Source organism: Hyperoodon ampullatus (assembly GCF_949752795.1).
Source record: "Hyperoodon ampullatus genome assembly, chromosome: 1".
Classification (NCBI taxonomy): Eukaryota; Metazoa; Chordata; class Mammalia; order Artiodactyla; family Ziphiidae; genus Hyperoodon; species Hyperoodon ampullatus.
In genome coordinates, this window is record NC_136914.1 from 170,084,792 (window position 1) to 170,373,149 (window position 288,358).

A 288,358-nucleotide genomic window follows, 5' to 3' on the forward strand; every position below is an offset into this window, starting at 1 on the left:
GAAATGATATTTTGGATAGAGTTGGTTTAAAAATTAATGCCCGGGCTTCCCTGGTGGCGCAGTGGTTTAGAGTCCGCCTGCCGATGCAGGGGACAGGGGTTCGTGCCCCGGTCCGGGAAGATCCCACGTGCCGCGGAGCGGCTGGGCCCGTGAGCCATGGCCACTGAGCCTGCGCGTCCGGAGCCTGTGCTCCGCACCGGGAGAGGCCACAACAGTGAGAGGCCCGCGTACTGCAAAAAAAAAAAAAAAAAAAAAAAAAAATGAATGCCCGTTCTAAGTTTCTTTCACCGCAGCTGTCTAGGCATTCTACATTTTAGCTATAGTGAGATTATAAATGTTATCAAGTATATTCCATGCACTCTTAAACCTCTATGCTTTCCCTCTAGCTGATTAACCTAAAATACCCACCCCTCTTGCCTTTTCAGAAATTAGACATCTTGATAATTTTGAAATTATGGGCAACCCAACTGCTACCATATTTACTATTTTAACTAGCATTTGAATACCTGCAATGTTTCAGGAATTAGGACTATGAAGAGAATAGATGAATAAATTATGGCATGCTCATACAACAGAATTCTAAAGCAACCTATATGTACCTCAGTTTCCTCTTCTTAAAAAGACAGAAAGAACTTACAAGGGTTGTGCCTAAGGATTAAATGAAGTAAAGTGCTTAGAACACTGTCTTGGCATATAAGGTGATGAAATAAAATTCATATTCTATGGCAAGACAAGAAAAATTTAAACATAAAATTTTTCTCTGCCTGTTTGGGCCTCCTCCCTCCCCTTTAGTGTGTGTTGTGTATCTGCACTAACCAAACCTCCTTAGGAGATAACCTTCCTTCTTAATCTTGTAAGGAGTCAAGATGACCCATGACCTACTACTCCCTTTGTAACTATAGATCTGGATTGTGTAAACTGTCAATAATACGTCATTTGACATATAACCCTTTGTCTCAAAAACATATATTACTATGCTTAGACCTCAAAAGGGCAGGACAGTCCTCAGAGCTTCCTGAAAGACTGTCTCACAGGTTATAACCCTCAGGTTGGCTTGAATAAAATTTTCCATTTCTTTCCTAGAAGAAAGAAATTAATTTTTCCTCGAAAAAGGGTCCAAAAGGTGTTGTTATTGTTATGGAAATATCAATATGAATAAACCTCAAAAATAATACTGAGTGAAAAAAGCAAGTTGCACATAGGATCATTCATATAATGTTAGACATGAAAACAATACAAGATAGTTATTCAGAGATTTATTCATATATCATTAATACATAAAAATTAACAGTAAATTCAGAAAATCCATTGCTGCTGGGGAGGAAAGGTAGTTCAACAGGAAAGAAGGCGTACAGGCTGCTTTGTAATCTATTTCTTTAGATGTTAATTTTTGTCTCAAATAATTCCATTAAAAAACAGTTTAAAGACTTAGTTCCTGACGGAAGGCACTCCAAATTTCTTTATCTTACCATTACCCTAAACTCTTTTTCCATTCTGTGTTGAAAACATTGCCGTTATGCACCTCTGTAAACAGGCCTCGAAAGCCGGTACATCTAGAACAAGCTGTACCTAAATTAACCCGGGCCTCTCTTCCTATACTGCCTTCCACGTTTGCAGACTCTCCACCAGACGCGGACCTAAGGCTTAAAAATACTGCGGCCCGCCTCAGTCTGAAGACCTCGGAACATCCTCCTTTTCAGTAGAAACCGGGCCGCCGCCCAGCACTCCCGCACGCCCTAGCTCTCCCTTCTTGACGGATTTCCGAACGAACCCCTCCTCCCCTTCAGCGGAAGCAGGGATTCTTCCCCTCAGCAGATTCCCTTTCTCACCCAAGGAGGATCCGTTCTTCTTCCTCGCCTCACTCCCAGCCGCAAGACACGACTAAGCCTAGCGCCACCAGCTCTGTTCCAACAGTCACTCCGCCGCAAGGCTCGCACTCCGGTGGATACCACGTCCGGTGGCGCCAACTCCTCCTCCTCTTAGAATCGCCACTTCCCACGCGGAAAACGGTTTTAAAGACCGTAAGCGCAAGCGCCCCATCGGTGGGGTTGAAAGGGGTGGACCCATCTCTTCCCACTCTCGCCGCTCTAAACTCTCGCGATAGTCTCGCGTATTTCCTTCTCCCGCGGGAGTTATTTGAACGCTCTGGCGGTTACTACGCCCTCGGCTGTCGGCTGCCTGCTGACCGGAGTCTGAAGCGTACCTGTGGAGTCTCCGACCGTGGTCAGTCGGGCCAGCTGCAGCCGAGCACGGACAGGCTTCGTCACGACCGGGTCCCGGCGCCATGGGGGCGGAGAAGAGGCTGCTGCCGATTAAGGAGGCCTTCCAGCTGGCGCAGAAGCCGCACCAGAACCAGGCGAAGCTGGTGGTGGCGTTGAGCCGCACCTACCACTCGGTAAGCGATGCGGCCGGCGGCACCGGGCCCCCGCCCCTCCCTTCCCCGGCTCGGCCTGGCCTCTCCCAGGGGCTTCCTTCCCGACTCCGCGCACCAAGACTCCATCCTCCTTAATTTTCCCGACCTGGTTCGGAGAGGCACACCCTTCCCCCCCCACCCCCCCCCCCGCCTCTTCCCAGCGGCCTCCGGCGCGGACCATTAATCCTCTGGCGGTGAACTTGGAGAAGAGTTTGCGCGTACCGGGGCAACCGGGCATCTAGTGTAGGGCCGCAGCGTGGATCCTGAATGCGGTGCTCCAGCGGCTGTTGTCCCTCAGATCACCGCCCACATTTAATTACGTAAACCTCGCCCCACTGTTAAATTGTATCAAATCACCAATTAGCAAATTAATCGTTAGGACTTGGCTCTTCTTAGTCATGTAAATACTGTTTGTTTCGTTTTTAAATGAAACCTCAAGAAGAATAGGACCATGAATTTCGGGAGAATAAATCATCTTGAGGTCCGAGAAAAATTGTAAGTCAGTATAGGGCTTGAGGATATGAGGTAGGATGTGAAAGTTATATCAAAATTGCTGTGTAATATTAAGGGTAATACGGTAAAATGCAAACGCTGTTGTTGATTTTGGGTTGTTCTTGAAGAAGCAGATTTTTACTAAACTGGTACCAAGGCATCATATTGAGAATTCAAGGGTGTTAAAAAAAAAAAAAATCAGAGGAATCCTTTCACTGTCAAAATTCATGTTTGTTTTCTTCCTGGGAGAAATAAATTCTCTGGAGAGAAATTTGTGCAAATTTATTTCCCCTTTGATGGTTTGGATAATTGAGAGTTTACTAAATAATGATTTTAGTTTGTTTGCGTTAGGGCTGGTGTTTTCAGCGTCTTAGAGTAATGTTGAGAAAAAAGGATTTTATCCCTGCAGTTTGTGAAGGGTTTCTTTTCTTTCAGGTGGATGACAAAACAGGTTTTTATGAGGAGTTTGTTAATTACCTTAAATATGCTATGGTGGTCTATAAACGAGAACCAGCTGTGGAGAGGATAATAGAATTTGCAGCAAAGTTTGTTACTTCATTTCACCAGTCAGATATGGAAGATGATGAAGAAGAGGAAGATGGTGGCATTTTAAATTATTTGTTTACTTTTCTATTAAAGGTATACGAAAACTAGAATTTCGAGGGAATATTGTAGAAAATTTTACTATTTTAAAAGGGCCATGGGAGTTTGTATATCTTAGAGAATGAATATCTGGTAATTGAGAAAATGTCTGAACGAATCTGCCTTTTATAGGAAATATTAGAACTGTCATTAAGATTAAAAAGTGAACTTTAAAAAATAACTCCAGCATTAAGTTTTTAATGACCATTCTAAACCAGTTCTTACATACATTTGTTTGAAATGGGTTCTCTAGTTCTGAAGTAAAGAGTTCCTCCGAAGAGGAATATGCTCTTATAATTTAGCAGATACTTTAGACTGTGTATTTTGAGACTTAATGTTATGTAATGTGTATTTAGCACGCATATATGGATCAAGGTAGCATTATAGTTTTTCTGCAAGGAATGAATTATTGCTGTAAATTCTTGAATTCTAAACATATAGAATTCAAATGGTATGTCATTATTTAGTAATGGTATGTGACTTGGAATAAATTTTGTTTTGCTTCTGTTTTAGTCTCATGAAGCAAACAGCAATGCAGTTAGATTTAGAGTGTGCCAGCTCATAAACAAGCTCTTGGGAAATATGCCAGAAAATGCCCAGATTGATGATGATTTGTTTGATAAAATTAATGAAGCCATGCTTATTAGATTGAAAGATAAAATTCCAAATGTAAGGATACAGGCAGTTCTTGCTCTTTCACGCCTTCAGGATCCCAAAGATGATGAATGCCTGGTGGTTAATGGTATGTATAGCTCCTTAAATCCTTTTTCAGTTTCACTGACTTTGTTAAATTCTCAGCAGATAAATTTTCTTATTATGAAATATTATGGAAGAGCATAGTTTATATATACACACACACATACATATATGTAAAAATATATGATTAAAAAAAAATACCCAAGCAGCCACCATCCAACCTAAAAAAAAAGTAGAGTATCATCAATACCTCTGAAGCCTGTCTTATGTCCCTTTCTAGTTATATCACTCTCCCTCTGAATTAACAAATATCTTGAATTTTGGGTTCCCTTTTGTTTGTTTGTTTAAACAGTTAACCACATGTATATACTTCTAAATAATGTTTAAGTTTTGCGTATCATTTTGTATGTTTTGTGGATCATACTATATTTTTCTGTGCTCTCAACATTATTTCTCATTGTAACATTCATCCATGTTGATATATTACTGATATACTGTTCTATTGTATGAATGTAAGACAATTTTATTGTTTCTAATATTGATGGACCTTCTAGTTGTTTCCAGTTATTTTCCTCTTAAAATACAGTGTCATTGCTATGAACTTCCTTACACAGTACATGGCTTCTGGTGCACAGTTTTTCTAGGATATGTACCTAAGGGTGGACTTGTTGGGATATGTGCATTCAGCTTTATTAGATGAGGTACAAGTGTTCTACAAAACATTTTATCAATTTATTTTTTCAGTAACAGTGCATAAAAGTGTTCATTGAGCCATATCCTCTCTAGCATTTGGTACTGTCAGATTTTTAAATTTTTGTTAATCAGGTTGTGTGTATCATATGTCATTGTTATGCATCTTTTCATATATTTAACAGCCAATTTTCTTCTGTATAATGCCTATTAATGTGTTCTGCTCATTTTTCTATTGGTTTGTCTTATTAATTGGAGTTCTTTATATATTCTGAAGGGAAATCCTTGGGTTATATGAATTGTTAGATCTTCCTGCTTTCAATGGATTATTTCACTGTCTTCACTATGTCCTTTGTTGGGCAGAAATTCCTAATGTCAAAATTATCAGTCTCTTCCTGTATGATTTGCACTTTCTATCTTTTATTTAAGAAATCTTTCTCTACCTCTGGGCTCATAAAGATAGTCATATTCCAGTTTTCCATATATGCCTAGGTTTATTTTGGGAACTCTTCTAGTTTGTTTTTCTCTTTGTCCCTGTTACTACCTTTATAATTTTGATAACTGATGGTAGTTGGTATTTTTTCGTGTTAAGTGAGGGACATAATAATATGTAAAACATATACGTTTAGTAGTCAACATATACTTGATTATAAAGCCTGGGAAAATCTGAGAAGTAGAGGTGAATAAATATTTAAATACAGGAAATGAGTTTTATTCAATGAGTAAAATGAGAAGTTATTTCTTTTTAGGATTCATTAAAAATCAAAATAGTGCTTTATAAAGCCATATCAGTTTAAGATAAACTGGCTTCCATCCTAGACTTGTTTCTAAATCTTAAAGAGTAGCAAAGACATAATCTGAATGATGGATTTTCCATGATCTTTAGGGTTATTTGTTTTCAGTTTTAGCCTTCCTGTCCAGTCCATTGACTAATTTCTAATTCTGTCCTTTTTAAGGGATGTTGGCAGAAAAAAATCTTCAGCTAAAATTAAATGTGTAAGACTAAAAAATGACTTTTATCATTTTAAAGATTAAATATCAAAATGTGGGTTATCTATGACTATGGCTAACTAAATAATATGTTGTTAGCATACTAAAATGTATTGCTCTATTTTTAGCATATGCTACTTTGATTGAAAATGATTCAAATCCAGAAGTTAGGCGGGCAGTGTTATCATGTATCGCGCCATCAGCAAAGACTTTGCCAAAAATTGTAGGGCGCACCAAGGATGTGAAAGAGGCTGTCAGAAAGCTGGCTTATCAGGTAAATAAGTCCAATATCTTATGTAGACATGTTCTTAAAAGACAAGAAGGTGTATTCTTAAAATACTTTTGAAAAATATTTGACACATAATAATTCAATTGAGATTTTTATGGACGGAGAGTGTAGATAATTTAGGTAGAATCTTATTGCATTAATGTGTTACCAGATATTAATTTTTTTGGAAATTCTGGATAATTTTCTTAGGTGAAGGAGATATTACTAGTTATAAAATACATAAATTATATTGAATTTAATGGCCATTTTTTTATTATCATCTCTTTAAGGTTTTAGCTGAAAAGGTTCACATGAGAGCTATGTCCATTGCCCAGAGAGTAATGCTCCTTCAACAAGGTCTTAATGACAGATCAGGTAAGTTAGATATCATTATAGACAAAACATTAGTAGATTTGGAGGTTAGATTTAAAAGGTTTAGGAAAGAGTGTCCTAAATTAGGTCAGGTAAGCCTATCATTCCCACAGCCTGTCAAAGTTTATCTACGTGTATTGTATAGAATACATTTTCTAGGGTTAAAGGTCTTGGTACTTAGAGGTAGCACAGTTTGTTTTAATTTTTCTGTGTTTTATGTATGGAGAAACTAGAGCTTAAGGCTATAAAAATAACATCAGAAGTAGGGCAGGATCTCTTTTTCAGCCCTCTTGCTTCCTTTAAAAAAAATGCTGTCTTATCCCTTTTGTGTATATCCTCCTATGAATGTGTTCTGTGTATCCGAAACAATTAGAAATGGTCAGACTAGTATAATTTTTCTAGTTTTTTTTTTCCCCCTTTTTCTCTCTGTTATAGCTGGAGAATCGACTTACAGCAATGATATGAAGAATGATATATTTTAAATTTCCAAACCCCATGAGAAGGCTAAGATGGCTTAATTTTGCTGTAGCAAGAAAACCTGAGTTTGAAGGACTAATGACTAGGATGACTTTAAAAACTAAGAATAAGTTTTTTCAGTGATACATGCCTGTATGATTCACTACTGCACATATCAATCATGTAATAAATGGATGAAGTCAGGCAACAAGTAAAATAATAGGTATTATATATAGTCTAGACTAGTACCTGAAGCCCTGTGAACTCGGGGAGAAGGAATGCAAAAATATTTTTGTGGGCTGTGGTAGCGGTTGTATATTTGGTTCTGACCTCTTCCATTTTCATATGAAAGTGAGCATCACAGTGACTTTTCACTTTTTACAATATCATTGTACTTTTAATTTTTTCTTTAGTACGCATTGTTTTGCCTCTGGTCCCATTTTTATAGTAAATGTCCCATTTATAGTAAATTGATCTGATAAGAGTTAATTAAAACAGACAAAATATAGGAAATGGAAGCTAGAGGGAGACTTTGTTCACCTGTGTTTCAAATGACTTAACAGAGGCTGTGAAACAAGCAGTGCAGAAGCATCTTCTCCAAGGCTGGTTACGTTTCACTGAAGGAAATATATTAGAGTTGCTTCATCGGTTGGATGTGGAAAATTCTTCTGAAGTGGCAGTCTCTGTTCTCAATGCCTTATTTTCAGTGACTCCTCTTAATGAACTTGCAGAAATCTGTGAAAATGATGGCAGGTATGTAAAGTGTTCATTATTTGAAATATAATACTGATGAACCTCTGCAATTAAAATTAGTCCTCTTCCGCATTACTTAAGATTGTATCAGTACCTTTTATCTACACCTCTTTTCTTTAGTCTGGTGGATGTCTTTTTCCTCCTTGTGTAAGAACTCACTACTTTATCATAGACTGCTTTAGCTGCGTTTTTTGTTTTGTTTTGTTACTTTGATTTTTGCATTAGCTTACCATGGAAAGTCCAACAGCATGGATCCCTATTGTGTTTGCCCATTTGATTCTTTTTTTTTCTCTTTTGGTCTAAATATTTTCATTCTCTTTTGTGTGGATAAGTTAATGACTGCAGTTAAAAGGATGGTGGTTATAAATCAAGTCTGCTTATTCCCATTTTTCTACTCAGTTCAAATTTTTACTGGATATTAAGATGTATTTTGTCTCCCTTTTAAATGAAGGAAATTGATTCCAGCAGATACATTAACTCCTGAAATTGCTTTGTATTGGTGTGTCCTTTGTGAATATTTGAGATCAAAAGGAGATGAAGGTGAAGAATTTTTAGAGCAGATTTTGCCAGAGCCTGTAGTATACGCTGAGTATTTACTGAGGTAAAATTGTTTTCTTTGGTTTGGGATGTACTTGTGTTGTACTTGTGTTGTTGTATGTGTTAACTTCCCAGCCCCCTCCCTCAAAGCCATGCTTGATTGAGAATAAGTTGAAAACCATTATTTTGGATAGGCAAGGATAAATAGGTATACACATTGAGTCTTTCTAAAGAGTATCCTGTGCTGGTCAGTATACTGAAAGACCAAATTCAATATGTTTTGGGACATTTCCTTGACACTGGTAAGATGTAATGATGAACATTTCTCCATAAAGTTGATAATGATGATGTGTTGCTCTTTGAAATTGGTTGGCAAACTTTTTCTAAGTGCCAGACGGTAAATATTTTAGAGTCTGTGGGCCATGCTGTCTGTCACAACGACTCAGTTCTGCTGTGGTACTGCAAGAGCAGCCACAGAAAATATGTAATGAATAAGTGTGATTGGTTTCTGATCAATCTTTCATCAATTTTTATGGACACTAAAATTTGAATTTCATATAATTTTCACATGTATATATTTTTACACATATATTTACATATATATATATATATATCATTTAAAGATGTAAAAATCTTAGCTTGCAAGCTGTACAAAAACAAGCAGCAGGCTCTATCTGGTGCATGGGCCATAGTTTTCCAACTGACAGGGTGGACCTCTGGCCAGTTTTAGTATTAATTAAAACTGTTACTGTTTGGCTTTTGTTTTTTAAAAAGTTTTTTCAAAATATCTTTTTCTTAAATTATTTGAATTACTCTAGTTTCTACTTAGTTCACTTTAAAATTATACAAGTAAAATTGTACAAGTAAAACATGAATGCATTCTTGTCAAAATTCAAATACAGAAGTATACAGAATAAAAATGCGGTATTTCCTCTTACTCCTAATTCCTCAATCCCATTAATCTCCTTAGAGTTAACATCTAAACAATTTGGGGTATACACTTTCAACCCTCTTTCTCTACATTCACATACACATATACTAAATGCATGGTTTTTAAAAATATAACACACTATACATATTTTTGGTTTTTTTCAACTACTATCTGAGATCATTATATTGGTACATATCAGTACAAATCTATCACAATCTTAATAACAGCCTATCACTTCATAGTACGGTGGTAACGTTTAATTTACTCTTCTATTGATGGACATTTAGGGTGTTTTCAGTTTTCACTGATGAAGGTGTTTTAAACTTTCTTTACATTTTTATGTATGTTTGGGATTTTGTAGGGTTGATTCCCAGAAGTGGAATTGCTGGGCCAAAGGTTATATATTTTTTTTAATAGATATTGGTGTGTAGATTTTTAACTTCATGATTTTGATGCATTTTTTAAAAAGCTTTACATATAATATGGATTATGGGCCTGAATTCTCTTGGTGTGAAATATAGTGTCCTGCTTTCGTGTATAATGGCTCCACATATAAGTTAGGGAGCAAAGCTAAGAACGTATTTGAATTTTGTATGCAAAACATCGAATCCATAAATATCTTAAACGTGAGCCAATATGGAGACTTATAGCTTGAGCTCATAGTAACATGAAAAATGTGGGAATCTCCTTAGAGTTTTAAGGGTAATTATTTCAGGCTTTAATATTTAATTGGAGTATTCATTATAATGCTGTTTGGGCCATGTTGAAATGTACTCAAAAGGAATGAATTTTGATGCAATGCTTAATATATGTTTATATAAAAGTAATAAGTGCTCATAGAAGATTGAAAAAATACAAGAAAATATGAGGAAATGTTAAATATTATATTTAAATAACAGAGGGTGAGCATCTCAAAGACTGGTTCACAGATTGATTAATTCTTAGTTACTGAAAATTAACATGTAAAGAGCTTGGTTCCTCTAACTTTAAGAGGTCAGGGATTCTTATATTTCCTTTGTCACTTAATCTGTGAGTTTTGAAATAAATTACTTGGATCAACTTGTTTTTTTCACATATAAAAAGGAAAACTTTAAAGATCATATTTAATTATTGAAAGAATACTTAAGAAATAGGATGATTTTCTTTTTGGAGCAGTGTCACTAGATAGGATTCATTTTCTCAAGAACAGAAACAAAATTAAATGGAAAAATGGTTTCTTGATAATCTCAAATGTATTCTCAGGCATTTTGTAGCAGGAAGAGTTAGCGACTCAGAATGCTGATACAAAATGATTTCCTGTTAATTGAGGTGTTCACATAAAGAGAGAAATTGGGGATGTTAAATGAGCCTATCAAATTTGAGTAAGAAAAAGGGACACTAATAGAATTTAAAGAAAGCTACCTTAAATCTTAGAGAGTTTAAAAAAAGACTTTCTTGAGTGGTCTCTTCATTATAATGACTACCTTTAAAAATGGTTGGAAAGAGACGATTTCATGGTAATTAAAATTGGTAGGTCGATTTTAAGTTGTATTTATGCAGTTCAGGATTTGTAATTATTAATGAAACAACTACTCTTTGGGTATTTTAAAAAGTAAATTCAAAGTCTTGATACTATGCATTGTGCTAAAGCTGGGATGGAGAAGTAGGAGGGATTCAAAGGTGAGTGAAGGTTTCTTAGCTTGTCAGAAATCAGTAACTCTACTGATTTATTGATTTTGATAATTATCAGTTTTGTAGCTTTTGTTTAGTTTCCTGCTAGAATCCGAAGGGTGGCTGATGCCCTTGAAGGTCCTAATATCATTGCCAGAGATTTATGAGCTTTTATTTACTCTTGGCTGTCATTTTATGAGTCAGTTCATTTATTCATCATTATTCTGCAGTGTTTATAACTTGATTTTTGTTGACAATTTAAAATGACATTTTTCATCAGGATTATCATTTCATATATTACTTCCAACCTAAAGGCACCTAGTTGTACAGGTTTAAACTCTTAATTCTACTTAAACTCTTAATTCTGTTTTTAAGTAGCTTGTTTTGTTCCCACACAAAAAAGGAGACCTTCTGGTAGACTGTTGAATGTTATCTAGGTGAGGGTTGTAAAAGGCTTTAATTTGGGCAGTGAGAGTAAAAATAAAAGGGTAGTTGATGGTGCTTGCTTAGTAGCACCTACACTAAAATAAGAACAATATAGAGATTAGTAGGTCCCCTAAACAAGGGTACTACAAATTCATGAAGCTGTCTCTATTTTTCTGATTTTTTAAAAAAGGTCATTGTATTCATGCATTACTTATGTAATTACTATTTCTACTACTATTCTTTTAAAGAAAATAATGGTTAATTAAGGATGATGAGGGAAGACTAGCTCTTTCTGAATAATTGGATTTTTGGAGAAGGGATTTAGAACTTTATAATTGAGAATACTAGTGACATTGAAATAATTAGTTATTTTGAGAGATACAAATATGTACCTTTTGAAAATTTCCCATAGGAAATTTGAATCTTTAATGAAAATATATTTTCCAAATTCTTTTGAATCAAGCCAGTAAGTTCACAGAAGTTCATGACAACACAGAAGTTACTCTGTAGATCAGGATTAGTATAACATGGTATAAACATATATTTGGACTGATATGAGCAGAAGATGACCTTTTCTGATGTAATGGGGAGCTGTTTAATGTTTAATGTTTCTAAACAGATTCTACATCTTATTAATTGTGCTTGTTTTAGTTATGTTCAGAGCATTCCAGTTGTTAATGAAGAACAGAGAGGTGATTTTTCTTATATTGGCAATTTGATGACAAAAGAGTTTATAGGCCAACAGTTGATTCTAATTATCAAGTTTTTGGATACCAATGAAGAAGGAGGAAGGTACATTTAAATGTAAACCCTTGTTCTAATTTGCGCTTCTAATTTTATGTGTTGAAATGCAGTCTTGTTACAATATGATTAAATATATTTAACCTAGCTCCCTAAAGTGTTATATGAAGTGTTCTCTTTCCTCTTATATAATATATATGGAGTATGTAAGAGGAAATATATTTATATACTGTCTCTGTTTCTCTTTCTCCTAATTCCTCTCTCTCTATATGAATATATGTATATATATGGAAATATAAGTTTCTAACTCAGTTCCTTCAGAATAAATCAATAAAATTGCAGGTTTTTGCTTAAAATTTTCTATTAGTATTACTAGTCCTCTCTATAATAAATACAGTCTAAAAGATTTGATTCACTTATGGTATTTTGTTATTTCATCATGTTGATTTATGAAAGATTATAGGGCCATTTATAATTTTTTTTTCAGAACGTGAATTTTGGTCTAAAGTCTGTACATATATTTTTGTACCTATAGTGATAAATATAAAAAAGAAGACAAATTAAGTCTGTAATTAAGTCTGCAGAATAGGTGAAATGTTAGAGATATAATGTGTTTCTACTCTTGTACTGAAATTAAAATAGTTCTTTTTGAATGCAGGAAACGACTGCTGGCTATCTTACAGGAGATTCTTACTCTACCCACCACCCCAGTATCCCTAATTTCTTTTCTTGTTGAGAGACTGCTCCACATGATTATAGATGATAATAAGAGAATACAGATTGTAAGTAATTTTCTTCATTCTTGATAGAGATAAAAGGTTTTGGTCAATAACATTGAGGGTTGTCTTATTCTCTTTTCAGTACTTTTGGCTTTATTTGTCTTTAATTGCTTTTGTTTTAGTTTTGTCTCTTTATCAAGTCTTTAAACTTCTTAAAACCAAATCTCTCTCACACACACATTTAAAAAAATATCTCCTTTCTTTTACCATACCTATCATTGTGTTGAATCAGTTTGAAATGGAGCAGGTTAGGGAAGAGGTGACATATAGGCATTGGTTGCTAGAAGGTTTGAGGGCTGACTGAATTTAAACATACCTGGGTTCAAATCCCCTTGGACACTTTCTGGATTTGTGGCTTTGCCTGAGTTATTTAATTTAGAATTTTTACTTGTCTGCAAAATAATAATAACAAAATTTATCTTTCATTGTTCAATGAAGCAATGTTCATAAAGTGCTTGGTAAATACAGAAATAAATATTATCTTTTATTTTACTATATTCAAGTGTTATTTTCTCTGGGGTAGCCCAAAAAGAGAGGCCTGTATCATTGATTTTCATAAAATTGTATAGTCTTGGAGTTGCAAGTTAATTCAAAGGTTGTCTTTTCCATTCCTTCCTTATATAGATATACTTATACATAACATAAATTCTTTCTACAACATCCCCAGTTAGTGGTTATCCAGCACCTGCTTAAGGTACCTTCATTTGTGATGCAGCTTTTTCCTGAATTGGCCAACTCCAATGCCCAGTGGCTCTGAAAGGAAAGTGTTTAATTTGCTGTCATTATTTATGCCTTGTATACCCAAAGGAAGAATAAAAGAGTATTCTAATTTTTTATATTCCACTCCCATTGGAGCTGAACAAGGGAGGGAGTTGAGGATTTTAGGCAGAAAATTTTAGTTTTATGGTGCCTAATATTAGATGCTATTTTCATTTTTTCTGTTTTAAAGCACTATATGAAAGAGAATTTATCTTCAGTGTCTATGTGCCTATTTACCTTCCCATAATCTTAAGAGTTTTTAGTCAGATGTATTGTTTGGTCATTTTTTTTCTAAAATTGTCTAGCAAATAGAATGTGTGCCATTTTTGCTTGTATATTTTGCTCTATTTTTCAAGAGATTGTGGATACAGTTTGGAGTTTCGTTTAACAGTTTGATATCATTTTCTGATATATAACATATATTAAAGCATGTATTCTGAATTATAACTTATCAGGTTACAGAAATTATCTCAGAGATTCGGGCACCCATTGTTACTGTTGGTGTTAATAATGATCCAGCTGTTGCAAGAAAGAACGAACTCAAGGTAACTGTCTTCTAAATTAAAGAAATGCTTGAGTATATTGCAGTTGTGCAAGCCTTTTATTTCTTCTTGTACATTTTCAAAATTGCACAAAGTCAAATTATTGATTAACGATTAAACTATCTAAGAGTATCTAAAATGTTATCAGATTATGTCAGTCTGAAAGATTTGCCTATCTCTGTTTCAGGAAGACTACCACTTTTTCTGTATGTACCTGACTGCTTAACTTCTAGGTGGTTGAAATGGTTCTAAATAATACTCTTTAGTTTGCTACAGATTTCACATTAATAGTTTTTGTTTGGTGTTTACACAATTTATATCTTTTCTTAGATGGCTGAAATAAAAGTTAAACTTATTGAGGCAAAAGCAGCTTTGGAAAATTGCATTAACTTACAGGATTTTAATCAAGCATCAGAATTAAAAGAAGAAATAAAAGCATTAGAAGATGCCAAAATAAACCTATCGAAAGAGATAGAGCAACTTGAAATTAAAGAAGTCCACATAGAGAAGGTATAGATACATTTTTCATATTAAATTTCAGCTACTGTTAATCATCTCAACTAAACCTTGTTTTCTTAACTCAGCTGCTGGAATATATTCACTTAGGAGGGATTTTTAACAATACCATGAACTAATACAAAAATAATATTTTTCTGCCTGTTCCTTTCTATTTTGGACTTTGAAAGGTTTTAATGAACTTTAATTATTGTATCTAGGACTTTATTTGATTTGCTCCCTTGTCCTGCTAATCCCTAGAATCCGAAGTCTTTCTTCCTTGCCAAGGAAACCTACCTTCCAGTGGTTTCCTTCTCTTTGTTTTGTTTTGTTTTGTTTGTCTTGAATGGTTTAGAAAAGGAAAATGCATCTTTCCCTTATTTGTGGAAGGCTCATGACCTTTCCACTGCTAGGAAAAGAATTTCTATAGTAACAGTGCCATTATACACATATTTTTTTAAAGTTTAATTACTTTTTTTTTTTTTAGAAGAAGCTGAGTAACTTTGTTATTTTAAATGAAATACTGTATAAAATAGATAACTAATAAGAACCTGCTGTATAGCACAGGGAACTCTACTCAATACTCTGTAATGGCCTATATGGGAAAAGAATCTTAAAAAAAAAAAAAGTGGATATATGTATATGTATAACTGATTCACTTTGCTGTACACCTGAAACTAACACAATATTGTAAATCAAGTATACTCCAATAAAAATTAAAAAAACAAAGAAATACTAAACATATATCTAATAACATTTAAAGCTTTGTTTCAGCAGTCTTTTTTAATTAACTTAGTTGTATTTGATACACGAATATTATTTTAATGTAAGGTAGAATGGTATCAATTACTATAGTATTTGCTATTAACTTTAATTCAGGAGGTCTTTTGGGATCTTGCCTTTTGTAGTAAACATCATTTATTACTGTAGTTTTGGTTTGGGAAGTGCTAATTATTCTTACAAAGAGAATGCTGGATAGGGAAGAGTTTACTATACAGGAGAGTTTTGTAAGTTGTTATGTCCTTGAGCTCTGCAGCCATAGACATCCCTGCTCTAACACCCCACCTTCCCAATGGGTATGCCTGAATTTTATTTTCATAGCTAAGTACCTTATTTCTTTTGTTTGACCAAGTCAGTGGATCATTATAGGCTCTTAAATTTGAGGAGCAAATTTAAAGTGTAAAATGAAAATCTAAACTGAAAAATGATATAAACTGCAGGTCTGAATTAGGAAAATTTTAACTAGGATGATCTATCGTGATTAATATTATCTGTTTAACTTTACTTGCTTTGACCATTTATCTGTTCATTTGTCCTATTTAAGGGTTATAAATCTATTACAGTATAATTACAGTAGAGTATAATAAATGCTATGTTCAGGTAAGTATAGGGGTTTTATGGAGAGGGTGGTATTGGCTTCCCCAAAAGAAATGTTTCAACTTGAGATTTGAATAAAAATAATATAAGCAAGTAGTTACAGGATCCTTTTTTTGTGGTATTCACAAGTATAAATTCATTTGATTCTCATTATGACCTAACAGAATTGGTACAATTAGCCTTACTTTATAGAAGGCAAGTAACTTGCCTGAAGTTATACAGATAGTAAATGGTAGAGGCAGGATTCAAACCCAGGCAAGTGGCTTTGATTGTGCTTTTATTGTACTCTGTGTCATCTCTCCTCAGTGAGTTGTTAAGGGAATGTTATAGGCAGATGGAATGACGTGTGTGAAGGCCTAGAAGTTAAAGAGTGCCTGTTGTGTTTAAAAACTTCAGGTCCACATGACTAAAGAATTGAGGCGAAGAGATGAGAGATAAATCTGGGGGAAGAAATTAAGGGACAATTCATGTAAGGCCTTGTATAAACAATATTTTAAAAATTGTCCCTTACCCAAAGATCACGGTGTACCACGTAAAGATGAGATTTATGTCTTATAAAGATCACTGTTAACTCAGGAAATGAATTGCAGGCAGGCATACTAGTTTGAAGACTGTTACAGTGATGTAGGATTGAGATGAGTGCAGTCTGAACAAGATAATGATGGTGGATATGGAAAGAAGTGATGGACTTGAGAAGTATTTAAGAATTAGTAACAAGGAGAAGAGTGAGTCAAGAATGTATCCTAGGTCTTTTGGTTTGGACAGCTGGGTAGATGGCAGTGAAATTTATGGAGGTAGCACAGGAAGAGGAATTTGGGTAATGATTGGTTAGTTCCCTTTTGGCCATTTTGAGTTTGGGAAGCCTGTGGACCATACAAGAGGAAATGTCTTATGGCAGTTTTATATATGAATCTGAAACTTAGAAAATAGTTGAACCAGCTTATAAATGGTAAATTTTGTGACTGGATAAGGTTGTGCAGGGAATGTGTATAGAGACAACATGTCTTGGACAAAAAGCCTCGAGAAAGTAAACACTTAAGGGATGGGCAGAATATATTTTCACTAATGCTGAATATTTTGTGTTTCATTTTAGAATGATGCTGAAACACTACAGAAGTGTCTTATTTTGTGCTATGAACTGTTGAAACAGATGTGCACTTCAACAGGTATAGGTGCAACCATGAATGGCATCATTGAATCTTTGGTATGTTGGTGTACTTTGAGGCTTTATTTTAGCTCACGCCTTCATCATTTTATAAGTAATATGTTCCTTGGGGTTCGAAAGAATGAAAAGACGATTTTAAACATCTGATAAATATAAATGGTAAAAAAGAAAAAATAATACAGTGGCTGCTTCATATTGTGAGGATTAGATTAAGATAATGCATGTAAAGGACCTGGTATATAAGTTATAATTATTCCTTTAGAAAGTTTGAAAAAATTATTTTATGCTGGAAAGAGATGCAGAATATCTTCATTTTTTGAATAGTAAGAGGAAATACTGAGATACATAAGGAATATTTAAGTATCAGAATCTTGCTGTGTAGAAAGACTGAGAAGGTTACATTGTAAGCCCTGTGAAAGGAATTTGTTTATTATTATATATTTAAGGACTTTACTAAAGTAACCCTTCATAGGTAATCTCCATTTTACTGACCAGAGGGATATAAATACCACAAGCCTTTAGAACCACATTGTCTGATAGAAATATAATGCAAACCACATGTAACTTTAAATTTTCTAGTAGCCACATTTAAAAATTAAAAAGAAATGTGAAATTCTAATATACATTAATTTAAATATTTTAATATATTTAACCCAGTATACCCCAAATATTATAATTTCATCATTTAATCAATATTTTATTGAGATATTTTACATTCTATTCTTCATACTAAGTCTTAAAGCACATGTCAATCTGGACTAGTCATATTTCAAGTGTTCAGTAGCCACATGTGGTTAGTGGTGATAGTATTAGACATGCAGCTTTAGAGTATTCTTTTTTTTTTTTTTGTGGTATGTGGGCCTCTCACTGTTGTGGCCTCTCCCATTGCGGAGCACAGGCTCCGGACGCGCAGGCTCAGCGGCCATGGCTCATGGACCCAGCCGCTCTGCGGCATGTGGGATCCTCCCGGACTGGGGCACGAACCCATGTCCCCTGCATCGGCAGGTGGACTCTCAACCACTGCGCCACCAGGGAAGTCCCTAGAGTATTCTTTTTAATAGTGCTACTTATCCAAAGCAAATTTTGAATGTATCCAACCTCTTCCAGGATTCTCCCCAAATTGTTTTTACTTGGGATTAGTGAAAAACAGCCAATGAATGTGATCTAAAATCTAGTTCTTGGATTGTCATGAGTTTCTAAATGTAGTAAAGAAGACCAATTATTGTTTATAACAGTCCAGAGCTGATTAAAACTAGATCTGTTAAACCGTTAGAATTTAGTTTTATTTTTAACAAAGCAGATGTCTCTAGTGAAAAGTGATACTTTTAAAGTTCTGCTTGTATACTTTATGTCTGGTTCTATTGCAAGAGAATCATAAATGATGGTATAATTAACTGCACAATTGAAGTAGTAAATATGAAGACTTGCATATATATGTGGGGAAACACAATATTGAGGGAAGAAAGAACACAAAATTGAATGGTCATAATGATTTTAAGTATATAAAAACAATCTGTCTAAAGATTGAAAGAGACTATAGAGGGATGTAAATGAGTAAGGTATTTAAATATAGGAGTTATAATATTTTAATGAAATTACTGTGCTTTAAATAAAAATCATATATTAAGTGAACAAATATTTATTGAACATCTATACACCCAGTGCTGGGGATGGAGTGTACATGGTGTACAGAACACGTGTAGACTGCCCTTTTGGATCTTCTGGTCGAGTGAGGGGGGGCATCAATCAAATAAACAAGTGAAAGCTTATGCCATTGATAACTGCTATGAAGAAGAGCTTTATGGTCATATGTGAATTTATGATAATGAGATTTCATCTGTTTATGGAAGGTGACCTTGAGGTGATGTTTGAGTAGACATTAACTATGTGAAAAAGAGGGAAGAATGATCTAGACCTACTCTCTTCAGTATGGTAGCCACCAGCCACAGGTGGATATTAAAAACCTGTGGCTATTAAATCTAGTCCAAATATATATATATATTTATACATATTTATAAATGTAAAAGTACATTGGGTTTCAAACCCTTAGTACAGACAACAGAGATTATCTCAATTTTTTATAAACATGAAAAAAGCCACAGCTAAAAAACAAATCTCAATTTTTTAATATTGATTACATGTTGTATTGATGTTTTGTCTATATTGAGTAAAATAAAATGTATTAAAATTAGTTTCATCTTTTTCTTTTCACTTTAATGTGGCTACTAAAAATTTTTAAACGACATACTTGGCTTGCATTATATTTCTAGTGGACAGCACTGAATGGGAGGCATTGAAATCAGCTCAATTGAATAAACAGAGAGCAAGAGATAGCACGGTATAAGGTGATACTGGAAAAGACTAACAATGAGGTGTACCATATATTATGTTAAGGGGTTTTATCTTTTCTATGAGCATTGGGAAGCCATTGAGTCAGTTTTGGCAGGTGGAGGAAAGGTATCTCATGATCAGACTATATTTTGCTCTGACTGTATTCTTCTGTTTTACTGATTTAATGTTTACCTTTTTTAAACCAAAAGTTGACTTTTTTGGATTAATAGACTACATGGAAATGAAGTAGTTCTGTGAAATCATACAGAAATTTGCATTTTTTTAATATACTATTGTAAATTTCTTATCCTAGTCAAAATTATTTTAATTTCTAATTCATTTTAGATTCTTCCTGGAATAATAAGTGTTCATCCTACAGTAAGAAATCTGGCTGTTTTGTGCTTGGGATGCTGTGGACTACAGAATCAGGATTTTGCAAGTAAACACTTTGTATTACTATTGCAGGTAGGTTTTATCTTGTGATTAAAATCTTGATTATACTTCTTGAGATAAATACTCAATCTGTGGTGATTTTGCTAGTATTATTAAGTTTAATCAGTTCCAGGGCTTGTTGATGATGATGACGATGATTATGGATGACTTTTAAGGGCTCAGTTTTTATGTTTTGATTTTTTTGTTATTAAAACTTTTTTGTAGAAGAAAGATGAAATGTCAATTATTTAAGGTATTTAAAAAATTAATCATATAGCAGATATTTATTGAGTGCATATTATATGCCCAGCATTATTATAGACTTTAGAAAAAAATAAGATAGGTAATGAAAAACATGATAAAAGTTGCTGTCCTAATGGAGCTTACATTTTAGAAGAGGAAATACATAATGAAAAATAAACAATATGTAGTATGTCAGATGGAAAAAATAAAACAGAGAAGGGGAATGAGGACTGGAAATAGGGAAAGGGAGCAGTTTGGTTTAGAAAGACCTCACTAATAAGTCAAAATTTGGGCTGTTACCAGAGGGAAGTGAGAATGAACCATGTAGATCTGGGTAAGAGGTTTCCAAAGAGAGGGAAGAGCAGGGGAAGGGGTCCATCAGTAGGACTTTGCTTCACATATTAAAGGAGCAGGAGCTCGTATGGCTAGGCCAGATTGAGCAAAGGGGAGAATAGTAGGAGAAATGATTTGCAGGCAGCTGATCATCCATGTCTTCTAGGGATTTCTAGTCTGTAAAGATGTAGCCTTCACAGTGAATGAGCTGGGAAGGAATTGGTAGTTTTTATTTTCTTTTTTTAAAAAAAAATTATCTATTTATTTATTTGGTTGTGTCGGGTCTTAGTAGCAGCATGTGGGATCTTTTGTTGTGGCGTGGGCTCTTCATTGCAGCATGCAGCCTTCTCTCTAGTTGTGGTGTGCGGGCTTTGGAGCACATGGGCTCTCTAGTTGTGGCCTGAGGGCTCTAGAGCACACAGGCTTAGCTGCCCCGCGGCATGTGGGATCTTAGTTCCCCAACCAGGGATCAAACCTGCATCCCCTGCATTGGAAGGTGGATTCTTAACCACTAGACCACCAGGGAAGTCCCAGAATTGGAAGATTTTGAGTAGGGGATTTTTACGCTGTGACTGGATATAGTGTTGGTTAGACCATGGGTTGGTTGGCAAACCTTTTCTCTAAAGGTCTAGAGAGTAAATATTCTAGACTTTGCAGGCCATATGGTCTGTCTCAACTACTGCTTTGCTGTGGTAGTATGAAAACATCCATAGATGATACATAATTGAATAAGCATAGTTGTAGATCAGTAAAACTTGTATTTATGGACATGATACTTAAATTTCTTATAATTTTAGCATATAATGAGATATTATTTTTTAACCATTGAAAAATGTACAATTATTCCTAACTTGGAGGCTGTATAAAAACAGGCAACAAAGTGGAATTGGCCCATGAGTCATAGTTTGCAGATCCCTAATAGTAACTATAGGGATACAGTATGGAAGGAAGGATACTCATAAGGAAGCTATTGCAATAATCCAGGAAAGAGGTGATGATGACCTGTTGTGATTACTGGGGTCATGAGAAGTGATGGTAACTTAAGTTTGAAGACAGTGTCTATAGAATTTGCTGATAAATTTGATGTGGCATGTGAGAGAAAGAAGTGTAAGAACACAGGATTTTGGCCAGAATAACTGGAAAGATGGAATTGCCCTTTCCTGTGATGGGGAAAACAGAATAACAGGTTTTATGGCAGGTAGGTGAGGTAAGGAGTTCAGTTTTGGACATGGTAAGTTTGAAGTTTGAGGTACAGTGGATATATTGAATAGGCATTTTTATGTGGGTTTGGAGATAGGAGAGAGGCCGAGGCTGGGGAGAGGAATCTGGAAGTCTTTATTCTATAATAGTATCCAGTGCCTAGAAACTGGATGTTACCTGACAAATGAGTCTAGTTTGAGAGAAGATCTCAACTTTATAGTTCCCTAGGGCTCAGGCAACATTTAAGGTAAGAGAGATGAAGAGGAACCAGTACAGACCAAGGTGAAGTAGATAGTTAGGGGAGAGTGTGATGTCCTAGAAGGCAAGTGAAGATGGTATTTTAGAGAGGCCAGGGTGACCCAACTGTCTAATGCTGGTGACAGGTTGATAAGGATTCATAGTTGACCATTTTTGGCAAGTAAGGAAGTGTTTGGTGACTTTCATGTGCCCTAGTTTATGCACAGGGCAAAGCCTATTGGAGTGGTCCAAAGAGGATTATGGGAGAGGAATTGGAGACAGCCAGTGTAGACTACTCTTTCAAGATTTTATTTTGTTAGGAGTAATGGAGAAATGGAGTGGTAGCAAGAGAGGATATGGGGTAAAAAGAGTTTTTGGTTTGGTTTGAATTATTTTAGGATGGAGAAAATTACAGCCTGTTTGAATCCTAATGAGAATGACCCATTTGAAAGGAAAAAACTGAATATAGGGAAGAGAGGGCAGCTGCTAGAGTGCTACTGAGTAGACAAGAGGGGATTAAGTCTAGTGTATCAGTGGAATGCATTTGACTTTTTAACTCCTTTGGACATCTGTTTTTAACATTTGGGCCTAGCTTTATTTGGAAAATATACTTCCCTCCACCTCCCCATGTAAAAAGACAGTGTGATTCATGTAGCCTCTTGGTGTTGTCAAATGTAATGGGATAAAAAAGCTGCAAGGAATTTTAGTGCAAATTGCTTGCCGACAGGTGAATGGGAGTGCTTTGCATGTTCAACTTGAAAATAACACATGACAACATGGATTATCATTTTTATGAAGATTATATTAAAATACTCAACCAATAGTTGAATTTTCCCCCAACATAAAATCCTTATCTTGAAGCATCCTTTAATGTTGCATATGACATTGCCAAGAAAAAGAAAACATACAATTAGGGAGAACTTGGGGAAGTCATGTGTTCTGGAAATGGTCAAACTGTTTGTGACTTGTATCAAAGGAAGAAAATTAAAACCATACTTTTGTCAAAAGGCAGTCCTCAGAAATTTCGTTTTGTTGTAATTTCCTTTTTTGGAGTACTTGACATCTAATCAGTTCATTTAATGTGCAAAGATTAAATTCCTGACAGTGCTTGTTTATATTTATCATCCCATGCTTGTTATCAGAGAAAAATTTCTATTATTGTGAGATCCTTTTGGAAACTTAGAATGTCAAGTATTATCTTTAAAATGGTGTACAGTTTCTTTTCAAACAAACTGGAAGAAAAATCTTGGTACTTTGTCCAGATGAATCATTTATAGTGCTTGGCCATACATCTGGTTTTGCTCCAAGATGAATGAATGAATCTCCCTGTGTTATACAAAGTCATTACTACTTATATCAGCAGGTACTGGCATCAGTGATTCTGGTAGTAATTCTAAAGGGAGTCTTGTTTACTATTGTGAAATCTATTGGCTTTATAGCTGCCCAGGAAATAAAATACTACATTTTCAAAGAGGTTTTGCTAAGAAATTAAACCAGTAAGTTCTCTATTTCAATTTCCTGGCTTTCTAGAGGATGGGTCATTAAGTGCTAGATTGACCCCTGGTCATTACTTTTTATTTAAGAGGAAGAAAAATCTTACTAGGACATTTGATGGTGAAGGGTTCATTTATGTCTAGCTTATTAAGTATAGCGCTTTTTACTCTAAAAATGAGGTAAAATGTTCATTAAGATGCCCTATATACCATTATGAGTACTTCTGAAAAATTGTATTGAGAAGTTGTTGTTTTCAAGTAGAGGAGATTAGAGTTAGACAACTATATAAAATTTCTAGTACTGCAGCAAAAGAAATAACCATAGAACTCTTTGCAAAGACACATAAATTCACTTGACTTTTAAAGATGAAATGTGGATTTTGATCCTTTTAATTTTTGCTGACATAACATCAATAATAAGTGTTTTGGTCATTTCAGACAGAAGAAATGTAATATGAATTTAATGCTTACAAGTGTCCTGGAGCATTAGGAAGTTATTTAATACTAACTCATACCCCATTTGACGGAGCTATAGGAGCCTTGATACTGTTTGCTACTATATAATTTTCTGTAGTGCAAAAGAATTGTCAAAATCAAGTTCATGTGAAAAATAAATGAATGTTTCTTATCAAGACCATTCCATAATTTTACCTTAATTTCAAATCAAAACAGTTAATAGCAGCCTTGTCATAGAATTAAAATTTTTAAAAATTAAAGTTTACCTTTTTTAACTTTAAACAACTTTGATCTCTGAACTTTTTTCAGGGACTAGCTAGTAATGTTTGCCTGAAAAAAATAACTAGGTATAATTTTTTGTACATTAAAAATATGAATGATACCAGATACAAATGCAGTGAAATAAATTGTATGTGGAATTTTGCCTATATTTTGAATGTTAGTCTGAGGTGGGCTTTTATTAGGTCCTCAAAGGAGTTTGCAATCAAAAGAATTTAACCACTGAATAGCTTCAATTATTTATCTTTATAAAGGTATTTTCAGAGCTATCATTGGAAGATTTTAGATTAAGGGAAAAGAGCAGTATTATGGGGGAGTAAGAAATCAGTTTTTTTTAAATCAAGTTTTAGTAATAGAAATTGACTTAAGAAATATATCCACACTTGTTAGAAAGGCAGGAGAGGGAAATTACTTCATTTAGAAATCTTTCTTAAATAAATATCCAATATTGAGAGCTATTGCTAGCCAGTGAGGGACTGAGAAGGACAAGGAAAACCAAGATGCTGTTGAGAGTAGCATGTTTAGAATTTGTAGAGAATAGTCATGACAGTACATTCTTATACATAAGCATTTGGCTTTGGCAGATTTGCAAGTCTTGCCATAAGAAAATATGTAATAGATGTGTCTTGAAATTTCCTTCGAAGTTTTGTAATTTTGAGCCATTCTTCTCGATTCATTCATTTGACCAACTTATGGGTGATTTTTCTTCATTCTATGGGCTAAGCTGTATAGCCAAGTAGCTTATCAGTGACCAAAATTTAAGTGCATTAAAAAATGTAGTAAATCTTTTCGTAGTAGAAATATTCAGCTCTATTTTTTTCATGGCTTTGAAATTTGGTATGTAAGAATTTGGTTTTCTTAAGCCAGGATAGACTCATACAAGCTGCTGGGTTTTATGGATTCAGGATAGACTCATAGAAACTGCTGGGTTTTATGGTTCACTTCCTTTTATAAAGAAGTCCAGTTCAATGAAAACTGAATTCACTATTAATGAAATCTGAATTTATTGAGCTAATAAGAGAAAAATTTTAAGTTTTAAAAAATATTTATATAGGGCTTCCCTGGTGGCGCAGTGGTTGAGAGTCCGCCTGCCGATGCAGGGGACACAGGTTCGTGCCCCGGTGTGGGAGGATCCCACATGCCGCGGAGCGGCTAGGCCCATGAGCCATGGCCGCTGAGCCTGCGCATCCGGAGCCTGTGTTCCGCAACGGGAGAGGCCACAGCAGTGAGAGGCCCGCATACCGCAAAAAAAAATATATATATATATATATATATATATATATATATATATATATATATATATATATATTTATATAGACTTGACACTGTTGAAATTAGATTAATAATAAGATATATGTTAATTTTATGTAGCATAAACAGAATAAAAATATACCTAATTTGCTTTTGGTGGGGGATGTTTCGATTTAGGTTTTGCAAATTGATGATGTGACAATAAAAATAAGTGCTTTAAAGGCAATCTTTGACCAACTGATGGCATTTGGATTTCAACCATTTAAAACGAAAAAAATCAAAGCTATTCAAAGTGAAGGTGCAGAAGTAAACACTAATGAAGAGCAAGAGTCAAAAGAATCTGAAGAAGAGGCTGATACAGCCAAGAATGTTCTGAAACTACTTTCTGATTTTTTAGATAGTGAGGTAAGAAATAATCATAGCCCTATTATTGTGAAAGGTAATTGTCAGCATATATATGTTTATCCTCTTTGTATTTTTTAGGCTGAAGTTTAAACTTGGCTAACTTTTTTTTTTAATTTGCCTTTTGAATATTATAATTAAATCCTACTTTCACTTCTAATATACCTAATTTCTCACTATCAAATTACATTGTATAGAGAATTGAAGTGTAAACAAAAATGAAATGACTATTGGGGGGGTTATTTTTTCATCTTTTTTCTCTGTCTTTGTGATCTGTGACTTACAAGTTTCCCCCCCAAGGGTCTTAAGAAATAATTTAAAATAATCTTACATTGGGTGGGTGGAAGTTCTAAGATATGATATGGGATTAGATCTCTTTCCTTAGGGTACTCATGAACTACATTTTTATAGCATATATAAACATTTAAATAATAAAATTTTTATATTTTTTTGTTGAGGTGAAATTGACATTACATTAACAATTTTAGAGTGAACAATTCATTGACATTTAGTACATTAAAAATATAGTGCAACCACTGCCTCTAATTTTTAAAATATTTTCATTATCCCAAAAGGAAGCTACCCATTAAGCAGTCGCTCCCTATTTCCCCTACCACCAGCCCCTAACAACCACCAATTTGCATTTTGTCTCTATGGATGTAACTCTTCTGGATATTTCCTATAAATAGAATCAGAAAATATGTGGCTATGTGTCTGCTTTCTTTCAATTAGCTTGTTTTTAAGACTGTTGTGGCTTATATCACAAGCCTTCTTATGGCAGAATAATATTCCATTTTATGTATGTACCAGAATTTGTTTAGCCATTCATCCATTGAAAGATACTTGGGCTGTTTCTACCTTTTGGCTATTGTGAATAGTGCTGCTGTGAAGATGTATTTGTCTGAGTAGCTATTTTCAATTCTTTTGGGTATATTTCTAGAAGTGGGGTTACTAGGTCATATATTAATCCTTTTTTGTTGTTTTTAGGATTTTGCCCCTGATCCCTATCCCAACTAGTTAATTAATACATCCTCACATATTTATCTTTTGTTTTGTTTTGTTTTTTTGAGTGAGAACATTTAAGTTCTCTCAGCAAATTTCAGTAATACAGTAGTGTTATCAGCTAGTCACCATGTTTTACATTTGGTCTCTAGAACTTATTCTTTTTTTTCTTTTCTTTCTTTTTTTTTTTTTTGGTATAATAGAACTGAAAGTGTACCCTTTTCCATATTTCACCCACCCACCAGTCTGTGGCAACCATTTTTTCTATTCTGTTTCTGTGAGTTTGACTTTTAAAAAGATTCTGCATATAAGTCATATCATGCAGTATTTGTCTGTCTTTGTCAGGCTGTTTCACTTAGCATAATGTTCTCAGGGTCTACCCCTGTTGTTGCAAATGGCAGGATTTCCTTCTTTTTATGGCTGAATAATATTGCACTATATATCTCACATCTTCTTTATTCATTCATCGATGGACACGTGGGTTGTTTCCATATCTTAGTTCTTGTAAATAATGCTACAATGAACATGGGCATGCAGATATCTCTTTGAGATTCTATTTTCATTTCCTTTGGATATATACCCCAAAATTGGATTGTGTTTTTAATTTTTTGAGGAACTTCATTCTGCCTTCCAAAATGACTATACCAGTTTACATTCCCACCAACACTGCACTAAGGTTCCCTTTTCTCCACATCCTTACCAACACTTTTCTCATGTCTTTTTGATAAAGCCATTCTAACAGTGTGAGGTGATATCTCATTGTAGTTTTGATTTGCGTTTCCCTGATGATTAGTGATGTTGAGCAACTTTTCATGTATCTGTCAGCCATTTGTATGTCTTCTTTGGAAAAATGTTTATCAATTCCTCTGGCCATTTTTTAATCAAATTATTTGCTTTTTGCTATTGTGTTATATGAATTCTTTATATATAATTTTCGATATTAATCCCTTATCAGATATATAATTTGCAAGTATTTTCTCCCATTCCATAGGTTGCTTTTTCATTTTGTTGATAGTTTCCTTGCTGTGCAGAAGGTTTTCAGTTTGATATAGTCCCATGTGTTTATTTTTGCTTTTGTTACTTATGTTAAGGAGCTTACTATCCTGTTTTTTGTAGGCGTTTCATGATTTCATGTGGTAATTTCTTTAACTTTTTGAGGACCTGCCAAACTGTTTTCAATAGCAGCTGAACTATTTTACATTCCCACCAACAAAGAACAGGGTTCCTCCTTATCAACACTTGTTATTTTAAAATAATTTTGTTTTAGTAATAAGAAAAATTGTTATTAAATATTTTAGCCATCTCGTTTTGAATTGCCTTTCCCTAATAACTAATGATGAGTATCTACATGTGCTTTTTGGCTATTTGTATACCTTGTTTGGAGAAATATCTATTCAAATCCTTTGCTCGTTTTTAAATTGGGGTGTCCTTCGGAATTCTTTATATATTCTGGGTAGTAGATCCTTATCAGATAAGTGATATGCAAATATTTTCTCCTATAGGTTGTCTTTTCAGTTCCTTAATAATGTCCTTAGATTTTTAAAAAGTTTTAAATTTCGATGAAGACTAATTTATCTTTCCTTTTGCTGCTTGTGCTTTTGGTGTTATATCTAAGAATACATTGCCGAATCAAAAGTCATGAAAATTTATCTCTGTGTGTTCTTCTAAAAGTTTTACTCCTTTAGCTTTTAATTTAGGTGGATTGGTGCATTTTCAGCTAATATTTGTACATGGTGTGAGGTAGAGGTCCAACTTCACTGGTTTGCCTGTGGACATCCAGTTGTCTCAGCACCATTAGTTGAAGAGACTGTTCTTTTCCTATTGAATTGTTTTAGCACCATTGTGGAGGGTGAGAGAATCAATTGATCATAGGAATATGGGTTTATTTCTAGACTCTCAATTCTTTTCCATTGTTTGTGTCCACCCTTGTGCCAGTACCTGACTGTTTTGATTCATGTAACTTCATAGTAAGTTTTGAAATCAGGAAGTTGAGTTTTCCAACTCTGGTTCTTTATTTTCAGTATTGTCTTGGCTATTTGGGGTATCTTGCAGTCCTTATGATTTTGAGGATTGGCTTTTCCATTTCTGGAAAAAAGTCTATTGGAATTTTGATAGGGATTGCATTGAATACGTAGATTGCATTGGGCAGTATTGCCATCTTAATATTATGTTTTCCAATCCATGAACTCGAATATCTTTACATTTATTTAGGTCATTTTTAATTTCTTTCAGAAATGGTATATAGTTTTCAGGGTACATGTTTTTTACTTCTTTGATTAAATTTATTCTTATATATTTTATTTTGGTTGCTATTGTAAATGGAATTTTCTTAATTTCCTTTTTTGGATTGTTCATTCTTGTTGTATAGAAACTCAACTGTTTTGTGTGTGGATTTGATTTTGTATCCTGCAACTTGGCTGCATTCATTTGTTAGCTCTTGTACAATAGTTTCTGTGTGTGTGTGTGTGTGTGTGTGTGTGTGTATTCTTTGGGATTTTTTCTATAAGACCAAGTCATCTGTGAAGAGACAGTTTTAATTCTTCCTTTGCAATTTGAATGTCTTTTATTTGTTTTTCTTGCCTAATTTCTCTGGCTAGAACTTGCTGTACAATCTTGAATAGCAGTTGTTAAAGCAGGCATCCTTGTCTTGTTTCTGATCTTAGGGGGAAAGTTTTCAGTCTTTAACTATTGAGTATGATGTAGATTCTTCATAAATGCCCTTCATCATTTTGAAGAAGTTCTCTTCTGTTTTTATTTGAGTTTTTTTTCCAGTCATAAAAACATGTTTAATTTTGTCAAATGTTTTTTCTACATCAATTGAAATGATTATGTGATTTTTTATTTATTTATTTTTTTATTTTTTGCGGTACGTGGGCCTCTCACGGTTCTGGCCTCTTCCGTTGCGGAGCACAGGCTCCAGACGCGCAGGCTCAGCAACCATGGCTCACGGGCCTAGCCACTCCATGGCATGTGGGATCTTCCCAGACCGGGGCATGAACCCGTGTCCCCTGCATCGGCAGGCGGACTCTCAACCACTGCGCCACCAGGGAAGCCCGTGATTTTTTTTTTTAATTGCTGTGGTACATTACATTGCTTGATTTTCTCATGTTGAACCACCCTTGCATTCCTTGGATAAATCCCACTTGGTTATGGTGTATAATCTTTTTAATATGTTGTTGGATTCCATTTGCTAGTAATTTATTAAAGATTTTTACATCTGTATTCATAAGGGAAATTGGTCTGTAGTTTCCTTGTATTGGTCTTTGTCTGCCTTTGGCATCAGTGTAATACTGACCTCATAAACTGAGATAGGATTTGTTTTCTCCTCTTCTATTATCTTGGAAGACTTTGAGAAAGATTGGTGTCAAGTCTTTAAATATTTGGTAGAATTTACTAGTGAACACATCTGGTCTTGGACTTTTCTTTTGGAGAGGTTTCTGATTTACTTATTCAATCTGTTTATTGTTATAGGTCTGTTCAGATTTTCTATTTCTTCTTGAGTCTATTTTTGTAATTTGTGTGTTTCTAGGAAGTGGTTCATTTCATCTAGGTTGTTTAATTTGTTGATATTCAGTTCTTATTATTCATTTATAATCCTTTTTATTTCTGTAAGGTCAGTTGTAATGTCCCTGCTTTTATTTCTGATTTTAGTTATTTGCATCTTCTTTTTTTCTTTGTTAGTCTAACTAAAGATTTTTCAATTGTGTTCATCTTTTCAAAGAACCAACTTCTGGTTTCATTGATTCTCCCCATCCCACCCCTGATTTTCTATCTCTTTTTTAGTTCTTTAAAGTGTAAAGTTATCGATTTGAGATTTTTTTTTTTAAGGTAGACATTTACTGCTATAAATTTCCCTCTGAACACTGTTTTTGATGCACACCATAAGTTTTTGTTTGTTGCATTTTCATTTTTATTCATCTAATTATTTTCTCTCTTTTTTTTTGGCTGCATTGGGTCTTTGTTGTTGTGCTCAGGCTTTCTCTAGCTGCAGCGAGCGGGGGCTACTTTTCGTTGTAGTACATGGGCTTCTCATTGTGGTGGCTTCTCTTGTTGTGAGCTTGGGCTCTAAGCACGCAGGCTTCAGTAGTTGTGGCTTGCAGGCTCAGTAGTTGTGGCTTGTGGGCCCTAGAGTGCAGCCTCAGTAGTTGTGGCGCACAGGCTTAGTTGCTCTGTGGCATGTGGGATCTTCCCAGACCAGGGCTCGAACCCATGTCCCCAGCATTGACAGGCGGATTCTTAACCACTGCACCACCAGGGAAGCCCCCATCTAATTATTTTCTAATGTCCATTTTGATGACTTCTTTGACCTTTGGTGTGTAAGAAGAGTGTATTGTTTAATTTACAGACTTGTGAATTTTACAGTTTTCGTCTCTTGTTGCTTTTCAGGTGTATTCCATTGTAGTTGGAGAAGATATTTTGTATAATGTCATTCTTTATGAATTTATTAAGACTTGTTTTGGGCCTAATATAGCCTCTGTTCTTGAGAATGTTCCATGTGCACCTGAAGAATGTGTAGTCTGCTATTTTTGGGTGGAGTGTTATATATATGTTTGGTAGGTCTAGTTCGTTTATGGTGGTGTTCAAGTCCTCTATTCCCTTATTGGTCTGTCTAGTTGTTCTATCTATTACAGAAAGTGGAGTATTGAAGTCTTCAGTTATTATTTATAGAGCTATCTATTTCTCCCTGCAATTCTGTCAGTGTATGTTCATATATTTTGGGGCTCTGTTGTTTGTTGTGTATATGTTTATAATTATCTTTTTGATGAATTGACCTTTTTTAAATCAATATTTAACGTATTTTGTATATTGTAACAGTTTTTGACTTCACATTTGGACTGCAAAATGGTGGAAATAAGTCCTTCCTTATCAGTATTTTCTTTTTTTTTCTTTTATCTTTATTGGAGTATAATTGTATCAGTATTTTCTTAAATTTTGAGTTATTAGCCAAGTGATTAACTTCTTGTTGGTAGTTGTCTAGTGCTGTGGGCTTGCTGACATTGCATAGATGGAAAACTATTGCACATGAAAACTGTTTGACAGTAGATGAATGAATTTTGTTTTTGGTTTTTGTTTTGCTTTGTTTTGTTTTTTTGTGGTATGCGGGCCTCTCACTGTTGTGGCCTCTCCCGTTGCGGAGCACAGGCTCCGGATGCGCAGGCTCAGCGGCTATGGCTCACGGGCCTAGCCGCTCCGCGGCATGTGGGATCTTCCCGGACCGGGGCACGAACCCGTGTCCCCTGCATCGGCAGGCGGACTCTCAACCACTGTGCCACCAGGGAAGCCCCTGTTTTTGTTTTTTCAAATAGTGCAGGTACATTAATCTTTTTCTGGTTAAACTAGATTCTGTGGCTTTGATTTTATTTTTGTCATAACCACTAAAAAATCTTGACTTCCTTGACTGTCCGCTGGGCCATAAATAATAGTTTTTCACATGCTTTAAAGACTTGCAGTCCTGTCCCAATTAAAATTCCCATATTAGAAATTTTAAAAAAGACAGAGGGCATGCAGCCTTTGGAGTTGGAGACTTAAAGATTTGTGTTCTGGTAATGTCTGTGAATCTTCAATAAGGTATTTACTGTCTCTGTCCTGTTTTCTCATCTTTAAAATGGGAATAATGATGCCTATTCAGTGGGATAATTCTTTAATTTAGTCAGCAAATATTTGAGAGCTATTTATGTGCCAGTCATTATATGCTCTTGAGAGTACAATGCTGAGTGGAACAAAGTATCTGCCCTCATGCTTGTTGTGAGCCCTAAATGAGTTTGTATGTGGAAAGCACATGCCAGTACCCTGGCACTTATTAATCTTATCAACCTCTACATTTTTCTTCTTATTTTTGAGTTTTGAAAAATTTCTGAAATAGTTCTTGTATCTGCTCATTCCTCTGTTTTTCTTCCTGTCCCCTCTAGTTTAGACTTGTCTTTCATTCCCAGACTATGGCCTGTCTAGATAATTTTCCTGAAATCTCATTTAAATCTTATCTCCCTACCCTTTCAAAAATCTTCAACCATATTTCTTTACCTAATTTTCAAGGTCTCTCTAATCTGATCACTGAGCGAACTTATTTTCCATCAATAATAATAATCACCGACATTTGTTGAGGATTTACTGTGTAGATAGCACTCCTTAGAGCTTTACATGTATTATTTCTTTGTGTTTTTTGATAAGTAGTTTTATTAACCCTTTTTTTGTATATGAAAAAAGTGAGGCACAAAGAAATTAAGTAATATGCACAGGATCGGATCATGCAGCTAGGAAGTGTCAGAGGCTTGAATTTAATTCAGGCTCAATAACCAATATTTTTAATTACTACTCTTTTATACCTGTACCTCCATTTGAATACCACTACATCTTTTCCATTTTCTTCTCTAGGTTTGTTTTGGTTTCTCTTTCTAAGAATGCCTTTTTCTACTTGTACACCTTCTATTCACATTTTACCTATTATTCACACACATTGCCACACCCACCTCTGGAGCTTTCATTTATAGGCACCTTCTCTGATGGCAGAGACCATTACTGAAGGTTTCCTATATCTTAGCACCATGATAAGTGTTTAATACATATTGTTGATTTCTGGTTTCACAATATTATAAGATCTTTTGGTTTTTCTAAAGAGTTTAAAAGGAATTGAAGTTTTCATAGCTAGACTAATAATTTGTCACATAGCCTTAACCTAAAAGGAAAAAACAAAATCTTTTTATGTGCCTTTAAAATAATTCATAATAACAGGAATGATTTTGGATAGTTTATATAAAAGTACTTATTTTAGGCTACAATGTAAGGCTTAAAAAGGAAAAACAAATAAAAAATTTCTTTTAAATGAAAGTCATTTTTAATAGGTGTCTGAACTCAGGACAGGAGCTGCAGAAGGACTAGCCAAGCTGATGTTCTCTGGGCTTTTGGTCAGCAGCAGGATTCTTTCTCGTCTTGTCTTGTTATGGTACAATCCTGTGACTGAAGAGGATGTTCGACTTCGACATTGCCTAGGCGTGTTCTTCCCAATGTTTGCTTATGCAAGCAGGTATTTAGTCATATCGATAAATCAAAATCTAACTTGAAGTTAAATTCAGGCTCCCTATGAGTCATGTCTATAGTATTTTGTTGTCAATGTTCTTTTTCTTCAGTGGTAAGTGAGGAAATGAGAAGAACTTAGTTAGATTCTATCTACCTGAATTATTTGGCTCTTTCCTAGATGAATATGTACTGTATCTTGGTGGGGTGCATTTAATATATAATGTTGTTGTTGCTGCTTTATAAAGAATCATATGTTTATTCTTTGCCAACATACCTCAAATTGTTTTTCAATAGGACTAACCAGGAATGTTTTGAAGAAGCCTTTCTTCCAACTCTACAAACACTGGCCAATGCCCCTGCATCTTCTCCTTTAGCTGAAATAGACATCACTAATGTTGCTGAGTTACTTGTAGATTTGACAAGACCAAGTGGATTAAATCCTCAGGCCAAGAATTCCCAAGATTATCAGGTAGGTGAGCATGTTAGCCTGTGGATGGTCTAGGGATGGTAACTAGCATGCTTTGGTAAAATAATCCCTCTCATAGATTCTTTGAAATAGTGAGAAGTTACATATAGATCTTGAGATTTCTAGTTTATATGGTAGCACATAACACAAAGCAAGAAAAAGATCTTTTGCAACTATGTGGGTGGACCTAGAGGGTATTATGCTTTGTGAAGTAAGTCAGAGAAAGACAAATACTCTGTTATCACTTATATGCAGACTCTAAAAAGTAAAACAAATGAATGAATATAACAAAACAAACATACAGTTATAGAGGACAAACTAGTGGTTACTAGTAGGGAAGCGGGGGGGAGAGGGACAAGATAGAGATAGGGGATTAAGAGACATAAACTACTATGTATAAAATAAACTACAAGGATTACTGTACAGCACAGGGAAATGTAGCCATTATTTTATAATAACTTGAAATGGAGTATAATCTATAAAAATATTGAATCACTCTCTTGTGCACCTGAAACGAATATAATATTGTAGATCAACTATAATTTTAAAAAATCTTTTGGGAAATGGGGAGATAATCATATAAAAATAGAAGTAATCATTGCTAACATTTTTGCTACTGAAAAGAAGTTACCGAAAATTCATCATCCTTACTACCCCCTCCCCACCTAGTTCTGATTGTTAATCATTCTGTATAATGACCTGTTATGTAGGACTCATTGAGTCCTCAATTGTTGGCTTACCTGCTCTGTTTCTGATACAAGGAAGGAGAATTCAAAGAATGAAACTCACCTCAAGCTTAGTTTTGTTTTTAATTCGAAGAAGATATAGTAAGTGCATACTCTCCCACAAATTACATGTAAGCTGTTTTTTAACCCTTTAATATCATTTGATCAAACATTCACCATATTGAAAATTAATATGTTAATTATTTCAGATGCCAGCTGATTAAGTTGAAAATATTGGTCTTCTGTTTTGTTACTTAGTGACTGCATACTTCATTTGAGTTACTACGTTACATGTTATTGGAAAGAAGATTGCAATGGATATTAAGGCAAAATATAGTAAGGGTCAGTGATATAGCTACTAAGTGCTTTAGCACTTTAGAAGATGGCAAGTTTCATGTGGTATGGGTGATGAGTACAGCATTACTAGTTTTAAATCTCACTGGGTAAAATTCACTTAGGCCTTGTTGGGATTTGGGGAGTGGTTTGGATAGAGAGAAAAGACTTTTAGTAAAGGTGATTAAATGTAGCTGGTAGTACAAGTCATGTTGGGGAACTGTGGAAAAAATCTGTCAGCTAAGGATCCTGAATAGGCCTGTTAGGGAAGAACATTAGGATAGGGAATTTGGAGTTGGCTCTATTTGCAGGGCGTATAATGAAAGGGTATAATGAAAGGGTTAATGGGATGACAGTTACTTATTAGGAAGATTAATTTGGTGGTCAGTTTCATTAAGTGAGGTGAATTGGTAAGAGGAATAGGGAGAGAATATTAATAAAGAGAGCAGTTAAAAGTTGATATAATTAGGAGATAAAAGCTTACAGAAAAAGAATAATAGAAAGTAGTAGTAGAAAATAGACAGAAAAAAGTAGTAGAAATTGACATAGAAAAAAATTGCTGGTAGAAAAGTCTAGAAGAAAGAACTTTGTGTGAGTCAAGGGAGATGGAGGAATCCAAGATAACCCTGAGGTCCTAAGTGTGGGTGACAGAAGACCTCAAAGAAGCTGTTGACATTAGGGTGTACTCTCATGATCAGCATCTTGAAGGAGTGAGGGAAATAGATTGGGCAGAGGAAGAAGTTGAACTGTCATGCAGTCTTAAGGTCCCAGCTGATCTCACAGAAGTTCCAGAATTGGGATAGTTCTTTGCTTTGTCCAGAATTGAAACAAGGCTGGGCTGTTATACCTGTACATCTACCAGTTACTGAATGTGGACTAACCCTTGCGGGGAAGGTGTGACCTTAGGCAGAGCCCATTGTCTTCATCTTGGATCAGTTTTGCACCTGGGAACTTTGAGCCTCCATAACTCGTGGTAGCCTGGAGAATGAATGGTCAGTAGTAAAGCAGATGGATCTGGGCCCTGTACCACAGCATCCACTTTGCAAGAAGGGGAGCTCACATGGGGAGGACTATGATAATTTTGTTTTAGACATTTTGGGATTATGTCAAGATAATTAGTTGGAAATGATAGATGTGTCAGACTGTATTGTAATCATACCATTTCAATTGACAAGAATTTTTCTCTTGATTTTCCAGGCCTTAACAGTTCATGACAATCTGGCTATAAAAATTTGCAATGAGATCCTAACATGTCCATATTCACCAGAAATTCGGGTCTATACGAAAGCCTTGAGTTCTTTAGAACTCACTAGCAGTCTTGCTAAAGATCTTCTGGTTCTACTGAATGAGATTCTGGAGGTAAGTAGTTTCTAGTTACTCTTAATGTGTATAAATTTTTATCAAAGTAGAATTTACATGATTCTATTAATTTATGCATACAGTAGTATGCTGTGACTTTGCTCATTTGAAGTAAATATTTCCTTCATAAATTTAATAGAATTTTTAGAATGTTTTATTAACTTTATCAGTATATAGCATTTTTGAAAGAAGATTAGAAAATGTTGCATTAAAAAAAGTTTTCTGTTACAGCAAGTAAAAGATAGAATGTGTGTGAGAGCTTTGGAGAAAATCAAGGTTCAGTTAGAAAAAGGAAATAAAGAACATGGTGACCAAGTTGTAGCGGCACAGGATGACAACACAACTACAACTGTTTTTCAAAGTGAAGATGGTAATGACATACTAACCTGAGTATTTATAAGATTCTGTCCTTTTCATCTTTACTGAGATACATTGTTTTCCTCCTCTAACATACATGTGATTGTATGTCAGAAATGGAAGAAAAGATTTTCTAATTAAATCCCCTTAGGAAAGTGTATTACTGATAAGTGTTTACTGTATAGTTTTTGTGTGTATATTTCTCACCATATGACCATGCATACTTTGTTCCTAAGAGTTTTGCTTGCTTATTTTCCAGTGTTCACATTTTTTTGGAACACTTATTTATGATAAATTTTCAATAGCTGCTATTGGGACTGCTTGTCATTGATTTGATCATTTAAAGTATTTCATGAGGCTACTTTTAATTTAGTTAATTAATAATTGTATTATTTCCTTTAATAGAAAACAACAAAGAAGTATATATAACTCCTGTCAAGGATGTAAAAGCAACCCGAATGAAATCCACTCAGCAAAAGACCAACAGAGGTAATATATGGATTGACTAGCTTTTTAAAAAAAATTTATTTATTTATTTTTGGTTGCATTAGGTTCTTCGTTGCTGTGCATGGGCTTTCTCCAGTTGCAGCGAGTGGGGGCTTCTCTTGTTGCGGAGCACAGGCTTGAGGCACGTGGGCTTCAGCAGTTGTGCGTGGACTCAGTAGTTGTGGTGTGCGGGCTCTAGAGTGCAGGCTCAGTAGTTGTGGCGCACGGGCTTAGTTGCTCTGCGGCATGTGGGGTCTTCCCGGACCAGGGATTGAACCCGTGTTCCTTGCATTGGCAGGCGGATTCTTTTTTTTTAAATTAATTTATTTATTTTTGGCTACATTGGGTCTTCATTGCTGTGTGCAGGGTTCTCTCTAGTTGCGTCGAGCGGGGGCTACTTTTCGTTGCAGTGTGCGGGGTTCTCATTGTGGTGTCTTCTCTTGTTGCAGAGCATGGGCTCTAGGCACGCGGGCTTCAGTAGTTGTGGCTTGTGGGCTCTAGAGCGCAGGCTCAGTAGTTGTGGCACACGGAATTAGTTGCTCCATGGCATGTGGGATATTCCTGGACCAGGGCTCGAACCCATGTTGCCCACATTGGTGGACAGATTCTTAACCCCTGCGCCACCAGGGAAGTCCCCTGGATTGACTAACCTTATGATAAAACTTTTCAGTTTTGCTATCCAGTGAAATACTTTGTTTCCTTAGATAGGTATAAAGATTATTCATTGTCTTCAGTATCCTTAACTTTCTTTTTGATTTGTTTTAGATGATATTAGGTTTTGCTTTGTGTCTAAAAGACATCGGTGTTGCTTCAAGTGCTTTTGATTGAAAGAAATATGATGCAAAAGATCATACTGCAAAGGACTATTTGGGTTAAATTAAGATTTTTATTATCAAATGATGAACGATGATTTTATATTTATATTATAAGTTGTTTGTGGTCTGTCCTTTATATGATTAAGCATTTTTGTCCCTTTTATCCTCCTAGTATTTTTCTGGGCTTCTGTTTTCTGTTTTATTTCATATTTTCCCAACATAATTTATTTTCAAAGGGATATCCAACAATAGGGGATTTGCTGGAATAAAGTAAATGTTGATTATTAAGGGATCACTTAGAAAAAAAAGTGTGAAATTCAAGGTCTTTTAAATCTTTTATTATTGTCTTATTACAAAAGTAATGCATGCTTATTACAGAAGAATCAGAAAATACATCCAAGCAAATTAATCAAAAGAATGCTAATAATTCCACCTATGAACCAACCATTATTTTAATCCTTGAAAAATATTTTTTGAGGCCCTTTTCTGTGTAGATTTAATTTTTTTCTAAATGGAAAAAAATAATATTGTTTTGTAGCCAATCAGTTATTTAAATGCTAATTGCTGGCTAATTGTTCCACATTAGTCCCATATTGTTGGATGTTTTCTTGGGGATAACTACATTAGAAGTTTACAAGCAAATATGTACAGTTGGAAGAAAACAGAAACAAAAAGTCTCACTTGAATAAGTAGGGTATATAAATTTCAACTGAATGATCATACTGAATAATTTGGTTTTGATCAGATTGCTTTTAGTCAGGTACAAGAACTACACCTCTTTTTTTTTAATAGCTCAAACTTCATTTATATATGCTGTTTTATTATCATAAATGAGCATCACAGGCCACTTCGCTGCTTAACCTTTTGAATTTCTAGCTAGTAGAATTTTTGTAACCCCCCAGCATATAAAGGGCTTTAATTTTTATACTGAAATGTTTTAGAACACACATTTGACCATGTATATGTTTGAATATTTTACAGTAAACCATACCGTACTGATTAAAGTTCTATTTATTTAGGATCTGTTTTATGGGCTTAACCTCTCTTTTTAACCTTAATTTTCATTAGGTTCTCCATATGCCTTGTGCTATGAGGTACTTTCTTTATATAACATATTTCACATGCTTCTTTCCCCCAAATAAATTTAACAAAATTTGCCACCTATAACTCAGTTTCCATCTTTTCCCTTGCCTATTATAAGAGTTTACAAAAGAAATTAGTAAAATTTTGATCTTGCTGGGGTTCCTTTTCTCCATGGTGTTGCTAATTTGTATCAAGGTAGCTGGGAACTAGGAGGAAAGGGTGTTGAAGAGGGAAAAATAAAGGATTTGGGTAGCCCAGAAAACAGGTTAAAAATGAGCAATTGATAATAGATTTTGATAATGAATTATATACTGTCTTTAAGGACGGAGAAAAGTGATAGCTTCAGCTAGAACGAACAGGAGACGTCAGACTGTTGAGGCTGAGGCTGACTCTGAAAGGTATGCCATGCACATCTAGAATATGTAAAGAGGTTTATCTTCATTTAAAAAAAATATTTGTCTAGAAGTAAAAAAAAAAATTGTAGTTTGCTTATACTGTGATTATTTAACAAGATAATCCGTGAAAATTTACAGCTTTTTAGATTATGTATCTAAGAGCATTTGACTTCCTCTGGCTTGTGTGCTTTTCCTGTTCATTGACATGGCTTTTAGTACTAGGTAGTTATCTTTATGTTCTTTCAAATTGTATTTCCATGTATTCCTTTAATTATAAGATCATGTATGTATGACTTCTCTAAACTTGAATTAGCAAACTATTGAGATTCAGATTTGGGTTCTTTACATTTATAATGATAGAATAATTCTGCCTATAATTTGGATGATATTAGTGATATACTGTTTATTTTTGGTTTCTGCCAATAAGCCATTGTTGGAAGCTGTTTACAGCTGTCTTGCATTCATTCATTCATAGGTAAAATGTATATATTTTCATTTTATAACTTTAGATCAAGTTTTAATTAAATTTAAAGTATCTTTTGGGGAAACTTGCTGTTTACAGTGTTTTAGGAATGTATTGCCTAAATAAATAGAATTTATTTTTTTTCACTACTTGAGTTTCCTAAAAAAACTCTTGGGCAGTTGTTATGGTTCCTGTTTAATTACAAGCTTCATTATAGAAGTTTGGGTTTTTGTTTTTTGCTTTTTTCTGTATAATACCAGGTTCCATGTAGATATAAAAAAAAAAATTAGTTAGGTTTTCCATGGTTCACTTTGCTGGATAGCCAATCGGTGTTCTTTGGTTTTGAAATTTCAGTTTTAAGCTTAACGGAATCAGGATATCAATCACACACGGATAGAATCAGGATATCAATCACACATGGATAGAATGACAGAAACAAAGTTTTATTTATAAATAAACTGGTTTTAAAGCTTGTATTTAAATTGGTGTATTTCAACATCTGTTTAGTGATCATGAAGTTCCAGAGCCAGAATCAGAAATGAAGATGAGACTACCAAGACGAGCAAAGACAGCAGCACTAGAAAAAAGTAAACTTAACTTTGCATAATTTCTCAGTGAAGATAAAAATTAGGAGAAGATATGATGGAGGTGGAGTCCTTTGAAAAATGTCCTTTAAAATTATGTTCATTTCTTTGCTTTAATAAAGTTACCCTTGTATGAAAATTAGAAGAAGTCTGATTCTTGTAGAACTTTCTGCTGTGTGATTCCACATTACTTTAGCCTGTATTGAAGCAGTGAGACAGCGTCCATCCGTGTGCTCCACAGACCATCTGCATCAGTCATGGATTTAATCAGGATCTAAAGTGGGCCCAGGAACCTGCTTTTGAACAGCCTTTCCAGGTGATGCTTATGAGTTCTCACATTTAAAATCATGGCATTATAGACAACTTTTAAATGTAACTAGCTGGTAGCTTGCATTTGAAAAGTTTGACTTATAATGTGGCAGATCCAACATAGATAAAAACACCTCAGAACACATTTTAAAAATGACATCTTAAGGGCAAATGAAGTGCCACAAACTGGCTAGAGAGGAGCTTACTTCCAGGAAAGACTAGTATAATGAACCAAAGTCCCCAGCATCCAAGTTCAACAGTTATCATTTTGATAATTTTGTGATTCCTACACTTAAAAATATTTTGATAATGCTACATGCATGAGTAATTTTTTTCCTAGAATGTTTGCATATGAGAGCCCAAGTTTGCTTATGTTACGATGGTTCCTGGGTTAGGGAAATGTTCACATATACATATTAATCATGGAGTTCTCTATGTTTTTGGCATAACAAAATATTTATTGTGGGTAATAAAAAATACTAGTAGGAAAAGAATGTGACAGGAAGTCCACTATATACTAATGTATGAATGAGCACTATTTCTTCACTGTAAATTTATTTTCTGAATTGGCACTTGCCTGACTTAAGAAACTTACACCATGTCATATCAGTCCTCTTTCTTTCTGTAACTCCCAACTAAACACCTTTTACTCCTCTGATAATCATCTCTATTATTCAGAATAGAAATACGTTAACATTGGATCTAATACATTGGTTTTAATAATAATTGTGCTTTTTTTAGGTTTATTTACCAGAGGCCATTTATTTAAGGTGACGTTCTAAGATGGAGCTAAAGTAAGAATGCTGTGCTTTTTTGAGCCAAATTGCTACATTACATATGTATATGTGCTTTATAAAACTTAGAAATATAAAAGGAGTCTGAAGGTTACAAAGAATGCTTATTAAGAAAAAGGAAAAGGCAGATATGGTGGTGATATAAAACAATGAAAAATAGATGATTGTTTCTCATTCTGTTGGCTCTGTGTCTTTTCCTGTGCTTCAAATTCCTTATGTAAGCCTTTTTGTTAAATCCCTGTCTTTTTAAAAATAATTTGGGGGTTGGTGTAGGCTGGGAGAATTAAGGACTTAGAAGGTACACAAAATATGCCATAAGTAAAAGTCTTTAGAAACACAATAAACCTAAATCCCATTTAACCCATAGCCAGGCAATCCAAAGGGAAGGAGCCATGTTCTTACATACTTTACATGGACCACCGTACCAAAGCTTTCCTTCTTAGCCATGGGAAAAATTAAGCATCAGACTTTGAGTATTCTTACTATTCAAGTTTTGGACACAATCACATAAGCCAATCACAAAAGCTATGCTTTTGTACTACTAAAGAGGTAAGGAATATTATCCTCATTTTAAGACATCCCTTTACACTTTAAAATAAATGGCTAAAATACAGTAAAATCAATGGATGTAAATCCATTTACCATTTTTCATTCAAAATGGATAACTTACAAAAACCAAACAGTATTCTTATCTGCAAGAGGCACAGATTTGCTCAAGAGTCACAACATGCAATTGTGCCATTGCTCTTAAAACCCAGACTTTATAGGTTTAAAAGTAGAGAAATAACTGATCAGTTCAAATTCTCCTTATGAATGGAAACATGCTACTTGATGATAAACTATGATCAATTTTTCTATACATATATAACTTTGAAAGAGATATACTTCTAAGAGATACCTTTGCCTTTTACCAATTTGCTTCGAGGTAGTTGGTATCCACCTGTTATACAACTGTTCATGGGTCAGGTAATCACAAATCTTTACAATACTAGCCTTCTAAGTCTCACAATGCATTATATATTAAGACATTGTGCACGGAAATAAAACTGGGGACAATTATATATTTAAACTTAGGGAGTAAAAAATTCACAAAATACCATTAAAAAGAGAAACTTCAAAAATCCATTTGTACTGCAAAATTCCACAATGGCCTGGTGTAAAACATAAAAAAACATACAAAGAATATAATCAAAATGATTAATGCTAATGATTTAATATATAGACAAATCACGACTAGAAATATTTCAAAATCAATCGATAAATGCTTATCAGCAGGAAGAATGTTGACGTACAAAATAAGGATAGTGCAAGAAGAACTGCAATCTATTTCTCTTCACTTTTGAGATTTTGGTTATGAACTGTACAGCTCGCTAGAGATGCTGCTGTCAAATTCAGATTCCATTCAATGGGACGATTAAGGCACATCTTAATGGGGCTCAAAGGGCAACTTGCTGTATTCCCATCAGACAAATTCACTTTCTCATCAGTTTTCACTTGTAGCATGCTGGAAAAAAAAAGTGTAAAGCACTTTAGTTTTTACTTTAATTTCAAAGAAACTATCAACCTTCTAAAAGAAAATTCAGTAGTTTTATTGTTCAGATCTCTCAACAATAGAGATTGATTGATTGTTGGGTTTTTTTTAGCTCCTGTCTCCTTAATGAACTGAATTCAACACAGGTAATTGAGAGGTCACTCAGATACCACTGGACAAAAATAGCATATACGGATTTCATCAGTATACATCAGAAAGGATATTTAACCTACTGAGCTTGGCCGGATTCAACCCTTCTTTTAACTTTTCCTTTAACCTACCAGGATCACAGCCACTTTGAGATGAGAAGAAATTAACCTTTGTTGAATGCCTACCATATTCTAGGCACATTCACATGCATTATCTCATATTTCATAACCACCAAGCAAGGTTGGTATACCGTAAGCTCATAAGAAATGATAAAAGTGAGTCACAAAGAGTTCCAGTACAAATAAAGTCGAGTCATGGGCTGGAACTGGAATACAGTCCTTGCTCTTTCCCTTATGCCTGTCTACTAGCTCTCTGATGAGAATCTTCTCTAAAATCACAGAATTGAGAGTCCAAAGGATAGCTAACCACTCCACATGTATAATATTAAAGTCAATTCACATCTTCCGATGTGAATCCTTACGTTTAGAAATGATTTCATAGCTTGCTATACATTAGCTCATTTGACACAACTGATTAGTTCAGTTAGACTACATCATTCCTAAGCTTTCTTCAACCACAGGTCAATGATCCTTCCCACTCATAAAGAGGAAGCTGAGTTGTGTAGTATTTTAGTGGCTTATTAGAGTTGGTAAATGGCAGCAGCATCCAGACTTCGGTAGCATTTTCCTGATCTCTCCTTACAACTTCAAACAACTGACTCACTTGCCATTCAATAAGCCAGAGATTTAACCTGTTAAACCATATTTTAACAGCCATCATATTATCACTGAGTTGAGTTCTCCCCAAACAGTCCCAGTTCCACCGAATGACATGGTTTCAATTTTTATAAATAGATAATGAAACAAAATGACAGCTTAAAAGATTATTCATCAAAAATAGTAAATCATCATTAAAAAAAAAATCCAAAACCTAGAGATATGATCAATAACAGTAATGTTTTTCCTTCCTCCAAGGACTGCTAGTCTTCATATTTTTCTTTGTATTTTCAAAACAAGAAAGTCTGATGTATGACTTTGAGAAACTCTAAAGCAAGCTATAAAAATACAATGATATTAATTGAGGTAGCTTGGTAGGTAAGTATATCAGGCATCAAACTCCAAAATAAGAAAACAATGGCATGGAGCAACATATCATAGTCCCCAAAACGATTTATTTTTCTGTTTTCTGTTTGCTATTTGATTGACAAAGGTGTATTCATCAGAGAATACTACTCAATAACTACACTATTGTTCTTTGCAATACTTTAAAGACTTTTAAAGTTACTTTTCTAGAGTGTACTCCAAATTTGGGAGCACAAACGCCAGGGATGCACAAAACTATACACATGCACGGGAAGAAAATAGTCAAGAAAAAGAACTAAATGTTAGTACCAATATACAGATTGACATGTTTAATTCATAAATATATACCTACAAAAAAAACTAGCTGGTGTTTGAAGTTTCGGCACTACTGATCTTGAAGTGCTAGAGCCAGAGGCATTAGAAACAGCAGAGCTAGAAGTGACCTTTCTAGTCCCCACTTCCCCGCTTTTTTTTTTTAAGAGATGATTGATAGGGAAACTAAGATATAGGAAAATAGAAAAATAAACTGCTCTTTTTCAAAGTGTTCTAACCAGATGTATGAGGACTCATATAAGAATCTCGATCTCTAATTATAATCCAGTACTTACCAGAGCACTTTTCAATTCCATCTTCTCTACCAGTCAAATTATTTAACATTTATTGAATACCCATCAGAAAGCACTTTGGGATACAAAGATGAAGATATAGTCCACGCTTTCAAAAAATTTGCAGTCTATAGGAATTTTTAACAAATATACCTTTATATTTGGGAATTAAAATTTTGACTAGTTAGGTTTAATGTTAGAAATTTGTTATAGAATCATATACATTTGTACCAAGTGAAAGATTGATAAATGCTCAACTTTTCTTGATGTATTTTTTAAACAATGATGATTTTTTTTTCATGTTTTAAAAATAGGTAATAAATTTGCAAAATTAAAAATAGATCAATAACTACAAAATGTTATACAATGAAGTCTCTCACTGCTCCTAGCCCCTCTTCCAGGAGCAACAACTGTTGCCAATTTCTTGTGTATTATTCCAGATAGTCTCTCCGCATTGATATTTATGTATATATGTCTGTTTCAAATATCTCCTTTCCCCCTACACAATTCTGAATACTGTTCTGTATCTTGCTTATATATTTTGGAGATTGTTCCATATTTGTACAATGAATATATGATTCTTTTAACAGCTACATAGAACTCCATTCTATGGCTACGTCATAATTGACTTAGCCAGTCTTCAACTGATAAACTTTTGGGCTATTCCAATCTTTTGCTTAAAAATATCAATGTATTGAATATTCTTATATGTGTCTCTTTAAGTATATATGAAAGTACATCTTCAGGACTGATGTCTAGGATTGGCATGTCTGGGTCAACAGGTGCTTTAAAACTTTTGATAGATATTACCAAAATTCCCTTCACAGACTGTACCTTTTTACACTCTGACCAATGATATATGAAAATGTCTTCCCTCACACTCTTATAACAATGTATAATAAAATTTAGGGAAGCTTAAAAAATTGTATGCCCTTGCTTAATTTGCATTTCTCTTCTCAGTAAAGTTAAACTTATTTTCATATCTTGAAGACATTTGTATTTCCTTTTCTGTGTTACCAGTTGAGACGATGACTTTTCTCGTGTTGCCAGGCAGTTAAGAATTAATCCTGTGTTCTGTGTGATTTACAATCGCACCCCTCCCCACCCTGCCTAGTTTATTTGTTGTTTGTACCTGCTTACAGTGAGTTTGTCATGAATCCATTTAAAATTTTATATCATCAAATTTATGTCTTTTATTTCATGGCTTCTCTGTTTTACATCATGATTAAAAAGCTTAAGGAGCAGCATTTGAATCATCTGATAAAGTGGCTTTATATGTCCATATCCAGGATTCTAATGAAAGCCCAGCAATATTGTATCCAGTGGTACTCTTGAGAGTAAAGAATTGGGGAAAAGAATGTAAGGACCCAGGTTCCAGTTCTGACAATATTAATAATCAGCCTTATGACCTTGGATATGTAACCTTAGCCTCCTTCAGCCTCACTTTCCTCATCTGTAGAAAAAAAAAAAGTAAATGACATCTTCCCTGCTTACATGTTTCTGATGATCTAATGAGAGTCAGTTAACATGCTTTAATAAGCATATGGAGCTATAAACAAATGCAAACGCACATACTTTGGTGAAAGGGGGAAGAAGCTGGAGAGAGGTACTTATCCGAAGTAAGGCCCCTTCTATCTCTGTCTCTACCATCCAGGAACCCAGATGGCAAGTGAGGCTGAATAAGGGCAAAGGGTGCCTGCAATGATTATGGCAGACAGCTCAGCCTATTTTCAATACTTCAGTAATTTCACTCACCCGAAGAAAAAGCCCCTCTCCACCATCTGAATGAAAGTTTATAGAATATGTGCATTTGGAAAGTACAAAAGATAAAAATCATTTGTGAGTTATGAAAATCCAAACAATTATCATCTGTGATTTAAAGTAATGATACTGATAATTCTAACAAAAATAATTTTTAATATATACAATTTATAATTTAAACTTGTTTTACTTATTACTGGAGATATGTGATAGTTCATTTCTGTCATACAGACAATAAACTTAAAGTGAGCCACACTGCAGGAAACAAATTTTAATGTGATCAAGACAGGTCCGAAAATAGCATTTGTAGAGCAGTTGCTATATGCCAGGCACTATGCTAAAAGCCTTTTTTACATTACCTGATTAAGTTCTAACAATCATCCACTGAGGCTCAAAGAAGTAAAATGACTGACCCAAGGTCACACAACTAAGTGAGTCTTCAGGGCCTATGATCTATTTACACTATCCTGCACACTGACTCTTGGTTTGTGATTCTGTCATGATTCTCCCTTCGTGTTAATATCCATTTATCTATTTCTTTAGAATATTTAACATACACCACATGTCTGGTGTACGGCCATAACCTTATCCAGGAGACCTATATGTTTAGAGCATGAATTTTCTTTATGTTTAAATAAAGAGGGGGCTGCCAGTCATATCTTTTCTCAGTGTGAAAAAAGAAAAAACGTCAGGGCAGAGACTGACATGAGGGCTACCATAAAACTATTCTTTAGGTTAAGGGTTTCAGGGAACACAAGTTTATCTTTTCAAAGAGAGAAAGAACTCAACTGTATGCATGGATAAACAATTCTGATATAGGATTTGGAATTTGAATAGTTGCTATAATGTCCCTGAAACCATCAAATTTGAACTTACTTAACGCCAGTGGGTGACTGGTTTATTTTCCTTTGGAAATAATTAACTGAATTAATTACTGTTAATTCAGTAAAAAGTTGTAGCTCAGCACTGTCTTTGACCCTGATCTCTCTACAAATCTGTCCAAATATCATGATACAGTTGTCAATTTGCAAAACTAGAGCAGAGAACCTTCCTGAAGTAGACAAGTGTATTCCCATGTTTTGGATGTAATAAGAAGTTATAAAAATGAAGTCACTGGTCTACTGGACCCTAAATGTGATGGTTCTTAGGTTCTAGGAGGCCAGTATAGAGGACCATGCCACAGAGCAAAATCTTTCAGTTCTATATGGAGCTGGCATGTGTTCATCAGCCAGGTCCGCTGTTAAGTAAAGTTAAATCTTTAACCAGTACCTACCTAATATGTTAGGAATATAAAAGACTGAGATGGTATCTGTCTTCAAGGGTTTTGCAGCTTGGTAAGGAAACAGTGGGGAAAAAGTATTCATAAATTACCAGAATTAAAAGCAGTAAAAAATAAAAGGAGTAGCTAAGGACAAAGGGATTACAGAGAAGGGAAAGATGAATCCCAGAAGTGGGGAGATGAGGGGGAAAAACATTTGAAATAGGTCTTTAGGGATGAGGATTTTAGGAAAGTGGGACAGAAGGAGACTTTAGAGCCTGAGTTCTGATCCTGAATCAAATCACTCACCTGCTGAGTGTACACTCCTTAGCCTCTAAGCTTCAATTTAACTGGATAGTGAAGAAAGAATACCACATCTTAAGGGTAATGTGATTATTAAATGAGTTGATGTAAATAAAGTACCTGGCATAGAGAATGCATGTAATATGCCCAGCTGGACACATAGTAAGGAGTCAATAAATGTGAGTTAGTACTAATAACAAAAATCAAAATAAAAAATTACATGTGTGGGAATAAAGTATGGCAGATATGTGTATGATTTGTTTCTACAATGTTCACCATACTAGTTTGTTCCTATAATTTGTATAGTCAGATAATAATACGACAGTTTAATTTTGAATCTCTGGGCTTAAAGGGGATCAAATGTAAAAAAGCCATACAATGTAGCCAGGTAAACATGGTCCACTAGTGAACCATGAGGTCTAACATGACCAAATAGATCGTTTCTCTTGTCGGCAAACTCTCTAAGAGTTAGGTTGTACAGGTTTTTTGGTTTTTTTTAAAGACTTAATTTATCTCAAGAGTAAAATTTCCCTTTGGTAAGATACTGATGAATTTAAAGGCTTTGATAGATTGTTAAGGGGGAGATTTTAAGTCAGCCATTTTTTCTGACTTGCTTTTGATTATTTGATGTGGTTACTGGAGGAGCAGAAGAACCTGGTGGTTAAGAGCAAGACTTGGAAATCTGAGAGTCTCGGATTAGAGTCCTAGATTTTCAATTTACTGCAACCAATTTTAGGAAAATTACTTTTTCAATAAAAGATTAGCATGTATACAGATTGCCAACAAACACATGAAAGGATGCTCAACATCACTAATCATTAGAGAAATGCAAATCAAAAGTACAATGAGGTATCACCTCACACCAGTCAGAATGGCCATCATCAAAAAATCTACAAACACTAAATTCTGGAGAGGGTGTGGAGAAAAGGGACTACTCTTGCACTGCTGGTCAGAATGTAAATTGATACAGCCACTATGGAGAACAGTATGGAGGTTCCTTAAAAAACTAAAAACAGAACTACCGTACGACCCAGCAATCCCACTACTGGGCAAATACCCTGAGAAACCCATTATTCCGGAAGAGTCACGTACCACAATGTTCATCGCAGCTCTATTTACAATAGCCAGGACATGGAAGCAACCTAAGTGCCCATCGACAGATGAATGGATAAAGAAGATGTGCCACATATATACAATGGAATATTACTCAGCCATAAAAAGAAACAAAACTGAGTTATTTGTAGTGAGGTGGATGGACCTAGAGTCTGTCATATAGAATGAAGCAAGTCAGAAAGAGAAAAATAAATACTATATGCTAACACATATATATGGAATCTAAAAAAAAAAAAGAAGAACCTAGGGGCAAGACAGGTATAAAGATGCAGATGTAGAGAATGGCCTTGAGGACATGGGGAGGGGGAAGGGTAAGCTGGGACAAAGTCAGAGAGTGGCATGGACATATATACACTACCAAACATAAAATAGATAGCTAGTGGGAAGCAGCCGCATAGCACAGGGAGATCAGCTTGGTGCTTTGTGACCACCTAGAGGGGTGGGATAGGGAGGGTGGGAGGGAGACGCAATAGGGAGAAGATATGGGGATATATGTATATGTATAGCTGATTCACTTTGTTATAAAGCAGAAACTAACACACCATTGTAAAGCAATTATACTCCAATAAAGATGTTAAAAAAAAAAAGATTAGCACGTGGTGCATAGTATGTGCTTAATTAGTAAGTGCTACCATGATTATTAGAGAGCAAATGGTAATCAAGAATTCAAAAGAAAACATTTAGAATTGAATCATTTCTACTGAGAACTGAGATAATCTACCTGAATTTTCAGTTGAATGGAATGAAGGAGATTGCACTCAGATCAAAGGTACAAAACAAATTCTCTCCAGGAATCAATGAACAGTTTGCACTGCTATGTGACTTAGAAGTGATTCTTGGCCTTGTAGGGATCCCTGAATTTGTTAGTGAACTTGTATATTAAATTAGTACAACACAACTGTGCTTAAAGCAATACTGTATTCAAATATTCAGTAACTACATGTGATTCATATACCTTTATAAAAATAAAATAGAAAACTTCAGTACTAAATTAATATGAAAGTAAAAGCAATTAGCAAGTTGTTTATCTAAAATAATGCCAACTAACTGTAAAAGATCGCAGAACCTGGCATGACTTAAAACAAATGTTTTTGAACCCTGTTCCCATAGGCCTTCTCAGGAACTTATCAATGATCATCATCAATGATTCCGACCCCCTTTTTTTAAAAAAAATATACCATCTGTGGCAGATTAATTCCATTAATAGCCTCAGTTCTTCACCCATCACTATATGCACTCTCTCTGCCCTGTCGTTTTACCATGTCCTCTCATTCTGCCTCACCTATGTGATTTGCTCTAGCTAATGGGATATTAGCAAATATGATGCAAGCTGAAGTTGAGAAATTGGGCATTTATGCTCACTTTTACACCTCTTTTTTTTTTAAGTTTTATTTATTTATTTATTTTTTTGCTTTATAACAAATTTAATCAGTTATACATATACATATGTTCCCATATCCCCTCCCTTTTGCGTCTCCCTCCCACCCTCCCTATTCCACCCCTCCAGGCGGTCACAAAGCACCGAGCTGATCTCCCTGTGCTATGCGGCTGCTTCCCACTAGCTATCTACCTTACATTTGGTAGTGTATATATGTCCATGCCGCTCTTTCACTTTGTCACAGCTTACCCTTCCCCCTCCCCATATCCTCAAGTCCATTCTCTAGTAGGTCTGTGTCTTTATTCCTGTCTTGCCCCTATGTTATTCATGACATTTTTTTTTCTTAAATTCCATATATATGTGTCAGCATACGGTATTTGTCTTTCTCTTTCTCACTTACTTCACTCTGTATGACAGGCTCTAGGTCCATCCACCTCATTACAAATAACTCAATTTCGTTTCTTTTTATGGCTGAGTAATATTCCATTGTATATATGTGCCACATCTTCTTTACCCATTCATCCGATGATGGACACTTAGGTTGTTTCCACCTCTGGGCTATTGTAAATATACACCTCTGCTTTTGCCCTGAGAACATGCCTGGGCTGGTTTACTGGATGGCAATGAGAGACACAGGGGGAAGCTGCTATGGGGCAGGGCGAAGCTGTCCACTTGACAGCCAGCTAACCCCAAAATACTTGATGGAGCCCAGCCAATATCCAAAGAACCTCCAGGCTTATTTGCCAATCACTGATTCATGAGTGAAATAAATGCTTATTTACTTTAAGCTAATGAGTTTTGGGGTGGTGTGTAATGTAGCATTGCTGTGGCAATAGATAAATAATAGACCATCTCTTCTCAATTGGATCCTCACCATGATGTTTAAACAAGTGTGAGGTCTCTCATTCCTTAAAAAACAAGGCTTCACTCAATCTTTTACCTTCCTGAGGTTAATATTTTTAGAGTTAGATTACTTTACTGAGTTGTCCTATACTTGCTCCCACCATTTTCAATACCTCTCATTCTTTAACCTACTTCAATCTAGCTTCCAGCCTTTTACTCCATGAGGGCAGCACTAAAGTCACCAATGACATGATAAGTCTAATGAACGATCTTTAGTTTTCTACTTTTTTGCCTTCCTAACAACATTCAACACTGTTGCCCATTTCTTCTGCTATGGACTGGATTGTGTCAGCCCCTCTCTCCCCCATGCCCCTCCCATCTCCCTGCCTCAGATTTATATATTAAGAGATATAGGGCTTTTAGGAAGTAATTAAGGTGAAATGAGGTCACAGGGCGGGGCCATAATCCAATTGGATTGATGTCCCTATAAGACGAGAAGGAGATACCAGAGAACAGGAAAATGGCCTGCAAGCCAGGAAGAGAGCTCTCACCAGCATCAGAACCCTCCAGATCTTGGACTTCCCAGCCTCCAGAACTGTGAGGCGATAAATTTCTGTTGTTTAAGTCATGCAGTCCATGTTATTTTGTTATGGCAGCCTGAGCAGAGTAAGATACCCTCTTTCTTGAGACTCACTTTTTTTGGCTTTTGAGACAAAAAACAATACTGGCTTTCCTTTGCCTCTTCCTGTCACTGCAAGGCAACCCACTCTACCTGCAGAGTACATATTGGCATTTCTCAAGGTTGAGTACCAGGCTTTCTTTTCTTCTCCTATACTCTCCCTTAGCTCTCATCCATACTCAGTTTCAGTCATGAATGTTATCCTAGATATCTCAATTTTCCTGAGTACTCAACCTAAAGCAGCTCTCCCTAAAAACTCCTTATGTCATTTAATTTCATTAACACAGAATTTACCAGTGCCTTCTGTTTTCTATTTTATTTTTCTCCCCCTCCCAAAAAAATACAAGCTTGATGACAGTAGAAATCCCTGTTGGTCTTGTTCAGTATATTATTTTCAGCACCTAGCATATAGAAACTGGATAAATATTTGTTAAAAAAATAAATCTGGGATATTTGTTTCTGGCCATGATGAAGTAACAAAATGAATTTGCCCTCTCACTTTAAACAACTTAAACCCCCCCCCACAAAATATATGAAATAACGTTTTTAAGATAATGGATGACAGGAAGTATAGGATGACAATGATTCCTGACAAAAGGGAAGCAAAAGGTGGTAAGTCCTAAAATTTGCTCTGGCTTACTGCTTGGAGAGTTGCCAGACTGCAGTATAGGGGGGACCCAAATAGAGCTTGGAAATCTTCCTGAGAAAGGAAGACAGAGTTTGGAGGTGAAGGAGTCCCAGGTGACTAGAATGTGTGGAGCAGAATACAGGAAAGAGAGCTGCAGAGAAAGCTAGTTCCAGAGCTCCTTGCAAGTCTGTAGATAAATACTGATCAGTACATGAATGTTTCCCAAGGCTGTGAAATAGACCACTGAAAAGGACCAGCTGGAAGATACCTAGAGGCCATACAGGACTGGATATAATTGGTGTTCCCACCAAAAAAGAATGGAAAGACCTCCTAGCCCCTGGGGCATTAAGTAGAGTCCTCAGACAGGTGTTGGTATTACCTGAGTAGTGGGGTAAAATTAGCCACTGAGAGGACGTGAACATGGTTTTTGAGAACCTGCATGGTCTAGCCTTCACTTGCTCCTCAATCTTCACCACACCTGACATCATGCTCCTCCTTTCCGTCTTGACTCAAGACACACCAGTCATGTCTTATCCTTCTTACCCGCCAGGAATACCAAGCCTCATACTTTTTTCACATTCAGTTCTTCCTGGAAGATCACTCCTCCCCTCCCCATTCTCTGCCACTTGGCCTAGTTGGTTCCTACTCATTCTTCCTACTCACTCTCACTCAGCTCAGTGGTCATTTCCTCAGAGAAGTCTTCCTTCACTTCCTTGACTTGATTAGATCTCCCTATAAGGAATTCTCATAGTACCACCTACGAATTAAGAAGTTGTAAGATTTGTGTAACTGTTTTCTCAATGTCTGCCTCTCCAAACAAACTTGACCGTGAATGGAGTGACATCTGGTTTTGTCCCCCCATCATATTCCATATGTCTAGCATACTGCCTGGCACACAGGAGACAAACGTTTTTGAAAGAATTAATGGGGTCTATAGATACTGGTTTCTAAAATGTAGCCTTCTGTATGTTTATATAACACAGAGACAAAGAAGCAAACAAATGAATTTTCCAGGTTGCCTAGAACTGGAATTGAGGGGGAGAAAAAAGAAGCCAAGGTCTTACTTAAAATTAAACAAAAACAAGGAAGAAAAAACCTGGCAGGATGAAATCATTCAGACACCTACTCTGCCTTTTATTTTTCTGTAATTAAACAAAAGGTGAATTCAGTAGGCTTTATATTATGATAATCACAGGACACTCAGCTCCCCTACAAAGAAAACTATTTAGTGCCCAGGAAAAATGAGGAGAAAAACATGGTAGCCATGAAAGCTGAACTAAAAATTTTGAATTACTAAGTGAAGAAATAGAGAAGGAAAAAAGAGGTAAGAAAAGGGGAGAAGGGAACACTTGAGGAAGGAATTTAAGGTGTGAAGCACTGAAATCAATCTCTTTCTAACAGGTGGTAGCATCTGGTTAAGGAAGAGAAGGGTGACCCTTGAACTTACCTCAGATAGACAAAGCAGGTCTGGAGGCTGCAGGGAGAGAATAAAGGTTTACAAAACAATAAAACTGGCATTGAGGGCTCCCCCAGCACCACTCTGCTGGATAAAGACAGATCTTGTTCCATAGAGAAAAACAAAATAACACAACTACACGTCAGAAATGTATTGTGCGAGGTGGGACTGGACAACAGGGAGTGAGTATGGATGGGTGTTGGAATGAACTGGATATAATAATCTTAATTTACTAAAAAAATACAATAATTTTTTTTTCTAGTCACACCTTATTAAAATTCTGATATCAACAGGGGTCAGCAAACTTTTTCTGCAAAGGGCCAGATAATATATTAGGTTTTGTGGGCTTTATAATCTCTGTTGCAACTACTCAATTCAGCTTCTGTGGCATAAAAACAGCAATAGACAAACACATAAGTGAATGAGCATGGCAATGTTCCAATAAAACTACTTACAGACGTCCCAAGTTAGAAAGTTAATTTTGTTTGAAAATAGCGCTGTACTCCGTATCCATTAAAAGGGAGAATCAGGGCTTCCCTGGGGGCGCAGTGGTTGAGAGTCCGCCTGCCGATGCAGGGGACACGGGTTCGTGCCCCGGTCCGGGAGGATCCCATGTGCCGCGGAGCGGCTAGGCCTGTGAGCCATGGCCGCTGGGCCTGCGCGTCCGGAGCCTGTGCTCCGCAACGGGAGAGGCCACAGCAGTGAGAGGCCCGCGTACCGCAAAAAAAAAAAAAAGGGAGAATCAAACAACTTATCTTTCTATAACTTATACTAATTATGTTGCCAAAGTGAAAAAACAACTTGAAATATTTTTTGATAAGTTCCCTGAGTTCCTTTGTAACTCTAGTATATAACAATGCATGGTAGATCAAAAGAAAAATATACAATATTTGTTGAATAAATTGAATAGTTTTCTTGAAAGATATGGGGCAATTAGTAAAGCAGAATGTCCGTAACGGCTGACAAAGCAATGGGATATAAGATATGCAAGAAAAATTCTAAGAAAAAAAATCAAGACAAGGAATTACTAAAGTAGCTCTTTCATATTTTAATATAGTATTATGGCAATAATACTATATTAAAACTCTTTAAAACCTGACATTCTTCTCTTTACTCAGTTCCTATGAAAATCACAATGATGGGGAAAATAACCAATTGTAAACAGACTGGATTTTTATTAAAATTTTTTGATTTCATTAGAATACTTTAAATAATTGGGTCACAGTTCTAATATTTTTACTGATGGCACTGGCAAGTAAAATGGTAATATGAAGCCCATGTAATACAGAACAGGTCAATGTATTTATTATTTCTTATATTAAAATATCTGTCTTTGTTTCACCCAGTTCTGACCAAATTAAGAGTGTGGATAAATTAAGACTTGAGGAGACACTGATCTCGTATGTTTTCTTAAACTCATAAGATACTTTCTCATGGTCTGTAATACAGAGAGGAAAGCCACCTGAACTGACTGCTACCACAGCTCTTCCTTTCTTAACTCATTATGAAATAAAATCTAATATACAAAAATGAAACTAATTATACAAAATAGGCTGATCCACCATGCATTGTTAGACATTAGAGTTACAAAGGAACTGAGAGAACTTATCAAAAAATATTTCAAGTTGTTTTTTCACTTTGGCAACATAATTAGTATAAGCTGAAGAAAGATAATTTGTTTGATTCTCCCTATTAATGGATATGGAGTACACCAGTATTTTCAAACAAAATTAACTTTCTAACTTGGGGCATCTGTAAGCAGTTTTATTGGAACATTGCCATGCTCATTCACTTATGTGTTTGTCTATTGCTGTTTTTATGCCACAGAAGCTGAATTGAGTAGTTGCAACAGAGATTATAAAGCCCACAAAGCCTAAAATATTAATTATGTGTCTTCTTTCAATGGCGAATCTTAGTAAAGCACTTACAATTTAATTTTGATTACTCTAACAATTTATGTACAACAAGAACAAATCTAGTACATAGATTAACTTACATTTTTACAGTCATTGCTTTCTTTCTGGGAACATCACAGTAAGTACAGAGAAAGCCTAGCAGGAAACTATGTAGAGCAGTGTTTCCTAATTATGTTGCCCAAACTGTGTTCTGTGGGATATAAAATTTGGAGAATGCGGTTTAACATGCTAATGGGGCACTGCAACTCAATAAGCACAGGAAAGAGAAGGGAGCATTTCCCAACGTTATTAGACCACAGAACACTCTGCACACAGAACATCTTGGTGGACTAGCGTTTCCTGGAATACACCTTTGGAATGCTTGCATAGCAAACTAGATTAAGGTGACTAAATCATCTGGAAACGTTTTTCTATCAGAATGAAATTCAGAAAACCATCTACTCTATGCTTTACAGTTTTTCCATTAGAAGATAATTATTATGCTGAATAACAGCACATGAAGTAACTCTAATTCTAAATTTTATTTTTAAATGCTAAAGGATACTCTGTGCCGAGGGTTGCCTCAACCATACAAATTTAAAAGAATATCTTGAGTTAGGATTCAAAAAAAATATGGTAAAATGTTCATTAGCAGGACCAGAGAAGTATGCACGGTTAGTATCAGTTTTAGGTAGTTAAAGGAGTAATCACCAATCAGTTATATACCTGAGTGAAAACCAGAATTCTGAATGGAAAGAATACATATATATATTCAGTCGTTTTTGAGGATAGACCACAAAACAGGAGAAGCTGACAAACTGAACTTTTTTCAATCCAATCCAAAGTGTCAACTTGAGTTCTGAATTTTTAAGGGAAAATTTAACGTTTTAGGAAAATAGTAGCTTTAAGTACACACTAGGTTATTCTAGTTTGAAATTTCCTCGGAGGTGTCCAAAGTCCATTTATTACATCCAGATATGTATCAATTAGGAAAAGGCACACCTTTGCTTTAGGAATTCAAGACACTGACATTGAAGAGGTCTATATTATTATTTTCAATAGTCACACATAATTTTAGGCCATTACCACCTCTGAAACCATCTCTTACAATTGGCCCTTCACACACCCCATTCTGCCCTCCCCTCAAATCTACACTGTGTGCAGCTATTAGAAAAACACTCCTTAGAATTACACTTTGATCACATAGTTTATCACAATTCACAGAATGAATTCTTGGTTTGATCTCTTTTCTTCCTGTTACGCCCACTTGGTGAACCTAATTACTCTTAAGTATAAGGGCCCACCTTTCTCCAAGCTTACATTCTGGCAACTGAGATAAAATCACAAAGCTGTTCAATCCTGTTATTTTTTGAGACAGTATTTCAAACATTATCCACAGAGCTCAATGCCCACCATGCTACTCTTAGATTACCTCTTGATTCATAGAAAATAGACTCTAGTACCCTCAATATTCTGCCCATAAACTTATAAACTGCTTTGCATCCTCATATATTATCCCGACTATTCTCATGTTTTAAGAGAGAAATGACTCCTCCGGCCAAAAGCAATCTCTCTAAAGATGCTCCAAGATATCCCATAATCAAGTCAGGGGCTTCACACCATTTCTCCTACTTGCCATCTCATTTTTCTATCTTCAATCTTTTTTTCCACCGGCTTCTTCCCATTGGCATCTAAACATCCTTCAACTGGGCTTCCCTTTCACTACTTCCCTATTTTCTCTCCAATCATAGCCATTTACATTTTTCTGTGCTAATTTTCTTCATTTCCTCTTCCTGCATTTAGTCAATCATAACATTTCTGGCTCCATTAGTCCCCCCAAACTGCTCTCTCCCAAATCTCTAAAATAACCTCTTGTGCTATGTTCAATGGAACATTTCAAGGCCTAACTGACCTCTTAATAACATTTTACACTGTTGTTTTCTCCCTTCTTAAAACATATTTCCTTTCACCATGCTCTACTGGCTTTCCTCTTACCTCCTGACTACGCATCAGTCTCCTTTTACACATATCTTTTCCTTTCTCCATATCTTTGGGGATCCGAGACCCTATGTTCTTCATATTTTACACTGAACAGTCTCTTCCACTCTCATGGCTTCAATTATTTGCTGGCCCCAAAATCTGTATCTCCAGCTCAGACCCCTCTCCTGAGCAAAAAACCCATATTAACTAATTCCTTCCTAAACATCTTTTCTTGGATACCCCACTAGATACTTCAAATTTCTTATGTCTAAAACTGAACACCTTGAGTGTTCTCTTATATCTCAGTGAATATTACAATCACCTACCCAGATGTTGAAGCCGAAAACCTGGATGTTATCCTTTATTCCTCTCTTCTCTAAGACAGGTTGATTCTACTTCATGGATCTCTCTCAAATATATTGATTCACCCCCATTACTGCCACTATTAGGGCTCAAGATATTTTTTTTTTCATCAACTGATGCTGACCTCACAATTTGGGCTATGCTTCCATCAGTAGCTTTATCTTTTGCCATTTTTCCATCTACCCCCTGCCCCATCCTTAATTCCTATTTTGTGTCTCAGCTATATGAACTAAACTAATCAGTGCCCCAGACAAGCCTGCTCTCTTCTGTCACCCAAATTTTCCCCATGCAATTTGCTTCTGCCTGAAATACTCTCTGGACCTCTAATACTTTGTCATCCTTCAAATTTCAGCTTAAAAGTAGGAATCCTTGCCTAGTTCTCTGAACCTGGGTTCAATTTCCCTGTTACGTGCTCCTACAGTCAATCTCTCCCATCACAGCACTCAGCTTTCTACCAGAATTGCCTATTCACTATCCCCCATGAGATGATAAGCTCCTTGAGAGTACAAACCATGACTTTCACCATTCTATCCTCTTAAAACATATAATATCCCACTTAAAACATAAAATACACTCTATATATTGAATAAATAAGCGATATAGATCTTGTTTTCTCACTTAGGTGGAAAAAGAACTTTTTGAACCTTTTCCAGTGCCTAAGAGCATATTGTAGGCATTCAAAAAGTATTTGTTGAAACAAGAATAGAATAGAATTGCATTTCTTCTTCTTCCTTTCCATGTCTACAGTTGATATATAGCAGTACAAATGTAGTCAAGTATAACTTTTAAAACTTCTGTGTACTAAACTATATCTGGACAGTTAATCTTGAAATGTTTAAAAACAAGACATTTATGGTAGAAGCAAAACTCTTTATCAACAGAAATATTCCATTAATTCATTATATACCTAGAAAAGTCCTGTTGTTAAAAGTCTATCTCAAATTTCCAGTCACTAAGTACTCTATGAAGAAGAAAAACACATATAAAACTAATAATGAATTTTAGTGTCATTTCCAAAAAGGCAAAAAGAAGTATGGAATATCAAGAATAATGAGAAAAAAAAACACCTTAAGAAACATTTAGAAATCAGATAATATAACAAATATTGCTATAAATACAACTTTATAAAAATAATGTCCCTGTTGATTGAGTGGAAAAAAAAAGAATGTAAAAAATAAAGAAGGAAAGTTATCAGTAAAAGATAAATAAAACTTTAAGCAGAACATGAACTACTACTAGTAATTTTTAAAATGAGAAAAGGTAAAAAACAACTATTAATATGATATTAAAAATTTTTTAAATGTCACAAGGATTTGAAATTAATTTGAAAAGTAATAATTAGGCATCTTCCATCTTATTTTTCTAGGCTGATCTCATATTTATAGTGAGGTGAAGAATCATATTCAAATAAATTTACACTTATACATTAGAAAGATACAATGGTTAAGAAGCTGGAAGGAACAAAATACAGTTCTGTTGAAAAATGACAATGTAAACTACCTTAAGTATGAAATGAGGATGGTATAAAGAATTAAAAATGAAACACTACACTTTATTCTCCATTCATGGCAGTCTTTTAAAAATATGTGTGAATATTTTTAGGTGAATTATAAGTTCTTTTAAAAAAATAACTATCAGATTTCTTCCCTCTTTTTCCCTGACCTACTATTTGTTGTAATATTATTTTTAGTTATCCTTAGTGCAAGAAACAAAGGGCATTACTTTTAGATTTGACTCATCTTTCATAATGGAGACTTTAATTTGACCACCTTTAAAATTTTAATCACTGAACGTTAGTTAAAAATTTAAAATCACTGCATGTTAGATATACTGAAATAAGTATTATAAAGTTATTCACTTAAGTAATTGAATTTTGGGGGTCATAATAATCTTCTAACCTATTAAAACTTGAGTTTAATTACTGATTTTAATATTTTAATTTAAGACCTGAGAGTGTTTTTTTAGCTTTTAAAAAAGTTTTTTTAAAAGGTAATAAAAATAGAGCTGCCAATACCTTCTGGACCCCAAAAAAGACTCCCCTAAAATACACAATGTAACAATGCAACCATATGATAAAATATCCTTAAATTTCCAAATGTAACCCGGCACTCTTTCACGTCAGGGAAGTAATCAACAAGCACTACCACACTCTTACTTATCCTAAATTGTCTAGCACCTATCAATAAGCAGAGCTTGAACTCACTATGATGGCAACTACAGTGTTTACACCCAATTTTTGCTAGGTTCTAGGGGTAACAGTCTCCCTGAGGCACCAATGTCAGGTCAGTATAACTGAGTAAAGCCCATAATTACTTGCTAAAGTAATTTCAGTTTGCATTCTGAATTTAGCATTACCTTAAAATCACCTGTATATGACTTTCTCCCTTGCTAGGCTATGGATTATCTCCGTAAAGAAATCCTTTATATCCATGGAATCTAGTTCAATGTCAGATATGAAAAAACTATTCAACAAGTTGCTGATTTATTGGAAAAAAAATCTTGTTCCTTGACACTCTTTAAATAAATAAAATCTTAAAGTGGTTCCCAAAGTAGTACCAAAGGGTCTAACAACTTAATGGTGAATGTGAGACTGATACCCTAGGATTATTACATATGTTATAGTCTTTATCAATTTAGCCATGAGATAGTTTTTACTTCCTTCCAGATGGTCTCAAATCAAGACAATAAATATATATTAGCCTGTAGTGTAGTAGTTAATTTTTAGATAGTTACTTGGACATATTTATTTGTCTGTTTTCTATATTTTATATTAGAACTATCAGAAGCAAAAGCAGGTAATGTTTACATTAATATTTTTAGAAGCTTTCTATGTCTCAAATATACTTTAATTTGCTTGAAATCCTGGACACATTTAGATGTGGGGAAGTGTACTGGGACATTTAGCAGCACCTAATTTCATGAGTTTCATACTAGGTGCCAAGAAATTAGATTGTCCAAATTTTTTGGAAATAAAACTAAATCAGCTGTTCTTTTTCTACCCATTATCTCATACTTTACTCAAGGCACCTACAATGAAACTTTAAAATTAAGTAGAGAAAAACTTACCTAGTTGGGATTTTGAATAATAGTTTGCCATTTGTCCACTGTTGCAAGACTGCCGTTTATGTCTTTTTGTTGACATTTCTGTGGTCTTCCATGGTGGTCTTTTTCTTTTGTTCAATTTGCTAAGAACTTCAGAACTATCAGAAGGATTCTTGTCATAGTTAACACATTTATTTAATTTACTATTGTCAAGTTGGCTAGGAAATTTATTGCTTGAAGGACTATTTGCTTTAGCATTTTCTATTTCTTTGGATTGCTTTTTAAAAGAATTTTGCCTAGCAGAATGGGATCTTAAGGTAATGTGCTTTGATTCTTCTATGTGAGTTTGATGATTACTTCCACTGTTAACAGATTCAGGAGAGTAAATGATTGTATTTAACTTAAAAGTATTTCTGTGTTCAAGATAGTTGATCTTCCTCAAAAATATTCTACAATCTTTTAAGGTTTTTGACCTCCAATTATTTGGACATACACTTCCTAGTCTTGGGCCCTTTTCAAAATCTTTTTGGCTGCAGTTTGTTCCATTCTCCTTTGCTTCTGACTTAAATTTATTCTCTAAACTACCATGTGTTTTGAAGTCAGACATTGCCACCCTCTGTTGCAAAAAGTCATCCCTGACTTTAGGTGGCAAAATAAATTGATTATCTACTGTGTTTTTTCCTTGGCGTGGGATGTCAGCATTTGTTCCTCCCTCAGTCTTACTCAAAAATTGGTTCTGACAAAAAAATCTTAAGTTCCTCCTTTTAGAGATCCAAGCACCTGTTCCATGGCTGTGCAGCTTTCCCTCTCTTCTCCACCTTTCATGTCGCAACCTCTTAAACTCAGTTCTTTTTAACCTAGTTAGTGTTAAATTACTTTTCACATTTAAGAGTGGAGAGCTAACCATTTTATGCAGTATATGCAACTTCCCTGCTGATTTTGAAGGAGAAGATAGTGCAAATTTTTTAAAGTGCTTTCTGAAGGGGCTGGTATTAAAATCAGAATATTTGGTCCCTAATTTAATTCCTCTGGTATTTATTACTTCCAAAGGGTTTCGTGCATTTGCTTTTCTAACTAGTGAAAGAGACTGTGTTTCTGTTGTTTGCATAAACCAGGTACAGAGTTCATTCAAATCATACTTTTTCCGAAAAAGCATTTTTACAGGTGAAACTTCAAGTTCTAAAAAACAGGTGTCCAAAGGGCTTGCTATTTTGAAGTTATCGTTTTCAATGTGTTCTCTTTTTTTATGAACACAATTTTCAGCTTCATCTCCACTCACGGACACCCAAGCATTTGTTATTTGCTCAAATCTATTGTTTAATTCCTCTAATAAGGAATCGTTTGAAGTAGAAGCAGCCCACCACCTGAGCAAAGGGTTTGATGAAATTATAGGGTCCAAGGATACTTCAGAAATGGGTATTAACTTATCTTCCAAACGCTTTTTTGCATTCCTTGAATTTCTAGCTCCTGGTGTACCTCTGGAAGCTATTTTAATCCTTGACTGCTTATGTTTGTCCTTCTGACTTTTACCTTTCTGCAAATGGAGTTTACATGATTTATGGAGCAGAGCATTTCTATAAATAAGTGAACCAGAAGATGCTAATGAATGTAAGAAATGCAGAGATGGTTTTCGATCCCTAATAGAATGTCTCAAAGGTATAGTAGCAACCATACTTTTTGATCCATTCTTAAATTCGTCAGCTTCAGTGTGCCTTGTATCCACGGTGCACTGGTGATCATATTTTACTTCAGGCAGATTTTTTTCTAATATATTCTCTTGTTCTAAAGGAGGTAAGCAGCTGCTAATACTTACTTCTCTCTCCTGAGGTGAAATTCTATTAATAGTCACAGATATGCCAGAGATTTTCACTTTTGCAGGTCTACCAGGCTTCCTAATTATTGCCAAAGACTTCTGATTTGGTCGAATAATGTTCTTGGAAGGTTGAGGTATCACAGACTTGTTCTTGATAGGTCTAACATATTCAAAGCCAGACCCCAAGGTCTCAGTTTCAGTAGTCAGACTTGAAATAGCACTTATTCTTTCACCCGAGTCTATTTCATATTCTCTAATATTTCTGAGACTATTATATTCTGTTGGAAAATCAGCAACATTATTATTTAAAGACATACCATTGCTTATGTTTACACTTGCTTCAGAAACATGCCTTTTAGTTCTTCTTGACCTTCCATAAATAACAGTTATTATAATACTCTTCTTATATATACCTTCTTTTACTTCTGATATGAGAGATTCTGGGCTTTTCTTTTCAGCACTAAAGGACTCATTTTGGCAAATGGTGATGTCCGTTTGGTCAGTTTTAGGTTTTGGTGGTCTTCCAATTGGTCGCTTAATCTGTTTCACAACCTGGGGACCTATTTTTTTAGGTCTACCTGGTTTTCTTTTAAAAGATGAATCAATAGCACTGCTTGAATATTCCTTAGGTTCCTCTTGTGGCTTATCACTATTCATATCATCTGTAAACACTGAAGAGGATTCTGCAGTTTCTTTTGCACAATTAAATTTGTTTAGTTCTTTTTGGAGACCGTCACTATCATTAAGATTAGAACTATAATTTTCAAAGTTAGCATTTGGGATATTCTCATTTGTTTCTTTTTTTTTTTCATTTACTTGATGAGTTGGTCGTTTTTCCGAAGGAAGATAGCGATCTGATTTGGAGTTATCAACTGAAGTTAAAGTATATTTGACTCCTTCACTGCTTTTAACCTCAGATAGAAACATGAGTTTGATAGGACTAGAATAGTTGGCAAAAGAAGAGCTTTCAATGGCTTCATATTTTGTTGGTACATTTTCAACACTGGAAATCAAGCTACCTGTATTTAAAACAGATGACTTTTTCTGGTTATCAAGTCTTTTGTTATTCAAATCTATTGTAGGTATATGATTGCTTTTAATATTGGTGGATGCCACTATGGATTTTGATAAACTCTGCTCTTTGCATGTCATTCTACTTACAGTAAGAGTCCTATTTCTACCAGCATGTTGATCTTTACCATCAATTTCTATCAATTTCTTGGATGCTTTATATCCTTCCGATAATGACTGATTATTCCAAGACTTTTTGGCCATATTTATTGTATCTTCCAAACGTTCCACAACAACTTGTAAATTAGAATTCATTGCAATTTTGTTTAAATCTATATTGTGTGAGCTTTCAATCTGAATATTTTTTACTGGATCTTTTTTTTTTGTAGAGTCACAAACTTTTTTGGCCTTAGGTGATTTTTTGAAAATATAATTATTTGTTACATATATAGAATACCACCCTGGAGGTACAATATTTCGTTTAGTTCTGCTCAAAAGTCCAGGGACATCACTTTTCAAAGGAGTTTGAATATTCTCTAATTTTGGATTCTCTTTATGATTTTGCAAAAAATTTTTTCCAGCCACAGATTTCTCCTGTGATCTTCTTATGCTCCTTTTCTCAGAAGTTGTTTTAAAGCTTCCTGAAAATGCATCAAAAGCCAAGTTAGTTTCTAAATTAAGAGGTAGTTGCAATGACTGTAATCCATAATCTGGTGAAAATGTTTCTGCATGATTATTATCTTGAAGGCTTTTAGAATTTTGTAAAGAAGGCCCTTGGCAATGATAGAATTCTTCTTTGTCCGCTGAAAATAGTTCATCATGGCACACAAATTTCCTTGGATTTTTTTCAGTGTATTTTTTTCTTATAAAGTTTTCATCAAGACTAGCAAGTTCTCTTTTTATCCGTAAAGACTGCCTTCTAAATATGGATGAATCAGGGGAGTTGCGCATTGCAAGTAAGGTTTCTTGACGCTTTCGAAATCTTGTCTGAATAATTCTATTTTCTACCTTTTTATCATGTTGACTCAGTAATTCCATAAAACTGTAATCACTGGCCTTTGCATTATGCAAGAGAGAGGTTATTAAATCTCTCAATTTTATATCATTATCTCTATTACAATCACTGCTAGATAATTTTATAAGGTTTGTCATATCTATCGTTTCTATTGATTTTAACTTTTCATTGATACGATCCATTAAATCTTGAAAAATTACAGTAGTTTCACCTTTTTCTTGATTTGTAGTACAATTATTGCTGTCTTCCAAGAGCAAACAATCAGAGTTACTGGATTTTTTAGTTTTATGCATTTTACCTTCATGATCATCTTTGTCACTGCTTATTTCTGCTGGTGTCAGAGATGGAGGCTGGTTAATGTTTGTTTCAAGTCTGTTATTTTCTAAGGCTGAAAGCTCTGAGATGACATCTTTCAATTTTTCAAACCCTTCAGTCTGTACAGGTGATAATGGTGGGGGTGAGGGACTTCGAGATCTACAAACGTCTTTAAGACTTACTGAAGCATCACATATTTCCCTTGATGAAAGAGGAGTCTGAAAGGCTGATTTTGTGGAATGAATGTTTGGTAACAGTCCAGAACAACACCTGTGAGAATTATAACTGCTTGCAATTCCTCTATTCACTGTCTTAATGTGTTCAATAGTTACAGTTTGGCAAGATAAACAATGTATATCTTTAATACAGACTGGCAGAGGCACAAAACCAGGGCTTTGTCTTTCATTGTGTAAATACCCTCTTTCTGCCAGCCTATATTCACAACTACAGAACAGCCCATCTAAGTCATCTTCAATAAGGGGATTTTGAGATTCTGAAGACACAAAATATGATGTATTACAACAGCAAAGAGAAGCAGCATTCTGCTCTTGTACTAGAAATTTCAACATAGCCAAAACTTGTTGCTGGTGATGTATGCACAAAGATTCCACAACTTTGCTTAATGCTGATTTTCCTTTTTCCATTTTAGTAGCTTCCTCTGATTTTGCATCAACAGTTGAACTAAAAATAAAAATCAAACAAAAAATGAATTACAGCAAAAATACTAATATCGTAAGGAATTTTAATTTTAACAGAGTTTGAACAAAAGATATTTTGGTATTGCTGGACTCCTAACTCCTATGGAGAGCTGCAATAGTGACATCTTCATTATTGTTTAGCAAAAATAAAATGAAGCACTGGTGATAATTAATTTCCTATGACAAAATATGAGTCAAAGCAAAGCCCTATGTTTTGTGATATAAAAGCTGCTGTTGATGATAGATATGATTATATTTAGAGATTGTTAATGTTTAGTGCTTTGGATATATTAAGAATATTTAATGGAAAGTGCTTCAGAAGGAGTTAAAAATTTTAAAGTAGACATTTTATAAATTATTTTGATGGTTATCAGTCCATATTAGTACAAATAAGAAAAATAAATGTAGGAGAAAATCTTTCTTTATTTAAAATAGATATTTTTCAAGGTAGTGAAAATAAAATTATGAAAAAAAGAGTTTTGCATAGCCACAATCAAGGGATTTAGATTTCATATAAATAACAGAATGTCTTTTCTAAGATTAAACTGCAGGCCTTTTAACCTAATAAGAAAATAAAAATTGAAGCTATTTAAAAATGAAATCTATTTTTAATTGATTTTAGATACTAAATTAATTACATCAAAACTAAAGGCATTACTTACCTAATTATTTAATTTCAAATGCTGGAAAATGTCCCACTGCAAAAACTAACATACATCTAATGTTAACTAAAACCCAGGATTACTTAGCAACCAATGTAGAGGTCTACAAAAGGCTTTTTAATCCAATACCAGCAGCAAGAAGAATAAAATATATTAAAAGAATTCTGTTTCAGAAAAGTATCTATTTAAATTAAACATATCACCAAACTCTGTACATGAAAATAGCCTCCCACTTGTGATTTCTTAAATTTGTTGTTAGTTCCTGACTTGTAGAAATTTTATTAGGGTTGGAGTTGAAATATGCTGATTATAAATTGCTATAGAAGATTGTATTTTGTTTAAATAAAGGGTTATTATGTTCATGAATATTAAAACTTAAAGAATTTTTCTTTTAAAATGAAAAGTGAGATTTTTAAAATTTTCCTCCCTAAAACTGGCTTACCCTGTTTCACAGATAAGTATGCAATATTTTATCTACATTTTATAAAAATTACATTGAGTAACAAAAACAACAAAGCAAATGTTTCTAATTTGATCAAAATTTTTCTAGAAAAAAGGTATCTTTACTAGATTCAACCAATGTTTCACTACTACAACTAGCATGTGATTTGACATAAAGTGGCTATCAAAGAGATAGGAGATACGAAATTACAGTCAAACTTTTTAAGTCCACTGACACCTCTAGACAGATGAAGACAGGACGTGACCTCAGTATCCTTTCTTTTCTGAAAATAATTTTTTGTAAATGTTTTCATGGTTGGGAGTGTAAAATAATTGAACTGACTCTGAAGATTCACTACTGGATAATTCAAGAAACCTATGTAGAGAACAGAGGCAGGAGTAAATGTTAACTATCAAATAAGAAGATATAAGTGATACTATACTCTTTCCCAGTAAATTAAAAATTATAATTTTCACATAAGCAAAAGAAAACCCCACAAGTTCTGATAGACACATTTCCAACAGGTTTCTTTAAAAGTTATGTTATGGCCTATTAAACATATCTGTGACTAAATAAAGAGATTTTACATGTTTCTCAGAAAAATACATTGCACTATATTTTAAAGATGAACATGCTTTTGTAACAGTTCTTGGAATGCTCAAATGATTTTTTTCTGTTAGTAAAGTCTAGAGTAGAAATAATAAAAATTCATGACTAGTGTTAACTATTCTGAAAACCACTGATTTTTATAGCTCTCTTTTGACTTTCCAAGGAAGTCTATACTTATTATTTTTAATAATGGAACTTCAAAAATCTCAAAAATACCACAGTGGCCAGTAATTTCTATCTAATGTCTTATGAAGAACAGCTTTAAAAAGTTACTAATTAGATATTCAGGTATTAAGATTTATATATATATATATATATATATATATATATATATATATATATATATCAGATATTAGATAACTAAGTTCTCAAATTATAAAGCTCCACAATATGCTTATTTGTCTTCAATTTTTTTCTTTTCCATATTTCTTATATGTTAGAATCTCAAAGAAAAACCTAATATATAAGTAAATAGTTGAATACACATAAGCCTCCAATCTAGAATTTATTCTCAATTGATTCTAAAATTGTATGTTTCACAGCTCCCTTGTTTTTCATGCTAAAATTTTTTTCTAACCTTTTCCTGTTTGATTTATATATAAAAAAAATTCTTTTTTTTGTAAGTTTCTATCCATTTTGCCATTACAAGTTTTGTTGTTGAAACAGCTGTCTTTGGAGAAAGTTAATTTCTAATATTAATAATAAAACTGCTTCCTAGAGTGAATCAAAGAAGCCAGTGTAGTCAGTTTTTTCTTTTCTTTTCTTTTTTTTCCTTTTACTGAATGAGTAAATCAATCACACACCAACAGTGTTGTAAATTTAAGTGCAAAAGCATTGAAGTGCTTTACTACAAATTACAACCTAGAAACACGTTAACTGAACAATTAAAATTCATACAATCAGATTTAGATATATAACAACACAAAGTAGAAACAGAATTACAGTACATTTACAACACAAGACAGATACATGAATTCATTAGAAAATATTGTAATAAATAATTCATGAATTATAGTGCAATTGATTTATGCATAAATATAACTAATTGCCTAACAATCAGTTTATATTAACAAAATCTGTCAAAATCAAGGCAGCCACAGAGTTTTACTAAATTACTGCGACAATGGAAATACTGCAATTAAAAAACAAATACAAGTATTTGTACTGTAAACAACTAAAAAAATCGGTCTCACTAAAGTTAGTATACAATTTAATATAAAATTGTCATTAGCTACCAGAAATGGTTTAAACAACTTTACTGAGCAGTAGTTTTCTAAAAACAGAGGCACTGTTTTTTCTTTTCCTTTTTTTTTTTTAAATATAAAATACTTGAGGAACATTCAAATAAGTAGAAAGCACGTAAGGGCTGCTTTCACCTTCATTAAAAGTCTGCTGAAACTGGATTTTTCAGAAAATTGTCAGTTAATAAGTAGTAACTGGTAACTAAATTTATAAAGTACTTTGAAAGTTTAACATAAAGAACATCTTAACAGAATCACTGGGGAGAAGGGGAACCCATAAATTTCCCTGCCTTTCCTAGTTTGTATAATCAAAAGTTAACTCAATAATTAGAAACATTTTGTTTCTTTTAAAAGTTATGGGTTGATCATTACCTATAAACTATCAAAAAATATTTAATTTACTATTTCTGACCAAAAATAAATAATACAAGTACTAAAATGCTGCAAATTAACTATAATATTACCTATAAAACTACTGATCACTGTGAAGTCAATAGCAAAATGATCCCTGATTTTATGAATCCTGTAAAGTTTTTGGTCAGGTCATCTTTTAAATGATATAAAAGTGTTCTGTAAGTATCCCTTTACTATAAACTTCTCAATCAATTTATTAATGTAAATATAGTGTGAGGAATAAAAAAGCTCAATACAATATAAATATTATGTAATGCATTCAAGCCCCCAAATTCTTGCAAGTAAAATTCTGTATAAAGAGGTCAATAAAATTGTATTGAAACATTTACTTTAACTTTGTTTTTCAATGGGGGGGGGGAAGGGGAAATATATTAAATAATCCAAGTTCTGGCCCTCACAAAATATGGCTTAATTCTTTAAAAAGAAAGATGACCCTGACATCTGCTGTTTTGCAATCTATTATGTATACTTTCTTAGTGGGGAAAAAAAAAAGCAAGAGGATTCATACCCTAGTATGCAGGTAACATTAACAGCTGAAGAGGGTTCAGTATGGATCTAAGAGACCAAATAATTACTCGGTTGTGTAGTTTCCCACTCTTCAGTTTCCTTAAAGATATGTAAGCAGTTTTAAAATGTAATCGCTGAAAATTTCTTTAGTATTACATGTATATGTGATTACTAGATACACACAAACACAAGTGTAAAAACACATGTATTTGACAAGGTGCACTTATTTTTTAAATTCAGCTTTAAGTATTCCTTTTGGACTTAGGAAAACTGGCTTAGAAAAAATAATCAGAACCTGAATTTTAATAGAGAAAAGGGGCACTCGAAGAATTTTGAATTTATGAAGCAAATCCCCATTCTTTCTATGGAGGCACATGCTTTATAACATTTTACCACTAAAACTGCATACTTCATAAATCCAACATGGATACTTTGAACCACATTTTGAAACTGCTATATAAAATTACTGGTCTCTCTTATGAGTCTAGTAAAAGTTAAAATGCACTGCCCAGCTTCTAACTACCCAATTAGTAGAGAGTTTACATTACTGAAAGTTCAAAACAGCTTCAGTGTTAAATATCTGTAAATCTATTCAAGACCCTGAACAAACTGCAAATTTGGTTATTAGCAAAATGATAATGTATCGCCCACCAAAATGAAATCTGTAATTCATTTTGATAAACTGAAAATGTTTTGAAATGTCACAGCAGCAAATATATTAAAGTTACACTGAGGTTTTTCAATAGTAGGAGTGTGTCACAATCCTTAAAATTTAAAGTAGTCATAACATCAACTAACCAGCACATTTTAAACCAAAATTATCATTCTCAAGCTTTTTCTGTGCACATTATAAACATGCTCTAAGTTGCATTCCAACTTTCTTTTCTAACCTTACACATTAGCTTATTTTTCAAATGAAAAACAAAATTAAATTATTTTAATAATTAAATTTAAATTACTTTTTGTTCTTAGTATTCCATCTTACATTAAAGGACTCTATAGCTGCTGGGGTTAACTATGTGTCAGTTTTTTTTAAAGTATATACCTTATAAACCCCAACTTCCTGCTAAATCAACTATTAAATGATAAATATTAAATTTCATTATACATATCATTTAAGGTTTTCTTTTCTATTCCTGGTGGATGCACTTGAGTGCATTTCATATTTCATAGAATGCACTGTAGTGTACTAATACTGTATATATTAATTTTTATTAGTGTGGAGATAGCTGTCTGTTTAAACTTTGATTGGTTGTTTGATATACTTACAACAAATGTAAGTATGCTATGCAAAAATGTTTACAAACTATTAATATATTTCCATTATAAGATGGTTCAACTGAATGGCTGGAGTGGTCTTTCACCAATAAAAATGTTTCACTTGACAATTACTTGTTTTCCCACAACGCTTTATGCTATTGACTACTAAAGAAAACCTGAATCTTTTTCACCTATTTATACAAGGATTAAATACAAACTATCAGAATTAAGTAAGCAACTATATAGTTCTGTCCACAGTGAAAACCCTGAATAAAACTTTTTTTTCAAAAGGCATGTAAGTGGTTTTTGAACTGTAAAATTTCATGTCTCCTGTCAGAGTGAGCATCTGTAATTCCCACATGTGTGTATACAGACACACAAATACACACCTGTGCACATACACACACACGCAAACACGCATACACACACACGCACATACACACATTTTCCTAACAAGTAATCTACACAGGCTTGCCGCTGTTTTTGCAGCTGCCAGTCCCTGAATCTGTCATATTATATAACCCAGTGTCTGGTAATCGGAGTTTCTTCTTCGGAGGAGTCTTCAGTGTTCCAGATCTTTCTTTTACCTTGTATTCTAAAGTGCTGTGAGGTACCCCATAAATTCCTTGTGCTTTGGAAACACTCATTTTTCCACTCATTACCATTGCAATAGCCTCTTCCATTATTTCATGATCATATTGCCGGTAACGGCCACGTTTTTTCCTGGGCTGCTTATTATCTTTTCGATCCAACCCATCTTCAGTATTTTCAGAGGTTCCATCAACTGTTCCATTTTTAGAATTAAGACACAAAGGAGAGAGGTCCCCATGTAGAAAATAAGAGTCAACACTTGAGTGAGTTACGGGCCCAGAACATTCTATTTTGTTCTGTTTAGGGAGTATATTTTTCAGTTTTTGGAGAGCTGATCCTTCCAGGACTGGAGAGGTTTTGGAAACTTGATACATAACATCCAGCAGACCAGGACCATCAGGTTGTGGTTTTGAAACAGAACTTACTCGTAGCTGAGGAATTTTTAACTGTACAGTAGGATGTGTTTCATATTGTAGGCTTTCATTTTTTTCTTTAAATTGAGTAACCATTTTCTGTAGAGTTAACTGATGGAGGTAACTGGAAGCTGTTGGGAATTTTAATTCTGAGGTTTCAAGTAGATTGAGTTTACTTTTTTCTGTGCGCTCTGCTTGAGCTCTCGCCCACAAGGCTACTTTTTGCAGCACTGCACAAGTTTCTTTACTGTCTTTATATGAGTAACTATCATTGAAATCTCGAGTTTTGTTTTTAAAAGATGCAGGCTTCCCTGCTGGTAAGGCTTCTAAGTGGAGAAGTAAAGTTTTTTGAGGTATGCCATAAAGTATGCCTGCTTTATTTATGTCCAGTGCTCCAGACTGAATGTCTTTCAAAGCTTTTGAGAGCAAACCATCTGCAAACTCAGCACTTCTTTCCACATAGTCCTCTCTGTTTCTGTGTAGTCTCCTGGATGGATGGAATGAAACGATGGTAAACTGATGCATGAGAGACTCTCACACAGCTATGGAAAGGGAGGGTCCACTCCTTTATTATACTCCTTGCTTAGGTAACATCACTGCTTATGACTCTTTTAAGTCTGTGAGATGTAGTAGTTGCTCCTTATCAAAGCAAACGCTATAGTCCTGGTAGGACAATGTGTCAATCATACGGTGGCCTCAACGGGCAGACCTTCCAAGAACATAAAATCCTAGCTCAGTATTTGTAAAAATATTCTCATGATGTTGCTAGTCCTCTGACAGATGCTTGTAGAGCAACACTTATAATTTTTTTACAATTAGAGTTCCATTATATAAAATACCCAAATCCTAAAGGAGTTTTTGTTAGTAGAAAAGTGACGTTACCACTAAACAAGTAATAAAAGAGTCAACCCCTTTAAAGGAAATTTGTAGCACCAAGAATATTTCCAAACACAAATACCCCATATTTCCACAAGACTAATTTTTCTCTAGATAAAAACTTAAAATCTGAAACAAGTAGATAAGTTATATTTGGGTAAAATACTTTTAGATTTTATACATGTTATTTCTATTTCGAATGTATCACTATAACTTTTAAAGTTTCTAAAACAGAAAGCTCACTATACCTCATGACTCAAAAAGCTATTACAGCCTTAGTTGAAACAGATTACACTCTACATCTGAGATTTAAATGTTACTAAAAAGTTTCCTATGCAGTTTGTTAATGGGAAGATGCAAAAGTTACCCAAAAAAAAAAAATCCAAAAATCCAACAGAACAGCATTTCACTATTAACTATTTAATTAATTTAACAGCAGCTTTTAAAGCATGAAAGGATTTTTTGTGGTGATTACTAGATAAAGTAGTCTGCCACCACACCTAGAACACAATGAAAAAAATCTAAACACTGTTAAGTTAGTTATAAGAATTAGTAAGCATAATACTTTTAAAACTGGTTGTTTAAAAAAATTAAATAGTGAAATTACATATTTTCCTTAAAATTGCCTCCTAAATATTGAATTTAAAATTCTCTTTACTCGTCCTGCTTCTTAGTTTGTATTCTATGATTAATTTGGTAGTTCATTTTAGTAACATGAACTAAAGTTTGGTGATTGTTCTGATAACTTTTCTTTAACAGAAAGAAAAAAGAAAGAGAAAGGACAAATGAAAGGTATGAGAGACACACACTTATGAGTGACAAAAATTCTGGAAGAAAACTATATATGTCAATCTATTCAGAGTAGTATTAAGAGTTCTCTCCATAATTTTATATTAATATTAAATTATATTTCCTAGATATTGCTTACCCAGCCATTGAATTTTCAGAAGAAGGATCACATATGGATGACTCTTCAGATTTTATGCTGGTTTTCTTTGTAGAGAGATCTAACACTCCATCCCCTATAATTTTTGCAAGAGAAAAAACTTTATATTTGTGACAGGTAATCCTTAACATTTTAACATTTCATATTTTGATGATCTACTAATTCATGACCTAAAAATTAACACTTGTATTTGACACATGGCCATCACCAACTCATCTTGTGGTTTTAGCAACAATACATGACTGGGAAGGCACTACATAGGAAAAAAGAACAGAGAAGGAGCTGGCACTGCCAAGTGATATGAAGAAACAAAGAGACTAGATATAAAATGTTTAAAATCCACCCTTGGTCACCTTTTCCACTGTTCTGCAGTGAACAGCCATTGACTGCTCATTCAATAGAAACATGACTGCTTCCTATTCAAGGCTGCCCAGATGATGCTTTGGCAAAGTAGGAATACGTTGAACAAAACAGAAAGCATAGAAAATATGATGATGAATAAGAAAGCGATAATTAGCATTTACTAGGACTAGTAATATGTGGAACACATACTTTAGGTAATCTGTGACTCTATGTACAACCAATCTATTTTTTAGAACTCAGCATAAAATTTTCCTGTTTTAAATAACTGAAATGTACAACAGTTGAATCACTGCCTATGTAATGTATTGTGGTTATATCTGTGATTGGATGAAGACACAATATAACATTTTAGGAAAAGTAAACTGTTAGGAAACAACTGCATATGTATTTGTTACTAACATGTAGTTATTTTTATTACTATTATAATGTTGAATTTACATAGATGAAGCTTCAATGATTCAGATATGCTGTTAATCTGATAAACTTCAAAATCAAAAAGAATAAAAATAAACTATGAATTTAAAACACAGCAATACATACTGGGAATATATCTCTACAGATAGCTAAAAAATTGAAAATTAAAGCTACAAGAAATAATTTTAAGAAAACCCATGTTTAAAAAATATACTAAAAAATTCAACTAGGTTTAAAAATTTAATTATGTGCAAAGCACTGTTTCAGGAACTTGGAGAGACCAGCAGTAAAAAAAAAGGTATACAAAGTACCTATCCTCCCGGTGCTTGTGATCTAGGAGGCTTGTGATCTTGTAATTCATACACCACCACCACTGACAACAACCATATTTCAGGTTGATGATCAGTGCTACTTAGGAAAAATAAAGCAGAGTGAGCTGATAGAGTAATGAGGGTAGGACTAAGGCAGCTGCTACTTTATCAGGTATTATCAGTAAAGGCCTCTTGGGCTTGAACAGAGTCCTGAACAAAGTGACAGTACCAACCAAGCAGATTATCTTGGGGTAAGCTTGTAGAAGGATCAGTTTGTGCAAAGGCTATGATATGGAATCATATCTGGAATGTTTAAGGAACAGCAAAGAGGCCAGGGTGACTAGAGTGGAGTAAGAAGACTGTGAGAGATGAAATCAGAAATCAGGCAGATCACATAGGGCCTTGTAGGCCATGGTAAGAAATTTTATTTTGAAAGGTAAGAAACCACTGGAGGATTCTAAGCATAAATCTGGCACAATTTTAATTTATGTTTTTAAAGGATCAATCTGCTGTGGGGAGAATGGACTGCAAGGGGCTAAGGGGGGAACAGGGACACCTGTTGGGAACGTGCTATGCTATTTCTCACCTCTAGGCTTTCACACTTTCAATCAGTTTCCTCTGCCTAGAAGTCTCTTAATCCTCTCCTTCTTCTATCCCCACACTCATCCTAATAGTCACCAAATCTTACTCATTATTCAGTCATTCATGACACAACTTGAACTTGGTTGTCATTATTCTAGGTTCCTATACTTGCAACACTTACCTAGAGTATTTAGCATTTAGCAGGCTATATTCTAGTTGCTTATTGACTTATTAGTGTTAGCCACCAGACTATAAGCTATGTGAAGGCAGAGATCATGTCTATTTTATTTACTGATGTATCCCCACTGCCTACAATAGTGGCTGGCACACAGTAAGTGTTCAATAAATATTTGCTGGAAAGAACTGAGAGGAACTAGAAGGAATTCAGTTATTGCTAGAGGTTAGAATGCCTAGATTGAAAGGGTAAAAAGGGAGACTGGACAAATAAAGTACATGGTACATACTACCTTAAAAAATTATTAAATGAAGTGTCTCGCCCCAGTTTATCCATCCAGCCCAATCTTAGGCTTAGTCAACAACTCATCTCAACCATCACACTTCCTGTGCATCTAAACCACTTGCAGTTCCTCAAACATGCTATGTGGTGTCAGGTCTCTCAAACTGCAGTGCATGGTTCCCTCTGCCTAGAATGCTCTTTCCACTTTTCAACTTGCCAAACACCTCATCTTTAAAGATCCAGATCCCCCCACAAGTAGAATCTTAGTGTTCACCTTGTCAACAGCATCCTGTAACACTTACGACACTCTCATGCAATTTTTGATTTACGTATCTTTTTCTTCGACGAGACTGAATTCCTCAAGGTCAGGAATCCTGACTTACTCATTTGTGTTTCATAAACAAAAGTAGAGTGCTATAACCTACTAAAATAGAGAAATGAATGTTGTCTTCTCCTTTACTATCTCATTTCTCTTCTTCAGCACTTAAAATTTTACTGTTTTAAGGTCTTATAAGACCATCTTCAAAAAAGTCATTACTACCTAATCCATATTCAGATTTATCACTGAATTCACTCGTTTTGATTCTGCTCGTTTTATGTAGTTTATAGCATATAAAATACACTCTTCATAAGTGTGTTATTCCTTGTCAATGTTACAGAATAAATTAATGAATTTCTCCAGTTCTAAATTTTAGACTTTTGATATGGTCGATTTCAGGTTAACTACTCCACGAACCATAAATAAGGAGGTGCAGAGAACTCCTTCTCTCTCTCCTTTATATTAACTATGAAAACTAGGCTGTAGCTCCCTAGCTAGGACAGTAAAGGTATTCTTGTCCTTTTTGGACCACTCCTTGATTGCTGGTTTGATAGCTAATTTCAGTCTTGAGGATGAGCTAGACTTAAGCCCTGCTCCATCTTTAAAAGAACTATGGTTTAAAAGAAGTTTAAAAGGACTTCTTCTTTAGGAACTCTAAACAGTGGCCCAGGTGAGAAATGCTTTTATCTTTTTTCCATAACCCATTCTCCATACCTAGGCTGCCCATGTTATATATAAAAAAATTTCACTTTTTGTTAGTGGTTTTGTCACCCATATTAAAGTATTTTGCTGGTATCATGATTCTTTTTTCCATCATAAAGGCTGTGGCTCAAGAGCTAGAAAAATCATAAAGAGTAACCCCTAGGATTATCTGAAATAGAAAAATAAAAACAGTAAGAGAAGGGGAGAAATAGCTTGGGAACTAGGATTAAGAAAAAGAAAAAATCAGAAATGGCAAAAAAGGGCATTTTCTTGCCTCTGCTGCTGATGTGCATCTATCAGCATCACTTCTTCACAATGGAGATATCACATAACTAGATTGTTTTGTGTGTATACATTTTCAAAGTACTAATAATTAACTTGATGGATAAAAAGTAAGCACCTATCATGCTAAATGCTTCAGGGCAACAGAAAATAAGTAGAAGACAGAAAGAGAGACTGAAATTTATTTACCATTCACCTATTGGTAGGTACTTAGGCTGTTTTAGGTTTTCACTATTACAAACAATTCTGAAGCGAAAATCCTTCTAAATGTTTTCTTGTGTTTACGTATAAGAATTTTTCTAAGATGCACACCTAGGAGTGTAAGTGCTGGACAGAAGGGTATACATTTTGAACTTCTGTAGATATTACTAAAATTTTTTCCATAACCTTGACAACACTTGGTGTTGTTGAGATTTTTAATTTTTGCTAATCCGATGAGTAAGAAGAGCAAGTTGCAGGAGTAAATGAACATGAATGCATTTGGTATGCATTTACGTGAATCTCTAAAGCACATAAAACTATTTTGCTTAGAGATGCATAAATAGGTATTGTCAGAGGTTGCTTTCAAGGATAAACAAAAGGATGTGATAGTTCCTCAAGAGAAAACATATTAGAAGCAAATATGATCAAATAACACATTTATTTGTTCTGGGTGACAGGAACATGTTTATGACAGTGCATTTTGCTGTATATAAGAAAATTTTCCAAATAATAAAAACAGATTGTTTCCATTTACTGGTTGTAGACTGAGCATTAACAACACGATTTAATTATTTCTCAGCAAACACTAGTGCAAAAGATATAGAATTAAAGAGAGGCTGATGTAATCTACCAACAAGGTCAGGTAACTGTCTACATGACACTACCAGATAACTTTAAAAATGGACTGGTGTTTGGAAAATTGAAACCATGACCAAATTAAGCAATTTCTTGAGTATCAACATTTTATTGGGTTATTTTTTTTGAGAATTTGCATTCCAAAACCAAGATTTGGATTTCTGTTTACAAATTATTCTCAGCTCTGTATTCTCCTGCAAATTCCTGATGAAGAATCTATTAAAAGCAGACAAATACAACCCTCATAATACAGAATTGTCTTTCACTCCTCCAAGGACACCATTCTTGCTCATCTCTTACCTGCCTCTGTCCTTTCTTCAAAGTATGCTCTGTGCTCTCTTGGCCTGGCTAACTTTAACACATCCTTCCGGATCATCCCCTCAAAGAAGGTTTTCCTAATTTTTCCCCAGCCTTCTTTCATATTCCCATAGCACCCTTCATATTCTTCTATACTGTATTTATGATATGTTATTATAATTTGCCTAGTTTAGCACCTGAAGCCCAATAGTACTGTGAGGATTTAGTAACTATGTTTAGAATCTATTTACGATTTATATCTAATTAAGTATACTTACTTAGCTGATTTTCTCACAAGACTCACTTCTAAGCAAGGGCCTGAAAGCAATAGTACCTCAATAAAGACCAATTCACTGACTCATCAACGACTTGCTCAGTTCTGTCACACCAATCCTAAGCATATAGCACTGCATACAGCAGACCCTGACTGACAAAATAATCATGAACTCAATGAACTTTGTTCAGCTAGTGAGAAAATGACAGCACAGTCAAAAAGTTGATATCTATATGGGAGAGAAGTTAGCTTCACACAAAGAGAAACTCCAGTTCAGTTAAAGAGGCCGAGAATGATTTTTAATCATCAATTTCTATATTCGTTAGGCTCTAATAACATATTTTTCTTTAGAAATGTCAAGTTGATGATCACTAACCACTAAATTAAATATGAATATTAAAAACATATTTATTAACTCCTCACAATACTATTGGTCTCCGGTTGCTATACAAGACAAATTCATCAAGCTCAGCCCATACCTGAGTATGAACATGAGTTAAAAGACCTTCAAAAACACATTACTTATCATCAATATTAAAGATGTAAATATCAGTAAGATTCATTACATGAAGGCAAGTGAATTTTAATGACAAAATATCACATACATTTTATGTTGTTTGGACAAGGGGAAAATATTCCAAATTAAATTTCATAATAACACTAATCACTAGCAATAAAACTTTCATTCAAATCAATGCAATATAACATTTCATGATGTTTGATGCAAACCTATGTTAATAGTTTTAATAAATACCTTAATACTATTTCTACTTTATGTCTTTGATCACCTCTTATCTCTCTCCTTAAATGGGTCTTCCTGTCTTTCTTTTAGCCCCTCAATGTATTGTTCTAGTCAGCCTTCAGCTCTTGTTTTTCCCTACTGTACTCTCTAGAAGATTCCCCTGATTTCAAATATTAATCATTTATATTTAACTGATTCTAGAAAACAGAGCTTATATAAAAATCTAAATATATAAAACCATAACATTTTTATAGTGTGCAGAACACCACTCTAAGAGCATTATATGTCTTAACCCCACTTAGGGCTCACACAACCCAATATATAAATAGGTTTTATTTATTTGCAATTTTTAATGATAAAACTGAAGCAAAAGAGGTTTTAATTATCTTGCCCAAGATAACTGTAAGTAGTGAAATGCCATTCAAACTCAGGCAGTTATTCCAGACTCTGTATTCAACTACAATTCTAATCTGTGTAATGTTTTAAAAAGTCAAGTTACAATGTTGGTAATGGCGCAATAAATTTGCCACCATCACACATTACCAGTTTAGGAACAAATGCTTTTCTAAATAATCTAGTAATATGCTATCAAAAATCTTAAAAATGTTCACACTCCTCTAGGCATCTATCTTAAGAAAATAGTATTTAACATTTAAGTGGTTTTATATACAAAGATATACCAAAGATTTCAATATTACTGATAAGCACAAATATATATAAAATACACACTTAATATAATCTCGCTAATTTTCTGCTTTCCCCAAGTTTGCCATAATGAGCATATATTCATGAAGAAACCCCGCAAACTTATTAACAATACCAAAGTATAAAAGCAATCACTTGGGTTTATCCAAATTTTATTTTAAAATTGTTTTTGTTACTTGTTTAACCACTGAGTTAAAGTTTCAGGGTTATGGAGGAAATAATATAATATCAGAGTAGCACATCAATTAAGCTTTAACATTGGTTTTTCCTTCCTTCATTTGCCTTCTTCTGCATATCAAACACTTTTTTAAAAGGGAAGAGTTATTGCTTTCTCAATGTGTTTTTATTTAGTGCATACATAGCTGAAATCCCATAGAATTCACTCACCTACTATTTACTAATAATGACAAGGGACAAAATAAATCAGAGTGAAGTGCTTACAGTAAATTTAGGATGTAAAAATTAATAATACTAAATTTAATTAGGAAATATTACTGGTAAAATTAAACAAGGTTTCAGCACTTCCACCATATGCCATTTTAGAATTTCATTGCAGTTATTTTTTTTTCTTCAGTTATTCCTACAAATACTGAACTAAAGCAAAGTTTCAAAAGGCTTCAAGTCAATACCTTGAAAAATATTTTAAAAAACACACTCTCTTTTTTATCCCATGTATTGTACTGTGTATTATGTAAGTTTAAGTTTCAACCAAACATTTAAAATGTGGGATGTATACTTATTACAACATCATATTGGAAGACTTTAGATTTGCTAGCCCTTAACATGCTCATCTAAAATTGATTTATGAGTTTTAAAAATCTTTTTATTAAAATACAACATTCATAACAAGAATGAACCTAACTACACAATTTAATGAATTTTCACAAACTGAACATTTCGATGTAAATAGCACGCAGATCACCACCATCAACCCAGAAGCCCCCCATCGTATCTCCTCTGGTCCTAACTTACACCTACCTCCACTATCTTGACTTCTAACAGCTTTATGCATGCTGTTTTATGCAGCAATTTCACGTCTAGGAATATGTCCTAAGGTAAAAATTAAGACTGACTGCAAAATACCAGCTCGAGCATGTTCACTAATATACCTGAAGATACAGAATTAAGTATAATGTGATCCTTCCAGAAAATTGAACACTATTCAGCTAAGTAGATCAATTTAAGTATTAAAATGGATCTGCAGAGAAACAGTAACATATGGATATTTAAAAATATTTTAAAAATACAACTTATAGATGATTATATAATGAATGATTTGTGAGAATGAGCTCTGGGAGGAGAGAGTGAGTGTGTGTAAGTGTGTGTGTTGAGTATGTTTTACCAGAAAATGATTTGGAAGGATTGAAAACCGAAGCAGTTACCTCTGGGTGGATAAATAAAAGATCAATGCATAGCTTTACAGTTCATTCATTTGATTAATATTTATTGCATGGTTATAATATGCCAGTCATTTTTCTAAATGGCACAAAGGAAACAGTAGGGAGCAAAACAGAAAATGTTCCTGCTCTCATGTAATTTACATTCTAGTAGAACAAAGCAAAGTCAATAAAATATTAATTTCACAAGGTGGTAAGGCCTTACAATGAAAATAAAACACAGTGACAGAACAGAATAATAACAATGGCAGGTGGGAAGAGGTTACTATGTTGGAATAAATGATCACTTAAAGCCTCTGGGAAGATGACTTGCTCTTTCTTAAGAAAGAAATTTAATTGAGATACCTTTCAAAAATGCAAAAATATAGAATGATTCCTTCTATCCACTCTTCAGTTTATACAATTACCTAAATTTTTGCTACACTTTCTCTATTTATCTCTATCTACTTAAGTATTTTAAAGTTAATTCCAGCTGTCACATCATTTCTATATGCTTATGCATCTTAAACGTATGAACATTTTTGTACATAACTATAAAAATTCCTTGTTATCACCTAATACGTAGTTTGTACTGAATTTCCTCTAGTGAGTCCAAAATGTCTTTTTACAGTTTGTATGTTCAAATTAGGAGCTAATTTGTCTGTGTTATTCTTGATGGCTATGTCTCTTAAAATGTATAGCAGCCATTTCCCTCACTGTTTAAAATAATGACACTGACTTTTTGAAGAGGCCAGGTCATCAGTTCTACTAGAGAATGTCTTACATTATGGTTTGTTCTTTTTGCTCTCCTATGGTGTCATTTACTTTGCTCTAAAGCAAATGGTTCTCAAACTTTTGGTTCTCACGATCTCTTCACTCTTACAAATTACTGTGGACCTCAAAGAACTTTTGTTTAGGTGAGTTATAATATTTACCATATTATAAATTAAACTAATTAAAAACTTTAAATATTTGTAATTGATAACTCTATAAATGTTAATGTTTATAAAAACATTTTAATGAAAAATAACTGTCAAAATAAAGTGAGAACTTTAAAAAATAATTTTGCAAATCTTTTAAATGCCTAGCTTCTATTAAGCTTCTTGTTTAATAGGAGACAGCTGGATTCTCATATATGCTTCTGTATTCAATGTGTTCAGAAATCATACATCAGCCTCTGACTGACTGCACTACACACTTGTGAGAGAATGAGAGTGAAAAGGGCAAATAATATGTTATTATTAGTTTTGACCTGGTGTATCCCCTGGAAGAGTTTCAGAGACACTGAGGGCTTCCTGGACCACACTTGAGAACCATTGACCTAAAAAATCGCTTAGATTCATGTTCAACGTTTCTGGTAGGAATACTTCACAAGTGATGTATAAAGTCTGTTTTTAATGATGCTTAAGTGATCAGTGTATTCTGATGACAACAGCCTGACCTCTCCATTGTAAAGTTCCCCAAGCAACCTCTCCTCTAACAGTTTTATCTTCTGATAATGTTTGATTCAGTTATCTTACTAAGCATTGCAAAATAATAATATTTAAAGTCTGTCGTGTCTGCCATATTTATTAACTGAAATTCTTCTTTAAGAATCTTCCTCAAAAGACTATTTGGTTGTCCTGAAGTGCAATTTGTAAAAGCAAAGCAAAATAAATGCTTTAACTCTTTCCTCTAATTGCTCATTTTCAAAGTAAGGAGTTGGTATGCTATGCTTCTCCAGTGTAGACTAATGACTTTGAGGGGCACCTTTTTTTTTTTTGGATTATCATGAACTAATGGATTTTAAAACATTCAACATGTTTCAGTTGAAACTGTTCTTCCTTCTGATGCTTAAATGTTCTCTTATTTGGCCAATGGGGAACCCTTAACGTTGCCTCCTGCATTTGGTTGACAAATTAGTCTTTGGCACGTCCTTGCTTGCTGGCACAAGATGTTCCAGGCTCATCCTGTACATTTCCTGATCCAGACATGGATTCCAAGGAAGCTTATTTCCCTTTAAGGGAAAATAATGTTTAGAAGACCACAATCTTGGTCTAAATTCAATGCCACTGAGCTGTCGTGTTATTGCTTTTAGAATATTTCAGTGGTCAGACTAAGAAATGCACATTTTTGAAAAGAAAAAAAAATCATGAGTTTGCAGTGACATTTCCAATCTACACATATGTAATATTACAGGGTGCTTACTTTGATTTTACACTTGTCTGTTTCTTCTCTTACCCTGAAAATCTTGGTTTCCCAAAACAATGTTAACCTGATTATATATTTGATTTATCCTAGAGATCCAAAATAACAAACAATGGCAATATTATTACTAATATTACTAAAAGAAGCTTAGAATTTCTTTGAAGCACTCCTTTGTCCTTAGAATATATTCCACCAAGAATGTATAGTCAAAATACTGGGTAAAGTCACCTGACATCATTCTTTTCTTAGTGTTAATATATTACTGACTTGATGCAGCTATGCTCATTTGTTACATTCTTTTTCAAATTTTAGGGATTGCTTTAACTTTAAAAAAATGCTTATTCTTTGGGATCTGAACATTTATATAAAACTACATAACAAGGTCCATTCACAACACTTCTATCCTGCCTCCTCAGCCTCATTTACTTCATTCCCTGATAGGTTTTATCTTTCCTGCTTTGTTTATACAAAAAGAGAACATATATATACTGTTCTGCATCTTGCTTTTATCTCCTAAAACTTGAAAATGTCACTAAAAAGGGATCTTTCTCACCCTTTTTATTCAAATGCTCGGTTTGCCACTGTGTGGATGTACAATAATTTAGTTAACCATTTGGGTTACTTCTAATCCCTTGCTATTGTAAGTAATGCTGCCCAATGAATAACCTTGAGTGTATATCATTGATATCTGTGCAAGTGTAATTATAGGCTCAATTCCTTGAAGTGAGATTTCTGGCTCAAAGAGTAAATGCATATATAATTTTAATACATATTGTCAATTCCCCTCCATAAAGATTCTACCAGTTTGTATTCCCCTAGTAATGAGAATACTAGAGAGTGCTTGTTTCTTCACAGTCTCACCAGAAAGATTATGTTGTTAAACTTGAATTCTTATCAGTCTGATAGGTGTGAACCATATATGACTGTATTTCCTATGAGTTTATAAGTGTGTTTCCCTACGTTTAAAGGCTTTTAAAACCTCTTCTTCTATGAATTGACAGTAAAACAATGCTCATTTTTCTATCACTGGTATATCTTTCACTTCTCAATTTTTGAAACTCTTAATGCATTAGAGTATTAGTCCTTTATTTTGTAATATAAATTATAAATATTTTTTTCATAGACTACTGTTTCTCTTTTGATTTTTCTGATGGTGTTTTCTTCTTTATCACCCAGAAGTTATTTTTATACACTGGAATTTATTATTGTCTTATTGTTAAGCTGATATTCTAGCTAAGATATAAACGATGAAGAGGGCCAAGCCAGAGAAAGAAGAAGATCTAAAGGCAGAATAATCCAGGAAAGCCATCAGCAAGAGTGAAGGTTCAGAGGTGAAGTAAGCTTAGAATGTGTCAGAAACAGACAGATAGTGTGACTTGCACATACTAAGCCAGGAAGAGAGGAAAAGGAGTTAAGTCCAGAGGGGTAGACAGGGACAAGGTCTTAGCAAAGCCATGTAGGTCATGGAAAGAAAACTTAAATTTTGTTCTTCATGTCATAGAAAACTAAGAGGAAGATTTAAATATAGAGTAACATCAGCTTTACTTTATTCAAGCTGTTATTTTGAACCCCATTTTGGCACACTGATAACTTCAAAGTTAAGGTACATATTATGAAAGCTGTATTTGGAGGGAAAATACATGAAAAAAATTATAAGGGAAATAAAAGCTCAGTGAATTATCACCTGGAAACCATGTGGTGATAGAGTGGCTAATTTTATATCAAACTATAACAAATATTCAGGAAAAATGTAATGGCTATAAAGAAATTGATTTCTTTTTCTTTTTATACTTCATACAGCTAATTAGGTTAGTCAAGTGACAGTTACATGGTAAATAACATTTATTTATGGAACTTCTGAATTTAAACTGCATGGTTTTTTGTGATATTCTTTACAAAACAGAAAAGAGAAAAATCCAGCTTAAATATACCATAACAATTATATTTCTTGACACTCTATAATCTGACTTTAGGGAAAAGCTTTGACTAGTCTCTTGATTTTTAAGTGACTGAGACAATCTTCATACAGTTCCTCAAACATACCTGATTTGCTCCTGCCTTCTCTGATTTCTGATATTTTTTTCTCTGTTTTAGATATTTCTTCTGCCTGGAATGCCCTGCCCTCAGATCTTCATGTGGAGGACCTTCTTCTCATTATTCAATTCTCTGTTCAAACTCACTTCTTCTGGAAGGCTTTCCTGACCACCTTACCTAAAATAATCCTCTCAAATCACTCTTGATATCTTGCTTATTGATTCTTTTTGTAAAATTAGGGGCACGCTGACAGGCATATTTCAAAACAGTAACAAATAACTTCTGGAAATGGAAAAATAATAACAAATTAGAACCTCAAGACAAAGGTTAAACAGTGATTAGAATAGCTCAAGAGGGAATCAGTGAATTGGAGATAGTTCTAAATTAAGTAATCAGGATATAACACAAAGGGACAAAGAAGTGAAAGGTATGAAAGAGAAGATAAGAGATATGAAGGATAGAATGAGAGGATACAAAATATGTCTCAGTAAATTTTGACAAGAGAAAAAATGGGAGCTGCATTACATTGAAAAGATAATGGCTGAAAAATCACAATTGATAAAAGAAATTTGTCCTCAGTTTTAGAAATGATAGGACTTCCAAGCAGAATGAAGAAAAGAAATCTACACCCGGGACTTCCCTGGTGGCACAGTAGTTAAGAATCTGCCTGCTAATGCAGGGGACATGGGTATGAGCCCTGGTCTGGGAAGATCCCACATGCCGCGGAGAAACTAAGCCCATGCGCCACAATTACTGAGCCTGAACTCTAGAGCCCACGAGCCACAACTACTAAGCCCATGTGCCACAACTACTGAAGCCCATGCACCTAGAGCCTGTGCTCTGCAAAAAGAGAATCCACCATGATGAGAAGCCCGTGCACCGCAATGAAGAGTAGCCCCCACCCACCGCAACTAGAGAAAGCCCGCATGCAGCGATGAAGACCCAATACAGCCAATAAATAAATAAATAAATAAATAAATAAATAAAAGGAAAAAAATAATAAAGAAATCTATACCCAAACATATCCAGGACAACCTGCAAAAAAGCATAAACAAAACACAGAGAGAAAAGTGAGAGAGACATGCTAATAAAAAAAGTGTGTAAAGATTGCCTACAAAGAAAAGACTATTTGTTGGGTGGTTATAGCAAAAATAGAAGCCAAGACACTATCATGGTAGCAGTGCTAAGAAAATAATAATAGTCAGCTTAGACTTGTGTACCCAGAAAAAAAACTCTTTGAAGATCAAGGTTAAAAAAAAAAAGAATAAGAAACTGGAAAAATAATCCCAAAGGTTTACTACCAGTAGACCTTTATTAAAAGGATCTCTGGAGCCTGTGCAGCCTGCCACTGCCAACGTCCCGTGATCCAGGGACAACTTCCCCAGGAGAACACAGGGCACGCCTCAGGCTGTTGCAACTTCACCCTGGCCTCTGTAGCCCCAGACTCACCCCGCATTCCATACCCCTCCCTCTCCCCAGCCTGAGTGAGCCAGAGCCCCCTAATCAGATGCTACTTTAACGCCGTCCTGTCTGAGCGAAGAACAGATGCCCTCAGGTGACCTACAAGCAGCGGAGGGGCCAAATCCAAAGCTGGGCCCGGGGAGCTGTGTCAACAAAGAAGAGAAAGGGAAATAAAATGGACAACCTGGAAGAAATGGACAAATTCTTAGAAAAGCACAACCTTCCAAGACTGAACCATGAAGAAATAGAAAATATAAACAGACAAATCACAAGCACTGAAATTGAGACTGTGATTAAAAATTTTCCAACAAACAAAAGCCCAGGACCAGATGGCTTCACAGGTGAATGCTATCAAACATTTAGAGAAGAGCTAACACCTATCCTTCTTAAACACTTCCAAAACATAGCAGAGGGAGCAACACTCCCAAACTCATTCTAAGAGGCCACCATCACCCTGATACCAAAACCAAAGATGTCACAAAGAAAGAAAACGACAGGTCAATATCACTGATGAACACAGATGCAAAAATTCTCAACAAAACACTAGCAAACAGAATCCAACAGCATATTAAAAGGATCATACACCATGATCAAGTGGGGTTTATTCCAGGAATGCAAGGATTCTTCAATATACACAAATCAATCAATGTGATACACCATATTAACAAACTGAAGAATAAAAACCATATGATCATCTCAAGAGATGCAGAAAAAGCTTTTGACAAAATTCAACACGCATTTATGATAAAAACCCTGCAGAAAGTAGGCATAGAGGGAACTTTCCTCAACATAATAAAGGCCATATATGAAAAACCTACAGCCAACATCGTTCTCAATGGTGAGAAACTGAAAAGCATTTCCTCTAAAATCAGGAACAAGACAAGGTTGTCCACTCTCACCACTATTATTCAACATAGTTTTGGAAGATTTAGCCAAGGAAATCAGAGAAGAAAAAGAAATAAAAGGAACCCAAACTGGAAAAGAAGAAGTAAAGCTGTCACTATCTGCAGATGACATGATACTATATACATAGAGAATCCTAAAGATGCTATCAGAAAACTACTACAGCTAATCAGTGAACCTGGTAAAGTAGCAGGACACAAAATTAATGCACAGAAATCTCTGGCATTCCTATACACTAATGATGAAAAATCTGAAAGAGAAATTAAGGAAACACTCCCATTTACCACTGCAACAAAAAGAAAAAAATATCTAGAAATAAACCTACCTAAGGAGACAAAAGAACTGTATGCAGAAAACTGTAAGACACTGATGAAAGAAATTAAAGATGATACACAGATGGAGAGATGTACCATGTTCTTGGATTGGAAGAATCACACTGTGAAAATGACTCTACTACCCAAAGCAATCTACAGATTCAGTGCAATCCCTATCAAACTACCAATGGCATTTTTCACAGAACTAGAACAAAAAATTTCACAATCTGTATGGAAACATAAAAGACCCTGAATAGCCAACGCAATCTTGAGAAAGAAAAACGGAGCTGGAGGAATCAGGCTCCTGGACTTCAAACTGTACTACAAAGCTACAGTAATCAAGACAGTATGGTACTGGCACAAAAACAGAAATATAGATCAATGGAACAGGACAGAAAGCCCAGAGATAAACCCACGCACAAATGGTCACCTTATTTTTTATTTTTTTATTTTTGCAGTACGTGGGCCTCTCACTGTTGTGGCCTCTCCCATTGCGGAGCACAGGCTCCGGACGCGCAGGCTCAGCGGCCATGGCTCATGGGCCCAGCTGCTCCGCGGCATGTGGGATCTTCCCGGACCGGGGCACGAACCCGTGTCCCCTGCATCGGCAGGCAGACTCTCAACCACTGTGCCACCAGAGAAGCCCGGTCACCTTATTTTTGATAAAGGAGGCAAAAACATACAATGGAGAAAAGACAGCCTCTTCAATAAGTGGTGCTGGGAAAACTGGACAGCTACATGTAAAAGAACGAAATTAGAAAACTCCCTAACAACATACACAAAAATAAACTCAAAATGGATTAAAGACCTAAATGTAAGGCCAGACTCTATAAAACTCTTAGAGGAAAACATAGGCAGAACACTCTATGACATAAATCACAGCAAGATCCTTTCAACCTTCCTCCTAGAGAAATGGAAATAAAAACAAAAATAAACAAATGGGACCTAATGAAAGTCAAAAGCTTTTGCGCAGCAAAGGAAACCATAAACAAGATGAGAAGACAACCCTCAGAATGGGAGAAAATATCTGCAAATGAAGCAACTGACAAAGGATTAATCTCCAAAATATACAAGTAGCTCATGCAGCTCAATATAAAAAAAAATCCCAATCCAAAAATGGGCAGAAGACCTAAATAGACAGTTCTCCAAAGAAGATATACAGATTGCCAACAAACACATGAAAGGATGCTCCACATCACTAATCATTAGAGAAATGCAAATCAAAACTACAATGAGGTATCACCTCACACTGGTCAGAATGGCCATCATCAAAAAATCTACAAACAATAAATGCTGGAGAGGGTGTGGAGTAAAGGGAACCCTCCTACACTGTTGCTGGGAATGTAAACTGATACAGTCACTACGGAGAACAGTATGGAGGTTCCTTAAAAAACTAAAACTAGAACTATCATACGACCAAGCAATCCCACTACTGGGCATATACCCTGAGAAAACCATAATTCAAAAAGAGTCATGTACCACAATGTTCATTGCAGCACTATTTACAATAGCCAGGACATGGAAACAACCTAAGTGTCCATCGACAGATGAATGGATAAAGAAGATGTGCCACATATATACAATGGAATATTACTCAGCCATAAAGAGAAACGAAATTGAGTTATTTGTAGTGAGGTGGATGGAACTAGAGTCTGTCATACAGAGTCAAGTAAGTCAGAAAGAGAGAAACAAATACCGTATGCTAACACATATATATGGAATCTAAAATAAATAAATAAATAAATAAATAAATGGTTCTGAAGAACCTAGGTGCAGGACAGGAATAAAGACGCAGACATAGAGAATGGACTTGAGGACACAGGGAGGGGGAAGGGTAAGCTGGGATGAAGTGAGAGAGTGGCATGGACATATATACGCTACCAAATGTAAAACAGATAGGTAGTGGGAAGCAGCTGCACAGCACAGGCAGATGGGCTTGGTGCTTTGTGACCACCTAGAGTGGTGGGATAGGGAGGGTGGGAGGGAGACACAGGAGGGAGGAGATATGGGGATATATGCATATGTATAGCTCATTCACTTTGTTATAAAGCAGAAACTAACACACCATTGTAAAGCAATTATACTCCAATAAAGATATTAAAAAAAAAAAAGGAATCTCTGATTCCAGAAGACACTTCAAGACATAAGAACAAATAATGAGCAAAGGAAAAAGGTAATCATGTATGCAAATCTAAACAAAACTTGATTATATAAAATAGTTACAATGTTTTAATTGTGATATCATAAAAAGAGAACAAAAGTGGGCTTCCCTGGTGGCGCAGTGGTTGAGAGTCCGCCTGCCGATGCAGGGGACACGGGTTCGTGCCCCGGTCCGTGAAGATCCCACATGCCGCGAAGCGGCTGGGCCCGTGAGCCATGGCCACTGAGCCTGCGCGTCCAGAGCCTGTGCTCCGCAACGGGAGAGGCTGCAGAAATGAGAGGCCCGTGTACCGATAAAAAAAAAAAAAAAAAAAGAGAGAGAACAAAAGCATTAATAAAATGGCTGTCATGTCAGGGCAGGTAAGAAGTTAAAATATTCCTTACAGGACTTCCCTGGTGGTATAGTGGATAAGAATCTGCTTGCCAATGCAGGGGACACGGGTTCGATCCCTGGTCCGGGAAGACCCCACATGCCATGGAGCAATTAAGCCCGTGCGTCACAACTACTGAGCCTGCACTCTAGAGCCCGAGTGCCACAACTACTGAGCCTGCGCGCCTAGAGCCTGTGCTCAGCAACGAGAGAAGCCACTGCAATGAGAAGCCCACGCAACGCTACTAAGAGTAGCCCCTGCTTGCCGCAACTCGAGAAAGCCTATATGCAGCAATGAAGACCCAACGCAGTCAAAAAAAAGAGAAAAGAAAAGAAAAGAAAAATTCCTTACATTAACTGCTGAGTTAACTGAGCATTAAAAAATTTCTAGAGAAACCACTAACAGAAGAGCAGTAGAGTATATAACTTCAAAATTAGCAAAGAAAAAATGCAATCTAAAAGAAAATAACAAAGGAGGGAAAAAAGCTTAACAAATGGGACAAACAGAAAGCACAAAATAAGATGGTGGAAACAATTACAAGGGTGATGAGGCTACAAAAGAATACAGGATGCTATGGGGAAATATGAGACCGAAACTCAATTTTGGTGGTAATTAGTAAGAATGCATGTGTTATGTCTGTGTGCATCCAATTTAGGAGGTGTGGGGGAGGTTTTCTTAGGGAAGTGATGTTTAAATGGAGACCTGAAGAAAAACCAAGTAAAATTTATTTAGAAAAAATTGGTGTGGGTAGGGGGTAGAGTGGCTTCTACAGAGTGGCAAAAGCATGTACAAATGTTCTGAAGCCAGAGTATATGACATTCAAGAAACAGAGAAAAACAATATGAAGACTAAAGAAAGGTGCAAGATGAGACTGAATAGATAGGTAAGATCTGGATCTTGGTGAGTTTAGGATTTTAGACTTTATCCTAAGGAAATTCAAAGCCATTAAAGTGTGTGTGTGTGTTTTAAGTGTTTTTAAGCAGATGAGTGATATGGCTTTGATTTGGAATTTTTAAAAACCACCTGTTTCGTCTATCCCTAGAGTTAGAGAAGGTTAGATCAGAAGGGACATGAATCATTTAGATATGTTTTATTCTTCAGGTTTACTAAAATATGGTATCTTCTCAAGCATGGAACCTAACATTTTCTTCCATATGTCTTCAGCCTTGGAAAACAAAAGTTCAGCATAGAAAAACAAGATGGATAATTTTATTGCCTTCATTAGTAGATATGGAAATATCTTCTAAATTGAAATTAAAAAAAAAAAAAAAACTATTCAGTATTTTCCTAACAGAGTAACAACAAACTTCATTTATAAACAGCATAGTTTATAATACGTGATATCATAAAATGATACATTGCTCTTTTAATTATAGTTTAACATCTCAGCTGACAGAGTCACCTACCTTAATCTCAGCCAAGAAACCAGACTAGAATGGCAGCAGCAACAACAAAGGATACTTAGTAACAATTAAACATATCACTGAAATTTATGTATTTCATTCAATGAAATATAAAATTTACCTGAAGCCTAGTTTATATTAGTCTCATACATAATTTATTTTTTTAAAAATCTTATTCAATCTAGGAGACATGATTTCCGAAGTTTGGCCTACTGATAGCAATGTGAAATAATAATTTCTTAAAAGTATTTTTAACTTAATCTGTTGCCAGTTAGCTTAAGGGAGAATAATTCTAAAAATGTCAAGTCATTACAGGTCAGTGCAATAATTAATGTTCATCATGACACAATGTTCCATATGTTGTTTAAGAAAGTATAAAGATATTTCAGGATAATTTCCATCCAATATGTTTAAAATAAGAAATTTCACTGCTAAAAAACCATAAATCCAATGATCAAGTATCAAGTCTCAGTTTAGTTGTCAATAGCATTTGAAAATAGTAAAGATTTTTAATCCAGTAAATCCAATATGTCATATATCATACATGCCCTGGGGATACAAAACTGAATACACAGGTTTCTGCTCCCAAAGGTTGATTACAGTGGGGAGATAAACATGGAAACAATTACAATGAAGTGAGAAATTTACTATAATGAAAATTCTACCAGAATATTCACTGGACCTCATGGTAGACACCACCACCAACAAGGCCAATAAAGTGCTGCTCTTTCATCTCTGCCCACATTTGATCTTGTTTTGTACAGAACTGGTAAATTCTTCATGGTTGTCATGATAATGATAAAGGTCCGTAAGTTGCAAATTTCTTCCTGTACTTTGGAATTCAGGAGAAGCTTTTACTTTGGGCCCAGATTAAAATTGTAAAAAAATTTTTTTTGGTTATGCTAATGTTATTTCTACCTGTTTTTTAAGCTACTGCTCCAGGACAAAAGAATTCATAACTTACTTTCTCCCAGTTTCTGAGGCTCAGAGTATTTATACAAATCTGCAGAAATGAAAGTGCACAAAGAAATCTCCCTAATATTTGAAATACCTGGTTAGAAGGTACAATGGAGAGGCAAATAGGAATGTATCTCTCAGGGCAACAATATTTTAAGTCAGTCTACAGTTTGTGGAACAGAGGACAAGGAAAATGAGAAGTATGGAAACTGATTTATGAAGAACAATTAGAGAAGCTATATAAAGATTAGCATGGAAAATAGAGGTTTAGACAGACAAAATAGTTTCAACAAATATTTACAGCACTAATAATAAGTAAAAGGAATAAATTTTCTCATATTGTTGCAGATGGAAAAGAAACCCCAAAACCCTAAAGATTAGCATGGGAAAGAGAAGTCTGGAGATACAATAATTTCTACAAATATTTACAGTACTATTGAGTAAAATAATTATTGCAGATGGAAGAAATATAAAATGAAGGGTGGATGTTTCAGAGATAGGAGCTTAATTGTCAGAGCTGTCAAACAACGATTTTTTGCATGTACTTACTGTCAGTCAGAGGTTGAATTACCATCTTTTATATGACAGAATAAAAGAACCCTATATTGGGATGAAAGCTGAGCAGGATATTCTTTTGAGCATCTTTTACTTGGCTTATTTGGTTATTCTGTAATCTTCTGATAACTGTTTTTGCCTATTTTTCTAAGGTGTCATGTTTTCCTCATTGGCTGTAGTTCTGTTTCATTAGCTGAATGGTTGTACATCAGTTATAAATACTGTCTCCAAATTTGAGGCTTGAATTTTCACTCTCTTCACGGTGACGTTTATAACACTTAAGTTTTACATTTTAGTACAAATTTACACCATTATTGCATGGATTGTTATTTCTGCATCTTAAGAAATTCTTCCTTATTTTAAATTCATTAAGATATAATCCTTTATCTTTTCTAACTTTTAGTTTTGCTTTTAACATTTAGCCCTTTAACCCAACTAAAATTACTTTTGTGAGCGGTGTAAGGTAGGGGATCCATTTTTTCCCCCTCCAAGTGGGTAACCAATTGCCCTGGAACTGTTTACTGAACAGGTCATCATCCTGGTGATTTATAATGACATCTCTTCTGGGCTTGCTAATCTGTCCTAGTGATTTGTATATGGCCCATAGCACCCTGTTTAAATTATTATACAAAGTCTTGATATGTTTTAGAGAAGTCCCTCACCACCTTGACTTGGTAATCCTTGGCTCTTTTAAGTTTTACTCATAAATTTTATGATTGGCAAGTCATTTTTCACAATAAACCCTATCAGAATTTTAACTAGAATGACACTGAATTATTAAGTACATTAAAGATGAACTGCTATCTTTTAGAGTCTTCCCATTCATTTAAAATATAATCACTCATTTTGGGAGTCTTCTTTTATAACCTTCAATAAAGTTTTATAATGTTCTCCATAAGGTCTTAGCTTATTAGCTTCATTCTTAGGTGTTTTAATGTTTTTCTTGCTTTTGTTGCTATTGTAGATGATTTTTTAAAAACTGGATTTTCTAATTGGATGTTATCATACTAATCTCGTGAGTAGTACCTTTTCTGAATTCTTTCATCAGTTCTAAAACTTTACATAGATATTCTTTCATATTTTCTATATACACAATCATACTGTTTGTAAGTAACCACAATTTTGCTCATTCTTTCCTTATAACCTATTACTTATTATTGCTTACTTTCATATTTCTTCTTTTCTCATCATGTTACATGAGTCAAGACGTCTCATAAAATGTTGAAAATTTTTGTCATGTCCATTACTTCAAATCATTTGGTTATGATGTCCCTCATAGCAGAAGTACTCATCTCTTCTTGGGGTGATAAGCATTTTTTATAATAAATGTGTCAGCTTTTGTAAATTTTTTCTGTATCTATTAGGATGATATGGTTGTTTTTTTTTTGTAATGTGTAAAATCATAAAGGTGTCTCAAATGCAGAATAATCTGTGCTTCCCCACAGATGATTTATAATGTTTTTATAATTCACTATATTCAATTTGCCAACATTTTGTTTAGAATTTTTGTACCTAGGTTTGTAAGTAAGACTAGCTTGCAAATTTTCTTTCTTTTGCTATCTGTGCCTTGTTTTGATAAAGATTATATCAATATTTCTCTCTTTTCTATTCTTTAAAATAGTCTGTAAAAGATAGAATTATCTGCTGCCTTAAGGTTATATAAAGTTACCTGTAAAACCATTTGGGATTAATAATTTTATAGATTTATAGGTCAGACAATCCATAAATTATCTACATTATTTATGGCTAGATTATCTACTGGATTTACAGATTACAGCATCTAATTAGAATAAAATAAATCACAAAATGAACAAATGACTTAAACGAGTATTGTTGCAAAATTACAGAGTGAGAATAATGTGAAAAAAGTAAGACTAGCAAATAATAGACAAACAAAGGCAGAACTAATCCTGCTACTACTAGTATGAGCATTTTATTAATTATACTATAAGGTATGAACAGTGAAGTCAGTCCAAAAGTTTTTTTAGTTCTTAAGAAACGATCTGAAATAAGGATTTATACCTTGTATTATTACTAATGAAACGCTCCAAAGTCTACATTGTGTAATAAGATACTGGGGGTGAAGTCACCATGATTAGCAAGACATTTAAAAATTGTTTATAACATCTTTATTTCAACCTTAAAAATTTTAATTTGTGGAAATATTAGTACATATAAGGTATTGGTGTGTATAGATACACACATACATGTGCTACATTAAAAAAAATTTGGTATGCAAGTAGACAAAGTTAGAGCTTACCAATCTATACCACAGCAGAATAGTTTTATAAAAGAAAATCTGATTTGTTACTCTCTGCTTAAAGAAACCTAGCAGCTTTCTACGGCCCTAAGAAAAGTCAAAATCCTTAATATTTCCTACATGGCTTTCTCACAATCTTACCCCTACCTATTTCTTTAGCCTAATCTATTACCATTCTCTCCCTTGCTTTATACACTACAAGTCACACTAAACTAAATGACTTTTCAGCCTCAGAATGTTCACATATATATTTGCGCACTTTGCCTAGAATATCAAAATAATTTAAATAAGTAACTACATTACTTATTCTCTATATATACTTGGGTCTGCCTTATTACTTAAATTCATAGAATCACAGAATGTAAGGACTGGAAATTTACTTTTAAAATGTCATCTATTCCAACCACTCATCTGATGCTTTTGAATGCCTCTAATGATAAGGCAACAGGGAATCTTTTCTCCTTTCCCCTTTAAAAAAATGTCTGATATTTAGAAATATTCTTTCTTATATGGACCTGAAATCTGTTTCCACCTAACTTCTAGGTAATGATCCTAATTCTACTCATTGGGCCATTCAGAGAAAGTTCAGTTCTACTTTAGTGGAAGAGCCATACAAATATTTACAGATAACTACTATGTTACTTCCAAGCCTTCTCTTCTGTCGTGGTAGGGAACAGGAGGTAGAGAGTAGGGAGAGACTAATGTCTGAGTATCTTTTATGAGTTGGTTACTTTATATTTAACTTTCACATTGCTCCAATGAGTTTGTTATTATTATTGCCAAGTAACAAATGAGGAAATTAAAGCTCTGATAGGTAAAGTTAACTATTCATGTAACTTAAGTAGCAGAGCTGGGATTTCAACCAGAAGTCTGTCACAGATACCAAAGCCTATGTTTTAGTCTCTTTAGAACACTGAACTGCCTCCCACAAAGGAGAAGAGATATAAGAGGGTATGAAACAAGGAAAAGCAAGACAAACAAAAATGCTAAAAATCCCATGCTTTCTAACTTCCAAAATTCAATGTATTGATATATTTTTGTCCTTAAGACATATCAAAATCATCTTCAACATTTCTTTCTCTGTCTTATAACCTACCTAATTATCTCAAATTTCTCAGACCTTACTACATAAATAAACTCATACAACCTACAATTAGGGAAGCAAAAAAAGAAAAGTATTTCCATATTTCAACCTCTCTCAATTTTAATGTCTTACACAGTGAAAAGATTATCTTCTTTAAACACTGACTAGTGTACTCTTCTTTACAGTCTCCAACACCACACTGCCTTCTGCAATCAAACTTAATCCTGACATTTTTTCTGGCTTTGAAGCCTGACAACACTATCCTTAACTTGTATTAACAAAAGCTACTTGTTCTCTCTTCTCCAGGCAAACACTTGTTTGGCATCCTCCACAAGCATTTTAAGGTCTTCCTTCTTTTCCTCTGAGAATCACAACTCTTCCTTCAATTAACAGTTAGATAAGACCAATACAGCCTCATCATTCATGCTTCTTATGAAAAATGTATCTCCATATAGTTAATTATACTTATCCCATGAATTAACTTTTCTCTTTCCCTAGTTACATCATAAACAATTGAATACAAATCATCTACTTCTTTTTATCTTTCACCTAAGTGCAAAAAACTGAACAGCAAGTGCTTAATGAATGTTCTCAGCTGTACATTACAAAAATACATTTTTATCACATATATCTTTTTATTTGTACACTTTCCTTTTAGGTTGCTTGCTAGAATTCTCTCACCATACACTTTACTGTGAAAAAACATTGAGAGAAACTCTCACTTCCAGTTTTATAAACAAAGTCAAATGTAATACAAAAGCTCTAATTCAGCACTTCTCTCTAGTCCATACTACATAGGTTAATTACAAGTAATATTACTTCTGAAGTAAATTCCTCTGTGAATATAAGGTTATATATATTTAAGAATACTAAAAACATAAAATTTTATGTCACACACACACTTACACGCACATACCACACACATACACACAAATCTTACCTTGCTGAGTATTTTGTTCTTGCATTCGATTCACAGTGAGGTCTAAGGGGCCTTCCTGCTCTTCCTGAAGGGAGTTTTCTGCTTGATTCATTTGGATACTCTTACATATTAGACTTGGTCCAATTGAACCATTTCTATTCTCTTGAATTTTACCACTTTTTGAAATATACTCAATTGCAAACTGACGTATCATCTTTTTCATTAATTCCTGAGCAACTAGGGGAATGTTAGGATCACAGTTCTGAGGAAGATCTAGGGAAGAAATAAATACAATAAGAATTAAAAAAGAGAATGCAAAATACCTATGTTTAAATTGATCTTAATTACAAATTAATGATTTCACAAGTCTCAGATTCAGTCCATAATTGCGAATGGTTTCTAGGACTTAGCAATAAAAACCTTGTTGGTTTAATTAGTATTATGAGAATGTATCAACCCCAAACTTGGCATTTTTAATTGTTTCTTAAAAATAAATATTTTTGGTCCCAAACTAAAATATAAACAACTAGACATAAAAACAGACAGCTTATTTTCAGAGTTTTAATTCAAATGTATTCTACAAGATACTAAGACACTTAGTATGTGAACATAAATTGTATATATAAGTAACCAAGCAAGTTTTAACCTAATAGAGTAGGTATACACATCAACTATTAAAGAAAATATCTAAACTCTGTAACTATTTATTACCATTAATTCTTCAATTCTGTCAAATGTGCACTTCATATATAGCCTAAATGTCATCATCAAGGGTTTTTTTCTTTTTCAACTTTTCATATTGAGAAATTTCAATCAGAAAGAAAAAAATAAAGAACACTACAATGACACAGACAGCCTCTACCAAGATTCAAGAATTGAATTGTTAGCATTCTGCCACATTCACCTTCTTTTTACTTTTATTGGTTTTCAGAACTACTGGAAAGTAAATTGCAGAATTATGAGATTTCACTCTTAAATATTTCAGTGCACATCTACTAAGATTCCCCTATAAAAACCGCAGTACCACTATTGAGGGTCTTAATCAGTCCTTGGTCCCAAAACATGTTGGTCAGCTACAACCAAAATAAAGGACAGCAGTCATATACAATTCTGCTTGAAACCTGTACAAGAGGTAAAAACAATTGAATGATTTTATAAGAGGTGTGGAATAAAGACAGACCACTTATAAACACAGTATATAATAAGTAATAAAGAGTTTTAATATTGGATGGTGGTGGCTTTTTTCACACACACACTACTGGCCTCACCCCAATCCTTTTATTTACTCTGCTCCTTCCGAGGCAGAATGGTTGGTGAACTAGGAAGGATGACTAAGTGTATTTGGTTAGGCTCCATACTTCTTCCTCTTAGAAGTGGGCCTACTTCTAGAGATAATGGGTTGGCCAAAAAGTTTGTTTGGGTTTTTCTGTAAGATGTTATGGAAAAACCCAAATGAACTTTTTGCCAAACCAACATGCTCCTCTGCTCCTTAAATGCCTCAACTCTTACCCAGGCAGATCAGTGCTGTGTGAATAGGCCTGCCCTGATCCTGGGCTGTCTGAGACTGAAGGGTTGAGTCTCCTTAGTTTTGGGGTTCAGTATTAGCTGGAGCAGTTGTCTAAGAGATCTGAAGGCAAGTCCTCCAACTAGCATCTACTTTTATAGATCCATGATTCTAAAATGCAAGAAGATTAGAAAACATACTATTTAAAGGTGAGGAAAGGCAACAAAACTACCTCCACCATGACCACCGCCATATCTGGTAGCAAAATGTGACCTCAGCCAACATCAATCTGTTTATGGTGCTGCAGAAATATCAATATATTTGATCACAGGGTGCTGTTTTGGACCTGCTGGAGATGTTACATAATAAACATCTCGATTACATTCGCTCTTTCAAAACAAAGAACGTTGAATTCTGAAAAAACATTTGAGAAGGGATTATGGGCCTATAAAAAAAGTAACATTTTAGTCCTCACATTTATTCTTTGTTTAGAGCCCAGTAGGGAAGAGAGGCACTATTTGTTTCTGAGTACTAGAAAAAAAGACTTGGCTATACAGTTGAGCACTGAGCAACATGCATTTGAACTGTGGGGGTACACACAGACATGGATTTTTTCCAATAAATACATACTACGGTACTGCACAGTCCATGGTTGGTCAGTCTGCAGATGTGGAACCGTGAGTATGGAGGGCCCGCTGCAAAGTTAGACTCATTTTTCACTGTGCAGAGGGTCAGTGCTCCTAACCCCCACGTTGTCCAAGGGTCAACTGTATATATCACATGCCCGTAGCTCATTTATTTTATAACTGGAGGTCTGTACCTCTTAATTTCCCCCTTCACCTATTTCACCCCCCAACACCCCTCCCCTCTGGCAACCCCATATTTGTTCTCTGTAACTATGAGTCTGTTTTAGCTTAGTTTGTTTTTGTTTTGTTTCTTAGAGTCCACATATAAATGAGAACATACAACACAAGGAATATGGTCAATAATACTGTATTAACTTTGTATGAGGACAGTTGCTTACTAGACTTATGGTGATCATTTCATCATGCATGCAAATATGAATCACTCCACAGTATACCTGAAACTAAAATAATATTGTATGTCAACTATATTTTAATGAAAAAAGAAAGACTTAGCTATAGATTGAAATCTTAGCCATCTTCCTGAATTCAGGCTAGTTACATACCCCTCCGTGTTTTAGTTTCTCTGTTCATAAAGATGGAAATGATAATAGAACCTTGGAAGTCATAATAAGTGTTGCTCACAGGATATTTTAAAGTTATATGAGATTGTAGATAAAATACTGAACTCCTGTACTTGTCATTTTAATAGCTGACATTTAGTCCACTGTTATCTTAGGTTATAGTGAAAATAACAAGAGAAACAAAAAGATGAAGGCTGAGCAGTTATATTTTAAGTAAATCATAAAATGTTAAATAAGTAAAAATATTAACTAACTAGGTTAATATGTAAAATTATTAACCAGCTGGGAAAACACAAAGGACATAATTTCTAAGCCCATGTGATATACTGTGCTCTAGAATAGATAATATTAGCACATGTAACCCAAGTAAACTGATTTGTAACAAAACGAGAAATTTCCATGTTACACATAAGGATTCCCAATTTATACCATTTCTTGATTATTACTTCCAGGAATCCTTGAAGGCATCTGTGAACACTCTTTTCCATCTTTTTTCAAACTTAATCTTGCTTTGAATTATGTGTTAAAAGGAGATACTGATTTACTTCTAGGTATTTTGGTTAATTATCCTGTAATGTATTGGCTAATATCACTTTATAAATTCAAAATAATTATATTTATCAAAAAACAACAGAAATATGATCAGACATATCATGTGACTAGGGCTATTCTTCAGAGTTGAGTTTAGAGCTAAGTTTAAAGCAGAATAGATAATGCTACTTTATTCTATTCAACTACTCAGTTTTTGTTTGTTTATATTGGGAATAAGTCTATGTGTGAGACCAAGGACTTGGCAAAAAACAAAAAAACAAACAAGATAAAAAAGAGGAAGAGACAAAGAAAATGCTGCTCAGCTGCTGATAAGTGAGCCTTCTAGAATGCTCGTGCAAATTATCATAACTATAAAAAAATTGAGTTAACTAAAGATCTAGGCCAGGGATATAAACTCAGATGGTTTCACAATTCAGGCAACTAACAAACACTGGGCTAGAAGAGAAAATATGTTGCCAAATGGAAATGGTATGCTCCCAAGAAGACAGAAATAATTTATTTTTGCCCTATCTCTTCATTTTCCAAATTTAACTAATTCAAGAGTTTAGCAAGTTGTTTGTGGTAGCCAGTTTCAAGATGGTCCTTAATGATTCCCACTCCCACCTCCTGGTTTCCAGTGTTGTGTAGTCCCTTCCACATTGTATGAAGGGTGGAATGTGTGATTTAATAATAACATACTGCAGAAGTGTATGTCACTTCCAAGATTAGGTTATAAAAGAATATGGTTTCTACCCTGGATACTCTGAACACTGGTGTTCGCTGTGACCCCCACCCACACTATTCTGTCCTCTTGCTCTCTCATCACTCACTCTGGAGAAAGCTGTACTGTGAGCGGCACTGAGGAGGCTCACAAGGAGAGGAACTGAAGTCTCCTGCAAACAGCCAAATGACTGAACTGGGAAGAAGATGCTCAAGACCAATCAACTCCCAAATGACTGAAAAGGAAAACAACACAGCAAAAGTTATGTGATGAAGCTAAAGCAGTGCTTAGAGAACAATTTATAGCAATAAACACATATATTAAAAAAAAATTCAACCCAATAACCTAACCTTCCTCCTTAAGAGAAAACAAATCAAAAATTAAACCCAAAGCAAGCACAGAGAAAAAAATAAATAAAAAGGGCAGAAAAAAATAAAATAGAGCATAGAAAGACAACAGAGAAGAGCAGTAAAACCAAAAGTTGGTTCTTTGAAAAGATCAAAAATTTGACCAAGAATAAAAACCAGAATAGACTTGTTTGTAAAATCAGAAATGAAGGAAGCAATATCACCATTAACATTAAAGGTAATCAAGAAATACTACAAAAAAAAGAAAAAAGCTATACATCAACACATTAGGTATCCTACATGAAATGGCCAAATTCTTAGAAAGACACAAACTATCAAACTCACTCAAGAAGTAACAGTAAAACCTGGACCTGCAAGTAAAAAGACTGAATTAGTAACCAAAAATCTTGCCACAAAGAAAAGCCCAGGGAGACAGATTTACTGGTGAATTCTATTAGACATTTAAAGAGGAATTAAAACCAATCCTTCACAAACTCCAAAACAAGAGATGAGGAAGGAACACTTCCCAACACATTCTATGAGGGCAACATTAGCCTGATACCAAAACTGGACAAAGAAATCACATGAAAAGAAAACTACTAAACGAAATGAAAACTATCCATTATGAATAGACAAAAATCCAGTTGACTCTTGAGCTACATGGGTTAGAGCTGTGCGGATCCACTTATATGTGGATTTCTTCAATAGTAAATACTACAGTACTACACAATCTGTGACTGGTTGAATCTGTGGATGTGGAAATGCAAATACAGAGGGCTGACCATAAGTCATAAACAGATTTTCAACTGCATGAAGGGCCAGCCCCTATCCGCCACACTGTTCAAGGGCCAACTCTCCAAGAACACAGAAACAGGCAACACATAAAAAGGATTATACAACAAGACAAGGTTGTCCACGCTCACCACTATTATTCAACATAGTTTTGGAAGTTTTAGCCACAGCAATCAGAGTAGAAAAAGAAATAAAAGGAATCCAAATCGGAAAAGAAGTAAAGCGGTCACTGTTTGTAGATGACATGATACGATACATAGAGAATCCTAAAGATGCTATCAGAAAACTACTAGAGCTAATCAATGAATTTGGTAAAGTAGCAGGGTACAAAATTTATGCACAGAAACAAAATTAATGCAAAGAAATTTCTGGCATTCCTACACACTAATGATGAAAAATCTGAAAGAGAAATTAAGGAAACACTCCCATTTACCACTGCAACAAAAAGAATAAAATACCTAGGAATAAACTTACCTAAGGAGACAAAAGACCTGTATGCAGAAAACTGTAAGACACTGATGAAAGAAATTAAAGATGAGACAAACAGATGGAGAGATATACCATGTTCTTGGATTGGAAGAATCAACACTGTGAAAATGACTCTACTCCCCAAAGCAACCTACAGATTCAGTGCAATCCCTACCAAACTACCACCGGCATTTTTCACAGAACTAAAACAAAAAATTTCACAATTTTTATGGAAACACAAAAGACCCCGAATAGCCAAAGCAGTCTTGAGAAAGAAAAACGGAGCTGGTGGAATCAAGCTCCCTGACTTCAGACTATACTACAAAGCTACAGTAACCAAGACAGTATGGTACTGTCACAAAAACAGAAATATAGATCAATGGAACAGGATAGAAAGCCCAGAGGTAAACCCATGAACCTATGGTCACCTTATCTTTGATAAAGGAGGCAAGAATATACAGTGGAGAAAAGACAGCCTCTTCAATAAGTGGTGCTGGGAAAACTGGACAGCTACATGTAAAAGAATGAAATTAGAACACTCCCCAACACCATACACAAAAATAAACTCAAAATGAATTAAAGACCTAAATGTAAGGCCAGACACTATCAAACTCTTAGAGGAAAACATAGGCAGAACACTCCATGACATAAATCACAGCAAGATCCCTTTTCACCCACCTCCTAGAGAAATGGAAATAAAAACAAAAATAAACAAATGGGACCTAATGAAACTTAAAAGCTTTTGCACAGCAAAGGAAACTGTAAACAAGATGAAAAGACAACCCTCAGAATGGGAGAAAATATTTGCAAATGAAGCAACTGACAAAGGATTAATCTCCAAAATTTACAAGCAGCTTGTACAGCTCAATATCAAAAAAACAAACAACCCAATCCAAAAATGGGCAGAAGACCTAAATAGATATTTCTCCAAAGAAGATATACAAATTGCCAACAAACACATGAAAGGATGCTCAACATCACTAATCATTAGAGAAATGCAAATCAAAACTACAATGACATATCATCCCACACCAGTCAGAATGGTCATCATCAAAAAATCTAGAAACAATAAATACTGAAGAGGGTGTGGAGAAAAGGGACCACTCTTGCATTGTTGGTGGGAATGTAAATTGATACAGCCACTTTGGAGAACAGTATGGAGGTTCCTTAAAAACCTAAAAATAGAACTACCATACGACCCAGCAATCTTACTACTGGGTATGTACCCTGAGAAAACCATAATTCAAAAAGAGTTATGTACCAATATGTTCATTGTAGCTCTATTTACAATAGCCAGGACATGGAAACAACCTAAGTGTCCATCGACAAATGAATGGATAAAGAAGATGTGGCATATATACACATTGGAGTATTACTCAGCCATAAAAAGAAACTAAACTGAGTTATTTGTAGCAAGACAGATGGACCTAGAGTCTGTCACACAGAGTGAAGTAAGTCAGAAAGAGAAAAATAAATACCGTATGCTAACACATTACGTGGAGTCTGAAAAGAAAAAAAAAAATGTTCCTGAAGAACCTAGGGGCAGGACAGGAATAAAGACGTAGATGTAGAGAATGGACTTGAGGACACCGGGAGGGGGAAGAGTAAGCTGGGACGAACTGAGAGAGTGGCATGGACTTATATACACTACCAAATGTAAAACAGATAGCTAGTGGGAAGCAGCTGCATAGCACAGGGAGATCAGCTCCGTGCTTTGTGACCATCTAGAGGGGTAGGATAGGGAGGGTGGGAGAGAGATGCAAGAAGGAGGAGATATGGGGTTATATGTATATGTATAGCTGATTCACTTTGTTATAAAGCAGAAACTAACACACCATTGTAAAGCAATTATACTACAAAAAAGATGTTAAAAAAAAAAGGATTATACATCAAGACCAAGAATACAAGGTTAGTTCAACATATGAAAACCAATCAGGCAATGTAATATAACGTATTAATAAAGAACAAATGCCACATAATAATCTCCATAGATGTAGAAAAGCACTTGATACCTTTTCATGATAAAAACAATGTACAAACTAGGAATAGAAGGAAACTACCTTAATCTACAAAAGAGTATCTATGAAAAATCTACAGATAACATCACACTTAATGGTGAAGATTGAAAGTTTCCCCCATAATATCAGAACAAGAGAAGGACATATGCTCTCACTACTTCTATTCAACATGTACTGGAGGTTCTAGCCAGTGCAATTAGGCAGGAAAAAGAAATAAAAGTAATTTGGACTGAAAAAGTAGAAGTAAAACTCTCTTTATAGATAACATAATGTTGTATATACAAATTTGTAAGGAATCCACACATAAAAAATTTTAGAACTAGTACGTTCACCAAGGTTACAGGATGCCATATCAATATATAAAAATCAATTTTACTTCTATACAATGGCACTAAACAATTCTAAAAGGAAATAATTAAGAAAATAATTCCATTTACAACAGTATTACGACTTACAGGAATACAACAGTAATACAGTAATACAACAGTATTACGACTTACAGGAATAAGTTTGACAAAACATAAATAAACAGAAATACATCCTGTGTTCATGAACTGGAAAACTTAATATTGTTAACATGATAATAACTCCTCAAATTGATCAACAAATTCAACACAATCCCTATCAAAACCCTAGCTGGCATTTTTGTATAAACTGACAAGCTGATTCTAAAAAGCATATTGAAATGCAAAGGATCCAGAATAGCCAAAATAATCTTGAAAAAGAACTAAACTGGAGGATTAGCAATTCCTGATTTCAAAACTTACTATAAAGTATAATAATCAAGCCTAGGTGTTAATTTCCTAAGGACAGACATACAGATCAATAGAGTAGAATTGAGCCCCAAGAGAAACCATTAATCTATCTTTGATAAGAGTACCAAGACAATTCAGTGGGGGAAATCATTGTCTTTTCAACAAACTGTGCTAGGACAACTGGATATTTACATGCAAAATAATGAAACTGGACCTCCACCTCATACCGTATAGAATAATTAACTCAATGCATCAATGACCTAAATATAGGAGTTAAAACTATAAAAATCTGAAAGAAAACATAAGTGTAAATCTTCATGACCTTAGATTAAGGCAATGATTCCTTAGATTTGACACTAAAACACAAGCAACAAGAGAAAAAAATAGATATAATGAACTTGATTAAAATTTAAAACTTTTGTACATCAAAGGACACTAAGTGAAGAGAGTCCACAGAATAGGAGTAAATATTTACAAATCACATGTCTGATAAGGGTCTACTGTCCAAGTATATAAAGAACTCTTATAACCCAACAATAAAAAGACAAATGCCCAAATAAAAAAACAGCAAATGATTTGAGTAGACATTTCTCCAAAGAAGATATTACTATTGACCAGTAAACACATGACAAGATGATTAACATTAGTTTTTAGGGAAATGCAAATCAAAAGCACAATGAGATACCATTTCACACCGTGAAGGAGAATTATAATAAAAAATGCAGATAACATGTGTGAGTGAGAATGTGGAGAAATTTGAGTCCTCATACATGGTGGGTGGGAATGAAAAATGGTGCAGTCATTTTGGAAAATAATTTTGAAAACACATTAAAAAATGTAAACATAGAATTACCATATGACCCACCAAATTCCACCCCTAGGTAAATAACTAAGAAAACCGAAAACATATGTTCAATCAAAAGTATGTATGAATGTTCACAGCAGCATTATTCACAACAGCCAAAAAGTAGAAACAACCCAAATGAATGTCAACTGGTGAATGTATAAATAAAATGTGGTATATCCATACAATAATTATTCAATCATAAAAAGAAATGAACTGATGCATGTTACAACAAGAATGAACCTCAAAACATGCTAAATGAAGGCTGCACATAGTGCAATTTCATTTATATGAAATGTTTAAAACAGGCAAATCTACAAAGAGAAATCTATTAGATTAGTGGTTGCCAGAGATTGGAGAAGAGTAAAAGAATGATGAGTGAGTGTTCATCTAGTAATGGGTTTCTTTTTTAGGGTGAAGAAAATGTTCTGGAATCAGATAGCAGTGATGGTTCTAAAACTTTGTTAATGAGTGTATTAAAAACCACTGAATTTTATACTTTAAAAAAGTGAATTTTATAGTATGTGAATTATATCTCAATTAAAAAAATAGGAAGAAAGGATAAATTAGAAAGTGGAACTTAGAGCCCAGAGGGCAGATTCAAGAGCCAGAAAGAATTTTTCCTTAAGATCTAATCAAATAACTTCCAACATTTGCCCAGCTGGATTTCAGGATTGCTATGGAACAGTGACCCCTGCGTGCACCCCATTTCGCTATTTTTGAACAAGAGTGTTTACAGTGGTTATCCTATGCCTGTCCTAACATTGTATGTTGGGTGTGTGTGGGCAAGTAATTTGCCTTTTTTTTTTTTTTTTTTTTTTTTTGCGGTACGCGGGCCTCTCACTGCTGCTGCCTCTCCCGTTGCGGAGCACAGGCTCCGGATGCGCAGGCCCAGCGCCCATGGCTCATGGGCCCAGCCGCTCCGCGGCATGTGGGATCTTCCCAGACCAGGGCACGAACCCACGTCCCATGCATCGGCAGGCGGACTCTCAACCACTGCGCCACCAGGGAAGCCCGTAATTTGCCTTTTTACTTTTAAAGGTCTACCGATCAAGAGAAACTATATTTGAAGTGCTATACCAAAGGAACTACACTCAAGGAACTTCATTTGTATCTGAAACTGAACTAGATAACAAGAGTGTGGTCTCTGAGATGATGCTGTAGTAAGATAAGACTTTTGGAGGTCTTGGGCAGGGGTGAGTGTATTTTACACATGGGAGAGATGTGAGTCACCAGAACCAACTGATTCCAACTTCCTTGTATTCACTCCTTTGTTTAGTATTCTTCCACACTCATAGGTAGCATATAATGCTACTATTTACCTAGAGAGAGAGTTGCTCTTAGGACCAATCTAAGAATATCTGTGTAGGCTGTCTCAATTATAAGACTGTCAAAGTGGATAATGTTGGTCACTAATCCAACAAAAATTTTAAAGACCAGGATGATGGTATTTTTCTTATCTTCTCTTTCTCCAAAATCCATTTCCCTTCTCTCCATGTGTGATATGTATTAACAATTAATACTTATACAGCACTTTATTTAACATGAAGAACTCTGACACATACTGGTATCATTTAATGACAAATATCATATCAGTGCAGATAATGATATAATGAAAGGTAAGAAGGAAAGCAAAGTTCTACAGAACCACTTATGGTGTACAGTTCTTGCCCTTGCCTTCTATTCTTCCCCAAATATTTTTTTTCTAAAAATTTCAATCTACAGAGAAGTTGAAGAGTACAATGTACTTCGACAAAATTTTACCTCTATAGATTCAACAACTATTGACATTTTGCGTCATTGGATTTACATATAAACTCACACACACAGGTTATTTATGGGTGAAGCATTTGAAAGTTGCAGATATCATGAAGCTTTAACTCTACTTGAGAAATAAAGAACAAGAACATTATGATACATAACTATAACGCCATCATCCCTTTCAAAAAATTTAACACAAAAAATATAGTCCCCAACTTTCCTCATTATCTCCTTTACAGCTTTTTCCTCCCCAATCTCAGGTTGCAATCCAGGATTACACATTATATATTTTTTAACATCTTTATTGGAGTATAATTGCTTTACAATGGAGTGTTAGCTTCTGCTTCATAACAAAGTGAATCAGTTATACATATACATATGTCCCCAGATCTCTTCCCTCTGGCATCTCGCTCCCTCCCACCCTCTCTAGCCCACCCCTCTAGGTGGTCACAAACCACCTAGCTGATCTCCTTGGGCTATGTGGCTGCTTCCCACTAGCTATCTATTTTACTTTTCCCAGCTTACCCTTTCCCCTCCCCGTATCCTCAAGTCCATTCTCTAGTAGGTCTGCATCTTTATTCTCATCTTGCCCCTAGGTTCTTCATGACCTTTTTTTTTTTTTTGGATTCCATATATATGTGTTAGCATACGGTATTTGTTTTTCACTTTCTGACTTACTTCACTCTGTGTGACAGACTCTAGGTCCACCCACCTCACTACAAAAAACTCAATTTCGTTTCTTTTTATGGTGGAGTAATATTCCATTTTATGTATGTGCCACATCTTCTTTATCCATTCATCTGTTGATGGACACTTAGGTTGCTTCCATGTCCTGGCTATTGTAAATAGAGCTGCAATGAACACTTTGGTACATGACTCTTTTTGAATTATGGTTTTCTCAGGGTATATGCCCAGTAGTGGGATTGCTGAGTCATATGGTAGTTCTATTTTTAGGTTTTTAAGGAACCTCCATACTGTTCTCCATAGTGGATGGATCAATTTGCATTCCCACCAACAGTGCAAGAGTGTTCCCTTTTCTCCACTCCCTCTTGAGCATTTATTGTTTGTAGATTTTTTGATGATGGCCATTCTGACTGGTGTGAGATGATATCTCATTGCAGTTTTGATTTGCATTTCCCTAATGATTAATGACGTTGAGCATTCTTTCATGTGTTTGTTGGCAATCTGTACATCTTCTTTGGAGAAATATCTATTTAGGTCTTCTGCCCATTTTTGGATTGGGTTGTTTGTTTTTTGATATTGAGCTGCATGAGCTGCTTGTAAATTTTGGAGATTAATCCTTTGTCAGTTGCTTCATTTGCAAATATTTTCTCCCATTCTGAGGGTTGTCTTTTCATCTTGTTTACAGTTTCCTTTGCTGTGCAAAAGCTTTTAAGTTTCATTAGGTCTCATTTATTTTTGTTTTTATTTCCATTTCTCTTGGAGGTGGGTCAAAAAGGATCTTGCTGTGATTTATGTCATAGAGTGTTCTGCCTATGTTTTCCTCTAAGAGTTTGATAGTGTCTGGCCTTACATTTAGGTCTTTGATCCATTTTGAGTTTATTTTTGTGTATGGTGTTAGGGCATGTTCTAATTTCATTCTTTTACAGGTAGTTGTCCAGTTTTCCCAGCACCACTTATTGAAGAGGCTGTCTTTTCTCCACTGTATATTCTTGCCTCCTTTATCAAAGATAAGGTGACCATATGTGTGTGGGTTTATCTCTGGGCCCTCTGTCCTGTTCCATTGATCTATATTTCTGTTTTTGTGACAGTAGCATACTGTCTTGATTACTGTGGCTTTGTAGTATAGTCTGAAGTCAGGGAGCCTGATTCCTCCAGCTCTGTTTTTCTTTCTCAAGATTGCTTGGGCTATTCGGGGTCTTTTGTGTTTCCATAAAAATTGTGAATTTTTTTGTTCTAGTTCTGTGAAAAATGCCAGTGGTAGTTTGGTAGGGATTGCATTGAATCTGTAGATTGCCCTGGGTAGTATAGTCATTTTCACAATGTTGATTCTTCCAATCCAAAAACATGGTATATCTCTCCATCTGTTGGTATCATCTTTAATTTCTTTCATCGGTGTCTTATAGTTTTCTGCATACAGGTCTTTTGTCTCCTTAGGTAGGTTTATTCCTAGATATTTTATTCTTTTTGCTGCAATGGTAAATGGGAGTGTTTTTTAAATTTCACTTTCAGAGTTTTCATCATTAGTGTATAGGAATGCTAGAGATTTCTGTGCATTAATTTTGTATCCTGCTACTTTACCAAATTCATTGATTAGCTCTAGTAGTTTCCTGGTAGCATCTTTAGGATTCTCTATGTATATTATCATGTCATCTGCAAACAGTGACAGCTTTACTTCTTCTTTTCCGATTTGGATTCCTTTTATTTCTTTTTCTTCTCTGATTGCTGTGGCTAAGACTTCCAAAACTATGTTGAATAACAATGGTGAGATACACATTGTATTTGATTGTCATGTCTCCCTAGTCTTTCCTCCTGCTTTTTTTTTCTTTTTTTAAAATTTCCATGCCATGTATCTTGTAGCATGTCCCTAAATTTGGATTAGGTTGCTTATGATTTAGGTTCAGGTTAATAATTTTTGACAGGAATAGTACATCAGTGATATGCCTTTTGGTTTATCATACCAGTTGATCCCAGTGTTAGTGATGTTGTTGATCACTAGCTGTAAGGTGGTATCCAACAGATATTTCCATTTTAGAGTTACCTTTTCTCCTTTGTAATTAGTAATCTATGGAGTAATACTTTAATGTGATTATCCTCTTCCCCAACAATCTTATACTTACCCAATGTTTTCAGTATCTATTGATAATTCTTGCCAGAATCAACTGGTACACTACTGGTTACAAAAAATTAATTTTCTTAATTCCATTATTCATTTTCTATTTTTCTGTAATATTCTTTAAAAAAAAGAAATGCCTTCTCTTCTGTGACCCTTACCTTTTATTTTTTGTTATTAACACTATGAACTCATAGACTGTCTCTTGTTATCCAATATGTTATCTACGACTTCATTATTCATTTTAATGCACAAATTATTCCAAATTTGCCCAGTGGAAATCCCTTCATGCTGGTCCTTATATCCTTTTGATATACCTTCTGTTTTTGAGGACTTCCTTTTTTTTTTCTGTTTTCTTTTAGCATATAAAAAATAGTCCATGTCTACTTCTACTTTTCCTGTCCCTGACTTGGAATCAACCAATATTCCAAATACCCTATTTCTCCTACTTGTGGTAGGAACTGGTATTTAGGCATCAAGGTCTGATGATAAGTGTGGTCATTGCTACTATGGTGTCATTGTTTCTAAAATCTTACAGTAGGAAAAGTTAATAAATGCTAACTATATACATACTTAAATCATGAGTTCATACTGGGACCTCTATTACCATGGAGTTCTTCTTTTTCTTCCCCCGTTCCATATTTTTATTCCCTTCTCTTACAGTAAAAACTCACAAAATTACTAAACCAATACAACTATTGAAAAATGTTTATCCTTAAAATAACCCCACTGAGAGTACAGAGCACTATATTAGTTATTTGAATTAATTTTTCCTGAGTTTTGTATTATTGATATGATATAGTTAGGTTTATTTGCTTTTTTTGTTTGACCCAATCACAGGGCTTCCTCCCCCATCCTTGTTGATTTAATTTTATTTAAAAAATGCACAAAATTAACATGTCTCAAAACTCAAAACTATACAAGACTCAAAGAAGGTTCACTTATTTTATTTTCCACTACTCCCAAAATAACCAAATTTTATTAGTTTCTGATTTATGCTTTTGTGTTTTTTTGTATAAAAATAAGAAAATAGATTCATATATTCTTTCCTCTTCTTTCTTAAAAGTTAACACAGTATATATCCCATTTTCTTCCTCTTGCTTTTTTCACTTAAAAGTATATACCAAGTTAATCCTTATCAGTTCATAGAGATGTTCTTAAAAAAATTTTTTTAACTGAAGTACAGTTGATGTACAATATCAAATAATTTTCAGGTGTACAACAGGGATTTACAATTTTTAAAAATTATATTCCATTTATAGTTACTATAAAATACTGGCTATATTCCTTGTATTGTACAATACATCCTTGTAGCTTATTTATTTTATACAGAATAGTTTGTACCTCTTAATCCCCAACCCCTATCTTGCTCTTCCCCCCTTCCCTCTCCACACTGATAACCACTAGTTTGTTCTCTATATCTGTGAGTCTGTTTTTTGTTATATTCACTAGTTTACTTTTTTAGATTTCACATTTAGAAGATATCATACAGTATTTGTTTTTCTCTAACTTATTTCATAAGCATTATACCCTCCAAGTCCATCCATGTTGTTGCAAATTTCATTCTTTTTTATGGTTTTGTATTCCATTGTACATATATGCAATATCTTCTTTATCCATTCATCTGTTGATGGACATTTAGGTCACTTTATTCTATTCTACAGCTCCATGGTAAGCCATTGTTTCTACCACGTGGTCAACCTGTCTCCTATGGGTGGGCATGTGATTTCAAACATTTTGCTATTATAAATAATGCTGCAATAAATAATTTTGTGCATTTCTATTCTCATGTTGTTAAACAAGTACCAACAGGTAAATTCTAAAATGTGGGATTATTGTAAATACATATGTAGTTTTAATAGATATTGCTTAATACTTCTTTGTCAGGACTGTACATTTTGTACTTACCACTGCAATTAATGAAAGTGACTGCTACCTCATAGGTACCCTAACTGAGTGCTGTCAGGCTTTTGAATTTTTGCTAATCTAATAGAAGAGAAATGGTAACTCAGTATTGTTTTAATTTGTAGCTTTAGTATAAATTTAAGGGTCATTTAAATATCTTATTTTTCTGTGTGTAACACTCTGCTAACACCTTTTGTCCATTTTTCTATTAAGTGGTTGGTCCTATTTTTTCCCTTATTAATTAAAAAAAATTCCTTATATACTAGGAGATTAACTATTGTAATATACAATGCAAGTATGTTTTCCCAGTTTGCCTTTGTCTTTTAACTTTGACTATTGGACTTTCTTGCTAGACAAATTTCTATTTAATATAAATAAACTCTTTAAATGTAGTCAATATTCTATTTTATTGCATCTGGACTTTAAGTCATACAGAAAGCCTTTGCCCCCTATTCCAGGTTACAACAGAATTCACTCATATTATCTCCTAGTATGTACATGGTTACATTATTTTGTGTTATATTGAAATCTCTTACCCAATTTGAAATTTATTCCAGTGTACATGAGATATGGATCTAATTTTACCTTTTTCTGATTAGTTTTCCAATTATCCTAAAATCAGTTATTATCCTAAAATCAGTCCATCATTTTCCCTGTGATTTGAAATGCCACCTACATCATATATCTATTTCCCTGGGTGTGTGGGTCTATTTCTCAATGAGTTTGTTTGCCCATTCAGGTAACAGTACTGCCATTTTAATTAGAGAGGTTTTAATAACTGGAAGAGCCAGTACTAGATCTTTTTAAAAACCTATTCTTGCATATCTGTATTTCCATATGGTAGCTCCAAAGGGGTGGATGAGATTTCCTAAAGGAATCATATTAAATTTATATATTTATTTAGGGAAACCAAAATTGCTTGTTTATTCCAAAGTATTTGTCTTTTTTTAACTACTGTAAATAGAATTATATCATCTGACTATGTGTACATGAAAGACACTGTTGCTTTAAATTTTGACATTGTACTTATTTTTTTTTTTTTTTGCTGCATTGGGTCTTTATTGCTGTGTGCGGGCTTTCTCTAGTTGCGGGGTGTGGGGGTCTTTATTGTGGTGTGCAGACTTCTCATTACAGTGGCTTCTCTTGTTGCGGAGCAGTGGCTCTAGGTGCATGGGCTTCAGTAGTTGCAGCACGTGGGCTCAGTAGTTGCAGCACACGGGCTCAGTAGTTGCAATATGCAGGCCCTGAAGTGCACGGGCTTCAGTAGTTGTGGCACATGGGCTCAGTAGTTGCGACATGTAGGCCCTAAAGTGCAGTGGCTTCAGTAGTTGTGGCACATGGGCTCAGTAGTTGCAGCACACGGGCTCTGGGGCATGTGGGCTTCAGTAGTTGTGGCTCAAGGGCTCTAGAATGCAGACTCATTAGTTCTGGTGCATGGCCTTAGTTGTTCTGCGGCATGTGGGATCTTCCCGGACCAAGGATTGAACCCGTGTCACCTGCACTGGCACACGGGTTCTTTTTTTTTTTTTAATATAAATTTATTTATTTTTAGCTGCATTGGGTCTTCTTTGCAGTGCGCGGGCTTCTCATTGCAGTGGCTTCTCCTGTTGCGGAGCACAGGCTCTAGGCGTGCGGGCTTCAGTAGTTGTGGCTCACGGGCTCTAGAGTGCAGGCTCAGTATTTGTGGTGCACGGGCTTAGTTGCTCCACGGCATGTGGGATCTTCCCGGACGAGGGATCAAACCCATGTCCCCTGCATTGGCAGGCAGATTCTTAACCACTGCACCACCAGGGAAATCCCTGTGCTAAATTCCTTTACTGTTTGAGTTAGTTTTATTATCAATGTTCTTGGTGTTCTAATATCATTTGCAAACAGAACTAGTTGTATTTCTTCTTCCAATTCTTATGAATCTAAAACAGTTTTCTCTTATCTAATTGCACAAACCCAAACCTCCAACAAGATGCTGAATAGTGGGGACACAGGACAATCCTATCTTGTTCCAGTTTTAGTAGGAATGCTGTCAGTAGTTTCCACATTTTAAGCTGTATTTTAAAAACAGGAGTATATGTGTTTTATCAGGTTGAAAATACATGCATAAATTCCTTTTTTTTTACCAAATATATTTAGCAGGAACATGCTGAATTTTTCCAAAGACCTTTCGAACATCAGTAGAGATGAAGTACACTTTTTGTTCTTCCTTAGAGTAACAGGTGATTTATGTTAATGGATTTCCTAAGACAGAACCATTGATCAATGGAACACTTGATCAATGATGTATTATTTTACTACAACACTGTAGAATTTTGTTTGATATTTTTGTATTGATATAAATGAGATTATTCTGTAGTCGTGTGTGTGTATGTGTGTGAACTATATGAGATTTTTATCTAGATCAACATCATAGTCATTTAAAAAATAATTTGGGAACTTACTTTTTATGTTCTGAAAGATTTTATGAAACATAGAGATTAGCTGATCTTAGAAATTTTGGTAAAATATAACTTTTAAACCTCCCAGCTTGGTGTTTTTGTTGGTTTCTTGATACATTTTTCTATTGCTTAAAAAAAAACACATAAAAACGAATAACTTGTTTAAGTCTTCTAGCTCTTTGGAGACAATTTTGGTAAACTGGATTTTCCTATTAATTTTATCCATTTCACCTAAGTTGTATAAAACAGAATCTATGACTTTTTAAATTTTCTGCTTCAATGATTATTTCCCCCTTATCATGTCTTCTACATCCCTGCTTTCTCCCTCTGTGCTAACCTCTCCCCTGTTCCCTGGCCAATTGGTTAACTAGTACTTTATTTCATGGCCTTTTCCAAAGAAAAAACTTCTTTTTCTATTTATTTTTTAGTCTTAATGTTTTTCTGTCTTCCACCTTAATAATTTTTGCTTTTATCTTTATTATTTCCTTCCTTGTTCATTATTCTGATTTACTTTGAGTTTTTTTTTTTTTTTCAGGAGCGCCTTGTGGCTTGTGGGATCTTAGTTCCCTGACCAGGGATTGAACCCGTGGCTCCCTGCAGTGGAAGCAGAGAGTCCTTATCACTGGATTGCCAGGGAATTCCTATTTTGTGATTTTTTTCCCTAGCTTTTTTTGATGGGAATTTAACTTATTCTCATTCTGTAGTTTTTACTGATAAAAATATTAAAGGCCAAATCTTTTCCTAATCACTGTTTTAATTATATCCCCTAGATTCTTACATGTATTTTTTCATTATTAGTATATTTTAAAGAGATCCTATACTTTTTTTCTTCCCTTTCACACTAAAGTTGTTTAAAAGAATGTTTACATTGTAGGTGCATAGGACTTAATTTTTTGCTGTTGTTATTCATTTCTATCTTTATGGCATTATGATTTAAAAAAAGCTTTTTTTTGGTACTGTTTCTACTTTATGAACTTCTCAGGATTTCTTTTTGACTTTGTATATAAATTTTTTGTGAATGTTCTATGTACACTTGAGAAAAAAGAATAGTTCATATTACCTGAGGATAGAGTTATACCCATAAACTACCCCTTACTATTATTTTAGGGTTTCTACTATATATCCTTACTTATTTTATTTATTTATTTTATTTGAAATACAACTTTATTCTAACTGAAAAGAAATGGGAATGACCGTAACAAACAAGATTCCACCACTGAATACTGTGATGTGACTGTAGCAGTCTTATATTTGAAACTCAAGGAGGAAACAACTGTGTTCCAAAACACCTAAATATGCAGGTCCAAAAAAAATGAAGGTTTTTCTTTTTTAACTGCCACATTCACTCTGAAGCTCATTCATCTCCTTCAGCATCCCAAAGATTAAGCACATGTTCTGCTTAGCTATATAATAAAGTGGCAAACATGCTGCACCACTGACATCACAGGACAGTTGCCTATAAAACTAGACTTCTGACACTGGGCTCCAGCTTCACTTTCTCACAGGTCATCATCTTCATCCGGGAGGGCAGTTGTCTGAGTAGCCTCTAGATCGTGCTCATACTGTGCTGCCAACGCTGGGTCCATGACCACCTCTGGCAGGGCGAGAGCAGGCATGGCGACGAACTCCAAGTTAGAGTCTCCGATCAGTTTTCTAGCAAGCCAGAGGAAGGGCTTTGCAAAGCTGTAGTTACTTTTGGCAGAAATGTCATAGTACTGAAGATTCTTCTTTCGGTGTAAGACAATTGACTTTGCCTTAACCCTTCTGTTCTTAATACCCACTTTGTTGCCACACAACACGATGGGGATGTTCTCACACACTTGTACTAGATCTCTATGCACGTTCTTGTAAGTAACTCTCGATGTTACATCAAACATTATAATGGCACACTGAGCTTGGATATAATAGCCATCTCTCAGTCCACCAAATTTCTCCTGACCAGCTGTATCCCATACATTGAACTGAATAGGTCCTCTGCTGGTATGGAACACAAAGGGATGGACCTCAACACCCAAGGTAGCTACATACTTCTTCTCAAATTCACCACTCGGATGACGTTTCACAAATGTAGTTTTACCAGTACCACCATCACCAACCAATACAAGTTTGAACTGAACTTGGGGTTCTCCTTGGGCAGTCATTGTTATGTTACTCCTCCCGGCTGCCTCCCGCTGCCACCGCCGGGACGTCCCGATCCCCGGCCCCGCGGCCCCTGCCTTGGCCTCCTCCTTACTTATTTTAGATCCACTTTACCGATCTAGGACTGAAAGTAACATGTTAATACTCCTGAGGTGCTTGTCCTTTACTCTGAATTCTCTCAAGTTTCTGCTTTATGAAGTTCACTGCTATATTATTTGACACAAATATTAATAAATATTATTTATGAGTTAAGGCCCTTAACAAAGTTTTTTGTCCTCAAGACAACCAATGTAATTTGGTATGCAAGAGAAATATTTTGAGTATTTCACATTTAATTGTACAGACTATTTTTTAAAATGTCTAACCCAAGGGTTAAATTTTCATAAATTAAAACAATTTTATTCCTTCATCAAGGGCATTCTTAAGTGTAACAGACCTTTCTTTTTACTACAATGTGTGCGGTGCTGAAGAACACAAGGACTACCAGGTATAGTTTAGTGCCACTGGTTTGACTCATGCTGGGGTACCAGTAATTTTAACCAACATTGCTCTTGCACCATCAGTTTTAAGGTCAACACAGCAAAAGTGGCAAGTAACATCTTAGAATCATATTTTATAAAGTTTTGACCTTGCAGATTCCTTCAATGAGTCTTAGAGACCCAAGAGTTCCATGTACAACACTTGGAGAACCACCAAACTTAGTATATTTTTAACCCATAATAAATAGTACACTGGAAGGCAATATAGAAGAATGGTTGGAAATACATCATTGTAGTCAGATACACCTGGAATCAAATTTCAGCTCTGCTGATTACAAGCTGTATAACATTGTGTAAGTTACTTTATAAGCTATAATTTATCTGTAAAGCAGTTTTACTAATAGTGTCTAAAGGAGTTGCTTCAAGGATTAAATGAACTAATGTATAGAGAGTGCTTACCCAGTGCTTATCACATATTCCTCAAAAAGCAGTAGCCTAATTACATAATTTTTATATAAGGCAACTATTTTCTAACAATCCCTATCAGGAGAAAAAAATCAAAGACAATAATTTGGGAAATCTCCCTAGACCAAAAACTTTAAAAATGAGCAAAATACTTGAAGCATTAAATTCCTAGAATTTCAGGATGTAGAATTTCAGATGCCAGCAAATTTTGACATTTTCACTTTAATAGCCTTTTTAAAAAAATTGACTTTTTAACTTTATCTTTTCTATTTTATCTTTGCCTATTATTTCACAAGTTTTGTTGATATCTTCTGTGTCTGCCTTTCTCCTAATTATTTAGGGTCACTTTATTTTATTTTTTATTTTATTTATTTTTGGCTGTGTTGGGTCTTCATTGCTGTGCGTGGGCTTTCTCTAGTTGCGGTGAGCAGGAGTTACTCTTTGATGCGGTGTACAGGCTTCTTATTGCGGTGGCTTCTCTTGCTGTGGAGCACGGGCTCTAGGTGCGTGGGCTTCAGTAGCTGCAGCACACGGGCTCAGTAGTTGTGGTTCGCGGGCTCTAGAGCGCAGGCTCAGTAGTTGTGGCACACGGGCTTAGTTACTCCGCAGAATGTGGGATCTTCCCAGACCAGGGCACGAACCCGTGTCCCCTGCACTGGCAGGTGGATTCTTAACCACTGCACCACCAGGGAAGTCCCTTAGGGTTACTTAAAAAAAAAAAAAACTCCTTCACTTAGATGCTCCGCTGACTTATTAAATTTCAAATCTTTTTCTTAATATAAAAATTTAAGGCTATAAATCTCCTTCTACCAAATCTTATAAGGCTTATATAAGAGCTTTAAAATGTATTTTTAATATTATTTAGTGCCAAATATATCCTGATAGCCATTAGGATTCCTTCTTTATCCCATAAATTACTTAAAAATATCATAATATTTCCATATACATAAACTTATTCCATTAAAGTTATCTTTTTTGTTACTGATTGCCATCTTAACTGAACTGTATCAAGAAATATGGTCTGTGTGATATCAGTTTTTACTTGTTGATAACTTCTTGGGCTTCCCTGGTGGCGCAGTGGTTGGGGGTCCGCCTGCCGATGCAGGGGACGTGGGTTCGTGCCCCGGTCTGGGAGGATCCCACGTGCCGCGGAGCAGCTGGGCCTGTGAGCCATGGCCGCTGAGCCTGCACGTCTGGAGCCTGTGCTCCACAACGGGAGAGGCCACTGCAGTGAGAGGCCCGAGTAATGCAAAGGGAAAAAAAAGAAAAAAAAAAGTTTAAGATAACTTTTTAATGGCACAAAATGCAGTCAGTTTTTATAAAACTTTGAGTATACTTGAAAACATGTTTACAAGGTTTCGAAATTTGCAATGATTAGGTTTGGGGCTCTATGTATGTCCATTACCTCAAACTTATTAACTATGTTCTTCAAATCTTCTTTCTTCTCATTAACATTAGGTCTGTTGGACTTAACAAGATTTTAAACTCCCTATGACGTTCTCCTTGTACTTTTGATAATTTTTGCATCATATTTTCAGGCTGTGTTATTCTGACACACATATTCACAATTGTCATGGTTTTCTGGTGAAACAGTACCTTTTATCATAATATAAAAATCCAATTAATTTTTAATACTTCTCTCTGTCTTTATAAGTCATTACGTTTGATGTTATACATTGTTATGCATATTTGGTCAGGCTTTTACTACTGTGTATTCTTTTATAAAGAACATATAGGTGGATTTGAATTTTTAATCTATCTAATAATCAATGTCTTAATTGGAGAACTCGTACTACATCTATTTAAATAACTAGTATTTCTATTTATTCCTTTTTTTTTTTTTTTTTTTTGCGGTACGCGGGCCTCTCACTACTGTGGCCTCTCCCGCCGTGGAGCACAGGTTCCAGATGCGCAGGCCCAGCAGCCATGACCCACGGGCCCAGCCGCTCCGTGGCATGCGGGATCCTCCCAGACCGGGGCACGAACCCGTGTCCCCTGCATTGGCAGGCAGACTCCCAACCACTGCGCCACCAGGGAAGCCCTAGTATTTCTATTTATCCCTATTTTTTGCTTTTATAGGTCCTAATTTTTCTTTTGAAAGAATTTTTCCATGTATTTTCCCTCTTCTACTGGTTTGAAACTAGTATCTCTAGAGCTATTCTTTCATTACTTAGCCCCCAAAATTTCAGATGCATTATTTTTCCTTGTCAAGGAGAGTCTGAAGTTAATAAATATACTTGCTCTATTAAAAAGGGCTGTACAGTGCTTTAATTCCACTCATACCACTCTAGATTTACATGCTCTTGTTTTCAGGTAATGGGATTTATTAATCCCACAAGTAGCTATTATTTTTATTATCTTATGCAATCAGTTTTTCTTTAGATTTACTTCAATGTTTACCAATTCGTACTTTCACTCCTCCTTACATTTCAGACTTTCTTTTCAAGATTGTTTTAGTTTTTCCTCAAGTATAACCCTCAAAGGGTTTTTTGGTTGTGGTTTTGTTTTAAGTCTATTGGAGGTAAAGTTTCTGTTTTCCGTTTTTTGGGTTTTTTTTGTGGTATGCAGGCCTCTCACTGTTGTGGACTCTCCCGTTGAGGAGCACAGGCTCCGGACGTGCAGGCTCAGCGGCCATGGCTCACAGGCCTAGCCGCTCCGTGGCATGTGGGATCTTCCCGGACTGGGCACAAACCCGTGTCCCCTGCATTGGCAGGTGGACTCTCAACCACTGCGCCACCAGGGAAACCCCTGTTTTCCATTTTTTTAACGTGCAAACAAATTTGTTTCTTGAAAGAGCTTTTACCAGATCCTAAGTTGATAGTCAGTTTCTTTTGTAGGAGTCCATTTCTGCTTAGAAAGCAGCTGTCAGTCTGTTATTCAACTGTAAGTAATCAGTCCTGTACTTCTGGCTGTTATCAACATTTTCTCTTGCTCTGCAGTCTTCAACTAAGTCTGATGTGAATTTATTTTCACTCATCCTGTTAGGTAACACTAGGATCCCTGAATATGATTCATGTCTTTCATAAATTCTAGAAAATTCTCTGGTAGTATCTCTTTAAATATTGCCTCTCTTAAATTCTATTTATAATCCCCACCTTAAATTCTGATTAGGGCTCCCCTGGTGGCGCAGTGGTTGAGAGTCCGCCTGCCGATGCAGGGGACATGGGTTTGTGCCCCAGTCCGGGAAGATCCCACATGCCGCGGAGCGGCTGGGCCCCTGAGCCATGGCCACTGAGTCTGCGCATCCAGAGCTCCACAGTGGATTTTTTTATTTTATTTTTTATACATGTTGGGTAGTTTATGATAGTCTCTAGCTTTTACTCATGCTTTTAATTTTAAACTTCATATTTCTTTAAATAGATTAAAACATACCCTTTTTATATCCTTATCTTTTAATTACAAAATCCAGTCTTTGAAGGTTGGTTCTGATTCTTTATTATTTCTGCCAACAATTATAAACTGTTTGCTTATGTGTTTTATGATTTATTTTATTTTGGGGGGAATGAATTCATTTTTTAAAGAACTATATTTGGGACTATTTTGAAAACAAAGATGATTAAAAAAAAATTTTTATTGTGGTAAAATACACATAATGTAAAATTTACCATCTTAACCATTTTAAGTGTATAGTTTAGTTCAGTGGTATTATATACATTTATAATGTTGTACAACCTTCACCACAATCCATCTCCATAATTTTTCATCTTATAAAACTGAAACTATACCCATTAAACAATAATCTCTCATCCTCCTCCACTCACAGCAACCGCAATTCTACTTTCTGTCTCTATGATTTTGACTACTCCAACTACCTCATATATAAGTGGAATCACACAGTATTTGTCATTTTGTGACTGGTTTATTTCACTTAGTGTAATATCCTCCTCAAGGTTCCACCATGTTTAAGTATATGTCAGAATTTTCCCCCTTTTAAGGGTGACTAATATTCCATTGTATATATACACTACATTTTGCTTATCCATTCTTCTGTCCATGGACAACTGGGTTGCTTCCAATGCAAGATGGTTTTAAATTAAATTCTAGATTTTTGAATTAGTTTGAATTCAGATTCTTAAACCCTGTGGCAATTAGTCAATGGCTAAAAATTACCAGGGGAGATTTTCTCCTTTTGGATACAGGTATATATTCTTGCTCTCTATTTTAAGTTTTGATTTTTAATCTAGGATTTTTCATTGTTTCTTTAATGAGAGTTTCATATTTCTAATCGTCTATATTTCCAGAATCAAGAAACCAAATCTTCCTTGGTTATAAAATTCCTTGTCATTTCAAAAATAAATACTTCTTTAACAATTCATTTAAAAAACAAGTTATTCATATGCCTTACGTTTAAAAGATATAATTCACGTAAACATACAGAATTATCTCTTTAGATAGTTTAAATATACTAAGGTGATTTATGTTATCTACCTTAAATAACCTTTGAAGCTTAATGATGTAGTGAGGCATGTAAACTTCCTAGGGGAACATTCTGAGCAGCTCTAACCCTGTGGAAAAATTTTAAGTCTAAATGTAGAATAATAAGCAAAAGAGCAAATTATTTTTCAATGTTGTCATATCTCATGACAATTCCTGGAGATTTAGTGTTGAATTCTCATAGTAAAGGGTAGAGTTGGTTAAATCCCCACAGTAAAACTCTCCTTGGGGCCGAGTTACTCATCCTGACAAAAAGCACTCTTTGCTATCTTTTTGATATGCCTCTATGTTTCAACATTAAGTAAGATCTGAAAAGCCTATGGGAACCAGAAAGTAAAAATCAGATTAAGGGAAAAAAATCTATGATATGCTTTCAGAATCTTTCCTTCCTTAAGAAAACTAAAAAGCAGATGATATTAGAGAACTTTCAGAATAAAGAATCCAGTATATATAGTCTATGCCTTCTTAAAAACTAAGATCACCTGTTTCTTTGAAAACGTCGTTAAAATTGATAACCTCTAACCAGGATGCCAAGAAAGAGTGGCAAGACACAAGTTACAAAAACAGAAATGAAAAAAAAGCCATCAAAATTGATCTCATGAATATTAAAAGGATGATAAATAAACATTATGAACAACTTCATACCCACAAATATGATAACTTACACGAAACAGACCAATTATTTGAAAGACACAATCTGGCAAAACACACACAAAGAAATACATAACATGGGTAAGCTTATATCTGTTAAAAATGAATGAATAATCACCTTTCAAAGCAGAAAGCACCAACCCAGATGGTTTCACTGGTGAATTCTATCAAGTATTAGGGAAGAAATTACACCAATACCCTACCACCTCTTCCAGAGAATAGAAGAGGTGGGAGTACTTACCAATTCATTCTAAGGTCAGCATTATAGTAATACAAAAGAAAGATAAAGCAACAGAGCAATATCTCTCATGAAAATAAATTTAAAAATCTTGCTAAATACTAGCAAATCGAATCCAACAATGTACAAATGGAATTGTACACAATGACCAAGTGGAATTTATTTCAGGTATACAAAGCAGATTCAACATTTGAAAACCAATTAATGTAATCGAGTACATCAACAGGCTAAGAAGAAAAATCATATGATCACCTCAACTGATGCAGAAAAAGCATCTGACAAAACCTAACACTCATTCATAATAAAAACTCAGCAAACCAGGAACAGAGAACTTCTTCAACTTGATAAATAACATCTACAAAAACCTAAAACTAACATCATACTTAATGGTGAAAAACTAGATATCTTCCCCCCTAAGATCAGGAACAAGGTAAGGATGCCCCCTCTTATCACACCTATTCAGCATCATAATGGAAGCTCTAGGTAACATAATAAAAAGCTCTAGGTAACAAGAAAAAACAACAAGACATATACATACGGGGAATAAAGAAATAAAACTGTTCACAGATAACATGATTGTCTATATGAAAGAATCAACAAAAAAATTCCTGGATATGAATACAGTGAGAAGTTTGACAAAGAGTTACAAGATATAAAGAAGAACCAAACAGAGATGAAAAATACAATTTAACTGAAATGAAAATTACACTACTAGAAGAAAACAACAGTACATTAATGATACAAAGGAACAGATTAGTGAGCTGAAAGACAAAAGCAGTGGAAATCACTGAAGCTGAACCGAAGAAAGAAAAGAAATGAGGGCAGTTTAAAAGACCCCTGGCACAACATCAAGTGTACGTACAGTCCCACTAGAGGGGTCCCAGAGGAGATGAGAGAGAAAAAGGGGCAGAAGACATAATAGCTAAAAAATTCATTAATATGGGAAAGGTCCAGGAAGCAGAGAGTCCCATACAGGATCAACCCAAAGAGGACCACACCAAGACACATTGTAATTATAATGGCAAAAATTAAAAATAAAGAGAGAATATTAAAAGCAGCAAGGGAAAAGCAACAAATTATATAAGGGAACATTCATTCAGCTACCAGCTGACTTTTCAGCAGAAACTCTACAGGCCAGAAGGGAGTGGCATGATATATTTAGAGTAATGAAAGGGAAAAACCTACAACCAAGAATACTCTACACAGCAAGGCTTTCATTCATATTTGATGGAGAGATTAAAAGTTTTAGAGACAAACAAAAGCTAAGAGTTCAGCTTCACCAAATCAGCTTTATAAGAAATGTTAAAGGCACTTCTCTAAATGAAAAAGAGGCCACAGCTGGAAACATGAAAATTATGAAAGGAAAATCTCACTAGTAAACGCAAATATACAGTAAAAGTAGTAAATCAACCATGTACAAAGCTAGTAGGAAGGTTAAAAGACAAAAATCATCTATACCCCTAATTAGTAATTAAGGGTACACGAATAGAAAGATGTAAAATATGATTCAAAAACTAACCATGGGGGGAGGGGAGTAAAAATACTGGGGTATTAAAAATGAGTTTGAAATTAAGAGATCAGCAACTTAAAACAAATAATACACACACACACACACACACACACACACACACACACACACACACACCTACCTCATGGTAATCACAAATCAAAATAGATACACAGACGAAAAAGAGAAAGGAATCCAAACATAACACTAAAGACAGTCATCACATCACAAAGAAGAGAAAAAAAGGAACAAAAAAGAACTATAAAACCAACCCCAAAACAGCTAACAAAATGGCAATAAATACATACTTATCAATAATTACTTGACACACACTGACTGAAAGTGCGAGGATGGAAAAAGGTATTCCATGAAAACAGAAATCAAAAGAAAGCTGGAGCAGCAATACTTGTATCAGACAAAATAGATTTTAAAACAAAGACTGTAGCAAGAGACAAAGAAGGACATCACACAATAATCAATGGATCAATCCAAGAAGAAGATATAACAATTATAAACATATATGCACCCAACAGAGGAACAACTAAATACATAAAGCAAATATTAACAGTCATAAAGGGAGAAATTGACGGTAACACAGTAACAGTAGGGACTTTAACACCCCACTTACATCAATAGACAGATCATCCAGACAGAGAATCAACAAGGAAACTGGCCTTAAATGACACATTAGATCAAGTGAACTTAACAGATATATATATATAGAACTTCCCATCCAAAAGCAACAATATATACTCTTTTCAAGTGCACATGGCATTCTGCAGGATAGATCACATGCTAGGCCACAAAACAAACCTTGGTAAACATAAGAAAACTGAAATCATATCAAACATCTTTTCCAACCACAATGCTATGACACTAGAAATCAACTACAAGAAAAAAAACTGCAAGAAACACAAACATGTGGAAGCTAAACAATGTGCTAGTAAACAACCAATGAATCACTGAAGAAATCAAAGAACAACAAAAAATACATAGAGACAAATGAAAATGAAAACACAATGATCCAAAATCTATGGGATGCAGCAAAAGCAATTCTAAGAGGGAAGTAAGTGATACAAGTGTAACTCAGGAACCAAGAAAAAAAAATCTCAAATAACAATCTAACCTCACATCTAAAGGAACCAGAAAAAGGAGAACAAACAAATCCTATAAACAGAAGACAAGAAATCATAAAGATGAGAGCAGAAATAAATGAAATAGAAACTTAAAAAACAATAGAAAAGATCAATGAAAATAAGAGCAGGTTCTTTGAAAAAATAAACAAAATTGATAAACCTTTACTCAGACACATAAGAAAAAAGGAGAGCAGGCCCAAATCAATAAAATAAGAGCTGAAAAAGGAGAAGTAACAACCAACACCACAGAAGTACAAAGGATCATAACAGATTCCTATGAAAAACTATATGCCAGTAAAATGGACAACCTAGAAGAAATGGACAAACTCATAGAAATGTACAATCTCCCTATACTGAACCAGGAAGAAACAGAAAATATGAACAGACCAGTAATGAAATTGGATCAGTAATAAAAAAAAACTTCCAACAATGCTGTTCATAGCAGCAACAATGCTGTTTAATAGCCAAGATTTGGAAGTCACCCAAGTGTCCACCAACAGATGAGTGGATAAATAAGATGTGGTATATATATATAATGGAATACACTCAGCCATAAAAGAAGAATGAAATTTTGCTACTTCCAACAATGTGGATGGACCTGGAAGGTATTATGCTTAGCGAAATGAGACAGAGAAAGAGAAATACTGTATGCTATTACTTATATGTCGAATCTAAAAAATAAAACAAATGAATGAATATAACAAATCAGAAACAGACTCACAGATATAGAGAACAAACTAGTGATTATTAATGGGGAGAGGGAAGGGGGTGGGGCAGGGTAGGGATTAAGAGGTACAAACTACTATGTATGAAATAAATAAGCTACAATGATATATTGTTCAATGTAGGGAATATAGCCAATATGCTTTAAGTTGAAATGGAGTATAATCTATAAAAATTTTGCATCATTATGTTGTATAACTGAAACTAATACAGTATTATAAATCAACTACACCTCAATAAAAATAAAAGAAAAAAGTCTATTAGGGTGAACATAAGATTATTCTCATTTTAACTTATTGATTTGAGGAATCAAGCCAATAATAAGGTTACTAGGTCATGGATTATTATTTAGATTATTATTCTTTCAGTATACTTTTGGATTCAATAGATTAATACAGCATTTAGAACTGTTGTCTATATATTCATTAGAGGATGATAATTTTTCAGATTTTGAACCAGTTACTTTTATTCTGAAAATGCACTGACAATGTTCATATTATTCTGTACTCTAAAAAAAAAAATTACATATAACATTGTTTGGAAAAATTAAAAAACAAAAAATCCTGGAACTAATAATAGCAAGGTTGCAGGATACAAGGTGAATATACAAAAGTCAATTATCTTCCTATACACCACCAATGAACAAGTGGAATTTGAAACATAATGCAATTTACATTAGCGCCCTTTTAATGAAGTACTTAGGTATAAAGCTAAGAAAATATATACAAGATCTATATAAGGAAAACCACAAACAGATGAAAGAAATCAAAGAACTGAATAAATGGAGAGACATCCCATGTTCACAGATAGAAACTCAATATTGTTAAGATGTCAGTTCTCCCCAACTTTATAGATTCAATGTAATCCTAATCAAAATCCCACAATACTTTGTGGGTATTGACAAACTGATTCTTAAGTTTATATAGAAAGGTGAAGGACACAGATTAGCCAACACAATAGCAAAAAAGAGCCAAATTGGAGAACTACCAACCTCAAGACTTATTATAAAGCTACAGTAATCAAGACAGTATGATAATGAGCTCAAACAGAGAAATAGATCAGTGAAACAGAATAGAGCGCCCAGAAATAGACCCACACAAACAAGAGTCAACTGATCTTTGATAAAGGAGCAACAGTAATCAAATGGAGAAAGGTCTGTCTCTAAGAAATGATGGTGGAACAACCAAACAACCACAGGCAAAGAAAGAACCTAGACAAAGACCTTGTATTTTTCACAAAAATGAACTCAAAATAGGTCATACACCTAAATGTAAAACACAGAACTATAAAACCACAAGAAGACAACATAGGAAAAACTCTTGGTGTCTTTGGGTTTGGCAAAGACTTTTTAGATAAAACAACAAAAGCATGATGCATGAAAAAATTTGATAAAGTAGACTTTTAAAATTAAAGGTTTTTAATCTGTGAAAGACTCAACTTAAGAGAATGGAAAGACAAGCCACAGACTGAAAGAAAATATTTATAAAACAGTTACCTGATAAAGGGCTTTTATGTCCAAAATATATAAACTCAACAATGAGAAAATGAAAAACTGATTAAAAAATGGGCAAAAGATCTGAACAGATTATCTCACCCAAGAAGATATGCAGATAGCAAATAAGTATATAAAAAGAACTGTAAATTAAAGAACTGTAAATTAAAACAATAAAAAGATACCACCACACACCTATTAGAATGTCTAAAATCCAAAACACTGACAACAGCAAATGCTGGTGAGGATGTGGAGCAAAAGGAATTCTCATTCATTCCAGATGGAAATGCAAATTGGTATAGCCACACTGGAAGATAGTTTGGCAGCTTCTTAACAAAGCTAAAGTCTTACCACAGGATCCAGGAATTGCGCTCCTATGTATTTACCCAAATGAGCTGAAAACTTATGTCTGCATATAAACTAGTGAATGTTTATAGCAGCTTTATTTATAATTGCTAAAAATTGGAAGCAAACAAAATGTCCTTCAACAGGTTAATAGATAAACAAAACTGTGGTATATCCACAGCATGGAACATCATTCAGTAATAAAAAGAAATGAGCTATCTACCAAGCTACGAAAAGACAAAGAGGAACTTTAAATGCACATTACTAAGTGAAAGAAGCCAATCTAAAAAGGCTATATACTGTATGATTCCAACTATATATGACATTCTGGAAAAGGCAAAACTATGGAGACAGTGTTTGACACAAGTTGGGGCATGGGGTAGAAGGATGAATAAGTGGAGTACAGAGGATTTTCACAGTAGTGAAACTACTGTGTATAATGCTGTAATGGTGGACACATGAAATTGTACATTTATTAAAACCCACACAACTGTACAGCATACAAAAAAGTGAACCTAATGTAAACTATGGGCCTTATTTAATAATAATTTATCAACACTGATTCATCAATTGTAACAAATGTACAACCAGCAATGAAGGATGCTGATAATAGGAGAAACTGAGTGGGGAAAGTATATGGACACACTCTGTACTTTCTGTTCAACTTTTCTGTAAACTCAAAACTGCTCTAAAAAATGAAGTTTATTAATTTACCAAACAAAACAAAAAATTGGATTAAGTAAAAAATCCATTTGATTTCATGTACTTTTCTTCCTGCAAAAAAACTATTCAGTAGGTGGCACCAGAGACCCTTTAGAATAAGGAATTACAGCCGTACTATTCATAATGCTTAGTTTTGATGTTGATACATGCGTTGAGATTGTATTTATTCACTAATGAATAATATGATTGATGCTCTTGAAAAAATGCGTTATAGACAACTAAATTTAGATGCAAATTTTATTATTCCGTAAGTAGGTAAATAATCATGAAAATCTAGGAATGCAGATCTGATGAATTATGGAACAATAGTAATCTTATGTTATGGGTAAATAAAAAAGGTGCTATATTAAGCCATTTAAAAACCAAATTCCAATGCACATTTTGACAACTACATAGCACATCCATTTGACACTTCTAGACTACTAGTGAGCAAGCATCTCATTAATAAATTGTTTTTCTCCACAGACTAAAAGCAGTCACCAAATGTGGCATCAAGGCATTTTAAAATTCATTTTCTCTTCAAGCTGGGACAGAAAAAGTATTATGCCTTTCTTTTTTTTTTTTTTTTGTGGTACACGGGCCTCTCACTGTTGCGGAGCACAGGCTCCGGACGCGTAGGCTCAGCGACCATGGCTCACGGGCCCAGCCGCTCTGCGGAATGTGGGATCTTCCCAGACCGGGGCACGAACCCATGTCCCCTGCATCGGCAGGTGGACTCTCGTATTATGCCTTTCTAAAATGCAGACGATGAAACATGTTAACTACCCACCAAGCAACTACTGCCTGTCCACCCACTGGGATTCAATCTAACATACTCAATACGCAGTTTTACAGAGAACAAATGAAGTAGACCTGACTTATAAAAAATAATCTCTTCCCCATCTTCTTAATTTATATCACTTTAAAGTGATCTTATTCAGATGCTCAGGAATTATGTATTTTACCCATTAATGGAGACCGAATACCATATACTGCCACTTTGGTAGAGATAGGAGAGAAGGGGTAGAAGAAAGGAGGGAATCAAAGAGGTATCTGGAGAGAAGAGTAAAACATATTCTTATTTTTCCAAATTTAGAATTCAATTCTCGAAAAGAAATGATCAACAAGGCAGCATGTGGCTGAAATATAAAAACAAGTATATTAACCTTTAATTATCATTATAGAGTTCTGTACAATAGAGAATTGTTATTTAACATTTGTTTCCAATAAAAAATACTATTCAGTGCCCTAAAACGAATTAATCCACATTTTAGAACACAGTTTAGCTGTAGTTGCAGAACAACAGAAGTGGAGTGGAATTAAGTCTAGGAACACAGTAATTGAAAACGAATCTTGGAAGGGAATCCCCCGAAAGTCTACTACGCATGACTAGGTAATACAAAAACATGGCCACTGATGAATCTCTGATTTGTCCATAAATACATGTATTAATCTTAATTTGTAAGAGTAAACTATGGTCACTTACACCTTGGGAAACACTGGACGATATATAGCACAGTGATTTCCAATCTTTCATAATTTAATTTCCTATTTACTTTAATGAAAAGACATGCCATAAGAGGTAAGTTGTTTTGTCTGGCAAATTTTATGAAGAAAAAGTAATATCAATTTGAACCAAATATAAAGAAAATTTTTTTTGTTTGGTTTACAGTCTTATTGCAAGTAAATATATGACTTTTTTCTGGCTTTTTAAAATGTCAAAAATAGCTTCTGTACTTTTTACCAACTTTGAGGACTACTGGACTTCAGGATCTACCAGGTGAGACAAAATCTAATCCAACCTCATAATTTTACAGAGAAGGTAGCAAAAATTTTACATTATTTTGTAATCTTTCATAATTCATTACATAAATTTTATAATAGCTCATAATTTACATATAGGGTTAAGAATATATAAAATGACACATACTGTATGCCCTTTTAATCCCCCTGAACAATTTAGGGTATTCATCCTCCTTTTACACTAGGTCTCCATTCCCTGCACCTATTCCTCAGTGCCAAACTAACATTGTTCTGGGATAATATTCTAATCATTTTAAAGTTTTCAGACAAATTTTGCCAACACTCTATTGCAACTGTTTCTAGCATGCTATAATACATCGCCACTGCTAGATATATTTCAACAAAACAAGCTCTAGCATCCATACTGTACAAACAATTGGAAAAAATATTTTTAAATAGGGGTCTATTAATAAAGAAATGTTGGGACTTCCCTGGTGGTCCAGTGGGTAAGACTCCACGCTCTCAATGCAGGGGGCCCAGGTTCGATCCCTGGTCTGGGAACTAGATCCTGCATGCTGCAACTAAGAGTTTGCATGCCACAATTAAGAAGTCCACATGTTGGAACGAAGATCCCACATGCCACAACTAAGACCTAGCCAATAAATAAATAAATATTTTAAAATAAATAAATAAATAAGTAAATGTTATCTTCTGCAATCACTGAACTATATTACCAGGAAAAGAAAATTCCTCAATATAAAGAGTAGTATTAATATATCTAACTTTTTAAAGCATTTGTAAGAAAAGAATGTAAGAAGAACATGGGCTAACTGAATCTCTCAAATTTAAAACACCTGATTTTCATTAATAATTTCATCCTTACTTTACTGAAAATCTCTTGTGATTGAGGCAATAAATGGAAAACCTTACAGACTTGGATTCTTCTCCTTTTCCTCATCATTCTCTAGAGAAAGATATGAGCAAGTATGACACTTAGCACACCAGAGGCCAAATGGCAGCACACTCTCCTGCCTCCACAATTAAGAGGTACAGCTAAACCATATAAAAAGAAAATTCCTAAGTCATTATATTAACTATCAATTTATCAACTGATAAGACTAGTTACATTTTTCTCAAAAAGAGGAACTAAACCGTGTAGAAGTGGAACAAAGTCTGCTCTGTCTAGTTTTACCTAGCATATAAGCAGCCAGGAGAGTCATTTGACCTGGGCCTCACATTTTCAAATTTGCTACATATTTAGATTTTAGTATCATCTTCAAGTGAGGTTATATACTTACATGTGGCATGACTAAAAAAAAAAAAAAAAGGCCTACAACTTCAAATTTCCATCCCTCTACTGGACTTCCTGGATATTACAAATTAATACCTTTTGTAGATCTAATAATGATCTTGTAAATACAATTTTATTTCATGTTTTAAATGTGTTTAAAGCTTAACCTGTTAGACAAAAAATTTAAAATATACAACAGTTTGTAAAGCCCACTTCAAAAAGGTAAAGTTGCCAAGCCTCTTTCAAGTTTTCAGAGATCCCCTTTTAATATTTGTAGTTTTCTTCATCCTGGCTTAGTTTCATCTTATGTGTCTAGTTAATTTAGCTACCACATGGAGGATATCAAAACTATGTCTTCTACCTCACAAGGCTGAACAAATTAGGAGGTATAAAGGCACTTCAACAAGGTTAAATCCCTATTCAACAAACACAAAACATTACTAATCATCTTATAAAAGACTTGTATCCAGAATTTATAAAGAATACATAAATCAACAGTAGACAGTAAACAACCCTACTAAAAATGGGCAAACGAATTGAACAGATCTCTAAAAAAGAAGATCTACAAACTGCCTATGAGAACTTGAAAAAGCACTCAACATTATTAGTTATGAGGAAAATACAATTTAAAACAAAATGAGATACCATTTCACACCTACCAGAATAGCTAGTAACAAAGATGGATAACAGTAGTTACTGACAGGGATCTGGAGCAACTAGAACTCTCATGCATTTCTAATGAGTCTGTGAAATGATAAATTTGGGAGAATGATCTGTCAGTTTCTAATATATTTTAAATATACATTGATGCTATGACCCAGCAATTCTACTCTTATGGATTTTCCCAAGAGAAATGAAACAGATGTCCAAAAGGCATAAGAATGTTCATAGCAGCCTTATTAATAATCCCTAGTGACTTATTAATAATCGCTTTCAGAGGAGGTTGTAAGAAAGAACAAAGAATCAAAAGTGATTCTTGTATTTTAATACTGAGTGAGTGGGAAGGTGTCAATGGCACTAATTAATGGGGAACATAAGAAAATGAACAGGCTTAAAAAGGGAAATAAGTTTAGATTCACTGAGCTTAAAATTCTTCCATAATATATATGTGGAGATGTCTAGAAAACAGCATGGAACTTGGAGACTGTGGCTCATCAAAACAGAGGTTAAGAGTGGAAGCCAGGAGAGTAGATGAGGTTTTTTGGGGGGGCCACAGTCAAGGAAATACATGTATGTACATAAATATACATATGAATGTATATATAACTCTAAGGACACAGTCCTTAAGGTATAACATTCTGGGGACAGCATGAAGATCAAATAGTAAAGGAGGCAGACAGGATTCTTAACCCTTTTTGTGCAAGAATTCCTTTGGCAGTGTGGTGAAGACTATGGTGGTCTCCTTCTCAGAATCATGTTTTAAATGCACAAATTTGTAGGATTACAAAAGAAACCAACTATACTGAAATACAATTTTAAAAAGTTTTAAGTTGAGATATAGTAATAGATTGCTTTTTCTTAATGCATTAAAATATAAGATCTAGTAGTAAGTCTAATATCTACCATAATTTCAAAGTAGTGAGAATATAAACAATAATTATGTGATATGAAAATATTTATGATTTTTATTGCTAGAACAGGTATTATTAATACTACTTTTGTTTGTTATCAGCATTTATATTTGAAGGAAATCTTAAACTTCAGCTAGGGGTTAGTGAAAATAAAGACATCATTTTTTTCCCCCATTCAAGTTCATGAACCCATGAAATCCTGTCCATGAACTTTTTGGGGAATATCCCCGGTTAAGAACAGTTGAACTGGGCTTCCCTGGTGGCGCAGTGGTTGAGAGTCCGCCTGCCGATGCAGGGGACATGGGTTCGTGCCCTGGTCCGGGAAGATCCCATGTGCCGCGGAGCGGCTGGGCCCGTGAGCCATGGCCGCTGGACCTGCGCATCCGGAGCCTGTGCTCCGCAACAGGAGAGGCCACAACAGTGAGAGGCCCGCGTACAGCAAAAAAATAAATAAATAAATAAAATAAAAAAAAAGAACAGTTGAACTAGAAAGTAAAATTAAAGAGACATAAAAACTTGATAAAACAATATCATGGAAATTACAGCAGCAAAACAGCATATGTTAATTTTAAACTGCAATGATAAAATACTATATCCCCTGCTTCATTTCTTAAAATTGGCAAGTAGAATAAGATACAAAGGCCAGAGAACAGCATGTTAAGCAAAGTAAGGTGGAAAAGATTCAGAGGTTTCTGAATATTTTCAGAGAAAGAAAAGAAATCACAACTGTATTTAAACTAATTTTTAAAAATTTATCCCCATTAGGAATCACTTGATAACCACTATAACCATAGACTGCCAATACTATGATCATTCTATGTCTCACACATTCCACTCCCAACCTGCTTCATCCAGCCTCTACTTCTTATATGATCTACTGATACACTCTGCCATGCAAGCCAGGGTCAGAACAGATGAATAATAAGGGCACAAGTCCTTCAGTTGGCCTAACTGCTACCCTAGAGATACAAAACAATTCATTATACTGAACAGGAGGGGTAAACCATTTTCCTCTTAGAGAGACGCAGTCAGGCAAGTTACGCTAGATACATTATCTCAATGCTTATGTCTCTCTACACAATAGTCTGTGTTGTAGTGAAAATTTGACTAGAAATTATTTGGAATGCTGAGTCATCTCCCATGACAAACTATCTCTTTTTCTGCCTCCTCAGCAGCTATGGCACTTGCTATTAAGTACTATCAATCTCTGACCCAACAAAGTAGTTGTTTAGACAATGCCTTATTCCTATCAAAGTCACCGTCAACAGAGCTTAGAAGTTACTGTCCAGAGGCTATTATTACAGGGGAATTATGGCTGAGCGTGCCACAGTGTTTGTAGAACATACCCACTTGTAGATATACTACCCACTATAACCAATGTGGCACTCAGAGAGATACAAACATCTCCAGAGAAGATTTTAGGTCTGCCAAAGCTGGGGCATTCCTGAGAACAAACAGAAAACAAAATAAAGGTGTTAAAAACCAGACTCCCTACCAAAGAAAATCTAATACTTTAACAATATAGCAAAGCCCAAATAAGGCTGTAAAAATTCTATTCTAAATGAGTTAAGTTTGATAAGGACTACAGCAGGATCAAGATCATGGAGAATATCATCTTGCTACAGTAACAGGCAGAAAGGTAAACTGAGGAATGAGGGCTTAATATTCAACTCGCAAGGCTAATACTGTTGCTCTGTCTTGCCTACTGAATATGAGCCATAAAAGCTCCTCCCAAGTGTTGCTTTCTTACTTTATTACTTTTAATTTTAAATGGAATGAGTGTCTAAACAAAATGCTAATAAATTACTAATAACAAGCATTAAATTTTTTTTATCTAGAAAATAACAGGATAGCTACAGAGGCACAGAGCTATCTTTTAACTAAAGATCTCCCTTCATTGTTATAACTAAAGTTATTAAAAATCATTTACCAAGACTCTAAAATAACTATGATACTTGCTCAGGGTAATAAAAGAGACACTAAGGGAAAATACATAGTTTCTGCTCTCTGAGTTAGCAATCTAGTATGGAAGGATAAAATGTAAAGATTGTATATTTCTTAGAGGAGTATCTTGAGGCTCATTTGGTCTTCAATTTCAACATTCCTGAGTAGGGTACACGAGGTTTAAGACAACAAGAGAATCAAGAGCACATGAATTACTCTCTCTATTCTATCTCTACTGTGTCCTATTATTAACATGCCAGTGTCCTCCTTGCGACTAAGCACTATATCTTACTCATTTACCTACTCAGGGATCTACAATGGTACCACGACAAGATAACTCAATAAATTTCATAAACGATGCTTCACACTTCAAAGGGAATAAAGGGCAGCATTAACAGCTGAGCAATAAGTTAACCTTTTTTGGTTTTGGTTTTCTTTTTTTTTTTTTTTTACAGGGCATAGAAAAACAAGAATGAGAAGACATCCCTTTACTCTCTCATACTTTACACAAAAGGTTTCTGAACAGTCACTGAAAGGAATTATTAGAGAAAAATGATTTTTTTTTCCTGCAAGTCTTATGAGCTAGTTGGTTCAAAGGCAGAAAAGAATGTAGACTTAGACACTGCTTATGTTGCTTTCACTTTGGTTTACTATGTCACTACTGAACACGCACTGCAAAGGATAAATATAAAATCAAGGATCAAATGAGTGGACATGAACTTCCTGAAGCTCCTTTTTATTCCACAGATTTGACTGTCTCAACTGCCCATGTAAAATGAGGAATCTGCCAGACGAGAGGAACATGGAGAACACATAACCATAGGATCTCTGCCTTTTATAACATTTTAGGGGTTTTTTTTGGGGGGGGGGAGCTAAGGGATAGCTGCACCCCAGTTATACTTCCAAGTTTCATTTCTTAAAGCCTACCTGAGGCCTTACCTAAAGTCACGGTCTACCACAGCTTAATGCAGCTATTTAATCCTTTTGCCCCTCCTTACCCTTCCTGCTTCTCCTGTTTTTTTGCCTCTTTAAAGCCATGATCTGACCATGGTATTTGTGAATCTCCTAGCCTTGTTAAAGCCAAAGTCCAACTCCCCTGTGACTACAACTTTCCCTGTTAGGCTTTTTAGCAATTAAATGCTCTTTCTAAGTTCAGCTCATCAATTTTGGACTTTGGAATAATCAGTCTCTAAAGTATGCCTTTAGAGCAGAGTTCTTCAAATTCTGTTGGATATTCACTCATCAACTAACAAAACTGAGAATGCTGCACGTTAAAAATAGGTGTATTTTTCATTTTTATTATCTATTTTTATTTTATCTATTGTATCTATTTTTTATTATCTATTTCATTTGTATTATCTATTTTTCAGACTTAATTCAGATAACACTACATAGTAGAATATGTATATCCATTTAACTGGCCATATAAACTATAATATATCACAACACTCAGAATGCAAAAACCAAAGAATAAGGGCTCCATTATCAATCCCTCTTTGTCTGAGGGACTGAACTCTCACTCTTCTCCCAAAACACTAGGTCTCCTTTATATGACAAGGGACTTCAGATATAAAGCCCAAGTAAGGGTGCCACTGTTAGTCCATCTGTCAAAGATTAGTAACAGTTAATTTATTTATTTTTATTATGTTTTAAAAAATATTTTAAATTTTAAAGTAATTTTAGATTACAGAAAAGTTTCAAACGCAGTACAAAGATTTCCTGTATTTTCTTTTCCCAGTTTTTTCTTAATGTTAACTTCCTATATAACCAATTATCAAAACCCAGAAATTAACATCAGTACAATACTATTAACTAAACTGTAGATTTTATTTGGAATTTAACAGTTTTCCCACTAATGTCATTTTTCTGTTCTAAAATCCAATCCAGGATCTCACATTGCATTTAATTGTCATGTTTCTCCTTAGTCTCATCTAATCAATGAAAGTTCCTCAGTCTTTCCTTTCATTAGATATTAGATGATATTAGATGATATTAGACATTTTGGATGAGTACCAAACAGTTATTTGGGAGAATGTTCCTCAGTATATCTGATGCTTTCTCATGATTAGTTCAAAGTTATGCATTTTGGGCGAGAATACTACAGAAGTGATGTGCATTTCTCAGTGCACCATATCAGTGTACCAATAAGACTGGATATTTGTTACTACTGGTGATGCTACCCTGGATCACTTGGTTAAGTTGGTGTCTGCTCAGTTTCTCGACTGCAGAGCTACTCTTCCTCCTTTGTAATTAATATACTGGGGAAGATACTTTTGGAATATGCACATACTCTGATTCTCATCAAACTTTTGCCCACTGATTTAAGCACTCATTGCTGGACGTAATAATTGTGACTGTGGTGTTCTAAAGGTGATTTTCATTTCTTGCATTCCTTCTACATTTTAAAATTGGAATTCTTCTGTAAGATAGAGCTGTCCCTTCTTCCTTATTTATTTATTTACATCAATATGAAAAAATGGATATTGATTTTATTCTATGGGTTATCTTATTTATTTTTTTGCTCATATTGTTCCAGCTTTGGCCATCAGCAGTTCTTTCAGGTTGGCACCTGCGTCCTACCAATCTACCTTTTTTTTGAGACTTCCTTACTTTCTGGAACCACAAAGTGCTCCAAATTCATTTTATACTTTCCCAGCCCCAGCCACGGAAGCAACCACTTCTCCAAGGAGCCTTGGTTCCCTTTATTGGAGAAGTCTTATTTTATCAAGGATGTACATCAATGTAAATAGAATTCCTGCACTCCAGTGGATCACCTTACTTAATCCCTGACTACATGCACACGTGATTTTGGACAGCACCATTTTACAGCACTGGCTCCATGATGGTAATTTTGTTTTTCTTTTTTTTTTGGTCCAACAAAATATTCAACAACAATGAAGGAATGTTCTTTATTAATAGTCTAAAACATTTTCAGGGTTAACAAGGATTAAGTTAAAGAAATGCATGTAACAGGAAGAATCACAGACTTGTCAATATTATCCATAGTTTTATCTCTATAACCTTCTAGACACATGTAAGGCCTGCAACTCTGGAACTCCAGTAACTCCAACAAACGACAATGCCCAAGGTACATAAACATACCCTAATCTAGGTAGGCAGTGACCATTACTCCACCAAAGAGTGAGTGCTTCTTTTACAAACAAACCTCAACAACATCAACCAGTACTGCCAGAACAATGAGTGTGCTTTTTAGAAAAACAAAAATGGATAAAAACTCCCATGAAAAAAATTGCCATCATGTAACATGAGCTCACAGATGGTTTTTTAGAACTCTAGAGTATTTTAAGTTGAAAACTGAAGTATGTGCAAAGTAAATCAGGAGCCACTAGGCCATAACATACCCAAAAGGCTTTGGAGTTCAACTAATACCAGAATATTAGAGCATATGATCAGACTCACTAGAATATTTGGCTAGTATCATGGTTCCAGTTGCTCATTAGAAACACTGGTAGCCTAACTTAGTGTATTTAAGACAGAAGCAACCCTAAGGCAGGTCATTTTAACATGTTGCTGGCTTAAATAAAAAATAAATTTTCTTAAATACATATAAAAGTATTTAAACATTTCTAGTTACTATAATGTATACTCTTCATTACCCATATCTAAAGAAGCAAAAAGTAATCTAAAATAATAAATAGTTCCCAAATAATCTATATTTTGCTTTAGAAAATGTGACCTTTCATTACACAAATATATTCATACAAGATTTTCACTCTGTTATTAGTTAATATTTTAAAATTAGCTTTGGTTCTCTGATTAATCAGAACATGAAGGGAATACGAAAAATGGCTAGCAGGATTAGCTAACTTTTCAAACTATCCATGCTGAAATTTTACTTCAAAGTGTCTCACATGATTATTGAAGGGTGACTGGTGTATATGCCTGTATAATAATTTTTTTCAAATATTCCTTTACTTTTGTTTCACTTCCTTAATGCTACATCGACTAACAATATATCAACACACTTTAGCAAAAATTTTCCCATTTCATCAACTAAGAAACCAAAGCAAAAAAGTGACTTTTTATTTGTATAAAATAAACACAAAGAACGTTATAATCTGTATTCTGTTTACCTGACAATTCTACTCCCCCAAAGTACCCGAAGAGTACTATTGATATATTTACTGCTGACAGTTCTGAAGTATTACTACTCACTTTTGAGACTGTATGATGCCTTACACTCTGATGTTAGTTATTAATTCATGGGCTCCTAAGGACAATCTTCTTAATGATTACAAGACTTAACTTGAGAACTAAACCCTATGTGATCTTCCTTTTTTGATTTAGTGTGATTCCAAGTAACTGATGATAATGATAATAACAGTAGCAGCAGTTTTAGATTACTGAGTACTTACATTATCTCTTCTTCCGACCCCTACCCAACTTTATTGAGGTATAATTGGTACACAAGAAAAACTGCACATAAATAATGTATACAATTTGGTCAGTTTGGATGCATTATCTCTTCTAATCATCACAATAATCCTCTTAAAAATGCCACAATTATTCCCATTATATAGAAATGGAAACTAGTCTTAAGGAGGTTAAAAAGTTTGCCTAAGGTCATGCAAGGCTGAGTAAGTAGTAGAACCAGGACTAGAACCCAGGTCTAATCCAAAATCTGACCTCTTAACTACTATGACATACTATGAGTAGAGCAAGTCATTTATATGCTGGTACCTAGATTTCTCGTACACTCAAAAGCAAAAAAAAAATAGTGTAATCCACCATAGGGCTACTCTTCACTGGATGCCTAGTATACATATGGCACTAAGCTGCATGTTTCATTTATATTATATTGATCTTCAAAATAATATCACCAAGTTAAGTATCTTGCCCAATATCACAGCTTTTTAATTAAAAAACAAACAAACAAAACAGCAAGCAACCCATCTAGGTTTGACTCCATAGCCCATATTCTTTTTTCCACCAGAAGCTACTACTGAACACACAGCATACCTATCAAACTAAAATCTAAACTAGTACCTTTTGTTTTAATAAAACTATTTTTTGGTGGGTGAGGGTAGACAACAGAGTATAAGCACCCACAATTATTATGCCTCTTGCACATATGAGAAAACTAAGTCACATAAAAGGGTAAGTAGTTTATCAGAACTATATAACTAATGTATGGGCAAGATTTGAATCCATATATGTTTCATGGTAAAACTTATGCTTTGCCTTTTCTACTGAAGATAGAAACATTTTAGAAGACTTCATTCAAAACACTTTAAGGGGGGCCTCCCTGGTGGCGCAGTGGTTGAGAGTCCGCCTGCCGATGCAGGGGATACGGGTTCGTGCCCCGGTCCGGGAGGATCCCATATGCCGCGGAGCGGCTGGGCCCGTGAGCCATGGCCGCTGAGCCTGCGCATCCGGAGCCTGTGCTCCGCAACGGGAGAGGCCACAACAGTGAGAGGCCCGCATACCGCAAAAAAAAAAACAAAAAAAAACAAACAAAAAAAACACTTTAAGGGGAAAAACACATAAAACAGTCTGAGCAGGCTGTGAATATAATGGACAACTAGCCAACAGCAAATAGTAAACTGTAACTGACAGTTCATAATTACATGTAAATTTAAAATGGTGAGATGGTAATTTATAAAACTAATTTATCACATTTCACAAGTACAGTATTTGATCAAACCCTCTGCTAGAATCCTAGACTCCTTATATCTTTATAAGAGAAATTCAGAAAGAATTAATCAGCCACTGAGGTTCCAAAGTGCCAGAAAGAATAAGTAATTATTCAAAAGAGAATTATAACTATATCATATTAAATGAGATAGAGAGGAGAGTTCATGTGTTAGAGCATATTTAACAAAGTGCTATTTCTACAAAAATTGCACTAAAAAAAGATCTTTATGTGAGATTAAGAAACTGAAAATACAGACTCAAAATTATGGCAAGACAGAACTTGAACCTTTTATTAAAAAGTTGAGGTGGTAGATTGATTCAGTGGCTGGCTTATAACTCAGGTGTTTTTTACACTATAGTTTATCATCCACAAAACCACAGTATATGAAGAAAATTGTCTGGAAAAAACAAAACAAAACAGCTGACTAGTAACATACTTCTCCCTCTCCCTTATTATTTCAGTTTAGGACACATGAACTATTTCAGTCTTTAGCTAATGTTCTTGGCCATTAAGTTTTCTTTCTTTCCTCAAAAGGTCCTGATCTTGAGATTCTAATACCACCCAATTCAGTATATTGGGCTGTCTTAAATTTGCAGGCAGACTACAATCAGGTTTAAAGTTTTACAGCTAAAATACCAAGAGGAAACATACTTTCAAGAATTCTGGGTTAGAGTTTTTAGAAGTATTATTTACAATGACAATGAAAACTTTCTATATGCATGCTTTAAAAGTACATCTTAAAAAGAAACTAAGCAAAAGAATAGTCAGAGTAGTTTTTACTCTAAAGTCATCTAACAACCTGCTGTTTTTAGGTATATAATAAGACATAACCACTGTTTTAAAAGCATACAGACTAGGGCTTCCCTGGTGGTGCAGTGGTTGAGAGTCCGCCTGCCGATGCAGGGGACACGGGTTCGTGCCCCGGTCCGGGAGGATCCCACATGCTGTGGAGCGGCTGGGCCCGTGAGCCATGGCCGCTGAGGCTGCACGTCCGGAGCCTGTGCTCCGCAACGGGAGAGGCCACAACAGTGAGAGGCCCGCGTACCGCAAAAAAAAAAAAAAAAAAAGCATACAAACTAACAAATATTGTGGTTTAATTTAAAAAATTTAAAATAACATGAAGAAATTGAAACTTAGTGACAAAATTTAAAAAGAAAAAATCAGAGAAAAGCAGACCTCTAAGAAATGTAGGCTTTCCAAGACGTTTTTAAAAAACACAAACCCTTATTTTCACAGCATCGAACAAACACACACAACTTGCGGCAGGAGGACTGAATGAAACATATAAACCATCAATTCTCATAAAAAAAACAAACAAAAATACCCCTCATCTTAGAAACATAGTATTTCATAGAGCAAAATTTTAAGACACCTGAATATATGGCAACTGAAAGCAGGAACCTGTTTTTGCCTTGTCTTTTGAGCAGGCTTCTCCTGTGTTTGCTTGGCCCCTTGCCAACACCCCTGAACCACACTGCTGTATGGTACCCTAAAATTTGTTCAGCAGCTGAGCCATGTTATTCCACCACACACACATGTAGGCAGTGTTCTCACTTTAACCCTAAAATGCATAATTATATATAAATTGAGCAGCAAATACATATTACATATATATTACATGTTGAAGAGTATCTTCTATGATTTTGATTTACATCTTTGACCAAAACTCTATTCAAAAAACAAAGAAATGTTTATAAGGAATTGGAAAGATAAAAATTATTAAGATAGTCTTTGCCTCCAAGGAGTTCAAAATCTACTAAAATCAATACTCTTAGAGGGATATGATGGAATAATACTTAAAATTGACAAAGAAGGTAGAAATCATTTCACAGAATCAAAATTATCCTTAAAAATCTCTTAAATAGCCCACCAGTACAGTGTATACTTATGGTCTGCAGCCTCATACAACATATGTATTATGAAACACACATTTTTTAACATGAGAATCATGCTCTATTTGCAGAGGTGCTTTAAAGGTGTGTAGAAACTGAAAGCTATTAAAAAAACAGAATATTTGCTTATCTCCCATCTCATGGCCCCTATGGGGGAACCAAGGGACGCCACAGGTATTCTGACAAAGTAGAACAGTGGACAGATATCCACATGACACAGATTTTTATTTTTCACACTTGGCATGAAATATCTGCTGTGGGATGCTGATGCATTTGACACTTCTAGAAGTAGGACTTATGAAAGTGTTTTGATAAAAAGATACTCTCAGTCAATCAGGCTTGGGAAAAAGTATCACAATAAACAATGAATGGAGTATGAACAAACCTAGCATATTCTTCTGTTAACTTCAAGGAGTTAAAAGAAATGTTGACTGTAAAGCAAAAAGTCTTACATCTTGCTAAGGAGGCTGGGTTTAATGAAGTGGACCATGGAAATGTAAACTGTTAACATCACACAGTGAAGAGTTTATTAGAAAATCCTTCAACTTGATGCTCATCATTTGTCAGGCAAAGATAAAGGAGTCGCAAATACTTGACACCAAATCTTTAAAAAAAATTTTAGATCATGCAGATAAAATGTTTGTTCACACAAGTCAGTCTGATCATGATATGAGAAGACTCCACACATTAAAGGGTAACCAGGAGCTGAAAAACCACAAGTGACGGGAACTTAAATAGTTCATCCATTTTTAAAAGAAGTTTTTAAAAAAATCCCAGTGCCTGTTCTGTAGCTTCAGCTGATGGTTCAGATAAGCTAGTTCCATGGATTCAGACACGGATGAACCTTAGGCATTTAATTCACCTGTTCAATACTTCACCAGCTCACTCTGACTTAATACTACTCATCACCAAACAGCAACAGGAACTAAGCCTCCATTTCTTTTATTACCATCAAACTTCATGCAGGCAACTCTTTAATCCATTAAACATTTTAAAAACGCTTTTCTGGGCTTCCCCGGTGGCGCAGTGGTTGAGAGTCCGCCTGCCGATGCAGGGGACGCCGGATCGTGCCCTGGTCCGGAGGATCCCACGTGCCGCGGAGCGGCTGGGCCTGTGGGCCATGGCCGCTGGGCCTGCGTGTCTGGAGCCTGTGCTCCGCAGCAGGAGAGGCCACAGCAGTGAGAGGCCCGCATACCGCAAAAAAAAAAAAAAAAAATGCTTTTTTGATTATTTTACTAAGTACTATTAATAATCATTAACTATCTTACATTATTTAATCAGTTGTTTACATTATAGTACATGTTGCTTGGTCAAGTTATTTAACTGTTACTTCTTTGTATGTAAGTAAAGGAACAGAGTTAAATAATCTCCAAATCCCCTATCTGCTTTTAAATGCTATAATTTTAGCTTGGTCTTAAAAGGAAAATAATCTGGGGCTTCCCTGGTGGCGCAGTGGTTGAGAGTCCGCCTGCCGATGCAGGGGACGCGGGTTTGTGCCCCGGTCCGGGAGGATCCCACATGCCGCGGAGTGGCTGGGCCCGTGAGCCGTGGCCGCTGGGCCTGCGCGTCCGGAGCCTGTGCTCTGCAACGGGGGAGGCCACAACAGTGAGAGGCCCGCGTATCGCAAAAAAAAAAAAAAAAAAAAGGAAAATAATCTGTAAAACTGAGGAATGGGAGTGGCGATCACCTCCTACATGCCTGATGTATAATTTTTCAAAACTGATATTAGCTTTAACTCCTGAAATGTATTTCCCCCAGGTTATCTGTAGTTTGAGTTTGATACCCTATTTTTTTCTTTTTAGCATTTGCTCAAATGTTATTTGACTACCCTTTATAAGACTGCAATTCCCACCTCTACCCTGGCATTCCCTAAGCTCCTTTCCCTGCTTTGCCTCCACAGCACCTACATATATATTTATATCCAGCATATGTGTAAGGTGTGTGTGTCTGTGTGTGCGCGTGCACACATTCACATTCAACCACAAACAGAATTTACTTGCTTACTGTCTGCTTCCCCTCACTAGCACACAGAAGACAGGGATGTTTTCTGCCTTTTTTCCACTAGTATGGTACCTGGCATATAGAAGGAAACTTAGTGGAACTTTGTTGAATGAATTAACTTCTCTAACCATGGATGAGAAATATGTTTTATAAAGGCCAACATGCTAGTCTTGCTCTGGGGAAAGTCATACTCAGGGAAAGAAAGAAGTAAATTAGCAGGATTTTATGAAAGAACACATAGGTGATGACACAGCTGGTGAATTCATGAGTTACTCAAGAAAATCAGAAAAATATTCTAAAAAGATTTTTAAATGATAAATTAATATGAAACAGTTAAATAGCACGTAGTAACTGTCTATTACTTCCACACAAAAAAGTGCTTTTTCCAATTCAGTACTCATTATTTTGAACAGCATATATAGATTACTACATTCATTCACATACAGGCTAATTTCACTACCTGCTGTATTAGAGACAGAACACAGGGAAGAAATACTACCCAGGGACAGATGGTAATTCAAAAAATAGGGCCCCAAATAGAATTATATCTCTTCTGAGAATTAGGTCTTCCCTCTCACCTAACAGACTACACTTTCTCAACTGAATTAGAATATGCAAAGAAATAATTTAGACAAACTTCTAAAGAATTATATAAAGATAAATGAAAGAACCACTGCTTCTCCAAAATTTAAAGTATGTCCTCAAAATGTTATCAGAGTTGTGTAAAACCATTGAAAGAATAATTCAATGACTAAACATTTCTGAAAGGAATTTAGAATCACTTATATTTTCATTATTTGGGCTGATTCCTAGAACATCTTAGAATATTGGAACTTTCTTATCACATGCAAGGACTCATTAAAAACTTTGCTAAAAGATCTAGCATACTCCAGCTGTAAGTAACATTTTTAAAAAACTGGATAGACAATCATGATTTTTTTTTTTTTTTTTTGCGGTATGTGGGCCTCTCACTTCTGTGGCCTCTCCCGCTGTGGCGCACAGGCTCCGGACGCACAGGCTCAATGGCCACGGCCCACGGGCCCAGCCGCTCCGCGGCACGCGGGATCCTCCCAGACCGGGGCACGAACCAGCGCCCCCCGCATCGGCAGGTGGACTCTCAACCACTGCGCCACCAGGGAAGCCCGACAATCATGATTTTAAAGCATTACTGTTGATCTTTAAAATATTCCTCTTCTACATGCACTCAATTAAGTTATTGAGTTTTAACTGTACCGGGTATAATTCTAGGTGCTGAGGAGATATAGCAAAATAGACAAAATCCCTGTCTTATTGTTCTTATATTCTAGAAGTGGCAGATAACAAACAGATATTAAAAGAGGAGTCAGGAAAACAAACAAACACACAAATGAAAAGGAGAATGATGGGAAAGAGACTGACTGAAAGAATTATCATAAATGGGGTGGTTGGGGCAATGAGTGGTCAGGCCAGGGTAATGTTTGGTAATATGAAGGAGTGCAATGCTCAGGTGCAAAACAAGGATTCCAGACAGAGGTAACAGCAACAGCAAGTAGGAAGACCCTGAGATGGGAATAAGGTTAGCACATCTGAGGGAAAGCAAAAAGCCAGAGTCTGCAAAAGAATAAACAATAAGAGATGTGGCTAAAGAGGAGGCAGAAGTAGGACATGTAGATTGAATTTTTAATAGATTTTACTCTCAGTGACATGCAAAGCCATTGGAAGCTTTTGGGCAGAGGAATAATGTCCTGGTTTAGGCTTCAGAAATATCATTTTGCCTTCTGTGTAGAAAAAATGAATTGGTAGAGAAGAGAAAAGTAGAAGAGACACCAGTTAGGAGGCTCTTTAAGTAGTATATGCCAGAGATGAAGTGCCTTGGATTAGGATGGCAGCTATGGAAATGGTTTGAAGGTAGAACCAATGGGAGTTGATGATAGGTTGAATGTGGGTATAGAGGATACTGAGGAATCAAGAAAAGCTCCTAGCTTGGGGGCTGACCAACTGGGGTCAAGGGTGATACTTTTTACTAAGATAGGAAAGGCTGAGGCAGGGGAAGGTTCGGGGAGAGTAAAATCATGTGTTCTGTTTTAGATAGGTCATTCTGAGATGCCTATTGAATATTCTACTGAAGAATACCAAGTGGACAGATATAAGAGAATAAAACTAGAGAAAAGATTAGGATTAGATATAATCCTATAATATTCAGGTGTCATCAACACATACATTGTAATTAAACCCACTGGATGAAATGATGCCATCAAGTAAGAGAAGGCATATTGAGAAGAAAAGACAACTGAGGACTAACTCCTAGGCTCTTCAATATTTAAAGGTAAAAAAAAGACAAAAAGCAGCAAGGAGCATGTGAAAGAAGTAATCTGCAAGATGGGGGAAAATTAAAACAATATGATTTCCTAGAAACCAGGATTAAGGAAGTGATCATCCCTATCAAATGATGTTGAAAAGCTGAATAAGGAGAACTGATAACTTTCCTCTGAATAGTACAAGATGGAATTACCAATGAAACTGATAAAACAATTTCAGTGGAGTAGTAGAAAAGAAAGTCTAATTGGGATGGGTTGAAAAGAAAAGGGGAGTTGAGAAGTGAAGGTGGTAAAAGTACAGAAAATAAATATCTACTACGTGTCAGATGCTTGAGATATCTCAGCAAGCAAAAATACAAAAATCTAATTCTTCATAGTGCTTATATTCTAGCAAAAGGAATAAGACAATGAACAATAAAAAAGAAATAAGTAAATTATATAATATGTTAGAAGGTGATTGTGCTACAAAAAGGAAGCATAATTTTTTGTTGTGAACTTTTGAGAAGGATATAAAATAACCACCTGTAACAGAGGAAAGGGACTAGGTGAGACTTAGAAAGTCAGCATAATATGGTGTTTTATTCTAGTCAAGTTCAGCTGTTCCAGGGTAAGTGTGTAAGATATTGAGAATAGGGTTAAAACACAGATAAGGCTCTGACAAGCAAATATGACAAAGGAAAAGAGAAGCAAGGGAATTAAATTTTTACAGAAAGATGATTACAGCGATTGAGCACAGTATCTGAGCTGAGTAAGGAGAGACGTGAAGTCGTAAGACAATAACAGTGAGAAGTGGTATGGTCAATAGATTGGGGGTTGCAAGGAGGTTAAAAAAAATACTGGGATGACTACTGAAATAAAATGATAGTAGAAATAGAGATGGTTGAAATTATATTTGTGAGGTGGCAAAGGTCTAGGGATGATCATGGGAAAGGTGGTTGGAGTGGGATGGAGGAAAAGATCATTGGAAATGAAGAGGTCAAGTAACTGAGAGGCCAGAATGTAGAACGTAACAGCTACATAGAACTTGAAGTCACCAAGAACTAAGATGGGAGGAAGAAAGTGAAAAGGCTGGTAGAGGTGTGCAACATGATAATATGGATGGAATATTTAGATATTCCAAACAAGCTCAGGGTTTGGAGTGAGGATGGCAAATAAATGATTGGAAAGCAGCTATAAAGATCTCAGAAGTTGCTTGTTAATTTTATCACCCCCATATTACATAAAGCAAGGAATTAAAAACATCCAGCAAGGGAAAGGTCTACAAAAGCATCTTTTATGAATATATAGGTTTCACTTAAAGCAATAAAGTAAAGGGAACATTAAGAGAAAAGACTGAGGATATAGGGGATTGCTGATGAAAGACCACAAGTTCCAGAAGACACAGTGGAAAAAATTGGGGTGCTTGTAAAGGTGTAAATGACTGGGTCAAATTAGAGATTAAAAAAGACAAAAGGAGATAAGAATCCATGTGACAATGAATGAATGACCTGATAGTCGGCCTTTAATTCCTGCTATGGATGGTGTTGCAGGCAGAAAGGTGATTTTAACAGAAATGCTTAAAATCTTAAATACAGTTATAATTTTAAGTGTGTTCTTAGAATTTTATTCATATCCTCTACATGGCAAAATAAGAAAAATCTTTTCAAGAACACCTCTGGATTGTGGCTCATAATGGTATGTGGATTATTTTATGACACTAACATACAGTTCCCTGAGAGTTCTAAAAAGGCAGCCCACATATAAAGAGAAAGTCAATGTATGACCACGTGTTACCACAAAGGCACATTTGTATAAGAAACGCTTAGGGCCTGAATGAATCAGGTCAAATTTACATAGTCACTCAAGGATACCTGCATTTAGAGAAAAGCAATCTAAAAGATTAACACTCCTGTTTCTAAGAAGTCAAATGTTTTAGTATCAGTCATAATCCAATTAATTAATAAGCAGTATTAGTATTTATTTCATGCAATATTATAGAGCTTAAAAATTAAAAGTTTAAAAGGAAAAGGATCTGTGTTCAAAAAAGGCATGAAAAACTTTATATAAAACCTAGCTAACAATTAATTTAAGGGGGAAAGGTTGGTTAATAGCAGCTTTCAACTATGTAGCAAGAAGGTCTTCGAAAAGAAAAGGCCAGAATAGTAGTTACATGAATGCTCAATGTGTGTGGGGGGTAAAAGATAAAGTAGGAAAAACATTATATTTTGATGAAGGAAGGCTTTATTTTGTTATATACACTTAGCAGTATGATTCATTCAGCTACAATGTGCATACTATCTGTCCAATTTAGTCAAATAGCCTTCTTTAACTGAAAAATAAAAGATGAGATATCTTCCTGAATCGTAAGCCAGTGATTTAAACTGCTTCAGGCGATCAGAGGATGTGAAGCCAAAGTCAAAATAGTTTAGTTCATATCCTATGGGGACATCTTCAGAAAAGGCATTTTATATCTATATGCCTATGTTTACCCACATTTCAAAACAAACAAACTGACTGATATTCAGGCTATACACAGTAATAAACTTAAGTACAAAGTAGGAAAAGATAAACAATATATACACACTAAATAATTTTCTTCTTCAAATAAAACAAATAAGTACTAATACCACTGAATATGTAGAGAAACTGGAAGAGATATGGACAGTTTATCTTAGTACTCATTCATTCATTCATTCAAAAATATTTATTGAAGATCTAAGATGTGACAAGGACTACTCCAGATACTGAAGATTCTGCAATTAACAAAACAGAAGCCCCTACTATCATGGAGGTTTCATTCTACTCTAGCACTCTAGACAATTGTCTAGGTTAACCTCTAGAAGGAACTCAATTTTGAAACATTTCTAAAGTAAAGAATATACAAAATTAGTTAAAAGTTCACCTCTGCACTAAAATATCCACTCCCCTGACTGTACTTACTCAACCCTACAAGAGTATTTTTGACTGGCTTCTAATTATAAGGGATAGTCCAAACTATATTTAGATTAAGTAATAAGTTTTCTCCAATTATTAAATACTATAAGGGAACTAATCACTAAAGCTGTTCATGTTCATATAAAGCAAAGATGGAATGCTCTGTATGTCTCATAGGTCCTCTCTAGCCTGCCTAATTCAATTAAAATAATCCTAATTCTAGGCTGCTAAGTAGTAGAGAACAGGAACGATTTTCTACTTAATACTTAGAATCTAAGTGTTCCTCACATAGAACATCTTTGACCTTTTAAAATTTCTTCCAAGGATTCAAACGTTCACAACACAAAACTTCTCTGAGCTTCATTATCTCTGTCTGTTAAAATGATAACAAGAGTACCTATCTCTTAACAGTGTTTTGGGATTAAATGAGGTAAGTCACAAAACGGGCTTAGTGTTCAATCATAATTGATGACATCAACCATCTTAATTATCCTAAGTGTGAGTTCTCAATAATAGCAGCTTACATCATCAACTTCCATAAAACTATAGTTAAGAAAGATAATAAACAAGCTACAATAGGGATATTAAAAGATTTCTCTATGTTTTGGCAAGATGATCACATGCTTATGCTCCTCAAGCTAAGCAGATTTAAAGTATCAGTAATACTAATGTTATTAATATGCAGCATTCCTAAAAATGACCGAGTTTGAGAAATTTTCAGGAATCAAATAAAAACTTCACTAACAAGATGCTTTATTAGCATTTTATTTGCTTCCGAAGACTCAGAAGTATTTCCTATCTTTAAAAACACATTTTTTGCCTTTTATTTCAAAGTAAAGTTAAAAGAACTTACTAAATAAATAAACAAATATACAAACAAAGGAGTTAAGACCATTTAAAAGATACTGTTATTATCTTCTAGTCTCATCCTGGTCAGACCATATTGGAAATCTCGAAAATGATTTCATTCAAAGAAATTAAAAACAAACAACAGAAACAAACCCAAGTAAACAAGTAGAAAAGTCCTTATGTTTAATTAAATCTGGAAAGTGATGATGGACTACAAATAAAGAAATTAACAAAGACAAAAATACTGAAGACCTGAAGTAAAGCAAAAATACTACTAATAAGAACCTTTCATTTAAAAACTCTGTGATCCTTCAAAGATCTTGAAGAAAACCAAAAAAATCCTCAAATGGAGAGGTCACTAAATATCCATGAACACTCACCCAACCATTGGTAGGAGACCTCTTGGAGACCCAGATGCTTGAATCAGCTGAAATAGTACCAAGTTTTTACTGATTACTCTTAACAGGGCAATGGAGCACAGGCTAACTCCATACTATCAAATACTAAAAGTCATTATTATTGATTAATTTCTACCTACTACCATTACAAATTATTCAAAGGAGGAGGCGACTGAGTAAGTTCTAAGGTGAGTGAAACTTACTGCATGCATGGGTGTAAATGCATACATTTTCTCCAGCTCTCTTCGTGATGTAAGTCTGATAACATAATTCTTATAAATGTAAATGTACAGGCAGAATAAAATTTTCTAAGTTAATATAAAATTCTTAAGGAAATCATGTAAATAATTTTTATATTGGTTCATAAAGAAAATTTTAAGAAAACAATTTGTTTTTTAAAGATACTGCAAAATTTCTCAATTCTAAGTACTTTGGTAACACACAGGAAAAGATTTTCAGTCCCCTGCACTTAAAAAAATATATAGTTCTTAACTTTAGGCCTTTTAATATACTAATGGTTCTTCTCATCAGAGGATTTTCATATTTCAACAAATAAAAGAACTCGTAACAGTAAGACTAAACAAAAGCTTCCTTTCTCAAAGGTGAGGACTATATTCAACATTATAGATTAAAACCTGTAAGTTATCTATTTAACAGAAAATATCTGATGTTACCTAATTCAAAAGAGGAGTAAAAGCACTATCAATACTTAGATGAAAATACAATAATGTTTTCCTCAATCTCAGGAAGCTGGGAGGTACAATGATCCTCCCACCACCACCCTTCATTCCCCCGCACCATGACTTATTCCAAAGGTCTATGTGATAAAAATTAAGACACTCTACTATTGCACAAATGGCCAAGAACAAAAAATGGAAGGGTCTATATTTCTGTATTTTTCTCAAGTAACTTAAGATATAAAAATAACTTCTGCCTGATACATGTGTATCAAGCAAGAAAACAAGTGAAAACAGCCCTCATTTGGATTAAATGTTTAGATAGACAGGAAGCAAAGAACAACACTGACATTGTAATGTCAAGTAAGCACATTCAAGCTATCAAAGAAACACTGAAATCTCAAGCCAGCAAATATACTACCAACCTGGCTGATAAATGATTTAACTGTTACATTTCTAAAAACAGCTTTGCAATATATTATATCTATCACTTATTGAATACAAAAGAACTTTTGAAGTCAGAAACAAAATAAGGAAGACCAGAAGTATATAAAATTTTCTTCTGCCTATTGTAGATTAAGAAAATAAGTCAGGGAGAGATTTGAGAATAGAATGGTGAAAAGGAAAGCCTAATAGAAGACTAGCTCTACAGTGATTGCAGATCCTAATGTCCCTAAGAATATGAAGAAGAACTAAGGACAAAGAAGGAAATAATCAAGAATGGAGTAGAGACTGACATATTAAAAACTTGTGTGAGAGAAAAATTCAAACATTTTAGATGTCTATTGCAAATTTTAAATGACAAAGTGTATCAATATTACCTTTCTTTCGAAAGAGTGCATTTAGGTAATTTTCTGCTTGGCATTCAATCTTTTCAGTGTTGGACTGGCCCTGAGATGATAGTTCCTCTGTTGGTGTCGACTGTGAAGAATCAAGAGATGGTATACAATCCTAAAATTAGAAGAAAACAACATAAAAAAAATCACTTTTTATTTAAACATGGGACTCCATTTAAAATGGCAAAAAAATTCTCTAAATGTTTATTTTTTTATCTTTTAAATATATCAAATTATATACAGAACATAAAATTTGAGAAAGGAGTCAGGAAAAAAGAAATTTATCTTTGACAGAGGGACAAACTAGCCTTATTCCTTAGCAAAACTATTGTCAAAAAGGGGGTGGGGGGCAGGTAAAATATATTGTTAAATAAATTCACTATATAGCATGCCAGTAATGAGAGTTTTAAGAACAAAGCAAATATGTTTATCCACTAATCTGACCAAAATGGGTGCAAGTTCTCAAATTCCCATTTCTTCTCAGCCCTTCCCACAACAGTACATAAAGAATTAGGACTTCCCACCATGCAAGAAGATGCTGCTTGTCTAGTTTATGCCCTGTTGACAGTAGAAACTAATAATTAATCATTTCACAGGAGATAATTATGATATCCAAAAGACTTCATGAGAAAGTAAAAGGCTAAAACGTAGTACTACATTATCCTCCAACCACTGATTCCTAAGAAATCAGACTACAGGGTGGTCTCAGACCAAACTAGGCTCACCCGTGTCTACCTAAATACAAAACAGATCTGAACTGAACTTTATGAGTCAAAGAGCTTTAAGAAAGAAATGTGAAATAAGCAAAAAAGATGAGAATGTTGGGATTTTTACCTGCAAGTTAAGCTAAATGTTAGACTTCTAACATAAGACTTTAAATTATTCTTCTCATTACCAAAATCAAGTATTTAAATTTCACTGTAAGTCACAAATTTTCAGAACAAATTAAGTTTAAAAAACTGTGTTACAATTGTGCAATTAGTTTAGAAATAATTTCACAGCACTAAAACTTACACTGACTGCTTCTCTCTGTAGGTTACAAAATGAACATTTTTCATCCATAGACCAGTCAGTCAGCTCTTCTGGTTCACAGTCTTCAAAAGAGGGAAAAATATTGATTAAATACACTAACTTTATTAAAACAAATAAAATTACCACTTGCCATAGCAATGGCTCATATAAAAAAGCTAGCTACCAATGTAAGGGGAAAAGGCCCCCCCAAAATTAAACTGGTGACATCTAGAAAGAAATACGGAGAGTAATTTTGCACTATTATCGGACAAAGTAGCAAGAACAATGAGCTGGTTATAAATTAATTTTCCAACAGTAGAATTTTAAGTATCATCTAGCCTTCTGAAAGATTCAATTTATCACTGTCTATTAATTTTTATTTTCACTATGAAAGAAGTCAGAAAAAACAGGGAGATACGGGGATAAAGGAATAAATTTTGCACATCATGAAAGACAACATAAAACAGAGAAATGGAACAAAGCACCAGAAAAGCCTACAGATTTGAGAATATGGAATGCTATCCAAGAAAAAAGTAGAAATCCACTGCTAAGAAGTCAGATCAGATTTTCATTACATGCTAAAGGCTTTGTTGCAACAGTTAGAGCAAAAAGCAAGTAAACAAGTTATATTATTCAATACCAAACATGGATTTTTTTCACAAGAATGTTCCTTATAATTCAACTGTTGTAATATATTAGCAAGTTCGTGGAAAACATTTTCTAATGAAGGAATTTTATGAAGATATAATAATATTGCCATCCTAACTGTACTTGGTATAGACAGTGATTTTTCAAACTTACTCCTTGCAACAGAAATTCCCTCCAATTTCTTTCCCCAAATAAATTCATACACAGAACCTCAAATACATAAACCATTATCATCTGAGGCAGCTACATTGGAACTAATTTGAAAAGCACTGGTATACCACAGTAATTTCTCTTATACTTTTGAAATACATAATGAAATTGAATACATGTTTTCTGCTAAACTACACAGGAAATAAACTCATCCTTCTGGAATGATAATGAATAAATACTACTTAGGTTTAGTCCCTGGGATACTCTTGCATTAATCCAGATATATAGGTCAGAATAGAAGATAATATAATTTGCTGGAATATAAAGAGTATAGTGATAGCTTCCTTTGATTTTGGCAGTGCTCCAGAAATATTCCTTTTATTTATTTAAGCTTGGAAAGAGGAGGGAATGGGAATATAAGATCCAGTATGGAGTAATGGAAAGATGATTGGATTTGAAGTCTCCAAAAATCTGGAATGGAACTTATTATTTGTAGCCTTGCCAAACCACAAAGGTTTTGTTTTAATTTCCACATCTGTAAAATAAGGATCCCATCACCTAACTTATTCGTGATCAAATTTTAAAAATATGAAAATACTTTATAAACTACAAAACATCATGCAGAGGTGAATTATTAACGAGGTAGAGTCGCTAGTCATTATTTTTTAAATCCTGTACTATCACACATATATTTAATAAGGTTAGCTTGCAGAAGACAAATTTTAATTGAATATCTGCTTAAGAAAACTGATCACTTTTTGTAAACAACCTGACAAATGAAAAGGTTTACATAACCTATACAGTTAAAAACCCAGAATTGTAGTTATGCAGGTTCATAATTTTCTCCAACCTTTCACCCAGTCAGTACAACAGAAGCATAGATTCACACTCTTGAATACAGGACTGTGCAGTGTCTCTTACAGAGAGCGAGGCACAGCTTTCTGACCAATGAAATTAATATAGAAGAAGTGACAGTATACCATTCTAAGCAGAGGCTTTTAAAGGCATGGCAAATTTCCCCAGTTCTCTTGAATTTCCACCATCCAACATCAGAAGAACTTGGCCCGTAAAGCCATTAATCCTTCAGTCTGGAACATGGAGTCATGAGGAGATGTTATCCTCATCCACAGCCTAGATTCTAGTGAATAAGGTCACCCATAAACATGCAACAGATTTTGGAACTGTTTGTTATGTAGCATTACTGTAGCAAAAACTTGACTCATATGCCAAGCATAACATAATTTTGATAGATCAAGGAAATCTTACTGCTTTTAAAAATTATCGCCTCATGAATAGGGACTATGAAAGGAATCCAGCATTGGGATTTTTGAAAAATAGCTGGTAGGTCTGGAAAAGGTATTTCTGACAAATCATTGAAAGGTTTCATTAAGTTTCAGTGATAAATATATTGACTCAAGGGACAACAACTTTGGGTTAATTAAGACAATTACCAGTTGTAAAATAAAATTGGGCATGCTGAGATTATCCTCATTTATTTTAGTTATTTTAGGTGAAGTTCTTCAAGGAAATTCAATTAAAATAAATGCCTACATAGTTAAACAAATGGCAGTGAATAATCAATGATTACATAAATGCCATTAAATGTTACTGGGTTCAGAAATCTATGAATTTACTTAAAAATATTTAGTAATTATTCTTTATATAGCAACTTTTAATTTTCAGTCCAAATAAATGATGATGGTATACATTTTTTTATATATAGGAAAAGCGATTTTGAAAAATCACCTGGAGGCCAGACTTCTCCCTCTGTCCAGGTTGTCCTTTCAGGTCAAAAAAATTAAATAAGCACTACAACAAAACACATTCATTTTATCTCTCAAACAAAATTTGACAATGATTCAGATATTCATCTCTAAAATAAGCTGTCTCTCATTTTGAAACTTTAATACATGAAGGTATAAGCTCAAAAAGGGTCAAAATATGTACCTTATACAACTAGCCTTATTAATAAAAGGCAATGTCATATATGAAACTGATAGTAAATGAATGATAAAAATCAACCTTTCTACCATATATACATATTCTTGTGGTCAAAGTCTGGCTCCAATCATTCACCTGATTTATCTGGGAAAGATAACAGTCTTTGAAATTAGAGAGCCTTGTAGTGAACCTTGGTCTTTCCACATACTATTGATAGATGTGGCCTTGGGCAAGTCACTTTCTCTGAGCTTCAATTTCCTCACTGTACAATGAGGATAATAATAATTGCATCTTAAGGCTGTAGTAAAAATTAAATAAGAACATACGCAAAACACAGAAGTCCAGTAGATGTTACTTTCATTTTCTTTTAACTAATCACACTTCTTTTGAATGTTTTTATTCTCTTCAGTACCCTCAAGCCATAGAAAATAAATTTGGAGTTCCTAAAGTTCAATGAAAAGTGAAAAAGAATACTGAAACTAGATTTTTCATTAAGGTCATAAAAAACTGATTATAACTTTGTTAAAAGATACATAACAGCAGGCAATATAATTAAAAAATAATTTTTCATTATGAAACTACATATTAACTATACTGAAAGTACAAAGGAGAAAAGAAAAACTATTCATAATCCCATCATCCAGAGATAACGATTAATAGTTTGCAATATCTCCTTCCAGTTTATATTCTATACCTTTTAAAAAATAATGATAAACCTCTAGCCTGGGGCTTCCCTGGTGGCGCAGTGGTTGAGAGTCCGCCTGCCGATGCAGGGGACACGGGTTCGTGCCCCGGTCTGGGAGGATCCCACATGCCGCGGAGTGGCTGGGCCCGTAAGCCATGGCCGCTGAGCCTGCGCGTCCGGAGCCTGTGCTCCGCAAGGGGAGAGGCCACAACAGTGAGAGGCCTGCCTACCGCAAAAAAAAAAAAAAAAACCTCTAGCCTGGCTAACGAAGGAAAAAAAGAGAAAATATCAGAAATGAAAGATGGGCCATCACTACTGATCCTATGAACATTAAAAGAGTAACAAAGGAATATTATGGACAACATTAGTTTCCCACAGATTTGGATAAAACGGACAAATTTCTTGAAAGACACAATCTACCAAATCTCACACACACAAAAATATGTAACCTCAATAGGCATTTATCAAAGAAATTAAATCAATAATTAATAGCCTTCCAAAACAGAAAGCACCAGCCCAAATGGTTTCTCTATAATCTGTTCCAGAAAACAGAAGCAAAGGAAATATTTCCTAACTCATTCTTGACTCCAAAACCTGTCTGAACAGACACCTCACCCAAGATGATATGCAGATAGTAAACAGGCATATGAAAAGGTGCTCAACATTACATGCCATCAGAGAAATGCAAATTACGACAAGATACCACTACACATCTATTAAAATGGTTAAAGTCCAGAACACTGACAACATGAAATGCTGGTGAGGATGTAGAGCAAAAGGAACCTAACTTCACTGCTGGTGGGAACACAAAATAGTACAGCCGCTCTTGAAGATAGTCTGCTTCTTACAAAGCTAAACAGAGTCTTTCCTTTCAAAGGATCCAGCAATGGTGCTCCTAGGTATTTAACCAAATGAGTTGAAAATGTATGTTCACACAAAAACTTGCACACATATGTTTATAGCAGGTTTATTCATAATTGCCAAACCTAGGAAGTGACCAGGTCTTTCAAATAGGTGAACAAACTGTAGTCCAACCATATAAGACAGTTTTATTGTTTTATTGAACTTTGCTTTACTGCACTGTGCAGATATTGCATTTTTTTATAAATTGAAGGGTTGTGGCAACACTGTGCTGAGCAAGTCTATCAATGCCATTTTTCCAACAGCGTTTATTCACTTTGTGTCTCTGTGTCACATTTTGGTAATTCTCACAACATTTCAAACTTTTTCATTATTATATTTGCTATGGTGATCTGTGATCAGTGATCTTTGACATTACTATTATAACTGCTTTGGGGTCCAAGAACTGTGCCGATATAAGTTGTCAAACTTAATCAATCAATGTTTTATGTGTGTTCTTTTTTTTATTGAAGTAGAGTTGATTTACAATGTTGTGTCAATTTCTGCTGTACAGCAAAGTGGTTCAGTTATACGTATCTATATTCTTTTTAAGATTCTTTTCCATTATGGTTTATCACAAGATACTGAATATAGTTCCCTGGGCTACACAATAGGACCTTGTTGTTTATCCATTCTATATATAGTGGTTTGCATCTGCTAACCCCAAACTCCCAATCCATCCCTCCCCCGCCCACTCCCTCTTGGCAACCACAAGTCTGTTCCCTATGTCTGTAAGTCTGTTTCTATTTCATAGATAAGTTCATTTGTGTCATATTTTAGATTCCACATATAAGTGAGATCATATGGTATTTGTCTTTCTCTTTCTGACTTCACTTAGTATGATAATCTCTAAGTCCATCCATGTTGCTGCAAATAGTATTATTTCATTCCTTTTTATGGTTGAGTAATATTCCATTGTGTATATATACCACATCTTCTTTATCCATTTATCTGTCAATGGACATTTAGGTTGCTTCCATGTCTTGGCTATTGTGAATAGTGCTGGTATGAACATTAGGGACGCATGTGCCTTTTTGAATTATAGTTTTGTCTGGATGTATGCCGAGGAGTAGGACTGCAGAATCATATGGCAACTCTATTTTTAGTTTTTAGAGGAACCTCCATACTGTTTTCCATAGTGGCTGTACCAACTTACATCCCCAGCAACAGTACAGGAAGGTTCCCCTTTCTCCACACCCTCTCCAGCCATTTGTTAATTGTAGACTTTTTAATAATGGCCATTCTGACCAGTCTGAGGTGGTGCATAATTATAGTTTTGATTTGTATTTCTCTAATAATTAGTGATGCTGAGCATCTTATCATGTGCCTGTTGGCCATCTGTACGTCTTCTTTGGAGAAATATCTATTTAGGTGTTCTACCCAGTTTTCAACTGGGTTTTTTGTTTTTTTGTTGTTGAGGTATATGTTTGTGTATTGTGGAAATTAAGCCCTTGTCGGTCACATCATTTGCGAATATTTTCTCCCACTCTGTAAGTCGTCTTTTCATTTTGCTTATGGTTCCCTTTGCTGTACAAAAGCTTTTAAGTTTGATTAGGTCTCATTTGCTTATTTTTGCTTTTATTCCTATTGTCTTGGGAGACTGACCTAAGAAAACACTGGTAGAATTTAAGTCAGAGAATGTTTTGCCTATATTCTCTTCTAGGAATTTTATGGTGTCATTTCTTATATTTAAGTATTTAAGCCATTTTGAGTTATTTTTGTGTATAGTGTGAGGACGTGTTCTAACTTCATTAATTTGCATGCGGCTGTCCAACGTTCCCAGTACCACTTGCTGAAGAGACAGTCTTTTTTCCATTGTATATTCTTTGTGTGTGTGTTCTGACTGCTCCACCAACTGGCCTGTCCCCAGCATCTCTCCCTCTTGCTGGGCCTCCCTATTCCCTGAAACACAATATTGATATTAGGCCAATTAATAACCCTACAGTGGCCTCTAAGTGTTCAAGTGAAAGGAGTAGCAGCAAGTCTCTTGCTTTAAATCAAAAGCTAGAAATGATTAAGCTTAGTGAGGAAAGCATATCAAAAGCTGAGACAGGCTGAAAGCTAGGCCACTTGTGCCAAACAGTCAAGCTGTGAATGCAAAGGAAAAGTTCTTAAAGGAAATTAAAAATGAACATATGAATGATAAGAAAGTTTTAGTGGTCTGGATAGCCAGCCACAACATTCCCTTAAGCCACAGCCTAATCCAGAGCAAGGCCCTAATTCTCTTCAATTCAGTGAAAGCTGAGAGAGATGAAGAAGCTGCAGGAGAAAAGTTTGGAGCTAGCAGAGATTGGTTCATGACATTTAAGGAGGGAAGCCATCTCCATAACATAAAAGTGCAAGGTAAAGCAACAGTGCTGATGTAGAAGCTGCAGCAAGTTATCCAGAAGATCTACCTAAGATAATCAGTGAAGATGGTCACACTAAACAACAGATTTAAAATTTAGACAAATCAGCTTCATATTGGAAGAAGATGCCATCTGGGACTTCCATAGCTAAAGAGGAGAAGTCAATGACTGGCTTCAGAGCTTCAAAGGACAGACTGACTCTCTTGTTAGGGGCTAATGCAGCTGATAACTTGAAGTTGAAGCCAATGCTCATCTACCATTCCAAAAGTCTTCATTTACCACATTACCTGTGCTCTATAAATGAGACAACAAAGCCTAGATGACAGCACATCTGTTGACAACATGGTTTACTGAATATTTTAAGCTCACTGTTGAGACCTACTGCTCAGAAAAAAAAAAAAAATTCCTTTCAAATGTGAATGTGACTGCTCATTGATAGTGCACCTGATCACCTAAGAGCTCTCATGGAGATGTACAACAAGATTCATGTTGTTTTCATGCCTGCCAACACAACATCCACTCTGTAGCCCACTGACCAGGAATCATTAAGAAAAACATTTCATAAGGTTACAGTTGCCATACATAGTGATTCCTCTGATGGATCTGGGCAAAGTAAACTGAAAACCTTCTGGAAAGGATTCACCATTCTAGATGCCATGAAGAACATCCATGATTCATGGGAAGATGTCAAAATACCAACATTAACAGGAGTTTTGAAGCAGTTGATTCCAACCCTCATGGATGACTTTGAAGGGCTCCGGACTTCAGTGGAGGAGGTAACTGCAGATGTGATGGAAATAGCAAGAGAACTGGAATTAGAAGTGGAGTCTGAAAATGTGACTGAATCATTACAAACTCATGATAAAACTTCAAAGGATGAGGAGCTGCTTCTTATGGATGAGCAAAGAAAGTGGTTTCCTGAGATGGAATCTACTCCTGGTAAGATGCTGGGAAGATTGTTGAAATGACAACAAAGGATTTAGAATATCACATAAAATTAGTTGATAAAGCAATGGCAGGTTTTGAGAGGACTGACTCCAATTGTGAAAGAAGTTCTACTGTGGGTAATATGCTATCAAATAGCACTGAATGCTACAAATTGTTTGTGAAAGGAAGAGTCAATCAGTGTGGCAGACTTCATTGTTGTCTTATTTTAAGAAATCACCACAGCCATCCTAACCTTCAGCAACCAACACCCTGATGAGTCAGCAGCCATCAACATCAATGCAAGACCCTCCACCAGCAAAACAATTACAACTTGCCAAAGGCTCAAGTGATGGTTAGCATTTTTTAGCAATAAAGCCTTTTTTAACTAAGGTACATACATTGTTTTTTAGCATAATGCTATTATTGCACACTTAATAGACTACGGTATAGTGTAAACATAACTGTAGAAACCAAAAAATTTATATGCACTGGGAAACCAAAAATTCATGTGACTCACTCTATTGCGTTATTCTCTTTATTGCAGTGTTCTGGAACTGAACCGCAATACCTCTGAGCTATGCCTGTACACTTGGATAAGTCTCTGTGTACACATTGAGGAAAGCTAATATAACTTATATAACTAACTATAAAATAGTATTAGATTCTCTGGTTTTAATATAAATAATCATCAATTCACTTTAGAAAGCTACTCATTTTTTAGTTAATACTAGGGTATGGGTTCCTAGTAGGAAGAGATACTACCTATTCATTTTTCTTTCCTCATTGCTCATCACAGTTCCTAACACAAAATACGCATTCAAAATATGTCATCGAATAAATCTTATTAAAAAGTAGTTTTGTTTGCTCCATCATCATAGTGTTAACAGTTGGGGGAAAAAAAGGATATTAAGCCAAAAATATTAAATGTTGGTCAGTGGTATAAGTCAGGGATTAGCAACCCTTTACTATAATATAAACAGCCAGAGCGCAAATATTTTAGGTTTTGCAGGATATATGGTCTCTGTCACAACCATTCAACTCTACTGTTGAAGGACAAAAGTAGCCATAGACAATATGTCAACAAATGAGAGGGGCTGTTTCCAATAAAACTGTACTAATCGGGCATTAAATATGGACTTCATATAGTTTTCACATGCCACAAAATATTATATCTTCTTTTGATTTTTTTCAACTATTTAAAAACATAAAAACCATTCTTAGCTCACAGGCCATTCAAAAACAGTCAGTGAGCTGGATTTGGCCACAATGCGATCGCTTGCATACCTCTGATATAATTTCTCTTTGAAATGTGGACAGAGCTAGGGAAAAACCAATAAGGATCTATCAGCCACTTTACACCTGCCTACTGTATTCTTTTCATATTTTGTAAATATCCATAGTCAGGGCAAGTAAATCAGACGATCGTAGAAATGAAAGAAACTGGTTCCCCAATAAGACATGAGAAAGGATTGACTAAAGCAGAAAACAAGAGTGAATTTCTGCTTAAAAGTCATGTGACAGCAGGAAAAGTGAATTCTGGGTTGGTAGAAGAGAGGCATAGAGTATGGGGAACTTTTCAGGGAGGACATAAAAATTGATGACATTCAAAGTTTCTTTGGAGACTTTACTCCAAAAAGAAATAATAGTTATGTTTTCCTCAAAAGGACAAAAAGTCCCAAGAACAGATCAAAGGAGACAGAAAGCTTTTGTTTCCAACATATTAAAAATTAGCAACACTCAAAAGCTTTCGAAACCATTCAATCTGGAGGTGACTCTGAATAGATTTCAAGAATTAAAATATAAACTTCTCAAAACACTAATACAGATGATAAAAAGCCTTAAAATTAAAAACACACTGTATGCCAGAGTTGACTTTCAAGGTAGCACTATGAAGTTTAGAGTACATTTTTCCACAGAAACAGTAGCAGATTGGCAATGCAGTCTATTTAACTTAAATGTTTTATAAAATAAAAATACTATGCATTTAATTTTATAATAAAAATAATTTAGAGTAATATACAAGGATCCCTTGGCTAGCCAATTCATCTAGTTCCTGAGTTTTGGAAAGTGAGTAACAAGGGTTCAGATTTCCAATGACTTATCTAAAAACATACACTCACCTATGTGATTCCTGCATACAGATTTGTATAATGAGAAATACCTATCCCTGGTAGTCCTAACATCTAAATATTAAACCATTTTAAACAATGATAACAACAAAGAAAGCACATTTATTTAAGAAGAGGATAAGAAAAAAGCTGGAGATGTCTATAATGGATAGCTTCTACATGCCTTTTCAAAGGCTCTACACTTTGATAGCTCTGTTGTAACCTTCCTTCAAAATGTATGGCTGTCTTTATCTTTGCACAGATACAGATTTATTACTACAATTAATATTATCCCTCTTAAGCCTGAAACTTTGATTAGAAACCTTTTTTTTTTTAATTCAAAAAAGCAAAGAAAAGGAGGAAGAATTTACCTAAGAAACCTGGAGAAAAGTTAGAACATCTGGGGTGAAAAAGGGCAACATCAGTATGTGCCTATGTGTGAGAAGAAGATTGAGTTCCAAAGCTTAGCTAATTTTGTAAATCCTCCCACCAAAAAAAGCACAAAAGAGGATATAAGGTACAAGATCTATCAGAATTAAAAGACTAAGTGGAATGAGGTATAAGCAACAGGGTATTAAATTAATTACCATAGATCTACAATGTAATACTGTGCTGCCATTAAGAATGATGATCCAGAACTTTATATACCCAAATGATACACTAGTGAACCAAATCAGTAGGCACAAAAAACTATATACACTGTATATACAGTATGTACTACTTTAATAAAAGAATAAATACATCTAAACATATATTTTAAATTTATATAAAAATGGTGAAGGTTATCTGTGGGTTGTGGAACTAGGAGTAATTTTTTTCTTTCTGATTTATTTGTATTCTCTCATTTTCAAAAATGAACATGTGTTACTTGTATGCTAAGGAAATACTAGTCTAAATATAAAATACAAGAATTTATTTCATTAGGACATTCTGCCCTTTATGTAATAAACTAATTTCCGAAGACATAAATATATGCACACATAACTATATATATAAATAAATGACAGTGAGGGAAGCAAGATGCTTAGAGTTACAAGTTGCAACTTGGGTTATCAGAAGGCAATTAAGTATAATGCTGACTTCTGATCTGAATGAGGACAACAGGTTTAAAAAGAAAGGTTGAAGAAATATCAAGCACAGGTTAAATTCTTGTTTCTTCGGATTTTTCCTTTCTTCATTTACATGCTCAGAAAAATAGGTGAAAGTACAATTAGTAGTGTTTATAAATATATCAGGTAAAAATATTTAATGCAGTGTTAAACGATGATAAAACGAGAAATGAGTACAGTTAAGAGATAAAAGAAAAAGCTCTTAGCCATAAGAATGATAATACACTAGAATAAGGCACGTTTTGGAGTCTCCATCCTAAAAGTCATGTTCTGCATGGATATCATTCATCTGACTGAACATGGGTGGTTGGTACAAATGATCTTTCATAGATACCAGATCTATGGTTCATAACTCAATTATCCTGCTCAACATTAATTTAAAAAAAAAAGAATAAGTAGAAAACTTTTGATTGCCTCAACTCAAAAGATTTATTTATACAAGATACCTTGGGTCTTTGTAGAATGGAAAGGACCAGAGAAAAATAGAAGCTAACAGAGTTATTAGCATATAAAACTGAACAGGTATGAGATTCAGAAATAACTGTACCAAAATCAAGGTAGAAAATCTATACTTGCACTGCCCATTTTGTGAATGAGCTGTACTATAAAATTTCAAATGTCTACAAAAATGTTCTCTCCTAGTGCTCTACATTTCCAAGCAAGTAATAAAAAAACTAAACTATATTACAGCAGTTACGGCATAGATCAAAATCTTCCACCAGGATTTATGCTAGAGTGTTTGGAAGAGGAGGCTATAAGAAATAACAAATAGTATTAAAACTCTGAACACACATGGCAGGGTATCTCAGAATGACAATCTGAGTTCCAGGCTGCCTATATCATAAGCAACAGGAGATATTTATTTAACTGAACCCTTTTAAGTCCTCGTTAAGAATAAGTCAGGGCACATAATGTTTAAAATAACAAAAATTAAATTTTACCATTAAGCCAAAAACAAGCTTTGTTTTCTACTTTGATCAATGTACTAAAAGTTTTTAAAAGGTTATATAATAATGTAATAATAGAAATTTTGTTTTAAATTTTGTAATTATCATTATTACATTATATAATAGAAATAATATTTAGATCATTTTATTTACTTATTTAAAAATATTTTCCAATTAAATGAGATCACAAATTCATTTTAATACAAAGTTAGTATAGAACAACCATTTTTCATTTGTAAAATGGACAGATTAAAATTTTTAAATAAAATTTAAAGAAACATTACCTTCAAATAAACTGAGGTCTCTTCGTAGCCGTGGTCCATAAAGCCCTTCTAAAATACTCTCAAAACCTGTGTTATTAAAGAGAGAAAAGTATATTAACTACTAAAAAAGCTTAACTTTACAATAATCAAAAACCATAAATTCTATATGAATCAGATAATTATATATTTAACATACTATGAGGTGTCATTTTTTCCTTTAGATGAATTAAGTTGAACTAGGCAATATATACAACACAGCAAGAAGTCACACAATGACTACCAGGAATTACATGATTGTAAAAAAAAAAATGTAAATATTCAAATGTAAATATTCACTTCTAAAACAAGTAAACACCTTTGTCATTTAGAAATAGTCCCAGGTTAAAATAATGAGCAGATTTGTTTTGCAATGATTTGTAGAGATGAAAAGAATAATTAGAAGAGACATGTATTACAATCCTGTTTATACTGGTTACAAAAAATGTTAACTTTAAAAAAAGTAGCATCTTTAACCTCAATTTTAAAAACGAGTAAATAAGTGTCAATGGGGAGAAATTTTTGCTGTGAAAAGTATGATATATAAAATTTAAACCTACTTGTAAAAATTAAAACACAACAATTTTGCCTTGTTTTAAGGAAAAAAATTACTGAAAATCTTATTAAGTTAACAAGACTCCAGTTAATGAACTCAGAGTATCCTACTTTGTGGATAAACTAATATTAAGATTTTACAATTTTCTTATTGAAGTCTGCATCATATTCAGTATTAAGCAAGTTACTGATAAACTACAAGGCATCCTGGAAAATGACCAAGATGGCAAAATAAATGGAAAACCAAGAAAAGGAACTAATTTAGGGATGCTTAAATTATGAAGGAAAAAAACTAAAGGAAGCATGATAGACCTGGAAAATAAAAGACAGATTTTCTCAGTAATATTTATAAACTGTAAAACAGGAGAAATACTTCTGTAGAAATGTTTTATAAATCATAAACTGCTTTTAAAAACATTAAAAAACCTCTATACTCAAGATGCATGTTAAAATCAATGGTGTGTCAGTCGAAAAGTGACTTTTTTATTTAGTAGAACATGAAGAAATGATGTATCTTACAACTGATGATGTCTTAAATCTGACAAAGTAAGGTAGCTCTCATGGTACTTGGTAAATATGTACTTTAAAAAATCTTTGTGAAATGATTCAGTACTAGTTCCCATGAGTGGAAATTTCAGGCAGAAGAGTGAATGAACTCCCACCAGAGGATGCTTTCAAGAATGCTACAGAAAAGACTTACTATTAGATAAAGACTCAGACTGAACAAGCACCAAATCTGTATTACCAAGATATTCTATTTTGATGTGATCAATTTACTCCAAAAATAATATTGCAAACAACTATTTTAGGATGTTATTCTGTGGTATTTTGGACAAAATGTATAGCGCCCCCCACCCCGGGGTAAGCATACTGAATTTAAACAGTGTATATTTCCTAGATTTAAGCCTGAAAAGAAAGCAAACAGGGACTTACATTTTTCTACTGGGTTCCTCAACTGTTCACTAGATAAGACCAAGGTCTTACATACAGCCTGTTGAGATTTATTCATATTGCATAGTGTTGGTGCTATTGTAAATGATATCCTTAGTTAAAAGTTTTGTTTCTTGGGCTTCCCTGGTGGCGCAGTGGTTGCGAGTCCGCCTGCCGAGGCAGGGGACACGGGTTCGTGCCCTGGTCTGGGAAGATCCCACATGCCGCGGAGCGGCTGGGCCTGTGAGCCATGGCCACTGGGCCTGCGCGTCCGGAGCCTGTGCTCTGCAACGGGAGAGGCCACAACAGTGAGAGGCCCGCGTACCGCAAAAAAAAAAAAAAAAAAGTTTTGTTTCTTGTAGGCTTATAGAAACACAATTGATGTTTGTATATTGACTTTGTTATCTAACAACATCGCTAAACTTTGTAATTATAATAATTTATCTGGAAATGCTCTACATATACAAATATATCATCTATAGATAATGGTAGTTTTGTTCCTTTCTAATCCTTATTGCTTTCTTTTTTCTTGCTCTTGCCTTATTGGATTAGCTAGGACCTCAATTATGATGTTGAAAATTGGTGGTTAGAGTGAGCATCCTTGACATACCCAATCTAAATGGGAACACATTCCGAGTTTCATCATTAAATATGTTTGCTGTATTCTTTAAGAGAAATACTGCTTATCACATTAAGGAAGTTCATTCTATGTTTAGCTTGTTAGGGGAGTTTTCCTGCCATGCAAAGATATTGAATTTTGCCAAATCAATCAGTTTATTTATATTTGATTTACAAAATTGCATTTCAGGTGTACAACACAGTAATTCAATATTTTTATAGACTATACTCCATACAAAGCTATTATTAAATATTGACTATATTTCCTGTGGTGTAGATTACAACCTTGTAGCTTATTTCATACCTAGTAGTTTGTAAATCTCAATCCCCTTCACACATTTTGCCCATCCTCCCACCCATCTTCCCTCTGGTAACTACTAGTTTGTTCTCTATAAGTCTGTTTCTGTTTTGTTGTATTCATTTATTTTATTTTTTAGATTTTATTTATAAGTGAAAACATACAGTATTTGTCTTTCTCTGTCTGACTTACTTCACGAAGCATAATACCTTCCAGGTCCATCCACATTGTCACAAACGGCAACATTTCTTCCTTTCTTTTTTTTTTAAGGCTGAGTACCAAATTTATTTTGAATTTATTGAAATAACTATGTCATTTTTCTTTCTTAAATCTCTGAATATAGTGATACAGTGAATTACATTGAATATTAAACCAAACCTCTTCCATTCCTGGGAAAACCCAACATTATCATGAGACATATTTGCTGGGTTCCTTATCTTGATTAGTCCTTTCAAATTTCGGCATCTATGTTCACTAATGAGACTGGTCTGTAAATTTCCTTTGTACTTGATCAAGTTTTTATATCAATGTTATTATGCTACCCTCATAAAATGAGTGGCAATGTCCTTTCCTTTTCTATTCTCTGGGAAAATATTAGGAAATGTAGGATGCCTTGCTTGGCCATTTTAAAAGAACATGCCAGGGATGCCAAATGGAAATAAAGTCTTTCTGAAGTGCCTATTACTGATTAAATTTATTTAACTGTTAAAGGATTATTCATGTATTCTATTTCTTATGTTAGTCACAGTTTTCTGGGAACTTGCCCATTTCAACTATATTTTCTAATTTATTTGCATAAAACATTTCCTTGTATGTTTTTATCTATCTAATGTCAACAATATCAGAGGTCATGTCCTTTTTGCTTTTCATTCCATACTTCAGGTGTTTATGATTTCTCTTTTTTCTCAGTCGAGCCATTTAAAGTTTCTCTCCCTCTCTTTTTTCTTAGATTTAAAAAGAATTCTTTTTTGATTCCTTGATCTTCTCTATTGTATGTCTGTTTTCTTATCCATTAATTCCTGTCCCTGCTTTTATTTCTTCCTGCCCTCTATTTTATTCTGCTCTTATTTTTTCTTCCTGAAATGGAAGAGCTCATTAACTTTCAGCCTTTCTTCTTTTCTAATATATGCATTTAAAGTTACTGATTGCCATCTAATAAGCTGCATTCCAGTCATATTTTCTCATCATTCAGTCGAAATATTCCCTAATTTTCATTATGTCTTCTTTTCAGGTTCACAGTTTTTAGAAGTGTAGTTCTTAATTTCCAAATATATATGGATAGTCTATCCTTTTAATAGATTTCTAACTTAATTACACTGTAGTAAAAGTAAATACCCAACATGATTTCAATCTTGAAATTTTCTGAGACTGTCTTTATGGTCAATACACAATTTTTGAAAATTCTCTGCATATGCTTGGGAAGAGTACATACTCTGAAATTGTTGGATGCAATTTTACAGTTTTGGTTTTTCAATGCCTGTTTTTTCTATCAATTGTTGAGAAAAGTAAGCAAAATCTTCTATGAAATTGTGGCTTTGTCTATTTCTCTTTTTTACTTCTTTGAAATTTTGCTTTATGTTTTTGAAGCTACGTTATTAAGTGCTTATAATTTTATAATTGTTATATCATCCTGGTGAATAGAACTCCATATAATTACAAAGTGAACCTTTTTATTTCTAGCAATGATTTTTGCATTCGACTCTATGGTCTTTTGTTACACACCTATAAAACACTTTTTGTTATTGTTTCCATAATGTCTTTTTCAATTATTTCTTTACAACCTTTCTGTATTATTAAATAATATGGAATTTCTTTTTCTAAAACACTACAACATTTTGTCAAAATTTAGTAATTTAAATTTAAGAGTTTATATTTGGGTTTAAATTCCTTATCTGTTTTTGTTCTATTTGTATCAAGCTTCTATTTTTCGCCTTTCTTGCAAACTTTGGAATTCACTGAATATTTAATGTTTAATTTTGTTTTTCCTCTTTCAATATGATAATTATGCCCTCTATTTCTATTCTTTTTGAGGTTATCCCAGAAATTAGGATATAGGTCTAACATTAATCAAAATCTTTACCCATCCTTCTAGGACTTAGACCTCCTTCCTATTTATGCTATTGCTCTATATACTTCACTAAACACTATGTTGTTTTATGTTTGCACACATATTTACCACTGTCTCTGCTCTTCATTACTTATATCTCAGAGCATTCATCTAGGAATACTTTGCTTCTGCCTGAAGTACCTCCTTTAGTGAATATGTATTGCTGTTAACACCCTTCCTAAGACTCTGATCAAAAGTACTTAAGTTGTTCTCATAATATACTTCATGCTGCCCTCTCTCTCTCTCCTATATTTTACATTTCTTTCTCTTTCCTTAACTGCATTTAATTTCTTCTACCATATATATTCCACTTCACAAATTCCCTCTATTGCACAATCAGCTGACAAACACATCCTCTGATTTTTTAAGTCAATTTTATAGAGATAAAATTGTCATGTAATACTATGTACCCATTTAAAAAATAAAGTTCAATAAATTTTGACAAATGCATATTTTCATTTAACTAAGAACATAATCAAGCACAGAATACTTCTGTCAACTCAAATAGTATGTTTGTGCCATATGAGTAAATTTTCTGGAACAACCCAAAGCCCAAAGAAACACTAATCTATTTTCTGTCATTATAAATTAGACTTATCTTTTCTATAGTTGCATATAAATGGAATCAGAGCATATATTGTTTTGTGTCTAGCTTCTTTTGCTCAGCCACCTGTTAATGAGATTTATCCATGCTGTTGCATGTATCAACAGTGCTTTCAACTTCTGAGGTGTATTCCCTTATATGGATATAGGGCAAGTTGTTTATTAAGTCTCATGTTGATGGACATTTGAGTTGTTTAAAAGTCTTTGTGAATATATGTTACCATTTCTCTTGAATAAATAAGAGTGTTATTGCTGGGCTGAGTAGTAAGATTGTTCTGGTTTGTCATTAATATTTTAAGGAATTGTACAGCGGTTCTGCAAAATGGCTGTACTCTTTTACATTCCCACCAGTAAAATATGAGAGATTCAGTTGCACCACATCCTTACCAACATATAGCACTGTCAATCTTTCTAACTTTAGCCACTGTAAGGAACATGTATGGGTATTGTAATTTGCAATTTCTTGATGACTAATGATTTTAAGCATCCTTTCTATTGAAATGTCCATTTTGTTATGGTAACAGGGTTATGCTATGCAATTTGTATCTTATAAGTTATAGTATTTATTTGCATAAAGTTGTTCAAAAGATTTCCTACTACCCTTTTAATGTCTACACAATCTGCAGTGATATCCCTCTTTCATTCTCAATATCAGTTTAATTATCTCCTCTACTTTTTTATTGATCTCTCTGGCCAAAGTTTTAGCAATTTTATTGATCTTTTCAAAATACCACTTGTGGTTTCAATAATTTTATTGTTCATCCTTTTCTATGGTTTTTATATCTGTCCTACCTTTATTATATTCTTCTTTATAATTATTTTTTGTTTCATTTGCACTTATTATGTGACCTTTGTCCTTTTCTAGTAAAAGCATTTAAAGCTATAAATTTCTCCCTATTCACTACTTTAGCTCCATCTCATAAATTCTGATAAATTGTCTTTTCATTTTTATTCAGTTCAAAATGTTTGTAATTTTCCTTATGATGCATTGTTATGCGCCCAGGTTATAAATGTGTTTATCTTCCAAATATTTGGGAATTTTCCAGAAGTCTGTTACTGAATCCCAACTGAATTCCTTGTGATCATAAAACATGTTAGATTACAATCACCTGAAATTTATTGAGATTTGATTTACAGGTGGCACATGATGTACTATGTTGGTGAATATTCCATGTACACTTGAAAAGAATGTGTATTTGCAGTTATTGGGTGGAGTGTACTATAAACGTCATTTAGGCCTAGCTGACAAAGTGTTAAGTCTTCTATATTTCTATTGGTTTTCTGTGTTATCTTTCTCCTTTAAGTTCTGTCAGTTTTTGCTTCATGTATTTTGAATTTATGATATTAGGTGCATATATATTTTTTATATTGTCTCCTTTGTGAATTGATTTCATCATCATTAAAAAATGTACCCCTTTATCCCTGTTCTAAAGTCTTATCCTTTGGCCTGAAGTCTACTGTGTCTGATGTTACATCAGACACAGCAACTTTCTTATGATTAGCATTTTTTTTTTATACAGTTGACCTCTGATGAACATGGGTTTGAACTGTGTGGATTCACTCACACGTGGATTTTTTCCAATAGTTAATACTATAGTGCTACACAATCTGAGGGTGGTTAAACCCACAGATGCAGACCACAGATATAGAGGAACCACAAATATGGAAGGCCGACTACAAGTTATAGGCAGATTTTCAACTGTGTGGAGGGATGACATCCCTAACCCGCTTGTTGTTCAAGGGTCAACTATATATCTTTTTCCATCCTTTAATTTTTAACGTATGTCTTTATATTTACATTGAGTTTCTTGTGGAAAACATAGAGTTGATATTTCAATACAGTGTAAATATCTGCTTTTTAATTGAAGTGTTTAGATGATTAATATCTAATGTAGTTATCAATACGGTTGGGTTTATATCTGCCATCTTGTTATTTGTTTTCTATTTATTCCATCTGTTATATGTTACTTCCCCAACTCTCACCTCCCGCAATATTCTTTTGGATTGAATAAGGATTTTTTTAATACTCTATTTTATTTCCACTATTTGCTATTATTAGCTCGACCTCTTTTTAGTTTTTTAGTGCTTGCTACTATAGGATTTATAATGTTCATTTTAACTTTTCAGTCTACCTTCAAATATTATAATATGACTTAATAGACAATGTTAGGAGCAGTATATATCCATGCTCCACCCCCATTCTCGGTGCCACGGTTATATATTTTACATCCACGTCTGTTATAAATCCCACCATACATTACTTTTACTTTAAAAGATAAATTATTTTAAAGAAATTTTAAACAGGAGAATGTCTCTCCTACATTTACGCACATATTTACAATCTCTATAATCTTTTTTTCCTTTGTGTAGACCTTATGTCTAAAGAACTTCCTTCAATATTTATTGCACTAAAAGTTTGCTAGCAATGAATTCTTTCAGCTATTGTTTTTCTGGAAAAAAAATCATTCTGTCTTCACTTAAAAAAAACCATTTTGTTAGGTACAGAATTCTAGGTTGACAGATTTTGATGCCAGCACTTTAAAGATATCCTTCCATTGTCTAATGGTTTGCAAAGTTCCTGACTGTCTGCAATCCTTCTCGTCTTCGTTCCTCTGTAGTAATGTGTCTTTTTTTCCGGCTGCTTTCAAAATTTCCTCTTTATCACTGACTTTGCGCAATTTGATTATTATGTGCTCTGGGTGGCTTTCTATGTGTATATTCTACTTGGGATAAATAAGTTGAGCTACCTGGATCTGTGCAGGGTTATAGTTGTTATCAAATTTGGAAAACTCATGGCAATTATTTCTCCCAATATTTTTTGTATGGCCTCCTTTTGTTCTGGATTCCAATTCAGTATTGTTAGACCACTTGATATTGTTCCAATAATCACTAATGCACAGTTTACTTTTTTCCCTAGTTCTTTTTCTACCTGTTCTGTATTTTGGGTATTTTCTGTTGCTAGGTTTCAATTCACTGATCTTTTCTTCTGCAGTGCCTAGTTTGCAATACGAAACCAGATATTTAAAATATATAATTTGAAGAGTTCTGACATATGCATATGCCCATAAAACCATTACCACAATCAAAAAAACTAACACTTGCAACACTTCCAAACACACGCTCACTTTTTTTTAAAATAAATTTATTTATATATATATTTGGCTGCGTTGGGTCTTCGTTCCTGCGTGCAGGCTTTCTCTAGTTGCGGTGAGTAGGGTCTACTCTTTGTTGCAGCACGTGGGCTTCTCATTGTGGTGGCTTCTCTTGTTGCAGAGCATGGGTTCTAGGCACGCGGGCTTCAGTAGTTGTGGCACACAGGTTCAGCAGTTGTGGCTTGCGGGCTCTAGAGTACAGGCTCAGTAGTTGTGGTGCACGGGCTTAGTTACTCCATGGCATGTGGGATCTTCCTGGATCAGGGCTCGAACCCGTGTCACCTGCATTGGCAGGTGGATTCTTAACCACTGTGCCACCAGGGAAGCCCCCTGCTCACTTGTTTTTAATCCATCTATCCCTCTACTCAGAACCCTAGGCGAACACTATAGATTAGTTAACATTTTCTAGAATTTTACAATAGAAACTTACAGTACAGACTCCATTTTTTTTTTTTTTTTTGCCTGACCCGTTTCACTCAGCAGAATGATTTTGAGTTTTATCCATACTGTCACCTGTATCATTACTTTGTTATTTTATTTTCTAGTATACTCTATCGTATGGAATTATCCAGTCAGATGTCGGTGGATATTTTCATTTTTCTTGCATATATAATTAATAGTGAAATGGCTGGGTTATATGGTAGGTTTATGTTTACTTTTTTCAAATTAATTTATTTTTTAAATTGAAGTACAGTTGATTTACAGAGTTGTGTTAATTTCTGCTGTACAGCAAAGTGTCTCCATTATACAGATATATACATTCTTCTTTATATTCTTTTCCATTATCGTTTATTCCAGGATATTGAATATATAGTTCCCTGTGCTATACAGTAGGACCTTGTTGTTTATCCATTCTATATGTAATCACTTGCATCTACTAACCCCAAACTCCCAGTCCATCCCTCCCCCACCACCCTACCCCTTGGCAACCCCAGGTTGTTTAGCTTTTTAAGAAATCAAAATGTTTTCATAAGTTATTATATCATTTTATGCAAAAATCCTTAACAAAATATTAGCAAGCCAAATCCAACAACACATGAAAAAGATCATACACCACAATCAAGTGGGATTCATCCCAGGGCCACAGGGATGGTTCAACATATGCAAATCAGTCAGTGTGACAGACCACCTCAATAAGAGACAAAAACCACATGATCATCTCAAGAGATGCAGGAAAACCATTTGATAAAATTCAACATCTATTCATGATAAAAACTCTTACCAAAGTGGGTGTAGAGGGAACATATCTCAACATATTGAAAGCTATTTATGACAAACCCACAGGCAACATAATACTCAATGGCGAAAAGCTGAAAGCCTTCCCACTAAAATCTGGAACAAGACAAGGATGCTCACTCTTCTCACCACTTCTATTCAACATAGTATTGGAAGTCCTAACCACAGCAATCAGACAAGAAAAAGAAATAAAAGGTATCCAAATTTTAAGGGGTAAAATTGTCATTATATGCAGATGACATTATACTATATATAGAAAACCCTAAGGACTCCACATAAAAACTACTAGAATTGATAAAGGAATTCAGCAAGGTAGCAGGATACAAGATTAACATACAGAAATCTGTTGCATTTCTTTACACTAATAATGAAATATCAGAAAGGGAAAGTAAAAAAAAAAATCCCTTTTAAAATCACATAAAAAAAATAAAGTACTTAGGAATAAACCTGATCAAAGAGGTGAAACACTTATATGCTGAAAACTATAAAGTACTGATAAAGGAAACTAAAGATTCAAGGAAATGGAAAGATATCCCATGCTTTGGGATTAGAAGAATTAGAATAGTTTAAACGGCCATACTACCTATCCAAAACAACCTACAGATTTAATGTGATCCCTACCAAATTATGCATGATATTTTTCACAGATTTAAAACAAAGAATCCTAAAATTTATATGGAACCATAAAAGACCCAGAATTGCCAAAGCAATTCTGAGGGAAAAGGACAGAGCTTGGAGGCATAACCCTCCCAGACTTCATACAATGCTACAAAGCTACAGTAATCAAAACAGCATGGTACTGGCACAAAACAGACATATAGGTCAATGGAACAGAATAGACAGCCCAGAAATAAAACCATACACCTGTGGTCAATTAATCTTCGACAAAGGAGGCAAGAATATACAATGGAGAAAAGACAGTCTCTTCAGCAAGGGGTGCTGGGAACGCAGGACAGCTGCATGTAAATCAGTGAAGTTAGAACACTCCCTCACACCATACACAAAAATAAACCCCAAATGGTTTGCAGAGTTAAATGTTAAGACATGACACCATAAACCTCCTAGAAGAGAACATAGGCAAAACATTTCTGACGTTAAGTTATAGCAGTGTTTTTCCTAGGTCATTCTCCCAAGGCAACAGAAAAATAAAAAGCAAAAATAAACAAATGGGACCTAGAAAAAAACCTTATAAGCTTTTGCACAGCAAAGAAAACCATAAAATGAAAAGACAACTTATGGAGTGGGAGAAAATATTTGCAAATGATGAGACCAACAAGGGCTTAATTTCCAAAATATAAATACAGCTCAGGGCTTCCCCGGTGGTGCAGTGGTTAAGAATCCACCTGCCAATGCAGGGGACACAGGTTCGAGCCCTGGTCCGGGAAGATCCCACATGACGTGGAGCAACTAAGCCCATGCATCACAACTACTGAGCCTGTGAGCCACAACTACTGAGCCTGTGTGCCACAGCTACTGAAGCCCACGCGCCTACAGCCCGTGCTCCACAACAAGAGAAGCCACCGCAATGAGAAGCCCACGCACCTCAACGAAGAGTAGCCCTCACTCACCGCAACTACAGAAAGCTCACGCGCAACAACGAAGACCCAATACAACCTTAAATAAATAAATAAATAGATAGATAGATAGATAGACAGATAGATAGATAGACTCAACTCAAGGGCTACTTAAATAAAAACAAAAAACAAAAACAAAAAAATAGCTCATACAACTCAATTACAAAAAAACAAACAACCCAATCAAAAACTGGGCAGAAGAACTAAATAGACATTTCTCCAATGAAGATATGCAGATGGCCAACAGGCATATGAAAAGATGCTCAACATCACTAATTATTAGAGAACTGCAAATCAAAACTACCCTGAGGTATCACCTCATACCAGTCAGAATGGTCATTACCAAAAAGTCCACAAATAAATGCTGGAGAGAGTGTGAAGAAAAGGAAACCTTCCTACACTGTTGGTGGAAATGTAAGTTGGTACAACCACTACGGAAAACAGTATGGAGGTTCCTTAAAAAACTAAACATAGAGCTACCATATGATCAGCAATCCCACTCCTGGGCATATATCCAGAAAAGATGAAAACTCTAATTCGAAAAGATACACGCACCACTATGTTTATTGTAGCACTATTCACAATAGCCAAGGAATGGAAGCAACCTAAGTACCCATTAACAGATGAATGGATAAAGAAGATGCATATATATGCAGTGGAATGTCACTCAGCCATAAAAAGAATGAAATATTGCCATTTGCAGCACATGGATGGATCTAGAGTTTATCACACTAAGTCAACTAAGTCATACAAGGGAAAGACAAATATCCTATGATATCACTCATATACAGAACCTAAAGAATAATACAAATGAACTATTTACAAAACAGAAACAGATTCACAAACATAGGAAACAAATTTACGGTTACCAAAGGGGAAAGGGGGGGAGGGATAAATTAGGAGTTTGGGATTAGCAGATACAAACTACTATATATTAAATAAACAACAAGGTCCTACTGTATAGCACAGGGAACTATGTTCAACATCTTGTAATAAACTATAATGGAAAAGAATATGAAAAACAACATATATGTATAACTGAATCATTTTGCTATACACCAGAAACTAATACAATGTTGTAAATTAACTATACTTCAATTCAAAAAAAGTTATTGTATCGTTTTACATTCTCACCAGCCATGTACAAATGTTACATTATGGCTTCTCAACCCCAACATCACTTGGTATGGTCTACTGTGTGTTTTTCTTTTGTTTACTTTTTTTTTTTCTTTTCAACCATTCAAATGACTTAAAACCTTCCTAATGTCATGATATCTCATTGTGATTTTTATTTGCATTTCTCTAATGATTAGTGATGTTGATCATCTTTTCACATGCTTACTGCCATTCATATGTCTCTATTAAAATATTTTGCAAAATTTTTAATTGGGTTGTTTGACCTCTTATCATTGAGTGGTAAGAGCGTTTTTGTTTGTTTTTAAATATATTCTGGATACTATCCTTTTGTCTGATATATATGTTGTCGCTGTTTCCTCCCAGCTTCTGGCCTTCCTTTCTGTTTTCTTAATGGTGTCTTCCAAGGAATAAAAGTTAATTTTGATGAAGATCAATTCATCCATTTTTTTCCTTTACGGTTGTTGTTTTTGTGCTCTAAGAAACTTTCTCTACACCAAGGCTGCAAAGCTCTTCTCTGAAAACTTATAGAAATTTAAGTTTTACATTTAGGGCTATGGTCCATTTTGATTATTTTTTGTGAATGGTGTGATAGAGCTGATGTTCTTCTTTTCTATATTGATATCTATTTGACCCAGCACCATTTGTTGAACCATTTCTTTCCTTTTTAAATTCTCCATTTTCCTCTTCATTATGTTCATGCTATCCTTTTAATTCTTGAGTATACTTAGGAAATTTTAATAGTTTTCACATCCTTATCTACTAATTCTATTATCTGTTAATTCTGGTTCTAATTCTATTGACTGATATTTTTCCTGATTATGAGCTAAATTTTCCTGCTTTTTTGCATGTCAAGTAATTTTATTCAGATGCCAGACATTATGAATTTTTATATTGTGAGTCCTTTTTTTTTTTCCCCTTGAAGAGTGTCACATTTCATTCATTCAGGAAGTTAACTTACTTGAAGATCATTTTGAGGCTGTGAAAAAGGCTTTAAGGAAAGAAGCAGAAAAGCCTTTCCACTACTACCTTTAGTTTTCTTGGATCTCCACTGAATACCTCTTGTATTCCATGACTGTACTTATTCTGGTTGGTGGGAAACTAAATGGTTCCCAGCCCTGTGTAAGTTCTGAAAATTGTTCAAATTATAGCTCACTGGCACTTGTCCTTTCCTAAAGGTGTTGTTTATCAGGCCTTGTAGAATGTCATCCTACATATGCATGAAGTGGTTTTCAGCCAAAGATTCAAGGGTACCCTATGCTGGTTTCTTGAGCTCTTTCTCCATGTAGCTCTCTCCTTTCCAGTATTATGCTCCACAAGTTCCAGCCACTCACATACACCACCCTAAAGGCTGACTGACCTTTGTCTTCTCCAGTCAGCAAGACCACTTTTTGGGCCAATCCTACCTATGCTACAGTCTGGAAACTACCTCTGGGCAAAAAGCTGGAGTGATCATTAGTTTCCTTTTCCTCAGGGACCACAGTTCTGTGCTGCCTGTTTTCCAATGTCTGAAACAAATTTCTTTTAAATATACAGTCCAGTTTCCTAGCTGTCTATAGTGGAGGATAAGTCCAAACCCTCTTACTTCCTCATGGTCAGAGGTGGAAGTCCATTCTCTGACTTGCTGATTTCAGTAATTTTAATTAAACAAGTTTTATAATGTTCTTTTTCAAATATTTAACATCTTATTTACAGTTCCCCATTTCTTGCAGATATTTAGGTCTGTCACTTCTTTAAATATGGTAAGCACAGTGATTTAAAAAATTAGTATCTGATCATATAGTGTATATATATGTATATATATATATAGTCTTTTATGGGTTGGTTCTGCTGTCTGATGGGTCTTGCTCATCTTGCCTTGTTTCTTTGTGCACTTAATTCAGTACTTACTGGCTTTTACCATCAAAAGATTAAAAATTCCCTAAGGCCTAGGATGGATGTGCCCTCCTCCAGAGATGCTTATCATTTGTTTCCAGAAAGCATCTAAGGGCACCGTCAGCTAGAAACCACCTTGTGGTAAACAGAATAATTAATGGCTCCACAGAGAAATCCATGTTCCAATACCCAGCACCCATGAATAAATTATGTTACATGGCAGAGAGGAATTAAGATTGCAAATGTTATTAAGGTTCCTAATCGCTCACCTTAAAATGAGATTAATATGGTGGACACAGTATAATCACAAGGATCTTTAAACTTGGAGGAAGGAGGCAGAACAATCAGAATGAAAGACGGCATTATGAGAATGACTCAACTGATCACTGCTGGCTTTGAAGATGGAAGGGGACCACAAGGCATGGAATGCTGGCAACCTTTAAAAGTTAGAAAATGCAAGAAAATGGATTCTGCCCCTAAAGCCTTCATAAGGAAACACAGCCCTGCCAACAGCATGATTTTAGCCCACCGAAGCCCATCTCAGGTTTCTGACCTCCAGAACCGTAAGATAAATTAATGTTGTCTTAAACCACAGAATCTGTGTTAATGTATTACAACAGCGATAGAAAACTAATATACACTTGTCTTAGTCCATTCAGGCTGTTGTAACCAAATACCAGAGACTGGGTGGCTTATAAACAGCAGTAAGATAATAAATTAATGTTGTCTTAAATCAAAGAATCTGTGTTAATGTATTACAACAGCAATAGGAAACTAATATACACTTGTCTTAGTCCATTCAGGCTGTTGTAACAAAATACCAGAGACTGGGTGGCTTATAAACAGCAAACATTTATTCCTCACAGTCCTGGAGGCTGAAAGTCCAAGATCAGGGTGCAAGCACAGTCAGATTCTGGTAAAGGCTCTCTTCCAGGTTACAGAATGCCAACTTCTCCCTGTGTCCTCACACAGTGGAAGGGGCAAGCTAGCTCTCTGGGGCCTCCTTTATAAGGGCAGTAATCCCAATCATGAGGGCTCCACCCTTAGGACCTAATCACTTCCTGAAGGTCCCACCTCCTAATACCATCACTTTGGCCCTCAGGTTTTCCACCTAGGAATTCTGGAGAGACACAAAACATTCAGACCACAGCAACACTTCAACCAATTTCATGGTCTGAAGTTCCTTGATTGACTCAGGGTACAGGTCTGTTAGAAGGCCAGTCTGTGACAAGTTCAATCTCAGATATTTTCCTTCCTTTACGTTTTCCTTTTCCTGCTTTGATCATCAGGCAACCTCCTGGGTCTGCAGGGAAAAAAGATGATATAGGTCTGGTTGCATTTACCCTGAAGGCAAGGTCCTCTAAAGTCCCAGCTTAATTTGGATAGGAATATAAGGATATCTACCTTGAACAAGTTACAGGACTTGAATTCTGATCCTCTTGCCTAGTCAGCCAGGAAAGAACAAATAAAACAAATGACTTCACGCTTAAGCAGTTTTTTACCCCTTATTTTCTTCTTACTTCTAACATTAGCCTGTGTATTCCCAAGTATCTTCTCAGCTCTTAAAAAAAATTTTTTTAACCCAGCATTTTCCATTGTTTTCAGCAGAAGGATTGATCTAGATAACTTAGATCACCCTTACCAAAAGCCAAAATTCCTAGTTCATTTTGTTTGACTATAGAGTTCATTTATATAAGTACATGCAGTTTATCCATTTCTCTGTTGAGAACTGTGTGACCTTTCACTTTTTTTGTTATTACAAACAGAACTGCATTAAAAATCTTCATAAATGTGTGATCCTGTCCAAGTGTTAGAGTTTTTTAGGGTAGAAATCTATAAGTGGAAGAAGCACTTGGCTCTCAAGTATGAACATTTTCAACTTTACTAGATACTGCACTATATGGTTGAATCATCCTACAGTTCTAACAGTAATGTTTAAGAGTTCCTGTTTCCCACAAATACTCGCCAAAACTTGGTATTACCAGGCTTTATATTTGTCACACATATGAAAATAAAATCACTTATTTTAATTTGCAGTTACCTAATTATTACTAAAATTTAGCGTATTTTGAAATGTTGTATTTTCATATTGTCCTTTTGCCACTTTTCAACTGAACCACTGGCTTTTCAAAAATTCAGTCAGTTTTAGTATTCTGGGTAATAATTAGCAATTTCATGAACTGTACCCTTCCCCACCCCCCCAGTTATGGCTTGATTTTTCATTTTGTTCTCTTATACCAGAAGTTTTGCAGGGGGCTTTTTGAGGTATAGCTGATTTTAATATTTTTTTCAGAGGTTTTTTTTGGGGGGGGGTTGTTTTGTTGTAATGTAGCATAAACAAACTTTTTTTTGTATCTTGTATTATGGTTTGTACATTTTTTCTTGTATAAGAAAAAAATTTTTAAGTCATAGGTAATTATTCTATGTGTATGTATACAATTTTGAAGTTTTGCTTTACAAATGTAGTTCTTTAATCCATCAGAATTCATTTTTATGAAGAGTCTAATATAGAAATCTAATTTTATCCCAAGCGCCATTCCATCTCAATTGATTAGTAAGGCTATCTTTATGTCCTAAGCAATCCCAAAATGCAAATCTGGATTTTTTTTTTTTTTTTGCTGTACACAGGCCTCTCACTGCTGTGGCCCCTCCCGTTGCAGAGCACAGGCTCTGGACGCGCAGGCTCAGCGGCCATGGCTCACGGGCCCAGCCGCTCCGCGGCATGTGGGATCTTCCCGGTCCGGGGCACGAACCCGTGTCCCCTGCATCGGCAGGCGGACTCTCAACCACTGCGCCACCAGGGAAGCCCTGGATTTTTTTTATTAATACTTTACTGAGATATAATTTCCTACCATAAAATTCACTCATTGTAAGTATACAATTCAATGATTTTAATATATATACAAAGATGCACAATCATCACCACAATCTAATTTTAGAACATTCCATCACCTCCAAAAGAAACCTTCTGCCCATCTAGTCTCCTCATTCCTACAACCAACCCCAGGTACTGATTAATCCACTTTCTGTCTCTATAAATTTGCCTTTTCTGGATATTTCAAATAAATAAAATCATGTAATATGTGCACTTTTCTGTCTGGCTTCTTTCACTGAGTATAATGTCTGATGTTCATCTATGTTGTAGCACATATTAGTACTTCACCACATTTGTATATCCATTTGACAGCTGATGGAACTTTGGGTTGTTTCTACTTTTTGTCTTATTGTCAATAATGCTGCTATGGGCATTTGTGGACGTATATTATCATTTCTATTGGGTAAGTACACATAGAAATGAAATCTTTGGGTCATATAGTATTTTTATGTTTAAGATTTTAGGAAACTGCCAAACTGTCTTCCAAAGTAGCTAGACCATTTTATATTCCCACTAGCAATTTCTCCACAGTTTACCAACACTTGTCTTTTCAATTACAGCCATTTTAGTGAGTATGAAGTGATATCTCATTTTCCTAGTGATTAATGATATTGAACATCTTATTATGTGCTACTGGTAATTCACATATGTTCTTCAGTGAAACGTCTATTCAAATCCTTTGCTTATTTTTTAGTTGGGGTCATTTGTCTTCTCATTATTGAGCTATAAAAGTTCATATGGATATAGGTCCCTTATCAGATATATGATCTACCTGCAAATATTTTCTACAAGTCTGTGCGTTGTCTTTTCACATTCTCGATGATGTCTTTTGAAGCACAAAGGTTTGTAATTTTGATTAAGCCCAACTTATCAACCTTTTTTTGTGGATCTGTTTTTAGGCTCTCCATTGATCTGTTTGTCTACTCCTAAGTGCATACCACAATGTGTTAAAGATTACTATTTTATAATTTGAAAAAATATTCTTAATACCATTCAATGATTTTCTTAACAAAGGTCAAACATATCATTTATTGGAGTTATTCTTGCTTATAGTTCTTATGGCCAACTAAAAATGTTAACTTCTAAAAAAAACTTGTTTCTTTTTGGTATACATGGATGTGGCCAATTTATATTCAGTAAACTTGCTAAACTCTTCTAGTAGTTTTAATAACATATCTATAGATTCTCTTACATTTTTATACAAACACCTGTGGAAAACAACAACTGTAATTTCTCTTTCAAATCACTGTGCTTCCCCCCCACCTCCTTCATTTAATTGTTTTGGCTAAGGCCTCCAGTTAATGTTAAACAGAACTGGTAATACCCTAAAATACATACACAAGAAATAGGTGAGAATGACAGCACACTTCACATCCGAAACTATGCAATCTACAAGATAACAGAATGATACCTTTAAAGTGTTGAAAGAAACTATCAACCCAGAATTGTATACTCAACAAAAGCACCTTTCAAAGATGAAGGTGAAATAAAGACATTTCAGACAGACAAAAACTGAAAGACTAATTATGAGAAGATCTGCACTACAAGAAATGTGAAAGGAAATTCTTCAGGCAGAAGAAAATGTTACCACCCAAACATTTGGATTTATGGAAAGAAGTTAAGATTCCCCCAAAATGGTTAAGATGAAAGGAAATATAAAAGAAAATTTCCCATTTTGGGGGATCTAATCAAACTTGAAAGCTTTTGCACAGCCAAACACAATCAAAATGAAAGGACAACCTACAGAGTGGGAGAAAATATTTGCAAATGATGTGACCGACAAGGGCTTTATTTCCAAGATATAAAAACAACTCATACAACTTAATAATAAAAATACAAACAAGCCAATCAAAAAATGGGCAGAAGACCTAAACAGACAATTCTCCAAAGAAGACATACAAATGGCCAACACAACCTGGAAAGCTGTGCATGCTGCATCTTGACAGGTACTTTAGCACCCTCAGAAGTCAATTTTTCTAGGCTGATTCAGTGAGGTACATAAATATATTGTTTTGTTTTTGTTTATAGTTCCAAGTCAACTGATTTTCCTGATTAGTGATGAGATAGAGGAATACTGATATAAAAAGAATTTTGCTAGGAAATAGATCTAGTAAAGACACTAATATTTCCATAATCCAAACTCCAACAAACAAACAAACAAACAAACAAAAAAAACAAGGAAAACAGTATGGAGGATCCTTAAAAAACTAAAAATAGAGCTACCATATGATCCAGCAATCCCACTCCTGGGTATGTACCCAGAAAAGATGAAAACTCTAATTTGAAAAGATACATGCACCCCAATGTTCACAGCAGCACTATTTACAACAGCCAAAGTGTCCATCAGCAGATGAAAGGATAAAGAAGATGTGGTATACACACACACACAGAGAGACACACACACAGACACACACACAGAGGAATATTACTCAGCAATAAAAAAGAATGAAACATTGCCATTTGCAGCACATGGATGGACCTAGAGACTATCATAAATAAGTCAGACACAGAACGACAAATACCACATGGCATCACTCATGTGGAATCTAATAAATAATACAAATGAATTTATTTACAAAACAGAAACAGACTCAAAGACATCGAAAACAAACTTATGGTAAGGGGGAAGAGGGAAGGATAAATTAGAAGTATGGGATTAACAGATACACACTACTATATATAAAATAAACAACAAGGATTTACTGCATAGGAAAGGGAACTATATTCAACATCTTGTAATAATCTATAATGGAAAATAATCTGAATATATACTTACATATATATACATATATATATATACATACATATATCTGAATTACTTTGCTGTACACCTGAAACTAACACAATATTGTAAACCTACTATACTTCAATTACAAAAAAAAAAAGAGACATTTTCCCAGTTTTAACTGCTCTAAAAGATAACTGACTAAACTAAAAGTAGTAGTAATACTGGTTAATAGCATATGTAAAATTTTTGCAAATAATATATTTAATGAAGAACTTATATCCAGAAACTCAAGAAACCAAACCACTGAAAAAAAGGGCGAGGGTAACAGATTTGAACAGACACATCACAGAAAACAAACTGATGGCAAATTAGCATACAAAAACGTACTCCACATCATTTATCATTGATATGCAAATTAAAATCCCAACAAAATATTACACACCTATTTGAATGGCTAAAAAGAAACTGCTAATACCACATGCTTCTAAGGATGCACAACAACTGGATTTCTCATAAATTATAGGAAGGAATGCCAAATGGCACAACTTCGGAAAACAATTTGATAATTTCTAACAAGCTATACACACATCACCACGTGATCCAACAATCCCACTCTTATTTAACCAACAGAATGAAAACTACATTTATACAAATACCTGTACACAAGTGTTTGTAGAGTTTCATTCACAATTACCCAATGTCCTTCAACTGTTGAATGCATAAACAGTGATACAAGAGACTACTACACAGCAAAAGGAATAAACTATTGATACATGCAACAACATGGATATATCTGAAATGCATACTGTTAAGTGAAGGAAGCCAGACTCAAAAGTACATACTGTATGATTCCATTCATATAACACTATAGGGTCAAAATCAGATCAATGGTTGTTAGTGCTTGGGTATGGGTAAGGAGATGACTACCAAAGAGTAAAAAAGAACTTTTGGGGATGGTCAAACTGTTCTATATCTTGAATGCTGAGGAGTTGGTTATCCAACTGTTAGTGTGTGAGAATTCACAGAACTATACTTTGTAAATTATACCTCAATAAACCTCACCAATGGGACTTCCCTGGCAGTCCAGTGGTTAGGACTCTGCACTTCCACTGAAAAGGGGCACGGGTTTGATCCCTGGTCAGGGTATTAAGATCCCGTAAGCCATGTGGCGCAGCCCAAAAAAAACCTTGCCAAAAATTTTAAATACGGCATAACATGATTTTTGAAGCAGAGAAAAGTGAAAGTCATTATTGAGAACTATATGAACTGTGAAGTTTAGGCAACTTGATAGGTTATCCTTATAAAAAATAAAGTCAACATAAATGACGTCAGGGTTGAGAGTAAAGATGGAAGAATGAAAATTAGATGGCACAGTCATCAATGAGTGTGCAAAGGTAACAGCTTTCTGCACGCTCATGGCATACTAAAAATCTCATGATCTTCAAAAATAAAGACCCTTTTGAACCAAAGTAGAACAATGATTTAAAAGCAAAAGTATGATACAAGTACACATAGAAAAACTATTTTCAAAAAAAGCTTTTGAGACTAAAAGGATGAGAAGGCAAATATAAGGACGATGTGATATGTTCATATGAATGAGATTTTATAGGAGAGCTCATGAGATGAATCTAATCCGTCCCCGATAGGTGAAATCAATGTCTTTATGTATAGTCAACCCTCTGTTCTGGTCAGGTGTTCTTAACCTGTCTCAACTCTATTCATCAAACACTCTATTCATTCCTTTTTCGTTTCCTCTATAGGCCTCTACTTGTTCTTCTCCATTCCACCTTTTGTCTACTAAAGCCCAGGTCTTCTAAGAAAGCATCCCTAATTAAACCATTCCTCATTAATATCTGTTTGTCTTTAAATGCCTGTTGTATATTTTTTGTGCCACACAATTTAAATATCTAAGCTATATCAATGAAGCCTTTCCAAACCCAAGTGTAACTAAACTCAACTGAATTCAGGAAACTGGGGTTCTGGTAGTTATACCTTTTAAATTTGAATATGAGTTCAGAAATATCTTGAGAAATCTACTGTTCCATAAGCCATAAAGAGGCATTCTAATATTTGGCATCTAAACCTATCCCATGATAGCCTCATATTTCTAGATAGATTAACAAAACCCAAAGCAAACAGAAACCAAAACAAAAAACCCACCTCTCTTTAGAAGATGCATCCAGATCTTTGGTTTGGAAAATACAGTCGCCAAATCTACTACAAATAAGAAGAAGAACGGGTCTTTTTTCCCTTTCCTAGAACAAAAGACAAGCCCTGGGCAAAAATTTGAAGTCTTCTCCCCCCTCACCCAAAAACTCACATTTTCCTTTCTTAAGTTCTCTTTGGCTCACTAATACCATTTCTGAAGGTCTAAAATTATGCTGAAATGAATCTTTCCTCATCTTGGTCAAACAGAGATATATCTGAACTAATGATTACAGAAGTGAAATATACCAAGTGATGGTGAGATATGGGGAGTAGTGGGTAACTAAAGTAGAGCAGTAGTAAAACTTGCTGACGATAAGCAACAATATTATAAACTTGAGTGAGGGTAGGTACCCATACTGATGCTTTCTGCACTCCCCACTCTGCTTATAATAATGCTAATACTAAAGTTGACCTGATACTTACAAATTTAATACTGTATTTTTGTAATGAAAATACATCTGCTACAATGCTTTTCTATTCGTAAATTTACCTTCAGACAAATTCTTGAGTTGCTAGATTCAATTCTGTGTTTTAAAATCTAATTAGATGTATGTAATTATCATTCAAGTAGCAAATGTGAAAAACTGTGACCTATGTAACATACAAACTATCTTTTCCTAAGGTCACAATTATTTAATGAAGTGCTTCTTCAGTAAGTACTCAGATGATAAATCTATTTAAGTGTATCTTCACTTCCATGGTGGCAAATCCATACCACACTCAGTATAAAACTATATTGACTAAAACTATAATTTATACAAAATTTCAATACTTTGTATCTGCTGGAATTCTTCTTTCAAACACTGACTCCTGAACTTAAATGCAATAAACATTAAGGCAAAAGGCAAGAATTCAGACTTTGGAGTTGGAAGAGACAAGAAAAGGTGGTATCTGGGAAGGTTTTCCAGAAATCAGGACATCCAAACTGAGTCTTAATGGAAGAATGAGAATTAGCGAGGCAAAACAAGGAAGGGCACATTACACATTTAGCAAAGGAGAGCAGCATGCGTAAAGAGATAGGGGAAAAAAAGCTTAATATGCTTAAATGTAGCACTACCCAACAGAACTCTGTGTAATGATAGAAATGTTCTGTACTTGGGCTCTCCAGTACAGGTGATGAAGAACTGATTTTTAAACTTTAAGTTTCAACTAATTTAAGCAGCACGTCTAGAAGCTGAAAAAGTATGGTAAAAGAAAGAAGGGCAAGATAAAAGGCTGGAGAGATGCATACGACAGGGATCCGGAAGAGCCTAGCACATTTTGCCAAGTAGTTAATATTTACCCTTAGAGCCAGAATGAGCTATGGTAGGCATTTAAGTAGTCAAGAGACAGGATTAGCTTTGCATTCAGAAAAGATCACTCACGCAGGAAGTGGCACACAGACACATTAAGGGGAAAGATGAATAAAGCTAGAATGGTTAGAAAACCAGCAGAAATACAGCAGAGAGAAAACAAGAACATAAATTTAGGCAGAAGTATACCTAAGAAAAAGAGAATGGCTTTAAGCCATATAATACAATTAAATGGAAAAAAAATTAAATGGTGATATAGTTTCATTATTTTCAGGTGGGAGTGAGAGGGGTAAAGATTTCTGGCTTGACACATAGCACAGGGAGATCAGCTGGGTGCTTTGTGACCTCTTAGAGGGGTGGGATACGGAGGGTGGGAGGGAGACGCAAGAGGGAAGAGATATGGGGATATATGCATACGTATTAGCTGATTCACTTTGTTATAAAGCAGAAACTAACACACCACTGTAAAGCAATTATACTCCAATAAAGATGTTAAAAAAAATATTAGTGATCGTAAGATTAATGAAATTGTAAGATTTATCTAGTTCTTGTGTAAAAATAGTCCAGTGCCATTGGCTATGCATACTCTTCTTGATTTTTATTGTAGATTTGTTAGCATGTAAACAAATATTTTTCTGGAATAAATAAGACTATGTTCTTCATCCCTGTAAGAACAACTCAGAGTAAATTCTCACATGGCTAATTTAAAGGCTTTCCATCAAACTCAGCACCATGAATAGGATGGTAGTGCTAACCAGCAGGACAGTTACTTCCATGGATGATGCCATAAAGAGATATTCATGGTTTCAAAAGAAATCACCTCTAGTTCATAAGTCAGGGAACATATTATGACATACAGGACGTGGGGGAGAAAGTAAACAAAGAGATTTATTAAAGCATTAATTGTGATAAAGATGCAATTTCCAAAGGTAAATTGATTCTGCATATATATTGAGTTTTTCATACTTTTCATACATATGATAGTCTAGTAGAATATTCTCTATGGTATTTCCACATCATACATTTAGAAAATATTTTTGTGGGGAAAAACTTTTATATTTGAATAAAGATCTGTTTTACTAACAACAACAACAAAAAAGATGTTAAAAAAAGATTTCTGGCTTGAGAAATTGAGAAACATTCACTGAGACAGAAAATCCATGAAATTTTTTTTTTTTTGTCTTATATGACTGGTAGATATAAAAGGAGTTCACTTTTGGATATGCTAACTTGGCTATGGGCATCAATTAAAACAAAAACATCTGGAGGTAGAAACACAGACTCAGAGATCATCAGTACACAGATGGAAGATGGAGTCTCATTTTCTAATTAATTAAAACAAGTTTTCATCAAGTATCAGAATCAAAATATTTTTAAACTACCATTTAAAAGTTTTTTTCTATTTTAGTTGCTAATATTGTAATGACATAATTGTTTTTACTACAAATGTTCAGTATTTCAGTACATAATTGAAGAAAAGTTAGTATGTCTTCTGGTATCATGCTACCCACAAGCCCCCACCCCAAGCCTGCCAACACTCAAACCCTAAAAAAAGCCACACTGTATCCCAACTCAGGCATTCACATAAAGTTGTTCCTTCAGCCTACAGTGCATTCCAACCCCCATTCTTACTCCTAAAACATGTCTAGATAACTCCTACTCATTCTTAAAATCTTGGTTTTAAAAATCACTGAAATCCTAAAATTCCTAGAAGAAAACATAGGGGAAAAGCTCCTTTATACTGGTCTTGGTGATAATTTTTTTACACATAATGCCAAAAGTACAAACAACAAATGTAAAAATAAACATGCGGGATACATCAAACTAAGAAGCTTCTGCACAGAAACCAACAATGAATAGGCAACCTATAAAAATATTTGCAAACAATGCATCTGATAAAAGGTTAACATCCAAAATATATAGGGACTCACACAACTCAATGGCAAAAAACAATCTGAATAAAAAATGAACAGAGGAACTGAACAGACATTTCTCCAAAGAAGATATACAAACAGCTACAGGTTTATGAAAAGATGCTCAACATCACTAATCACCGGGGAAACGTAAATCAAAAGCACAATAATATCACCTCACGCCTGTTAGGATGGCTGTTAAACTCCCACCAACACCCTTGAGTACTGTTGGTGGGAATGTAAATTGGTGCAGCCACTATGGAAAACAGTATGGGAGGTCCTCAAAAAATTAAAAATAGAACTAACACATGATCCAGAAATTCCACTTCTGGGTATATATCCGAAGGAAACAAAATCACTATCTCAAAGAAATATCTGCACCCATGTGTTCATCGCAGCAATATTTACAATAGCCAAGTGTACTAAGGAAACAATCTAAGTGTCCATTAGTGGATGAACGGATAAAGAAGATGTGATGTGTATCAACAATGGAATATTATTCAGGCATAAGAAAGAAGGAAATTCTGCCATTTGCAACAACATGGATGAATCTAAGGACATTATGCTAAGCGAAGTTAACCAGACAAAAACAAGTACTGTATGATCTCACTTATATGTGGAATCTGGAAAAAAAAAAAAGTCAAACTCAGTGGTGGTTACCAGGGACTGGAGTGTTAGGGGAGATGGAGCAATGCTAGTCAGAGTATTAAGCCTTCTGCTATAAGACAAATAAGCTCTGGGAATCTAATGTACGGCATGCTGACTAGAGTTAGTAATATTGTGTTGTGTACTTGAAATTTGCTAAGAAAGCAGATTTTAAGCTTTCTCATCACACACACCAAAGAAGTTAACTATGTGAGGTGACAGACATGTTAGTTAACCTGATTGTGGTAATCACTGCACAAAGTATACATATGTCAAATCATCACATTGTATACTTTAAATATATACAATTTTATTTGTCAATTATACCTCAATAAAGCTGGGGAAAAAGAATCACTGCTTAAAATTAAAGCTTCATATAATCTAATCTAGCTTTAGACTAGGTTAGACCCATTGTTACATGCTTTATATTATATAATACCCCCTTTGGAGCACCTATCACAATTCTGGTTAGTCATGTATAATTTTTTAATGTCTCTTCCCAACTAATCAATTACTCATTTAACAAATATTTGTATGTCTACCAGGTGTTCTAGAAGCTGGGGATATATCAGTGAGAAGAAGAGACAAGAATTCTGCTCTCAAACGTGGGAAAGAAGAGTGATAGAGAAAAAAATCACATAAATAAATCTTTGATATTTTTATTTGATAAATGCCACAAAATTGTATAAGCTCCAAAAAAGGAAGGGACAATGTCATCTTGCTTGCTACGATAGTCCTAGCATCTGGCCCATGTAAGGCATTCAAATATTTGTTGAATACGTGTTTGAGAGAAAAATTTCACTGAGACCAAAGACATTCATTCTCAAAACAATTTTTAAAACACAACCCAATCTGTAAATTAAAATCTTAATAATTATCTTTCCCCCATCAAGTATCTTTCTGAAATTCACAACCATTTATTTATTTACACCCTACCTTGTTCTAAGACGAACCCATATTTGTATCTTGCTTAGTTTAGTGCTTTTTCTATTTCTTGGATGCTACAACACTTTAGCTTCAATGTAACCACTGCCTCTTTCTTAAGTAGTTTCTTGACTGTGTTCTTTCTGTAAGCATATGTCAAATATACATTCTACTCTGACTTAAGGACTGCAGTGCCTCTATTAATAAAAGTGTCTCTATTACAAGACCCTGAAGTCTCCCTAATCCCCAAACATGAGGATATAAATGCAACTACTGGTATCTACTGGTACTAAGGATGCTGCTAAACACCCTACAATGCACAGGACAACTCCCCACAATAAAAATTTTTCCAGCCCCAAAATAGAGCCAAGGCTGATTTGAAACTCAGCATTAAAGGAACTGAGTTCAACATGTCTGAATAGACACTAGCAGAGAAAAACTCAAAGAATACCTTAATTATCCACCTCTTTCTCTAATTTACATTTATGCAACAAATGGAAACCAAACTAGTCATAAGGAATTACTGAGGAATAAGCACATGTATAAGACAGTTACCCTGTTCAAGACTTAAACATAGTTGATTTGACACCAGAATAATTATTTTACTGTATTTAGATGCTTCTTAGTTATTGATGGGAAAAATAGTCTCATCCTCTCATTAAGAGCTATTAGCATTCCCTGATTTTTATACCTAGTATGAATCTGTTTTGTCCTCTCATAAAATATAGAATGATAATAGATATGGAGTCAAGATCCATGCTGGAGTCTCAAATTTCCCACCATACCAGCCATGTGATCTTGGACATATGACATAACCTCTCTGAATCACTAATCCTTCTTCTATAAGACTTGGAGTATCATCAACAATTCATATGTTGAAGATTCAATTATTGTTTTCAAACATTTAATAAAACACATATATTCCAGGTAGAAAGTTAATTTGTATGGAATTTCTTAATAAAATGTAATAACTCAATAAATAAATGCTAAACTTTACCAGAAACTAGAAATACACAATTCAGGTATCTGAACTAGATTTTACTCCTACCTGAGTACACAGGCAAAAATTCAGGAAACACATTCTGACCAGGCTGTGTCCATATTATTTCCCTTTACCTCTTACTAAGTTTGTAAGTTACTCTTATAAAGTTATAATACTAGAATATTCATATTTTATAGCACTGATAATGTCTCATTTCAAGCAAACCTAATAGGTAAAACAACTAGGTCTACATAAAAATGAAAAGAAAATATGGGATGACAATATGCTTTAGGAAGAAACGATAATTTAAAGAGAAGGTTTGCTGGGCATTTAAAACAGACGCAAAAACTGTGCAATTTTTATGAAAGACGCCTAGTACATAAAGCATATCTGTCTCTTACACTGAAATAACTTATAGAAAGTAGACTATGAAGGCTTTGTAGAAGACTGACAGCAAGAGAAAAATACATACCTCCAGGATGGAGGAAAAGGAATGGGACTGGTAAAAGATAGATGAGAATTTCAACTTCATCTGTCATGTTTTATTTCTTAAGATAGAAGGTACTTGAATATATACTGTATTACTCTGAAAAATTTTTGGAGGTCTGATACAGTTCATAAGTTGAAAAAAGTTTTATGGTTTCAAACAGTAAATGTGTTACCTTAAAGATTCACCTCTACTGAACATTATTCGTAGCAGAACAGAAAATGTGAAGTTTACTGGAATGTCTCTGATTACCAAGGCTCTTATAATGGATATTGAAATCACTGTTCTATTCAACTTTCACCATTTAAAAGAACAGCCAACTATACTAATTTTCCTTAAAACTCTTCAATGGGTCTCTACTGATGAATTATAAATATTCTAGGATAGCATATATGGCCTTCCCTGATCTAGCCCCTGCCTATTCGCCAACCTCATTTTATACAACTCCATTATAATTAATATGCCACTTACAAGAAACAACTAACCTTTTACGTTATTTACAAATCTGAGCTTTTGCACCTGTTGTCTATCTGAAATGCTTTTTCCCCATCTTTGTTCATCTATCAAGTGTCCTGTCTTCCAAACTAACCTAAAACATTTTCTTCCAACTTTATAACTAGCTGAGTAATTAATCATATTAAGCAGCAGTTTGTTCACATGCAAAATAAAAGGTCTCTGGGACTTCCCTGGTGGCAGGGGACACAGGTTTGAGCCTTGGTCCGGGAAGATCCCACATGCCGCGGAGTAACTAAGTCCGTGCGCCACAACTACTGAGCCTGTGCTCTAGAGCCCACAAGCCACAACTAATGAGCCTACGCATCGCAACCACTGAAGCCCACGCACCTAGAGCCCACGCTCCGCAACAAGAGAAGCCACCGCAATGAGAAGCCTGCACACTGCAACAGAGTAGTCCCGCTCGCTACAACTAGAGAAAGTCCGCGCACAGCAACAAAGACCCAACACAGCCAAAAATAAATAAATAAAATAAATAAGTTTATAAACAAATAAATAAAATAAAAGGTCTGGCATACAACAAATACTGTCCAAATGGTATCACAAAGACTTTTCCAACCTTACTTGTCAGAATTCACTGTTACCAGCACCACATTCTCCCAAGTACGTTCACATCCTAACTTGAGACTTTTTTTTTTTGATTGAGAAAGGTAGCTAGAATGTTTAACAACTTGACAACAGGGACAACATTACTGCCTTTCTATTAACCCTAGGATCTATCACAGTGATTCACCTAATAAATGTAGTTGAATTCGCCTAAAATGCAGCTGACAGAGGATTTGGCTGAAGAGAGAGAGGGACCATCTACACTTAGTAACACAATGATTTTTCAAGAAAGAAGTAGAGAGTTTTTAAATAATAAGAAAGATTACTACTGTAAAAATGAGCATTTGTAGCAAATACAGTGTTTTAGAGAAGACTAAAACAGGTGATAAAGTCTTCATAGAGTCAACATTTTTGTTACACTCCTAATAAACACCTGCCTTAAGGTCATAGTTTAATGGGGAAGAAAAACAAAAGGCAGACAAGCTCAATAAACATTACATAGAATCCCTGTGATGAGCAAGAAAAGAGTGCTAAAGCCAAACAGAAAGTGAGAGAAATAAGATGGTAGAAGGTACATTATCTTTAGTATTTAATCTGGGGGGTTGGGTGTTAGTAATGGCATGGTGGTTAAAGCAAAGATCAAAATTTTGATTTCTGAGAAGACAAATTCAAGATGAAAACGTCTAAAAATGAAAAAGAAAACACTTACAAATTAAGGAAATAATACTCAAGTATAAATTAAGTACAAGGTAAGTAAACTGCAAAATAATCAGCTTTTAAGGCACAAGAAACTTAGAAGCAAAATATACTATAAACTCTGGCTTATCTCAATGACTTAACTCTATCTGAATTCAGTGACTTAATTCTGTAAAAAGAAATAGTTTTCAAAGCCACAAGGGGATGAGGGTAGCAGAGAGTCTATGTTCCTTGAAATCTCAACTCACTTTTGATACAGTGTATCATTCATAAAATTACTGTCATAGCTCCAAATGTCTTTTGGCTATGTCCAAAACAACACAAACTTCAAAGGGCAAATAATATCATTCGCCACAAATAAGGTTATTAAATGTGTCACAAATTATAAAGAAAATTTCCAAAGATACTTTGCAGGACAGCTGTATGGTAGAACGGAAGCAGAAAAGGGAGTACGTAAATACAGGACAAATTTAAAAATTTCAATATAACTTGATAATAATCAATTTTAAGGTAAATCTATATATTTAACTGAAGAGAATAAAACAAAGGCAGAGAATAAGTATATTACCCAATTTCCATTAAATTTATGCTTGTTTATTTTTTAGCAATGCAGGGTAAATGTAATGAAAAAAACTTCATTCACTTGACAATTATTTAAGGACTCAGTGGGTGCCAAGAAAGGGAAGGAAAAAACATGTTTTTTCCTTTACCCATACCACACACACACACACACACACACACTTTTTACTTAGTGGGAAATACAGCATAAATGTTATATGACAGAGAAAGGAGACAGTGATTATCAGTGCATACACAAGGGTACCAAATACAAACTTGGAAAGGCTAAGAAAAGCTGAAAAAATGAAGTCTAATTAGCTAAAATGCGACAGAAAAATAATCCAGGAGTTGAATCAAAATTAAATACGTATAATATATAAGAATGTCAACTGTATTGTCTGTAATAATGTAAACTGGAAACAGCCCAAAATCCTTCAAAACAGAATAGATGAATAAGTTATCACATATATACATATTAGAATATTATTAGAGCAATGAAAATGAATAATCTACGGGAGACTACATGAAGGAATCTCACAACCATAATATGTTAAAGAAGCTATACACAAAGAATAAATGCTATATAATTCTATTCAAACAAAGTTTCCCAAAATAGGCAAAAAATAATTTATGATGTTAAGAAGTCAGAATACTATTCACGTTTGACGGGGGAGAGATTAGTGACTGGGAGGGATTATGAGGTGACTTCTGGGGGGTTCTATTTCTTAATCTGGTGGTGGTTACAAGAGTATGTTCACTTTGTTCCCTTAAGTGTAAGTTTATAATCCATATACTTTTCCCTATGTAGTTATACTTTTTAAAAATGTTTACAAAAAGAAGAAATGGATAGCAGCTACTGGTAATCCAGAAGGGAAAAAAAATGCAAAAGCCTAAAGACACAGTTCTTGATGATCCAAAAAGGGTTTAGCATGGCTCCTCTGTAAAATGCTAACTATGATACCTATACTCAGGGTTACTATAGGATTAAAGGACAGAATATGAGTAAAGCACATATCTGGCACAAATATTTATAGGTGTTTAATAAATGTTAGCTGTTATTATTACTATACTACTATTACTGTGCTACTGATGCGGCTCCTTGATGGTAGTGCTCAAGGTAGAATGACAAACAAAAAGGCTAAAAGAAGAGAGGCAGCAGGTGATGGGCTTTTCTAAAATATATTATGAATTTAGACTTTATCCCAAGGTGGTGGGGAAGCAATGAAGAATTTTACACAGATGGTAATATGATCACATTTGAGTTTAGGAAATTTGTCAAAGGAAAGAAAATGTGAAGCTTAAAAAAGGATGTTAAGAAGAGGTTATCAGCAAATCATACAGAGAGGTCCAGTAAAGAGAAAGAAAGAAGGAAAAAAAGAGCTGACTTGAAAATCAATACCTAACAACTTTGAGAGAATAGCTTATGATTTTCTAAAGGTTGCAAAGTTAATAAGTGATACTTAGAATTAAAGGTACTCTAAATTCATAATTTATTACAAAAATCTCAATTTAATACTTTTTATATAATTGTAACTTTAAGCACACAAATGTCAACAGGACATTCTCTTCAACTGTTCATTAAAATTAAACTAAAAATACTTTTAAAAAAAGTCTCTTGGGGGCTTCCCTGGTGGCGCAGTGGTTAAGAATCTGTCTGCCAATGCAGGGGACACGAGTTCAAGCCCTGGTCCAGGAAGATCCCACATGCTGCAGAGCAACTGAGCCTGTGCGCCACAACTACTGAGCCTGTGCTCTAGAGCCCGTGAGCCACAACTACTGAGCCCATGTGCCACAACTACTGAAGCCCGGGCACCTAGAGCCCATGCTCCGCTACAAGACCAGGCCCTGCAATGAGAAGCCCACGCACCGCAACGAAAAGTAGCCCCGGCTTGCCACAACTAGAGAAAGCCCGCACAGAGCAACGAAGACCAATGCAGCCAAAAATAAATAAAATTTTTTTTAAAAGTCTCCTAGAATCATCACAATTGTTATTACTAATGATAAATTATACATATATGTGTATAGATGGATACCTATATATACTTCTATGTCTCTATATATCTCTGTCTATCCATATCTCTTAAAATTCAGACTTTCCAAGTCATAAATTAATTTGATGTGGATCTGAATAAACACCAAGACCAAACTGTAAGTACCAAATTATCATGAGTGCTAGCAAATATTGTAAAACTAACGTGAAAACATTTTTAGTGAGTTATTGTTATTTCAGCAACAACCAAATAAGAGGAATGCTCTGAGACACTTTGACACATTAGCTATATCTCTGTTGATTCAATGGCTCTACAAGATGAAAAACAATGAACTGCTCTTCAACATACACAATGAATCTATTAATAAGCAGTACCTTCTTTGATTTGCTTGATGAACATAAAATGTCAGATAGATCCAAGACATAAGCAGCAATGGTTTATTGGTTTTACAGCCATTCAAAAAGCAGAACAAAAAGATGGGAGGGGGAAGGGAGGGGAGGAGCAGGGAGGGGAAGGGAGGAAAGGGAAGAAAAGAGTAAGCTTCTGGGGTCCAGAGCTCAACTTTTCTGGCTCATAAACAAACCATAAAGAACCAAAAATAGTTTATATTAAGCCTAAAAGCAAGCAGTAAGATATCATAAATGTCATGATGTTTTTCACAACTCTAGCATAAATCCACAACTACCACAAAAAACGTGTAATCTGGCTATGTTCACATTAGAACATGGAATGGATTGATAGCTGCATTCAGACAACCAACATATAAAATGCTTTGTTTAATAAAAATTCTACTATTAAAAATTAGTCCAGAACCTACAACACTATTGTTAAAGCTGGGTCACAGAAATATGGAGATTCATTATGCTTTCTTCTTCTTTTTTGTATATTTAAAATTTCCCATAATGATTTTTATAAATTATGACCAAGCTTTCAAATATTCTCCTGGGAAAGCTACTTTTGATTTCCCCAGAGAAAGTAATCAGTGTTTGCAGAGGACTGGTATAAAACATAACTGCAACAGTAAATTCACTGAATAGAATGTGGAAAGTGGCATTCCTGTGAACTTCACCACTTAAAAGCAAACTAACAAAAATGTCAATTGACACCCAATTAAATATCAGAATAAGGACTAATTCCTTAGTGGGGGAAAAACATTCATAGTCTGGCTTCAAGTCAATTTTTGTACTCTCATGGTTCCTGCCACATTGCAACTCTTGGGCATGCTTTAATAATTTTCCAAAAAACAGTATCTCAGACTTCCATGCTTTTGCCTCTGGTGCAAAAGGAAGTCATTGTTGGGTTGAGAATAGAGCAAAAACTTCATCAGATTGTTGCTGTAGGACACAAGATTAAACTAAAAAGAATCAGAGCAGAAGAGGGGAAACTATTAAGAATCTGTGCAGTAGTCCAGGCAAAAAAGTAAGGTTTACTTAGACTGGAGTGGAAATGGAGGGAAAAGAATGGACTTAAGATATATTTGGCTGAGTAATGTTCCATTGTATATATGTACCACATCTTCTTTACCCATTCGTCGGTCGATGGGCATTTAGGTTGCTTCCATAACCTGGCTATTGTAAATAGTGCTGCAGTGAACATTGGGGTGCATGTGTCCTTTTGAATTATGGTTTTCTCTGGGTATATGTCCAATAGTGGGATTGCTGGGTCATATGATAATTCTATTTTTAGTTTTTTAAGGAACCTCCATACTGTTCTCCATAGTGGCTGTACCAATTTACACTCCCACCAGCAGTGCAAGAGGGTTCCCTTTCCTCCACACCCTCTCCAGCATTTGTTGTTTGTAGATTTTCTGGTGATGCCCATTCTAACCACTGTGAGGTGATACCTCATTGTAGGTTTTTTTTTTCTATAAATGTATTTATTTCTTTGTTTTTATTTTTGGCTGTGTTGGGTCGTCGTTTCTGCACGTGGGCTTTCACTAGTTGCGGTGAGCAGGGGCTACTTTTTCGTTGCAGTGCACGGGCTTCTCATTGCAGTGGCTTCTCTTGTTGCGGAGCACGGGCTCTAGGCACTCAGGCTTCAGTAGTTGTGGCATGTGGGCTCAGTAGTTGTGGCTCACGGGCTCTTGAGTGCAGGCTCAGTAGTTGTGGCACACGGGCTTAGTTGCTCTGCGGCATGTGGGATCTTCCCGGGCCAGGGTTCAAACCCGTGTCCCTTGCATTGGCAGGCAGATTCTTAACCACTGTGCCACCAGGGAAGCCCCCTCATTGTAGTTTTGATTTGCATTTCTCTAATAATTAGTGAGGTTGAGCAGCTTTTCATGTGCCTCTTGGCCATCTGTTGGAACGAAACTGGGTCATTTGTAGAGACATGGATGGACCTATAGACTGTCATACAGAGTGAAGTAAGTCAGAAAGAGAAAAACAAATATCTTACATTAACGCATATATATGGAATCTAGAAAAATGGTACAGATGAACCGGTTTGCGAGGCATAAATAGAGACACAGATGTAGAGAACAAACGTATGGACACCAAGGGGGGGAAAGCGGGAGGGTGGGTGGTGGTGGGATGAATCAGGAGATTGGGATTGACATATATACACTAATATGTATAAAACAGATAACGAATAAGAACCTGCTGTATAAAAATAAACAAAATAAAATTCAAATAAAAAAATATATTTGGAAGCATAATAAATAATCATCAGTGAACTGGGTATAGGAGAGGAGATGGACAGTAAGTGAAAGATGACTTCCAGGTCTGTGACTTGTGAAACTAGGTATAATGAGATGAAGAAAACCAGAGGAACAGATTTGGTATTTGGTAGAGGGAGATCAAGAGTTCAGTTTTAGATGTTATATTTAGGGTACCTGAAAGACATACAAGTGGAGAGAGATCAAGTAAATCAAATATTGAGATAGGCTAATAAATGGGAGGAGACAGAGAAAATGAGGGTCACAAGGAAACGTTTAGGGTTTTGTTTAAAGAAGTAATCATTATATGTCAAAGCTATGGAAGTCTAAAACCTACAGTGAACCATGTTACATTCACTCTACTAACTTCAACACAATTTGTGAAAACTGACTTCAGGTAGTCTTTCCAAATTACTTATAATAATTATAAAGTTATTCACATACTAAACAAAAAAATACAACATAAAATTACTAAGTCTATCTAGGCTGTATTTTCCTGACAGATAATAAGGGATAAAACTTGTGGGGGGGGGCGGGGAGGGAAACAAAACACCACACATGATAATAATCAAGGTCCAAAGCTTCCCCTGACCTACAAATGTTAAGAATTCAAGAATGCAGAGGTGCCACATCATTCCTGCAGCAAAATTTCTGAGTTAAGAAAGCTCAGAATTTATACTCTACTATATTCCACTGTATGATTGGTTTCCTTAGCGGTCTTGCTGTACATATTCTTGCAACAACTGGCTTACAGCAAACTAGCACACCCTAATGGTTGATCCTAGATATTGATATGCCTATATATTGACACTACTATCTCAAATATGAAAACCGCTCTATGTCCTATCCTGGATAATGGTCCCACAATCCAACAGGCCTCTTAAACAGAAGCCTGGAAATGATTCTCTACTTTCTCCTTTTTCTGTATGCCCACAGCTCATCTACGACTAAAATCTGTTGATTGTAATGACATATCTCTTGAATTCTTCCCCCTCCTCCATTTCTACCACTACTCTTATTTCAGAGCCTCATAATTTCTTGGTTGTGCTATCCTGACATTCCCGATTGATTTGCCTGTCCTATTCTCCTATTACTCTACTGGCCAAGTAATCTTATAAAACCACAAATTAAATTATGTCACTCCCATGCTTTAAAATCCTTCAATGGTTTTCCACTACCTGTGAGTTACTTAACTTCCTTATCTGTAAAGTGGGGATGATAAAAATAGTTTCTACTTATGTGACTGTTTTGAAAATCAAATGAATTCTAGTGTAATTAAGCACTTAATGCCTAATGAACAGTAAAATAAAATAATTTAAAATAATAATAATTATTGTTATATTCTGCTTAGATGTTTCTCCATGATTCAGCTTCTATTTCTCTTTTCTCTTCTCATGTCCCACAGTCATTCCTGGACCCATACAAAGAAACCTGATCACTTTTTTCTATACCACAACTTTAATACTGTATGTGCTTCTATTATACCATTTACCATACTTCAGAGTAGGAGAGGCTTGTCTTCACTACAAGACGATGCTTCACAAAGACAATCTAATGCATCTGAGTCACCTAGCACAATGCCTGGCCCATAAATATTTACTGAAAAAATTATGAAGAGAAAAGAGATGTATGAAAGGATTATAGCAGATGGCCATGCTTCCTTCCACACTGAAAATCCCATTATTCTTGATTAAAAAAAAAAAAAAAGAGCAATTTCAGAATAGGTCTAAAGAATGAGAGAGTCAGAAAAAACTCACTGTGACAGAGGATGAAAGCATCTATGGGTTCAGACTGAGGAGAAGAATGAAGATAAATTAGTTAACTAAGATAACTTAGGTAGTAAGCTAATCTGTAGTCATATAGGGAAATTTTACTTCATTTATGAGTTGTACATATCTGTGCTAGAATAGAAATATTAAAAGGTCAAATAATAAGGCAAAGGAGAAAAAACAGGTAAAGATTAAGCTGATGCCATAATATTAGTATTAAAAAAAACAAAACCCAACACATATTTTACCAGGGCACTACTTTCCTATACTACGCTAAATGGGTAAAGGGGAGCATAGGCAAAGGATAGCTAAAATGAAACAATAAATTGTCATCAGCTATTTCTATTTGATCACTTGCCATTCTTGGGAAAAGTTCAAAAGAGTTGGAAAGGGGATGGCCATCATTCTTGGAATTGGGATAGAGTGTTAACTGTATATCTTTACATCAAGACTAAAACTTGGGCTTCCCTGGTGTCGCAGTGGTTGAGAACCTGCCTGCCAATGCAGGGGACACAGGTTCGAGCCCTGGTCTGGGAAGGTCCCACATGCCGCGGAGCAACTAAGCCCGTGCGCCACAACTACTGAGCCTGCGCTCTAGAGCCCGCGAGCCACAACTACTGAGCCTGTGCGCTGCAACTACTGAAGCCTGCGCACCTAGAGCCCATGCTCCTCAACAAGAGAAGCCACCGCAATGAGAAGCCCGCGCACCGCAACGAAGGGTAGCCCCCGCTCGTTGCCAACTAGAGAGAGCCCACATGCAGCAACGAAGACCCAATGCAGCCAAAAATAAATAAATAAATTTATATTTTTTAAAAAAGACTAAAACTTATCATTGACAATCTATGCTGGGGAAATCCCTTGCCCCACTAACTCTATGTTCTTACCTCCCCCCGTTCCCAATGTTAAGACCAAGAAAGAAATTTGGGGATATTATTCCCTGACTAACCCATCTCAAGGGAACACTTAACTCTAATATGTGCATTCAAATACAGAAGCCCCTGGTTCTCTCTTATTCCAGGGCCAGGAACAAAAGGCCAAGGAGGTCTAGACCCAGAATACTTCTCCCTACTCCTGAATTCAAAGTTCTGAAATAAAACAGAGAACAGCTCTGGTACTAAAGTTTTAAATGCAACTATCTGATCAGAAAGCAGGAAGGATCAGACTTGCTAATTTTTAAACTAGGTTTCACCAAAAGAGTAATATAGACTTATATGTTAATTCTATCTTCATATTTTCTAGATGAAAAGTCTTGGGCAAGTCAGCTTCTCTAAGCCTTGGTTTTTTCATCTGTAAAATGAAGATAAAAATTGTACTATTTCACATGTAAAAATTAAATGTGATTAATACAAATAAAAGCTTATTAGCACAGTGTCTAACACACGATGGTAAGCATTCAATAGACATTAGCTATCATTATTTCAAAGGGCAATTCTTAGTGTTGAAAAGTGTCAGTTTATATATTACCAACTATGAGATTTTAAGAGCTGAAAGGGATTAAGAGAATGTAATATTTAGACTAATGACATTGCTTTTACGTATTTATTTTTACTTTATATCAATGTTAAATTTACAGAAAATGTTTTAAGTATGGTAAGAACTTTTACTTTTCCAGCTATTTGAGAGTAAATGGCCTTACATGATAACCCGTCACCCCTGAATTCTTTAATAAGGGTTTCCTACAAAGGCATTCTCTTACAAATATGACCATTAAAATCAGGAAATTAACAATGAAGCATCATGCTCACTGCTATTGGGGTGTCACTGCTCCTAGGTGCCTTCTCAGTGAACAGTTTAGGGCATAAGTATATATTTCTATATTCTACATCTATATATAAGAAAAATCATGAATTCACATACCAATATCTCTTTTCCGATCCAACACTACAGAAAGCACTCTAGTTTTTTCCACTTCCATAATGGTAACTCCCTTCTCAGACAGTGACAGGCTGGTTCCCATTATCCTTAAGGTTATTTATTTGACTAGTCTCCCATATGTTACCAGCCTCCCATTGTGGCTGCTTCCCCATCCCCACATGGACGCTCTCTTTACCCCTCTCTGCCCCAACGCCCATATACTTCCTCCATGGGTATAACCTCCCCTATTCCTCGTGCCTGGCACTCCTCCTACAAGAATATCCTCCTCATCTTGCTTAGGCACTAACATCCTATATTGAGCTGATCCTCCACTGGAATGTCTTCCTCTCCCCACCCTCAGGTTCTGATCTTGCACTGGGATGCCTCCAACCATGGACTCCCACCATATCCAACTTGAGGCTGAATACACCCAAACCAGGCTACCCTCCTACACAGATGACTTCTGCTGCCACCCCTGGTAGCCATCACCTCCTAGTAGATGCCCTCTTATCCCTCTTACTCTGTACCAGGCTACTCACCTTCACAAATACCGATCTGACCCTGCTTGGCTCCAACACCTTACACTAGTGTGCCCCTCCTATTCAGACTGCTCCTCATACCTCCAGCTCTATCAACCCACATGGGGACCCTCCTCAACCCTGCCAGGCTCTGACATACCCACTCCTTCAAGAGGACATGTCCCCTCCCCCCATATACCCTAACCAGTGTGGACACTTTGTTTGGTCCCACCTGATGGTTTCAGTACTGAAACGTTCCGAAAGGAAAGACGAAGGGAATAAGGAAGAACAACTGATGACATCTAAAAAATAAAATAAAAAAGAGAGATACCAGTGAATAAACTGCATAAGCACCCATAATCCAAGCTAATTAAAAGGTTAATCTATTTGTCAAAGTATCTGCTTTTTCCACTTAAAGAAACAGTGGTCAATTCTTTTATATTAATTCCTTCTAAATTTAAAAAGTCAATTGAAAATTGCTAAAGAAGGAAGTCTTGTCTTTCTTTTCTAGCCAAATATGCATTTAAGTATCTTACATAGGCCTGTAGAAAAATCTAGTTCATCAAAAACACAAGACTACCAATTTTATTTTGAGAGTTTAAAAAATATGAGTGTTTCAAACCCTAGAATTAAATATTTAAAAAAATATTTAGAATATGTAAGTTTGAGTTGTTTTCAGTAAAATGACAATTGTATTGTTTCCAGTACACTTATGCCCAGATACAACTCGGCAAAAATTAGCCTTGATTGTTACAGGAGTAACACCTTTTCCTTGCTCCCTGTTTCCATGAGGAAGGATGCGTCATAAGCACAATCTGAGCCTCTCTTCACTCCTACGGAAGCGAAGTGACTGATCTGATTGGTGATTTTGTAAAGAATAGTTGGGTAGACCCTTGGGAGTAGCTATCGGGAGAACATACTCACAGAGAGCTCATACTCCGCTCTGCTTCCCTAGTATGCCTAGCACTGGGTGGATAAATTGGCTTATGCCAGAACACTTGACTCCTTCACCAATCTATTTCTCTAGCCTGTCCTCTATTAGTAATAAAAGTAATATTCTGCTTCCATCTTTCTCCTTGTTTTAATTTTCAAGTTGTTCAGAACCCAAGCAAAAAAGAAGGGTGCCATCTGAGAGTACTTCAGCAATCCAATATCTTAATTAATTTATTGAAGTGGAGATTGCTCATTTTCCCAGTTTTGACTTAAAAGGGCTGCTTCAATTTGAGCTTCTTAAAACTATTAGAAATAAAAAAAACCTCGAACCTGAACCAACAGCAGATGTTCAAAATGAAAATAAGCCGACTTATCTGATCACGCTTATTACCCATTAAAAAAAAAACTTCAAAGGCTTATAATTTCCTCCTTATAGATGCCATAATTTATACTTTCAGTCCTACTTCCTACTCCCACCCTATACTCCAGTGACACTAGAGTGCTGAATATTTTCATAATACACATTACTTAGACTTCTATACCTTTGTTTACACTATCCTTCAACCTGTTCCTTCCAACCTACTTTTCTGCTGGATCATTTAACTTAGGGATCAGCAAACCATGTCCAGTAGACCAAATCTGCCTATTTTTGTAAATAATTTTGTTATTGGAACACAGCCATATTCATTCATTTATAGATTGCTTTTGTGCTACAACAGCAGAGTTGAGTACTTGCAATAAAGACCATATGGCCCACAGAGCCTAAAATATTTACGTCCAGCCCTTTACAAAAAAAGTCTGCCAACCCCAGCTTTCAGTCAATCCTTTGAAGCCTAGTCATTTCAGATTCTTCAAATCAAAATTAATTGCTGTCTCCTAAGCCTTTCCATTATATTATGCCATCTCTAATACTTAACATCCCTGATAACTGTGAGCTCTTTAAAAGCAAAGAATTCCTAGCGTAGGAATTAGCTTTTTTACCCAACTCACAGTTCCCACCTCTCCTAATTCTTATCACGTTTTTAGGGGAAGTATTCTGGAAGAAGCTTCTGCCCTTTTCTCTACCCCTTATTCATCCTACCAAAGGAGAGAGGAATAACTAGTATTGGCAACATGCTGATAGTTGCTCCTAGTGGAATGGATTAATGTTTTAAAGGTCATTTTTCATGCATGGTCAAGCCTACCGTTCATTCTGCCTAGATGGTCCTACCTACCTATAAGCAAACCACATGGGGTAGAGCTTCCTTGTATTTTAGAAGAGGCATGCAGCTCTAGCTGCTCTGTCTTTGATAGGTTGGTAAGTTCAATTCAGGATGATATTGCCTTAATTCTGGCCTCAGCTACAAGCCAGGTTCTTCAATACAACCTTACCATCTAAAAAGCTAACATTTTGATCCCTGATTCCTAAGCCTATTTCTAGTTCAGAACCTGGTTAAGGAAGAAACATAGAATTACACTCCCATCAACTAGCACACAGTAGGACTCAAGATATTTGATGACTGACTGACAACAGTAAATTAACTGGAAAAAATCCATCTTTTAAACTGTGTAACACCCTAATGTCACAAACCATATCTTACTTGATGAACTTAATTAGGAAAATATGTTTTGAAGGGAAAACGAAACAATTTTAGAGTTCACATTCAGTGATTCAAACCAAGCCCATCCTGTTTATCTAATTTATCTCTCAATATTTTGTTGCTATCAAGTCTCAGTTAATTAACATATAAAGTAATCATGGATATTATCAATTCAAAAAAGTATTCTCCATCTTATTATCCATGTATAAAACAAACATCCCTAGATCCCACACCCTTCCAATTACTGCTCTATACATCTGTTCTTCCTCAAAATGTAGCTTCTCAAATGGTTTCTCCTCTTCCACGCATCTTAAATACTTTCTAACCTATTACAATATAGCTTTCATCCCTACCACTCTGCTGAAATTCATCCAGTCAAGGTCACTAAGAACTTCCATGCTGCCAAAAACAATGCACATTTTCCTGTTTAACGGCACTTGACATCTCATCAACATATAACAATCCCTCCTTATTTTAACACTCTTCTCTTAGATTTGGTAATACCATCTCTCCTGGTTTTCCGACATAGCCAATGGCCTAACTTTTCAGTGTGAAAGTCCAGTGGCTTTCCTTTGAGGCTCCTCTTCCTCCATCCAAGGAATGCTAAGATTCCTTAAGACATGGTACTGAGTACTCCTCTCTTGTTATACTATCCCTTACCCTTAGGTGGTCTCATCCATTTCAAGGATTTAAATATCATCTCTATGCTGGTAATTCCTTAATTTATATTTTTAGCCCAGAAACCACTACTATATAAGTATTATAGCACCTTTCATAAAAACAAAAGCTAGTGAACATTTAAGGACAGCTATAAATCTATTATCCATAGATTTCCATCTATGAAAAGTGAAATGACTCGGGCCTAAGGTTATAATAGAGGCTAAAAAGGAACTATGTTCTTTCAATTCTTAATCCTTTTTACCATTTGTGAAGACTTAGCCCCTTGTCCCTAAACTGTTTACTAAATAGTTTATTATTTAAATATGAAGACTACTGGACAAAGTTTTTTCCCTACATACACACCTTACACACAGCCATCAGAAAAGAACTGGCCAATCTGAATTAACAGAGAAAGTCTCAAACTAGTTTTTCAAGAAATATTTTAGAAAAGACTCTAGGATACAAGTGAATTTTAAAGGAGACTGAGGATGCAGGCAGGGTAGCTGTTATGATTAATAAGATACTCAAGAATTTGGAGCAATGTGCACAAAACAGAAGTAAAGGCAGATGAAAGTGGTTGGGCTGTCTAAAGAAGAAACTAGGCAAATGAGCAGGGAAGAAGCCTGGTGGACTATGATCAACTAACTGGATATGGTTAGGAGCTTTTATTTGATGAAAAAAGACAAATGGGAGATACTACTGCTTTGTAAAGTACAAAATCAGAGTAGCTATTCCAAATAATGATTTAATATAGGTTATAAGCTAGACTGAAGGACAGTAAAATCAATGATGCAGATACTGATATAAACTAGAGTCTTACCTAAATCGGCCCAAGTGCTTAACACTTCATCAGAAAAACTGAATCCAAGAGACATTGTAAAGAAAATAATAATAACTTGGTAATAGATCAAGGTAAACAGAAAAGAAAAACAAAGAAGCAAAATAAGTAAGCAGGGTTGTTGCCAATTAATGGGAAAACTATATAAAAGGAAAGGAGATACAGAAAAGTGATTCTTCATTGTAAGTTGTTTTCTAGAAAACATAAAAATCCTCAAAACAAATTTTTATTTAGCTTTATTAAGAGCAAAGTGCCATTCTTCAAATACAAATATGGCATTGTTACCTTAATTAGTTTCCTAATGGTAGCAGTAGGTTGGTCTGGGCCTAGTTACAGCCTCTTATCTATATTCTGTGGTGAATAAAATATACACACACACACCCAAAAAAGAAGGAGTATTATCAAAAAAGAAAAAGATAGAAACTCTAAACCTCAATAACGTATGATACTATAATTGAAAAACTGGATTTACCAAGAAGGAAGAAAAAATTGCATATACAAAAATCTACATGCCTCTGTTGCTCCTCCCAAGACTGCACAGTGGAAGAAGAATTAAACACCAGGATTGAAAGATAAACCAGGGGAGCATGGAGGATATATAATAGCTACTTCTGGTGACATAACAGGAACTTATCACAGTACCCAGCCAAACAGGGAGGGATACACACATGTAACCAGCCAAGGGAAGTAGCATGGACAGGAAGAGACAGCACCACACAGAAAGGAGAATACATGTGATATGCTCAGACCAGCATACAGCCTGTTTCTAACATATGCAAATATACAAAATTCATATACTGCTTGAACCCAAGGATGACAGAACTTCCAAGTATACAATAATCCAAGAGTACACAGAATTTCAAATTTTACATGCAAAATTCACAATGCGCCTATTTTACAGAGAAATTTGGATATGTGTCTTTACCACCCAACTCCTCATGATCATCAGATTCCCTTTGCCTGATACACATTATTAGATAGTGCTTTAATTCACATCTTTTTTTAATGGATAAAAAATTTGCTAGTGCCTGAAAAGACAGTTGTGCAAAGTTTTTGGGTAGTTGACCCATTCATACCAGTTCTCAGCAAATCCAGATTTCTAAGTAAATCTACTCTCCAGAATTTACATAGCAATAGTGACAAGATGAGGTAGAAGTTGGTGGAAAAATAAAAGAGTAGGAGGCAAGAAGCAGCCGGAAAGAAGTGTCAAGTTGATTATCTAGAACTTTATTTACCTGGACTATCCCATCTTTAAGTGTTATAGCTCTATGAAGTGCTCCCGTAACTTCTTCAGAGGTTAAAAAAGAGAGGAAGAGAATATCCTCTGCCCCTGATACTGCTGATTATCAGTGGGGCAGGTAGTTTGGAAAAGTCTACTCTGCAAACACCTGCAGAGTGTAGAACTCTAAGACAGTGATGTGGTTAACAGGAAGAGTACAGAGAGTAGGTACCAACAAACAGTAGGTTCAAGATGATATAATATGATACAGATTTCTTTTAATGAATTTAATCGAATTTCTTGTATTCAGCTACTACAAAGCCAAAACATTCCTTGCAACGTAGGACGGCATCAAATGTCTTTTGCTTTCTTATACATAAAAAGCGAAGATCAAGCTAAGCGATTATACTGTGATTCTTAAACTCCATGACTCTATGGCTCAAGAATACCCTAGAATATAGATCTTTCAAGGCCTTACTATCTTTTTCTCTAACATGCCTCATGATGTCTTCATTGTTCATCAGCATTCCCACCAGAAAGAATCTACTGGCAAAAACATAAAGCTCAAAGCTTTTAATAACCTGTATAAATAATAATAACAGCAAATGTTTATGGAATGTTTTCTATATGGTAGACACATATTAACATATATCAACACAATTAATTTTCGAACAACCTCATTATCTTCAATTTACAGGTAAGAAACTGAAGTACAGAGAGGTTAAGTAACTTGTCCAACCTGGTAGGTGGTAACAGCTAGAGAGCTAGAGTTCAAACACAGGTAGTCTAGCTTCAGTGCCTATATTCCCATTCACTATATTACGTTATTCAAATAAAAGATTTGGGGAATAAAAGATTTGGGAAAAGCTATCAGTTTGGTTAGTATCAACAGATTTGAAATAAGTGGTACCAAGGTAATCAAGCCTTGGCTGGAGTCACTACACTGTAAAACTGTGCTGTCCAATGTGGTAGCCATTTGCCACATGAGGCTACTAAGCACCTGAAATGTAGCTAGTCCAAACTGAGATATGCTATAATAACTGATTTCAAAGACTTAATGTTTTAAAAAGAATGTAAACTAACTCAACAATTTTATATGGATTAATGTTAAAATATTTTTAATATATTGGGCTAAATCAAACATGCTTTTTTAATGTGGCTACTAGAAAATTTTAAATAATATATTTGGCACCCATTTTATTTCTACTGGACAACAATGGTATGTTGGAGTTTATAAAATGATTCTAATCAAATCTCCATTGTTTTATTGTTGTAATCGTAGGCAAATCAGTTACACTGGTTACAATGATCATTAACTTCTGTATCAGAAAAACAGGGCTTAAAAACAGTCCTGACACCTCTTGTTCAGATTTTGGTATCTAAATCTATTTTCCACTAAAAAGAATGGAGGGCTCCTTGGAAAAATGGCTGATGTCAGGGCTGGGACATGTGAAGTACAAGATGAACCTGGAATATCTTGTTTGGGCAGGAAGGAAGTGCTCAAAAATAATCATTGGGCAGGGAGGGGTTGGGGAGACATGTGATTTGTCAAAAAACACTGGAACAGCTTGATGAGGCTCCCACTGGCCAGACCTGGGACAATTTGGAAATCAAAATAATGACAGTAATGGATTTAACCACTGAATAAAATAAGAACCTATGAGTTCATACGGATGAAAATAACTAACAAAATAAATAAAGGAGAAGATGGGATAGACTGCTTTATGACAGAATATCAACTACTAGTTACAGAATGATGAAGCTAGAAAAATCATGAATGGATGTTAAAACTTGTGGGTAAAGTTTTGATGAGACTATGTAAATATCCTGTTCCTCAAAAGTATTTTCCCACAAATTACATATTAATTACAAAAGGACAAATAGTAACTTTCAGGGAGAAATATGGAAAATACCACATTAACCAAATTTTCAAAGCTACCATCACCAACACTGGGACAAAACAACATTATGAATCTCAAGATATGATGTATTAAGAAGGACAGAACATCTCTTCAGAGGTATTCCTGCCAAAAATGCATAACCAATCTAATCATGAGGAAACAACAGACAAATTCAAATTGAGGGACATTCTACAAAATAACTCTCCTGTACTTTTCAAAAAATGTCAAGGTCAAGAAATACAAGAAAGGCTGAGAAAGTGTTTCAGATTTAAAGAGACTAAAAAGAGATATGACAACCAAATGCAATGTATGATCCTAGCTGGGGGGGGAAAGCTTATAAAGTAAAATGGATAAAATCTGAATATGGATTATGAATTCAATAATAGTATCATTAATAGTATGTCAATGTTATATTTCCTGGTTTTAATAACTATACTGTAGTCAGGTAAGCCAATGTCCTTGGCTTTAGGAAATATAACTGAAGAATTTAGGTGTAAAGAGGCATCATGTCTCCAAATTACCCTCAAATGGTTCAGAAAAAAAAAAAAAAGATATAGATATAAGACAAGAATGATAAAGCAAATACTGCAAAATGTAATACAATTGGTGAATGTGGGTAAGGCTATAGAGGAGTTCCTGGTACTATTCTTCCAACTTTTCTTGTAAGTTCGAAATTATATCAAAATGAAAAGTTAAAACAAAACAGAAAACTTAATCCCCAGATCAAATATCCTAATAGACTACACAAGTCCTGATAATGTTTAAAAATATACTAATGCATTTCCTTTATCCTGGACTTGACTTTGCTTTAAATTATATGATTTATCAGATACTAATTATATATTCCATATATAATTCCATAAGATCCAGGACTCTATCTGTTATCACTCAACATGCTGAGTACTAGGATACTATTTATTATATCCAATAAACACTCAAACATTTGTTAGATGAACATATTCAAAAGTATAGCACAGTACAGGATGATTACAGAGAAAAATCAAATTGTAAAAAGCACCACATTGTAAATAAAGCTATTAACTGGGACACACAGCTTACAGGACAACTCTTCAATTATAAAAAAAGAAAAACCAGGATTAAATCACAGAGTAGCCATAAACCTAACCTAAAGAGATGAGTTCCACAAATAGAGAAAGGTAAATATAATTTTCCGTATCAAGAGTTAAACATCTTAGCTAACTACAAGCAGTCATGGCAAGGAAAATGAACTTTTTGCTCATAAAATTAGAATATTTATATGTTATTTTAAAAATGAATGAGATTACTTTAAAGATTTAGGTTAAAAACTGAGATTTTAAAACTTCACTACTGGCTCAATACTAATTTGCTGTAAGGCCCTGAGAAACTGCTTACAATTTCCATATTTCATTTAAAAATAAGACTTGTGGATCATTTTCCTCCCCAAAGGCAGAAAGAATATTTTATAAAAATAATTTCAACCAATAAGAGCAATGAATATTCAATACAGAAGTACATATACACATATATATTCACACACATACACACATGCAAAGTAAAAAGAACACAGCTTTTTTCAAATATATTTACAAAGTAATAGCAAAAGGTAACTTAAAATAGTTACACAAAATACACTTAAGCCCAATTCATACTGTGAGTAGGTGCTTCACATATAGACTACTGAAAAAAACCCAATCAACTAGTGTATATCCTGCTTAAGAGAGTTTTATTGTTTATTTAAAAAACAACCATGATAAAAACAAACTATAAGATGGATCTTCCTAGGTCTCCCGACTAGGACTGGGACTGTGGGAAATAATTCTCAAATATAGTTAGAGCTCAGGAAAAAATTTTCTTTCAAATACCGTACAAGTATATACTACATTAAAAATGTAATATAAAGACTGCATATTAGACACACAGCATTAACACAATCTTCAATGTCTTCCAATCCGACTTGAATATCCAAGTAGGTAAGACAGAAAGTATCCTATTTCCCTTTTTCCATCATATCCAATTAATTTTGTGTTTAATTAAAATTCGACTATTTTTCAAAAGCACATATATTTTTGTGAGACAAAGCCATACTTAATGCATCTAAACAAGCAAGATGAGAAAAAAGAAAAAGCCAAGGTATTCTAAAATATAAAAATTGTCCAAAGACACCATCAAATAACTGTGCCTCGGCAAAACTTAACACAATAGTATCTCGAGCCAGTGTTACAATGCTATCATCCTGCCTGATTCTAACTGAACGAACTCAACAATTTTCAAACAGGTTGTCAGTGGAAGAGATCTTTACATAAGCAATTATAAAAACAGGGTCCATTTTGTATTCGGGAGGCACCAGCAACCCTTGGCTTAAAATTTTTATATAAGAATACCGTGAGGGTTTTTTTTACACTTTTTAAAAAGAGATAAAATCACTTATGAATACCTGACTAAAGCTATTTCCTAGAACATATTCTTAGATAAGAACAAAACATATTTTAAAGGGTAAAACAGTGAATTGCTTGAACATAACTTAAATGCCCCTACTCAGAGCAAACTTCCTTCTCGTACGTTTTCCTATATCCACCGTACTCTGAAGTGCACATTTCTGATTTGAAGTTGTACTAGTTTATCTTACCACGATCTCCTTTTCACTAGTGAAAAACAAGAAAGATCTTCAGGCGCTAACCAAACAAATCTGAGGGGGCTTGGGGAAAAGGGGCGCGAGGTGGCGCAAGAACAGATGGAAACAGGGTAAGAGAGTTGTTTTCTTAGGGCACTAAGGTTACTCCTCAACTCCAAATGCCAAGATTTAACTGCCAGTCGAGAAAGCTGCTGCCCCTATCCACTCCTTAGACAATGCAACCTTCCCTCTACCTCTTCTCCTACTTTCCCACCCATCAACCCTTTCCAAAACAAACACAACACACCTCATCCCATAAACCGCGTTATCCCCTCGGCGCCCACTCGCTGTTATCCAACCTGCTGGATAACAGCTCCACGCACACGTCTTACTCAAACAAAACAGCGACGGCGGCAAGGTGGGGAGGTCCCACCACCTCCCGCCACCCCTGAGCAACCCGCAGAATGACAGCCCGGAGCCCAGAAGTTTGAAGGAGAAAGATTCCGATCCAACCAAAAGGGAAGACGGAATTGCAGAACGGGGATGGGAGTTGGAGAGGGCGATGTGCGTGTCTGTGCAAGGAAGGGTCCATCACATGACAGTAAAAGAGGACCCGAGTCTTCGGGGCGTCAGCGAGGAGAACGGGGGGGTTGCCGTCGCCATGGCAACACCCCCCCCCTCCGTCCAGACTTCCAAAGAGGGAGGAAGAACTTCAAATCCCAACCGTCAGCGCTCGAGCGGCTCCTTCTTAAAGGAGTACACACGGCGCCGCCGCCGCCGAGCGCGAGAGGGCAGAGTTGGGCGCCCCCGCCCCTCGGGCGACGCCCCCGCCGCCCCTCGCCCCCAGCCGGCTCACCCGCGGCCCCCGCCCCGCGAGCTCCCGGGGGTCGTTCAGGTCCCCGTCCCCGGGAACCCGGTCGCGTCGGCCCGCCCGGACCCCGGCGGCAGAAGGGGGTGTGTGTGCGCCTGGCGGGGGCGCGGACCAGCCCGCCTTCCTCCCGCCGGCTCTGCCCGCGGGCTCCTCTCCGGCCGGGCGCCGACCCACCGGCCCGCTTCCTCCCTCTTGACAGGGTGGACGGCGAGCGGCCAGCGGCGCCGAGGAGTTTCGGGGAGAGCGCAAGCGAGCCGTTTCCTCGGGGGCTCGGCGAGCGGGTCCGAACTAACAGTTCCCGGGGAGCCAAAGAGCTGAGGAGGGAAAAGGAGCGCGGACCGCGCCGGGCAAGGAGCCCCCAGACAAAAGGCGAGCGCCGGATCCGCCGCGCCGCCGCCGCTCCCATCTCGCTCCCCCAATGAACTGACCCGAACGGGAGATTCAACTAAACCCCTCTGCCACAAACTCCTCGGGCTGCGGCAGCCGTCGCCGAGCGGAGCCGGGGCCCCGGCCCGTGTCTCTCTTACCTACACAGTGCATGAGGCGGTGGCGCCAAGAGTCGAGTTCCCGCCGGAATCCTCTCCTCTCCGCCGCGCACCGAGGGCTCCGGCACTGAGCGGCGGCGGCGGCGGCGGCGGCGGCAGCAGCGGCGGCGGCGGCAGCGGCCATTCTCTCTCTTCCCTTGTCCATCTGCGTCCCGCGTCACGCGCCCTCATTTACATACGAGCGGCGCAGGCACGAGGCAGGGGCGCGAGCCCTCGGCGCGAGCCCCGGAGCGCGCGCCCCCCGGAGGGGGGTTGATTGACACGTGTCACACTACCTTCCCTCTGCCCTTCCCTCCCCCTCCCACCGCTCCCTCTGGGAGAGGCGGGGAGGGAGCGTGAGGAGAAGGAAGCAACCTGCCGCTTCCGCTGACCCCGCCTCCCCATCTACTCCCCTCTCTCCCCTCCCCCCGGAGTTTACTCAAGCGAGCCATACCGCTCCTGCCGCCCGCGAAAACCCTGAGCAGGAGCCAGAGGCTCGGAGCCCCGCCAGGAACCGGCATGCTAATGGAGCGGACTAGCAACGCTTCCTTTCTGTCTTCGCGACGCGACTCCGGACTCCCGGAGACTTCACTTCCCAGGTCTCCTTGCGCTGGGGTCCCGAAGCGGAGCTTGCTGCCGCGGTGCGGTGCATGCCGGTCCTTGTAGTCCACCAGGGATGGGCACGTTTCCGTACCCTTCGCACACTTGGGCTTGCAGCCTGGCCTTCGGCTTCTCAGCTCTGTGCGGCTTGTGGGTTTAGCGCTCAGAACAGTGCGCTGCGCGCGTTGCGGGGTCAGACCCAGCCACCTTAACTTCCTTAGGATCCACGATAGAAAGGCGGTGGAAGCCGCTAGAGTTGTCGGTATCTTGAAGGTTCGGGCTGCGCTTTGTGCTTTAAGTGCTGTAAACTTTTGGGGGTCACTGTGATCTCGTCGCTGCTGGGAAGGAGCAAGCCGGTCATTCGGCTGCATCCGAAATAACTGCCAAACGTCCAGAGGGAGAACCCACAGTAACTTCAGTTTCCAGGGCGATGACATCTCGGAAAGCGAGAATATTTGTAAAGATTAGGGGAAAATTGCGGGGCTTTTCACCGGAAATCGTTTACGGGGGGCTTGGACGTGACTGGGTGAAAACTCCAAAATGGGGCACTTTTATGCTCCGCAAAAAGTAAACTCCTGGAGGACAGGAGTTTAAGTTTGAGTCTTGTGTACTGTGTCGTCTTTCACTTGGCTAACCCTAGTACAGTGCGCAGCACGGGATTTAGCACTTAAATGTTGTGGAATGAATTCTGCGCTGAGCTAGAGAAAATATTTCTTCAGAGAGAGAGAAAGCTTTTGATTAGATATAAACTCCAATGACATTTTTAACTTTTGCACCACAGTGATTGTGCATACATTTCTGTATACGTGCAGGGGGCCGAACCGAAGCTATGACACACACAGTTTGCTGAGAAGTACTGTGGATTACTGGGAATTTATGCACAAGTCTGTGGGAAATATGTTTGAATTCTTCTTGGAAACTTCTGTGAGTTCTGAATTCAGTTCCATCCTCCCTGTTTTGTGGCTTATCCTTCCTTATCCACCTCCACCTTTTTTTTTTTTTTTTTTTTTGCTTCCTAGGAAAAAGTAGTCCTTGCTCATCGTTACCTCCTCAATACTGAATAAGTAGTTTTAAATTTTCAAAAATTAAAAAAAAAAAAAATGAAGTTTGAAATCTCATAATCATCTTTTTTAGAATGGACACAATTGGAGAAGCAAGTGAAATCACTAGTGAAGGTGCTTTTGGAGTTACCAGTGGATGGTTTCAGTTGTGGATTCTACTCGTGTTGTAATTGCTAAGATGATCAGCCTCTGTAGCTTTTCTATCTCAGTACTCTACATTGGTTAGGATGGGCTAGGTTATGGTGCAGTAACAAAGCATCCAAGAGTTTTAGTGGCTTAAAAACAACAAAAAAAAGTTATTTCCTGCTCATCTGTATGTTCATCTCTGGTAGAAGGAAGGGAGAGGGTGGGGAGAGCGTCACTCCATGAGATTCTCATCAAGCAACCAAATGGCTTAGGGAGGCTCCAACCAATCTCTGGAACTTCCTCACTTACATGATAGGCAAAAGAAAGATGAATGGCAAACAGGTTCTTTCTGAAAGGGATACAAGTCAATCTCACTCACATTTCATTGACAAAAGCAAATCATATGGGCATGCTATCTTCAAGGGAGCAGGAAAGTGTAATCCTACCATTTGCCCAGAAGAAAAATTAACCCAAATTTACTGGTGAACAGCACCAGGGATTACTACGATCCATCCTTCTAGTCACCAATATACATATCACTCTCCTTACACTACAATATACATTCATTCCTATCACAAGTGAAACAATCCAAAAGTTCTATTCAGTAACGGCATTAATCTCAAAGTCCAGCATCTCTGGGTGATGCTTGGTAGTCCCTGTATTAGAACAGGAGAAAAACTTCTGTTATTATAAAGATCTGAAAAGACAAAATATCTATACTCCCTGGTTACACACACACACACAGAGACACGTGCGCTCAACAAACAAACACTGGTGGGACAGGAACAGAACAACCGTGGTAAACATTTCTGTTTAGAAAGGGGAAGAATGGGAGGCATGCGTGAATAGCTTTAACAAATATTATACCACAGCTAGCGTGGATTGCAAACTTTCCAGCCTCTAACAACACTTTCCTCGCCACCACCCACTGAGTTTCTAAGTCATAGCTAAATATTTTAGATTTTCTATCATAACTGTACTTCCTTCTGGGTACCAAATTCTATGTTAGTCAGAATGGGCTCGGTTATGCTCCAGTAACAGAAACCCAAAATCTCAGAGGTTTAATACAGAGATTTATTTCTTACTTAAACTATATGTTCACCAAAACTCAGTACTGTGGGGGTGAGGAAGAACTGTTCTATGTCCACTCAGGGACCCATATTTACGGGGCCCCACCATCTGAAAGTTCTGCCGTCAGCATGACAAGAGAAAGAAGATGCCAAAGCACAGTCCAGCTCTTAAAGACCTGCCAGAAGTGAAATATTTCACTGGGTGAAGCAAATCATATGGCTATGCCTAACTTCAAAGGAGTGATATATCAGATAGCTTTGAGGACATAACAAACCACCTCAGAACTTAAAAGCTTATAACATCAACTATTTATTTAGTTCATGATTCTGTGGAATAGCAATTTGTGTTAGGCTCAGCCAGACAGTTCTTCTGGCCTGGGCTGGGCTCACTCAGGTGTTTGTGAATAGCTGCCTGTCAGCAAGGCAGCCCTGTTTCTGAGGGCGAGCCGTCAGCTGGGACAACAGAGCAATCAATCCAGGTGTCCCTCATCATCAGGAGGCTAGCCTTGGCTTGTTCACATGGTGGCAGTCACAGGGTTCAAAAAGAGCAAGCCCCAATGCACAAGCGCTTTTTATTTTTTAACATCTTTATTGAAGTATAATTGCTTTACAATGGTGTGTTAGTTTCTGCTGTATAACAAAGTGAATCAACTATACATATACATATATCCCCACATCTCTTCCCTCTTGCATCTCCCTCCCTCCCACCTATCCTGCCCCTCTAGGTGGACACAAAGCACCTAGCTGATCTCCCTGTGCTATGGGGCTGCTTCCCACTAGCTACCTATTTTACATTTGGTAGGGTATATATGTCCATGCCACTCTCTCACTTCGTCCCAGCTTACCCTTTTCCCTCCGCATGTCCTCAAGTCCATTCTCTATGTCTGCGTCTTTATTCTTGTCCTGCCCCTAGGTTCTTCAGAACCATTTTTTTTTTAGATTCCATATATATGTGTTGGCATACGGTATTTGTTTTTCTCTTTCTGACTTCCTTCACTCTGTATGACAGTTTCTAGGTCCATCCACTCGCTACAAATAACTCAATTTCGTTTCTTTTTATGGCTGAGTAACATTCCATTGTATATATATGTGCCACATCTTCTTTAGCCAGTTATCTGTCGATGGACATTTAGGTTGCTTCCATGTCCTGGCTATTGTAAATAGAGCTGCAATTAAAGCGTTTTTTAAGTTTTGGCTTGCGCTACATTTGCTCCAGGCCCATTGGCTAAAGCAAATCATATGGCCAAGCCCAGTGACAATATGGGGAAATAGATCCTACCTCTTAACAGGAAGAGCTGCAAGACACATTGCAAAGGGGTATGGAAAGAGGGAAAGAAATAATTTGTGCCCACTTTTCAACCTACTGCATGAGGAAAGTGCAATGCTACCATGTTCCCACAAAGCAGGGGAAATAGAAGTATTAACGAACAGAACTAATGAATATCATATCTATAGAATTTCTGGGAGAAGGGGAAGATCATGGCCAGATACAATGAAATACACAAATAGAGTTAACTTTGGAATTCAGTTTGACTTTGAAGAGCAAAGACTTTTCCATGGCAAGTATCACAGAGTATGTTGTAATAATCCAAAAACTCGATGTTCGTGTGAGCTCAGTGAACATAATGATAGAAGTCTGGCTGATTCACCTTTGTATTTTCAACATCTAGCACTGTTCTAGGCACTTAGTTGATGCCTAATGTTTATTGATTGATTTGACAAATGTTAGGGATATCTATAAAGACAAGTATAGAGAGGAGGTCATATCCAAGATTGCCTCCTGCACTGAAAATCTAGTTATTCACAAAGGAGTTTTAACATAACAACAGATATATGATAAGAAAATGTTAATGTTCTTTGGAAAGATGTTTTTGCTCTGTTGTCTTTTTCCAATATATATTGTATCATTGGTTTATTGCTGTGTAAAAAGTCTATAACTTAGTAGCTTAAAAGAACAACCATTTGTTATCACTCAAAAGTCTATGGGTCAAATGGGCAGTTCTGCTCAGTTGGTGAGGCTCTGCTGGTTTTGACTGGGATTTCTAATGCTGGAAGCTGCTTGATCTAGTATGGCCTCACTCTGGTCTGGAGTTTGGCTCCCTGTTTGCTAGGTAAAAGGAATGACTGAGCCATGCATCTCATTATCCAGAGACTAGCTAGAGCTTATTTATTTAGTGACAGCATATAAAGCATATAAAGAGGGTAAGCACTAATGTGTAAGTGCTTTTCAAGTCTTTGCTTGCATTTGTTTGCTTGCTACTCTCCTATTAAACAAGGCCACTCATACGATCAGGCCCAAAATCTGAGAGGGAGAATACTAACTAATGGCATGGATACAGAAAGGTATCACTAAATTAGGGTCATTACTTCAATCAAACCACCATAAATATCCATCCAGGTTCACTATTATCCACTAAAGCTTATAAGCACCTCTATAGAGTATCAAGTATACATATAAACAGCTGGGAAAATTACATTTCTTGATTTATGAGATCATTTGGCAGTCAATTCCCAATCTGGGGTACATTTTAGGAGAATATGATATAAACATACAAATAAATTGGAGTAGTTTGAAATACACATGTTTCCATAGTAAAGAAATATAAAATCACAGAAGTACATGACAAGAGATGTTTTTTTGAGATACTAACCAAAAATGAAAGCTATTCTTTTACTTTGCCACAAAAATAAACAACCCGGTATACTAATAAAATTGTAAAATACCTATTCAATTATGAATTATCAACATGTAACATAAAAATAATATACATTTTATAATTTAATAAAATATAAACATTTTTGTATGAATTAGATATTTGGAAGTATAAGGCATAGCCATTAGATGCCTTAATTAACTATAAATCATATTTCTGAGAAGCCATTTTTTGAGTAAACTTTATTAGCTGCTTTAAAAATATCACACTTTACTATATTTCCATTAGTTCTGAGCTATAATGCACTGCACTGATCAGAGATATAAAAATCAAAGACAAATTTGATCAACCAATTATTAGGACATGGAACATAGCCCTTTCCAGAAAATTTCTAATCAGCCATATAATCATATTATGCTAAATTTTATGCAAACATCTTAGATTCATCCATGTTTATGAGCCAAAGATTTTTCAGTACTTTTTTTTCTTGTGGGAGTTTGGACTCTAAGGACACTGTTACCTCAGATATACATGCTGATGCATTTAATTTCAACACTGTAGTTAAATAATTAGTTAAATAGATGAGCGATTTTGTCTTCTTGATACATTTCCAAATATTATCAACATCTTTTTTGTACATTTTATAGGGAACAATTATAAGATTTCAAAGGAGGGAATAAAAATTGAAGAAGCAGAAATATAATGATGATGCACTTCATTTCTTCTACTGTAATGTCTATTTCCTATTCCCAGGCTGTCCTTAGTGTACATAAAAATGGACATGATAGTTGATTCAATATGGTCACTCATCTCAGGGGCATATCTTAGATTTTTGTTCTCCATGTTCTTTGTTTAGTTCAACCATTGGATATTTTTAAATACATTTTTAAAACATTACTATTATACCCTGTAACCTCTTCATATTAAACATCTTATAGTTGGATACAATTTTCCCTGTATTAGGAAGACTCAGGCCCTAAACTGTCAGGATAACCAATTCTGAAATTAGGGTGAGCATGTTTTTTTTTCTTTTTTTCTTACAAAATCATACATCTTTGAGCTTGGCATCTGAATTGAATAAATTTACCATGTATTTTCTCTTACATCCAGGTGGATGTTAATAGGATCTGATCTATCACTACTCTTTTTGTGTGCACTTGAAATTACTTCTGCAGCCTAACTCATTATTATCACTTTCATTTTCATCCTTTTAATAAAATTTCAATGTATTATATGCTTAATGATGGCAATTTAATCCAATTTAATCCAATTGCATAGTTCAGTATCAAAGTTAAATAAAAATGTCATCTACAGCACCTAGTCTATTACAGTTTAGGAAGAGTACGTGTTGTCTAGGTCAATCCCCTACTTTTTCAGACAGGGATACTGAGGCCCAGACAGAATAAGCAATTTATGTAGGTTACACAGCTTACAAGCAGTAGTACCCAAACTAAAGATCAGATTTCCTGATTCCTAATATTGAATTTTTTTGCTATAATAATAGCCATGATTTGTTGAGCATGTACATATGTTATTAATTCATTTAACCTTTCCCATAACCCTATGCAATAAGTACTGTTACTAATATCCACATATCACAGAGAAGGGATTATGAATTGGCCCAGAGAAGTTAACTTGTCCAACTTCACTCAGCTAGTTAGTGATAGAACTGGAATTTGAATCTGTCTTTCCAAATTTAATGACTGCTTTACACTGGGAAGCAGAAAAGAAGTTAATAATGTTGCCTTGTTAAAAGTCAGAAATTGAGGAACCTGGACTTTATATGATTTTCATGAGGGGCTCCTCATTATTTGAGTGAAGATAGTGACACAAACACAAAAGTACAGTCCCCCAGTATTTAATATATCATTCAGCCAAACTGGGGTTTTTGCCGCCCACTTTCTGATATTTCCATGCTGTCTACTGTCATGGAGCTCGTCTAATACTCCTTTCTGTGCTCTTAAAGCATGTTTTTTATACTTTTTCTCATGGGTTTTTATCATATTCTTCCATATATTATAGTTATTTGTGGATGTATCTTTTTATTCCACTCTATCACCTTGTTGATTGTGAAGTCAAGGCCTGGGTATTCATCATTTCTTTATACCTGTATTCTACACTTTGCTGGTACCAAAGAGACTTTTGTTAAGTTGAAATAAAAGGGTAGCAAATTGGGATTTTTAAAAGAAAACATGAAAGATATAGGACTTTTTTCACCCCCACCAACATTCTCAAGACCTACTCATAAATCCAAACTTATTTTTCACCCCTGATGTCAAGACAATGACAAAAGGAGGTGGCATGTTTGCATTTTACAGAGGTTATATTTCAAACCCAGAAATAATCATTTGGCCTTTCAGTGTGTTGAAATTCCTCATACAAAATAAACCACAATGTCTTGTATGAATAAAGCAAATCACTTTACCTACTAAAATGTCTTAGGGAGCAGAAATAACGAACAATTTATGAATTTGAAAAATCTTTTCCATGCTGATGACAATAGCTAGGATTGAGTCCTCAGTTTCAAATATAGAAAATATTTATGTATTTTGATATAAAAACAGTACAAAATACTAAAATTTCATGGTAAACAGGTCCAGCAATAAAGCTCTGAAGTAAAATCCAGTGGACTGAAGAAGTTTATCTTAAAATATTACCATAAAGAAGGTTTATTTAACCAGAGAAATATGGTAGTAGTGCATATTAATATCCACCTAGAGAATAGATGTGAAATAAAGATAGAAAAGAAAGAAGCAATTAAATTATACTGTAATTTACCCTTATAAAGAAGAGATATGAATTAAAATATGAAGTTGATAAAACTTTAGTACCTTTTAACTTAGTAGTCAATATGTCAAAATTATATAACATTTGATGATTTAAATTATAATTAATAATCACTTATGCAACAGTAGAAGGTAAAAAATAGTCTAATATGATTCTATTGTAGACTTTCAAATTTAATAGGTAAAAATCACCTGATCTTATTAATATACACTGAAGTTATTAAGCTCTAAACCAGAAACTTGAAAGAAAAAGAAATCTAAATATAAAACTCAGAAACTCTTTTGAATACCATTGGTCTCCCCCAGTCTCTGTTTCTCCATTGTTCTCAGGAAATAGGAGAATCGCAAGACAGAAGGTAGAAGTGAGAAGGTGGCTAAAAAGCCTGGGAATTGGTTGAAAGATTGTGTAAGGAGTGCTGAGAATTACCTCCTCCTCTAGACTCCTTCTTGACATGTATGTGCAGCCAGGCCTTTTTATCCCAACTCCTAGAAGAGATTGGACATTCACTCTTTGGAGAAATTGGACTAGAGAGATTATGGATGTGAGGACGCCAAGTTTAGTAGAGGGAGGGGCTAAAGTTGCAGACTGAACACAGATTATTAAGTAAAAGTTTGCTAAGTTTCCCCCCAACTTGCTCCTAGAACACCCATAACCAGAGTTACACCTTTTAGCAGGAAATTGGAGCTCTTTCTCAAGAGAAACTCAAAAGTCTCACAAAAAAGAATTGTAGATGCTGACGTTTGAATATCTTCGTAATGAAAAGCTTATCTTCTGCTTGATCACACTTCAGTAAAACCCACCAGTCATAAGGCTCACCCATTTACACAGAGCATCCAAAAAATGTTTAAGGGTTTCACTCATAAATGTGCATTGACAGCTAAGAGTCCTTAAACATTTGAGGCAAAAATCCAAAAGACAGAGACCAAAACAAGCGGATAAAAGGAATTCAAAATAAAACAGAGGCAATGCAGGGAATATAAGAAAGCTTCCAAGTAATTATAATTAGCATCCTCAAAGAGATAAGAGAAGATATTGCATTATTAAAACAAGAATTACTTTGAAACAAGATGCTGTGGGAACAGAGAACAACAAGGAATCAAGAAAGAGTTCTTGGAAATTAAAAATATTTCAGATGAAATTAAGACAAAATTCCATAGAAGTGTTGAGAGGTGAAGATGGAAAATTTCTTAAAGGTAGGATCAAAAAAACAATGTAGAGACAGACGGTAGAAGATGTGAAAATTTCAAGATCAGTCTGGGAAGTCCAACATCTGACCAACCTGAGTTCAAGAAAGAGCCTATAGACAAACTGAGAGGAGGGTATTATCAAAGAAATAATAAAAGTTCCCAGAACTGAGGGAAATGAGCCTCTAGATTAAATGGCTTCATTCCAAGACAAATAATTATGAAATCTCACGATCTCAGGAATAATGAGACAATTCTAAAAACTTCTAGAGAGAAAATGTAGACCATGTACAATGAATAAGGAATCGGAATAGTATCACACTTCTCAGCAAATAACAATGGACAGCATTTTCAAAATTGTAACTAAAAATTATCTCCAATCTAGAATTCTAAAATCTGTCAAACGACCAGTCAGTTATGTGAATAAGGTAGATATGGCTTGCAAGGTCTCAAAGCATTTACTTCCCATGTATTCCTTTTCAGGATGCTACTGGGGGGTGTGATTTCTTATAATTAAGGAGATAAGTAATCATAGATACAGGGAATCTGACATAAAAAAGAGGTCAAAGGAATTCCTAAAGTGAGGAAGGACAGTTATAAATGAGAGCTGGCAGAAGACCCCAAAAGGAAGTCCAAATGCAGGATGGATTTGCTTTTGGATGTAGGATGATGGAGAGATCCAAGAAAGAATTTCCTGGGACAAAATGGAGCAGAAATTGTATAACTGGTTTGACTTGTGGAAAAATAAAAATTGGAAGGATGTTGGGGAGAGCAAAAAGAACTAGTAATAGGCAGATAAGTAACTTAGAAAATGAAAGATCCTCAATGTATGTGACTTTGAATTTTTTTTTAATTATTTATTTATTCATTTATTTCTTTTTGGCTGTGTTGGGTCTTCGTTTCTGTGCAAGGGCTTTCTCTAGTTGCGGTGAGCGGGGTCCACTCCTCATCGCGGTACGCAGGCCTCTCACTGTCGCGGCCTCTCCCGTTGCGGAGAACAGGCTCCGGATGCGCAGGCTCAGCGGCCATGGCCCACGGGCCCAGCCGCTTCGCGGCATGTGGGATCTTCCTGGATCGGGGCACGAACCCGTGTCCCCTGCATCGGCAGGCGGACTCTCAACCACTGCGCCACCAGGGAAGCCCGTGACTTTGAATTTTTATCTTTGCTTCTGCAGTGTCTATGATAGTGCCTGGCATGGAAGAGGATCTCAGTGAGTGCTTACTGTATGGATAGATGGATGGATGAATGAATGGATGAATTAATAATGTAATAATAACAATAATAGTAATAATAATAATAAAATAATAATGACTTTGTGCCTTCTTCCACCTGACAGTTCCTTGAACATAGACAAACATCTGTGAATGTTTATTGAATTTTGTTAATGCATATTGTTTATTTAATCATTTCTTAATCCCTTTAGTCAGATTTCTTAGTTTTGAAAAACAAATTAAACTTAAATTTGTTTGATTAAAGTAGGCTATTTATTAAGATTCTGAAAAATTCCAGGTGGTACCTTTAGTCACAGAATGAATCCAGGTACTCAAAAATAATCTGTTTCTCTCCGTCTTTTACTATTGCTTTCTTCTTTGTTGTTTCCGTTCTTAGGTCATATCTCCCAATGTGCTTGGCTAAGGTAACCACTAGTAGTTGCAGCTTAATCCCCCAGATTAGCAACACTTCTTTTTTATTAGTTACTCCAAAATACACAGCTTATTCAAAGTTGACCAACTTTTATCGACTTCTTGAGCCAATTATCGCAGCTAGGGGAATAGAATATTCTGATTAGTTAGGCCTGGGTCACATGACCAACTCTAGAACCATGGGTCAGCCTCATCCAAACCACATGGGCTCAAAATCAGGGAGAGAGAGTTCCTCAAAGGTCACTATTACCAGAAAAAGGGAATGTAGATATCCAGACAGGCAAAACCAAATAGCTACTTTATTGAAAAAAATTCACCTACTTTACCCTGACCTCTATTACAGAGATGAATATTCCTCCAAACAAGCCTTTCAAAACAGAAAATAGCATTTGAGATTGCTTGTTAAATATGACTTTGTATCTCTTTATATCTCATCTTTGACCTTTCTAACTTCTTGGCATGTAAATTGTAGACCAGCTCTGTTCAATAGAAACATGATGTGAGACATAAATGTAAGCCACATGTACAATTTTAAATTTTCTAGTGGCCATATTTAAAAAGTAAAAGTCATTTAAAAAATATATTTTATTTAGTCCAATACATCTAAAACATTACCACTTCAACATATAATCAATATAAAAGTTTTAATGAGATATTTTACATTCTTTTTTCTGTACTCTTTGAAATTCTATGTGTATTTTACACTTGCAGCACATTTCAATTCAGATTAGCCACATGTGGATGAAGGCTACCATTTTGGACAAAGCATTTCTGGACTGTGAAAGCTTTTATATTCTATCAAGTAAAGTCTTTATTCTTTCTCTCCGCCAACCAATTTCCTCTCTTAAAAACCATCTCTTTCCATTCTAATCATCTTTCTCCCTCCAATCAAATAGTACAATGCATCAAATTGGACAATGTTAATGAGGTCACAGTCTTATGATTTTGAAAAGGGAATAGAAAGAAGTGTTCACATATTTTCTACTTTTCAGGAATGAGAACTGAAATAAAATGGCAAATCACCTTGGTGCTTTCATTCAGCATGAGTTAAAGCAATGTGAAACAGATGATCACATCTTGATGACAATTACGGTACTACTTGGCAGGAAGAAGTGAAGAAGAAATTTGTCCTGGTACTATTAAATAGCTGCCCAGATAGGTTCTACAAGGAATAGAAAGAGTGAGAAGAATCAAATTACCCACATGCAGCTAATGAATTAGTTGCATCATGTTGTTGGGGGAATCTCAATTGCTAAGATAGAATGTCTGTTAGCACACCTTTATTCCTCAAAGAAGTCTGATTTGCACATACTCACTTTTGAGGATAAATCTTCAGATGTGCTTTTTTGTATGTTTAAAAAGCAGGCTCTTTTTTCTACTATGAATCCCTTGATCCAAGGGTTTATTTTGGCACCTTGAGGATTATGTAAAACTTATTGCCGAAGCAGCATTTTCTTTTAAAGCATCGGTTTCCAAGCAGTCTCTGAGAAAGATAAAAAAGAAAAGAAAATAAAAAGCCCTCCAAAATGTCAACTACTTTGGGATGGATTTTACATGATTTTCTCAGTTCAAACAAAACTGTAGTATATATAAAAAATGTGACAGAATTTTATTTTGCAAATTTAGTATGATTAGAATTTACATGCAGTTATAAAATACTGTTCATTTTTCACAGAAATATCTTAAACAACTTGCATTTGTATACACTGGGTGATTTAATTTAAAAATATCAACACTTAAAATATATACCTTATCATAAAATATATCTTTTAGTCAGAAATCAATACCCCACACATAAAAATTCAATAAACATTTTGGACATCTAATGCTTTTCAAGTGCAACACTAGGCTCTGGGCTTCAAGGATAAGTCACAGAATTTACTCTCATGATCATGACATATATCTATAGTGTTTGTTGCACACTATTTGTAGACCTTCCTTTTAGAAATCAGATCTTAATTTTCCCCTGAAGACGATTCCCTCTCCTATCCTCAGTTTATCTGCTTCTTATGGAATTGATACTACTCCTGACTGCAGACTAGAGCAGGTGAGTCAGGACTGGCCAATCAGCACACTGTATTACCCTGTATAGTGATTGGCTCAAGGATAGACACATTACCTAGTCAGGGCCAATGAAACACAGTGAACTCTGGGAGAGACCTTTGTTCTTTTCCACTAAATGTGCTACAACCATTTTGCAACTAAATACATGGTGTTTGAGAATGAAGCCACCACCAAAGAACAGAGCTCACAAAAGGAGAGAAGAAAACCAAGTCCTGTAATGAGCTCTGTCTAAAGCCAATAACCTTGGACAAAAAGATATTATAAGCCTAAAGGCAGCTACAGCATGATGAAAGGGGAAACAGTTTGTTTTGAGAGGACATAAAATGACAATAATAGAGTGATCAGAGAAGAGACTAGGAAGGCAAGGGACAGATCACGGAAGATCACATCCTCCAAGTTAAGGACAATCACACAGAGGATGGCAGGATCACTGACACATTTTAAACAGGGGAGTGACATGGTCATATTTATTTTGTAAAAATCATTTAAAAATTGCTTTATTTAAGCAAGCACTTAATGAATTTGAACAAAAGCTGCAGTAAGAAGTAGATTATGTGGGGACACATTTTAACAAGTATTAGATTGTGAACTCATGGAAGACAAAGTCATTTTCATCATATCAAGTTCAATCTCTGATCTATTGTATTGAATCTATGAAATTACTGATATTTGAGTGTGTCTAACTTATAAAAAAAGCAATTACATATGGTTCAATCCAATAGAAGTATATTATGTTTTTATATGATAATGGCCAGAAAAGAGCATTTCTAGATTTTTTTTCTCCCATATAGTTGATTTCGTCGATTTAGAATCAGTTTTTTTTAGGGGACTTTTTTTTTTTTTTTTTTTGCGGTACGTGGGCCTCTCACTGTTGTGGCCTCTCCCGTTGTGGAGCACAGGCTCCGGACGCACAGGCTCAGCGGCCTTGGCTCACGGGCCCAGACGCTCCGCGGCATGTGGGATCTTCCCGCACCGGGGCACGAACCCGTGTCCCCTGCATCAGCAGGCAGACTCTCAACAACTGCGCCACCAGGGAAGCCCTAGGAGACGTTTTTATTTGAGACAGAACCCTCTAGAGGTATTGCAGGATGGGTTGGAGGATAGTAGAGGCAAGGAAAACATTAAAAAGACTTTACCATAGTCCATTCAAGAGCTAATAAGGTCTGGAAACAAGGCAGTGGTGGGGCGAAGGCAAAGATGAAATGAAATGTTTATTTATTTATTTATTGAAGCTAAATTTTTTTGGAATCAAACTAATATGTACACGTGATTTAAGAATAAACTAGTATTGAGTGGTTTTTAATGAAAAAAACAAGTCCGCCTTGCCCTTCCTCATTTCCAGTCCAGTTCTCCACAGCTAACTACTTTCAACTTTTTAACTGTTTATGTTAATCGTTTCTCCTGTGGTCAGTCAGGACCTCCATATTCAATTGTACCCTGTACAACTTGCACAACTGTACATGGAAGCCCTCAAATAGCTCCATATCTCTAAATAGTATGTGTTTACCACTAGTTCTTGACTTCAATTTTTGACATTGTCAAACTATTTTCCCTTCTTCCTACCTTTCAATATAGTTATATCACTATTTGAATACACGTTTTTAAACACATGGGTGCTTGTTATAGGCAGAAAGATGTTCTCCGAAAATTCATATGTTAAAGCCCTAACCCACACAACTTCAGACGGTGACAGCATTTGGAGACAGGGCCCTGAAAGAGGTGATTAAGTTAAAATGAGCCCATGAGGTCAGTCCCTAATTCAATCTCACCGGTGTGCTTATAAGAAGAGGAAATTTGGACACAAAGAGACACCAGGAATGTGTGCACAGAGAAAAGATCATGTGAGGACCCAGTGAGAGGGCAGCTATCCTCAAGGCAAGGAGAGAGGGCTCAGAATGAGATCAACTCTGCTGACACCTTGATCTTAGACTTCCAGCCTCCAGAAATATAAGAAAACAAATCTGTTGTCTAAGCCACCCAGTCTGTAGTATTTTGTTAGGGCAGTCCTAGCAAACTAATACAGTGATTAAATTTTTTTTAAATCTAATATACTTTTATTCATCAACCGTAGCCAATGTATTTGATTCTCCATTTCTCCAGATGAAGGTTTTTAGCATCCTTACCTTTCCATTTGTTCTTTCTTTCCCTTTCAGCTTTCACTTTTCATCATCTACATTTTGCATCATTTGATAACATTTACAATCTACTCTGCAACCATATTTAAATATGTGCTTTATCTATAGGTTGATCCTAAAAATTGGTCATCAGTAAATGTTGTCTACATATTATGACTATGTTCACTGAATAGCCAAGCAGTTTAATTTTTATTTTCCGAAGTGCTTTTCTCTCTCCCTCCCTCAATTTGATGAGCCTGTGGGTTTTCTGGGTTCGGGTAGGCTTAGCTCCAAGTTGCAGGTTGGGTTCATGTGCACGTGCCTCATTCTGGGATCCATGGCTACTTGGGGCATGCTCTTGTCATGAAGATGACAGATAGGCACAAGGGCAAGCAAGACAACATGAAACATTTAAAGCCTCTCCTTATATCACTAATATTGGCTAATATTCCATTCGTCAAATCGAATCACACAGTCAAGTCCAAAGTCAATGGAGGAGATGGTATATTCTGCACACAATGAACCACGGCAAGATTGTGGGAAAGGGAAGGATGAATTGTGAGCCAATCATACTATCTACCACAGGTACCAATGGCTATCGAAAACCACTATACTTTTCCCTAAATTATTTGCTTAATTCCTTTAGAGAGGAAACCTACTTTTTTTGTTTTCTCAAGCAAATACCTGACTTTTGTTAAAGATTACTTACATTTAAGAAAAAAGCCCATGTAATAGAATAATAAAGCAATAGTATCTAGTAATGCCTTATATGAAGCAAGCACTCAGTAAATATTTGAATGAATAAGCAAATGAATGAATAAAAAGAAACTAGTTTTTTAAAAGGGAGCACTCAGATCAGAAAGTTTTAAAAATATTTCTTTTTTTTCTTCCAGATAATTGAGACAGTTTCAGGGTTATACATGAAAATGTACCTTATCTGTCCTGTATTCTTCGTTCTCCTGTTAACTGAAGTTGTTCGGTGAATATATTTAATTTTCATCCTTAAAATACATACAAGGCTAATTTAAAATTGTTTGCTGCATTAAAAATATATACCATGAAGGATAATTTACTTGAAAGATTTAGGATTTCATAGTATAGCTGCTTTAGAATTTAAATGGAAAATATTTCATATTGGTAAGTTTCTAAAAACAAATCTTTATCAACTATCTCACTTTAAAAGAAAGAGGACTGGCCTGAAATGTATGAAAGAATTCAGCCACAGAGGTGACTTTTTCCAGTCTTTGTGGGACTACATCTAGCGTAAATTTAAGCCTGGATTTGCAAACATTCTTAAATTAGAAAGTATTTTCACAATGATTTTCTTTTCTAAACAGTTTTAAAATAATTATTATTAAGTAGTAAATTTTTTTTTTTTTTTTTTTTTTTTTTTTTTTTTTTTTTGTGGTACGCGGGCCTCTCACTGTTGTGGCCTCTCCCGTTGCAGAGCACAGGCTCCGGATGCACAGGCTCAGCAGCCATGGCTCACGGGCCCAGCCGCTCCGCGGCATATGGGATCCTCCCAGACCGGGGCACGAACCCGTATCCCCTGCATCGGCAGGCGGACTCTCAACCACTGCGCCACCAGGGAGGCCCTAAGTAGTAAATTTTGTTTAAAAAATTTATTTAATTAAGCTCTTTGGCAAAGATTAAAAATAAAAAAACCATTTGGGCCAGCACCATGGATTCCATTCATGAAATGAGGCCAACTGAACAGCTGCTTTGGTAACCTTGGTTTGATTTCTCTCTGAAAATGGTGAATTTGGTAATTGAGTAACCTCTGTAATGTTAATGGAATGCAAGTTTGTACTGGGAGTAGAATATCTATTCTAAAGTGCATGGTTTGGCTCTACCATCTTTTTTATTTATTTAAAAACTTTGCTCTGTCTGCAGACAGAAGACTATTATTGGAGACTATTAATGAGATCTATATTCACATCTTGGTCTGAATATACCTCATTGTCCCCTTGGCCATTAATATCTTTGTATTTCAACCAGTTATTTTTTCTCTCAGAGTGCATATGATAGAGATATGGAAGATCATACAGACAGGTGAAGGAAGTTTCTGTTGTCATGGAATGTTTCAGGTTTAAAAAGCTTCTATTCTTGAGAGTTTAGATCTCAGGAATAAGCTTACTATTCATAGCTTGCCAAAGCATGTTTGTGACAGCTATTAGTGTCTAATCTCTGGATTTATTTTGAAAAGGTAGGTCTATGGAGTAAGCAGCAAGGGAACTTTGCATGAAGTCAAATTTCTAAGCTTAAAAAAATTATTCCACATCTGTGATTTTTTTGTTCAAGCTCAGGTGCCAAATCAGCTATCGCTGGTTGTGTAAAGACAACCTCCTTAAATTCTCTACAGCTTCTGCCTCAGAAGAATAGACTTCCAGCTAGCGAGGGATAAAAAAGGATGAAACAGGGAAAAGTACCTGCTATGTTGACAGTAGGCAGGGTATTTATTTGGGGGCGGGGGCGGGGTGTGTGTGTCCTGTGTTTAATCAGCCTCATCTGACAAAGTGAAAAGATACTAGGGATGTATATTGGTTTCCTAGGGCTATTGTAAAAAGCACCACAAACTGGGTGGCTCGAAACAATATAAATGTATTATCACACAGTTCCGGAGGCCAGGAGTCAGAAATCAAGGTGCTGACAGGGCCGTTCTTTCTGTGAAACCTGTAGGAGAATTTTCCCTTGCCTCTTCCCAGCTTCTGGTGGTTTGTTGGACATCTTTGGAGATTCTTGCTTGCAGCTGCATCACTCCAATCTCTGCCTTTATTGTCACATGGTATTCTCCCTGTGTGTCTCTGTCTTCACATGGCTGCCTTATAAGGACACCAGTCATTTTGGATTACGGGCCCACTCTACTGCAGTACGACTTCACTTTAACTTAACTATTTACATCTGCAATGAACCTAGTTCCAAATATGGTCACATTCTGAAGTAATTGAGGGTTAGGACTTCAGCATATTTTTTTTGTGGGGAACACAAATCAACCCATAACAGAGTATAAAACAGAGAGAGAACTCAAGCTCCGAAGTGAGTCTAGTCTGAAAAGGACCTCTGTTAGCCTGTAATGGAGACTGTGTGAATTAGGAAAGGTGGTCCCTCTGGGTGGACGCAGTCACCATGCCAGGGCTCACAGCTGGAGAGAGAGCACAAGCTGGATTTCAGCCCCCTTTATCCCCTCAGCATAGTGTCTTTATGCAGTGCACAAACAGCCCAAACTAACAGTGGTCCTGAGACTGGAAGTAGATAATGATAACGTGTGGGCAGTAATAATGTTGGCAAGAACAAGTTGATGGAAATGGAGTATTTTGATGGAGATGGAGCAGAGTAGGGAGAGTGGATGGCATTCATTGTCTCATCTCACCAGTATTTACTGAGTATCTACTACATACTAGGTGCTCTGATGGTGCCTGATATACAGCACAGAACAGAATGGAGTAGTCCTCTTCTCTGTCCTTAAGAATTTACATTATCTGTCTAGTGTAGACAAATAATGAATAAGTTGACAGCAAACACTAAATCATGGAAAGTGTTCTGAAAGAAATAAACAGAATATAATGAGAGAAGAAAATAGGGGAATAGATAACTTTTTTTGGATGGAGTGATCAGGAAACATCACCTTAAAGTGATATTTAAATATAGACCTAATGGTTAAGACTTAGGGGTGACAATTCGTTAAAGCTGCACCTAATATATACTACCAAATGTAAAATAGATATCTAGTGGGAAGTAGCCGCATAGTACAGGGAGATCAGCTCGGTGCTTTGTGACCACCTAGAGGGTTGGGATAAGGAGGGTGGGAGAGAGATGCAAGAGGGAGGAGATATGGGGATATATGTATAAGTATAGCTGATTCACTTTGTTATACAGCAGAAACTAACACACCATTGTAAAGCAATTATACTCCAATAAAGCTGTTAAAAAAAACCCAAAAGCTGGATCTAGTGGGGTGGGACATAAAAGATACCTAACCTAAAAATTCTTTGGCTCATTGATTTAGATCTTTGTATCTTTTTCAATTTAGCTTTTTAATACTACTTTTCTTTTCTATAATTAATAGAATTCATTATTTTGTTGAGAGTTTTTAGTACTCTCCCATTGGAAATAATTTCATAAGTACAATACAATTTAATTTTTTCAGTTCAAAATTTGCAGTAATTGGGAAATGTACATATTATTATACAAGAATTTTATTTCCTCAGAGAACTGGAGCCATCCAGGTTTCCTATGAGGCCTACTGATTCTCCCAGAACAGGGATCAGTTGCCAAAATATCTGGAAGCAAAACTGAAGATGGATTTGTGCTTGAAATGTTCAAACAAAGTTCCCCACATCTTGGGCATCCAGACTGGTCTCAGTCATTCTAGGCAAGATATTGGGTACCAAAATAGTTAAAATGAAATTGCATTTTCTGATCACCAGTTCCTTCCAGTTCTGAGGTTTAAGATGCAACAAGGAAAATTGACTTCTTTTAAAATAGGCAGGGTGAACTAGCTACAAGCTTTTCATATTCAGATGTTTTTTCTGTGCTCAAATACTACTTGCAAAAAAATTGGATTTGAAGTATCAGTGATACAAAAATAAGGAATAAACTTTGGTTGTTTATGGCCAAAGGGAATTCTATGGCTGAGAAACGCATACGGTACTCTAAGTGGGTCCTTCCCACTATGTAGACTTCACTTGGTGTCACTTCCCCAGACCCCTGGGAATCACTGAGTACTCTGTCATCCCAATCACTCTCCTGTTTTCTTTTCTTCATAGCACTTATCAATATCTAAAGTCACTACATTATTTATTTGCTTATTGCCTGATTTCATATAGTAAAACTCCAGCTAGACCTTGTCTTCTTCAGAGCTGTATCCATAGCACTTAGAACATAGCACACAGTAAATGCTCAATAAATATTTGAGAATGATTGTAAGAATGAATGAAATTCAGGAATAGAGAAACATTCCTACTGACAAGAGCACTAAAAACTTATTTACTCAAAGGTGGTCAAATGTTTTTAACATTAAATGATTCTTCTACAAAAGCTATTTTATCATGTAAGTCACTTATATTTAACTAATTCATTAAAAATATTGTTGGGTACAAATTCACACGACTAAACCATTAAGGAGACCATGACTCTACTTCTCTTGAGTTCAAACTATAATTTATAGGTTGTTTATTCATGAGGGTAGAAATTCCTTCTAACATTCAGTTGGCACTCCTTTGTAGTATGTATCACATTGCTTTGCACATTGCACATAATAAGAATAGTAATAGTAAAAATAAGAATGGCTAATATTTATTGAGCACTTACTACATGACACTGTTTTAAGTGTTTTTATAGATATTTTATGTATATCTCAGAATAACCCTATAACTTTCTCACAGTTACACAATAAGTGACAGAACCAGAATTTGAACCAAGGAAATCTAATTTCTGAACCTATCTTCTTAATCTCAATCATATACTAACTCTACAGTGAAAAGTTGTTACTGTAAAACAGTTAAGCCAATTATTTAAAATATGAGTATTCAGTGAGTGTTCTTCAAATCCTCACTTTTGTAAAGTTATGTATCTTTGAAAGACTTTTGGTTGTTAAAATTTTTTTAAAGATTAAGATATGTCATCAAATGAAAGATCGTGATCAAAGCTCAGAAGGCAGTTCTACAGCAATTATCTCAAAAATATCTTACATAATCGAAGACTGATTAGAAAGAGATGTAGTTTCTTTACTTAGAGTTTATTTGCAAGTAGCAGAAACCCACACAAAACAGCTTAACATAGGGGGCAATTCATTTGAAGTAAACAAGGATACCCTGGAGAAATCCAAGTACAAGAAATAGTACTGTGTTTTGTAAATCTAGAAGTGGGATTTGACAAGTAATCAAAATCTACTTTCTCTCTCTCTTTCTCCCTCTGGAGCCACAAAGTCCATGTAATTTTCATATCTGCATCATTAATTATCATTCTCCCTCCCTCTGATGGGGAGGAGGGGAGAAGATGGCTGATCAAAAAATGACGTTTCAGCCCTTATACTCAAGCTCAGCACCTGCAGATAACTGAAGTGTATTCTTTATCTCAGGTTCTCAATTACAAATTCCCAGTGGAGAGAGCTCAGTAGTCCAACTTATCTCAGTGTCTATTTGACTGTCGTTGGGCAACAGAGCTGACCCAGTACAAAGGCTCAATACCTTGGGTGAAGTGGTATGGGTTTGGGAGAAGTCCTCAGAGGAGGAGAGCAGGAACTGGGCATATGTCCCAGAGGTGTTTTCCATAACTTTCAAGATGACAACCTTGAGGGAGATGGTCACTTATTTAAAAGTATAAGTTCTTGAGTGTTTGCTTTAGAAAGTAAGTTTAATTTCTTTATAGTCCCCTGACCTTTACAATTTGCAGAATTTTGACAGATGGAATGGCAAGTGATGGAAGGACTACTTTAGTGTGGAATTCAGGAAAGGCCTCTCTGATGAGAAAATATTTAAGCTGAAACCAAAATAATAGTTGGTTTATGTATTAAACAGACACTTTGACCTTATGTTAGATCCTGTTTAATATGATTTACAAATATTAACAGTTAGTTTGCACTGGCTTTCTTTTACCAGCAATGGGAAGAGTTCAGATTAATACATATGTCAATTTTTCTCAAATACAGTTCCAATCAAATTTCCAGTTTTGTCAAATTTAATTTCCAAAGTCTATAAAATATGTAATTACAATAAAAATTCCAAAGGAATTATTTATTTATCTTTATTTTTTTTTAATTTGGGGTAACATGAAATATAAAACCAGCCAAAAATATGGAAAAGAACAAGTAATGGGGGGAAACTTGCCATGTAAAATATTAAAATACACTAGAAATATTATAATTAAAAATTATTGCATGGGGATGCCATAAGAATAGATAAACTAATCAACATTAAAGTATAAATAACCTGGAAACGGGATCTTGGCATATATATATATATATATATATATATATATATATATATATATATGAACATATATAATATGATGAAGGTGGCATAAAAGACTAACTGGCAAGGGGAGGAATTATGAAATCAATTAAGCTTGATAACTAGCTAAAAGTGATAAGCAGGATTCTAACATGACTCCCAAGATTTGTGGCCTCTGATGCAAACGCATACTCTTCTAGTTATTCAGTCAAGTACTAATGTAGGTATTTCTGTGAAGGAGTTTTGCAGATGTAACTAAGGTCCCAAATCATTTAGCCTTAAAAATAGGGAGAGGATCCTGATGGGCCTGACCTTATCAGATGAGCCCTTAAAAGGGATAAGCTCCTTCTGGAAGGAGATTTGAAGTGTGAGAAGGATTCCACGTGAGAAAGAGTCTCCCTTGATGACTTTGAATACGTGGGAAGCCTCCAGGAGCTAAGACCCCTGACAGACAATATGGACTTCAGTCCTACAACCACAAGGGCTGCAATTCAGCCAATAATCTGAATGAGCTTGGAAGCAGATTCTTCACTATACTATCCAGCAAGAAAGACAGCTCAGCCAAAACCTTGATTTCAGCTCTGCGAGACCTTGTGCAGAGAACTCAGTCACATCATGATTGGACTTCTGGCCTACAGGACTATGAGCTAATAGATTGATGTTGTTTTAGGCTGCTCAGTTAGTGGTAATGTGTTATACATCAATACAAAACTAATATATTAACTTTGGGGTGGGGGGAGTAAACATAGAGAAACACCTCTTTGTAATACATCACAATAAACCCCATAAGTACTAATGCTTTCAATGAAAGGAATGAAACCATAATACAACCTATCTCATCAAAAATGTGACATATTCCTTAATTTTTTATTATGTAATATTAGGTGCAAAAAAAGGATGCATGCACTATATATGTAAGATTTGATGCATAATCCCAGATTGAACACCTTTGAGCCTACCATTCAATTTAAAAATAGAATATTACCAATGCTGTTGAAGCTATCTGTGTTCTTTTAGGATTCTTCCCTTCTTTTTCTGGGCCTCCCCTTCCTATTCCAACCAGATAAACTCTATCTGGAAATTTATGTTTATCTTTCCTTTGCTTGTATTTGTATTAGCAATAAATTTAATATATGTATGTATCTTTAGATAGCATATTGTTCAGTTTCACTTGTTTATGAGCTTTATAAAAAATTGTACTCAACGTAGCCCTTTATGGTCTGCCTTTTTTCCACTCAAGGTTATGTTTTTAACATTTTATACCTTGTTGTATATAGTATTGGTTCATTCAATTTTACTGCTATATAATAACCCAATGTATCAACATATTATAATTTATCCAACCTCCTGTTATTGGACATTTTTGTTATATTCATTATTTTTGCTATTAGAAGCAACACTTCCATGACTATTCTTTAACATGTTTCCTGGTTTCTCTAAGATGTATACTTATGAGTTAAATTGTTGGATTTTAGGTATGGGCATTCTCAACTTTACAGGTTAATGCCAAATTCTTTTCTAAAGTAATTGTATCAAACTGTAATCTCACTAGCAGCAGTCTTGTCAATATTTATTATTGTTATATTTCCTAATTTCTGCCAATCTAGTGGCTATATTATGTGCTTCATTGTGTCTTAGTTTACATATCTATGTTATTAATGGAATTGAGGGCATTTTCATGTTTATTGGGCTGTTAGCTTTCTTTTGTAATGTAATTATTGTCCACATCTTTTGGGCATTTTCCTACTGAGTTATCTGACTTCTTCTTATTGATTCACAGAAGTTTTTGGTGTATTCTGGAAACTAATTCTTTGTCAGCTTTTTGTGTTGCAGTTTCTCTCAATAGTTTCTGGTTTGTCTTTTCATTTTCTTTATGGTATTTTTTGATGAAAAGAAGTTCTTAATCTTATTATAATAGAATTTATAAGTCTTTTCCTTAATAGTTTGTATCTCATTTAAGGAATAATTTGCTATCCCAAGACAATAGTATACTCTCCTAGATTTTGTTCTGAAAGTTTTAAAGTTACCATCACATTTTGTTTGTAATGCATTAGAATTTGATTTTTATATATGACATAAGGTATGGTTTCAGTTTATTTTTATTTTTTCCATGTGGATAATTAGTTGTTTCAGCATTGTTAAAAAAACATTGATTTTCTTCTAATTACCTCTAGAGTAGTCTCTGCCAGATATCAAGATGCCATAAATACATAATTCTCTTTTTTGGCACTGCAGTTGGTCAATTTCTTTATCTCTGTGCTTATAAGACACTATCTTTTTTTTTTTTTTTGTGGTACGCGGGCCTCTCACTGTTGTGGCCTCTCCCGTTGCAGAGCACAGGCTCCGGACACGCAGGCTCAGCGGCCATGGCTCACGGGCCCAGCCGCTCCACGGCATGTGGGATCCTCCCGGACTGGGGCACGAACCCATATCCCCTGCATCGGCAGGCGGATTCTTAACCATTGCACCACCAGGGAAGCCCCCGACACTATCTTAATTAAAATAAATTCATAATAAATCTTTGATATTTGATAGGGCAATTTCCCACGTTTTATTTTATTTTCCAGGTTGTTTAGGTCTTTTTTTGGCCATATAAACTTTTTTTTTTTTTTATTAGTTTCTGCTTTATAACAAAGTGAATCAGTCATACATATACATCTGTTCCCACATCCCCTCCCTCATGCATCTCCCTCCCTCCCACCCTCCCCATCCCACCCCTCCAGGCGGTCACAAAGCACCGAGCTGATCTCCCTGTGCTCTGCGGCTGCTTCCCACTATCTATCTACCTTACGTTTGGTAGTGTATATATGTCCATGCCTCTCTTTCCCTTTGTCACAGCTTACCCTTCCCCCTCCCCATATCCTCAAGTCCATTCTCAAGTAGGTCTGTGTCTTTATTCCCGTTTTACCCCTAGGTTCTTCATGGCATTTTTTTTTTTTAAATTCCATATATATGTGTTAGCATACGGTATTTGTCTTTCTCTTTCTGACTTACTTCACTCTGTATGACAGACTCTAGGTCTATCCACCTCATTACAAATAGCTCAGTTTCGTTTCTTTTTATGGCTGAGTAATATTCCATTGTATATATGTGCCACATCTTCTTTATCCATTCATCCGATGATGGACACTTAGGTTGTTTCCAGCTCCGGGCTATTGTGAATAGAGCTGCAATGAACATTTTGGTACATGTCTCTTTTTGAATTATGGTTTTCTCAGGGTATATGCCTAGTAGTGGGATTGCTGGGTCATATGGTAGTTCTATTTTTAGTTTTTTAAGGAACCTCCATACTGTTCTCCATAGTGGCTGTACCAATTCACATTCCCACCAGCAGTGCAAGAGTGTTCCCTTTTCTCCACACCCTCTCCAGCATTTATTGTTTCTAGATTTCTTGCTGATGGCCATTCTGACTGGTGTGAGATGATATCTCATTGTAGTTTTGATTTGCATTTCTCTAATGATTAATGATGTTGAGCATTCTTTCATGTGTTTGTTGGCAGTCTGTATATCTTCTTTGGAGAAATGCCTATTTAAGTCTTCTGCCCATTTTTGGATTGGGTTGTTTGTTTTTTTGCTATTGAGCTGCATGAGCTGTTTATAAATTTTGGAGATTAATCCTTTGTCAGTTGCTTCATTTGCAAATATTTTCTCCCATTCTGAGGGTTGTCTTTTGGTCTTGTTTATGGTTTCCTTTGCTGTGCAAAAGCTTTGAAGTTTCATTAGGTCCCATTTGTTTATCTTTGTTTTTATTTCCATTTCTCTAGGAGGTGGGTCCAAAAGGATCTTGCTGTGATTTATGTCATAGAGTGTTCTACCTATGTTTTCCTCTAAGAGTTTGATAGTTTCTGGCCTTACATTTAGGTCTTTAACCCATTTTGAGCTTATTTTTGTGTATGGTGTTAGGGAATGATCTAATCTCATACTTTTACATGTCCCTGTCCAGTTTTCCCAGCACCACTTATTGAAGAGGCTGTCCTTTCTCCACTGTACATTCCTGCCTCCTTTATCAAAGATAAGTTGGCCATATGTGCGTGGGTTTATCTCTGGGCTTTCTATCCTGATCCACTGATCTATCTTTCTGTTTTTATGCCAGTACCACACTGTCTTAATTACTGTAGCTTTGTAGTATAGTCTGAAGTCAGGCAGCCTGATTCCTCCAGCTCCGTTTTTCGTTCTCAAGATTGCTTTGGCTATTCGGGGTCTTTTGTTTTTCCAAACAAATTTTGAAATTTTTTGTTCTACTTCTGTGAAAAATGCCAGTGGTAGTTTGATAGGGATTGCATTGAATCTGTAGATTGCTTTGGGTAGTAGAGTCATTTTCACAATATTGATTCTTCCAATCCAGGAGCATGGTATATCTCTCCATCTATTTATATCATCTTTAATTTCTTTCATCAGTGTCTTATAATTTTCTGCATACAGGTCTTTTGTCTCCTTAGGTAGGTTTATTCCTAGATATTTTATTCTTTTTGTTGCAATGGTAAATGGGAGTGTTTTCTTGATTTCATTTTCAGATTTTTCATCATTAGTGTACAGGAATGCCAGAGATTTCTGTACATTAATTTTGTATCCTGCTACTTTACCAAATTCATTGATTAGCTCTAGTAGTTTTTCGGTAGCATCTTTAGGATTCTCTATGTATAGTATCATGTCATCTGCAAACAGTGACAGCTTTACTTCTTCTTTTCCAATTTGGATTCCTTTTATTTCCTTTTCTTCTCTGATTGCTGTGGCTAAAACTTCCAAAACTATGTTGAATAAGAGTGGTGAGAGTGGGCAGCCTTGTCTTGTTCCTGATCTTAGTGGAAATGGTTTCAGTTTTTCACCATTGAGGACGATGCTGGCTGTGGGTTTGTCATATATGGCCTTTATTATGTTGAGGAAAGTTCCCTCTATGCCTACTTTCTGCAGGGTTTTTATCATAAATGGGTGTTGAATTTTGTCGAAAGCTTTCTCTGCATCTATTGAGATGATCATATGGTTTTTCTCCTTCAACTTGTTAATATGGTGTATCACATTGATTGATTTGCGTATATTGAAGAATCCTTGCATTCCTGGAATAAACCCCACTTGATCATGGTGTATGATCCTTTTAATGTGCTGTTGGATTCTGTTTGCTAGTATTTTGTTGAGGATTTTTGCATCTATGTTCATCAGTGATATTGGCCTGTAGTTTTCTTTCTTTGTGACATCCTTGCCTGGTTTTGGTATCAAGGTGATGGTGGCCTCGTAGAATGAGTTTGGGAGTGTTCCTTCCTCTGATATTGTTTGGAAGAGTTTGAGAAGGATGGGTGTTAGCTCTTCTCTAAATGTTTGATAGAATTCGCCTGTGAAGCCATCTGGTCCTGGGCTTTTGTTTGATGGAAGATTTTTAATCACAGTTTCAATTTCAGTGCTTGTGATTGGTCTATTCATATTTTCGATTTCTTCCTGAGTCAGTCTTGGTAGGTTGTGCATTTCTAAGAATTTGTCCATTTCTTCCAGGTTGTCCATTTTATTGGCATAGAGTTGCTTATAGTAATCTCTCATGATCTTTTGTATTTCTGCAGTGTCAGTTGTTACTTCTCCTTTTTCGTTTCTAATTCTACTGATTTGAGTCTTCTCCCTTCTTTTCTTGATGAGTCTGGCTAATGGTTTGTCAATTTTGTTTATCTTCTCAAAGAACCAGCTTTTAGTTTGGTTGATCTTTGCTATCGTTTCCTTCATTTCTTTTTCATTTATTTCTGATCTGATCTTTATGATTTCTTTCCTTCTGCTAACTTTGGGGGTTTTTTGTTCTTCTTTCTCTAATTGCTTTAGGTGCAGGGTCAGGTTGTTTACTCGAGATGTTTCCTGTTTCTTAAGGTGGGATTGTATTGCTATAAACTTCCCCCTTAGAACTGCTTTTGCTGCGTCCCATAGGTTTTGGGTCGTCGTGTCTCCATTGTCATTTGTTTCTAAGTATTTCTTAATTTCCTCTTTGATTTCTTCAGTGATCACTTCATTATTGAGTAGTGTATTGTTTAGCCTCCATGTGTTTGTATTTTTTACAGATCTTTTCCTGTAATTGATGTCTAGTCTCATAGCATTGTGGTCAGAAAAGATACTTGATACAATTTCAATTTTCTTAAATTTACCAAGGCTTGATTTGTGACCCAAGATATGATCTATCCTGGAGAATGTTCCATGAGCACTTGAGAAAAATGTGTATTCTGTTGTTTTTGGGTGGAATGTCCTATAAATATCAATTAAGTCCATCTTGTTTAATGTATCATTTAAAGCTTGTGTTTCCTTATTTATTTTCATTTTGGATGATCTGTCCATTGGTGAAAGTGGGGTGTTAAAGTCCCCTACTATGATTGTGTTACTGTCGATTTCCCCTTTTATGGATGTTAGTATTTGCCTTATGTATTGAGGTGCTCCTATGTTGGGTGCATAAATATTTACAATTGTTATATCTTCTTCTTGGATCGATCTCTTTATCGTTATGTAGTGTCCTTCTTTGTCTCTTCTAATAGTCTTTATTTTAAAGTCTATTTTGTCTGATATAAGAATTGCTACTCCAGCTTTCTTTTGATTTCCATTTGCATGGAATATCTTTTTCCATCCCCTTACTTTCAATCTGTATGTGTCTCTAGGTCTGAAGTGGGTCTCTTGTAGACAGCATATATATGGGTCTTGTTTTTGTATCCATTCAGCCACTCTGTGTCTTTTGGTGGGAGCATTTAGTCCATTTACATTTAAGGTAATTATTGATATGTATGTTGCTATTCCCATTTCCTTAATGGCTTTGGGTTCGTTATTGTAGGTATAGTCCTTCTGTTGTGTTTCTTGCCTAGAGAAGTTCCTTTAGCATTTGTTGTAAAGCTGGTTTGGTGGTGCTGAACTCTCTCAGCTTTTGCTTGTCTGTAAAGGTTTTAATTTCTCCATCAAATCTGAATGAGATCCTTGCTGGGTAGAGTAATCTTGGTTGCAGGTTTCTCTCCTTCATCACTTTAAATATGTCCTGCCACTCCCTTCTGGCTTGTAGAGTTTCTGCTGAGAGATCAGCTCTTAACCTGATGGGGATTCCCTTGTGTGTTATTTGTTGTTTTTCCCTTGCTGCTTTTAATATGATTTCTTTGTGTTTAATTTTTGACAGTTTGATTAATATGTGTCTTGGCATATTTCTCCTTGGATTTATTCTGTATGGGACTCTCTGTGCCTCCTGGACTTGATTAACTATTTCCTTTCCCATATTAGGGAAGTTTTCAACTATAATCTCTTCAAATATTTTCTCAGTCCCTTTCTTTTTCTCTTCTTCTTCTGGAACCCCTATAATTCGAATGTTGGTGCGTTTAATGTTGTCCCAGAGGTCTCTGAGACTGTCCTCTGTTCTTTTCATTCTTTTTTCTTTATTTTTCTCTGCATCAGTTATTTCCACTCTTTTATCTTCCACCTCACTTATCCGTTCTTCTGCCTCAGTTATTCTGCTATTGATCCCATCTAGAGTATTTTTCATTTCATTTATTGTGTTTTTAATCGATGCTTGATTCATCTTTAGTTCTTCTAGGTCCTTGTTAACTGTTTCTTGCATATTGTCTATTCTATTTCCAAGATTTTGGATCTGGGAAATAGAATCTTGGATCAGCTTTACTATCATTATTCTGAATTCTTTTTCAGGTAGACTGCCTATTACCTCTTCATTTGTTAGGTCTGGTAGGTTTTTATCTTGCTCCTTCACCTGCTGTGTGTTTTTCTGCTTTCTCATTTTGCTTATGTTACTGTGTTTGGGGTCTCCTTTTTGCAGGCTGCAGATTCGTAGTTCCCGTTGTTTTTGGTGTCTGTCCCCCGTGGCTAAGGTTGTTTCAGTAGGTTGTGTAGGCTTCCTGGTGGGGGGGACTAATGCCTGTGTTCTGGTGGTTGAAGCTCGATCTTGTCTTTCTGGTGGACAGGTCCACGTCTGGTGGTGTGTTTTGGGGTGCCTGTGGCCTTATTATGTTTTTAGGTATCCTCTCTGCTAATGGGTGGGGTTGTGTTCCTGCCTTGCTAGTTGCTTGGCATAGGGTGACCAGCACTGTAGCTTGCTGGTTGTTGACTGAAGCTGGGTGCTGGTGTTGAGATGGAGATCCCTGGGAGATTTTCGCTGCTTGATATTATGTGGAGCTGGGAGGTCTCTTGTGGACCCGTGTCCTGAAGTTGGCTCTCCCACTTCAGAGGCACAGCACTAACTCCTGGCTGCAGCACCAAGAGCCTTTCATCCACCCGGCTCAGAATAACAGTGAGAAAAAGTAGAAAGAAATAATTAGTAGAAGAAAGAAAGAGAGATTGAAAGAAAGGAAGAAGGGAAGTAAGGAAGGAAGGAAGGAAGAAAGAAAGAAAGGAGGGAGGGAGGAAGGATGGAAAGAAAGGAGGGAGGGAGGGAGGAATGAAAGCAAAAGGAAGAGTGAATGGAAGAAGAGAGGGAGGGAGGGAGGAAGGAAAGAAAGAAAGAAAGACAGAAGGGAGGGAGGGAGGGAGGAAGGAAAGAAAAAGAAAGTGGAAAGAAGAAGGGTGGGAGGGAGGGAGGGATGGAGGAAAGAAAAAGAAAGAAGGAAAGGAGGAGCGGAGGGAGGGAGGGAGGAAGGGAAGGGAGGAAAAAAAGAAAGAGCAGGTAAAGTAAAATAGAATAAAGTATGAAATATAGTTGCGTTATTAAAATTAAAAAGTAATTATTGAAAAAAAACACGGACCGAAAGAACCCTGGGACATATGGTGGAAGCAAAGCTATACAGAGAGAATCTTACACAGAAGATTACACATACACATTCACAAAAAGAGAGCAGGGGGAAAAATCAAAAATCTTGCTCTCCAAGTCCACCTCCTCGATTTGGGATAATTCGTTGTAAAAAGAGGAAAAGGGCGAAAAGTCTGAAATCTTGCTAAGTCCACCTCCTTAATTTGAGATAATTCGTTGTAAAAAGAGGAAAAAAAAGGGGGGGGAAAGTCTTAAATCTTGTCCTCAAGGTCCACTTCCTCAATTTGGGATGATTCGCTGTCCATTCATGCACTCCACAGACGCAGGGCACATCAAATGGACCGTGGAGCTTTAATCCGCTGCCTCGGAGGCTGCACAAGAGAGGTTTCCCTGTCTCTGCTCTCACAGCTCCCGGGTCTCAGCCTTGGACCTGGCCCCGCCTCTGCGCGTAGGTCGCCGGAGGGCGTCCGTTCTTCGCTCAGACAGGACGGGTTTAAAGGAGCCGCTGATTCGGGGGCTCTGGCTCACTCAGGCAGAGGGGAGGGAGGGGAATGCCCTCTCCTCGCGCACCAGGCAACAAAAGGGAAAAAAGTCTCTTGCCTCTCCGGTAGCTCCAGACCCTTTCCCCGGACTCCCTCCGGGCTAGCACTAACCCCTTCAGGGTCTCTTCCTGCCGCCAGCCCCAGACCTCTCCCTGCGCTCCGACTGAAAGCCGATACCGGAGCCTCAGCTCCCAGCCCCGCCCGCCCCGGCGGCGAGCAGACAAGCCTCTCGGGCTGGTGTGTGCCTGAGGGCACCAATCCTCTGTGCCAAAATCTCTCCGCTTTGCCCTCCGCACCCCTGTTGCTGTGCTCTCCTCCGCTACTCCGAAGCTTTCCCCCTCCGCCACCTGCAGTCTCCGCCCGCGAAGGGGCTTGTAGTGTGTAGAAACCTTCCCTCCTTCACGGCTCCCTCCCACTGGTGCAGGTCCCGTCCATATCCTATTGTCTCTGTTTATTCTTTTTTTCTTTTGACCTACCCAGGTATGTGGGGAGTTTCTTGCCTTTTGGGGGGTCTGAGGTCTTCTGTCAGCGTTCAGTAGGTGTTCTGTTGGAGTTGTTCCACGTGTAGATGAATTTCTGATGTATCTGTGGGGGAGGAAGGTGATCTCCGCGTCTTACTCTTCCGCCATCTTCCTCCGGCTCCTCCATATAAACTTTAGAATCAGCTTGTTAACTTCCTAGAAGAAATCTGTTGGGATTTAGAAAAAACTTTTTTCACAAAAAATTACAAGTGTACATAAAAATAAGGAGAATGGTATAATGATTCTTTATTTTATGAGAGAAAATTAGTTTTGTAAGGGAGTATGGGGGTTTAATCCAGAAAGATGGTGTATTAGTTTGCTAGGGTTGTCAAAATAAAGTACCACAAACTTGGGTGGCTTAAACAATAGAAATATATTGCCACAAAGTTCTCTGGAGGCTAGGTGTCTGAGATCAAGGTGTTTGCAGGGTTGGTTTCTTCTGAAGGAAGTTGGCTCCATGCCTTTCTCCTAGCTTCTGTTTGCTGGCAATCTTTGGCATTCATTGTAGATGGCATTGTCCCTGTGTCTTCATATGGTTTGCCCTTTGTACATGTCTCTCTTCACATGAGGTTCTTTTTATAAGGACAATCTTAGATTAGGGGACTACCTTACTCCAGTATAAACTCATCTTAACTAGTTACATCACAATGACCCTATTTCCAAATAAGGTCACATTCTGAGGTACTGGGAGGTGGTTAGGACTTCAACATATAAATTTTCGGGGGGACACAATTCAACCCATAATGGATAGTTTGAGGTCACAGTGTGGAAGGTCTTGGAGAGCATTTGAAAGGGTTTCATATTTGTCCTGTGGGAAGCTTTTGAAAGTTTTTGAACAGAGTAGTGCTTTGATTAAAAGATATTTCTGAAAAACTGATTTGACAGCAGTGTTTTATCAGAGTTATGGTTAAAACATAACATAAGCTCAAAAGTAAATTTTTTGGGGGGCAATATATGGGAATTCACAGATGGGAAATAGAGGATCAGACTTGGAAAAACATAGGACCAAATATACTCTAAGGGTCAAGTTAGAATGGTCAGATTGTTAGATCTGACCATTTTCAGTCTTTGTATTACATCTGGTCAATATTGCTATTCTAAGAGGCAGTATGTGATGATTTACCTTGGGTCATAGATCTGCTATTAGGTTTGTAGGTCAAGTCACCTTGATTAACAGTCCAGATGCAGTGGAGGAGAGGTAGTTATCCAAAAGAAAATTGTAGCACTGTAACTAAAGAGCAAATGTCTACAACAAATGTGTAAGGGAAGAACCTAGAGGCAGGGAGCCAGTGAAAAGATCATTTCAAAAGCACAATATGAGGTGATGAGATAATGGACCAGGGTGAAGGAGGTACTATAAGGGAAATTTGATGGTACCCCAAAACTGATTGATAATGAGGTGGGGTTTGCACAGAGTGATTTGAGGGTGATGACAAAAGCAGTGTGGTCAAGAGGGCAAGCTGGTTTTACCGGAAGGTGTAGAAACACTTCTACTTTTTGGTTGTGTAGCATCTAAACATTCTTCATATTTTGGAAAGATTCCAAAACAAGAAGGTAGGGTCCTACCTTCTACCATGGGAGACAAAAGTATGTGTTCAGGAGCAGATAATCTCCCTCCAATCTTCTTCATACAGTAGCTGAAGTGTAGGTGATGTCACCTAGGCTGGACACAACAGATACACCCATGTGGAGCTTTAGTTCTTGTGGGAGTGATGGAAGAGGGCAGTGGATGGTCAGAGGTTATTTTTTGTGTGTGGCAGAGTTGTGAATCCAGTAGCATAAGAGTAATTGTTTAGTGGTGATGACATCCTCAGCAGCCTGTGACTGCGGTGGGGTGTGGCTGTGTCTTGGTTTCTGTTTATTTTCGAGGCTGGTTTTCCAGCCCTCCCATCAATCCTGTGAGCTAGCCTCTATAGACTTCCAAACAATTCATTTCTACTTAAGTGGAGAGTTTGTTCCTTTTGTTTGGAAAGATGGATGATGATGTACAGAGGCCACCGCAGGGTCGACAGTGACTGGCATTTTAGTCATGATGAGTGAAAGCAAAGAGCGTGACAGTCACACAGAAATGTTCAGAGTCAGCTGGATAAGGGCAAGTAGTGCATTCAAGGAGTCAGTAGTGGAGGTAGTTTGTTGGTATCTACCTAAATGTGGTTAAGACTGTTATGACAGTGGATGAATTTGCTGGGGAGAGAGAGTAAGAAGAGAGAGAATGCCTAGGGCTAATCTTCGGACTATATCACAGTGAGAGAATAGAAGAAAAAAATAAACAACAGCAATCACAGAGGTGGGCAGAAAGACAATACAGTTCAGTCAGGTACATCAAGGAAGCGGAGAAGTTCAAGGAGAAGCTGAAGAGTCAAATGGGCCATGAAGTGTTCAAAGAGAAGGGGCAATAAGTGTTCAAAGAGAATGAGAACTAAGTATAATTTATTCAGTTTGTCATGGGTAGCATTTAAAAAATTATGGATATCGAAGCAAAATATAACCTATGTGGTGCTAACACTCATTTGAATGTGGCAGGTCCTGTGATAAGCACTGTGTATTATTGTACGGGAAATAGATAATATTATTTTCTGCCTTATGTACGTAAAGAAACTGAAACTTAGTGAAATGAAGTAATATGCCTGTGTTCACATGGCCAATAAGTTGCAGATCTGGGATAGAAACAGGTTTGTAGGATTCCAGCGGCCATGCTCTTAACCACTCCACTGTAGTAGTTAGTTAGTTCACAAGCATGGCAATACAAATGTATTTTAATATACAACTTAAAGCTGAGTTTGCCAGTCCTGTTAAACTTCTTGCTACAACCCAGCAATCTCTCATCCCCTTTCCTGTTGATTCATTTGCACCTTGCACCATTTTATAGTTTCATTCTATTGGATCTTTGCCACTTATATATGCAATCACATATGGCCCAATTTTTAAAATGAACTGTGGTTATGTGTGTAATCTTTGGATTTGAATGATTCTTAGTACCAGAAAGTATACTGAACTTTTGTAAAACATAGAAGCCTCTCCTCTCATAGTTTGGTTGTTTTGACTTAAGAAAAACAAATGTACATTATCTTCAATAGTTTCCTTAAAATTCACCAGAACATTGATAAAAATAATGTATGCAATGATTTACATGAATGTATATATGTATATGTAAATATATCTAAAATATATCTTTATCTTTAATACAACATTTTAATTTTAGCCTACAGAGAGGAAAACATTCTGAAGTCATCACTTCCCTTGCCTTTTTCCTCTCTCTCCCTTTCGTTTTCACATCATAATTTGTTATGGACCTAATAGGGTGTAACTCTTGGCTGTGTCACTTATTAAGTATTTGGCCCTAGGCCAGATATTCAACCACTCCAAGTCTCCATTTTCTCACCTGGAAGTGAAGACTATAATGGTACCTACTTTTCTGGGTCCCTGTGAGGACTCAGATACATTGTATAGAGCTAAGAATAGTGCCAGACACAGGTTCTCTCAATCTCAGTGCAGTGGGCAGGAAAACTTGCTTGCTGGTCTTAGCATGTAGTTGGTTTAGAGCATTCAAATGTCTGTTCCCATCTCTTCTTCCCCCCAATTGCCTTCTCTGCTTCATCTTTCCATGTTTTCCACTTTTCATGAAAATATGATTTAAAAGTATTCTTATGTGGCCCTTCTGACTAACCTTACAAATATGATCATTTCATTCACTCAAGTGTTTTCTCAGCTTGTAAGTCATTTGTTTCTCACCATTGCATCATTTTACAGGTCCTTTGTATATCAAGTTATATGTATTTTCAAATTATTTTTCCCACTCCTAATTTTTTGTGTGTGTTGCTGTTATGATGTTGTAGAGGATGTGTTGGGAGACTTAAGTTACAATTCATGCCCTGATACTATCTGTGTTGCTTTGAACAAATCCTTTATGTTGTCTGGGTCTCATTTTTAACTTCTGGAAAATAGGGATTGGGCTAAGAATCAAAGCTAACATTGAGTGTTTTCTGTGTGCTAGACACTTTTCCATAAGTTTTATGATAACCTATGAAGTAAGCTCTGCGGTTATGTCCATTTTACATGAAACAACTGGGGCTTACATTGTTAACTAGTTTGTTTCACCTGAGCCAGGTCTGTTTAACATTTGAGTTTGCACTTTAATATCTATAATGATTCTAGAAGGTAATGGACCTCTTGGAATCTAGACTGACATTCTGTTCAGTTTTTTGTTTGTGTAATTTTTTATATATAATTTTTGCACAAAGCAGGGCCAATAGCCTTGATTACCTATCCACTTGAAAATGAAAAGTGTTTAAGACTGCTTTGAGGAACTATAGCTAACCAAACTTTGGGTAAGTTAAAAAAAAACCCTTATACATGCATTATCAACATTTTTGAAAGAATAAAACTCATTTAAAAAATATTTTGTTTCAGAAAGCTTTTAAAAATATAAAACTCAGACTTTTGAATTCAAATTCTTAGGGGATTCTTATTTCTTTCTATGGTTGTAGAACTAGGTCCCAGAGTAATGTATAAGGTTTTTGTTGTTGTTGTTCTTAACCTTTAAGAATTTATGTTGACTTTGGAATAAATAGTTGTATTTTTATCTCAAAAATCTGATAAAGATGGTAAATTGGTGTTTACACAGTTTGAGGAAAATAGACCATTAGAGAAGCCAGAGCTAGACCATCTCCTGAGCTGGTTAATTCTCCCATAATGTTAGGAAACTGAACAAATTTTAAAAGGTTCTAAGTTCTCTACTGCCTGCTTGAATTCCTCTTTCTAATGGGAATTATTCAGACCTCTGGAAAAGAGTATGAGTCTTTTTAGGGCTAGCCAAAATTCTAGAGAATTAAAACAAAATATTATCTAACCTTCAGAGCAAAATAGGTTTTCTTTTGTTTGATTTACCATACCTATCAACATTTCCTAGAATGTGATCCATAAAACACGATTTCTTTGAAAAAAGGATTCTGTGTTCAAATATATTTGGGTAACTCTGGGTGAAACAAAACTGAAAAAAAAATGTTTTAAATTGTAGTTCTTCTCAGAGTATTTAGTATTGGAAATGCATTAAATTTTTTGATTGACAAATACTCGTTAAACACCTTCCAGGGCCAGACACTGTAGTAGCATTTGGGGCATAGTAGACGCATTATTCCTGCCTTTAGTGAAGTAAGGGCTGGTGAGACCCTCTTGTCATTCTGCAAGCAAATGTAAGGTATGCAGTTTCTCTTACTTTTTAGACCACAGGAATCTTTTCTTCCTTCCTTCTCTATAGTGGAGCACTCCTGGAGACTATCGGAGGAACATGCTTTGAGAAAACGTAAGACTACACTTACTAATAGATTCCCTTTATATGAATTTTCTTAGTGTTTTCCCTGAGAAGTCCAGATGCTAGAGAACAAGGCCAGGATGGAAGCAATGAAGTAGACCCAACTGATGACTTTACACACCTAGGTTACCTAAGTGCACCCAGCCACGGTGAGGTCAGCACTGGGAACATAGGGACAAGACGGGACACAAGTACTTTGAAGTAGTGAAGTTTTTCAATGATTTAATATCAACAGAGATGCTGATGGACAGCATTTATATTTGGAACTTTTCAAAATATCAATTATCAGTTTGAATTCTAACCAGAGGGTGCATTATGTTTTTTTCTTCCTGGTGGTGGGGAGATGAAACCAGGAGATTTCGTTGTGCTCAGAGGATTAAAGAACTCTGGGTATCTTTTCTTTGTGGAGAAGAACCAAGGAGGCAAAGGTTTGAGATGGTGAGAGCAAAGGTGGTGGGTGAGAGAAGAACATGAATCAGGAACACAAGTTGCGGACCTGAAGTTATTTCCAACCAGTACTATAAACTAGTCACTTTGCAGAAGTGTTGAGGGTTCTGTGGACAGCAGGTCTTACACTTATATGTACGATTTTACATATAAATATGTAAGACCTGCTGTCCATGGAACACTCAACACTGTTCTACAAAATGACTAGTTTATAGTACTGAGATGGTATCAGGAAAGGACAAGGCTTTTGATGTTAGATAGATCTGGATTTGAACCTGAGCTTCTTCATTTCTTATTGGGTGCCTGTGACATAATTATTATGCTCTCAACTATGTGCAAAAGTTCTGTGAAGGTTACAAAGATGGAACAAACAGGAACTTTGTCCTCAAAGAGCTAATGATTTGAATAGGAGATAAGGCATGTACTTTTACCTATGATATAAGGTAGAAAATGAATAAAGATCATAGAGATTATGCGGCGCTATTCAACCTTATATTTTCAGTTTACAGTTTCATTCCTTTGAAACAATAAGGGCCTTTCATTTGCATCTGAAGACTGTATCACAGTGAATCTAATTTCTTAAGAAAGAATACTTTGTTGCCAAACACACCGAAATCACACATATTTTTACTATGCCTGTTTCTAGCAAGTTTTGCTTTTATTTGTTACAATTAGGCATTAAACAGATAATGCTATTTCTACTCATAAACAATTTGAATAATTTGTATAGTACTTTCTAAGTTTCAACCTGCTTTCACATCTATTTTCTTATTTGTTCCTTGTAATAATTAGATGTGGTAGGAAACGTACTAGCACTTCTTTTCAACAGATGAAGAAACTGAGGCTCAAGATCATTCAGTGATTTACCCAAGTTCAGCAAATGAGGTAGAGTTGGAAATAAAACCACAGTTAATTGTTTCCAATTCCTGTGTTCTTTCTTGCAGATTGTGGTTTGCCAGCTTTTGGACTTCAGAATCTTAAAAAGGCCTCAAATTTATTCCAAGAGATTAGTGAATCCAAATATATACCAAAAATTAACTATAGTCTAAAGAAATACATTCTCACACATATATTCTCCATGCAGTTAAGATGTTATTATGACAAATATAATGTAATCTCAGTTAAAAATGTAATTAATTCATACTTTTTTTGTTGTTTTGCATTTTCTTCAACTATCATAACCAGTGTCCATTTATTATTATTATTATTATTATTAACACGGAAAAGGAATCCTTGATGCCTACTCCTCTAGAAGGAAAATCATCAACTATTTTAAATAAAATGCAAATCAGTCAATTGAAAACAACACTGCAGAGGAAGCTTTTTTCTTTCTTGTCTTTCTTCCTTCCTTCCTCCCTCCCTCTCTCCCTCCCTCCCTCCCTTGCTTCCTTCCTTCCTTCCTTCCTTCCTTCCTTCTTTCCTTCCTGCTGGTCAATGCTTTGGAAGCCTGTGGTTTCTTTGTAGTCCAAAGTGCTATTTTTAGTCTGCACCCAAAGTCCTGGAATTCTCATACTGACACAGATGGCCAAATTTTCCTCTTGACCAAACTATTGATGAGACAGGATACAGAAGTCTGTTTCTACCTTTATTTTTGTAATTGCTCTTAACATCTTATGAGATATTCTTAGAATATTTGATTAGGTGATCCAGAAAACAAAAAATTTACCCTATAATTTTATACCAGATTAAACTAAAAACTGGTTCTGCTACTGTAACATGAAATGATAAAATCTTTCCATTTAAGTCCTCAATTAAAAGAAGCAGCTTTTTAATTGAGATTAAAAAAAAAAACTGCTATTTTAGGCCTGTAAAAGAACAATGGCAGACCATATGGAAGAAAATCACACAAGAGCGACTTCCCTGGTGGTGCAGTGGTTGGGAGTCCACCTGCCAATGCAGGGGACATGGGTTCGAGCCCTGGTCTGGGAAGATCCCACATTCTGCAGAGCAACTGAGCCTGTGCACCACAACTACTGAAGCCCATGCACCTAGAGCCCGTGCTCTGCAACAAGAGAAGCCACCGCAATGAAGAGCCCGTGCACCGCAATGAAGAGTAGCCCCTGCTTGCCGCAACTAGAGAAAGCCTGCACTCAGCAAAGAAGACCCAATGAAGAGAAAAATAAATAAATAAATAAATTAAAAAAACATAAAAAAGAAAATCACACAAGAGAATGGTGAAATAAGAAGGAGAATCATATCAGCCCCCTCTTTCTATCCCCCTCTCCATTTGTCCCTCATTGCTAGAACACTTTTGATGGTGAAAGAAAATGCTATTAATAATTATGTTGTTATATATTGGACAGTCTGCCCCTGGAAACTGGGAATCACGATCTTTTTACTTATCACAACAGAACCAAACATAAGAATCAGCTTCAGTAAGGTATGTTTTAAAACATTTGAAAAATTTTAGAATTCCTTTCCCACTCTCTCACACTTGAACTTCGACTCCCTGTATTAGCAAAGTGGTATGCATGCTTAGCTGCTTTATTGTTCAAAGACAGCAGAATAAAATTCCTTTTAAAATATGTTAGAGTGGTACTTCCATTAATCCTTGTGTTTTAGTTTCATAAGTCTTAGTGCTACAGATAAGTGGTTGACAAAAGCAAGTCTTGCCAAATATGCAAATAACAGAGAATAATTTAAATATTTCTACCTAAAAATGAGTGTGTTCTATTTTTAAGGAAGTAAAAAGGAAATTCAGTTGAAAAAAATATTTTTCTAAGAATTAATATGAATATAAATTTTCAAATTGTTTAACATCTTTCCCCATTTTTCTTCATTAAGTTCACCATTTCTTGTAGTCTGCTTTTTTCCATTAATTTAATTTGTTTGCGTGTTGCCACTTCCTACTGGTTAATTATTGGCTAATTTATTTTAAAAAGATGAAAATCGTTGACTATTCTAAAGATTAAAAAGCAGACTTCTCCCCCACTAAAGTAGATGATGTGCTGAGACTCTTACAAAAATTCCAAAAGGAAATAATTCCAAGAAAATAATTAATAATAATTATTCTTCTTATTCTTCTTATTTTTTTTTTGCGGTATGCGGGCCTTTCACTGCCGCGGCCTCTCCCCGCTGCGGAGCACAGGCTCCGGACGCGCAGATCCAGCGGCCATGGCCCACGGGCCCAGCCGCTCCGCGGCACGTGGGATCCCCCCAGACCGGGGCACGAACCCGTGTCCCCCGCATTGGCAGGCGGACTCCCAACCACTGCGCCACCAGAGAAGCCCTATAATTATTTTTAAATAAAGAAAAAACACAATGTGATTTAATACCCAGAAAAGATGGCTGACATAATCACATAAATATTCTGACCATCTTTTCAGGAATTTAAGGAGACCAGTACTGGTAGATTACGTTTAGAACCTTTTTGATATTGCAAAGAGAGGGAAGGCAGTTGCTAAATTTTAAAGAATATAGTTGGAAAATTTTGTTCAGGCTTTTAGACGGTTTAAGTTGTTTTTTATTTATGCAAAATTATATACTTTTAAAAAATTTGTGCTCTGCTTGCAAACAATTTTTCAGTCAACTCTCATTATTCATGGTGTTTATTTCTATCATGTCACTATGAATACTGAATTAGTGAATACTGAAGTTACACTCCTTGGCAAAATATAGAGTTAAGTTCCTGTGAATCTCTGGTCACAACATTTTTTTTTTAACATCTTTATTGGAGTGTAATTGCTTTACAATGGTGTGTTAGTTTCTGCTTTATAACAAAGTGAGTCAGTTATACATATATATATGTTCCCATATCTCTTCCCTGGTGCGTCACCCTCCCAGCCACCTTTCCAATCCCACCCCTCTAGGTGGTCACAAAGCACTGAGCTGATCTCCCTGTGCTATGCGGCTGCTTCCCACTAGCTATCTATTTTACGTTTGGTAGTGTATATATGTCCATGCCACTCTCTCGCTTTGTCCGAGCTACACTTCCCCCTCCCCATATCCTCAAGTCCATTCTCTAGTAGGTCTGTGTCTTTATTCCCGTCTTGCCCTTAGGTGTTTCATAACCAATTTTTTTTCTTAGATTCCATATATATGTGTTAGCCTATGGCATTTGTTTTTCTCTTCCTGACTTACTTCACTTTGTATGACAGAATCTAGGTCCATCCACCTCACTACAAAAAACTCAATTTCGTTTCTTTTTATGGCTGAGTAATATTCCATTGTATATATGTGCCACATCTTCTTTATCCATTCATCTGTCAATGGACACTTAGGTTGCTTCCATGTCCTGGCTATTGTAAATACAGCTGCAATGAACATTTTGGTACATGTCTCTTTTTGAATTATGGTTTTCTCAGGGTATATGCCCAGTAGTGGGATTGCTTGGTCATATGGTAGTTCTATTTTTAGTTTTTTAAGGAACCTCCATACTGTTCTCCATGGTGGCTGTATAAATTTACATTCCCACCAGCAGTGCAAGAGAGTTCCCTTTCCTCCACACCCTCTCCAGCATTTATTGTTTGTGGATTTTTTGATGATGGCCATTCTGACTGGTGTGACATGATATCTCATTGTAGTTTTGATTTGCATTTCTCTAATGATTAATGATGTTGAGCATTCTTTCATGTGTTTGTTGGCAATCTGTATATCTTCTTTGGAGAAATGTCTATTTAGGTCTTCTGCCCATTATTGGATTGGGTTGTTTGTTTTTTGATATTGAGCTGCACGAGCTGCTTGTAAATTTTGGAGATTAATCCTTTGTCAGTTGCTTCATTTGCAAATATTTTCTCCCAATCTGAGGGTTGTCTTTTTGTCTTGTTTACGGTTTCCTTTGCTGTGCAAAAGCTTTTAAGTTTCATTAGGTCCAATTTGTTTATTTTTGTTTTTATTTCCATTTCTCTAGGAGGTGGGTCAAAAAGGATCTTGCTGTAATTTATGTCATAGAGTGTTCTGCCTATGTTTTCCTCTAAGAGTTTGATAGTTTCTGGCCTTACATTTAGGTCTTTAATCCATTTTGAGCTTATTTTTGTGTATGGTGTTAGGGAGTGTTGGGTAGTAGAGTCATTTTCACGATGTTGATTCTTCCAATCCAAGAACATGGTATATCTCTCCATCTATTTGTATCATCTTTAATTTCTTTCATCAGTGTCTTATAGCTTTCTGCATACAGGTCTTTTTTCTCCTTAGGTAGGTTTATTCCTAGATATTTTATTCTTTTTGTTGCAATGGTAAATGGGAGTGTTTTCTTAATTTCACTTTCAGATTTTTCATCATTAATGTACAGGAATGCCAGAGATTTCTGTGCATTAATTTTGTATCCTGCTACTTTACCAAATTCATTGATTAGTTCTAGTAGTTTTCTGGTAGCATCTTTAGGATTCTCTATGTACAGTATCATGTCATCTGGAAACAGTGACAGCTTTAGTTCTTCTTTTCCAATTTGGATTCCTTTTACTTCTTTTTCTTCTCTGATTGCTGTGGCTAAAACTTCCAAAACTATGTTGAATAAGAGTGGTGAGAGTGAGCAACATTGTCTTGTTCCTGATCTTAGTGGAAATCGTTTCAGTTTTTCACCACTGAGAATGATGTTGGCTGTGGGTTTGTCATATATGGCCTTTATTATGTTGAGGAAAGTTCCCTCTATGCCTACTTTCTGGAGGGTTTTTATCATAATTGTTTGTTGAATTTTGTCGAAAGCTTTCTCTGCATCTATTGAGATAATCATATGGTTTTTATTCTTAAATTTGTTAATATGGTGTATCACATTGATTGATTTGCATATATTGAAGAATCCTTGCATTCCTGGGATAAACCCCAATTGATCATGGTGTATGATCATTTTAATGTACTGTTGGATTCTGTTTGCTAGTATTTTGTTGAGGATTTTTGCATCTATGTTCATCAGTGATATTGGCCTGTAGTTTTCTTTCTTTGTGACATCTTTGTCTGGTTTTGGTATCAGGGTGATGGTGGGCTCGTAGAATGAGTTTGGGAGTGTTCCTCCCTCTGCTATATTTTGGAAGAGTTTGAGAAGGATAGGTGTTAGCTCTTCTCTAAATGTTTGATAGAATTCGCCTGTGAAGCCATCTGGTCCTGGGCTTTTGTTTGATGGAAGATTTTTAATCACAGTTCCAATTTCAGTGCTTGTGGTTGGTCTGTTCATATTTTCGATTTCTTCCTGGTTCAGTCTCAGAACACTCTGCATTTCTAAGAATTTGTCCATTTCTTCCAGGTTGTCCATTTTATTGGCATAGAGTTGCTTGTAGTAATCTCTCATGATCCTTTGTATTTCTGCAGTGTCAGTTGTTACTTCTCATTTTTCATTTCTAATTCTATTGATATGAGTCTTCTCCCTTTTTTTCTTTTTTCTTTTTTTTTCTTTTTTTTTTTTTTTGCAGTACGTGGGCCTCTCACTGTTGTGGCCTCTCCCATTGTGGAGCACAGGCTCCGGACATGCAGGCTTAGCAGCCATGGCTCACGGGCCTAGCCACTCCACAGCATGTGGGATCTTCCCGGACCGGGGCACGAACCCGTGTCCCCTGCATCGGCAGGCGGACTCTCAACCACTGCACCACCAGGGAAGCCCTCTCCCTTTTTTTCTTGATGAGTCTGGCTAAAAGTTTACCAATTTTGTTTATCTTCTCAAAGAACCAGCTTTTACTTTTATTGATCTTTGCTATCATTTCCTTCATTTCTTTGTCATTTATTTCTGCTCTGATCTTTATGATTCCTTTCCTTCTGCTAATTTTGGTTTTTTTTTGTTCTACTTTCTCTAATTGCTTTAGGTGTAAGGTTAGGTTGTTTATTTGAGATGTTTCTTGTTTCTTAAGGTAGGATTGTATTGCTAGAAACTTCCTTCTTAGAACTGCTTTTGCTGCATCCCATAGGTTTTGTGTCGTCGTGTCTCCATTGTCATTTGTTTCTAGGTATTTTTTGATTTCCTCTTTGATTTCTTCAGTGATCTCTTGTTTATTAAGTAGTGTATTGTTTAACCTCCATGTGTTTTTATTTTTTACAGATCTTTTCCTGTAATTGATATCTAGTCTCGTAGCATTGTGGTCAGAAAAGATACTTGATAAGATTTCAATTTTCTTAAATTTACCAAGGCTTGATTTGTGACCCAAGATATGATCTATCCTGGAGAATGTTCCATGAGCACATGAGAAAAATGTGTATTCTGTTGTTTTTGGATGGAATGTCCTATAAATATCAATTAAGTCCATCTTCTTTAATGTATCATTTAAAGCTTGTGTTTCCTTATCTATTTTCATTTTGGATGAGCTGTCCATTGGTGAAAATGGGGTGTTAAAGTCCATTACTATGACTGTTTTACTGTTGATTTCCCCTTTTATGGCTGTTAGCATTTGCCTTATGTATTGAGGTGCTCCTATGTTGGCTGCATAAATATTTACATTTGTTATAGCTTCTTCTTGGATCGATCCCTTGATCATTATGTAGTGTCCTTCTTTGTCTCTTGTAATAGTCTTTATTTTAAAGTCTGATTTGTCTGATATGAGAATTGCTACTCCAGCTTTCTTTTCATTTCCATTTGCATGGAATATGTTTTTCCATCCCCTCACTTTCAGTCTGTATGTGTCCCTAGGTCTGAAAACGGGTCTTGTTTTTGTATCCATTCAGCCAGTCTATGTCTTTTGGTTGGAGCATTTAATCCATTTACATTTAAGGTAATTCTCAATATGTATGTTCCTATTACCATTTTCTTGATTGTTTTGGGTTTGTTATTGTAGGTCTTTTCCTTCTCTTGTGTTTCCTGCCTAGAGAAGTTCCTTTAGCATTTGTTGTAAAGCTGGTTTGGTGGTGCTGAATTCTCTTAGCTTTTGCTTGTCTGTAAAGGTTTTAATTTCTCCATCAAATCTGAGTGAGATCCTTCCTGGGTAGAGTAATCTTGGCTGTAGGTTTTCCTCCTTCATCACTTTTAATATGTCCTGCCACTCCCTTCTGGCTTGCAGAGTTTCTGCTGAAAGATCAGCTGTTAACCTTATGGGGATTCCCTTATGCGTTACTTGTTGTTTTTCCCTTGCTGCTTTTAATATTTTTCCTTTGTATTTAATTTATGATAGTTTTATTAGCATGTGTCTTGGTGTGTTTCTCCTTGGATTTATCCTGTATGGGACTCTGTGCTTCCTGGACTTGACTGACTATTTCCTTTCCCATATTAGGGAAGTTTTCAACTATAACCTCTTCAAATATTTTCTCATTCCCTTTCTTTTTCTCTTCTTCTTCTGGGACCCCTATAATTCGAATGTTGGTGTGTTTAACGTTGTCCCAGAGGGCTCTGAGACTGTCCTCAATTCTCTTCATTGTTTTTTCTTTATTCTGCTCTGCAGTACTTATTTCCACTATTTTATCTTCCAGGTCACTTATCCGTTCTTCTGCCTCAGTTATTCTGCTATTGATCCCTTCTAGAGAATTTTTAATTTCATTTATTGTGTTTTTCATCACTGTTTGTTTGCTCTTTAGTTCTTCTAGGTCCTTGTCAAACGTTTCTTATATTTTCTCCATACTATTTCCAATATTTTGGATCATCTTTATTATCATTTTTCTGAATTCTTTTTCATGTAGACTGCCTATTTCCTTTGTTAGGTCTGGTGGGTTTTTGCCTTGCTCCTTCATCTGCTGTTTGTTTTCCTGTATTCTCATTTTGCTTCACTTACTGTGTTTGGGGTCTCATTTTTTCAGGCTGCAGGTTCATAGTTCTTGTTGTTTCTGGTGTCTGTCCCCAGTGGCTAAGGTTGGTTCAGTGGGTTGTGTAGGCTTCCTGGTGTAGGGGAGTAGTGCCTGTGTTCTGGTGGATGAGGCTGGATCTTGTCTTTCTGGTGGGCAGGTCCACGTCTGGTGGTGTGTTTTGGGGTGTTTGTGGCTTTATTATGATTTTAGGCGGCCTCTCTGCTAATGGATGGGGTTGTGTTCCTGTCTTGCTAGTTGTTTGGCATAGTGTTTCCTGCACTGTAGCTTGCAGGTTGTTGAATGAAGCTGGGTCTTGGCGTTGAGATGGAGGTCTCTGGGAGATTTTTCTCCGTTTGATATTATGTGGAGCTGGGAGGTCTCTTGTGGACCAGTGCCCTGAACTTGGCTCTCCCACCTCAGAGGCACAGCCCTGATGCCTGGCTGTAGCATCAAGTGCCTGTCACCCACACGGCTCAGAATAAAAGGGAGAAAAAAAGAAAGAAGATAAGATAAGATAAATTAAAATAAAGTAAAATAAAATAAAGTTATTAAAATAAAAAAAATTATTAAGAAATTTTTTTTTTTTTTTTTTTTTTTTCTATACGCGGGCCTCTCACTGTTGCAACCTCTCCAGTTGTGGAGCACAGGCTCCGGACGTGCAGGCTCAGCGGCCATGTCACATGGGCCCAGCCGCTCCGCGGCATGTGGGATCTTCCCAGACCGGGGCATGCGCCCGCGTCCCCTGCAACGGCAGGCGGACTCTCAACAACTGTGCCACCAGGGAAGCCCAAGAAAAATTTTTCAAAAAGTAAAAGAAAAACAAAAAACGGACAGACAGAACCCTTGGACAAATGGTAAAAGCAAAGCTATACAGACAAAATCACACACAGAAGCATACGCATACACACTCACCAAAAGAGAAAAAGGGGGGGGAAATTTCTTTGCTCTCAAAGTCCACCTCCTCAATTTGGGATGATTCGTTGTCTATTCAGGGATTCCACAGATGCAGGGAACATCAAGTTGATTGTGGAGATTTAATCCGCTGCTCCTGAGGCTGCTGGGAGAGATTTCCCTTTCTCCTCTTTGTTCACACAGCTTCCAGGGTTCAGCTTTGGATTTGGACCCGCCTCTGCGTGTAGGTCGCCTGAGGGCGTCTGTTCTCTCAGACAGGACCGAGTTAAAGGAGCAGCTGCTTCGGCGACTCTGGCTCACTCAGGCCGGGGGGAGGGAGGGGTACGGATGCGGGGTGAGCCTGCGGCGGCAGAGGCCAGCGTGACGTTGCACCAGCCTGAGGCGCGCCGTGCATTCTCCTGATGAAGTTGTCCCTGGATCCCGGGACGCTGGCAGTGGCGGGCTGCACAGGCTCCCGGGCGGGGAGGTGTGGATAGTGACCTGTGGTCGCACACTGGCTTCTTGGTGGTGGCAGCAGCATCCTTAGCGTCCCACGCCCGTCTCTGGGGTCCGCACTTTTAGCCGCAGCTCGCGCCCGTCTCTGGAGCTCCTTTAAGCGGTGCTCTGAATCCCCTCTCCTCGCGCACCAGGAAACAAAGAGGTAAGAAAAAGTCTCTTGCCTCTTCGGCAGCTCCAGACTTTTTCCCGGACTCCCAGCTAGCTGTGGCGCACTAGCCCCCTTCAGGCTGTGTTCAGGCAGCCAACCCCTGTCCTCTCCCTGGGATCCAACCGAAGCCCGAGCCTCAGCTCCCAGCCCCCGCCCGCCCCAGCGGGTGAGCAGACAAGCCTCTCGGATTGGTGAGTGCCGGTCGGCACGGATCCTCTGTGTGGGAATCTCTCTGCTTTGCCCTCCGCACCCCTGTTTCTGTGCTCTCCTCCGTGGCTCCGAGGGTCCCCCACTCCGCCACCCGCAGTGTCCGCCCGTGAAGGGCCTTCCTAGTGTGTGGAAACCTTTCCTCCTTCACAGCTCCCTCCCAGATGTGCAGGTCCTGTCCATATTCTGTCTCTGTTTTTTCTTTTCTTTTTTCTTTTTTTTTTTTTTTGCCCTACTCTGGTACGTGGGGAGTTTCTTGCCTTTTGGGAGGTCTGAGGTCTTTCACCAGCATTCAGTAGGTGTTCTGTAGGAGCTGTTCCACATGTAGATGTATTTCTGATGTATTTGTGGAGAGGAAGGTGATCTCTGCGTCTTACTCTTCCGCCATCTTGAAGCTCCTCCTCAGGTCACAGCATTTTTATCAACTGATCAATATATAACCTTGTTTTTATAGGTGTTTCATTTTTAAAAAAATTTATTGGAGTATAGTTGCTTTACAATGGTGTGTTCGTTTCTGCTGTACAGCAAAGTGAATCAGCTATACATATATATATATATTCCCTCTGTTTTGGATTTCCTTCCCATTTAGGTCACCACTGAGCAATGAGTAGAGCACCCTTTGCTATACAGTAGGTTCTCGTTAGTTATCTGTTTTATACATAGTAGTGCATATATGTCAATCCCAATCTCCCAATTCATCCCACCATCTCCTTCCCCCTTGCGATCCATATGCTTGTTCTCTATGTCTGTGTCCCTATTTCTACTTTGCAAATAAGTTCATCTGTATCATTTTTCTAGATTCCAAATACAAGCAATATCATATGATGTTTGTTTTTCTCTCTCTGACTTACTTCACTCTGTATGACAGTCTCTAGGTCCATTCACATCTCTGCAAATGGCACAACTTCATTCCTTTGTATGGCTGAGTAATATTCCATTGTACATATGTACCACATCTTCTTTATCCATTCCTCTGTGGATGGACATTTAGGTGGCTTCCATGTCCTGGCTATTGTAAATAGTGCTGCAATGAACATCAGGGTGCAAGTATCTTGTTTTGTTTTTTTTTTTTTTAACGTTTTTATTGGAGTATAATTGCTGTACAATGGTGTGTCAGTTTCTGCTTTATAAAAAAGTGAATCAATTATGCATACACATATGTCCCCATATCTCTTCCCTCTTGCATCTCGCTCCCTCCCATCCTCCCTATCCCACCCTTCTAGCTGGTCACAAAGCACCGAGCTGATCTCCCTGTGCTATGTAACTGCTTCCCACTAGCTACCTATTTTGCATTTGGTAGTGTATATATGTCCATGCCACTCTCTCACTTTGTCCCAGCTTACACTTCCCCCTACCTATGTCCACAAGTCCATTCTCTAGTAGGTCTGTGTCTTTATTCCCGTCTTGCCCCTAGGTTCTCATGACCATTTTTTTTTCTTAGTTTCCATATATATGTGTTAACATACAGTATTTGTTTTTCTCTTCCTGACTTACTTCACTCTGTATGACAGACTCTAGGTCCATCCACCTCACTACAAATAACTCAATTTCGTTTCTTTTTATGGCTTAGTAATATTCCATTGTATATATGTGCCACATCTTCTTTATCCATTCATCTGTCGATGGACACTTAGGTTGCTTCCATGTCCTGGCTACTGTAATTAGAGCTGCAATGAACATTGTGGTACATGACTCTTTTTGCATTATGGTTTTCTCAGGGTATAAGCCCAGTAGTGGGATTGCTAGGTCACACTGTAGTTCTATTTTTAGTTTTTTGAGGAACCTCCATACTGTTTTCCATAGTGGCTGTATCAATTTACATTCCCACCAACAATGTTAGAGGGTTCCCTTTTCTCCACACCCTCTCCAGCATTTATTGTTTGTAGATTTTTTTGATGATGGCCATTCTGACCTATGTGAGGTATACCTCACTGTAGTTTTGATTTGCATTTCTCTAATAATTAGTGATGTAGAGCATCTTTTCATGTGCCTCTTGGCCATCTATATGTCTTTGGAGAAATGTTTATTTAGGTCTCCTGCCCATTTTTTGATTGAGTTGTTTTTTTTTTGATATTGAGCTGCACAAGCTATTTGTATATTTTGGAGATTAATTCCTTGTCAGTTGCTTCGTTTGTAAATATTTTCTCCCATTCTGAGGGTTGTCTTTTTGTCTTGTTTATGGTTTCCTTAGTGTTTCTGTTTAAATACACGTTATTTAATATATGTTGTTGATTCATTAACACTGAACTCATGCCCAGTGGCACTATAACTCATGTCTGAACCAAGCTTATCTAACACACATATTTTCTCCGCAAGGTATGTCATAGCCTTCTTGTGCTTAGGAACACTAGAAAGCACTACACCATTATGCTTGGGGACCACTTTAAACAGCAAAATCTCCTTCCTACTCCCAAAAAAGGGCACAAAAATGAGGAAAAAATGTGATACTAAATAGATCATGAAATACTGACAGTTGTTTACTGTATGAAAGCTGATATAAGAAGGCAGAGAGTCTCCCCGTTTGACCTCAGCGGGAACGTGCACATAGGGAGACTCAATTTTTTCCAATCTGTGCAAGCTTACAAAAGTGCTACGAGTATGGGTTAGTGCGGAGGCAAATGCAGGACACACAATGATGAGAATGGACTGTATGCTGCTCACCTTTGTGTCACGGGTAACTACAATGTTGCCTGGCATGTAGTAGGGGCTCAGAACATACATTGAATAAGTGGAAATAGTGTCCCTTAATTTTTCCTTTTTTTTGAATTTTATTTAATTTATTTTTTTATACAGCAGGTTCTTATTAGTCATCCATTTTATACACATCAGTGTATACATGTCAATTCCAATCTCCCAATTCATCACAGCACCCCCCCAAGCCCCACTTTCCCCCCTTGGTGTCCATACGTTTGTTCTCTACATCTGTGTCTCTATTTCTGCCCTGCAAACTGGTTCACCTGCACCATTTTTCTAGGTTCCACATATATGCGTTACTATATGATATTTCTTTTTCTATTTCTGACTTATTTCACTCTGTATGACAGTCTCTAGGTCCATCCACGTCTCTACAAATGACCCAATTTTGTTCCTTTTTATGGCTGAGTAATATTCCATTGTATATATGTACCACATCTTTATACATTCGTTGGTTGATGGGCATTTAGGTTGCTTCCCTGACCTGGCTATTGTAAATAATGCTGCAATGAACATTGGGGTACATGTGTCATTTTGAACTATGGTTTTCTCTGGGTATATGCCCAGTAGTGGGATTGCTGGGTCATATGGTAATTCTATTTTTAGTTTTTTAAGGAACCTCCATACTGTTCTCCATAGTGACTGTATCAATTCACATTCCCATCAACAGTGCAAGAGTGTTCCCTTTCCTCCACACCCTCTCCAGCATTTGTTGTTTGCAGATTTTCTGATGATGCCCATTCTAACTGGTGTGAGGTGATACCTCATTGTACTTTTGATTTGCATTTCTCTAATAATTAGTGATGCTGAGCAGATTTTCATGCACTTCTTGGCTATTTGTATGTCTTCTTTGGAGAAATGTCTATTTAGGTATTCTGCCCATTTTTGGATTAGGTTGTTTGTTTTTTTAATATTGAGCTGCATGAGCTGTTTATATATTTTGGAGATTAATCCTTTGTCTATTCACTCATTTGCAAATATTTTCTCCTAATCTGAGGGTTGTCTTTTCATCTTGTTTATGGTTTCCTTTGCTGTGCAAAAGCTTTTAAGTTTCATTAGGTCCCATTTGTTTATTTTTGGTTTTATTTCCATTACTCTAGGAGGTGGGTCAAAAAAGATCTTGCTGTGATTTATGTCAAAGAGTGTTCTTCCTATGTTTTCCTCTAAGAGTTTTAAAGTGTCCGGTCTTACATTTAGGTCTCTAATCTATTTTGAGTTTAATTTTGTGTATGGTATTAGGGAGTGTTCTAATTTCATTCTTTTATATGTAGCTGTCCAGTTTTCCCAGCACCACTTATGGAAGAGACTGTTTTTCTCTACTGTATATCCTTGCCTCCTTTGTCATAGATTAGTTGACCATAGGTGCATGGGTTTATCTCTGGGCTTTCTATCTTGTTCCATTGATCTGTATTTCTGTTTTTGTGCCAGTACCATATTGTCTTGATTACTGTAGCTTTATAGTATAGCCTGAAGTCAGGGAGTCTGATTCCTCCAGCTCCGCTTTTTTCCCTCAAGACTGCTTTGGCTACTCAGGGTCTTTTGTGTCTCCATACGAATTTTAAGGTTTTTTGTTCTGGTTCTGTAAAAAATGCCATTGGTCATTTGATAGGGATTGCATTGAATCTGTAGACTGCTTTGGGTAGTATAGTCATTTTCACAATATTGATTCTTCCAATCCAAGGACATGGTATATCTCTCCATCTGTTGGTATCATCTTTAATTTCTTTCATCAACATCCTGAAGTTTTCTGCCTACAGTTCTTTTGTCTCCCTAGGTGGGTTTATTCCTAGGTATTTTATTCTTTTTGTTGCAGTGGTAAATGGGAGTGTTTCCTTAATTTCTCTTTCAGGTTTTTCATCATTAGTGTATAGGAATGCAAGAGAATTCTGTGCATTAATTTTGTATCCTGCAACTTTACCAAATTCATTGATTAGCCCCAGTAGTATTCTGGTGGCATCTTTAGGATTCTCTATGTATAGTGTCATGTCATCTGCAAACAGTGACAGTTTTACTTCTTCTTTTCCAATTTGTATCTCTTTTATTTCTTTTTCTTCTCTGATTGCTGTGGCTAGGACTTCCAAAACTATGTTGAAAAATAGTGGTTCAAAACTACGGACAAGAGTGGATATGCTTGTCTTCTTCCTGATCTTAGAGGAAATGCTTTCAGTTTTTCACCATTGAGAATGATGTTTGCTGTGGGTTTGTCATATATGGCCTTTATTATGTTGAGGTAGGTTCCCTCTATGCCCACTTTCTGGAGAATTTTTATCATAAATTGGTGTTGAATTTTGTCAAAGTCTTTTTCTGTATCTATTGAGGTGATCATATGGTTTTTATTATTCAGTTTGTTAATATGGTGTATCACATCGATTGATTTGTGTATATTGAAGAATCCTTGCATCCCTGGGATAAATCCCACTTGATCATGGTGTATGATCCTTTTAATGCGTTGTTGGATTCTGTTTGCTAGTATTTTGTTGAGGATTTTTGCATCTATATTCATCAGTGATATTGATCTGTAATTTTCTTTTTTGTGGTATCTGTGTCTGGTTTTGGTATCAGGGTGATTGTGGCCTTGTAGAATGAGTTTGAGAGTGTTCCTTCCTCCACAAATTTTTGGAAAAGTTTGACAAGGATGGGTGTTAGTTCTTCTCTAAATGTTTGATAGAATTCACCTGTGAAGCCATCTCGTCCTGGACTTTTGTTTGTTGGAAGATTTTTAATCACAGTTTCAATTTCATTACTTGTGATTGCTCTGTTCATATTTTCTATTTCTTCCTGGTTCAGCCTTGGAAGATTATACCTTTCTAAGAATTTGCCCATTTCTTCCAGGTTGTGCATTTTATTGACATAGAGTTGCTTGTAGTAGTCTCTTAGGATGCTTTGTATTTCTGCAGTATCTGTTGAAACTTCTCCTTTTTCATTTCTAATTTTATTGATTTGAGTCCTCTCCCTCTTTTTCTTGATGAGTCTGGCTAAAGGTTTATCAATTTTGTTTATCTTCTCAAAGAACCAGCTTTTAGTTTTGTTGATCTTTGCTATTGTTTTCTTTGTTTCTATTTCATTTATTTCTACTCTGATATTTATGATTTCTTTCCTTCTGCTAACTTTGGGTTTTGTTTGTTCTTCCTTGTCTAGTTCCTTTAGGTGTAAGGTTAGATTGTTTATTTGAGATTTTTCTTGTTTCTTGAGGTAGGCTTTTATAGCTATAAACTTCCCCCTTAGAACTGCTTTTGCTGCATTCCATAGGTTTTGGATTGTTGTGTATTCATTGTCATTTGTCTCTAGGTATTTTTTGATTTCCTCTTTGATTTCTGCAGTGATCTCTTGGTTATTTAGTAACGTATTGTTTAGCCTCTATATGTTTGTGTGTTTTACGTTTTTTTCCCCTGTATTTGATTTCTAATCTCATAACGTTGTGGTCAGAAAAAATGCTTGATATGATTTCCATTTTCTTAAATTTACTGAGGCTTGATTTGTGACCACGATGTGATCTATCCTTCAGAATGTTCTGTGCGCACTTGAGAAGAAAGTGTAATCTGTTGGTTTTGGATGGAATGTCCTGTAAATATCAATTAAATCTATGTGGTCTATTGTGTCATTTAAAGCTTGTGTTTCCTCATTAATTTTCTGTTTGGATGATCTGTCCATTTGTGTTAAGTGGGATGTTAAAGTCCCCCACTATTATTGTGTTACTGTCGATTTCCTATTTTATAGCTGTTAGCAGTTGCCTTATGTATTGAGGTGCTCCTATGTTGGGTGCATATGTATTTATAATTGTTATATCTTCTTCTTGGATTGATCCCGTGATCATTATGTAGTGTCCTTCCTTGTCTCTTGTAACATTCTTCATTTTAAAGTCTATTTTATCTGATATGAGTATTGCTACTCCAGCTTTCTTTTGATTTCCATTTACATGGTATATCCTTTTCTGTCCCCTCACTTTCAGTCTGTATGTGTCCCTAGGTCTGAAGTGGGTCTCTTGTAGACAGCATATATATGGGTCTTGTTTTTGTATCCATTCAGCAAGGCTGTGTCTTTTGGTTGGAACATTTAATCCTTTCACGTTTAAGGTAATTATCAATATGTATGATCCTATTACCATTTTCTCAATTGTTTTGGGTTTGTTTTTTTGTAGATCCTTTTCTTCTCTTGTGTTTCCCACTTAAAGAAGTTCCTTTAGCATTTGTTTTAGAGCTGGTTTGGGGGTGGTGAATTCTCTTAGCTTTTGCTTGTTTCTAAAGCTTTTGACATCTCCATCAAATCTGCATGAGATCCTTGCCGGGTAGAGTAATCTTGGTTCTAGGTTCTTCCCTTTCATCACTTTAAGTATATCATGCCACTCTCTTGTGGCTTGTAGAATTTCTGCTGAGAAATCAGCTGTTAAGCTTATGTTATTTGTCGTTTTTCCCTTGCTGCTTTCAATAAGTTTTCTTTGTCTTTAATTTTTTGCCAATTTGATTACTATGTGTCTCAGTGTATTTTTCCTTGGTTTTATCCTGTATGGGAGTCTCTGCACTTACTGGACTTGGGTGACTATTTCCTTTCCCATGTTAGGGAAGTTTTTCACTATAATCTCTTCAAATATTTTCTCGGGTCCTTTCTCTCTCTCTTCTCCTTCTGGGACCCCTATAATGCGAATGTTGTTGCGTTTAATGTTGTCCCAGAGGTCTCTTAGGCTGTCTTCATTTCTTTTCATTGTTTTTTCTTTATTCTGTTATGCAGCAGTGAATTCCACCATTCTGTCTTCTAGGTCACTTATCTGTTCTTCTGCTTCAGTTATTTTGCTACTGATTGCTTTTAGTGTATTTTTCATTTCAGTTATTGTATTGTTCATCTCTGTTTGTTTGTTCTTTAATTCTTCTAGATATTTGTTAAACATTTTTTGCACCTTCTCGATCTTTGCCTCCATTCTTTTTCCGAGGCCCTGGATCATCTTCACTATCATTATTCTGAATTCTTTTTCAGGAAGGTTGCCTATCTCCACTTCATTTAGTTGTTTTTCTGGGGTTTTATCTTGTTCCTTCATCTGGTACATAGCCTTCTGCCTTTTCATCTTGTCTATCTTTCTGTGAATGTGGTTTTTGTTCCACAGCCTGCAGGACTGTAGTTCTTTTTCCTTCTGCCCTCTGCCCTCTGCCCTCTTGTGGATGAGGCTATATAAGAGACTTGTGCAAGTTTTCTGATGGGAGGGACTGGTGGTGGGTAGAGCTGGCTCTTGCTCTGGTGGGTAGAGCTCAGTAAAACTTTAATCTGCTTGACAGCTGATGGGTGGGTGGGGCTGGGGCCCCTCCCTGTTGGTTGTTTGGTCTGAGGCAACCCAACACTGGAGCTTACCCGGGCTCTGTGGTAGGGCTAATGGCGGACTCTCGGAGGGCTCATGCCAAAGAGTACTTCCCAGAACTTCTGCTGCCAGTGCCTTTGTCCTCACGGTGAGACAGAGCCAACCCCCGCCTCTGCAGGAGACCCTCCAACACTAGCAGGTAGGTCTGATTCAGTCTCCTATGGGGTCACTGCTCCTTCCCCTGGGTCCTGATGCACACATTACTTTGTGTGTGCCCTCCAAGAGTGTAGTCTCTGTTTCCCCCAGTCCTGTCATAGTCCTGCAATCAAATCCCACTAACCTTCAAAGTCTGAATTTCTAGGAATTCCTCTTCCCATTGCCGGACCCTAGATTTGGAAGCCTGACATGGGGCTCAGAACCTTCACTCCAGTGGGTGGACTTCTGTGGTATAAGTGTTCTCCAGTTTGTGAATCACCCACCCAGCAGTTATGGGATTTGATTTTATTGTGATTGCACCCCTCCTACCATCTCAATGTGGCTTCTCCTTTGTCTTTGGATGTGGGTTATCTTTTTTGGTAAGTTTCAGTGTCTTCCTGTCAATGACTGTTCAGCAGTTAGTTGTGATTCTGGTGTTCTTGCAAGAGGGAGTGAAGGCACGTCCTTCTACTCCACCATCTTGAACCAATCCTAGTGTCCCTTAATTTTTAAATGTATCCCAGTTGTATTGTCTTACTCTGTTTTATGCTCTTAAGAAGTTTGTGGTATACTAATTTTGTAATGGTGAACATTTTAGAATAATATGAACACTTGTATGTATAGGCTATGTTTCCTCTTTGAACTTAGAAAATCTCTGGCATCTAAAATTGATAAAAATTCTGATGCCAGTCTAAATCTCAGTTCTTTGTAGTGTATCTGTTAATTCCTCCTCTCTGTGCCCCATTTGGAAGATTTTAGGATTTTTTTTCTTTTCCTTGAAAAAATGAAACTTCATGTGTATTTGGACTTTTTGAATTGGAACATTTATATCTTTCTGTAGTTCTGGGAAATTTTCTACTTTTATTTCATTTGTTATATCTTTTCCTCTATTCTCTCTATGATGACAGAAATCCTATTAAATGAATTATAAACGTCTGAATCTAGATGACATATTTCTTTACATTTCTTTTATATATTTAACACATTGTCCTTTCATATTGTGTTCTGGAAGCATAAGTTGACTTAAATTTCTAACTCAAATATTTATCTTCAGTCATGTCCATTATGCTCTTCAGTCCATGTGTCACGTTTTAGCAAAAAACTTACATGTATATTCATATAGAGCTAATTTTTATATATGGTGTAAGGGGTAGGGTACAAACTCATTCTTTTGCAGGTGGATATCAAGTTGCTCAAGCATCATTTGTTAAAAGGATTATTCTTTCCCCATTAAATTGTCTTGGCACCCTTGTTGAAAATCAGTTTACCATAAATGCATGGGTTTCTTTCTGGACTGTCAACTTTATTCCATTGATGTATATGTCTAGTCTTATGTCATATCACACTGTCTCAATTATTGTAGATTTGTATTGAGTTTTAGCATCAACAAGGTCTCCAGCTTTGTTCCTTTTCAAGATTGATTTGGCTTTTCTGGGTCCCTTGCATTTCCCTATGAATTTAGAATCAACTTGTCAATTTCTGCAAAAATGACAGCTGTGATTTTGATAGGAATTGTATTTGAATCTGTAGATCAATGTAGCATGTATTGAAATGTTAGCAATACCAAGCCTTCCAAATCCATGAATGTGGGATGTCTTTCCATTTGTTTAGATCTTCTTTAATTGCTTTCAATGATATTTTATAGCTTTTAGTATATAAGTTTTACACTCCATTTGTTAAATTTATTTTAAGTATTTTACTTGTTTGAATGCTATTATAAATGAGATTATTTTCTTAGTTTCATTTTCGGATTGTTCATTGCTAGTACACAGAAATGTAAGTGACTTTTATATACTAATCTTTTATCCTGGCAATCTTGCTGAACTTGTTTATTAGTTCTAATAGCTTGTGTGTGTGCATGTGTATTCCTTAGGACTTTCTACACACAAGACCATATCATCCATGAATAGAGATAATTTCACTTCTTTTTTTCCAACCTGGGTACCCTTTTTTATTTTTCTTGCTCAATGTCCTTGGCTAGACCCTCCAGTACAATGTTGACTGTAAGTGGGAAGAGTGGAATCTTTGTCTTAATCCTCATCTCAGGGAGAAAGACATTCCATCTTTCACCATTAAATATGATGTTAACTCTAGTTTTTTATTTTGTAGAATTTCTTTATCAGCTCGAGGAAGTTTCTCTCTATTCCTAGTCTGTTGAGTGTTTTATCATGACTGAGCATTAGGTTTTGGCAAATGCTTTTTCCACATCTATTGAGATGATGTGACTGACTCCCATTAAAAACCTCGGACTTCAAGGCTTGGGTGAGCTTCCCTGATTGACAGTACTTAGTACACGTTATCACAGTCATTGTAGGGAGAGTCCACATGACTCTAATAGGAAGATGGCTGGAAGCTTCTGCCTCGTCTCTCTTGGAACCTGCCCTTTGTACCTTTTTCCATTCCAGATTTTAATTGGTATCCTTTCTCTGTAATAAACTGTAATCATGAGTATAACTTTCCTGAGTTCTGTGAGTCTCTCTAGTGAATCATGAACTTCAAGGTAGTTTTGGAGACCCTTAACACAAGCTGATTTGAAATCTTTGTCTAGTAAGTCCAATGTTCAGACCTTCTCAGGGACAGTTTCTACTAACTGTCCCCCCCCCATCCTGTGTGGCCATACTTTCCCATTTCTTTTCATGTCTCATAATTTTTGTAGAAAATTGAATATTTTAAATAATATTATGTGGTTATTATGGAAACCAGATTTCCCCCACTTCCTCATGGCTTGTTGTCATTGTTTATGTTTGTTATCATGACAGTTTGTTTGCCTAGTGATTTTCCTCAACTAATTTTGTAAAGTCTGTATTTTTTGTCATGTGTGGCCACTGAAGTCTCTGGTCAGTTGGCTTAGTGGCCAGCTAATAATTAGACAGGGATCTCCTTGCATGCTTTGAAGCAATAATTCTCCCAGCCTCTGCCAAAGGGTTCTGGGTGCATGCTTGGCACTATTCACATTCTGCTAGTTACAGCTCTGCCTTACCCTTCACTTCCTGCCTGTGCAGAGCCTTAAGTTTGGTCAGAGGTCAGAGACAAGAGCTTTCCCAGGTCTTTCCTGAGAATGCACTTTGCCACGTAGATTCCCAGGAATATGTTGGTGCTTTCTCAAAGCCTTCTGTGGACATCTAATTACTCAAAAAAAAAAAAAATTTAGTCAGCCCTTTGTTTGCCCCAGCTGTTAATCTTAACTCAGGCAGCTGTGATGTTAAATCATAGCCACTGGTATTTTTCAATAAATGCCCCATGGAAAAGGCTGTTCACAATGATTGAGTTCTAAGTCAGGTCAAATAAAGACAAGTCCTATGAGTGGGAATTTCCAGGTGTTTAAAAATTATACCTGAGATTTAACTCAGAAATGTGACTGAGTGATGACATGGAGAGGCCAAGGTCATTAAAAAGGGGCATACCACACCATTCAGGACCACAGGATAAATACCATGTTTGGCTAGGCAGAAGCACAAATGAGGGGAAGGCCTAGTTAAGAACACTTCTTGGGGTTTCTATGGGAAAGGCAAAGCAGAGCAAAATAAACAGTTTAGGATTGGCCGGTTTAAGTAATTCTGATGGGCTTTGGGTTCTAGTTGCCTGAATACTGGCCCTACAGTGATTTATGGAAGGGGAATTACTGGCTTGGTGTGTGAGTGTCAGATAAGAAGGTGGGTGGGGGCACAACCTTGGATCTGCTCATGAAAGGTGAGTTTCAGGCAGGCTGACTTGTAGGACAGGTAAACATGTGGCTGATAGTTTGGCCCTGTGATTAATGGATGCCAAATAGACATACAGAATCTAAGAACATAGTTAGAACACCAGGGTACTGCCAGACAGGCCAAATAATGATGGTTCTCTTGTAATGGAGATTTTGGGGGGATTCTAGGCATGTTCTGTACCTTCCATTGACTGTAGACTGCTGTTTTTCATAAGTATAGTTCCATGGCTCTTGGTTTTTACAGCTACTATGGAGCTGGGGAAAGGGGATGGATATAGGGCAAATTAAAACACCCCAAAACTCACTGTTCTTACTGAGAATCAGCCTTTTTTCTTTAATAAACACTCTTTACTGTTTCCTATGCATGGAACATTATCTCCCCAGGTATCCCCATGGCTTAATCCCTTATTTCATTCAGGCTTCTGATCTAATTTTACCTTATCAGACTATCCTATAAAAAATAGCCTGCTTCTCTGTTCCTTTATACTGCTTTTTCTTTATGAATCATTACTATCTTAATGTATTCATTCATTTCTTTCTGAACTACAATATGAATGCCATAAAAGCAAAAACTTTGTCTTGTGCACTGCTCTATCTTCAGAGCCTAGAACAGTGTTTGGCACATAGTAGGTACTTAATAAATGTTTGTTAAATAAATAATTTTGTGAATGCATATCTGACATAAAACAGGCAATCTCTTATTTTAGTCTATCATCTTACTTGACAAAATATATCTGGACCCTAACTTCCTACTGAAGTTTGAGGAGCTAATATGGAGTATGAAAAAAATAACGCTTCAAAATGTAGATGTTTAAACTTAGTTTTTACAAATCATATTTTGTCTAAGAACTGCTGGCAGTGGACGAAGCTCTCATTCTATCACAGGGTTGACTTTTTGATCTGCCAGAAACATTAAGTAAGATAAATGAGTGTATAATCAGTTTTTGAGTGCCCATTGTATTGTGTTTTATAATGCTAGTTAATCATTGCTACATGTTAAACAGAGATTACTAACCCCAATTTTCAAAGGAGGAAGCTGAGGCCAAAGAAGATGAGTCATTTCACCAATGGTGCAATGAAATAAGTCACAGTCTGAATTCAAACCCAGGTCTTCAAACTCTAAGTGCAGTGCTTTCTCCATAGGTTGATTCATTAATTTTAAAAATGTTTATTGAGTAGCTACTATGCTCCAGGTTCTGTTTTTTTGTTGTAGGGTACATAGTGGTGAATAAAACAGAAGAAAACATCTTCATGCTTTATTATATTCTAGTGGTGGTGGCAAGAGAGAAAATTTACAACAAATTGACAAGTAAAAACTATATGAGACGCCTGATTAGATGGTGACAAGTGCTAAGGAGAAAATGAAGCAGAAAAGGAGATATGGCATTCTGTATGGGGTGTTGACAGTGGTGGACTTAATATTTTAAATAAAGTGCTTAGGGAAGACTTCACTGAGAAGGTGACATCCAATCTGCAATCATCTGGGGGAAGAGCATCCTTAGCAGGCGGAAGAAGTGTAAAAGCTCTGAGGCTCCTGTGTGCTTGTGTATGTGAAGAAAAGCAAGAACCTGGTGTGTCTGGCATGGAATGACCACGGTGGAGAGTGGTAGGAGATCAATGTCAAGCAGGTAAAGGGGAGGGAATTCAACAGCTTGGATTTTGTAGGACTTTGGTTTTTACTGTGAAGGAAATAGGATGCTGTTGGACAGTTTTGATCAGGGAAATGAGGTGATAATTTATGTTTTAAAATGATCTTGGGATTTATGTTTATTGAACAGATTTGGCTTGAAAGACCAAAAGTTTAGTGTTATCCATCTTCAGTTTGAGATGCCTGACATATCAAGTGGAAATATTGAGCAGACAATTGGATACAGAGTTTGGAATCCAAGGGAGAGGCCTGAGTGGTGATACAAATTTGGAAATTGTCAGCAGATTGATGGTATTACATTTACAAATGTATTACCAAGTAATACATTTGTATGAAAACACCTAGGGAATGAGGGAAGATGGGGAAGAGGTACAAAGATTGAAATCTGGGGCTCCAACGTTAGGAAACAGCAAAGGAGCCTGAGAGGAGCATCTTGTGAGGTAGAAAGACAACCAGGAGAATGAGGTTGTCCAAGAAGCCAAGAGAAGCAAATGCTGAAAGGAGGAGGGAATAGTCAATTATGTAAAATGGTTCAGAACTGGAGTGTGCAGAAGGGAGAGAAGAGAGAAAAATACTTGTGTATATGTCCTTCTGTTTCAACTAAGAAAGTTTTCTTCCTCCCCACATCCTCTGTAAGTCCGGCCATGTGATGATGTAAGGTGATGGACTGGGTTGGGCGCCATGGTTGACTTGTTTTTGGTATGTGTAATCCCCCTGTCCCTCCTCTGCCCGGATTACTGATGATCCTGGCGAGGAACATTTCCATGGGGATGTATGCATTTGCTATGTCTGGCTTGTAGACAAGTAAATATAAATGCTGCTTTATCAATTTACAGTACAATTGCTTAGTGGCCAAAAGCAGAGTTGGAAGCCTGCCTCCAACTGTCTTCAGGATAGAGGCCAATCTCCTTAACATGCCATATCAGCCTTCATCAGATGTCTTTATCCCACTTCTGCACCTCCACCGCCTTACCCCACCCCTCCTTCCTACACCATAAAATGCCTATGCTCCATTCACGCTGGACTTCTGCTCACCTCTAGATGCACTGTGCTCTTCTATGCCTCTGCCTTTACCCATGCTATTCCTTATGCTTGCAATGCCCTACCCTGCTTTTGTGCTCAGGAAGCACTGCTGGTCCTTGGAAACCCAGTTCATGTGAAATTTCCACTGTGAAGTCTTCCTGATCCTTAGGCTGGAGCACTCATTCCTTTCTCTGCTACCCCGTCTCCTGTTGGATTTACATATTGCATTGAAATTGTTTATATGTCTGACATTTCTCAAAGGATTTTCAAGGTTCTTACTTATCTCAGTATCCCCTACTTTGCCTGGCACAGAGCAGTTACTTAATGATAATAATAGTGACTTTAAAAAACTCTATAGGATGCTTGTCTTTGCACTAAGTGCTTTTGCATGTATTTTCTCTTTTATCCTCATAACAACTTTCTGAGGTAAGGTTTATTATTTTCCCATATCATAGTTGAAGAAACTGAGGTTCACAATGGTTATGAAATTGCCACTAGATTTCAAATAGGTTATATAAACTAGATTTCAAATCCAGTTGATTGCAGGGTTTGAGTACTTAATTTCTGTTCTGTACACTTAAAGGAGAAAGGAATAGAAGTTGTTTTTCCCCCCCTAGGGTCCAAAACTCCCATATTTTTGTCTTTCATTAATTTCTAAGTGAATGTGCCTTGCATTTACCATCATTCTAAATGGTTATGTGGCATCCTTTCCCCTTTCGCATGTATTACAATAGTCCTGTTTGTTTATCCAGGAAGTGTTCAATAGTGATCTGTACCCTGGGCACACCCAGACAGGCAGCTATAGCCCTGCCCGATTCCAGGCAAAGGCTCTGAGTAGTTAGGTGTGTTGGGGTGGGAGGGGGGTGAATCAGTGAGTAAGCTGGGCTATTATATTGCACAAGTCCTAGAGGAATTACTCTCATTGTGATCTCATGTGTGTGTTTTTCTGTTTGTTTGTTTGGCTGCACTACACGGTATGCGGGATCTTATTTCCCTGACCAGGGATCGAACCTGCGCCCCTTGCAGTGGAAGCGGGGAGTATTAACAACTGGACTGCCAGGGAAGTCTGTGATCTCATGTGAGTTGTGCACTGAAGGCAGATGGTAGAAAGAGATGGGTGAGTTTGATGGTCAGTTGTATGTGTCCATTTGGCTAGGCTGTGATTCCCAGTTAATCAAACACTCATGTGGGTGTTGCTGTGAATGTATTTTGTAGATCTGTTGAACATCTACAGTCAGTTGATTCTAAGTAAGAGGAGATTATCCTGAAAAATCTGGGTGGGCCAGATCCAAAACGTTGAAAGGCTTTGCGAACAGAGCTGAGGTTTCCCTGAGGAAGAAGAAATTCCACCTGCTGACTGCAATGTCAAGCTCCTGCAAGAGTTTCCAGCCTGTCCTTCCTTCCAGCCTGCCCTAAGGATTTCAGACTTGCCTGGCCAGCCTCTACAACTGTGTAAGCCAATTCCTTGCAATAAATCCCTCCCTCTCTCTCTCTCTTTCTCTCTTTCCTTTTATCTCTATCTCTATCTATCTCCCATTTCTTTACATATATATCCTACTGGTTCTGTTTTCGCTGGTGGAACCCTGACTGATTACAGTGAGCAAATCAAAAGGTGTCTCTAAGAGAAGTTAGAGAGAAAAAGCAAGAGAAGAATATAATATTATATTAGATAATATGAAGAATGGTCAACGAGTGGAATTGGAGGATTAATTGTCATCCTTTAAGACTGCTTGGATGTTTCCTCATCTAGTCCACCATCCTTTGCCTCATAACCTGGGCAGTTATTCTTCTTCTGTCTTGCTTATTGCCTCCTAGCATGGTATTGAAGTTGCATACTGACATGTTTGTGATTCCCCCACCCTCCTTCTCCATCCCCTGGTATGTGAGTTTTGAGACTCAGGGTATAATTCTTTATCCCTGGCACATAGCTTAGTTCTTGACTCATATTAGGGGTGAGTAAACGTTTGTTGATAAGTGAGTGAGAGTTCACAGCTTTAGGTGCTCAAAGATGCCCCACCCAGGCCATTCTATGGGCCAGGGAGGGCTTTCTGGAGGAAGCAGCCACTGAGAACCAGCAGAAGGGAAACCCCAGCCAGTTTTTATGACTCTTGTTTCCCTCTACCCATTTGTTGGTGCCTTCAGGAGCACACAATTTTCTGGACCCCCTTCTCTGTAATGTGGTCCTATTAACATATTTACAGCACCCCTAGGAGACGGCAGTCAGTGCCTCTCACTTGGTACTGCTGCACTGAAACACCCACTGGCCACTTTACACACACTGGCACTCTCACAAGGGTATCTTGATATCTTGAGGGGCTTGTGGATATTTTCATCTTCACTAGAGACATTCCTTGTGCTCCTTTTATCCTTCTCCATGTTGGCACCAGAGTTTGAACCATTTCCAGAGGACACAGATGTGCTGGATGGTGTACTCTCTTTGCAAGATGAGATGTAAGGACCTTTCCCTGCAGGAAAAAGAGAGCAGAGGTTCTTCTGGAGGGAGAGCACCCACCGTAGGGATGCTCTGAGGGGCCAGGTGTTGACTTTTTCCTGCAGATAGACTTTCCCCTCTGACAGTCTAGAAGTGTGACTTACCTCCTGGTAACGATAGGGAATAGAAGACATGAAACCCTTTCTTCCTTCCTTCTCTCAAGGATCTGCTTCTTTTGAACTTATTTTTTGTGTGTGTCTGCTTCTCATCTCTTCTTTGTTGGAAGCAAAAGGAAACAAGAACTTCAGGCTTATTTATTGAATAAAGAATTGTTGAAAAAACTAAAATTGATAATAAAGATGAAAATATAATTGGAGAAATGGCTAATTCTAGGACTGGGGCAGGAAATAATATAAGATGAACCTGGTGAGTCTTGTAGAGCCCCCAAATAAGGAAGGTCTGAACAAATGAACAAAAAAACAAAAAAAGAACTAAAAACCAAACCTACATTGATTTGTATTATGTCAAAGGGGCACAGGAGTCAATTGAAAGAGATGCCAATGCCAAAGCTGGAAATTTTTGGACAACAAAATAAACAAAGTAGTATTGGATTATAACCCAAAGTATAAAATAAATATCTGTAAGTCCACACTGATATAGATAAATGATTGAATAAATAGGTAAATGGGGGAGAAGAGACAAATCTCCCATGCAGAAGACGTCCAAATAAGTTGTGCAGATACTCCACCCTCGTGGAGGGGGGCATAACTCCTCAATTCTTAAGTGTGGACTGTATATGTTTGTTTCCTTGAAAAATGCATACAGTACAGAAAGGGGAAAAAAGAGTAACTTTATAGTGGATAAACCTGACAAACACTACTTTAGCCAGGTGACCAAGGTCAACTTCAAAATAATTAGTTCTGTTGATTGTATGTACCCCTTATAAGACTGTGGTAAAAATGACCCTTTACCTCTGTGATCTTCCTCCCCCAAACCCATAATCCCAAACTGGACAAGAGAAAAACATCAAATTCCAGTAGAGGGCATCCTACAACACACCTGACCAGCACTCCTTAAAACTGTCAAGGTTATTAAAAACAAGGAAAATAGATAACTAATAAGGACCTACTGTATAGCACAGGGAACTCTACTCAATACTCTGTAATGGCCTATACGGGAAAAGAATCTAAAAAAGAGTGGATATATGTATATGTATAACTGACTCACTTTGCTGTACAGCAGAGATTAACACATCATTGTAAATCAGTTATACTCCAATAAAAACAAACAAACAAACAACAACAACAAGGAAAGTGAGAAACCGTCATAGTCAAGATGAGCCTAAAGGGACATGATGACTAAGTGTAATGAGTGTGGTAGCCTTGTGGGATCCTCTAACAGAAAAAGGACATTAGGTAAAAACTAAAAAAAAATATGTTAATAAATTCTGGACTTTATTTAATAATAATGTATCAATATTGGTTCATTAATTGTAACAAATGTACCATACTCATGTAAGATGTTAATAATAGGGTATACTGGGTGAGGGGAAGGTATATGGGAACACTCTGTACTATTTGCTCAGTTTCTCTGTAAATCTAAAACCTTTCTAAAAGAAATCTATTTTTAAAAAAAACCTTAGGAGAAGAAGAGGGAAAAAAGCATAAGGGCCTGCTCTGGTGGTATAGGTGTGTAGAATTAAGTGCATGCACACACACATACACAGACCAACACTTTACGACAATCTGCTGAAATAAAGGCTAAGATATTGCATAGTAATTATGATATGTCACCTACCTCTTACCTGACACATTGTCCTATTAAGTCATTGGCTACTGGAGCTTGGTTATTGATTCTCATGGCCATGATCTCTTGGAGAGAGAGGAAAGGGGTGCTGTGCCTACTTGGAATGCTTTCCTATCTTCTTGAAATCTTCCTGTTGTTTAAAGTTCTATTTATTCTGGTTAAGATAGTATGAAGAAAGAGTATATAGAGAGTAAGTAGCTCAAAGCCTGAATGCTTAGGATCTCCTAACCCTTACTCTTCAAATTCACAATCTCCTTGTATGAAGAGGAGAGGAGGTACTCTGTTGGAGGAGAATATCACTTCATATGAAGTTTAATAATCCCTCTTGACATGTTCTATTCGGTTTGATCCAGCAATGGTTCCAAACCCTAAGAATGTTAAATCAAATTACCGGAAACAACAGAAGTTTGACAAAATGGTCCCAAAAAAATGAATAAACAAACAAACAAAATGAAAGGGGACATTTTGGGACTTTAGTTTTAGGGTCAGCTGGGTCTACATTGAGAATTAAGAGGAATGGAAGGGCTGTTGAAGAATTTACCAGAAAACAGTTTATATGGACACATATTTTTGATACCAAAGTCAGGACACAGGGCTGGCAAATATGAGAGAGTTTATGGGACAAAGAGATGAACACTTTCAGCTGAGGGTGCCTTGGGAAATCCGGGTCACAGAGTCAATGAAAAGTGAAGAGGTTAGGAAATGGCAAAGTCAGACAACTAAGTAAAGGGGAAATAAGCTGTTGATCCTACAAGCCGTGCTTATCTTTTGTGATTGATGTGCATAACTTCCAAACCAATATCCTTTCTTTTTTCAAATTAACTGAACTCCTATTTTATTGTGTGGAAATATGCCTAGCTACAAAAGGCATTTCTCAGCCTCCCTTTCAGCTATGAGTAGCCATGTGACGCAGTTCTGGACAATGAGATGTAAGCAGAAATTCCTGGGAGGGGCTTCTGAGAAATTCTTTGAAAGGAGCAGAATTAGCTGCTCTTTGTCCTTTCCCTCTTTGCAACTGAAACACTGACTCAAAATTTGATATGAAGGAACAGTCTTGGCACAAGGCGGCAGCATGAGAAGGGAAGACACCTGCAAAGGAAGAGTGAAGACGAGGGAAAAATTAGAAAGAACTTAGATCCTTGAGGGCATCAGAGTGTTACCATTCATTCTTCGACACCTAAACTCTGGACTCATTTTATGTGACAAAAATGAAGCTTCTGAATGGTTTAGGTTGCTATTTTTATGGTTTTCTTTCCAGCTGACCCCAACTTTAACATAGACCTCTTAATGAGAGCTGTTTTTTTGCATATTACCAAATTCTTCTATGCAATGTCTGAGAGCAGGAACTGTCACCACTAATAGGATCTCTGCTCTACCCCATTCAGAATATAAATCTTCCTGAGTAGACATCAAATGAAGTTGGTGTTGTCATTTGGTTTCTGTCCTACTGAAAATGACAGCCCGGTGGCTAAGAGACCGTACTGCGGACATAACGTGTAGCAACCACTTAGTCGCCATCAGCTTGTGTAATCTCTGGCAGCTCTCTTAAACTTTTGGTACCTCTGTTTCCTCATAAACTAAATGGGGTTAACAATACCTATCTCATAGGACCGTTCTGAAAATTGAATGAGATACGTTGTGTATAAAATTTAGCATGGTTCCTGGCTCATAAATACTTAGCAGTAAATGGTGGTTATCATTTCAATTTGGTTTTTTCTAAATCTTTGAAAATTGTAAAGAGTTATACAAGTATATTATTCTTCCGATTATAACTGGGCCAGTTATTAAGCTATTGCCTTTCAGCTCCAAACCATCTTTCTAGGTTCAGCTCAGCAATGTTGGTGCTAGGACTCTGCAAACCACATCCAGCTTTGCCGCCAGTTCCCTTTTCCTCTTCCATCAGGGGGCACTAGAGGGAGATGGCCAGGCTGGAGGAGGAAGCCACGCTCCTTCCCGTCTGCTTTCTGTTGGCTTCTGAGCTCTTCCTGTTCCTATGAGCTGCGCTCCAGCAGTGCTTTTCCATCCCGCGGCGGCAGTTCCTTCCTGAAGTCAGAATTGAATCCAGTTTGCAGTTCCTCTGACACTTTCAAATACTGTGCTTCATTTCAGTCACTGGCACCAGTCACACCCCCTTTTTGTTTATATATTTATGTATGCATGCATTTATTTATTTTTCACACTTCTCCATCAGATTTATTTATTTATTTTTGAAAGGAATGGATTTTGAGAAGAAAAAACATGGGAAATAGATGAAAATTACAAATGTAGGCTGCTTTGCTAATTGTTTTATAACCACAAGAAATTAGAGTGCCCTGTTCAAAACAAGATGATGAAATCTCAAAGATCGAGGTGTTCCTTT

General features: G+C 35.9%; 3 protein-coding genes across 6 annotated transcripts; 1 reads left to right on the forward strand and 2 right to left on the reverse strand.

The window, feature by feature from the left end:
• Positions 1 to 2,284: 2,284 nt before the first annotated feature.
• Positions 2,285 to 41,052, forward strand: NCAPG (non-SMC condensin I complex subunit G; the record flags this gene model as incomplete). Its single annotated transcript, XM_079707723.1, has 21 exons — positions 2,285 to 2,395; positions 3,341 to 3,544; positions 4,061 to 4,289; positions 6,052 to 6,197; positions 6,482 to 6,566; positions 7,583 to 7,772; positions 8,224 to 8,373; positions 11,968 to 12,108; positions 12,716 to 12,839; positions 14,051 to 14,140; positions 14,468 to 14,647; positions 17,103 to 17,213; positions 19,851 to 19,970; positions 25,607 to 25,834; positions 33,673 to 33,854; positions 34,142 to 34,316; positions 36,569 to 36,730; positions 36,962 to 37,100; positions 37,493 to 37,576; positions 39,794 to 39,869; positions 40,837 to 41,052. The coding sequence occupies 21 exons, from the start codon at positions 2,285 to 2,287 to the stop codon at positions 40,934 to 40,936; spliced, it is 3,027 nt and encodes a 1,008-aa protein (XP_079563849.1). The 3' UTR covers positions 40,937 to 41,052.
• Positions 41,053 to 43,210: 2,158 nt separating this feature from the next.
• Positions 43,211 to 219,212, reverse strand: LCORL (ligand dependent nuclear receptor corepressor like; the record flags this gene model as incomplete). Of its 4 annotated transcripts, XM_079697765.1 has the most annotated exons (8): positions 43,211 to 43,520; positions 54,795 to 54,821; positions 74,879 to 74,972; positions 99,187 to 99,438; positions 155,606 to 155,735; positions 156,635 to 156,714; positions 168,679 to 168,744; positions 219,050 to 219,212. In XM_079697765.1, the coding sequence occupies 8 exons, from the start codon at positions 219,210 to 219,212 to the stop codon at positions 43,340 to 43,342; spliced, it is 993 nt and encodes a 330-aa protein (XP_079553891.1). The 4 variants fall into 4 exon arrangements, with proteins under 4 accessions (XP_079553891.1, XP_079553890.1, XP_079553889.1 ...); XM_079697764.1 differs by lacking the exon at positions 54,795 to 54,821; XM_079697763.1 differs by lacking the exons at positions 43,211 to 43,520; positions 54,795 to 54,821 and adding an exon at positions 72,532 to 73,561.
• LOC307061207 (GTP-binding nuclear protein Ran-like) lies at positions 118,741 to 119,385 on the reverse strand (the record flags this gene model as incomplete). The annotated part of the gene is made up of 1 exon (XM_079716254.1): positions 118,741 to 119,385. The coding sequence occupies exon 1, from the start codon at positions 119,380 to 119,382 to the stop codon at positions 118,741 to 118,743; it is 642 nt and encodes a 213-aa protein (XP_079572380.1). The 5' UTR covers positions 119,383 to 119,385.
• Positions 219,213 to 288,358: the final 69,146 nt, after the last annotated feature.